General features: G+C 35.6%; 7 protein-coding genes and 1 pseudogene across 16 annotated transcripts in view; 2 read left to right on the forward strand and 6 right to left on the reverse strand.

Moving 5' to 3' along the window:
- Positions 1 to 51,507: 51,507 nt before the first annotated feature.
- LOC306879412 (putative ATP-dependent RNA helicase DDX27) lies at positions 51,508 to 67,924 on the reverse strand. 2 transcript variants are annotated; one of them, XM_079432347.1, is made up of 22 exons: positions 67,808 to 67,924; positions 67,545 to 67,624; positions 66,563 to 66,712; positions 66,421 to 66,480; positions 65,788 to 65,956; positions 65,648 to 65,694; positions 65,443 to 65,526; positions 64,443 to 64,548; positions 64,158 to 64,331; positions 62,815 to 62,965; positions 62,637 to 62,736; positions 61,555 to 61,696; positions 60,174 to 60,327; positions 60,015 to 60,096; positions 59,756 to 59,933; positions 56,042 to 56,148; positions 55,842 to 55,938; positions 55,568 to 55,659; positions 55,250 to 55,370; positions 54,281 to 54,371; positions 54,127 to 54,198; positions 52,749 to 53,152 (listed from the first exon to the last, which is right to left on the reverse strand). In XM_079432347.1, exons 1-22 carry the CDS (start codon positions 67,836 to 67,838, stop codon positions 53,137 to 53,139), a joined length of 2,304 nt encoding a protein of 767 aa, XP_079288473.1. In that variant the 5' UTR covers positions 67,839 to 67,924; the 3' UTR covers positions 52,749 to 53,136. The 2 variants fall into 2 exon arrangements, with proteins under 2 accessions (XP_079288472.1, XP_079288473.1); XM_079432346.1 differs by lacking the exons at positions 52,749 to 53,152; positions 67,808 to 67,924 and adding an exon at positions 51,508 to 51,732 and having other exon boundaries at positions 67,545 to 67,773.
- A 1,134-nt stretch (positions 67,925 to 69,058) lies between these two features.
- LOC306879040 (small nuclear ribonucleoprotein-associated protein B'-like) lies at positions 69,059 to 74,126 on the reverse strand. The gene is made up of 7 exons (XM_079431725.1): positions 74,001 to 74,126; positions 73,154 to 73,305; positions 72,242 to 72,353; positions 72,013 to 72,165; positions 70,975 to 71,107; positions 70,650 to 70,775; positions 69,059 to 69,228 (listed from the first exon to the last, which is right to left on the reverse strand). The coding sequence occupies exons 1-7, from the start codon at positions 74,001 to 74,003 to the stop codon at positions 69,191 to 69,193; spliced, it is 717 nt and encodes a 238-aa protein (XP_079287851.1). The 5' UTR covers positions 74,004 to 74,126; the 3' UTR covers positions 69,059 to 69,190.
- Positions 74,127 to 74,697: 571 nt separating this feature from the next.
- On the reverse strand, positions 74,698 to 95,293 carry LOC306878855 (E3 ubiquitin-protein ligase Itchy-like). The gene is made up of 24 exons (XM_079431421.1): positions 95,146 to 95,293; positions 89,284 to 89,354; positions 89,013 to 89,154; positions 88,345 to 88,469; positions 87,555 to 87,686; positions 87,373 to 87,421; positions 86,186 to 86,349; positions 83,937 to 84,126; positions 83,577 to 83,672; positions 82,621 to 82,795; positions 82,438 to 82,507; positions 82,233 to 82,317; positions 81,560 to 81,688; positions 81,266 to 81,338; positions 80,713 to 80,784; positions 80,545 to 80,633; positions 80,311 to 80,470; positions 80,084 to 80,217; positions 79,808 to 79,948; positions 78,595 to 78,715; positions 78,322 to 78,426; positions 78,099 to 78,195; positions 77,153 to 77,225; positions 74,698 to 76,446 (listed from the first exon to the last, which is right to left on the reverse strand). Exons 2-24 carry the CDS (start codon positions 89,306 to 89,308, stop codon positions 76,347 to 76,349), a joined length of 2,547 nt encoding a protein of 848 aa, XP_079287547.1. The 5' UTR covers positions 89,309 to 89,354; positions 95,146 to 95,293; the 3' UTR covers positions 74,698 to 76,346.
- A 1,490-nt stretch (positions 95,294 to 96,783) lies between these two features.
- Positions 96,784 to 136,528, forward strand: LOC306879301 (N-terminal EF-hand calcium-binding protein 1-like; the record flags this gene model as incomplete). The annotated part of the gene is made up of 13 exons (XM_079432129.1): positions 96,784 to 96,909; positions 102,530 to 102,554; positions 117,579 to 117,687; positions 121,035 to 121,060; positions 121,941 to 122,038; positions 122,929 to 123,065; positions 128,171 to 128,292; positions 129,436 to 129,515; positions 129,598 to 129,651; positions 132,533 to 132,645; positions 133,564 to 133,641; positions 136,160 to 136,251; positions 136,412 to 136,528. 13 exons carry the CDS (start codon positions 96,784 to 96,786, stop codon positions 136,438 to 136,440), a joined length of 1,089 nt encoding a protein of 362 aa, XP_079288255.1. The 3' UTR covers positions 136,441 to 136,528.
- A 5,205-nt stretch (positions 136,529 to 141,733) lies between these two features.
- Positions 141,734 to 179,867, reverse strand: LOC306878886 (protein CBFA2T2-like). 2 transcript variants are annotated; one of them, XM_079431470.1, is made up of 11 exons: positions 164,661 to 164,818; positions 154,231 to 154,374; positions 152,540 to 152,781; positions 152,344 to 152,433; positions 148,867 to 149,048; positions 147,735 to 147,982; positions 147,572 to 147,657; positions 145,815 to 146,022; positions 144,621 to 144,689; positions 144,254 to 144,444; positions 141,734 to 143,051 (listed from the first exon to the last, which is right to left on the reverse strand). In XM_079431470.1, the coding sequence occupies exons 2-11, from the start codon at positions 154,346 to 154,348 to the stop codon at positions 142,773 to 142,775; spliced, it is 1,713 nt and encodes a 570-aa protein (XP_079287596.1). In that variant the 5' UTR covers positions 154,349 to 154,374; positions 164,661 to 164,818; the 3' UTR covers positions 141,734 to 142,772. The 2 variants fall into 2 exon arrangements, with proteins under 2 accessions (XP_079287596.1, XP_079287595.1); XM_079431469.1 differs by lacking the exon at positions 164,661 to 164,818 and adding an exon at positions 179,736 to 179,867 and having other exon boundaries at positions 141,958 to 143,051.
- Positions 179,868 to 192,568: 12,701 nt separating this feature from the next.
- LOC306879603 (alpha-1-syntrophin-like) lies at positions 192,569 to 217,769 on the forward strand. The gene is made up of 8 exons (XM_079432677.1): positions 192,569 to 193,040; positions 199,686 to 199,871; positions 211,353 to 211,536; positions 212,431 to 212,620; positions 213,133 to 213,254; positions 214,403 to 214,599; positions 216,015 to 216,202; positions 217,292 to 217,769. The coding sequence occupies exons 1-8, from the start codon at positions 192,773 to 192,775 to the stop codon at positions 217,427 to 217,429; spliced, it is 1,473 nt and encodes a 490-aa protein (XP_079288803.1). The 5' UTR covers positions 192,569 to 192,772; the 3' UTR covers positions 217,430 to 217,769.
- Positions 197,623 to 199,009, reverse strand: LOC306879192 (annotated as a pseudogene). Its single transcript has one exon. The product of its transcript is annotated as an uncharacterized misc_RNA (transcript).
- A 14,551-nt stretch (positions 217,770 to 232,320) lies between the features above and the next one.
- LOC306878748 (TOX high mobility group box family member 2-like) overlaps positions 232,321 to 288,358 on the reverse strand; it is a 129,161-nt gene continuing 73,123 nt past the window's right edge. For 2 of the 7 annotated variants that reach the window (XM_079431257.1, XM_079431255.1), the window contains 7 exons: positions 276,747 to 277,007; positions 252,591 to 252,824; positions 249,544 to 249,774; positions 242,445 to 242,525; positions 237,773 to 238,159; positions 235,998 to 236,134; positions 232,323 to 234,840 (listed from right to left, as the gene is read on the reverse strand). In XM_079431257.1, the coding sequence (XP_079287383.1) occupies positions 234,798 to 234,840; positions 235,998 to 236,134; positions 237,773 to 238,159; positions 242,445 to 242,525; positions 249,544 to 249,774; positions 252,591 to 252,824; positions 276,747 to 277,007 (1,374 nt within the window). In that variant the 3' untranslated portion in view covers positions 232,323 to 234,797. Of the gene's footprint in view, positions 234,841 to 235,997; positions 236,135 to 237,772; positions 238,160 to 242,444; positions 242,526 to 249,543; positions 249,775 to 252,590; positions 252,825 to 276,746; positions 277,008 to 288,358 lie in introns of all 7 variants that reach the window. The other 5 variants (XM_079431258.1, XM_079431256.1, XM_079431261.1 and 2 more) reach the window with 3 other exon arrangements.

Raw genomic sequence — 288,358 nt, forward strand, 5'->3', positions numbered from 1 at the left:
CGTTAAAGCTTCACCTCTCAGCCAGTTTTGATCATGTCAGATCGCTCAGTCTCTGGCTCTTGACTCTCAACCGCAGCCGCCTTCTCCGCTGAGCTCTGGTTGAGTTTGCTAGATGAAAAATAAGAAAAGAATAAAAAAGAATAAAGAATAATATAATGCACTGTATAGTTTAGTTTATATAGTTCAGGTGCAAGTACATTCAGATATCAGTTCAGAGAGAGAGAGAGAGAGCTTATTTATTTATTTATTTTAAAGCCTGACCAAGGCCGCATTTATTTGATTAAAAATGCAGAAAACAGTAATATTGTGAAATATTATTGCAATTTAAAATAACTGTTTTCTATGTGAATATATATTAAAATGCAATTTATTTCTGTGATCAAAGCTGTATTTTCAGCATCATTACTCCAGTCTTCAGTGTCACATGATCCTTCAGAAATCATTCTAACATGCTGATTATTATATATAATTGTCATCAGATCAGTTTTGGTGCTCATTTATTAATAATGGCTCATTAACTGGGGTTTTTTTTGGGGTGGGGTGGGCTGTAATCATTTTTTCCCACGATTCTTAGATGAATAAAAAGATCAACAGAACAGCATTTACTTGAAATAGAAATATTTTGCAACATTACAAATGTCATACTGTCAAGCAATCTAATGCATCTTTGTTGAATTTAAAATTTATTTATTTTGTTTAATCTTGCTTACTTAAAATTTTAAACAACCGTTTTCAACATATATAGATATAGATATAACATCATACTATATTATAATTTATGGTCATAATCAATAATATTTATGTAATATAATATTGATCACAATGAATTAAAAATTGGGATTTTGATCATTAATGTTGATAGAACTCATATACACTCACCGGCCACTTACACCTGTTCAATTGCTTGGTAACACAAACTGCTAATCAGCCAATCACATGGCAGCAACTCAATGCATTTAGGCATCTAGATGTGGTGAAGACGACTTGCTGAAGTTCAAACCGAGCATCAGAATGGGGAAGAAAGGGGATTTAAGTGACTTTGAACGTGGAATGGTTGTGGTGCCAGATGGACTGGTCTGAGTATTTAAAAAACTGCTGATCTACTGGGATTTTCACGCACAACCATCTCTAGGGTTTACAGAGAATGGTCCGAAAAATGGTCCGGCAGTTGTGTGACGAAAATGCCTTGTTGATGTCAGAGGTCAGAGGAGAATGGGCAGACTGGTTAGAGATGATAGAAAGGCAACAGTAACTCAAATAACCACTCGTTACAACCAAGGTATGCAGAATATATGCAGAAAATAGTTATTCTGTTTGAGTTGCAGAGTAAACAGCGTGTCTTTCTACAGGGACTAACAATGTCAGCTACAAAATAAAATAAAATCACGAGATGTCGTGAAGTGACATGAGTTGATCCTGACACCCACTTTAAACAGAGACGAACGCAAGATGAAATTTTTCTCCCTCGACTTCGTTTGAATTTATAATCAGAGCTACACGCAGCGCATTCCTCTTGAGCAAATGCTCCTTGCAAACATAACCAAATTAAACAGAGTACATTTTCAATCAGATCTTCTCGAGCAGGCCGGATTTGTGAACTTTAAGTAATTCAAACACATCCGTTTGCTCAAATATTTACAGACTGCCTGGATATTTAGAAAGGATCTTGATTCTAGGAAACAAATGATAGAGAGACGCTGTAAATTAGCATTTCATAAAGGCTTACGTCTCTAATGAAGCCGCTTCACACAAGAGGAGCTGAAGAAGGCGATTGTTTTCTGTCTCTCTCTGAATGTAAACCCATTTTCACCTGTCTGGAAATGAACTGTAATCGCCAGTTCACGTGGCCTAGACCTGGGAATAGTGCTGTAATCTGTGCTGAACGAAGGAAGTTCTGCGTGTGAAATCTGTGGACGCCTGGAGCCCAACGGAGCCTTTATCAGCCACTACAGGGACCCAACGGGGCCCTCAGGCCATCAGACATACCTTATCAACACTGAGAGAAAGCGAGAGAGATACAGAGAGAGAGAGAGAGAGAGAGACAGAGAGAGAGAGACAGAGAGAGAGAGAGAGAGAGAGAGAGAGACAGAGAGAGAGAGAGAGAGAGAGAGAGAGACAGAGAGAGAGAGAGAGAGACAGAGAGAGAGAGACAGAGAGAGAGAGAGAGAGAGAGGAGAGAGACAGAGAGAGAGAGAGAGAGAGAGAGAGAGAGACAGAGAGCTGAAAGAAAGAAAGAAAGAAAGAAAGAAAGAAAGAAAGAAAGAAAGAAAGAAAGAAAGAAAGAAAGAAAGAAAGAAAGAAAGAAAGAAAGAAAGAAAGAAAGATGATCAGAATGGCATTGTACTTTATTCATGCTCGCATCTGTGCAGTAGAATATACAGTCTGCAAATATTATGCACTTTTTCTGTTCACACTGACTAACTAGTGGACATTCTGTCATACTGACCAGAATATACTTATTATAATTACTGTGTGCCATAATGCAAAGCGACAAAGAGAGACAGAGAGAGAGATGAGAGAGAGACAGAGAGAGAGAGACAGAGAGAGAGAGAGAGAGAGAGAGAGAGACAGAGAGAGAGAGAGAGAGAGAGAGAGAGAGACAGAGAGCTGAAAGAAAGAAAGAAAGAAAGAAAGAAAGAAAGAAAGAAAGAAAGAAAGAAAGAAAGAAAGAAAGAAAGAAAGAAAGAAAGAAAGAAAGATGATCAGAATGGCATTGTACTTTATTCATGCTCGCATCTGTGCAGTAGAATATACAGTCTGCAAATATTATGCACTTTTTCTGTTCACACTGACTAACTAGTGGACATTCTGTCATACTGACCAGAATATACTTATTATAATTACTGTGTGCCATAATGCAAAGCGACATTTCACACTGTGACGCATGAAGCGGAAGTGATTCTGCCTTCAGCTCATGAGGGAATGTTGTAATTACCAGCAGGAAACTTTCTTTGAGCCTCAACTTCTGTCAATCATGTATAATATATATGTAAATATATTGACAGTACAGTTTAGTCTGTACATATTTTGTGCAATACTGATGAAAAAATAGCTACAACACCCATCAGAAAATGCTTATTTAGTATATAATAAGTATATGATAATGCATCAATTACACATTATTTAAAAATAATTGCTTAAAAAGCTTTTTGTGTTTGTCAATGAATGAAAAATAATGATATTTAGGCTACAACTTCAGTGCTTGTATGTTGTTTTTCACAGAAGGAACCGATAACCTGCATAATATCAACCACTGTTTCAACATTATTATTCACTCAGATACGTTACATGAAACTACATTATTAAAAAATGGGATGCTAATTTCCTAAAAATTAAGGACAAGCATGCAACATAACAAGGGGACATGATAATAGCACACTACTGTTTGAATGTTTAGCATTCTGCATACTGTTTCTTTTAAGTAGGTTGCAGTATACACAGTATGCATTAGGTAAGCTAATACTCTATTTTAAACACAGCCACAGAAAGAATAAAAGAATATGGTTTACTTACAGGTTAATGGCACAGATATTTGAAGGAAACACCACTGTATCACACGTTAAGAATGTAAAACGAGGCTGCATGCTTGCAATTCCTTGACCAAGCATTGATGTCTACACTGTGCACTTGTGTAGAAACCATTTCTGGTCTTAGTTCTCCACTATTCAGGTCTGCATTTCAGAAAAGAAAAGCCACCTGGGTAAGAAGGAATGAGAGGAACTGCTTTAATAAAGTATTCCATCTTTCCTTCCACTTCTCACAGCCTCCCTGACCCTCCGCTGTCAATCCCAGCCGTGTGCATTTCACAAGGTGAAACAGTTCAATTAAGCTTCACTCTTCCCTCTGAAAACGCTTCCTTTCTTCAATTTAAGGCTGCTGATCAACCACAGACTCCTGAGGAGCACGTCTGAAACTGTATTGATGTTTTACAGATGTTCTGAGAAATGTTTTTCTAGATTCTCTCACTCCTCTCAAGCACAGCTGCATTGCAGACACTGTGAACATGCTGTAGTTTTGTGTGACAAATGTCAGCAAGAAATGTTCCAGAGCAATTAGAGTTTTATTTTTGAGCCATTTGAGGCACTATTTGGTGTACAGCAGTCATGGTGGTTACAGGCCTTTTTTACCGCAAATCTGTTATTGCACACATCTAAACTCACCTCTGCTTGCTGTAGATGCCTCATGATGTTATACACAAAGTTCCCAGTGTAATGTAACACATCTCTAAATAAAAGCAATGCTATTTTTCCAACATGATGTTGCTGTTGTTTTTTAAAATATATAATAGAAGTTTCTTACATAAATGTGTCTTATATTAAGGATTTTTATGTATACTGGAAAAAAATATTTAATAGAAAAATAATTTTTACAAGGCATTATTGGTAGTTATGTTCGCCTAGCTCTCCAGGGGTCCCCTTCACACCCATTTCTACTAACACTGATTTAAAAGTTGCCAATGCAATTAGATTTTTGTTTATTGCAACAATGCATTCAATTATTGTCATTATGATGGTCTTAATTATGATACCTATAACTTTATATTTACATTTTACAATTGTAAATAATAAGCTAAAAATGTAAATGCAAAACTCAATGCCACAATTCTAGGGTTGCCAGGGTGTTGCTAAGCTGTTCTTAATGTTTTTAAATGTGTTGCTTGAAACCCAAGCATTATTGGGGTTTTTTTGTTTGTTTTTTAGGATGATATTAGTTACATCTGGGTATAATTTGGAAAAAAAACTATGTAGCAAAATTTCCATTAAAGTACAATTTTGAAAAAAAATAAATAAATTAGGATTGCAAAATTGTGCCATTATTTTTTATATACTAAGTGTAAGTTCTGAATTCACAACACAAACATAATTTCGTTATTAAATAATGTAATGAATACTCACATCCAAACATATTTTAAATGTGCATTTTAACAAGATACTAATGAAAAACAGCTAAAAAAGAAATATCACATTTTTGTGACGCTCAGAAAAGTGGTCTCAAATTATGCAAGTTCAAAATTTCATTGCATGTGAACCTTTTCCCATTATTAGGCATAGAAATGCAATAATATAAAGTATTATACAACATATACAAACATCTCTGAGTCTCTGAGGGTCAAACACCTGGTACTTCTATAGAACGGATGCTTACGAATGAAGTAAGAAGTAATTATTCACCTTGTTTAATACTTCAGCCTTGGGCAGCCTGTAATAGATTCCCTCCAAAGCTATTGATGGTCAACAGTGGTCCTTTACTGGAGACAAAAAAAGACACACACACAAAAATTTTAGAAAATAACTGAAAGGTGAAAATCTATGGATCTTGTGCACTATCCACCAATTATTATTTTGTTTTATATTTCAGTAGACTGAATTTAATAAACTAAAATACTTTACCAGAGACATAAAAATACATGAGTTGGAATTATGTTTTCTTGCAACATCTCTTAAACCTGCTTTTTGTACCATCCATGTTTATTTGACGCATAAGCAACTTACTGCATCGCTTACTTTCCATTAGCATTTGCTCTCGAATGCAGAGACTCAAGGGAAGCAGCAGCAAGTACTACAAAGTGATTTTACGCTGGAAAACACGTTTAGCATAAACTCCTGTCTGGTGGCCGTGTGTAGTGCTGCCAGCCATCACACAGCAGAGCTTCAAAGCGCAGAGCCGGGACACGCTGAGAGCCGCATGTTTACCGCAAGACCCTCCTGATTCCAACAACAATCCGCCGAGACCACGGCTAGACACAGTTTAGCCCAGCCTGGCCCAGGTTAGAGAAGCGTGCCAAATCAAGTCTGTGACAAGAAAAATGTAGAGAGCAATGCATTTGTTACTATAAACATGAGCAGAAAATACACAGGGTTTGTGTAGGCAATCAATTACATCAGTGTTTGCATGATTTTGTGTTTGCAGAAGGAAGGAAATTGGGCCTAACAACTCTAATTAATTTGAGATTTGTGTTTTTCTTTCATTGTATTACACTGATTATACTGTTAAATCAATTCAAACTTAAGCATCACTAGATGTTGGTCTATTTAGGTTTAAAATAAACTTAATTTAAGATACAATTTAAGAATGTTAAAAAAATACTTAAAAAAATAGTTTTGCAAGGCATTATTGGTAATTACTGCATATTTGCTTGGCCCTCCAGCAATCCCCTTCACACCAATTTCTACCCACATTATATCCATCTAAACAAACGTCACTAGACTTTGGTAAATGTATGTATGAAATATACTCAATTTAACATATAGTTCAAGTTTCTTACATAAATATATCTATCTTAAGGATGTAAAAAATACAATTTGTTTTTTTTTGTTTTTTTGCCTGGCCTCCCAGCGATCCCCTTCACATCCGTTTTAATTCAAATGCTACAATTCTAGTTGTTAAGCTATTCGGACTTCGGAGTATTTTTTGAATGCATTGATTTGTGGTAGCATGGCATTTTCTCTCTAAATAAGTAATAATAATAGCATTATTAATAATAATAGCAAAACAATTCTTCTAACATATTACTATGTTTTTCTTTAGTTAAATGTTTTTTTATTACATTCATTACTGTTATATATCTTTAAACATCAATTTATGTATAAAATATACTTCATTTGAGATAACTCTTTTTTTTTTTTTTTTTTTTTTACATAAATATATGCATCTTTAGGATGTTAAAAATGTATGCTGGAAAAATACTGTAATGCTGCCAGGGTGTTGCAAAGCTGTTTTCAGAACAGAAAATGTGGTTGCTGGTGTTTTCTCTCTAATTTTATTGCATTTATTACCATTATAACAATTTAAACATAGATTTTGTACGTAAACATATCTATAATAAGGATGTTAAAAATGTATTCCTGGCTCTCCAGAGATTCCCTTCACACCCGATTCTGTCCCATTGATCTAAAGCTGTCGAATAATCAATATTCAGCGGCGTGCCCTCTCTGAACAGCGGGAGTTTTGTTCGGATCCAACTACAAATACAGAGGCTGCACTGCCTGTCCTTGGGTTGAGCAGGCAGAGCTAGCGGAGGCGGCGTTTAGCATGGAAAGTGCTCATCCTGTCTTTATAAAGCTGTGGCTTTAGAGCTGGACCTTGCTGAATGTGCTGGTCCTCAGCAGCACTACAAACTCCACAGACACTTGGCCTTTCCTTTACATTTTTAAGGTCGGCAAAAAGAATTTGGCTGCTCTTTATCCCACAAGCGATTCAGGCCCATTATGGGTCCCATCTCACAATCAGCATCAGAATGACACCGATGGAATTTCTCACATTGTGAGTGTCAAAGAAATCAACTGATGTTGTATTCATGTCTGACTTAAAAAGTCTTCTTCATAGTGAATTTCATAACCGCTATCATCAAAGAAATAAAGAAAGACAATTTCTGGTCTAATATGTACTGTATGTACTGTAAAAGTATAGTAATATGTATATTATATTAAATGTATAAAATTCATTTGTGTAAAAAAACATTTTTAGTCCATATCTTTAGAAGTCATCCATATGTTACGGTACTCTTAAAAATAAAAACATACGATAAACATTTAGCAGATATAATAATTAAAAATGTTAAGACTTTCTCCATTCGAGGATAGCAAACCAAATATATTGACAACTCCTTTTGCACAAAAATGAGTATTTCCTAAAAAATAAGAATAAATAATAGATTAAAAAAATCTATAAAAATAATAAATAACTTGCTATACCTACACAAGCACACAATTCTGAGAGCAAAAAAGCATATTTCTTCATTAAGACCATTCAAAAATAGCTGTGCATTGTGACGAAATTAATATTGCAAAACATTCATTATATTATAGCATGTTTTACCAGTGACTGATTGACATTTCTACTTAAATGTAAAATAGATTTTTTTTCCTGAATAAAATAAAATAAAATAAAATAACATTGCATTTATTACCATTATAACAATTTAAACATGGATTTTGTACGTAAACATATCTATAATAAGGATGTTATTAATAACTCTCTCAGGTGTATGACTTAGTGGTAAGCAACTGTCCTTGACTGTACTTTCTAATTAAGAGACAACCCAAAAAAATAAGTTTTGTTAACAGCTATTATCTAATTCCAAGTAAAGTGACTGTTTGAAGGAAAGTACAAAAAAACTTTCTATTTATGTTGAAAACACCCTTCACAACAGTTTGTTTGAGTTGCACATCACACACAGAAGTCTTGAGCGTCTCTCCTCACTGAATGGAGGAAGGAGTCTTACCTGAAGAGACTAATGGGGATTGAAAACAAACAGCAAACACCTGCCGTGCCGAGTAATTTTTCAGCGGTGTTTAAAAGCCTTCGTCTGTCGAAGCGGATTCTGTCACCTGGGATGAAACCGGTTCTGCAGAAGAACACGAGAGAGAAGACGACGAGTGCTCAGGAGACAAATGTTTCAGTTTGCCATGATCTGAGGTAAAACAAGCTTCATCTTTGTGTCGGCTGCAGCTTCTCTCGTACCATCTCCCCACGGATTAATTGGATCTGCCATCAATAAAAGCAGAAAGAAAACCCAAGAAAATAAATTACAATGATTCCCAGCCTCCTGTCCTCATTTGTCTCAGTTTGAGAGTCAGACTTAAAACAAGGCCTGTCCTTCCTCTCACTCGTTTTCTTACCTCCACATTACCTCGAGTGCTGCATACAAGAAAACACACATGCATTCACTGTCACTGTACAATTAGTTATTAAAAATAGCTTATAGATTATTTGAAAACAACAATTCTGTTTACCTTAAAGCCCAGTTCTCATAAATGGATTGCAGGTCTGTTTTGACAGGTCACATTAAGGTTAAGACACAAGATTTTAACATTAAATAAAATACGTATTAAGTTTAATATATTAAGTTTTTTTTAAATTCATATACTTTTTCTATTAGGAAATATATAATTCATAAATTATGAATAATGAAAACTTTAACAGAAGTTTAACAACAGTGATGTTAATATCTCTTCTACTTACAATTATTCAAATATTTTGATTGGACTTTTTTTAACATAAAATGTAAATGTAATTAAAAAAAATCCAACATGATCACTATATGCTACATGTAAAGTGATAGGGTTCATTATAATTAACTAAAATAAATATTGATTTATTTTACTTGAAATAAAATCAAAATGCTAACTGAAATAAAATAAACGTTTTACTTATAAATATATAAATATAACATTTCTAAACTGTAAAATATATAATAATAAAAAAATGCTGAATATAAAAAATAAATACATAAAAATGTTGGACCACCGCCTGTCTGATATGGGTCACATTTAAAGGCCACGTGAATCACTTGAGCATCAACAATAAGTAAAGAAAATAAGAAAGAAATCAGATTTGAGCAGAAAAGCAGAGTTGGCCACTTTCAATCGACCATCAATAAACAATAAGTCATCTTTCAACACAAACACTCCACAATCTCCATATCAATGCATACTCGTTCTCCAAAGCCTGCAAGTTAATTCCCTTAAACTGAAATACAAATAAAATACTATGTTTAATGCAGTCGATTCTGAACAGAACAGTGTGCTGATCTGTTTTTACTAGTTCACCTAGTTAGATTTAGGATTAACCCATACCGTCAATTACCAAAGAAACCAATTGCATCGTATGCTTTATTTTGTTAAAATGCATGCATAGGAAAGTTCTGATTGTACCGCATGCTTTAAAAGCTGAAATGTGGAGCTTGCATTTTTGTTAAAGCACTTTTCTGAGCTGTGATCATGTCTACATTGTTCTTTAGGTATATGAAGGTTTGGTCATGCCTTAAGGATTTTCACATGTCTTAAGTCAACAATCATTAATGCATTCAACTCTATGGAGAGAATATTTTTATATGCAATAATGAATATTTGATGAGACTGAAAGTCTGAAGAGGGAAAAAGTAAAAAATAAAATCTATACATAAAAAAAAAAAGATGAAGTGGTAGTAAAAACATTTCCAAGACGGTTTAATGTGGCCTTCATAAATCAAAAAAAAAGAAAAACATGTTGAAATCTGTCAGTTTGAATAAAAAAATAAATCCCTGGGATGTAAAAGTGTCTGTAGTTGAAGAAACACCCAATTTGTGAACAAGTGAAAATATGTCTCCATTAAGATATGGCAGGCACAAAGCCTTTTAAAGCTGCACTTCTTCAAAAGATCAGTTGTCTGCTTTTGCAAATTCTTACCAGCGAATCCATCTTTGCTCCTGGATAACGGAGTGACATCAAACGGACGCTGAATGAGACATCAAAGTTGCCTTCATCTTCTTCTGGTCCTCTATCCTGCATCCAGAGCCAAAAGTCAGTGGATTGGGTTTTCACCTCACCATCTGCTACCTGCGCATGGATCGAGGAACACGGAGGACGTTTAGCTTTTGAAATTATATTCAATTATGGCTTCTTTGAGTGTTTTGCTCGGGTCTAGTTACAAACTCTGGAAGTGTGTCAGACAATGTGATTGCAAATGAGAAGAACAGAGACGAGTGTTTTTGAAATCAAATGCAAATAGAGAGATATTTCAGATAGACTGACTGTCAAGGTGTCAAATGAGGAGGGTAAACACTTCAGTGAGGTACGAGCCACTCTCGGCACGACTGAAAGAGAAATTTACACATATATTAATCTGCCTGGAAAAAAGAGCATGAAAGAAACTAAAGCTGGATGAGCTTGAAACACAATAATCATGTATATCATCCACAAATGTAAGCAATATAAAAAAAAAAAAATTATCTACATACACTTGCAAAAAAGTACTGTCTCTCATTTGAATTCACATTCAACTCAATAAAAATGGCTAATTTATTATGTTTTTTTGGTGTTGTTGCTGTTGTTTTCCAGCCTGTTTATGTTTTCTAGCCACTGTGCTCTATACAACTACAAAAAAGAGAGAATTAAATGTGCTAAAAATATATATGCAAAGCAGTCTAATAAGACAAAAAATAAACTACTATAAAATAATAAATACTGCAGCAATTTACTAGATACCACAATCATGATATAAACCCAATAAATAATAATAATAAAAAAAAACACAATACTGCAAAACATTTAGTATTTGATTTCTGTCATTATTGATATAAACAGTGTTTTTTTTAAATCCCCATTATCTCTTGATATAACACATCAAGAAATATTGAGAATTCATTGCAGTGTTATTTTATACACTGCAAAAAAAATGGCTTACCTTTGTATTTTTGTCTTGTTTCAAAATATCTTTAAAAAAATCTTAATTTAAGATGCATTTACTAGATAAGCAAAATGACTGGCAGATAATTTTACTTGTAGACGGCTGCATTTATTTGATAACAATACATCAAAAACAGTAATATTGTGAGATATTATTACAATTTTATATAATTGTTTTCTATGTGAACATATAGTTAAATGTAATTTATTTCTGTGATCAAAGCTGAATTTTCAGCATCATTACTCCAGTCTTCAGTGTCACATGATCCTTCAGAAATCATTGTAATATGCATAATTGCTACTCAATTATTATTATTAAAAAATCTTTCAAACATTTGACCATACTATGGTACTTTTCTGATTACCACATATTTGTACAAACAGCAATTAAAATGAAATAATGTACTGGATATTTAAACTGAAATACATTTTTAAAAAGTTATTATATAGCTTTTTTGTTTATGTGGACAGCTGAATATCTCTCAAATACCTTCTTTTGAAAATATGTTTTGACTATTAAAAACACCTTGAAAACTAATCATTTCCATTTACTTTACAAGGCTATTTTATGTTGCAGAATGACAAAAGAAAGCATGTCTGTCAGATATGGCAGAAGCTAATGCTAGCCTGCGCCGTGCTGGTCGTATTACTCGAGGTCTTGAACTACTGTAGAGCTTCGTCTCGGTGTGTGAAGGTCACATTTTCTGCTTTAATCTTGGAGGAAGGACCCGCTTTGTGCTCCCTTCAACAAACCAATCCCGTTATAGGCCTCCACATCCTCCCAGCAATTTACCTCTGATTAAGCAATTCATCTGCAAGAGTGTTTGTGAGACATGCTTCCCCCAGCGTAGCCGCTCTGTGTGCCCGGCTAAGTCCTGTTGCTTTGAATGCGTCTCCAGAGGGGAATTATCTAGGAGCAGAGAGCCTATGCAGGGAGAAAGGCCAGATTTCACCGGCTTATCTCTCCTCCCCTCCCCGATCCGGATGGGGCAGAAAAGGAGGAAGCCTTCGAAAGCCCTCCAGAAAACGGCGGACGATTAAACCTGAGTCCCAATCAATTTAGCACCTTTGCTGGACAGAGAGCGTGGAGAGCAGAACGGCTTTCGTGAGGAGAAACTACACCTTTCCCAATCGGTTCGGGCAGGTGTTCTGGATTTCAGGGGGTTTGAGGTGCTGCTCCGTTCCAAAACCTAGAGAGCTGACATGCGCAGCTTTAAAAATGCACACAAATTAAATTATTCATGTCATTCCAAACCTCTACTTTCTTTCATGGACTTTCTTTGTGTTTTGCCCATTCAATAAAAACTGTCAAGTCAAAGTCACATAGTATAGACAAAAATAGCTCAAATAAAACAGAATTTACATTTTTGGCATTTTCCTTTAAGGCATTGTCAATGCACAGGCTATTAAAAAAGCGGCATGAACTATACTGGTCAAGTTTGGAGTAATTTCAATGTTTTATTGTTTTTGAAATCTTCTACTCAACAAGGCTGCATTTATCTGATTTAAAAAATGCAGTGAAAATGATAACATTTTACAATTTAAAATATAATATATTGTAAAATGTAATTTATCACTGTGCTCAAATCTGAATTTTCAGCATCGTTACTCCACTCGTGTCACATGATCCTTCAAAAATCATTATTTGAGGCTTTTTTCAAAAGCATTATAAAATCTTAATTATCCCAAACTTTTGACCAACATTGTATGCTGTGACATTTTTGTTATTGCTTTATAAGTTAAGTCAGTGCCTTAAGTAGGCAGTAGACAGCAAGGCATCTCACTAGGTTTTGTTCAATGTTGTAATCAAAGTGCTTGGGAAAGTTGCAGAATTCTTCAAGTAAAGAACTTTGTTCTGCATACCTTTGTACATTACATTTAAGAAATAATAGTTTTATTAGCTTTATTGAATCAGCAGTCAAAAGGATCGAAAGACATACAGCCTTCAGGAGACATGAATTCTACAAGTAATATTTCCCACTTTATGGGCTCATAAGAAGATTCCTTTGATCTTTGGAAATAAAACAGCATGAAAACACATAGTCCTGGAACTTTTAGAACTCAGAACGTCCTCAAAAGTGACAATTCACTGAAATTGTGTGGATTGTTTCATGTCTCTGTCTCAAGGATACTGTTTTATTATGTAAAAATGGCTTTTGTCAAAATGTTCAGACTGAGTAAAATGGCTTTTTATGACATTTTTGGACAAAATTGCCAGTGCATATGCATGCATATATATATATATCAGTATGCATGCCCATCAGTATCAACCATATCGGCTGAACAACAATCGGTAGTTCAAAATAATAAACTATCTATTAAATAATAAAATAATTAGCCCAAGTGGCATTTTTACAGAAAGCTTGCACAGCACACTTTTTAAGCAAAGAGTTTCAAAAACTAATTCCAGCAAGCTTTTCAAACGAGTGGAAGAGAAAAGTACTAGTTGTTTACAGGCGTGGAAGTATCACCCTGCGAGACTGTAGCATGAAGCAGCTGCTCCGCTGCCAACATCAATCATTATGAGACGCCACTGGGACACTGGCACCGAACACACCAGATACTTGTTCGCGATGAAAGACATTCAAAGCTTCTTTGCGATAAACACACACACAAACTGAGCTCTTACTCGGCCCATACAGCAAAATATATATTTTTTTCTCTTCAAATATGTTTGAAATGTATAGTAAATGTGCTTTTATTAAATAAGAAAATATTACAATTCAGTTTGAATTCTGTTTTGAATCAGGCTTTAATGTGTTGAAAAAGTTAAATGTATATTTCCAATACTCAGTAAATGTGCATGCACTAATGATCACTTGAATGCATCCTTGAATGTTCTGTAAGTCGCTGTAGTCACTGCAGTCCGCTGAATTAATACATTTAGTTTACACAAGCAGATACGGTGTACAAACATGGTCAAAATTGTGGGAAAAACAGTAATTTGCTGTTACCACAAAAAAAGACATTGAACAATATTTTTAAAACTGTCCAATTACATCTTAAATGTATTTTAAAAAACATATAAAATACATGCATTTAAATATATCTCAAAATAAATTAGCAATGTTTCTCTGATACATATTTCACCAATTTTGGTGAGGAAAAAAACATTTATTTTTGCCATATTGGACTGTGTAAATTTCTTTGCTGCGAACATTTTCTGAATCTCCCAAAGCACAAATCTGCAAGAGCCTGTCTTTATGCTTGCGTGTGAGAAAGCGAGAGCATGCACATGTATTTGTGTTTATATAAATGGCTGACATGTTGTGATCAATGGTTAGTTGTGAGGGAACAGACAGCAGTCTAAACTACACCGTTTGTAATGCATTTCACAGCATATAAACAGCAGAATACATGTAGCGTTTTTTGTTTTCAGAGATATTGGATGCAAGTTATTGTTCAAGGAGTTGTACAGCTTTGGCTTTGATTCAATATTTAGAAATGTTTCCCATAAAAAGCAACTGTATTGTAATGAAGACCAGTTCAAACAAAAGCACCAATCCTTTCAGCGTACAACTCACTGAAGCATGGAAAAGAGATAAACAAAAAAATATATAGGCCCGGTTTCACAGACAGGGTTTAGGCTAAACCAGGATTAGGCCATAGTTCAATTAGGACATTTGAGTAATTTTTATAAACGTGCTTTGGAAAAAAACATTACTGGTGTGCATCTTGAGACAAAACAAATGCACTGATGTATTTTAAGATCAATCAGTGCAAGTTTGTTTCAGATGAACCAGCTCAGACTTACATTTTAGTCTGGGACTAGGCTTAAGCCTTGTCTGTGAAACTGGGGGATAGTGTTTACACTAGATTTTTTTTAATCTACTTTAAAGTAATCGAGTGGTGCTTATTCATGGAAAACTCGACGCATAATGCAGGTTAGTTTCTTATGAACTTGCATGAAAAGAGCCCTGCACCACCTGCGAGTCCTGTTTTATTAAGAAAAATTATTTATTGTTAACAAAAGCAGTGGCACGAAACATGATGTGAGGTATCATTCAGTCAAAATGAAAAGTCGAAATTGTGACAAATTTTGTAATTATCAAAATTCTTTATTTAATTGTTAAATAAAAAATAAAGGTCAAAATTCTGAGATAAATTGAAATTATAAAAAAACTCAATTATGAGAAATTCAATATTGTAAAGTCATAATTGTGAGAAAAAGTAAAAATTATGACAAACTAAGTCATAATTATGAGATACAATTCAAAATTATGTGACAAAAAGTTGAAACTATGAAATACTCTTATAATTATGAGATTGTTGAAATGATGAGATAGAAAGTTTATAAAATGCTGTCGTAATTATGAGTAATCATAAATAAATATATATATATATGTATTTATATTTTTTATTATGTGGTGGAAATGGGCTTCCATATTGGTAACTCTTATTTTACCTTCTTTTATTTTCCGTGATTGAAAAAAAAAAAAAAAAATGCAGAAGTGAAATTTGTATAAAAGCTGCTGTGCTGTTTGCCTGTTATAATTTACCAGAATCCCAAAACCTCTTTTCTATGAGGCTGCCATTGGCACAGAAAACATGATAAAAGCCCTGGAGGAGGAATTATTCATGTCTAGAGCACAAATGCTGCTGGACGATGCAAATACTCAATTTTAATGCTTATTGGCAAATAGTACTGTGATGTTTGACTTAGCAAGCACTACAGACTGGAATCTCTCTAAAGGAGATGCAAGCCTTCTTGTCACGACTGCATAAGTGTGTGTAGTTATCGGAGTTATGCAACATTAGATGGTCTGTCCACTGTTACCCAGCATCCTCTGCTGCAATCACATGTGTGTGGTCCAAGATAAAAGACATCAAAGCATGCAGCACTAATTCTACAATAATAAAAGCAATATCTTAAAAGCTACGATGCACTGCATAAAAAAGCAATACATTTAATTTTCGTGTCACACAGCATTGCTCATTGTCACACGCTGGGAGAAATACACGGCGAGTTTGATCCAAGAGAGAAACAGTGGCAAGAATTCAAAGATTCAAAGAGGGAAGAGATCAAGGTCTGAAAAGATTGAACGTGTACAGCGGCCCCCCAAAAACTAGTTTAACACTCTAGTCTCACTTAAACATGTCTGGATGTCATTATATAACATAATAAAATATCAAAGCAAATGCTGCAGGAGCTTTTTAGGGCTAATACACATTTCTAGTCTTATTGTGACAGCTGCATAACTCGCAATCTTTCATCAAAAATGTAATAACTCTGAAATAATATTACTTTTCAGCTGTCACCAAGGCTGTTCAGGCTTAACGTTAATGTAAACCAACAGACAAACAGCTATTTTGGCTGCTGTTAATGTAGCCTTTCTGAAATCTTGACAGTTAATCAGTAATTTACTGCTCCTTAATGTTAATATAGTAAAGGCTATACGGCATTAATAGAAAATTAGAAAAAGAAGGGAAAAATGCTCTGGAGGGTGAACTTGACCCATCAGCTTTGCATCAAGGGAAAAAAAAATATTTAATATGCATTAAAATAGAAAAGAGTCATTTAAATTGTAATGATATTTCACAATGTTGCTGTTTTACTGTATTTTTGATCAAATAAATACAACCTTGCTGAGCATGAGATAAAAAAAAACAATCCCAAACCTTTGAACTGTAGCTTAAATGCTTTGATTTTAATATCTGTCCTGAACTGGTGTCATTAAATACAGATTCTACCAAACAAAACATCAGTTCTCGCTCTCTTTAGACCATTTTAAAGAACACTGGAACCACAAATGACCAGACTCCCCTCACTGACCCGAGAACAGCTCAGAAACAGTACAAATGATAATGTCAATACAAACCCCTCCATGCTGAATTACTCTTCCAGGCCCTCATCTATTGTGGTTGAGCCGGATATCAATCACTGTTAAACAAGCTTAAACACGCAAACCAGCACAGGTCCATTTATCAGGTTAACTTGGCTGGTTGTGGAACTGCTTAAAGGCTGATCGGAATGAAAACACAGCAGTATATGATTAGATGGGTCTTGATATGAATTTATGTGTCCAGTCTATGAAGGCATGCGTTGGTAAATTATAAGAATTATAAAATTAAAAAGCTGAAATTATAACATATAGATACAAAATTATAACAAATTGACATTTTTAGAAAAATCCAAATTCTGACATAATTATGAGAAAAAGGCCAAAATAAGACAATCACAACTATGAGATAAAGTCGAAAGTTTGAGATGAAAATACACAATTATGAGATAATCAACTATGAAATAAAAAGTCATGACACAAATCATGATGAGAAAATTCCAAATTCTGACAAAGTCATAACAAAATTATCATATGCTGTGATAAACTTGAAATTCTGAGAAAAAAATTAATTATGAGATGAAGTCAAAATTATTACAATTCTAAATTGTGACGAATCATGATGATGAGAAAAGTCAAAATTCTGACATATCGAATCACAATTATGAGATAAACTCAAAAGTATGAAATAAAAAGACAAATTTATGAAATGAACAGTTGGAAGTATGACAAAGTAATATATATATATATATATGAGATTAAAATGTTGATATGAGATAAAAAGTTGAAAAACTTAATTAATAATTCTGAAATTAGCATGTCATCATTTCAGCTTTTTATCTCACAATTATTATATTATGAGATTATATATTAAATAAAAATCTTAATTTTATTATGACATACTTTTTTTAATCAAAGCATGATTTTTTTTCTCTCCCATACTGATGCCACCTTTTTCACCTTCCTTTTATTTTCCATGACAAACAATCAAATAAATAAATAGTACATGTGATGAAATACATTTGTATAAAAAGCTTTTAACGCACTGGTATTTGCACCGGCCTTTTACATCTTGCAAGAAACACACTTTTCGACACTTTTCTGTGTGGCTGCCATTGGCATTGAAAACATGATAAAAGCCCTGGAGGAGTAAAAAGGCCAAAAAAAACAAACAAAAAAACACTTACATGGTCCTTCAGCCACTAACACTCTGTTAACACTCACTAACCTGCAACCACACTCACCGTCGTTTCCACCGGCGCTTGAGTAACACCTACAGAACTCTGTGCTGACCGGCGCTGTCTGTATCATGCTGCGGCCGCTTCACGCTCCCCGCTGGCTCACAGATGCTTCTGCTTTCAGAAACACACACACACACACAAACACTCATAAGCGCAGACATACAGACACATCCTCACTGCAGGCCCTTGACGGCTACCTCAAGTTCTTCACCCCTGCCAGGCTGACAGACGCCAGCCTTTAGCACCATATGGTAAATCTCGTTCACACTGGGCAGAGGCAGAATGACAGATTTAGCGCGGCAGAAACAGAAACATTCTACAGTAATGGGATATTAGATGTGGAACCGTCAAATAACCTATAGCGGGTCAGTGAACTGGCCTTCTGGTGAAGTATAGATAGCGCACGGCTGCTGTTCCAGAAAAACTGCTGGGCAAAACAGCATCTATCTACAAAGTCCCTCGCAGGAGGCGTTTGTTAACCGTCTGCAGCGGGAGCCTTACAAAGACTAGAGGGGAGGAATGGTTACACAAAACCACAAAGACAGAAATAGCATCTGCAGGAACATATATAATTCTGGAGCGGTGTGTAATGTAATATTTTTTGCATTATTACTGTATCTTTTTAAAATAAGCTACAGGGAAGGTCGTTAAATGAACAGATAAAACGTATAGCATTTTCATGAATCTGTTCACGAAGGACAGTAAGAAAGCCCCTAGCAACTGCATAGCAACATGTTAAAACAACTCAGAAAACCTTAGTAAAGAAAAAATGCTTTAGTAAAGGTTTTCTGAGTTGTTTTGTATCAATCAATCTATCTATCTATACAGTATTCAGATAGATGGATCAGAATCATAATCAGAATGAGCTTTATTGGCCAGGTATGTTTACACATACAAGGAATTTGTTGTACTGACTGACAGACAGACAGACAGACAGACAGACAGACAGACAGACAGACAGACAGACAGACAGACAGACAGACAGACAGACAGACAGACAGACAGACAGACAGACAGACAGACAGACAGACAGATAGATAGATAGATAGATAGATAGATAGATAGATAGATAGATAGATAGATAGATAGATAGATAGATAGATAGATAGATAGATAGATGATAGACAGACAGACAGACAGACATATTGCATGCAAATATATCTGCAAATATAAACATATATATTGCATGCACAAGCAACATTTTTGCATTCATAAACAGGAAACACTTAGCATTTTTTTTTAAAAACACTTAAAACTGCACATGCAACAGCCTGGCATCCACCCAAAACACATACATTTTTCATGCACAATAAGAAACACTTTTTATTTTCCTCATAAAACATACAATTCTAGTTTTTAACATCAATTACTCTCTCTAGACTCAAGTGCAACATGAAACTGTCCATTTTCTGCTTCATCCATTTTTTCAATAGCAACATCCTGGCAACCACCCAAAATACAAGTTTTGCATTCACGCAACATTTTCTTCATAAAACATAAACATCTAGTTTTAGCATCAACACGAAACTGCTAAAAATCAATTTTTTTGGTTTGAAACTTCTCTGAAAACCACTTTTTAAATCTCTGACCTCTCTTTTTCTGATTTTGCTCTTTCATTTGATAGGACAAATGGGTAGATTAAGCGGCGCGCTCTGCAAATGTAAATCAGCCCTGGAAAGATCAAACACAGAGAGGCGGTTTCGCCCATCGGTCCACAGCGTTTAACTCCATATCTGAATTGAGAGCGTTACAGTGATTCCTCATAAAACCCTCCAAGAATCAAGAGTGAAATTTGCCTAAACACTCCTCTATCTCTCCATCACATTATCTTTCTCTCTCTCTGACTGTCTGAATCCATAAAGCCGATGAAATTGTCATATATTTCTACTGAATGTTGGGGAATATTAGCATTTTTTCTGTTGCAAAAAGCAATGCATTAAAATAAAGCATAATTTTAAGTAAAATGTATATATATATATATATATATATATATATATATATATATATATATATATATATATATATATATATATATATATATATATATATATATATATATATATATATATAAAGTTTTTTTTTTTTTTTGGGTGTGCAGTGCAGTGCAAACCAAAGCAATGCAATAAAATTAATAATATAATTTAGCACATTAACAACTCCTAGTGTCACAGCGACAACTTTTGCACAACTCAAGCACTGTTTACTTGAGAAAATGTAAAAATGTACTATATTTTGCATGTGCACACATATTATTCCTTTCATTTGACACTTAAATAAATCAAACATGATTTTTTTCCCCTCGGCAGACTGTAAAATAAGGTGCTTCTGTATTTAACCATTCATTATAAATGGAAACGGCACACCAGCCAAAACTCCATCAGGTATTTCTCATTCGCTTGCACACAGCACAGAGAACATAGACTAATGCTTGCTGAAATATGAGCTATGAGATCCTTTTTATTAGGCGCCTGTCTGAAATAATTTACCTCTCCCTTTCATAAACTTTTGCAGTGCTTAACCACCTCAGCGAAGAAAAATATAGTTAGTCGTTAAAAGTCTGTTACAAAAAGTGGCTGTAAAATGAAGGCTTGACCACTGAAGAATACAGGGCAGCAGAGGTGCTGATTTCATGTAAATCTGAGAATAACCCACTCGCACGCCTCGTAAAGATGAGAGCAGGTACTGAATATTCAGCTGTGTAATTGCTTAGTCAGCAGACGTGGTTAAATGGAAAATTCTGCCATTGTTTGTATGTGCAGTTTTAGTCTCAAGACATCATTTTGGGAAAAATAAATACGAATAAACATTTGTAATTATTTTTTAAATTCATTTTTATTTATTTGTTTGTTTGTTTTTTCTTGCCTTTTAATAATTTTCTTCTTATCATTCCTATAAAATAATTTAAAAACTCAATGGCACTTTTTATTATGTTTCATATTATTAAAAATATTAATAAAATCCCATGACATTGTTGTTTGGGAAACTTATTTGGGAAAATTGTAGCGCTCCGAAAAGGAAAAAATAAGTCCTTGTACACTGCAGGTGTGTAGAGCCAATGGGATACTTGAAAATGAACAGGAGGTTGGCTAACTGCACACGGATCCACTCAAGATTGCAAAAGTCTACAAAAAACTACAAATTGCTTCGTGCAAAAAGTGCAAAGTGCATGCGAGTTAAAAACAGATGGACACGAGCAAGCAGACGTTTCAGCACATTGCTATCTTCAGTGCTCCATTGTTGTTTGGGAAAATAACAGCACCAAAATATGTAAGTATTAGCTATAGATCTGATGAATATGTGATGCACATCTTGTTTGATGGAATTACAGAAATCTGAATGATATTAAGATTTCAAACAGGACACAGCTTCTCCAGGTGGAATCATTTGCCATCATTGCTGAAATCCTGCACAATTTTTTGTAGTAAGTACAGAACTATTAATGTACCAGTAGCATACTTGTAAGTGTACTGTTTCAATACTAATTGGTATTAAATTGGCCCACTTTTTAGTTTGTGAAAGCATACTTTTAAATATACTTCAAGTGTAAGAGTAGTAAACTATTTGAGTGCATAACTAGTACTGCAACGATACAAGTGAACTTAGATATAATGAATACTAGTTAAATACTTGAAGCACATTTTAGTTCATGAAAGTTTACTTTGAAGTATACTTTGTTAACTACTAGTTAGCATACTTGAAAGTGAACTTAACATGATGTAAATAGTTCACTATTTATATATTTTCATACTACTAATATAATTTGTATCTGTTTCTTTGTGGGTTATCACTGTGTACCAATAAGATCAGGTTCAGTTCAACATATGTTTGATTTACTATAAACTAACTAACTATGTGAACCAGTATTTAATAGGCTACTCACTCAAAATAGAAAACACAACTAAAAGACAAGTAAAATACTTAATTATACTTATAAAGCAAAATATTGAGTACAAGTGTAAGACAGATATAGTGTAATTTGAAGTATATTTCTGAGAAGTATTTAAGAAGTAGACTGAATATATATACATTAGTTTAGTTTAAAAGAAGTCTACTAACAAACAGCACACTTGACAAAACTTTTTGTAAGGGTCTTTAACTGAAAATCTGATCACAAAATTTATGCTGGAATACAGAATATTCTTAAGGGTTCACAAACCTTTTAGTGACTGTAGAAATGGCAAGGAAACCAAAACTGGAGATGGGCACTATGGTGAATTTGAAACAAACAAGTTAGTTTGTCAGAATCTGACTAAATATACAATCTTATATCCTTACAAAAACGTTCTGTGGCATTGCCATGGTAAAGTGATGTATCATCAAATAATACTGTGGTAATATGTCCAAAAAATATATTAATACCATGGTACTTTTTGTAACAGAGAGCTGCTGGAGTGGATATGCTGATTTGTAATTCTTCATGGCCCAAATCACTAAACACCCTCCAAATGTCCATTCAGCACTTCCATGCTTCAACAGACAATTTATAACAGGTAAGAGTGTGTTTTAATTATTCTTACTCTGTGAAACTTCTGTCTGATTGCTTTTTCCTCTGATCCTTGTAAAAACATCTTTTTGCCTATTACCCAATTAAAATGGGGCTAAGAGGTTGAACAGCGAAACGTACGAGGAGCCCCGGAGGATTGCGTCCACCTATGAAAACTGCAACTGGATTTTAGGAGATTTGATTTGGATTTAGACTTCATGCTTCACAGTCTGTTCTAGGGAGACCGGGGCTGCTTTGAGTCTAATTTCAGACCACTAAGAAAATGGATTTTCCATACTGCTGAATGTACTGTAGTCTGAAACCTTTGAGGCAGATTTTGTTTGCACCTTGTCAATTTTTCCCACATGAGATAGGACATCTAACATTAATCTTAAATGAATATATTCTTCCTAAACACTAATAGCAAGTAACTTACTATAATTTTGCCGTCATCGTGTCCCTGGATCAACATACTGCAATGCACAAAATACAATGCAAAGCCATAAAAGAAAAGAAAAGAAAAGAAAAGAAACAAAAAAGCATAATTTTAAGTAAAAGATCATTTATTTTTTGCAATGCAATTAAATTAAATTGGTTAAAAATTAATTAATGTAGGCATAATTTTAAGTGAAATACATTTATTTTCTTGCAGTGCAATGCCATTTAATTAAACTGAATTCATTTTTATAAAATGAATAGAATAAACAAAAATCAAGAATAATTTTAAGTAAAATATAATTTATTTTTTTGCAATGCAATATAATAAAATAAAATAAAAATAGACAATTTGAAGTAAAATATGTCTTATTGTTTGCAATGCAATTCAATTAAATTGGTTAAAAATGCATTTTAAATTGCATTTTACATGATTTTAAGTAAAATACAGTTTATTTTCTAGCAGTGCAATGCCATTTAATTAAATTTAATTAAATTTTAAAAAATGAATAGAATAAAATATTTGAAATCAATAAACCAATATCAATAAAATAATAAATAAAAGAATAAAATAAAATTAAAAACAGGAATAATTTTAAGTAAAATATAATTTATTTCTTTTTTTTCTTTTTTTTTTTTTTGCAGTGAAGTACAATGCAATGCAATGAAATAAAATGAAATAGGCATGGCTTAAATTAAAATATAATTTCTTATTTTTTATTGGCGAAATATAACCTGTGCATGTTTCTGTGAGATTCACCTGTTTCTAGATCACAGTCAGCTCAGTCACGTGATATGTAAATTTCCAAGCACCTTTCTGCAGCTTTACATGTTCCCCTATGATATCCTTGGCGAATTTGTCTTAAATGTGTTTGACAGGAACATTAACCTCAATGTCAAGGCTCAGATTCACTACATGCAGTGAAAATATGCCTGAGACGAAAAAAAATCACCCCATTTCAATAATAAATGAGAGTCCTCACTCGACCTTTCTCCTCGGGTTGCAGGAGGTGATGTATGGTGCCCCGGCGGGGACACGAGGTACGGCTGGCTAAGCCTTGAACTGAGGCAGTCAAAGGAAGCTGATGAAAAGCAGAGCTGAAAGATGCAGGTCCTCTGACAAAAAGCCTCAAGTCTGAGTGAGATCGACTTTATCTCCTACGAGTAGGAACACAGTCGTTCCGAAAGGAACTGCGGCGGTCAGACACAAGATTAGGAAGAGAGAGTGAGGGAACTTAAAAAGACCAGGTTAAAACAGTTTGGATGATCTTTAGTATTTTCATCTGCTACATCACTGTATCTAGCCACAATCGCAGTACTTGTAGAGAAAGTAAGTGTAATCAAATAACTTTAGTTGGAGAAATCAATCTCCCATCATGTATCTGGAAATCAAAGCCTTTACAGTCAATGATAAAAAGCCATTTACAACCCAATTTACTTCTACAATCTGACATATTTTCAAATTCAACAAGAAAAAATAGGTGAGAATAATAAAAATACAAATATTATAAAATAACTAAAAGTTTAAATGTTTTTTTTTTCTTTAGACTAAAATCAATGTCGCTTTGAATTTTATTTTTTATTTTATTTTTTTTGTTCTTGTCATTTAATAATTGTGCAATTAATATTATAATAATAGTAATAATCACATTAAAATAAAAAAAATGCATGCATAATAAAATAATTTAATTAATAAGGTTGAAGCGTTGTTTTCCTAAGATTTAACTCCAACACAGCACCATTTAAAAAAATATTTAATGGGAATAAAATAAAAGATTTACTTTCGGGGAAGTAAAATTTCTTATTTTTGTATTGGTGAAATACAGCTTGTGCAAGTTTCTTTTTCTAAATCTGATAATATGTAAACATCCAAACACACTTCCACAGCTTTACCTATTCCCCTAAGAAATGTGTCTTAAATGTATCTCATTTACAAATGAAAAATGGTGTTTTTATACCATGAACAGAACGAGATCTGAATGTCAATTTTCTAAAACAACACCTAAATTGTTCTTTGACTACTGCTAACATTATCCAAAAGCTGCACGACCTTTGCACAAAGTTATTTCAGAAGCACAGCAAGTTACTGCATTTTAATGAAAGATGGATCATTCTCAATAAAACTGGAAACATGCATTAAGAAAGTAAGCCCATTTTGATTTCACATTGACTTAAGTCGGCTACTGTATCATTTAATAACAGTGTTATTGCCATTCATTCGCCGGCACTGAAACCTCACATGTCTTTTTATGGTCTACCACCTGTTCTGCGAGTGTCTGGAGTGTTTTAATTAAACTCTGTTGATGTTTGTCTGACACTGAGTTATAAAGGACAGTACGATTCCATATTGATAGATAAATAAATAATGAAAGCGTCCGGCTGCACCTTCTCCCAGCTAACCTTTGAGCGACAGTGAAATGTTTCTCTAATCACTCATTACACTGCTCAGTATTGAATTTCTGCTGCAATGTTCTCGCTTTGCATGGAGGTGGCCAATTAATCCAAACCCCCAACCGCGGCCCACAAAGGCAATAGCAGACAGAGACACTTGCTAATGCGATTAATGCAGCGCGGGCCATCCGAGAGGGGTTTGGTGACAACGTCCGGCTCTCTAAACATCACATGGCCTAATGCCGCCCCTCAAAACCTCATCCAACCAGGTGCATGAGATGCTAAGCTGCTTTTTGTTAAAGCCTTCACACAGTTAGAAAGTGCTTCATTAGGATAAAATTAGCTCTTTGTTAGGTGGAAGTGAAAACACTCCTGTGCAGTTGTCAAAGAACGACTTTAATTGCAAGTTTTAACAGTGCTGGTTTAACATTGCAAAGGCCGTGGATAGCATACACTAATTTAAACTGTCTGAGGTTAATGACTCCATTAGTTTAAATGCAATGAGCTTGAATCATTTCCAGCTTGTCGGACCTCACCATTGCTCTGCTTTGCTCAATGCATTTGCATTTACACTAACAAGACTTTTCCAAATATTATTATTATTATAAAATTAACTTAATGCAATTAAAAAAATTATAATAATAATAATTAAAAAATAAAATGTCCAATTAAATAGTAATAATAATAATAATAATAACAGTAGTAGTAGTAATAATAATAATAATAATAATAATATAAAAATCATGCAATTATTAAGTTTAAAGTGGATTTTGTTCTTTACACTAACCAACATATGTAACTTTTTATAATATATCATTGTTAATAATAAAAATACAAATATAATAACATAATTGAATAATGTTAAAGTGTTTTTGTTATAATAATAATAAAAAAAAAATTAAAAAAATTAAATGTCAGAGTTTGACCACAGCAAATTTCTCAATGCCTGCTGTCTGCTTCTAAAAAAAATAAAAAAATAAAATAAAAATAAAATACATCTTCAAGAAATGGCTAAAAACACATCTTCCATCTTAATTTGACCCTCTGAAGTCTAGCACTCTCTATTCTAATTCAATTTGTATCTATTTGTCTTTTTTTATTCATAAGAAAGCACTTGACCCTCTAACACTCCTCTATTCTATTACTATTCTAACTACTTGTTCTCTTTTTATGTATTATAAAAATGACCCTCCAACACTAGCAGTCTCTATTCTTTTGACTTGTTTAATTTTTTATTTAAAAAGACCCTCTAGCACTAGCGTTCCTTTATTATAAATATATATATATATACATATATATATACACATATACATATATATATATATATATATATATATATATATATATATCCTTGCATACTGCATTAGGCTAACTGAGACTTGTCACAGCATTATATATTGTTGCTCTTTTGTTGGTTTTGATTGCTTCTGTTCTCCTCATTTGTAAGTCGCTTTGGATAAAAGCGTCTGCTAAATGACTAAATGTAAAATACTTCGCTAAAATAACACAAACAGTCATATTCAAAACATTTTTAAAGAAAACATAATATACCTTTACAGAGTCCAAAAAAACTACTGCACAACAGGAATCACGTTAAATGTTAAACGCATAATTTAGACCACTTCTCTAATGTTAAAATAGCTTTTGAGGCTACTGGGAGACAAAAACAACAATCATTAACATTCGAGCAAACATGCTAGCTAACTCTTGCTGACATTCATTACCAACCAAGGGCATGAATGGCCATAAATCTTATCCAGCCTTGACAACCAGCCCGTAGCACAATCTCTAACATACCTACCGACATCTTATAATTAAAAGGTGGAGAAAAACATTCCATTAAAAGGATGCGCATGTAGCGCGTTGGCACTCCGACACCGTAGATTTAAAAGGGTCAATTACAAGATGCACAGCACAGAGCGAGAAGCAGCAAACCATTAGCAGTCTGGCACCATCTGTTCTTATAGCAGGACGTCTACATGCTTTGATGCTATAAAACCCTAGTGTGTTTTTTAAGGGTTGCGGTGCTGAGTTAGCGCTCTACTATGCCATAAAACCACACGGTGGAGGAAGTACACTGAAGTAAGAGATACTTTAATAGACTACAGGACGGAGGCCAAGACAAAGTAAGATTGAGGAACTGGAGAAGTGACAGTCGGCCTGTTGCTGTGGACTCATTCCTGAAATACTGGGTAAAATATTAAATTCATATTAGATGGTTTATTTTATCCCAATACAATTTTTTAATTTAAATGATTTAATTTCTCAAAAGCTGATTATTTATTAAGAAATATTACTGATGTCTCCTCATTTGATCATTTAATCCAACACAAGCCAGTTCCTTAAAGGAGTAGTTCACCCAGAAATGAAAAATTACTGAAAATGTCCTCACCTCAGGCCATCCAAGATGTAGATGAGTTTGTTTCTTCATCAGAACAGATTTAAGGAAATGTAGCATTGCATCACTTGCTCACCAATGGATGCTCTGCAGTGAATGGGTGCCGTCAGATTTAGAGTCCAAACAGCTGATAAAAACATCACAATAATCCACACCACTCCAGTCCATCAGATAATGTCTTGACAAGAGAAAAGCTACGAGACGGTAAAAAACAAATCCATCATTAAGACATTTTTAACTTTTAATCATATAGCTTTTGGTCAAAATATGAGTCCATAATCCATAATAACACTTGAAAAAGTCCATCTCCTGTTGTCCCCTCAAAATGCACCAACATATTTATTTAAAGTTTGTGTTTGATCTGTGCAGATTTCTCTCCTGATTCAGACCAGACCACTTTTTTTTCACTGGAGGAAACGTTATTATGGATTATGGACTTGTATTTTTGGACTCTCATTCTGACGGCACCCATTCACTGCAGAGGATAGAGTGATAGAATGGCACATTTCTCCAAATCTGATGAAGAAACAAACTAAGCTACATCTTGGGCGGCCTGAGACCATCAGTACATTTTCAGCAAATATTCATTTTGTGGGTGAATTGTTCCTGTAATGACATCATCCCATGGGAAGTGACATCATTTTGGAGGAAAAACAACATCACAGAGGTATAGGAACGGATTCATTTTGTGATGTTTGTTGATTTGTGTCTCTCTAAAACACTAATCAGTTTGATATATAAAAAAAAGATGAAAACGAACTCCAAGTTGAAGTCTTCATGTGTCTTAATGAACATCCTGCTCATTTTCTTGCCCTTGACTATAAAAAATGTGAACATTATAATGATTAAAGTGTCGAAGTTCAACCAGAGCACATATCTGACAGTCTGCACAACGCTTTTATAGTAATACTTCAAAAGGTGCTGCATAACAGGAATGACCCTGCTTGACTTCACTGTAACCAATGCAATAGTAGCCTGCACTCATGTGATGGACTGAGATCCACTCCTGGGACTTCTACTAGCTGATGAACCCGAAAAACCCTGGTACCGGTCATCCAGGTCAATGCAAATAGTTACTGCTTCCAGCAGAGCAGCTGGCCTTTAAAGGTCAAATAATGTGAGGCGGTTCAAAGTAATTATTACTAACAGCTTTTCTAGCTTAGGTTTTCCTAGAATGCTACTATTACTGATGTCAATTATGAAAACTATTATAGAATCAATTCCATTTTAAATGAAACTCTTTAAAATGCCTGAAGAAGTATCTGAATGACACTTTGCTGTGTGCAGAACAATTTGTTCACTTTAAAATGGGAAATGTTGCATTTAATGTGTCGGTAACACAAAAAGCTGCATTTACACTTATTAACCTGCCATTAATGAAAACAGTGTCACACCCTTTAAAAGATGCACTCATTATTAAAACAACACCAACATTTAAGGCAGCTCTGACTGACATTTCATTTTATACAGAACCAAACTTGAAGCTCTATTCACCTAAAGTCGCTGTACTGGTGTTGCAATAGTTGTGTTTGCAACAGTTATGATTATAAATGTTTGCATAGAAGCAGTTTTTATGTCATGTTGTTGTATATAAATTGCACCAGTGCATGATGCATCATATCAAAAACAAAATCAATCAACACATGGCCTTTGCCACCGCGGCCATCTATCAATTAATAGTCAACATCTTTCACTGAAGACCAATGAGTCTGATGCTGCAAATCACTGGCGGTGGATTCTTTCACCACTAAGATGATAAAAAGAACAAAGATTAAAATCTCCCATTGGCTTTTGGAGAGGGATACACATTTCCCCGGCAAGATATGTTTAAATGTGTAATGCCCCTGTTGGAGGCTGCTTAAAATTATAGAGTGCTAATCACATATTTTGCCATTTAATTAAAATGTTTCATCCCAAGTAGTAAAATTTTTCAGTTTGTGCTCTTGCAATTTTTTTTATTTATTTATTTTGCATACACCAGCATGAAAACCCACTTTTTCCATTCTTGAAATGCAAAAACCTTTATTTCTTAACTTTAGTCTAAATGCTTGTATTTAAATTCACACACGTTTAAATTGCAATTTTCCATATAAACCAATAATGTCTGTAGCCACTATAAATAATATATCCGTGCCCTGTTTTCTGTCCACGGCACAGAGTTCGTCTGTATTTGTCCAGATCTGAGCAAAACGCTGGTTCATCATTGATGGATTCTCTATGCGACTCTAGGTCTGAAAACTGGTGTTAGTGTTCAGAAGCAGGTCTTAATCATAGTCCCAGGAGACTTCCACAACTAGACTTCATTCATACAATGCTACCCACAAAGCTAAAGAGTTTCTAATGGGAAGTTTTATAGGATCAATAGTGTGATTAGCAACAGCCTTGTAGCTATTGTGTGTCGTTAGCAATCTATTGTATCAAAGCTGATGCCTGTAGGGAAAGCACACATGCTGCGAGAAGAAAAGGAGGCTCATGGGTTTCATCGCGGCCTATTAGAAGCTGCTTGGCAGCACCGAGGCAGTCAATAATGGATTTAGCAAGCACGGGTTTTCAACAGCACACTCATTTCACCTTGAGAATATGCAGCAAGACTAAATATTTACATGCATATTTTGCAAGTTTCCCGGTCGAGCGTGTAGCCCGTGGTAGAGCTTCATTTCTGCAGGTTTGTTAGTTGACATAATTGCACAGAAGACCTAAAGAGGGTAATGCTCATGTTGGCAGAAAAACTCAATAACTTACTGAGGAAAAACATGACAGAACCTTGATTTGATTCCAGATGAAATCCTCCCCACAAAGAGTCATTTACCGTCAAAGACTGTATTGATTGTGGTTGACCTACGAGTATAAGCAAAAGGCTGAATTGACAGCAGTAATTCCTGGCACACGCTTGGAGCATTTCCACTGTTTTGATCTCAAATGTGGCTCTAACTAGTCAAGCAATAGCCCTGTAAAAAGTTAGGAAATGCAATTTTGAATTTAAAACAAATGCATCTGATTATTTTCCTTTAGAATGCTCGATGTGCCAGAACAAACATGCATATTTTTACTCTCATATTATTATGCAGTCCACCAATCCAAATGGGAAACATGCACTGTGTTTGCTTGGCTGAAAATAAACAGCTCAAGGCAAATTCAAGTGCAAGTGTAGACAACCGTATGTAAACAAAAGCATTTCAGGGAATAAATCACACACTGATACGTGATATACATAAACTTACATATTCATTGGACAAAAGCCTCAGCTGTGAATATGAATGTAATGTGAATATCAGTTTGTTTGTTGCTTAATGTTTTCTTTTCTGTTTTTTTTTTTTCATTCTTTCTTTTTCTGTAAGTGCAAAATGTATTTTATTACACTACAAAAAGTAATTTATATATATTGTTTTAGTCTTTGTTTTCTTTCTATATATATATATATATATATATATATATATATACACAAGAAAACAAGACTAATTTTCTTCAATGATTTTGCATTTATTTGCCCAAAACAGGACAAAATCACGTTTTGCAGTGTAATCAATATTTGTTTTCCAGCAAAAATATCTCAACATCTTGCATGAATTTACTTAAGATATTAGGGCTTGTCTACTGAATTAAAGTTGTTGTTATATTTAATATTGAGTTATGCTTTTATAATTCAAATAGTTGTCTTGTTTGAAACCTCAATGGATTTGTGGATTCCTGCTTTTGCCAAAGGGGAGTGAAAAATTAAGGTTACTAGTCTGAGTAAAGGATGTTTACATATTTTTTCCTAACAAAAAAGACAATTATTCCTCACAACAGAGTCTTCAAATGCGCACAGGGTTATAATGTGCATTTGATCTAATTTAAAAAAACAGTGAAAACACACAGATACGGCAACTGATATATCATTGCATCCTCCTCATCAGAGTTTCTGCGGTTTGTTAGAGCTGAAGAGCTCACGGGCTTATAGAAGAACTTCCTCAAGTAGAAGATGATGTAACTTTCCAGCAACAATAATCCTCAGCTGTTTCAGACATCAGCTGGACGCTTTTGAAGAGCACTGCGTCAAGAATGAAAGACAAAAACACATGCCAACCAGTTTTTAAGAAGGGTTAATCCCTTCCTAAATCATATGTCCATACGCACACAACTCTTCGCATGCTTCCGACTCAATTAGAGGTTTCGGACTGTGACAGGCTGCTGGAATTCATTACTGCGTTCCATTACACGCCCATGTGGCCGAGGCATGAGAAGGGCCAATCAATACAGTCAGTATCTGCTGCTTCTAATCTCTGTAGCCTGTGTCAGCGGCGCTATCTGTAATAGATCTGCAGGATTATAGAAATTCCTAAAACACTACGCCAGTCGCCCAGGTTACGCGCTTGTCTGTGCCTCGGCCCGTGTAGCTTGAGGCGAATGCCGGCGGGAGTTTAACGACCCGGGGATGGATGGAGGACGAGGGTGGATAAGCGCGGAGGGCAGGCGGGCAAAGAGTCCATGTAATTTCTCTAATCCTTGTGGCATTTATACCTTCAGGGACAGATAATGAAAATGAAAAATATAAATGGTGCTGTGGAAACTTCCCAAAGCTGAGCGTTTTAATCTGTTGCATGCTTAACACACAGTTACTTTCCCGGGTCAGCAAGCATCTGAGTGCTGACTCACACCAGACACAATATTTACTGCTGTCACAGGCAGTCTAGACTTGCTGCACAAAGTCGGGGTTTGAAAAAGTCCATTTGACCGACATATAAAGTGACCAGCTTGAGCCATTAATAAATCCATCAAACCCTCATTGAAACAAAACCACTTAAAAAAAAAAAAAAAAAAAAAGACACCGACCTGAAATGTGTATCAGACTCAAACTGATTATTTGACACAAACGTAACTTAAAGGAATAGATACAATTAACTAAATGAAAATTTGCTCAATTGTCCTCACCCTCAGGTCATCCAAAATACAAATGAGTTTGTTTCTTCATCAGATTTGAAGATGGGTGCCGTCAGAATGAGAGTCCAAACAGCTGATAAAAACATCACAATAATCCACACCACTCCAGTCCATCAGTTAATGTCTTGTGAAGCCAAAAGCTGCATGTTTGTAAATCAACCATTAAGATGTTTGTAACTTCAAACCATTGCTTCCGGCTAAAATATGAGTCCATAATCCATAATAATGCTTCCTCCAGTGGAAATGTAGTCTCTTCTGAATCAGGAGAGAAATCTGCACAGATCAAGCACAGTTTACAAACCGGAACAGTCTAAAAGAGGATTTTGATCTTAAATAAAACTATGAATATCTTTGCAACTAACCTTGCAAAATCACACATGCTTTCCATTGTAAGCCTGAAAACATGTTGCAGAAGGGCAGCCGTGCAACCACAGAAACCTAAAGAAGAAAAATAGCTATAGAAACCATTTGAGTAACATTGATATGCTTCAAATATAAAAGCAAATCAAATATGAAAATGTAAAGCACACTTCTTGTTTTATTCTGTTGGTTTCAGGACAATGCATCAGTTCACAGCGATGAATGCATGTGAGAGGTTGAGTGCATCTTATCGAAATGAAAAGGTAATTTGATATAATTAATTGAAAAATAAGTATGTGCTGCGAATGTGATAATTAGATCCTTCAAGAGCTTCATAGTTTAATGATTATTAAATCATATAGAAATATCAGTCACAGAAACAGTGAGTCTGGATAATCATAATTAATGAAGTGGAAATCATTCAGTTAACTGCTATATAACTGAGCTGCGAGAATATTTGTTACTGCAATATCAAATACTAGCTGCAATTTTTACACCACCATTATAATGCATATATCTCTATTTTTATATGTATCTTATTCAGTTGACCTAGATAATTTTTTTTAATGGATTTTAAATGCTATAGAGGGAATCACACAGAATAGTTTGATTCATATTTCACACTTAAAACAATATATATATATATATATATATATATATATATATATATATATACACACACACATATACAATTATTAAAACACTAGTATTTTCACCAGCTAAAAAACGTTTTAAGTCAGTTATTTCTATGTTTTGCTGGAGTGTGTCAGCAGGAAATATCAGTTTACATTTCCAAACATTAATTTTGCCATTGATTGTAATAATCCAGTGAGATTTCTGTCTGAACACAGCCAGTGCTCCACACAGAGATCAGGGCCCGTATTCCTGAAGAATCTTAGCGCTAAGAGTTGCTCCTAGTAACAAAATTCTAAGAAGATTCTTAGAAATGTGGGTGTTTCCTCTTAAAATTAAAGAAAAGATCCTAGTAAAGAAAAAAGTAATTCAGAAAGCATCTTAACCCTTAAAAGAGGTCTTAAGGTCCAAAATTGTTAGGAGTACGGACGAGGACTTTTAAGGGGCTGAAGAGTTTCTTTAACAGAGGAGAACATGGACGAAACATGAAGAGGGAGAAGAAATGTGTTGCACACAATGCATGACAGTGAGTTAATAAGACTCTACACATTAGATCGTGCAGCAGGGATTATGTTTGTGACCGATCTTATTAAAGACACGCTAACATCTCTGACACCGCGCTGAAATGCCATAACACCAGAAATCACTACATTAACGTATTTGGCAACTGGAAAAATGCAACTATGCAGTAGTGATGATTTGGGTCTGTTACAGCACTTATTAGGCTTATATGTCTCTGTTCATTTCCTATAAAACACGGTAAGTATGACAGCATGGTAAAAAATAATATATATACATATATAATGTGTGTGTGTGTGTGTGTGTGTGTGAGAGAGAGAGAGCGAGAGAGCGAGAGCGGTAAAACAGGAAAAACTACGCCTGTAATTTCAAAGTGAAGGCTTATAATATACCCTAAAAGCTCTCATTTATTTCCTTCTTGACAACCAACCAATCACAGTCTTCAAAAGAATGTGTCATAGCTAGCAACGGGACCAACCCCGCCTCCTCACGTCTTTTCCTCGCTCAGAGTTGCTCTCAGATTGGTCCTGAATCACTTTTAAGATAAGACTCCTAGTTAAAAAATTTTAAGCTAATTTAGGAGCTCTCTAAAAGGATTCTTAGCATCTTTAGGAATACGGGCCCTGATCTGATCATCATCCAGTCTGTCTGGAATGACATGAAGAAACAGAACAAACCGAGACAGACTCAATCCAGAAGAACTGTGGCAACGTCTCCAAGACGCTTCAAGAAAGCTACCAGCAAAGCTCCCTGAAGAACAGAGCGCAAGTGCCCCGAGAGCAAAAGCTGCTTTAAACACAAAGGATGCTCACACCAAATGTTGATTTAATTTAGTTAATAGAAGTGAACTGATAAAGAAAATCTATTTATGACAGCATCCTCATTTTACAGCATTTTTTCACAACTGCCTAAAACTTTTAACAGCACTGTAGCTTTGCAGACAGGTTTCTTGAAGCATCTTGGAGACGTTGCCACAGATCTTCTGGATCGAGTCATGGAAATTGTTATATGATTATTTTGACAGTTAAGCGCAAATTTAATTTATACATACAGATAAGATACAGATTTTAAAAAAATAAATAAATGACTGTATTACCATTAGTATCGCCATATTTTTTGACAGATTTCATGAGATTCAACCTTACTGTAGAAATGTTGTCTCCATGTATGCATTTCATTATTTATAAAAGTTTCATAATAACACACGTGGTTACACTAGTAAATAACTACCATATAAAGAAATTAATGCATTTAGAAGCTATTAAAATGCAGAGTACTTAGTAGAGACTTATCTTTAGAGAGTTAGCCTTTGAAGTGGAAGATTACTTTAAAACTGAATTGAACATTGTGTTGTACACAAAGCACTTGACATCCAGTCCACAATCCTGACTTGGGCCGAAACTGTCCCTTTGCATAAGCACATTGCAATTAACCTCTCGCTGTGGAAGGTCAGCAAACCGCTAAAACATTCAACCATCCAAAACCACTGTTTTAATCATGCTAACTTTACACAAGCGTCCTTGCACATCTGAATTACTGCTAACGTTAAAAGGACTGGCTTTATGTGTCTTCTGACCAAACATTGGGTTTTACAGATTAACCCGGGGCTAATATAGCCATTAAAAGATAAAAGAATGAAACATAAACTTTACTGAGATATGAGGGGTGTTTTTCTGGTATTATGATGTATGTGGAGTAATTTAAGTACAAAATGTTCAGATTCAGGTTATATTTTTATTTATGAAGCAACATGGCATAAGGCTTCATGGTGTTACACACTGTATTATGTAATATCAGATATTGCAACAATGCCTATTTCCATAGAGAGCTCCTACAAATGTGAAACAGACCCTGCTGTAAGGAGTCTTCCCACTTTTCCAGCGGCCTTGATTCTGGAAGTATTTTTCCCAGAAAGATTTTGAAAAGTCTTTGTTAAAGAGTTAAAAGCCATGAACTGAACCAAGCAAGTAATCACAATAATACAAACTGATTATATGTAAAAAAAAAACTATTTAAAAAAACTGACAAAAAGACTAAATTAAAAGACCTTGTACTTAACGTAAATAAACTACAGTTACACAAAGCATTGAAATGACATAAAATGATGATAAATAAAACTATTGATTTTATATTCTAAAAATACATTTTCTTCTCTGCATTTCTCCTTTTCTGCAGCTTGCTTCCTAATATAGTTGTCCAACAAACTATTGTCCCAGAACCATTGGCACTAAATACAAATATTGTTGGCTCCTTGACAAATTGGTTTTGCTCCTATTTTGTTGCTTTGGATAAAAGCAACTGATAAATTAATTTTTAATAATTGTTAAAGTTAAAGATGTTGATTGCGTCAATAGAAACATTCTGTTGTTTATTCTTGTTTTAGGCTTCATTGCTTGTTTTGATTTTGTCACAGAATCATGGGTAATGTAATTTTTCCATCAGGAATTCTGCTGTTAAACATGAATATGAAAAAATAAACACATTGAAATAGTGTGACCTGATGACTTCAGCAAAAGTAAATACCATCGATTAACAACCTTATAGTTTGTCTCTCTTTAAAAGTTTAAAAAGTTATTGTTAAAGATGAATACCCCAATTGAGGAAAGTAATAAGGTTTTTACTTCCAGAAACCAACTGTTGCACTTAATTATTTGATTATTATGGTACAGGTGATTGGTTCAAATAATGTTGCAGGATCTGACTGCATATGGAGCAAAGCTGGCAGCATTTATAAATATACTGTATATGTGTGTGTGTGTGTGTGTGTGTGTTGTATTTTAGCTAAAAAGCCATATTTATAATATCAATATTATCAGATTTTTCCCAATAATTTTTTAATATTAAAAAAAATATAAAAAAATAGGTAAAATAAAATAAAAAATAATCCTAAAATTTGGAGATTGCAGTCATTTCCCATTCAAGTAGATAAAAGCTGTACTCACAAGACTGGAAATAGCTGCCTGAAGGTCTTACCAAGATGCTCGCCGATTGGACTGACCTGCCCTGAAGGGACTAATCATGTCAGCTGGTCATTACATTTTGATGAGAGATTACGAGCAATTTTATGTGCACAGATGAATCATACACCCTAAAACCAGCATCATATATTAAAAAAGCAAATATCACTTGTGATGTCAGGTTGACTTTCACTTCAACAGATGAGAAACTGCACTATTTTTGTATTTTAGCAGAAATCTGTGTGTTTAATTCGGCCCTCTGCCAGAACGTGTCCTCCTGCAATGGCAGAATGAACAGGTGTCGCTTGACGAAAACTTCCTGGGCATCTGACTAATTGTAGGCAGATTGTTAGCAGATGTTGTTGATGTGATGCCACAGCAGGCTGAAGGGGCTTTGACAGGTCTCAGGTCAGCAGCGAGAGGCTATACCTCTCCTGCATTCCTCCCTCTCTTTGGCCCCTGCGCTGTCATGACACAATGTGACTATCTGTGGCCGTGCAGCTGTCGAAATTCATTCACCACGGCTGGCAGGAACCCGCGGGCGCAGGGCACCTCGCTCAACTGATTTCAGAGAGAAGAACACGCTCCTGTACAGGAAGGCATATGTAACATGCCACGACAAAACCAGAGGTCTGCGTGTGCCGGCCTTTTGTTTCACGGTGTGACATTCCCTGCTGAGGATCGAGGAGCTTCATAATCTGCTCTGCTTTGTAGCTGCATTCAACATAACAGACCCAAAGGATGATTTGAAGAAACAAGAGCTTTTAGAAACTCTTGTTTCAGAAAATGCATTATTTTCAAAGCCTAAAAGAATAGTTTATCACAAAAAAAAAGAATGTTTGCTGAAAATGTACTCACCCTCAGGTTATGCCAGATGTAGATGAGTTTGTATCTTCATCAGATTTGGGAAAAAATGCATCACTTGATCAGCAATGGATGCTCTGCAGTGAATGGGTGCTGGCAGAATGAGAGTCCAAACAGCTGATAAAAACATAAGTAATCCACACCACTGCAGTCCATCAGTTAACATCTTGAGAAGACGAAATGTTTTTAACTAAAAGCGAGTCCATAATCCATAATAACACTTCCTCCAGTGAAAAAGTGGTCTGGTCTGAATCAGGAGAGAAATCTGAACAGATCAAGCACCGTTACAAGCCAAAACAGCTCTAAACAAATATATGGGTACATTTTGATTTGAGAGACAACAGGAGATTAACTTTTTCACTGCAGGAAGCGTTATGGATCATGCACTCATATTTTTGGCCAGAGGTATTTATTTGAAGTTAAAAACATCTTGATGCATTCTTACAAACATGCCGCTTTTGTCTTCTCCAGATGTTAACTGATGGACTGGAGTGGTGTGGATTATTGTGATGTCTTTATCAGCTGTTTGGACTCTCATTCTGACGGCACCCATTCACTGCAGAGCATCCATTGCATGTAATGCTATTTTTTTTTCAAATCTGATCCCATGAAGAAACAAACTATTCTACATCTTGGATGGCCTGAGGTTGAGAACATTGTCTGCAAATTTTGGGGTGAACACTGTTAAATTGAAAGTCCTTGTTGGTTTCCTAGCCTCACAGGCAAATACTGCAAGCAGAACTGTCAACCTCTGCATGCTGTTTTTCCTCACAAGCACCTACAAACTGTGAAAGTGTTTGTGAGAATGGACTCATACACTCTGACATTGCACTTCAAGGTCTGACCAGATACACACCAGGGAAACAAATACAATTCTAAACACTTTCAGTTTCATCCTCTCTTACTCATTTTATATCCAAAAGACCCTGTAGATTTCCCACACTGAAATCTAGGAGTTTTCTTATTCAGTGGTTTTGCAAAGATGTGCTAGTATATTTCTGTGATCCCTGAAGAATGCCATGAATGATAAAACAACATAGTTACATTGAAGAAGGTACTTGATCCATGTCTACTGTTATAAAGCTTCTTTACTGCGATTAATGTTCAGTGAAGAACCTTTAACATCCATGGAAGTTTTCAATTGCAAAAAAGGTTATTTTGTAGAGGTATAAAGTTATTAGATAATTAAAATGTTTCAGAAAAATGGTTCTTTTAAGAACTGTTAACTGAAAGGTTACAAAAATGTTGTTGTTGTTTTCTCTTAAACTAACCCATTTCACAGAAAATGTCGAGCACAAGAAAGGGTCTTCAATTCATATTCGAGATCTGCCACCTGCTGGTGTTGAATACTGATGGAATTGGATCTAATAGGAATCGCAAGGCTTCTTCCAACCTTTCCTGCCAGCTGATCCTGATTGACTGAAATTATCCCACATAAAATCAGCAGGGAACAACTAAGCATATAATAAAATGCAACTAACCATATAATTACATTGGCAAAATAAATAGACTTTTAAAGGAAAGGAGAAACACTTCACATGCCATTTGCTGTCAATGTCAAAAATCATTTGTCCTAACAGACTCAAATCAAAAAGTTTTCTGGCACAAAATTCATGTGTCACTTGGCAGACACTCACTGAATCAGACAGATGTCAACATGGCTGCGTTGTGTGACACCCTCATACTCAAAAACCACAAATAAAACACAAGATAAAGGAAAAGAAAACATGGGTTCAAGCTGCAGTACAATGAGGGTTATTAAACATCTGCATTGCATTACATAATTAAACAACTCCATTGTATGAAATATGCTATGCGTATGCAATTCCCAATAAGGACTTTGCAAACCGCTGCTATAGGAAATCACCTGTTTTGGCTGAAGACATGCAGGCCGATGTTTGTTCGTTCGAGGAAGTTCCCAAGGTGCCAGGTGAAACAAATTATTTTTAACAATAATTTTTTCAGTTTCATCCTGTCTTATTCTTTTCCTTCTGCCAGCCCAAGATGAAATAATCACATAATGACATCCTGTCAGGTCAGCATCACATTAATCCTGACATAAACAGTGCTATCGACAGAGCCATTTTTAATGAAAGGCAGGGAAAAAGGGAGGCGAGGCGCAGTAATTGTTCTAATTTGGAGTGGATCGATGGTTTTGGCAGAGCACAAATCACACAGCTACACAGGCATATAAAAGCAGGCTGTCAGACAACCCAACGTCGGCCAAGGTGGCATGCCAAGATTTTCGAGTCTCTTTTCAAACAGAATGGCTGTCGTAGTGTTATATAGTGTACGGATGTCTTTTAACACACTACTCAAATGGTGGCAGGTTAAATTAAGGCACGGCTGCCTCTGTGTCAAGCCTGAGACAACAATCATATCCGGTACAAAGGCAAGCAGAAGCATTTCTATTGCTCAAGCTAGAGGATGATACCTCTACAATACATCAAATGCTCTTCTCTCTGTACACCAATGACTGCACATCTAAAGTCCCCTCTGTCGAGCTCCTGAAGTTTGCAGACGGCACCGCACTGATTGGCCTCATCCAGGACGGTGCCGAGTCTGCTTACAGACAGGAGGTTAAGGAGCTGGCTGTCTGGTGCAGTCTTAATAACCTGGAGCTCAACACGCTCAAAACTGTGGAGATGATCATGGAGAAACCCCCCTGCTCTCCCCCCACTCACCATCATGAACAGCACTGTAACAACAGTGGAGTCAATCAGATTCCTGGGCAGCACCATCTCTCAGGACCTAAAGTGGGACATTCACATTGACTCTATTGTGAAAAAGGCCCAGCAGAGGTTGCATTTTCTTCGCCAGCTGAGGAAGTTCAACCTGCAATTCAGTATGTACAGGTGTTTGTGCTATTTTGCATATTGTCCATTTAGTATATATGTACATTGTTATAATTGTATTTATTATTATTATTATCTGTGTCCTGTTGCTGTCATTCTGTCGCACTGTGGAGCTACTGTCACTAAAACAAATTCCTCGTATGTGCAAACATACCTGGCAATAAAGCTAATTCTGATTATCGACTTAAGGAGAGCTGTGATACTGCTTCTATAAACTAACATATGAATAAAAATCCCTCATATTTACACTAAAGGATGAAACCTGAGCCTCTTTGGACAACCACCTAGTAACAAACTAGAATACCTTAGCAACCAAAAAAACTTATAAATTAACCTATATCTTCATGAAATATATAAATATTAAGAACGTCATTAATGCATATGTAATGCAAAATAATTTATGTGTGTGTATCATATTAAATATAAATACCTATAAATATTTGCATCATATATTATACAGATTATATCATACACACACACACACACATTTATACACATACATATACAAGAAAAATACTTAGTATATTGAAATTAATATCAGTTTGGATATTTGGATAAATACTTATTTACTAAAATTATCATACTGTTGCATGAGCCGTTACGTACTCCAGTAAATTGACGCAGTATGAAATTATAAAGAAGAGAATTGCTTCTCATTAGCTCCAGTTTCTTGGCTATGTTTAATTAAATGTGAAGTTCCCGCACACATAATTGCCTATTTCAAAAAAGCACATATGGTGTCATATAGAAAATGCTGAATTGAATCCAGAGTTATGAAGCATTTCTCAGCCCAGCGCAGCAAAACGACTTAATGTCACTCACTAACTCAACCGCAGGTGCTCGAACAGTGAGCCGCCATTAGGTGAAATTGAGTTTCTTACATTTATTCAAATCAGTTTAGAATCACACCTGAGTAAATATGCTTACCTGGGCAAAAAGATGCTGGATTTTATTTACATGTCAAGAGAGAGGCATGCATCGTATGATGAACAAAACTGAATTTACATTCAAAATGGCCTGTTAAATCACATTTGGGCCCTTGTTTCTGAATGACCACAGAGGAACAATGCAAACCCCATGCACTGAGTAAAGCGTGCATCTCTAGAGACTTAAAAAAGACAATTATCTGTACAATTTCACCACTTTTCATCATTATTATGTGAAAAGACTCGTGCACCTGTGTGAGTCTCAGTCTCAAATGATCTGTGTGTAATTCACAATGTTCAGGTCTGATGGATTCCATGTACCTGAGGGTTTCCCTTGTTGCAAATGAAGCTCAACTGGTCGTGTCAAACCTGTCAAGCTTCTAACATCTTAGAAAGAACGTCATTCTGGTTAAAGAAATGCAAAGTAATGCATTAAACAAAGCATAATTTACAGTTGAACAGAAAACAAAGACTTCCGCAAATACAGCCAGTTTGTCAAACATACCATCAATCACAATCATCTCTGTCAAGCTTTTGAAAGACAAAAAGCAGAGATTTTACACTTAATTAGTTGCATTTTCTAAGACAAGCATCCATATTAGTATTCTAAGTGACTAGACTAATGATTTCTCACCTGCTGGATAATTAAACCGTAAAAAAAAAAAAAAAATCCCACAGGTGCAACTGAAGGACAGATCTGAGCCATATATACAAACAATATGATCACAGAGACTTGGGGGTCCAGGACTAGTAACAAATAATAATGCACTAAAAACCATACAGAACACCTTACAATTGAATAGCAATGGCCACTATACCTATAAGACTCATGTTTTGCATCTTAATAAGGTACTTTATTTCCCCCCCCCAAAAAAAGAAAGGGGGGGAACCAAAAAATATTAAACTTGATTCTCACACTTTCTCAGCTTACAGCTTTGCCAGATTTTAATTGCAACTTTCAAATTCGCTCCTCTCACAAAAAACATGTCGATGCATGTTTTCCTTTCACATAGCAAACAAGGCTTATTAAAAGCATGCTTTGCTGAGTCTGTAATTGGCAGTGGTTTTACGAAATACACTGGCAGAACCGGTGCCAAGAAGGAGGGGAGGCACCAGAGAACTGGTCTAGATAAAAGACACAAATGTGAGCCAAAGTGAAATTGGTTCAACAGGGAGTGAGGAATTAAGAGGTATATTATCTCAGTGGAAGAAAAATTGTGTTTAACTTTTGACAGGAGTATTTTTACACCCAGAATGCATTGCACCAAGCTCATGGGAAAAACAAACCCAAGATAGTGGAGAAAATTCATTAAATGCTGAATATAGTATTGAAAATTATTGCATGCTACATATCTTACATAACAGAAGTATCTGTTCTGGTTAACTAGCAGTAAATAAAGAATTATAAATGTTCATCTGTCATCAAAAGTAAACCGCAGTGAAATTGTGCAAATGCCAAACCACATATTTCATCAACAATCTCAGACATTATCGGGAAATGAACTTGTTGCAACAAGCGGGTTTCGTAACGGATGCATAACTGGAGTAGATTAGGTAAGTTATTGGTGTCGTTTCTCATTAGGTTTGGAATGACAGAACCTATTAATCAGGTTAATCTTTTAGCCACAGTTGTTTCTCCCTATACTGTTCCCATTGGTAATTACATGATTAAAAGTTTAGACATTTTTCCATGTTTCATAAGACACTCCAAGACTCGATTTAAGATTACAGCTCGTTACACGACAAACCTCCTTTTGAACATGAATCTGTGACTGTTCAAAGGACATATAATCCAACATTAATTAAAGCAGCCGTACTGCAGGACACATAAGTGGCTGGCGCTGAAATGAGCCGGTCGAGCACACATACAGAACGAGCCAAGAGTGAATAAGGCTTTCATATGCTTTTATGGCGAAGCTGTAACCTTACCGGATCTGCATTTACACATCCACATGCACATTATTTCATGAAAGCATATAGCTGGTCACCACAGGGCCCAATGAAATTTTAATCAGTTCGTTCCAACCAGGCGGGTTTGATAAATGTAACGCGGAAAACAGCCACAGATATCATAATGGCGTGCACATCTACTGATGCTAACAGTGAGAACAATTTGCAGTCATTGAACAGATAAACCACTACTTCACAGAGAATCACGGATTGCAAATGAGAGCTATTTTTATCCAATAGTTTCTCCTACAAACGAGGTTAACTGGAGAACAAATACGCCTTGAAATTTCAAGCATCTCTGATGTTTCTCCTGAGAAAATACGCCAGGAACATCAGGTGTCTCTTCTAGAATTTCAGAAGAAATCTCAAAAATGTCTCAAAGTGGTCAGATTTTCTAAGACTCAAGCATCTCTCTTCAAATTCTGCAAGTGATCTAATCAAAATAGAACTGGTATATATCATGGTATACGTATGAAGTCATAAATATACCTTGATACTGAATGATTACCATATATATCAGGGTTTCCCAGCTTTTTTGTTTTACTCAAATAATATAATAAACAATTAAAAATTATATATTTTCTTTGTTTAAAATGGTTAACTCCATTTCTTTTTGGTTTAATTTTAATTTTTTTTTTTGTATTCCCCATTATTACGAGAATCTAACAAACCTTGTTATACCATGGCATTACGCTCCAAAACAAACAAAAGTACCATGACATTGTTTGTTCTCAGCACCTGGAATCCTATTCAAAACGTCCCAAATTCAACCAGAACCCTACTTTTCTTTCATCTACGGTGCTTTAACTTGTTTTTCTCCATTTGCATACTGAGGTACTTGAACCCTAATTACATTAGCACTCAGGGTGGACGGCAGGAGTTAGCGTGTGCTCATCTGTATCTCTGTGAACTCCACCGTCCAATCTGTGTGACACTTAAACGATTCTCTCCATTAAACACAATGACTCATTGTGACGAACAATCATGCATAGATGCTCGATCCCTCCCCCAATCATGCGTCAGACTCGGGTCCTGTCCTAATCTGTCCTTGAATTCAAACAGAAAATAAAAGTCACATCCATAATGAGCAGATGAGTGTGAAGCCATTGAAAAATCGACTCCTGGAAACCGTAACCGCTCGCCAATTATGCATAAAGCTGACAAAATGCTGTGTTGATCTGTGGCAACAGTAAATGCTGTACAGCTAAATGAATAAATATTAATTAGCAAAACCACTTTTGTCATCATCGCTCAGTGATTTATAGAACATTGCAGTCTTTTAGCGTATTGCTTACACAAAAGCTATAAAGCACTAAAAGATTGATTCTTTTACCACAGTTAAGGGATGTTCTTAGGCACTCATGAAGCATTAAACTAACGCAAAAAATATGACAAGAAAGTGTTGCATTTTGCTTCACTTGCTTTTTTCGGGCCTATAAAATCACCGGCTGTAAATACTGTCCCTCAGAAATATGCATAAACTTCTGCTAGATTTTCCTTCGTATCCTGACACAACAGTTTTTGTCATTTTTGTCGCTTCTCCCCTAGTTCCTGTGCAGAAAGTGCTGACTTTGCATTCGGGTTTATGTTATGACAGGACGACATTCATCACATAATGAACTGATGTAAGCTGCTGGGAAGCCTAAATGGAAGCCGTCCCAGCCGCTCACAGACTAGCCTCTGGACTCTGTAATTTACGCTGAGCGCTCAGGTGATGCTTTATTATTAGGCAGATATCAGCAGAGAATAAACCTGCTGAAGTTGACAGAGACCAGTGTGTTTCTTGATGCAGGTCAGAGTCTGACCGTACATGAGAGAAAGCACAGCTTGGGTTATGGAAAGCACACATATATACTGACTTCGTTGCTGAGAGTTGTTGACGTTACACTGCTGCCACCTAGTGAAATCAAGCCAAAGACGAACGTTAGTATATACTTGAAACCAAAAGCATTGGCTATATAGGCCTCAAGTTGCTTTTATGAAATAGTTACCATCTAATAAAACATTAACGACACACATTTTCATTAAAACATGATTTTATTAAGTGCTATTTTTCTATGAGCATATACACTTTATAACATGTAGGCTACTGTTAATCATTGGTGTTTTCACATGTGTATGTTAGCACATCTGGATCAAGGCCATTTAAGTACATCAGCCATATTTACAAATCAGGATCCAGCATTCAGGACCACAACTATGTATCTATTTTATAAGACTGATTTCAATAATATATCCTATACGTTATAAAAACAACCACAAAGTGCTTATTTGATCACCGTTATAATAATTCCAGAATGTTTTTAAAAGCTAATGAACTGAAATGTGTGGAGCATAATATTTCTATAACTAGGCTGCACTCACAAAGCATGAAATGGGAGTAAAAATAGGCTTTGAGGAGTAAACAAGATGCAGTTACTGGTCATTTAGCAGGCAGTAGCAACGATGTTGACTCATGTCACATTTTTAATCTGACATGAGCGAATCAAGTGATCTGCATCTTCTTCTATATTTTATGTTAATGGAAAATTTGCAAGGAAGCTAAATTCCAGAATTTATTAGGATCAGAATCCAAGTGAGAGGAGCATTTCATCAAGAAATTGACTAGTTGTGCAATCTCCTCATCATGGGTACAAAAAAAGCTTTAATGTAAAGTACAGTTTAATTCTCCCATCAGTGGCAAGTGTGGAGAAAAAGTTAATTTTGAAAGCTCTTGCTAACTGTTAAATTACAACTTGCTCTGCTAAAGTTGCAACTACCGCCTTACCTGATTAAAAACAGCATTTCATGATTTGTGTTTACCAGATTAAAACCCTTCCAGCATACAGAACACAACAGTACCTAAGAATTTCATTCTTCCATGTTTTGCAGGTCAAAGTTTGCCAAGTTGGCAGCATCTGACCAGACGGCATGCTCTGCGCCATCCATCTCAGTCGCCACAGCATTTCCCAGAACGAGATTGTGATGAGTGCCTCCAATAGCAGCGTCGCATTCAGGACATTTGCTTTGTTGCATCGCACCCCCACATTCACCGATTGCATATACGTGCCCATTGGGACATTTGTACCAATGGCCTTTATTCAAACCGATGGCTTTGAGTATCATCACCCTCTCCTCGTTAGTGATGCCCAGGCCACTGCGGGGCAGTTTGGGGTCCTCTTGACTGTACGTTCTAGACCCTCGGACCCACAACGCACGTTGAGCTCAGCCAAATAGGAGAGTCTCTTCAATTCACGTTCGAGATCTGCAATCTGCTACTCTGAAAACCTCTGAGCCGGATCTACGATCAACTTTGCTAGAGAACAGCCAAACTTTGTCCAGAACTAGAGACATATGTTCTTCTTGCATTGCTTTCAGTTTCCCAACTCTCTCGAGGTAGGTCATCAAGTTCTCGAGATGCCAAAGTTGTAGAAGTGAAAGGTCCTTTGTTTTGAGCTTCTCTTTGAGGAAGGCAAACTTGTCGGGAAGATGCTTCAAGTTCTCCTCCCTACTTCCCTAGTTAAGGACTTCTTGCTTTTGCTTGTTCATATCAGGCACACCATTAATATTCTCCTTGACCATCTCAATGGCTGCCAGGCTGCGGTTGATGTGAGTGGCATAACGAAGGTTTCTACGGATGGGAGTGCGACACCTTGGACAATCTTTGAGTCTGATTGCCCTTTGAGCCAATTCAGCGTCATGGTCTTCGTCAAGATTCATATATTGATCCATTCCAGTAGTCTCGAACAGGTGCTTGCAGTCTTCAAGCTGAATGAAACAACCATCCGGGTCGTCTCCATTGCCAAAGAAGATCTCCGTGACCTCATCCTTATGGCAAATGCGACACTTATTGGGACAAGGTTCTCCACATAGACCTATGCGCGGTGTCCGCAGGGCAAGGAGTTGTTACAGGGAACAGAACAAGGCGGACGGTCGCATGGTTCATGACACAGCTTGGTACAGCTGTGGTGAGGGCACTGCCATTCGCAGGGTTCGTTGCAAGGGGCGCAAGGCTGACCGCAAGTCTTCATGCAGGAGCTGTGGATGCAACGGTTCTCGCAGCAAACCGAACATGGTGGGCAACACTCCCGACACTGATGAGAACACAGTGTGTGTGTGTGTGTGTGTGTATGTTTGTGTCTTACCAATACAGTCTCCATCTGTCTTTCAGACTGAGGCTCCACACATCCCTGATTTGTCTTTCTTCTAGCTCACTCATGGCTGAAGTCTTCCTTTTCCTTTTTTTAGCCATTTGCTTCATTTTCTTCTTCTGGTGGCCTCGCATCTAAGCACACATCAAGCAGAACAGTAGCACTGAGCTCATCACAACAACACACGGTGCACAGCAATGCCTTACAATCAACATGAAAGGACATACACTGCGAAAGAAAAATGGCTTGCGAAACATATTTCCAAGTAAAACAGGTTGTTTAAATTATTGCATAACCCTGGCTTTTACGATTATGTTGAATTACGATTTTGAAAACCTTAGGAAACCATTCATTTTCATTGCATGCAAAAAAGCAGGATGAAGTTTATGCTGAACAAACATTTTTTATGTTCCACATTAGAAAGAAAAGTGTTCAGAACAATATGAGGCTGAGTGATATTTCTTTAAGAACTTAAAAAGTTCATACTTTACATTTTAAATATAAATACAATGCTATATATATTTTTTTTCAAAGAGTTCCATGTAATCTTGAGTAATAAGCTCACCGTTTCTAATATTATTTATTCTAAATAATATAATTTAAATTTAATAATTAATTCAATTTAAAAAAAAAAAAGTAAAGAGTATGTCAACGAACCTACATTCATACGATTAGTCTGCTTAGTCAAACAGAGCTGATATCTGAACCGGACACATTATTGAATTTGTGAAATTTCAGTTTCATTTCTCGTTAAATTGGAGTGTAGTAATCACCACAGACTACAGAACGTGATGGGCATACTCAAACAAAATACATATACACACAATATATTATATATATACACATACATACACACACACACACACACACACACGATTAAACATGTTTTTATAAATATATATATATATATATATATATATTTCCAAATCAAATGCTTTATACTGTCACAATATATTGTAAAATAACATTATTCGCGTTCTCTTTTAAAAAATATGTAAAAATTAAATGACTGCGTGCGAATACCGAAAATGAGCAGGCAAAAACACAAACACAGCTGTTTCGTCTTTGAGACGAGTAAAACCAGCAGCGGCAAATGACACCAGATATAAAATAGAAATAGTGTAAACAAAGTGATTCTTATTTAATATAATCTTCAGCACTCACCTGGCTATGATGTCTTCAGGCAAGAGCCGGTATTATTAATTATTATAGTAGCATTTTCTCAGTAATATAGAAGTGATTCTATAATTTATCAAAATAAAATCAAGTCTGCAACTTGAAAATCATAAAAGTAAACAACCTAAATTTAATAAAGTACGGTATTTTTACAGTTTATCAGTTAATACTACAGTATGCTGCAGCATTCATTAAAGTGCTGTAAATACTATAATATATATACAGTATAATACACTTTACTATAGTGTGGTTCAAAAACACTAGTATTTACGACACATTACTGTAGTATTTTTGCATGATCTTTAAGAGACCATTTCACAAAAAATGGAACCTGCTTGAAGAAATCTTGTGTTTGAATGCAAAGCATTGAGGTAAGATGCAAAACAAAATGCAAGCCCAGGCAACAATGTGGTAGAGGTGGTAAAACCTGCAAAGTACTGATCAAAAAATAGTCTTGAAGTGTGCGAAACATGAGAGGAGAGGCTAGCTGTAAATAAAAGAGACCATCTTGAATAAAAGGAAGCATAGCAAGACTCATGTCTGTTTGATGAACAAACAATCACTGGAACTTTGACCTGACTGGAGCTTCATGTTTACTTCCTATGAAGAAATAAAGCTTCAAATCAGATGTCCACTTCAGCAAAAAACTCTAATAACTTCACATTACACCCAGTGTAATTTCATCACAATTCTACACAGACCATTGCCCCTAAAAAAGAGTGAAGTACCAGCAGTTTCCGATTGGTTTGACAAAGTGGTCAGGTGTGTGACTTTGAGGAAATGATTTTTACAGAAAGTTGTACATGAACCTACAAGGTCATTCTCAGAGAGAACCTCAGAAAACAGGCGTATTACCTCGTTTTGGCATCTTCTGAGCAAAAGAGTATTTATTATTAGTAGTAGTATTATATATCAGTATTTAATATTTATTTACATTCTAGTACTTGAATAATGTTCACCCATATTCTGTTACTATATACTCTAATCATTTGAGTAATTACTATAAAAAAGATACTATATGATATTTAGACAAGCATGTAATTTCTGTAGTTCAGCAGAATTCACTCTGCACGTACTTATTTATTTATTTTTATTTATTTATTTAGTCATTTAGCAGACGCTTTTATCCAAAGCGACTTACAAATGAGGACATAAGAAGCAATCAAAACCAACAAAAGAGCAACAACGTGCAAGTGCTATTACAAGTCTTGGTTAGCCTAACGCAGTACAGATAATTATTATTATTATTGTTGTTATTTTTTAATAAAAAGACATAGATAAAATACAATTAGAATAGATAGTGCTAGAGTTAGAGGGTCAAGTAAAGATGGAACAGATGAGTTTTTAGCCGTTTCTTGAAGATGGGTAAGGATTCGGCTGCTCGGATCGAGTTGGGCAGGTCATTCCACCAGATGGGAACAGTTAATGAAAAAGTCCTTGAAAGTGTTTTTCTGTGTTTTTGGGATGGTACAATAATTCGTTGTTCACTTGAAGAACGCAAGCTTCTAGAGGGCACATAAGTCTGAAGTAAAGAATTTAGGTAAAGGGGTGCAGAGCCAGTGGTGGTTCTGTAGGCAAACATTAATGCCTTGAATTTAATGCGAGCAGCTATTGGTAGCCAGTGCAAATTGATGAACAGAGGCGTGACGTGCGTTCTTTTCGGCTCATTAAAGATTAATCTTGCAGCGGCATTTTGGATTAATTGTAGAGGTTTAATAGAATTGGCTGGAAGACCTGCCAAGAGAGCATTGCAATAGTCAAGTCTGGACAGAACAAGAGCCTGAACAAGGAGTTGCGTTGCATGTTCCGAGAGAAAGGGCCTGATCTTCTTAATATTATATAATGCAAATCTGCAGGACCGGGCAGTTTTAACAATGTGGTCTGAGAAATTCAGCTTATCATCAATCACAACTCCAAGGTTTCTGGCTGTTTTTGAAGGAGTTATGGTAGATGAGCCTAACTGGAAGCTGAGATTGTGATGAAGCGATGGGTTAGCTGAAATTACAAGCAGTTCTGTCTTAGCTAGGTTGAGTTGAAGGTGATGGTCCATCATCCAGCAAGAAATGTCTGATAGACACGCTGAGATGCGAGCAGCTATCGTCGGATCATCAGGATGGAATGAGAGGTAGAGTTGAGTGTCATCAGCATAGCAGTGATATGAAAAGCCATGTTTCTGAATGACAGAACCTAGTGATGCCATGTAGACAGAAAAGAGAAGTGGTCCAAGAACTGAGCCCTGAGGCACCCCAGTAGCTAGATGTTGCGACTTGGATACCTCACCTCTCCAAGATACTTTGAAGGACCTATCAGAGAGGTAAGACTCAAACCACTGGAGTGCGGTTCCTGAGAAGCCCTTTCTCAATAGGGTTGACAAGAGGATCTGATGGTTGACTGTATCAAAAGCAGCAGACAAATCTAGCAAGATGAGTAATGAAGATTTGTCAGCCACTCTTGCAAGTCTTAGGGCTTCAACAACAGAAAGCAAGGCAGTTTCGGTCGAATGTCCACTTCTGAAGCCAGATTGGTTACTGTCCAGGAGGTTGTTCTGTGTGAGAAAGACAGAGACTTGGTTGAACACAACTCGTTCAAGTGTTTTTGCAATGAAAGGAAGAAGGGAAACCGGTCTATAGTTCCCAAAAAGAGTTGGGTTAAGAGTGGGTTTTTTAAGAAGTGGAGTTATACGAGCCTGTTTAAATGCAGAGGGAAAAATTCCAGTGTGAAGGGATGTGTTAACGATGTGAGTGAGTGCAGGTACGACTGCAGGTGAAATGGCTTGAAGGAGATGAGATGGAATAGGATCAAGCGGACAGGTAGTAGGATGACTGGAAAGGATGAGTTTAGAGACTTCTGCCTCAGAGAGTGGAGAGAAGGATGTGAACGAGTGTATGTTTGCTGGTAAGATATGTTTGATAGATTGTGGTGTGGAAAATTGTGCAGTGAGGTTTGTAATTTTATTAATGAAGAATGTGGCAAAGTCATCAGCTGTTAGAGATGATGAAGGAGGGGGAGGAGGAGGACAAAGGAGGGAGGAAAATGTTTTAAATAGCATGCGAGAGTTAGGTGAGTTGTTAATTTTGTCATGATAGTATGTCCTTTTAGCAGTGGAAACATTAGCAGAGAAGTCAGAGAGGAGTGATCGATATAAATTAAGGTCAGTAGGATTTTGTGATTTGCGCCATACCCTTTCTGCAGCCCTGAGTTTAGAACGATGTTTACTTATAAGAGTTACCTTGATTTTTACCAGAGTAAATACTGAATAAATAAATAAGCAAATAGCAATAAATACAAATATTTGGTAACACTATTTTACCACGTCCTTGTTACACATTACATGTACTTCCTATTATAACAATAAATTACATGCAAGTAACCCCAAGACAAACCTTAATCCTAACCATACAAGTAGATGTAGTTAATATTAGTCTTTAATATATAATTACAGTGTAATTACACTTAATAAATTATATGTATAATAAATTAATTTCTTATAAAATCTAATTTTATTATACTATGCATCTTAACTGTGCAGAACACTGTTGGAGCTTCATTAATTTTTTGTTTCTCTCTCTGCATGATCTTTAATGTCGTGTGATAAAGGAGTTTCCTGATTCATTGTTTCATGTGGGCTGTAAAGCAGGTGTCTGATATCATGGGCTCTCTAACACCTCAGACGGCTGGCTGATCTCTAACAGAAGCTTCACATCAGCTCGCTCTGCAGGAATCATTTGGCTTAAATCGAGGGAAATCACCTTTACTTCTGATGCTCATTAGTCATTAGTGCTCTGCCATGACTAACGCAGAGACTAACAGAAGTCTAACAAGACTAACAAGTTGAAGAGGTTTATTTGAAGGGTTTATGTTGGGGAAAGTTTGGAGGGAGGATGATGATAAAATGATAAAGAGGTTGATGTTATGCAGAAGTTTTGCTTCGTATACATCAGGCACGGCTTCACTTTCTTTTGTACCTGAGAAGACACATAAAAGACTTGCGATGAGAGACAGCAGAGACAACATTTAGTCATTTAGCAGACGCTTTTATCCAAAGTGACTTACAAATCAGGACAACGGAAGCAATCAAAATCAACAAAAGAGCAATGATATGCAAGTGCTATGACAAGTCTTTCAGCCTTTTTTTTTTAAAAACAAGCAGTTAGTAAATGAATAGAGTGCTAAAAAGGGGCATTTTAAAAAAGAATAGAATTAGAATAGAGTGTGCTAGAGTTAGAGGGTCAAATAAAGGAGGAAGAGATGTGTTATAAGATTTTCTTATATAAAAACCATCAAGACATTAAGTTAAAATGTACCCAAAATATACTTTTTTTTATTCTTACTTGAAATAATTGCAAACAAGTTTAAAATATCTTCAGAGATTATACATTTCACAATACAGACAAATATACAAACTGGTTTTATAAAATATCTGTATATTTTCATAAAGTATTTAAAATACCCTTTTCCTTATCACTCGGTGTAAAATGGTTACTCAATGCAGTCATTTACTGACTCTAGATTAAATATATTATTGCATGATTAATTACATAATGAAATGCAGCAATAGATAAACAGAAGTACAACAAAATTCAAACATAAAATACACCCTTGTTAATCTTTTTTAATTGCAATAACTTGCATGATGCATTCAATTGTATGATTCATTAATTTGTTGCTTTATGTTGTGCATTACATTTAATTTCCAGGTGTGTATTTTATTTCATATTTCATGATTTACTTTTATATATCCAAGTAATTTAAATCCCTCCATAATTCCCAAACGACGCTTTATATAAAAAAAATGAATTAAAGTTGACAAAATCAGTCTGTTATCACTGACAATGCTTAAAGTCTGACAATACTACAAATGCATGTTTTGTTGCATGCATCTTTAATGACTGAGTCTAATGGGAATGTGTTTTAGGGAGTTGATTGTAATAAATCTTACCTGGCGTTTGACTTGAAGCGTCCTCCTTTCTTGTTTGAAATGCCGAGTCTCTTCCTGTCCTCGAAGGACGGCCTAGACAGAGAAATCACTGTTAGACTCGGAGACAAACACACAAAGCCTTGAACTCTTCAGTATCACATGCAGCGGCACACACCTGGCTCTGTACTGCTTCAGAGATTTCTTGCTGGTGTTCGTGAGCTCCTTATCAAACATAGACTTCTTTTTGCCGCCCTTGTCTTTGGCAACTGGGAGAAGAAAGTTTAAACAGTCAGAATTTGAAAATTCAATCCATTCAAACTAAGGGATGCATTGAATGTTCAGCAACCGAACCATGCATTTAAAAGTGTCAGAGAAAAAAATCATTACAAGCAAGAAGCACCGACAGCGAGAGACTGCTTAATGCTGCATCTCATGTCTCTGATAAGAGGAAGAGGAAGGAGTGGTTGACGCTGGATACTGTATGATGATTGAAATCGCAAAATGTCCTCAAACGACTAGTAAATAAACTGCAGAATGTTATGTTTTCAAATACATGCATGAACAGTGCTGCACGGCGCCAGGGTTCAAAGTCCAAAGTGCAAGGAAAATCTGCGCTGAAACATTTATGCATTTGTAAAATAAAATAAGAAAAGACGATAATAATGATAGTAATTAAAACAGTTCTATTAATACATTATAACATTCACACAGTGTTCAAATTGGGATCTGTAATATATTGTTTTAAAAGAATTCCGCAATGCTGTATTTATTTGTACAAAAAAAATAAAAAATAAAATACATGCCTGATTCAAGAAGGGAGATCTCAAAAATGGCCAAAAAATATTATACTGGCTTATTATTTTTAAGAAAAATTGTGCTTTGTTGGTACAGTGTGCTAGAATGTTCAAAATGTTCAGTAAATATTTTTAAATTGTTTTCTAATTGATTTTTTCTTTGAAAAGCTAGACAAAAAATAAAAAAAAAAAGCACATTTTGGCTATTTAAATTATGCAATGGTGAAAAAATTGCCAGTGTTTAATTTTGTTTGGCTTCGGCCGAGAATTTTCATTTCGGTGCATCCCTAGTTCAAACACGTTTACAAATGCTCAGCCCATGCCGGAGGTTCAAGTGTTTATTTGCTGACCTTTCTTCACGGGTTCTTCTTCAGGAATGGCTCTGGCTTTCTTCTGCTTTCGATCACGTTTGGCGACTCGTTCGGCGTACATCTGAGACTTCAGCACCTCGAACTGAGCTCTCTCCTCCGCCTGGGACACACACACACACACCACGTTAAACATTCAAATACAAACAAGGACAGCTGATGCAGCATACGGTGCTGAACCTCTATGATGATTCATGGATTCACTACGAGAGCTAATTTAATTTCAGACGGCACAGTGATGTACAAAGGCAGGTCATAAAAGCATAAAGCAAAAAAGACCGTTTGATGAAATAATCTCACCGATAACTCTTTCTTCTTGCCCTGTTTCAGGAACTGTGCACGTTTTTTCTTTCCTCTCAGAGCCAAATCAAAATCCTGCAGCGCCTTTGACACTTTGACGAACAAACGGAAAATAAAAGTGCGTGATGAGATGATAAATGCAGACACACAAGCAATTATTGAAATATTAAGAAAATTGAATGCATGTCTGAGGTAGAATGTGGTTATGACAAGTGGATTACATTTTTTCATTGCTGTGTTGACTCTTTCATGAAAGACCACAAATTCAACTCACTGCGCTCTTTCTTTCTCTCGTCATGCGTTTGGAACCATGTCCTGGGCGCCTGTTTCTCGTCTGCGCCCTGTGTTAACCTCTTCTGAGCTGAACTGATCTGGACAACAGAAAGAGGAAAGACACACACATACGGTTTACCACAGGAGCCAATGTGGGTTTAATCATACAATGATGCAAGTGAATATTTGAAACCAACAGACCTGCGCCTCTGAATGAACCATTTCCTTTTCCTCCTTCTCCAAGCGCAACACCGCATACACGTCCTTCTCCAGCTTCTCAATCAGATCCCGAAACTTCAGGATGACCTCTGAGAGACGCCCAGAAACACACGTTAATAACACAATCATCCTTGATACAAAAACGGCATTAAAACAATCAATTAACATGAGCGCTCCAGTAGTTTAGTCATAATGGATAAGGATTTTTAGCTATTGTTTTTTAATCATTTTGATTTACAGGAATTCTGCATGTTTTATGGAGATAAATGTAACATTTTAAGACCTTTGTAAGACCAAGTAAAGACAACTTAAGGAACACAATAAGTGTTATTAGCAATTCGCCATTACTTTTTAAATCATTTAAAAAAATGAATAGCTTTGCTCCCAATACCTTGTGATAAACAGCAAACAATTAATGCTCTACTTCAGCATTTATTTCTTGTTTTACAAGTATACAAATGTTTAAAGTAGGGGTGCGCCGATCCGATGTTCAGTATCGGTATCGCTTCGATACTGGCATTTTCTGCTGGATCGAGTATCGGTCAGACGAGACGATATTGTGACTATACTATTGTGTTATTGTTAAGCCCCACAAAAGCCACAAACACATAAAACACCACAAAGTTTTCGTGCACTATATTTCAAGTGTTCTGAAGCCGTTACATAGTTTAATGTGAGGTACAGATGAATATTAAATTCAAGTTGACGTAATCTCTTCTCTCCCTGCGGCTGTCTGTCATCCTCCATTCAGCGTTCAGTCAAGATGAAACCCTTTTAAATGTTCCTAATATTATACTTGATCTGTAAATAAAGATACATGGTTTTGCTTAAAATGACTATCTTGGTGCTGTTTTCAAAATCGTGTTGGGTCTGTTAGATCACAACACTGGACTAGAGTGCTCTTATGTTCTTAACGAGCACAGTAACAAATTTAAAACGGTTAAAAGAAAAGGCTCAAACTATCGCACAGATTTAATACACTACGCATCAATATCTCTTCATTTTGTGCTTTGAATCTTTAAATGCAGACTTGCGGAGCGCTGCATGCTGCTTCAAGCCGCTCTGTATTTGGAGCCTTTCGTATCAAAACTTTTGCACAATGAAAGATTATTGATAGCTTTTCTTGTTCGTCTTATCGATCATATGTTTCTGCCTCACTGTGCTACACAATCAAAATAAATGTCTTTTAATTTTACAGTATATTTACAGAATTTATTACTTGTTTTTCATGAATGCATTTTAAAATAATATAAAGAAATATAAAAATAATATATAAAAATTAAAAATAAAAATTACAATATGGTGAAAGTTCATTTTTTCTTGTAACATTTCAAAAAGTGAAACTTTCATATATTTTAGATTCATTACAATTAAAACACTTCAAAGGTTTTTTTGTTTTAATTTTGATGATTAGAGCTTACATTTCATGAAAGTTAGAAATCAGTATCTCGAAATATTAGAATATTTCCTAAGATCAATCAAAAAAAAAGGATTTGCAAAACAGAAAAGTTCAAGTTCTGTAAAATATATTGATTTCTGCACTCAATACTTGGTCGGGGCTCCTTTAGCACAAACTCCAGCATCAGTGAGGAATGGCATGGAAGCGATCAGCCTGTGGCTCTGCTGAGGCACCATTGAGTCTTCAGCTCGTCTGTATTGTTGGATCCACTGTTTCTCATCTTTCTCTTGAAAATATCCCATAGATTTCATATGGGGTTCAGGTCAGGCATGTTGGCTGGTCAATCAATCACAGTAATATCATGGTCAGCAGAGCAGCTGTAAGTGGTTTTGGCAGTGTGGGCAGGTGCTAAAGTCCTGCTGGAAAAGGAAATCAGCATCTCCATAAAGCTTATCAGCAGATGGAAGCAGTAAGTGCTCCAAAATCTCCTGTTAGATGGCTGCATTGACTTTGGACTTGATAAAACACAATGGAGCAGCACCAGCAGACGTCACGGCACCCCAAATCATCACTGACTGTAGAAACTTCAAACTGGACTTCAAGCAACATGGACTCTGTGCCTCTCCACTCTTCCTCCAGACTCTGGGACCTTGATTTCTAAATGAAATGCAACATTTACTTTCATCTGAAAAGAGGACTTTGGACCACTGAGCAACAGTCCAGTTCTTTTTCTCCACAGCCCAGGTAAGACGCTTCTGACGTTGTCTCTGGTTCAGAAGTGGTTTGGTAGCCCTTTTCCTGAAGACGTCTGAGCGTGGAGACTCTTGATGCACTGACTCCAGCTTCAATCCACTCCTTGTGAAGCTCTCACAAGTGTTTGAATCAGCTTTGCTTGACAGTATTCTCAAGCTTGCAGTCATCCCTGTTGCTTGTGCACCTTTTCCTACCCAAATTCTTCCTTCCTGTCAACTTTGCATTTAATATGCTTTGATACAGCACTCTGTAAACAGCCACAGCTTTCAGTAATGACCCTCTGTGACTTACCCTCTTTGTGGAGGGCGTCAATGTTCATCTTCTGGATCATTGCCAAGTCAGCAGTCTTCTCCATTATTGTGGTTTCAAAGAACAAGAGATACCCAGAATGTATACTGTAGGGATGGTCATTAATGAAACTCAAATGGAAATATTCTAATATTTTGAGATACTGATTTTTGACTTTCATGAGCTGGAAGCTCTAATCATCAAAATTAAAACAAACAAAAAATATGTATTTTTTTTTACGTTAGATGTAATGAATCTAAAATATAAAAGTTTGACTTTTTGAAATAAGTTACAAGAAAATAAAAACTTTTTCACCATATTCTAATTTTCTGAGATGCACCTGTATATCCTTTTACATTATCATGTTAGATTCAGTCCTACACTTATTCACTTTTATTTGGTTTATTTTAATTTTATTTGTAAAATGTATTTTTCCCCACTAATTTTATAAAATTGTGCACTCATGATTTTTCTAGAGTAACTTTTGCTATACTGAATTATCCACTAACCTAGTTTATAATAGTATTTGTCATATATTATAATTATATATGCATTCATTTGTTGTTTTTCTTTACAATAAAGTTGTTTATATTTAGTAGATTGTGTGTAACACCCAAAAAAGTCATGATCAGGTCAACACACGTTGAGGTATAAAAATTCAACACTGATTTAAAAAAAATACTGCCCAGGTATCGGATCGTTATCGGCAGATACTCAGAATATTTGGTATCGGATCGGTTCTGAAAAAGCGGTATCGAGCCACCCCTAGTTTATAGATTCTTAAATCAAGTTATATTTACTTAAGCAAAATTACATAAATTAAAGTCTTGTTTTATGAGAAATGAGAGCTTTATTCAAAGGGAAAACAAGTTTCCAGATATTTGTTCTTGTTTTAAACTTAATTCTCAAATTTCTCAAAAAGACAGACTTCATTTTGCTTCTCAAGTAAATGTATCTTGATTTAAGAATGTTTAGATATTTGTATGAGAAAACAAGAAAAACATGCAACATGTAATGCCATGATTTTATGAATTTAATATTTCTGCTCTGATTAATTGGTGGAAGATCTAATTAAAACCCTTTTGAAACTTGCAGAAACCGTGGATTTAAACCGATGTGCAAAGAAAGAATCATTCAGACAGATTTATGAATCTTTTTGACAGATTCATCATAAGTAACCAACTCAAAAGAGCGATTTATTATACATAACATAATTGTGAGCACGTTTTACTCAAAACAAGATGAAGCATCTTTACCTTGAGGAACGACTCGAGCTTTGACGGGTGTTTTGGCTTTTTTAACGATCTCTTTCAGCATCTTCCTCTCAGTCTCACCCACGAGAGACACGGACCGGCCCACTTTCCCCGCACGAGCCGTTCGGCCCACTCTGTGCACGTAATGCTTTGCGGTGTTGGGCATGGTGAAGTTTATCACCTGCAGACACACACGCATTCAGACACTGTTCTCTGTGGTTTCTCAAACACCGATATTAGCTGCAAATTCATGAGAACTCACAGTTTTGACTCCCTCTATATCCAGACCTCTGGCAGCCACATCTGTAGCCACTAAAATATCAATCTGCTCGTCCTTGAAACGCCTGAAACACAAGGATGCCTTTCATGCAGCCATTTATTAAAGTCGAATATTTGTGTTTTATTACTGCATGAAACTCACTTCAGACTCTCTAATCTCTGTGTCTGCGACAGGTTTCCGTGAAGCTCGCCGACCTTTAACCCCATCAAGCCCAGCAGGATGTGCATGCGGTGAGCCTGCTTCTTCGTCTGAGTGAAGAGCATCACGTGATCCTGAAACGTTCTGGTCAGGAGAGCTGCAGACAATAACTGGATTTAATACACGTTTCAGAATTAAACTAAATCCAAGACTCTATGACTCCGTCCCAAACTCTAGTGAGCCGCCTAACTAGACGGCATTTCTAGACAACATAAGTTAACTTTGATGAATCTTCAAAACAGTAGGCAGCAAAATAGTTTGTTTTTGGCCATTGATATTGCATGCATTGCACACGATCCCCAAATGCACTGCGATCAGTATTGTTATCGTTCATCAAGGCTAAATGTATTAATCTTTTTTCAGTAACTGTAAAAGCTAAATTAAATTATTTAAATTTTATACAAGTACTAAAATGACAAACTAAAAATAAAATTAAAGCTGAAGACAAAAAACAAATGTGACCCTGGAGCACAAAAGCAGTCTTAAGTCGCTGGGGTATATTTGTAGCAATAGCCAAAAATACATTAAATGGGTCAAAATTATACATTTTTCTTTTATGCCAAAAATCATTAGGATATTAAAGATTGTAAATGTCTTACTGTAAATATATCAGAACTTAATTTTTGATTAGTAATATGCATTGCTAAGAACTTCATTTGAACAACTTTAAAGGTGATTTTCTCAATATTTAGATTTTTTTGCTCCCTCAGATTCCAGATTTTCTAATAGTTGTATCTCAGCCAAATATTGTCCGATCATAACAAACCATACATCAATGGAAAGATCATTTATTCAGATGATGTGCAAATCTCAATTTTGAGAAAAATGGATGCTTATGACTGTGGTCCAGGGTCACAAATAAAGGTCAAAACCTGTTAGAAATTAAGAAATAAATTTCAAAATGAAGTTAAAATTAAAACCAAAAATATAAAAAAATAAAAACATTACAATAAACTAAAATAACACTGACTGCAAATAGCTAAAATAATTTCCTTCAAAGATGGTGGACAGTTTCAAAGGAAAGATACATTATAAATAGATTTTAATATTTTTTATTTCTATTTTTTATTGTAAATAGCAATATGAAAAATTGCACATTCATGTGTGATCATGCATATTTTGTGCTAAGAGGAACACACTAACGCCAAACTCTACTGGAATCATTGTGAGTGTTAGTCCAGTCTTGTGTAGTTCACAAGTGACTTATCAAGGATCTATCGATCAATGAAAAGCACTTGAAATCAGTCACTTATAAAGATGCAGTTCAGTCACAACACCGTTAGTAGACAGCAGACCAACAAGGGCACTCATTAGGGCACCTTACCTGCAACAATAGCCTCTCTGTCTCCTTCTTTATTGGGTCTGATCCTCACAAACTCTTGCCTGAGATACGGCGCCACGTCTGTATTACTGTTCACAAAGATCCTCACCGGCTGCTTCAGCGACACAGACGCCAGATCCTTCACCTGAAGGGAAATATAAAAAAAAAAAAACGCACCAATATAGAAGTGTTGCACTAACAAAATAACATTATATATGGCACCCAACCCATATGATGGCTAATATGTTTTGTCTATAAGCTACATTGTGCAAATTGTACAAATAAACCCTGATTTCATTCATCTGTAATACTGACCTAATCAAAGTGATGGAAATAACTAAAAAAAACAAACAAGAACTGCCTGATATTGAGATGATCACTGGACAGAATGATTTTTATGGGAAAACAAGATGATCTCAATTGTTTTTGTCAGTAGAGAAACAAAAAATTAAAATTATATAATTTTATGTATTTATGTATTATATTTATTTTATATATGCATTTTATTTATTTTGATATAAGATAGATAGAAATCAAATCAATGAATAATTATATCCATCTTATATTTTCACTGATAGCTATTTGAGGGGAAATTAATTTATGGGACATTTAGGGGAAAACAAGATCTCAATTATTTTTGTCAGTAAATAAATTAAATTATAAACTGTGGTATTATGCTATTTATTTAGTGCATTTATTTATTCTTTTGTGTATTTATTTTATGCATTTGTCTTATATATTTAAATTTCTATATTAACTTATTTTGATGGATTTTTATCTATCTATTTTTACTTGCACAATGATGCGGGTTACACTTTATATTTTGTTACACTGTAATCTTAATTAACTACATGTACTTACTATATGGTTAAGGTTAGGATTAGGGTTTGTCTTGCATGTAATTATGCATAATTTCTTGTACTTACTATTATAGTTACATGTAACGTGTAACAAGGACACTTTAAAATAAAGCGTTACAATAATCTGATTTCTCAACACTGGACACATAAAGCATCCATAAACAGACTGAACTGAAGTGGATTTAAGTCGAGTAACGCTGTAGAGCTGAAGGTCAGCAGCATCACCTCCTCGCTCATGGTGGCTGAGAACAGCATGGTCTGTCTCTGATAGGAGCACATCCTGATGATCTCCTTCATCTGCTCCTCGAAGTACTCATCCAGCATCCTAAACCAAAGACACATGTAAATAACCAGCCAAACACTGAAGAAGTCTGAGCTGTAGCTCTAGAAGTCTGGCTCTCACCGGTCGGCCTCGTCCAGGATGAGGATCTCGATCTGACTGAGCTCAAACGACGGTGTGTTGTGCAGATGGTCAATCAAACGTCCCGGTGTGGCGATCAAGACGTCTGGCCCCACTCTCAGAGCCGCCTCCTGAGACTTCAGGTCCAGCCCACCTGACAGACACGCAACAAACGTCTCAATACTTCCCGCCTTCATTTATAACAGTACATCCGCTGCTTCATTATATTTCAAAACCTAAAGTGTCTTATTTTAACATTTGAAAGAGAGAATTAAAGCAACAGAGCCACTCTTAATCTGTGCTGTTATTTTTAACTATAAAAAAATAAAGCTGAAATAAAACAACTTAATTATTAGATTAAAAGATAGAAATAAATGACAAATAAATGAAATTAAATAAATGTAAGTTGAAGTACTAAAACAAAAACTGAAATAAAGATTAAATAAAACAGAAATCTGACCCTGGACCACAAAACCAGTCATAAGGGTCAGTTTTCATAAATTGAGATTTATACATCATCTGAAGCTGAATAAATAATCTTTCCATTGATGTATGGTTTGTTAGGATCAGAAAATATTTGGCCGAGATACAACTATTTGAAAATCTGGAATCTGAGGGTGCAAAAAAATATAAATATTGAGAAAATCTCCTTTAAAGTTGTTCAAATGAAGTTCTTAGCAATGCATATTACTAATCAAAATTAGAAATTTACAAAATATCTTCATGGAACATGATCTTTACTTAATATCCTAATGATTTTTGGCATAAAAGAGAAAATGTATAATTTTGAGCCATACAATGTATTGTTGGCTATTGCTACAAATATACCCCAGCGACTTAACACTGCTTTTGTGCTCCAGGCTCACAAATATGTATTAAAAAAAATAATAAAACACAAAATTAGCACATAGAATTGCTAAAACCTAAAAAAAGAAATTAACACTATTAGATGAAAAACTATAGGTTGAAGTACCAAAATTATAAAAACAAAAAACAAACATTAAATGTTAAATCGTAATTAGAAAGTTCACTTGACAACTAAAAAGGGATGGAAATTAAAAAATCTAAATAGAAATATTTAAAAAAACAAAATAAAAAATAAAAAGTAATAAAAATGCCAAGAGCACATAACAGAATTACTAAAACTAAAAAAATAATAAGTTTAGGATAAAGTACTAAAATTACTAAAACAAATACAAATTTTGAAAATATAAATAAAAATGGCAAAAGCTATTTTATATTAAATTGTTGTATATTATTTTTATATTAAATATAAAATAAAAATGAATTCAAAATATGAATACGTACGATAGTGAATAATACTACTGTAATAACAGGGCTCTTACCCACGGCCAGGCAGGTGCTGATGCTGGTGAACTGGGCCAGCTGGCGGGCGACGCTGTGCACCTGGATGCCCAGCTCTCTGGTCGGCACCAGAACCAGCACACGCGTCACCTGCGTCTCTCTCGGCTTGTAGATCAGACGCTCCAGGACCGGCAACATAAAGGCCGCAGTCTTTCCTGAGACACACACAGAGAGGCATCGAAACGTGTCACATTCATCCTCACTCATCAACAGAAAAAGCCATATTCATTCTTTCTGGTCAAATCAAACACAGATAGAAGTCTCACCCGTGCCAGTGGCAGCACATGCACAGATGTCTTTTCCCAGCAGCCCCACAGGCACGCAGGCTTTCTGAATGGGAGTGGGCTGCTTAAAGCCCATAGTAGTGATGGCCTGAACAAACCCAAGGAAAACAGTTCAGAAACGCTGTGCATCCTCGTCTGAAGACCCACGTTACATCATATGGTACAATGTTTAATGCACACAGTTTTATTTGGATGCAAATTATGTTTCTCAGCTGATAACAGACTGTTAAAACATTGAAAAAGGAATGCAAAAGGGCTCACTTATTCACATGTTTATCATCTCAAGAAATTCTCCAGGTCATTATCATTAAAGCACTTGTACAAGTAATTCTTCACACTGCAGCTTAAATCAACATTACTACATCAAAAATATCAGTAATGACTGAGAACCACAAGAAAATCATAACTAACACTGGTGCATATACATTAAAACTACATTATATGAAATTATTAGAATTTGTTCATCAGTATTTTATAATGTTTGCTCATCAAGGCTGCATTCATTTGTTACGATAAAAACAGTAAAACTGAGACATTAGTACAATTTAAAATAGCCGTTTTCTATGTGAATATATTGTAAAATGTAATTGATTGCTGTGTATTTTCTTCATCATTACTGCAGTCTTCAGCGTCACATGATCTTCAGAAATCATTCTAATATACTGATTTACTGCTCAACAAACATTTCTGATTACTATCAATGTTGAAAACAGTTGTGCTTTAATGAAGAAATGTCCAAAAGAACAGCAAAAGTATTAATAAAAAAAAAAAAAAAAAAAAAAAAAGGACAGAAGTGATGGTTATTTTCAGAAAATAAAAAAGTAATTTAAGAGCAAAAAAATAAACTACTAGTAGTAGTATATTTTTATTTAATGCCATGTCAGCATCTCAGGCTATTTTCATGGCAAAAACAATAAAAAACAAACAATACAAAGAACATAAAAGGCTGAAAAACATTGAATGCCGGTGACGTCAGACTCACCTTCAGTAAAGGTCTGGACAGATTCATATCCTGGAAGGTGAGGTTCTCATCATACTGAGAGGCGTCTTCAAAAAACGCTTCCGGCTGGAAGAGAGAAAGTCAGGAGACAGGAGTCAAACACAGAGCAAACCTCCACAACTTCACAAACACACACAAATAACCCATCAGTTCACACCATAAACAACAGCAGCAGCTCAATACTCACAGTTTCTGTTTTCCTCTTGCCTTTCTTCTGTTTTTCTCTCACAGTGTCTGGAAGAAAAGGAAGAGGAAGAAATATATCAGATCTGTTCATAGAGAACAATAATAAAGAATGCTTTGATTGACTGTCGACTCGACACACACCTGCTTTTTTGAGCACCTCTTCATCACCTGATGAGAACTCATCTTCATCCACCTCTTCATCATAATCATCCTCATCTCCACCTGATTCTTCATCATCCTCTTCATCATCATCATTTTCCCCTTTAGAGGCTGAAGCTTCTGTTTTCTTGCTTCCTTTTTGAGTTTTTTCCTGCAAACACATAAAAACATGTCAGAAACATTTTAAATAAATTTTTATTTGCCACATACACAAAATAAACTGCACATAAAATAAAAATTAACATATGAATAACATTAAATAAATATCTGTATTTTTGGTGTATTTTTAATGTTTTGAATGAAGTCTGTTCTTCTCGCCAAGCCTGCAATTATTTGACCAAAAATGCAGTAAAAATTGTTAAACATTTTTACAATTCAAAAATCACAGTTTTCTATGTGAATATATCATAAAATGCTATTTATTTCTGTGAACAAAGTTGAATTTTCAGATCGCATGATCCTTCAGAAATCATTCAAGAAACATTTTCAAACTACGAAAGAAACTTCTTTCAAAAACATTTAAAATTAGTTTGCAGAGGCTGCATTTATTTGATCAAAAATACAGTAAACAGTAATATTGTGAAATATTATTACAGTGTTTTCACATGCTCTTACCTCAATTTTGCGCTTTTTCCGCACTTTCTCGATCTTTTCGTCCAAAGTAGTGGGTGCTTTCTGGAAAAGCGTAAAGGAAGATGATTATTCTACAGGAGTACCGTGATCAACAGCCCTGAGCTGGCGTGAGAATCCCACTCACCCTCTTCTTGAGCTGCGCCATCACGTCTGCCATGACCCACTCCTCACTGTACAGGCCGTCCCGCTCGCCGAACTCAAAATCTGCGCTGAAGTCTCCAGCGCTGCGGCCCTTCAGAGCACGCTTCTGCTTACTCAACACGATGGGCTGCTCCTGACCACACACACCACCATCAGCTCACTTTACCATCCTTACCACAGTATCAGACAGGAATACTATGCTACTTTCTTTTGTAATACACCATTCACATGCTGTGGCATTTCAATGGTGCACCAAGGTACCTCCAAGAAAACCATGGTAAATGATCAGCATACTATGGTAATACCACTCAACATGTCCAAAACACCATGGTAGTAGCACATATATGGTACATGAATGATAACTATACTCCTATACCATGGTACTCCAAGGCACTTATACTATAGTATGACCAATGCACAGTCCAAATTCTACAATGGTATTACCATGGTATTGTGGTTTGTACTTAAAAAAAAACAAAACCCAACATGGTCCAAAAACACAGTATTGCCATCAAGCATGTACATATGTGGTGATAGCATGGTATTTGTCCAAAAAAACACTCAAAACAGGACTGAGATGTTATATAAAACATGAAATTAGTATTACTATGGTACATCAGAAAGTAACATCATATTATTATGATGCACATAAAAAACATGGTATTACCATAGTATGACTCTCAAAACAGTATTACTATGATATACCACTAGATAAAATAGTACACGATGGCGATGCATATAAAAACGTGTCATTACCACAGCACGAGGCTCAAAACATAGTATTACTAAGGTATTATCAACAGATATGATGATGCACATCAAGGAGCGTGGTTTTACCATAGTATAAAGCTCAAACAACATCATTTATCATGGTAATTTACACCTCGACACACAGTATTACCATGGTACACTCTCAAACAGGCCAGAAGATAAACATGGTGTTTCTGAAGTGTATCTGAACTCACGGCTTCATCTTCAGACGCGGAGTCCGGATCCTCAGGAACTTCATCATCATCATCATCGATGGTTCTGATCAGATCCAGATCTGAAAACATCTTTAAATAAACTCCACACACTCCTTATTAAAATATATATAGTCTATATCTCTACCAATAAATCTAACTACATAAGGGAGACTTGATCTTGTAGCTCAATATATCAAAAAGCATATAATTGTGTCTGTCTGACACACGAACAGCGTTTAAACGAAGCTTTTTTTTTTACACACGTGCGTGGCTGAAGCAGCGGATCTGCGTCATTCTCTCACGGCTCTTGGTCAGAGGCTGCGGCGGCCTCAGGAGAGCGCACTGACACCTAGCGGCGAGGAGGACGACACTGCTGCTGCCGGCGCCTCTTTAAAGTAAATCATTTCAACACAACACTATATGAACACAATTACGTGTCAGATAACTGCATATATACACAATACACGGTCTTTGTACACTTTTTTTTTTTTAAGTTGGTCATAGCTGTCTTTTCAGAAAAACACTACATTTTGATAGGGCTTTATTTACAACCTGGCAGAAAGATATAAAAATTAATAATTTAAAAATATTATAAAATCATAAACTAATAACTTAAATAGAAATTATAACAATTATTATTAAAAAAATGCATTTGAAATACTACCACTATTATTTTTAATAGTAAATTCATAAACTCATAACTTAAGATAAATTAAGACAATTACAATAGTGTAAAAAAAAAAAAAAGTAAAATATGAATAAAAAAAAAACATTTGAAATACGACCACTATTAGTAACAACTGTTCAGAAAAGGTTCAAATTAAAATAAAACCAAATAAATCTGAGCATTTGCATTAAATGATCACAAAAGCCTGTGTGCAATTAGTCCGTGTAAACGCACATACAAACAATAAATGAACGTTTTCATACATTAAGCGGCTGAATTTAAAAGTGAATGCAATAAAATGTACTAATGAATTTCTACTAAAAGCTTCTACGTGTGATAAACTAGCATGTTAATACTAAACACCTCTGAAAATGTGCAAATCATCAGCTTGATGGGGTTTTATTTCTCTACTTTATGAATATCAGGACCTTCGAGGACAAGCTGGGTCTCTAAAATGAACTATGCATCATTCAAACGCGCCATTGCATCACTAAACATTTACCTTCATAAAAACTGATCAATTGTGAATATAAAAACTAAAAGGAATTCAAATTAAATCATTTTAACCAAATTTAAAAAACTACATTAAAATACAAATCAAGCAAGTTATAAAATACTACATTTAAAACTATAGCTGCAATTAGTTGAATGCATAAATTATACTTCTCACAGATTAGACCATTTAAAAGAACGTTTAAATTAAAATGAAGTGCATTTGTAGAAACACTGAAATATTCATAAACTTGATCAATTTAGTTGCATCAGCATCATTTTTTATTTTTATATCTAATTGGTAAATTGTTTAATTGGCATCAACTGAAAGCAAAACACAGGAGTCATTAAAACATAACTGTCAATTTGACACTTTATTTAAAAAAAAAAGGAAAAAATACAAAATACAAAAAAAACAACTATACAAGAACTTGCAGCCAAACTTCCCCATACAAGGAAAAGATGCGTCTCAGTCCAGCGCGGAGGTTTAAGGTCTGGGAGGACGCATGCCTGGAGGAGGAGGACCTGGTGAAACAAAAGGACAAATTAAAATAAAAACAGCTTATTTGCATGTGCACTTAAACCAGATCCATTTAAAGCAGTGGAAACCCATCGATCGCGGTTGACTGGCAGATCTGCATCACTGTTCCAGTAGATCCCAAATATAACAGTAAGATAACAAAATTACATTTCTCCATTTTTGTACTTGATTGTCTGTTATTTTCGGGATCTACTGGGGCAGTGATAAATAAAAATACATCACACTGGGATGTTAAAGGCCAGAGACGCTGAAGACAGATGCAAAGAGGAGAAAATACTGTAACGTTTAACTGGTTTGCACTCTATCTGCCATGTGCCTTATGCCACTATCTATCTCTTTCTTTATTTTTCTACAAATGTCCTCATTTGTATATCTGTATAGTTGTATGTACATATGTTTAAACTGTATTTATCTGTATTTGAACGTCTACTGTCAGTGTCTTAAATGTTAACTGTATGCACCAAGGGTCTGAGAGTAACGCCATTTCAATTCTCCGTATGTATCTGCTGTCATTGACCATAAAGCAGACTTGACTTGAGGAAGAGCAGCTCACTCACGAAGGTCGAAATATAGGAAGAAAATATAAATATTGAATCGGGGGTGTGGGGTTATATTTTTATTTAGTCATTTAGCAGATGCTTTTATCCAAAGCGACTTACAAATGAGGACAATAGCAATCAAAACCAACAAAAGAGCAACAACATGCAAGTGCTATTACAAGTCTTGGATAGCCTAACAGTACAGATTATTTTTTTTTAAATAAAAAGACATTTAAAATAAAATGTGTGCTAGAGTTAGAGGGTCAAGTAAAGATGGAACAGATGCATTTTTAGCCGTTTCTTGAAGATGGGTAAGGATTCGGCTGCTCAGATTGAGTATATTAATACAGGCCATCACTAAAGGGTTTTCTCTCTTTTATGTCATGAGACAGGATACGGATTGTAAAGTTGGACTTTCTTTTAACTTCCCTTTGGATGTTTAATCATGTTTATTTTGTGCTGAAACTGGTATTAAAGTGGAGGAGATGATCAGTTCACGTGCATCTGTTAAGCTGACGGTACAGCGATCCGTCACTCTATATTAAACCGCACCAAAACGGCATTTAGCCTATTGTTTGATTACTGCAATATAATAGACAGGATTTGAAATCTGAGACCGTTTCATATTAAAAGTACCAAAGCACAATGCTTATTGTGATTCATAGGATGAGAGGTGCCCTTCAATGTTCAGTCCATCAACTGAAAACAGGCTGAACTAATCGATTCTCGAGATTTAAGAATCTATATCGTTTTCATAAAAAATAAGAATCGATTAAAATCAAGACAGATTTTTTTTTACCCAGCCCTACTTTATAAACAAAAGAACTACAAAAAAATAACAAAAAGGCCACAAGAAAGTAACGTACCTCTCAGTCCAGGAGGTGGCGGCCTCATGCCAGGAGGCGGCATTCCCATCGGAGCGCCGCGGCCGGGTGGCATCCCCATCGGCGGTCCCATGGGCGGCCGCATGCCAGGAGGAGGACCCATCATACCTGCAGCAGAGGGAGACGTGAGCACGAGGGTGAACCTTAACAATCACGCCGCACGAGGGCAGCCATGTGATTCTGAGCTCAGTGTAATCCTGCTACCACTCAAGCGGACTCGTCATCAGCTTCAGAAACATTGATGTCATCACAGCTACTGAATCAGCACAGCGATCAGAAACACACAGCATTAGATCGAGAGACTCACCCGGAGGAGGCGCTCCTCTGCCCATCGGAAGAGGAGGTCCGCCCCGGCCCGGAGGATACTGCGTGGGAGCTCCGGCTATACTGGCCCCCACAGCGACAGCCGCGGCCGTGCCTCGACCCTGAGGGGTCATGACCTGAGACCGAGAGAGAGACATTATACAAGAGAATGACGGTTCGGTTTACATGCAAATGGAACAAAACACAAAAATAAAATGTAAATAAACTCGATAGTAATTAGAGTAGTAGTGATCGTTATTTATTTGTATTGCCATGTCAGCATTATATATACAAGGCTATGCTCCTGGCAAAAACAGAGTTACAATAATACAAGAATCACATGAACAAAATAAAAACCAAGTTCACACAAGTTTTTTTTTATATGATAATGTTTTAATATTTTCTGGTAAAAGTCCCTGAGTGAATGCACATCATAAAAATATTAAAACAATATTAAATATTAAAATTAAGTGATAAATTATGAGCAATATAAATTAAAAAGTTAAGAAAAAAAAAGTTAAATCAAACCATTAACTATAAGTCTAAAATTGTAACAAATTATTAAAATATAATTAACTTAAAAAAAAACCACTTAAACTAAAACAAATTGCATCACAATTAGGTGTTTGTTAATGTATAAAGTGTAAAATACTTTGAAAAAAAAAGTTGTTTATTCATGTACTCGTATAGATATAAATGAATAAATATTCATACTTGTTCATTTCATGTAAATAAATAAATAAATTACCCCAAATTTAAAATAAATAAATTACCCCAAAATCTGGCTATGACTCCCAATAAGGCAAATTTAGCAAAAGTTTGCAAAGGTCAAGTATTGATTGCTCACATTCAAACAGTTGTGGCATCGTTTTATTGCACTGCCAAATTTCACTGTTTTTTTTAATTAACATTAGTGCATTTAACAAGAATTACATTACATTATCAAGTTCAAAAACTCTGAAACAATGGCCTTCAACTGAAGACTAAAGTCTCATAAAATAAAGCAGCAAAAACACTTAAATTCTACATGTAAATCGTGTACCTGCTGTGATGGACCCCCGACTCCCCTCACGGGCCCGGCGAGTCCAGCGGGGGCCTGTGCCATCGGAGATCTGGCGGGAACGCCTCGACCCGCAGCCCTGCCGACCCCCGGACCCCCAGCAACTCCTGCCAGCGGCACTCGGGCGATGCCAGTCTGAACGCACAAACACAGCACATCACTCTCTGCATCCACAACAACACACCACTCATCAGACTCACAGCAGACTCACGTCTTTAGGAGGAGGTCCTTCCACCGTCATAGAAACCAGGTTCTCTCCTCGCAGCAGAACCAGGCCCAGAACCCTCTTCTCCTCTCGCTCCGGCTGCTTGGAGTTCTTGGGTCTGTGAAGGACACAGACAGGCAGACATTGATCCATGAGTAAGGAATAATTGAAGAATTCTTAATGCGGAGTTACACCTCAAGTGTGCATTATTTTCTAAGAATTAAACGGGCTGAAGTCAACTATTCCTCATACTACGGTCACCACACCTCAAGACATCGATCAGATGATATATTTCAAGGCATCTGTCCGGATTTTGTACTTCATGCAGAAGAAATTAATCCTACTCACAATAGCATCTCATCCAATGCTTCCGTTGCTGATTCCAAAACTCATTTTAGACCTATAACAGAGGTTTGAGCCGCTGATAGCTCTGTGCGTCTTTCACAAGTGTTCGGCAGCAATGGCTCTGCTAATAGTGAAGCTTTAAGTTCATTTTCTTCATGAACAGAGCCTTTGTTGTTACCCTGCTTGTGAGAAGTCGTGTAGTTTCTAAGTTGCAAGAATCAGAGAAGTCCTTAACAACATTAGCGCGTGTTAACGTGTGTGCAAAGTAACTGAGGGAGATAAACTAAAAAAGTAATTTTGGCAAAAACATGGAAGTGATCTGTGCTTTTTATCCTATTGTTTACTATATGTGTTTGGCCAGTGTTGTTGAGGGTTTTGGTTCTTTTGCTGTTTTAGGCTGTAAAGACCTTTGAAATAACTCAAATTATTTGGTGAAGAATTATGGATGAAATGCGGTGCCTTTCCCTGAAAATAACTGCACACCTCAGAACGTCCCTCAGCCAATCAGATTCAAGCATTCACCGGCCCCGTGGTATAAATGTTAATAATGCACCGTGTTTAAGGTTCACATACTTGATCTTTCTGAACTCGTCACAGTCACACAGGATCAGGTTCATGTGTTTGTCGAATGCTTTGAACGTGCCGATGAAGATTCGTCCATCCTGCAGGATACAGCGCATCCGGAAGTCGATGTGCTGCAACATCTTACTGCTCTTACCGACCGTCTGGAACACAAGCAAGAGCAAAGAGTTAAAACAACACTAAAGATCATCATATGAACACCGGCCAGCAGATGCTGCTACTGAACAGGACTTTTATTTTACAATTTACTCCATTCAAGATACACAAGCTACTCTTACTGTTCAATGTGTTTTAGATGTTTGTTTCAAAAAGAGAAAAAATAGTTAACGTGGAAAACCAAAGCATGGAAATGTATTAGAAAATACTATTAACCAAGACGGAAGTAATCAGCGAGCAAAATAAAAGTCTTCTTCCGGATTGCGCTGCAGTTAAACAGCTTGTTTTTCCTCACTGGAGCAGAGGGCAAATAACCTAAACAATACACTTATACTGATAAAAAACATAATTTATACGTTTGCATAATTATGTACAATAAAATGGGTTAAAGCGAACGCTGTGCTACAACATTAGCATTCATGCTAACATTACTGACTGGATTTTAGAGAAAGATTTCTGCATTTAGTTTCAGTAACAAACTATCATTTATAATGCGTTTTAAATCTCTCATTTGATTTGTTTTCGGCTGATTTCGGCTTAAAACATCGCTAGCTGTTCTGCTCTACGGATCAACAACGTAATGATAACGTAGACGGATTTAACTCTAAACCTTCCCTAAACAGCAGAAATATGAAGATAGTTGTTTAATCGTACACTAATAAGCCAGATGATGAAGTCTTACCATGGTTGCTGTTCGGATGGCTCCGATTAATACCGGATTCTGCCAAACAAGTTTTAAAAATTGACCCGCGACCCGCCGCTGAGTCCTTTATGGAGGCGAAGCGGAAAAGAGTGCGACTCGACAGGAGTCCGACCGGAAACACGGAACACGACTTAAACGCTCCGCTTCCGGCTACTGCTCCTATAAAGAAATAAGAAAACTAAAAACGGAGAAAAAGAATATTAAAGAGTTTCTATTAAGAATATTATAACTGAAAAATGAATCACATGATTTGTAAAACGATTTATTTATTTTAATCGAAGAGTTCTCTTGTTTGTTTTTTACGTGAATATAGTAAAGTTTATAATATTAATCACTATTAATACAATAATATTACTATTCATTTATTTATACTAATATTATTTTTGTCCCCAAAAATAGAAAAACCCACAACACAACACTGAATATTCTAAATAACATTAATTTAACAAAAATGTATTACTATACTACTTTATTATTTCTGTTACAAGACATTTTAGATATTTATTAATTGTATTTTTTTCTGAATAACCTGCGGAATAAATCTAATTTAACTGCTTTTTATTTAATCTTTTCATCAAAGCGTGTTCATCCGCATGCATCGTTTTTATATTTAGAAAAATACTTGGTCATTTTAAATATACAGAATAAATATGAAGAAAAGAAGCAACGCATTTTTAATGAATTTTGTTTATTCCTTCAGCTGAGAATAAAATGGTATTTTTATATTAATCATCCAACTGTACACATTCACTTAAGAAAAATAAATATAATTCAAATCATTAAACCCAGCCTAACTGATGTTGATGTTATCTCAGGATAATTGTTACATGATTTACAGCGTTAAGAAAATAAAGAGGTAAGCCACTCATCTGGCCTTGACAAAACCCTGTAAGACATGACAACACGTAACATCACATGTGAGGCGTTTAGCTGGACACTTCCCGTCGCTGACCTCTATTGGTCAGTTCACTTTAAAATCCTAACAATGAAAATATGACCTAAAATAAAGTGCCCTGTAGCAAGCCATCCTAAAGAAACCAGCAGACACCCATTCCAACCCGATGGATTCAATTCATCACGATATGAACTCAAATCTGAATACTAAAAACCCTTTGTTAAAGAATCAAACTCGTGCTGGAAAGAAACGCGTATGACTCATATCACATTCATGATGGAATATCCTCTCAGAATCAGAATCTGTGCAGAACTGAACACAAGGAACTTTTTGATAACCGCAAGTTATAGTTTATATCTTGGTATTTACAGTCCTGGTTTTGTGTTTTGCATCTTAAGAAATAAACAGAATATCCATTATTTCAGTGCTAAATCTTCAGCATAACAACAAATGATGTCAACCAAATGCTGCAACATCTCAAAAAACACACAGAAATGAATATTTTCCTAAAATAAAGCACATTTTCTTTAGTTTTGCACTCATTCCTTCCACAAATATTGTGACTTTTTCATATTAAAGGTATAAAAGGATCGAGATTTCTAGATTTGATCATACTAAAACAGCTAACTTATAGCATCAGTCAAGTGGTTTGTGATGAGAAAGTGAATATTTTAATTATGTGGAGATGACATTAGATGGCATTTTTGGGATATTGCTTTGTTTATCCAATGATGTGTGCATATTTATACTAGGTCACAGCTCACTCGAAATCAGCAGAAATTATATTTTGCATGAAGAACATAACGCCCATTCTTTTTTCAGTAATGAGAATGAGATTTTCTTGCATTGCAAATCAATTTTAAGGGAAAATGTGCTTGATTTCCATGAAAATTATGTAAAAACTCTTGTTTTTCTTCATGCAAAACAATATTTCTAATCCTCTTGATTTTGAGGTGAAATATGACCTGTTGCATGTTATCATTCTGCCAGTGTTTTCACTAATAAAGTGCAACCCTTTTCAACTGGTAAACCCATGTTTGTATGAAGGTACAGATCTGCAGTGGCAATAAAACCCATATGAAATTGTGTCTTGCACTCGTCTTTACATGTGCACACAACAGAAGAGACACATTCAGACACATATCATGCAAACTCAATTTAACTTCAAGTTCTAGAGGAAATGTCTGTTGCATGTGCATTACTACAGTGGAGATGGGCGGCAGACATGAAGAGGTTAATATGAGGGTCACACAGTGTGCATAGAGTGAGCCGCTGCATTGCTGTGCATCCATCATCGACTAAGGCAGGATGGTAAGAAAACCTAAGCTAATGGAGCTAGAGCATCTATCCCTCGTTCCCAGTTTGAAGTATGTTTGATATGACGGTGAAAGCTGATGGAAGGCGTTGAAAGACGCTGTGGTGAGCATGCATCACTCCTGACCGAAGCCTTCTGTTTCCTCGATGGCAAACAGCAGCTTCTCCTTTAACTGCTCGTAGCTTTTATAGGGCGGCAGATCCAGACGGTTAAAGCTGGTGGGGTGAAAAATCAAACAGACAACGTAAAAGCTATGTTTCTATGTATTACACAGCCCTGCATCTTGATTTGCAAAAAAGGCCTAATATTGCCTAATGTGACAATGCTGAGTTCAAAAGTATCAATAGAAACTTCCCATCATGTATAGCCGTTTAGCAATATAATGAAGATATTTCAAAGTATATACAAGTATCAGCTTTAAAAAAAGGAGAAATCAGTATTAGGCTGCATACAATAATTCATACAGTACATGTGAAAATGAGCTGAGAATTGATCAAATGGTTGTAATCTGGTTTAGAGGAAGACAGGAATCGTGTTTGTGGTGTTGATTAAGGGAGAATACCAGACTTCTTCATTGCACAGCATGCTACAGCATGCATCATATCTTGCGAGAAAGCTGTGACCTGCTGAAGCTAAACAGGCACTTTTTTGGAATTATCACCCAAAAAGGATTTCATTCAGATGCTGCAGGGCAGATAAGAATGTGATATTTTTAGCTTAAAGATAGTAAATGATTTCATCTTGATTTTCATTTTAAGGAGGTCTGGTCATTTCTGTTCATTTATGCAAAACCATCTGAGAACCCAGATCATATCTGCTTTAATGCACAATAAAATGTCCATTTACATGATTTAAAAGCGTATTTCTTATTACTGTCAGTGTGAACAGGCCTGTAAAGAATAATATCAAATAAGATCTTACCATGTGTGGCTCCTCGGCAGCCAGTTTTCTTTTCCTACTTTCTCAATACAGAACTTTTGCGGCCCGTTGCTCCCTACAGAAATCACAACATACCATCTAATAAAAAACATTCTTTAAACTGCAAGAGAAAGGACTCTGTGATTGTTTACTTGCTTCCATACATGCAGTAGTAAGAGGAAGATACTATTTCATTTTGATGAATTTTGAATACCTAATTTAATTTACATATCTACTTGAAGTTCCCCTAATATTTCAAAAAATTTACAAACATGTTCAAGGTTTGATGATTGGTCACATGACATGCAGGTAAACAAAATATTTTTTCATTTTATTTTAATGTTGATTTAACATTTTTATGATTGAATTAACTCTTCACTTTCCATCAAACATGTTAAATATTAGAGACGGAATTATAGTTTTTAATAATATTTTAAATTATGTTTTAAATCATTTTTATTTGTCCAGTTTTTTTTTGACTGCTTAAACATTTTCAAAACTTTGCTCTTTATTTTCAAAACTTTACACACAAATCCAAGAATTGCACACAAAATGCCTCACAACTCTTGCAAAAATGAAGCACTGCATGCAAAATATCACAAACACATCTCAAAAGCAAACATTTGCAAACAACTTTGCCATAATATTAATTCCTGTGTGTTACAAAGAGAATTGAATTTAAATATATCAAAACTTCATTTTTTATTAGTAATATGCATTGCTAAGAACTTCATTTGAACAACTTTAAAGGAGATTTTCTCAATATTTAGATTTTTTTGCTCCCTCAGATTCCAGATTTTCAAATATTGTCCGATCATAACAAACCATACATCAATGGAAAGATTATTTATTCAATTTCGAAAAATTTACCCTTATGACTGGTTTTGTGGTCCAAGGTCACATATATTACCAATGAATGAGCATGACACTGTCAAATTTTGACTCTTACCCATAAGGTCAGCGAATCCCCCGACAGGAAGTCGGCACGTGCCGGTCACAAACTGCAGCAGACGCATTCGCTTCTCATTGTCGATCTCCTTCACAAACTAAACACACACAGACAAAAGATGCTGCATCATCAGTACCAATATGACAGCATCTCCACATCTATGAACTTCTGGGTTTAATTTAACCAGTGGTCTGATGCTGAAGTGTGAGATTCACAGTCTAACCTGCCAAAACCAGACGATCTGTTTGCTGCTGCGAGCGTAGTGTCTGTAGATGGTGTTCCTCTGCCAGTCGCCCAGATCGATCTCCTGCATCCCACACAGCATCACCTACACCACAATTACACGTTCAGAGCAGACCAAACACACTGTGTCTATGGCCTCACTTACACCTCATATTAACAGCAGACACAAAATATAGTTGAAAATGTGACATTTGGAGGTCAGAGATGCATTTGTACAAAAAAGCCTTTGAATGTTATGAAGTGTAGTTTGTACCTCCAGCTCTTTGGCATCAAAGTATTGCAGGTACTGCTGCGGCAAAACCTCGTTAAAGCCCTCGAGAAACGCCTGAGTCTGTTCCTCAACCCCTCTGGACATCCTCCACTCAGCAACCAACCTGCAACACATCACTCGCTGATATTACGGCTAATAGTGCTGTAACTATACGCTGTTAGTCAAGATTCAAAATGCATGCAATCTGAAAATAGGTTTATTATAATAATTTTATTATACAATTCATAATTATTTAAAAACAAAAATTAACCATTTTTATCAATTGCCACAATTAATCAATCTTTAGAATTCTCATTAGATATGTTTACAGTCCTAGTGGCTTATTTGTCAATCAAAAACTATTTGATGTAATATTTAATGAGAATGAGAATGAGCTTTATTGGCCAGGTATGTTTACACATATGAGGAATTTGTTCTAGTGACAGAAGCTCCACAGTGCAACAGAATGACAGCAACAGGACACAGATAATAAAAAAGAATAATATACAAAATAGACAATCTACAAAACAGCAAAAACACAATATACTGTATAATTTAGACAATTATGTACAGGTATTATGTAATAATAATAATATTAACATTATTATTTATTTATTTTAACTAATTATAATTATACATTATATTTATTATAAATAAGATAATATTTTGACTTATTTATACAATTATATAATGCCATTATTGTATGTAATAACTGTAATTTTATATCTATATATAATGTATTTGCAATAACATATTTTCAATTTCAATTTTTATTATGTTATCATGTTTTATTGTTAGTTAGCTAGTATTTTTTAGTAATTCTTTACCTAATTTTACCTAACAAGTTTTTTAAACATGATAAAAACTGTTTTTACAAATTAACTCTTCATATATCTATTTATCTCTCTCTCTCTATGCATATATATGTGTGTGTGTGTGTGTATATTATATATATATATATATATATATATATATATATATATATATATATATAAAAAGCAGCTTACTTAAAAAATATATACAATATAAAACAAATATATACTATATATATAAATTATTTTTAAAAAACTAATTTATAATTTAAAATATTCATAATACATATTCATATTTTTTTATATTTAATATAGAATGATAGAAATAATCATTCTAAATGTGATTTTAAGTAAGAAATATTGTCTGTAATTGATCTGTGCTGTATAAATGAGGTTTTTTTTACCTGATATACTCCTCTTTATTTTCCTCTGTCACCTGAATGTTTCCTCCATCAGGTTTGAGTTCATGTGTAGTGACTTCTCCCAAAATCTCCTTATCCACCGAGAAAAACATCTCCAAGCCACATTCCTCGATATTATTATCCCTACAGAAAAACATTTCAGTTAGGACCAATAATGATTCTTAAGTTCCTAGTAATTGATTTCCCTAATTATCACAGTTGTATTCCCCAAGCCCCCACTATTGTGTCTTATTATCTCTGCAACTCATTCTCACTCACTTGATCCAGATGAGCGAGTTGTAAAACTCCGGGTCGATGGACTCCAGGTCTTTCAGAGCCAGAGGTTTGTTCAGGATGCGTTTATAAAAAGGCAAAGAGAAGCCCGTGTCTATGAACTTCCCATGAAACAGAGCCTGTGTGAGAGAGAACACAAATAATACTCCGAACAGTTCAATGCATTTCAAACTAAGAGTCTTTAGTGGCTCCATTGTCCAGGTCAGTTGTACCATAGCGATGAACCGGCCAATGAACTTGAAGTATTTGAGGTGGTCAGGGTTGATGGAGGAGGCGGGGTTAATCTGCAGGCAGTAGTTGTCTTTGCCGGCGTACTCGAACAGACAGTACATGGGGTTCAAGACCTCGTGAGACAGCAGGAAGAACCATTCCCTATGACAGAAACACAATATTATTGTATACTGTATCAACTCAAGTCATCACTTCCTGTAAATAACGCAATATACCTGGCCACGCCTCCATAGTCAAGTCCCTCCTCTCCTGGGAAAATAATCCACAGTCTTCGTCTCAGATCTTGCGGATGGCAACCCATAATCTGAACAAATCAATTCACAAGCATTTAACTTCTGTCTGCATGCAACATGATTACACAAGTAAACCAGAATTAAGAGTACCTGCTGAAACGAGTCCTCGAACAGTGTTTTGCGGCTGACGTGGATCTTAATGTGCTGAGGCATTGCTAGTTGCTTTGGTATTAAAAACATTTTATTATAAAATACATCACACATGCAAATGCTTTTTTGTTTGCTTTGTTACTATATTCATAAGCCTTTTATTGTACTCATCTTTAAACAGATCAAATAAATGCATTTTTTTCTTCAAATGCTTATGCATACTGTCAAAACAAAATAGCTTATCACACCTACAAAACATTTTGCATAATTCATTTTGTATATTATAAATTATTAATTATACTAAAATCATTATACTAAAATAAATAAAAAAATATTCTGCAATAATTAAGAATTACAGTTTGGTATTTAATATACAATATATTTTTTTTATTTTAGTATAATGATTTTAGTATAATTAATAATTTATAATATACAAAATGAATTATGCAAAATGTTGATCAGTTTTGTGGAGTTCTGAAGATGAATGAAAACAGTGTCAAAGCAACTAAGAAAAAACATTTTTAATTAATGCCACTTGTATGTGAGGTCCTACCTGACACCAGAAGCGGAAATAGTGCACTTTGGCTTTAAAGTCTCGTACGTATGTGATCTGAGGGCCGTTCTCACTGCAGGGCCAAAAAGACAGAAACAGAGAATGAAACTACACCAAAACCTGACTGTAAAACATTAATACACAATATTATTTAAAACAACCTGCAGCTGCAGTTAACTTATGTGAAATATTTTTATTTCTGTTTACGTATGGCATTTTGAATGTATGCATCTGAGAATGTCACAAAAGACTTTCTCTTTATATATATATCAACAAGCTATTAAAAGGGCTGACAGCGAGGATTTTCCTGTACGGGGATCGATGTACGTCGTTGTTCGCCTGTTGTGATCGACAAAATAGGGAATCCCATCCACTGTAAACCTCATCTCCCAACCCTCCGGCAAAGGCTTCTCATTCAACAACCTGACACACACACGAAAGAAATTCATTTAAACAATTAAAAACAAAAAACATTCTGTTTAACATGATTGAAAAATAACATAACATGGTAAGGAGACAGTTAGGGTTACTATAGTGAACTAAAAGTATTAAAATATTTTGTTAAGCTGAAATAAAATAAAATATAAATATGTTGATGAAAAACTGAACAAAAAAGAGAAACGTTGCTTTGGCAATTAACAAAAAAATACTAAAATGAAAAAAAAAAAAAAAAAAAAAAATCCCAAACAAAAATGACAAATGTGCATAAAATTTAAAAAATTTAACTTAAAAAAAAAAAAAATAATAAATAAAATAAAATTATATATATATATATATATATATATATATATATATATATATATATATATATATATATATATATACACTAAAATAGAAATGTAAAAAAAATCCCTAACAAAAATAAAAAAATAAAATATAAAAGTATAAAAAAGCTGCGAATAAAAAAAAGTGTATAAATCATTAATAAAATAAGACTGGCAGTGGTTAGTTTGTGATTGCGTCGCACCCTTGTGTTCGAGGGTCTTCCCATTGTGTGGATCTCGTAGGATGGTGAACAAAATACATCCTCCTATTACTGTCCGTCCGTTTCTCTGTGGGCCAAACCAGCAGACACACACAGCTTCAAGAAAAGATAGCGTGAGCTGCTCTATTATGAGGGTAAAATGTGATTTCCTCTTTCTGCCGCATTAAATGAAAGAGTGGTGACTCACCCCATCCAGGCGGCAGAGGACCCAGAGGGTCAAACTCTTTATTAGCTGTGGGCGCGAGCTGTTCCTGCAGCTGAAGAGATGAGCAGATAGAAAGAGCAAGGACAGCTCAGGTGCTTTCATTTAACATCCCTTGAAAAGAGTGTGACCAGCTGACTGTACTTTTTCTTTTATGAATGTACTCACTCCGTAGATGAATCTCTGGTTGAAGCGCTGCATGGCTCCCTGCAGCTGACTGCGCTGGTTCTGCCACTCCTCGTAGTTCCGGACCGACTCTAGTGTGGGTCTCTGCCATGAGGTGGTTCTCTTTATATGATCCACATAATACACACGGCCCATCGGGTCCAAGCGACGCTCCCAGCTACCACAGAAAACACACAAGACTCTCTAAACAACTGCTCATCCAGGACACTTTTACATTTATAATACATTTTTAAATAATAATCATGATATTAACACTTACTATTACTTTATTAACTACTATAATATTATTATTACTATTTAAAAATGAATATTGATAATTTTGATCATGATTGATGACGACAAAATTTATTTATTAAATTATTATTTCAGTATAATTATAACGGTTTCATTATAAGCATTTGTTTTTCATACAAATTTCAGTGAAAAGGTCAGAGGTTACAGTTCTGACAGTTAAAAAACACAATATTATATACTTACAATAATAATAAGATTGTGTCATTGTTATTTTTATTCTAATTCTTAATATAATTATATTAATAATAAGAATAATGATATTTTAAACAAAAAAATATATAATAGTTATTGCAACTATTAATATTATTATATAAATATAATATCTTTTATACATAAAATTCAGCTAAAAGGTCATAGTCAGAAAATAAAAATCTTTAGAAAGCATAAAAACAATAAAAAGCACCAATAAAAATACAATGACTAAACAGGCTTAAGATATACTAATCGAAAGTCATCTTAAATAATTTGGGATCTGGGGTCTTATTTCAGTAGGTAAAGTGCGAGCTTGTCCTGACATCTTTTGTTTTACATAAGAGCATTTGATCAGTACATACTTTACACTGAATATGCAATTAAAACACATGCAGTGAATTGATGAATCTGTAAAACTAAAACGTGATCTCTAAAGAAGACAGCATGGTTACCCTGGTGGTAGTGGTTCTGGTCTTTCCCATGTGGTTCTTTTCTCGATGTGATCCACATAGTAAGCACGGCCGTTCTGATCCACTCTCTGCTCCCAGCTACACATATTAACCAAGAAACGAAAAGAAAACATATCAGACTAAATCCATACAGGCTTGTTATTAAACAGTGTCTTCATTTTCACTCAGTCATCTTGACATTTAGCAGCATTAAGAGCAGCATCTGCTCTTATTAAAGGCTTCACATGGAATCATATGGGAGCTTAAATTATAGCTAGTAAATTAGAAAATAACAGATCTACATGTTTTTGATTTTATGGGGACTTGCTTGTAACTTTCCTTCACTGTAATTGTATCACGTACCCAGGAGGAAGAGGGCTGTTAGTGATCAGTGAAGCTCTGGGTGGCGTTGGACTGGCCCTCGGGGCCTGGTTTGACCCTGAACCCGAGCTTGACCCCTGACTCTCTGTTTCTCCGTTCACACACACCCGTGGAGATGTTTCCGGGCTGGGAGCACTGCTGCCGTGAGTGGGAGTCGAGCCAGCAGAGGAGGCTAAAAAACAATGAAGGCAACTTTGCCTTAAAGGCTGCATTTACACTGGCACAAAAACAAATCGGATCTTTTTTGCTCAGATCTGACACAGATCCGAATTTGTTGCACATGTGTATTTATTCAGATTTTTTTGCATTCGATCTGGGCCACTTCCAAATGAGGATTTTAATCGGATACATATCCAATATCTGAACATCTGATCTACGTCTAAACATATCCGATTCCCTGCAGAACTCCCAATGCGAGGGCGGCACGTTTGCCCATAAAGACAGCATTTTAATGCCGGCTAGTGTGGAGATGGAAACTTTGTAAAAAAATTGCACATTCAGTAGCTGGTTTTCAACCCCTGCCCGTCAATTTTAGAAATACAACAGCTAAAAGCTGGGTGATGACATAGCTGATTTGGCAATTAAACCAAAAAGCTTGTTCGCAGGCTTCACACTCTCTCTCTCATCAATATATTTGAATTAATTTCAATAAATATCAAAAATATTTAACAAATGAAAATTGCTGTTATTTTATGCACAAAATTCAATAATGAATTCAAAAGTAGTGTATTGCGCACTTTTTTCACTTAAAAGTACTGAAATATGAACAAAAGTGCAATAACATTTTGTTTGCAAACACTTTCAACAAATAAGTTGAAAGTATTTACGTAGCCTAGTATCAGTTAAAATATTTATTGTAAATCTCAATTTAAACATTAATGTAATCAAATTAAATATAAAACAAAAGCTATTTGTCACTGCCAGGACATAATTTTTTTTTTAGAAAATATTTTAGTTTGTTATAGAAAAACAAGTTATGCTCAGAGTCCAGAGCCTCGATCATAACATTATAACAGACACCTTCCGAGTAGAGACCTGCACTATCGCAGGACTATCGTGGGAGACAACAGAATGTGGCACGGGACAACACTTGATGGATGGGTGCGGGATGCGGGAGAATAAGGGAGACAATCTTAACCGTGCCCGAGTGCATTTGACCCCCAAAGCTCGGGCGCGGTACACATGTAGTGTGAGCGCTAACTGCACCGGAGCGCATTACTTCTGATACCTGCATCATGATTGCATTTACATTTCTTAGCGGCAAACGTGATAGATTTGTAAAGCATTATATTGTGAGAGGGCCGTGTGTTACTGCGTCCCAAACGACTCAAAATAATAAACCTCAAAGTTAACAAAATGATGCACTCCACTGTGCTGAGTGAGAACGCTACTCTGCTGTCTTCACATGCAATTGGAAACTTCCTATTTCCCACTTATGAAGTCATGAGCGCTTCATGTGGGCGCTGCTGCAGTCTTAAGGTCATTGCACACAGAATCCGAAATTTCCGCAAGCGTTTTCAGTTTTTTCCATATTCTTCATCCTTTCCTATCAAAATACAAGCTACGGATGCGAAAACGCAGAAAATCAATTTTTTTTTAGAACGGACGAAAGTTTCGGAGGCAGTGTATAAAGACCTTTAGGCCCTCCCCAAATGCTCTGTTTGAGACGCGTGATGACACCCATCCCAAGCCAGTACCGATCAACATCCCACCCCTTCCCATGGTTTGTCAAAATAACAATAATAATAATAATAATAACAAAAAAAAACATTATCGTTAATGCACGATAAAATAATTGCTGGCGTTAATTAATTCATGTGTTAGCGCGATAATGCGATAATTTGCCCAGCCCTACTTTTTTCACAATATTTTGAATGAATAGCGCAGCATCGCCGCATCTAGTGGGTTCAACTGGATAGGTTAACAACAACATTAAAAAGCAACAACAGTTACATCGTCATCGCATTTCGTGCGCCACTGATAAGGCTGCACACCTAACATTCAAATGCAACGTTTTAGTGGATTTTAATTTTTTTTAATTCAATGAATATTCGAAATTCTAATTTTTATTCGACAGCACTAACGTAAACAGGCGGGCCAAAAAATTGGATCTGGTCAAAAGATTGGATCAGTGCGTTAAGACTTAGTGTAAATGCAGCCAAAGAAGCCTTAAATCCAAACACAAATGCTATGAAAATGCAGAATGTTAGTCCTCTGGTAATGTTCCCTACCTGTGGAGGAAGTAGGTTTATGCTGTGAGGTGGGCGGCGCCTGCTGGGGTCGAGGTGGTCTCAGAGCCCCTGCGGATGGAGAGGCAGACCCCGTACTTCCCACTGCGTGACCGTTGGGCAGCGGCGCTTCATCAGCGACATCACTGGATGGGGAAGAATCTCGACTAGACCAACGACAAACAGATACAAACGTCAAAATTCAATTAGTGCAAAGACTGAGGTTTACTCTGCATGAGTCAGGAAATTTCAACTTAAATAAAAATAAACATATTTTTTAACATCTAGAAAATTTCTGTTTTCTGTGCATGACATATAAACTATAACTGCTATCATTCAAAAATCTGGTAATAATGGTTAAGCATCTGATTAAAATGAAGTAAATTATAATAAGAATGAAATATAGCTAAATAAATAATTTTACAAAAACATTCCTGCTATTTGTGCATTCCTGCTATTTTGTAATTTTTATATTCCATAATTCAGCTATTAATATTCAGTAATCTGGCCATCATTGTTTATGCCTTTTTTGAAAATGCATTAAACTGAAATAAGAAATTAATTAAAGCTAAAAACAAATATTTAAAAAATACATAATTTTTAACATCTACAACACTGCTGTTTTATGTGCATGACATAGAAATTTTATATTCCACAATTAATCTGCTAACATTCAATAATCTGGCCATAATTTGTTATGCATCTCATTAAAACAGAATTTAATTTAAATAAAATAAATTACAGCTAAACAGAAATTTATCGGCTAACAACTAAAATTCAATAACAGCAGCTAACTGAAATAATTAAGTTGAAGTACTAAAATTACTGAAATTAAAAATAAAAATAAATTAAATCTAAATAGAAAAAAATCAATCTACAACATTCCTGTTTTATCTTTCCACAATTCAACTGATAACATTCAATAATGTGGCCATAACTTATTTTAAGCATCTTTTTTTAAATCAAAACAATAAGAATATACAAGAGCAGATAAAAAAAAGACTTTTTTAGCTTTTATGCATTAATAAACTATACCTTATGATCTATAAAACATCAAGTGCACTGAGTAGGCAGTCAAGATATTTCCCTGGAGAACTAATTTCACCAAGAACACAAACAATAGCAAAGAAGAAAGATTCAAGCTCTTTCAACACACATTATGATAATATTTTATGCAAGTTTTATTTTACCTTCCTGCTATGTCCCCGTTCACTTTGGATTCTCCATTTACAACAGCATCTGTGATTGAAGAGAAACAATGAACAATGTCACATGTGGGAAATACATATTTTAAACAGCAAAGAATCTAAATCCATTAACTGCTGTTGAAAACAAGCCGAGTGTGTTTTGAAGGGATAAAGAAGGTCTCAACTGTGCTTTTGTTCCTCAGAAGCAAAAGTCTCTGGATCCACCTGCAGTCCATCCAGACACACTGAGAGATCTCCAACCACCTGCGCATGCTCTCTGTCTGAACTCAACTGCAGCGTCTGCACCACCTCACAGACTGAGACACACAAACACAATCTTTACAATAACACCACTTACAGAACTGAAAAATTAATGTTAACAGCTTCCTGATCGATCAATGGATTTCCGTTCGCAGGGTTTATTGAATAACAATTTTTATACACTCTCGTTTCAAAACATTTCATGAATGACTCATTCTGACTGAGATTCAAAAGATTTACTGAAAAGAACTGACTCATAAGAATGATTTGCTTACATATCAGGCATCACTGCAGTTTGCAAGCATGTTTTACCACAAGAATAGCAATATAAAGCTGATTGAATAAATGTGAGCTTTTAAAGCATACTCATAGAAGCTGACCTGGAAAGCTAAATTGGCTTCACAAGGTAAACAAGCTCACAGTGACACTTCAGGTCACAGGAAAAGGAAACGTTACCCTGGTTGTGGGCTACTCAACGCCCTCAGATTGCAATCACTCAGTCTGCAGTTCTGTAATTCACATTAGCTGTGAGTAATCACATGATTTCCATGTGACCAAAGCATCTGAAAAGAGTCTTTGTTTGGTGCTATGAGTCCGTTCACCTGCCTTTCTCCATTACAAAGAGGCAATAAAACACAAAACACTGTAACACACACTACAGAGACCTGACTCTGAATAATGAGATTCACACAAGTGGAAAATATGGAAACTCACTCTTCATATCGTTGGCTTTTAAGGTCTCGCTGACCTCCAGAGCGGCCATGCCCAGCAAAATGTCCGATTTAAGTGTCTGGTGACTCCAAACCCGGAAAATTAACTTGCTGAAAGGGGTGACGATCCTATAAGGAATATGATCAACAGAGCAGCATTGTTACTGCTACATGAAAATAAAACTATTAAAATGACAATTTTACATAATTAAAATGAAGCTGAAATAAAATTTAAAAAATATATATAATATAAATATAAATTAAAACTAAAAATAAATATTACAAAAACAATAAAAATTATTTTTTTAAATAAAACAAATATTAATTAAAAATTACAAATATTGCTTTAAATTCAAGTTGAATACTAAAATGACTAAAACTAAAATAAAAGCTTAAAAGAAATATAAAAAATAATATAAATGACAAAACAAAACTATCAAAACTTAATAAAACTAAAAATATAAATGAAAAGTGAAAATATAAAAATAAAAGCTAATTCAAAATATTAATAAATGCTATAAAAGTCTATAAATAACGGCAAAAAATCATTACACTTTAATATTGCATTTATCCGAATAACATAAATTTTTAGTCTAGAGAGAGAATATAAATATAACAACTATTGATCCTGGATCCGTTCTGTAACTCAGCAGTGATGCATTTCATTCTTACACAGTGAGAGACTGTTTCCATTTGGGACTGTGTGTGTTGGTGCATTTCTCCGTCTTCTTGGACTGGCCGTCCACACACACCTCAACATAAGGACTGGGCCCAAACCAATTCTTCTTATTGTCCCGAAGCTTAGCGGACAGAACTGACAAAAGATGACAAATATAATCACAGATCTATTAAAAGTATTTATAATAAGCGAGCGCAAAGAAAAACAGTCAACAGTCAAATGTCTTGCAATAGCATAAAGTAGAGATCACTTTGTAAAGCTCACCTGTTATTTGAAGTTGAGCCTTCATTGTGTGGCCATTAAAAACGCTTGTTGTGGCTCAACTCTGAAATACACTAAAAATATTTAGATCAATATTAATTTGGTTCAATTTCATCATCACAAAAACTCATGAACTGAGATGGAAATAAATAGCGGAAAAAGTCAACTCACTTCATCAACATGTAACAGCATTTCAGAATCAGAATTAGCTTTATTGCCAGATATGTTTGCACATACGAGGAATTTGTTTTAGTGACAGTAGCTCCACAGTGCGACAGAATGACAGTGACAGGACACAGATAATAAAAAAAATGATGTACAAATATATAAAATGGACAATATGCAAAATAGCACAAACACAATATACAAAATAGACAATTCAGTATGTACAGGTATGTTAGGTGCAAATTTGAAATGTAATAAGTGTGTGTGTTAAATAAAAAATAAAAAGTATGATAATGCTGTGTGTTTCATGTAACAATAAACATGAAACACACATTATCATACTTTTATTTTTTTATTTAACACACATACTTAAATGTTAAGAGTTCAAGTGTTCATGAGATGGATTGCCTGAGGGAAGAAACTGTTCCTGTGTCTGGTCGTTCTGGTGCTCAGAGCTCTGTAGCATCGCCCAGACGGTAACAGTTCAAAGAGGGAGTGTGCTGGATGTGAGGGGTCCAGAGAGATTTTACCAGCCCTTTTGCTCACGCTGAATGAGTACAGTTCTTGGAGAGTGGGGAGGGTTGTACCAATGATTCGCTCAGCAGTCCGGACTACCTTCTGTAGTCTTCTGAGGTCAGATTTGGTAGCTGAGCTGAACCTGACAGTTATTGAAGTGCAGAGGACGGATTCAATGATGGCAGAGTAGAACTGTTTCAGCTGCTCCTGTGGGAGGTTTAGTGGGGAGAGAACGCAGCCCTGAGGAGCTCCAGTGCTGATCGTACGGGTGCTGGATGTGTATTTTCACAGCCTCACTAGCTGCTGCCTGTCTGTCAGGAAGCTGGTGATCCACTGATAGATGGAGGTGGGGACAGAGAGCTGAGTTAGTTTGGGCAGGAGGAGGTTTGGAATGAAAGTGTTAAAGGCCGAGCTGAAGTCCACAAACAGGATCAAGGTGTTGCAGTGTGTAATGCAGTGCCATGTTGACTGCATCATCCACAGAGCTGTTTGCTCTGTAGGCAAACTGCAGGGGGTCCAGTAAGGGACCAGTGATGTCCTTCAGATACGTCACAACCAGTCTTTCAAATGATTTCATGACCACAGATGTTAGAACCACAGGTCTGTAGTCGTTAGTCCTGTTATCTTGGGTTTCTTTGGGACGGGGATGATGGTGGAGCGTTTGAAGCATGAGGGGACTTTACACAGCTCCAGTGATCTGTTGAAGATCTGTGTGAAGATGGGGGCCAGCTGGTCAGCACAGGATTTCAGACAGGCTGGTGTCACACCGTCTGGACCTGGTGCCTTCCTTCTCTTGTTCTTTTTGAGGACCTGGAGCACGTCATCTTCTCTTATCTGCAGTTCAGGTGTGGGAGAGAGAGGGGTTGCAGGAGGTGTGAATGGTGTTTTTTCAAACCTGCAGTAGAACTCATTCAGATCGTCTGCCAGCTGTTGATTCTCCACAGTGCTGGGGGATGGTGTCTTGTAATTGGTGATGTCTTTCAGTCCTTTCCACACTGAAGCCGTGTCACTGGAAGAGAATTGGACCCTTAACTTATCGGAAAAATTCCTCTTTGCCACTCTGATCTCCTTTTCCAGTGTGTATTTGGCCTGTTTATACAAGACTCTGTCCCCATTCCTGTACACGTCTTCTTTGGCCTGACGGAGTTGTCTGAGTTTTGCAGTGAACCACGGTTTGTCGTTGTTATAAGTTAGATGAGTCTTGGTAGGAAGGCACATATCCTCACAGAAACTGATATAAGATGTTACAGTCTCTGTGAGCTCGTCCAGATCATCGGCAGCTTCAAAAACACTCCAATCAGTCAGGTCGAAACAGGCTTGTAAAACCCGCTCTGTCTCATTAGTCCATCTCTTTACGGTCCTTAATACAGGTTTAACAGATTTCAATGTCTGCCTGTAGGTCGGAATAATATGAACCAAACAGTAATCAGAGAGTCCTAAAGCTGCTCGTGGAACAGAGTGATATGCGTCCTTTATTGTTGTGTAACAGTGATCCAATATATTACTGTCTCTGGTGGGACATGTAACATGCTGTCTGTATTTTGGCAGTTCACGGGAGAGATTTGCTTTATTAAAGTCCCCGAGAATGATTAAAACAGAGTCCGGGTGTTGTTGCTCACTCTCTGTGATCAGATCAGCGACTTTCTGTAAAGCTGAGCTCACGTGCGCTTGCGGTGGAATGTAGACACTCAAGAGAATGAACGAGCAGCAAGTAGAAAGATTTGCAGTTGATGAAAAGCGTTTCTAGATCTGAACGGCACATATTCTTTAACACTGTTACATCTGTACACCACCTCTCATTGATGTAGAAGCATGTCCCGCTGCCACACGATTTCCCCGTTGATTCCGCGTCGCGATCTGCTCTGATCAGCCGGAAGTTAGGCAGATGTATCACGCTGTCTGGGATGGCGTCATTCAGCCAGGTTTCCGTGAAACACATAGCAGCAGAGTCCTTGTTTAACCGGGAAATCAGAAGGAGTTCGTCCGTTTTGTTGGGTAGAGAGCGGAGATTCGCCAGATGGATGCTAGGCAACAGCATTCAAAATCCACGCTGTCTGAGCTTCTTGAGCGCGCCGGCTCGCTTCCCCCGTCTGCGCGTCCTGAAGCGTCTAAAGAGTGCTGCGGCTCGGCCGACTACTATGTTCAGCAAAACATCCGAATATTGAATCGGATTAGACCATTAGCATTTGGTCATCAAAAATGACCAAAGAGTTTCGATAATTTTCCTATTTAAAGATTGACTCTTCTGTAGTTACATCGTGTACGAAGACCGACGTAAAATGAAAAGTTGCGATTTTCTAGGCACATATGGCTAGGAACTATAATCTCATTCCGGCGTAATAATCAAGAAACTTTGCTGCCGTACCATGAGTGCAGCAAGCGCAATGATATGACGTAGCGCCTAAAAGTAGTCCCCAGCTCAGTAGCCTATGATATAGCTGGGCACTACTTTTTTGTATTGATAACACAATACCAGCCCAATAGAGCAACTGACCGCTCTGATAACTGGCCTGATATTCTCCCACATTAGCCTGTCCATCCTTTATGTTTCATGTTGACTAAAAGCCACTTTAAAGATATATGCTACTTTCTATCACAATAACATTTAATCCTAATAATCTTAAACCGGATCAAATGTTTTAAGAAGAGTCAACTTTATAGTTTCACCCAAAACAAAAACGCTGTCATTATTTCCTCATCCACACATCACTACACCTGTATGACTTTCTCTCTGCTGTGCAAGACAAAAGACATATGTTCTTTCTGTTCTTTCCCATACAATGATAGTTAAAGGTTACTGGAGCTGTCAAACTCCAAGAAGAACATAAAAGTATTACAAAAGTCATCCACACTGTGCAACTTGTGAACTTGTCAATTTTTGTGAGAAATATTCTGATAAAAGTCTAAACTCTGTCAAGATGCCTGATTAACATTCATCCATCAGTTCCCCAGCGACACCAGCAGCGGAGCTGAAGGTTTATCAATAAACCAATAGACTATTACTCATTAAAACAAGTTTGATATTCCTCTAATCCATCTTTAGTATTTTCTGGCTTAATTCTGCCTGCTAGTGTATCACGGTAAAAGCTTGCATCAGCACACTGTCAGAGGTTAGTTAACCACATAAAAAATGATGATGATTTTTAAGCATTTTATAAATTGACCAGTATTGAACAAATTAGCACAGGACCTGTTGAACGACTGTGGTTTCGAGAGCTTTCCTGTAGCTCAAATAGTAGAGCATGGTGCTAGCAACGCCAAGGTCATGGGTTCGATTCCCAGGGAAAGCAAGAGCTGATAAAAATTTAAAAACTGTAACTTGAATGCAATGTAAGTCGATTTGGATAAAAGCGTCTGCTAAATGCATAAATGTAAATGTTTCACTTTTAATAAGGTAAGACACTACAGGCAAAATCATAGTTTTTTCATGCACTGGAACATTTTGAGAAGTTGGCCTATTTTGTTTGCACAACATGTCTCATGTTTCAGAATAGTAGAAAGAAAACATCCAAACTGGACATGTCAGTGCATCTGTAGATTCCCAAAACATATCTCACTTACATACACCAAACTTCACAGTTTTATTCCTCTCTGTGGAATAAAACTGTGTTTTGCAGAGGGGTTTGTTCATATATAATTCACCTGATTTATAGAATTAGCTTTTTCCTAAAAACATGGTAAAAATGTGTTTTTATGGCTGTTGACAGTATTTATGAGTGTTAAAATATCCAAAATCCCCTCTGTAAGTACTTATAACTCTAATGTGTCAACATAAGTGAACCTGGCTTTGTCCAATGTTCAGGTTTCTGTTCTGGAAATGTATGCAAATGAGTGCACATTTCTGCATTTGTAAACATGAGATTTCAGAAAACTTGCAAATAAAGACCGTCTTAATGCAGTTATTTTTTTACCCTGTTCAGCTGTGGTGTCTTGGCTTAATATTTTGTACAAATACATTACAATAAAGCACTGTGATTGTACCACGGTATATTAGATGGTAATAGCACGATACTACAGAAATCGCAATCCCATGCTATTCCAAGCATCTTGGAGTAATATGTATCATTTTTCATACCATGGTGTCAGATACTTAATATACACACCATCACTGTGTTATCACTGTTGGGTTACTAGTAACTTAGTTACTGTAATATTGTGTTTTGCAGTAACTAGTAGTCTAACTAATTACAGATAAGATGTCAGTAATAATATTACAGTTACCATCCATACAACAGCTTAGTTAGTTACTTTTGATGCCTCAACCCCGCTGATTTAAAATCCAGCAATCAAATAATCCCTAGATTTATTTTCAGGACTCGCACATGCATGTGATGTGCCCAGTGCAGCAGGCAAGCTTGGAATATAGAAAAGCTTACATTCAGCAGATAGAAATATTGCATTATATTGATTTTGTCAGGAAAAAAAGATGATCTGAACACTGATGTGTAAGTTGCGGCTTTACTCTGGCATTACATCCCACCCACATCCCTCTGATCAGCATGTGCTGCATTATATTACTATAATTCAAAATCTTTTTAGAAAATTAAACAGTTTCTTACAAACGTATGTGATAAAATGCATAATGAAATATAATCATATATGGGTAACGGAGAAATTCCAATTAGCTTCAAGCTACACAAGACAACACTTCTCCTTGAATGTCACTGTCAATCACTGTTGAGTGTTTATATTAACTTCTGACTGAGATCCAATGTGGATTTTGGTCAAATGATGAGGAATAAATATGTTATTAGTACTAGAAGAATTATATGTGGAAGATACATAGTTACAACTTCTGTGGTGCATGAAGAAACAGTAATGTAACTAATTACTGTTGCCAGAAAGTAATAAGTAACAATATTACTTTTGAAAGGAGTAACTAGTAATGAGTAATATATTACATTATTTGAGTAAACACTGGTTATTATGATACAGAAGTGGCGTCACGTAGCGTTTCTGACGGTGTCGCAGCTACAAAAGTCAGAAGTTTATGACTCAATTAAACACATATATGTCTTGGAAACTAATACTGATAGTTTCAGACTATAATTTACGTACATTAATTAACGAGCTGTCAAAACATCACCCGCTAGTCAGTCACCGGTCAAACGAGCTAGCGCGTAATCAAAACACGGCTGTTTTCCTTCCATGTTGTCCTCTATACGCGTGTCACTTATATCTTACCGTCTTATGATCGCGGGAAATGTTTCTAGATCTCGGTTTTAACGGGATCCGAGGTCAACTTCCCGTCGTTTGAATAAACTTTGCTCATCTCAACCGGGAGACCGAGGGTCCGCCATCAGCACCGGCGCCATGTCAGAGTGACGTCACTGCGTGAGTCAAGGGAGTGATGTCCATTGAGTTACTGCTGGACCAATCAGCATCCGAGGAGGTGGCGAAACAGAGCAAGAGGCTCTTAGAAGTCTGAATCATTTCCGCGAATCGGTTCGTTCGGAGATTCATTTCAGTGAATACTGAATTTGTTGCAATAAAAAAGATGCATCGATTCGTTTTGTCCATCAGTCAAAATTATTACCATAACGCAAGACATCATATGTTAATAGAGTGAAAATTTGATATAAATAATAGCCTATGTATGTATATATATATATATATATATATATATATATATATATATATATATATATATATATATATAGCATGCAACACAAGGCTTGCTACGTGTAGGGGAGAGCAGGCACAAAGTAACACTTTTTGACTTTCTCAAATTGTGTAAATCCACTTCGTGTTCAGAGTATAATTTTTTATCCACAGTAATTTCACACTTGTCTAGTACAAATATGTTGCTTTGTTTCATAAATACAGTGTATACGTTTTTCTTTATTTACCCTCAAAAATTGGAAGTGAAATGTGACAACATGCCCCATGACCATATGACACCCTAAAATGTTATCTGATCTTATGAAAAAAATATACAAGACAAACTAAAATATTTTGTCAATAAAATAAAATAATAATTTAATTTAAATAAAATAGTGGCGTTTTTTAATAATTAAAAGTAATCAGAGTTTTGAGTTTGACAATGAACACATTGCAACCATGCCTGGGACGGCCCACATAAACGAGCCAAAATGCTTTCCATGTCTTCAAATAACAATTTCTGAACATTAAACAATGATTGTCAGTCTTTATTCACTTGTTTCTCCTGGTTTCTCATTAAAATAGTGTGAATTTTACTATCGTAAAAATAAATGTTCAGCGATATCTTCAAAAGATTTTTGAATTTTGTCTGACTTTTTTTTCTCTATATAATGTTGATATGGCAACTAGTAAATACTGTGAATTTGGTTATGCGAACATGTGTGTAAATATTTTAAAAATGTGTGTTACAACTAACCGCGTTACATTGTACCCGCGCTCCCTGCTGCGTTACACTCGCTGTGTGTATATATATATATATATATATATATATATATATATATTCCCGAACAGAAATCGTAACTTTGGATAAAGCCAGGTTAAAAGTTAAAGTTCTTTACAAAGGACATTTTAGATATGTCTTTTTATCACTACATAAATCTTGTCAAAAGAAAGAAAAGGAAAAAAGAGGTTTTAGGCCAGTGATTCACAAGCGCTTTTCGAATCAGTTCGGCCGAATCAGTTCAAAAGAACCGGCTCAGTCGAAAGAACGATTCTTTGGCGTTCACTAGTATTCCTCAGCATCAGCAGCATTCGCCCAGAGGACTAGCGTCGTACTGCTGTTCACACCGCAGTTCACTCATTAACTCCGAGATCTGCTTATATAGCGGTGTCTAAAAGTGAATATACTTCTTCCTAAATTCTTAAACAGCTCGTTAAAAGATGTTGGCGTGCACCGAAATGATCACGATGTGTCTCCAGTCGGCGAAGCGCGAGCATCTCCGCTCCAAGCAGCAGCAGCAGCATCAGATGCAGGATGCGGTTCACGGACTGTCCATCTTTCACGATGTAAGTAGCCAAACGTTCGGTCAACGAACCCACCAAAAGGTGACCATGCAAACATTAACCTTGAACCCAAGAACACAAGTCATTGTGACACTTCTATTAATATAGGACAGAGAGAGAGGTGGTTATGCACAAATATAATCTTAAAATAGGTTATGCTATAAAGCACTGATTGTTATAGGTACAGTTCGGGGAATAAATAATGCATTAAGCTTATGCGATTATTATGAAGCACAAGAAGAAAATCCAAATCTCTTGTCTTATTTTTAGTCTTCCATTGCAACATCAGATAGCCGGTAGCCTATATAGTAGCTTTACAGTTTATATATACATTTACATGTTTAAATATAGGCCTAATGCATATGTAATGTAGAGGCTTCAATGAATTGTCATCTCTTTTTATTCTAGTGAGAATGCCTTTCTTTGTCACTCTGCCAGTTTGTCATCCATGCTTAATGACTTTGCTGCTTTTATGTATTCGTGTTGTACAATTAAAAAATTGCAGCAGCCACCGACGAAGCATATTTGAGGGAACTGACTGTCACGGTTTCCTTCTTTTCTACAATGCAATGCAATATATTCTCTAAAAATGGATAGATTTTTTTTTTGTATGTGTTTGCATGTTTGTTTTTTGTTTAGAATGGCCAATCATTATCATATAGAGCTTTTAGAAGTCAAATTATATACAAAAAATAATCAAGGATATCATCAATATTGCAGTGCATTGATACTTATATAATCTTCCTGTATTTCATCTGTCTTGCATGTTTATTGCATGTGTTGTGGATGTGTTTAATGTAAAATAATTGTACAAGCAGTACCTGCTTCAGCACCTTGAAGGCTGTGTGCAGTCGTGTTAGTGACAGATAAAAAGTTGCAGATGCTCTCTCAGCAGGGTTAAGTAAGCTGTCATAGAGGGGGTCTGACAACAGAGAGGATGTGTGTGTGTGTGTGTGCGCGCGTGCTTGTCCTTAAAGTCAACCTGAAATCAAAATTGACCTTATTTAGCACATGTTCCTGGTCTTATGTTGCATGATTCATTAGTGCAATCTTTAATTAAAAAGCATTAACTTGCTCTGTCTCTGTCTCTCCTTTTTGGCTGCAGGCATTTGGTTAATGTTAAAAAGTAGTCAAATACTCTTAAGTCATTGTTGTTGTACATGTTTTCTAAAATGTTAACTGAAATAATATAGGTTATGGCAATAATATCAAATAATGATTGATTTGGAAAAGAAGCAGCACCACTGGGATAAGTGGAGAAGCTCTGGAGAGTGAAATTGATCTTCCATTGCAATCCATTCAGATCTGGCATTGTGATATGAACCGCTTGCTTTTCTTGATCTAATCAATTCCAGATGGATAAAATCAAGTTCCATTTTTATTCTTGAATATCGTCATATCCTCCTTTCACATCGCATTATGGGTTGCAGAGATTTTATGTTAACAGTTCACGCAGCTCCAGCTTTTGTTGTCTGTAAATTAAGAGCTCGACGTGTGCATTTGGGAGATACAAAAAGTCAAAGCATTGTGTTTTATCTTAAGCTTTCATCCTTTAGCGTGCGCTTGGGGAAGAAAAGTTGCGTGTCTTTGATCAAAGCAAATACAGAAAAGTTTTCTGACAGTTCTGATGTGCGTCATGATTAATGTCGCTGTGCTGCTTGGATGAATTCAATCTGTTCAAGCGCAGGCTGATCTCAGTGTGTGATTCTGTCATATATTCTCGTAGCTTCATTAAAGAGACCATTGCTAATGTTGTTGTCTTTTGCCTTGCATTTCAGATCATGTTGAAGCATATCTTATTTATGAATTTTTCTTCAGGATGTAGAATTATGCATGAAATTAAATATTGCAGGAACTACTCCTGAGCCTTCTCATTTCATCACCAAACTAAAGTTTTGCATTTTATGAAGAGGTAATTGTAAGTGCAAAAACTCACAGCTGGATTCTAGAGTGTTTTATTGTGTTGCTAGGATGTTCTAGGTGGTTGCTAGGATGTTGCATACTGTCTGGCGTGAAAATAGCAGCATGTGAAATGTAATGTATTACATATATTGTCCAATATCAAGAGTGATATTACCATATGTTATTTATTAGGCTTTATATAATTTTCACATACACGAGTTCCCTGGGTGGATGAAAATATAAGTTTATTCATTTATTTATAAACTTCCCATGATAAAATTAGTAAATGTACATATGTTAATATTACATATACTGTATATATAGTGTTTTTTTATGGTCATATGGTTATATGTTTTATATATGTATGTCAACAATATATATATGCAACTATTAAAATGCAAAACATCTTTAGGTTATATATATATATTTTATATATTTGCGTAAATTTTATATTATATAATATGAACATGTATGGACAGGATGGATATAGATTACATATATGTCCAAAACTATGTTACAAACACATAAACATATGTATGGACTAGACCTGTTAATATATGAAATTGCACTAATTTATTTATTTTTACTTCATATATGACAATATATTTAATGTATGTATGTCTATCAGATTGAGATTATTAGCAGAAAAATATTTCCCCTAGAGATGCATGACCCATATTGAAAGAAACGAGGTGCATGACCTGCTAATTAAAATATTAAATTACATTAAAAGTTGCTTTTGTCAATAAAATAGGCCGTGTGTCTCAAGTGTTAAAATATCGCTTCTCGCAACACGCGGACAGAGGCTGTGTTTGTGGGAGGTATTTATTCGCTCCCCGAGGCGATAATTGCTAATCATCTTTCCCGGGTCCGTATCCTGGAAATTTCTAAAGCCGACTGACATGAGAAGAGCGAACAGCTACTTATAATTCCCTCGGCCCGTGTTTGAAGCTCTTGTGCGCTGATACTGAACCGTGGGCTCTGAAGGAGAAAGATTTGGATTAACTAAGATGCTGTCAGGCCTATTTATAAACTGTGACTCAACTGATATTGTGCGAATCGTTTGTTCCCTTTCTAGTGAACGGAGTCAGTAGGACCCGTGTCTCCCCACTGGCTCAACACCTGCCAGAGAGCCATTGGAAACGATCTCTCGGCAGGAAGCTCAGATGACCTTTAAAGGACATTGTTAATGATGCATTATCCTACACTTATCTTTTGGCAATGCTCTATTCCACATCTGGCTTTTACAAACCTTATTGTGTCATATAAAGCTGAAGAATCAACACAAATGCGACCTGCTCTTGATAAGCGAAGTAGGCCTATATTTCACCTTTTAATCTCCATCCCGGTGTCGATTTGCTTAGATTAATCTGCTCTAAAGGGATTAGTCAGCGCTGGTTTGATTGTGTGTGGCTCTCAGCCAAATGCACACAGTGTGTGAATCCAACTATTGGTTTTAGTTAATATTATTTGTCTGAATGACATTTTAATTCTGCAAGCCAGTTGCTGTGTTTTAAAGTTGTTTGTATTTTATTGAATTTTGTGAAACTGCATTTTTATGTAAATGTTAAAGGAATAGTTCATCCAGAAAAGAACATTCAGTCATATTTGGTCTCTCCAATGCCATTTTTAAAGAAATCAATACTCACAAAAAAAATTACAGTTTGCTGAAAATGTACTCTCAGGCCACCCAATTTAGCATTGCATCACTTCCTAACCAATGGATGCTCTGCAGTGAATGGGTGCCGTCAGAATGAGAGTCCAAACAGCTGATAAAAACATCACAATAATCTGAGTAAATTTGTGGATTATTGTGATGCTTGCAATAACAGTTAATTGTGACCAATTTAAGAGCAAAAAAATAATAATAATTTTGTCTGTACATGAATTTGAATGATATTTCAGAGCTTCAGCAGAGGGAAAGATTGTCATAACAGCCTGAGGATGAATAAATAATCACAGAATTTAAATGTTTGCATGATGATTGTTTTTGCTTTGTTTTGCTGTAAAATTGAAACACTTGCAGCTGCGTTTTATAAGATATAATAAACCGGCCACCTGACAATGTATGTAGATCCCAGAGGATAAATTCAGCTCTATATTTAGCTGAAATTCACATAACCTATATTTATATTGGAAATATATTAGACCCTCTTACGCAGCCTCGTATGTTCACTAATTCAGTCACAGAATAAGCAGAGACCTGCAGGTAATGTGATATAATTGAAGACTAAGGCTTGTAAATAGATACTAGAACAAACCCTTGTGGCCATTAACTTGCACTGACAGTAAGTTGCCCGTCAAAAGTGAAGGCCAGGTGGTGGTAAGTACTTGAGGAGTCAAAAAAACTACTCGGTAACAGTGTGGTGACCCGTCCAGGTGTGAAAGAGCCATGTTTAGCCACTAGATGATTGTACTGTCAACACCTACATAATCCTGACAGGCAAACTGTCCAGAAACGTCCTCACCCTGAATCTCAAATGAGTCTCAGACCTTCCCAATCTGATATGTTTGTGCTATCGGCCTGAGGAACCGGTGGAAGAAGCAGGAGTGGTAAAAAAAATGCTCAAAAGACTGACAGCTAACAGGATTAGTTGTCCTTGAGGAAACAGCAACCATTTTCTCTGTTATGATGATTGTGAGGGTGTGTGTACCAGAAGAAGTTATGGTTTTCATGATCATACACACATTTTGTTCTAAAGGCTTCTGCTGAAATGCTTGAAATGAGTTTTTAGGCAAACATAATTTGTGCCTACATATGCATTTATTTATCAAACTAAACTAGCTTTCAAAAGTTTGGGGATAAAGTTTTTTCAACAATATTTTTATTCAGCAAGGATGCATTAAATTGATCCAAAGTGACAGTAAAGACATTTGTAATGTTACAAAAGATTTCTATTTCAAATAAATGCTGTTCTTTTGAACTTTCTGTTCATCTGTGAATCCTGAAAAATGAAATGTATCACAGTTTCCACAAAAATATTGGGCAGCACAAGTGTTTTCAACATTGATGATAATCAGAAATGTTTCTTGAGCAGTAAATCAGTATATTATTATGATTTCTGAAGCTCATGTGACACTGAAGACTGGAGTAATGATGCTGAAAATACAGCTGCAGATCACAGCAATCAATTAATTTTAACATATATTCACAGAAAAAAACAAACAAAAAAAAACAGTTAATATAAATTGTAATAATAATTAACAATATTGCTGTTTTTACTGAGACTTCTTTAAAAGCATTCAAAAATCATGCCGGCCCCAAACTTTTGAACAATACTGTACATTTTTCTGAATTAATTTGCGCAGATAGTGAAGGAAAAGCATCATGAAGTGAGCAGTATGCATTTTCCTCCAATATATTGTTAAAAAGCAGCTCAGCTTTCTCCATTCTCTGTTATAGTGCCACTGTAGTAATTGCACATTTGCCTCAGTAAGAAGTGTGTGGTTTGTGCATGTGGATGGATTTCGAGAGCATGGATTGTTTGTTTCTGTGGCTAACAGGCTTTATAAAGGCATACTGTCATGTTCCATCAGTGCTGAAGAGGGAGCACAGTAAAGCTCTAAAGGGGAAGTTCATTAAAGACATTCAGGACAAATTATATTCAGTATTGATCGGCACTGAGCATTTCCACCAGTCCTCTATGCTTCTGAATGCTGCTCACGTTGATAAACTGGCCATTGACTGTTTTTTTTTTTTGTCATCTCTATCTCTTCACAGATTTTCCGTCGAGCTGACAAAAACGGTGAGTGTGACCTTTTGCTATGTCACATTTAAAGTGTTTCTCTTGTTACTTTTGCACAGCAGTATAATTGCAAATCTTGTTTCAAATTCAAATCAATGAAACGAAAAGCATTTTTCTAGCTTTCTGCTTAGTCACTGTAAATAAAGCGTTTGCATACTTATTTTGCCAACAATTTCCTGATGCATTGGTTGACAGTCTCTCTGGGTGTGCATAAATTTGAATAAATGAGTTCAACATTGTCTCAGATGTTTCTCCTAAAAAGGAGACATTACACTAATGAGCCAATAAAATTAATGCAAATAGCAGCTCAGAGCATTTAAACATGGAAGAATGGGATGAGAAATGTTCATATGTGACCCTGGAGCACAAAACCAAGTAGCACAGGTATATTAAAAAACACATTGTATGGGTCAAAATGACAGATTTTTCTTTTATGCCAAAAATCATTAGGATATTAAATAAAGATCATGTTCCATTAAGATATTTTGTAAATTTCCTACCGTAAATATATCAAAACTTAATTTTTTATTAGTAATATGCTTTGCTAAATACTTCATTTGGACAACTTTAAATGCAATTTTTTCAATATTTTGATTTTGTTGCTCCCTCAGATTCCAGACTTTCAAAATTTTTCGGCCAAATATTGTCCCATCCTAACAAACCATACATCAATGGAAAGCTTATTTATTCAGCTTTCACATGATGTATACATCTCAATTTAAAAAAATTTACCCTTATGACTGGTTTTGTGGTCCATGGTCACATATTGAGATCTCAACATTTACATTCATGCATTTGGTTGAGTTTTAGAGCTTTCAAATGAAAACAGTATATCAGAAGTTTAAACCGATATAGCTTTAAAACCATGCAAATAATACACTTTCATGATGTCAAACAAACTGCAATGTCATGTGTGCATGACTGCGATAGACATAATAATGGTCAAAACCAAACAGATATTTTGTTTTGGTGGAGTATCCAAGGCATGAGCTGTAAAGGCTCCACCCTCATCTGGAGAGGGGGCGGGAGAATCAGCTCATTTGCATTTAAAGAGACATGCACAAAAACAGCATGCTTCTGTTAAAACATTTTCAGTATGATATGATAAATTATATGTGGGGTATTTTGAGCTGAAACTTCACAGACACATTCTGGGGACACCTGAGACTTATATAACAGCTTGTAAAAAGGGGCATAATAAGTCCTCTTTAAAGGGGTAGTTATGAACATACTCACCCTCATGTCATTCCAAACCTGGATGGGTTTCTTACTTATGTTGCACATAAAAGAAGACATTTTGAAAAATGCTGTTAATCAAACAATTTGATGGTCCCCATTGACTTCCACTGTATTATTTTCCCTACTGCGGACTTGTTCGGTTCTTCAAAATTCTTCAAAATATCTTCTTTTATGTTCAACATAAGGAAAAAAAAACTTATACAGGTTTGAAACGAAATAAGGGTGAATAAATTATGAAAAAAAATTGGGGAACTCTTGCTGTTGCTAGTGGAACACAAACAGAACTTCTTCAGACTTTTGATTGATTTTCAGACTTAAGCACAGTTTGAGACACTGTTGAGATCTTTATTTGTCTCTCAGTTAATCTCATTGCTGTCTAGAATACAATTGCGATGTTAATCAGGTCACATCTTTCTTTCCTGTGGGTGCTGAAGAGAATTTGCTTTGTAATTTCTGGGAATGCTAATACAGGCGGTTGCAAAAACAAAATGTTTTATTCAGAATGCATAATGTCTGTTTGATGAGTTTGAAGCCCGAGAGTAATCGGAGTCCCTCAGGCACATGTGCGGGTGGCCCGTTGCTTAATCTGAGCCGGAGCCAATGACCACGAATGTCACGAAACGCCTGTTTATTCTTCAAAGGTCTGTAATGCACGAGGAGGGCGAGGGCGACGCGCTGTCCAAACAAATCAGAACTGAGTGGCTGTCACTGGGGCAGCACAGTCCTTTCAGAGGTCATTACCATTGTTCCAGAATGCCAATTACCTTCTTGCCACTTCAATCATGCTCTCATCATGGCCAAGGACGGAGAGAAACCGAAAGAGAAGTGGAGTGGGAGAGACAGAAAGCACTGTGTTTGTGCTGTGAAAAAGTCATAATTAGTGGGCTTTGCTAAGGCTGCATCAATATCACTACTGCTCATAGTGAGTTAGTGTTAGTGATTTGAACAGACCTCTAGCATTAAATGTTGCCATTTCACTTGTACAAAATGTGCAGAAGAGATGGAAAAATGCCACGGATGTACACTGAAGGAGGGAGCTGACACCAGAATATCAGAGAGATGAGAATGAACCACCTAGCAACCAATCAGAACACCTTAGCGACCACCTAGATGACCCTAGCAACCACTTAGGACAACATAGCAACTAGAACATCATTGGAACCACCTATAATACTAGAGCAACCACCCACAACACCCTAGAAACCGCCTAGGGCATCCTAGCAACACCCTGGCAACACCCTACAACACCCTAGAAACCACCCAGTTCATTCGAGCAACACCCTAGAAGCCACCTATATGACATCCTAGCAACCACCTACAATACCCTAAAAAGCACCCAGGTCATCCTAGCAACACCCCAGAAACCACCTATGACATACTAGCAACACCCTAGAAACCACCTATGACACCATAACAAACATTAAGGACACCATAGCAACCACGCACTACACCCTAGAAACCACCTATGACATCAACCATCTAGGACATCACAGCAGGACACCATAGCAACCACTCACAGTACCCTAGAAACCTCCTATGACACCATAGCAACTATTCACAACACCCTAGCAACCACCTACACATCCGAACAACAATCTAAATATTCGAGTTTCATTCGATCAGCCAATGACGGATCAGAAAGCATCGATGCAGTGAGCTGCTTGTCAAACTAGAGCGCGGTTGCTAAGTAGAGCACTGAGTTAAAATAAAAATGAGTTGGGAAATAAAAACAGAGTTTGGCTGCTAGTCTCCTCTTGAGAATAAACTGAGCTTTTAGTTGAGCTTCAGCTCTCCTGTGAGGATTTCCAGCTCAGCGACTTGAAGGGAGATTATTTAAAGATTAGATGCTGATTAGGTCCTGCTCACACTAACCTAGTTAATAAACTCTCTCCCACAGGCCTGTGATACCGAGATGATGATGAGTGGATTCGTGCCGGTCCGTTCTAAAGCCAATTTTTCTGGGTTGTTGTTGTTAAAACTTTGAAATTTCACTTTGATAACGCTGATTAGGGCTGCGTAATTAACTTTATAGAGTATTAATTAAATATGTTCTTAAATTTGTATGTAAATGTGAAATACCACCTATAAGCATTTGTTTTGTTTTCTGTCCTAACAAGATAAGCTGTTCACAACCCGTTTTATTTCCATAATCACATTAAATGCAAAAAAAAAAAAAAAAGAAAGTTGTTATTTTAGAACTATGTAGGTATTTATTAATATTTAATGTTTTTAGTTTTCTATCACATTAATTGCAAAAAAAAAAAACAAGTGTATTTTAAAATTATAAAATATTATGGTGTTTATTATAATTTTTTTATTTTTAGTTTTTAGATCACATTAAATGCAAATGACTTATTTTAGTATTATAAAAACGTTATTTAAGAATTGTTTATATAGTATTGTGGTATTTATTTATATTTTTATATTTTCAATTTTATATCAAATTAAATGCAAAAAAAGTGTTATTTTACTATTATAAAATGTGTAATTTTAGAATTATTTATATATGTTATTAATATTTTTACCTTTTTAATTTTTAGTTTAATAAAGATGTCTTAAGTTTTTTAATTGTTTGAATATATGCTAAAAATATGTACTGTGTAAGAAAGAAAACTAATGTATGGGCCTGTTAAGGGTTAGTTGGGTTATTTAAAAATTAAAGCATCCATTAGTGGCAGATTTAGACCATTGCTTGTTGATTTCAATGCTGTAATGACACAATACTTGGCTAGTTAACAGCCAGTCAAATAGTTTCCGGTGTTTTTAGAGTCACTATAAGTCAGTTAGTGGTAGTTTAACTTCATGAGTTAACATTAATTTGCAGCCCAAAAACTGCTCAACTGATGGTGTGAGTTTGGGGGCGGAGCTATTTATTTGATTGACCAATAGGAGACATGGAGGAGGGTCGAAGGGGCAGTTCGGTTTGTGAAACCTGTTTGAAAACAGACATTATTTAGCAGTTTTGTTTGCTCAAGATTTGCATTTACACGCTGCAGCTTTTAGTGCTTCAAAATTCTGGTTGGTACTCCTATTATCTGTGCCACCCCACAGTCGTCCGTGTTATGCAACAAAAGCGTATTGCCTGAAAGAAGGTCAGTTTCAGCATCTGCCGGAGCCCATCACTGCCGGCCAATCAAGGGACAAACGGCATGTCAAGCGTGTCTGACGGCCCCTTTGGCGGGGCCCGAAATACTGGAGCTGTCAGCACAGACACACACAGAGGGAATGAGAACGTAACGAAAAAGGCCTAAGAGAGACAAAACAGGCTGTGAACGCCCACTGCGACTGTCTCTTCACATACAGCCACCGCAGTTCCCTTCTGCTCTTCTGCATCGTCCTTCCCCAAATCAGGCGCTTTGCAAATGTTCTAGCTTTCTGTCTGTATATTCATCATTTCTCCATCCGTTCTCATCGTCTTCCTGCTGTCTCCCCCTCAATCCCTTCTTTATTCCTCCCTCTCCCAGTGTGTGTTTCTCTTAGCGCTCAGACAAACAGACAGATTGGGTCGTGCTTCAGAGTGTTTGTCTGCTCGCATTGCATCTGTTGACTCAATCTGACGGCGCTGCTGGTCGAGTTAGCGCTGGAGCAAACCTCTCAGAACTGGAGAGGAAAGATGAGTGTGTTCATGAGTGTTTCAGACGAGGCTGAAAGTTGGGGTGTGTGAAACTGACAAAAAAATTATATTTGAGTTTTTTTTTTTTGATAATGATAATTAAACAGTATTTTGCTGAGTGTGTTTTTGTAGTTGGCGGCAAGTCTTGTTGCTGTCTATGGAGGGTCAGAGAGCTTACAGATTTCATCAAAATTATCTTAATTTGTGTTCTGAAGATGAAACGAGGTCGTATGGGTTTGGAATGACATGACGGTGAGCAATTAATTACAGAATTTTCATTTTTGGGTGAACTAACCCTTTAATGGGTGATACATTGAATCATTCATTCAAATGATTCATTCAAAATGACAGATTCAAATAGAAACGAAGCAAGTGACTGTCATAATGAATAGATCTTTGAATCACTGACTCAAATGATTCATTCAAAACACCTGATTTATTTAGAAATGATGCTTGTGACTGTCTTTATGAAATGAATCGTACAGCTGATTAATTTAGAAGCAAAGCAAGTGACATTATGAATGGATCATTGAATCACTGACTCAAATGATTCATTTAAAATGGCTGATTCATTTAGAAATATTTATTTACAAATTACAAATATAACATATTTGTTAATGTCAGCTCGTACGTTGTTAAAACAACAATTATGATATTATCAAAAACGATAAATATAACAGATGAATGTCAGGAAAGAAGAGAAATGAGATGATTATATTAAAAATAAGTGAATAATTATTAATTAAATAATAAGTAAATAATTGTGGTGTTTTTAGGTCAAGTGTCATGAATGATTCCTAAAACATTCAGACTGATGAGACTAAGGACTGGTAAGACACCATACAGAAAACCCTAGCAATTCCTTACATATTGAGTAATATTAGTTTTTATTTTATTTTTGTATTATCGATTATTTTTCAAGGTATTGTCTTTGTTCTCTTAGCATGAGTTGAATTATCTGTAAAAATGGCCTTATTTCAGATCTGTTCTGAGTAGTAAAGTTTATCTGACAGCCATGAGATGAAAAATTACATGTAAAAAAATGCAATTTTCTCCAGCGAGAGCCACCGAATGAGAAAGAGCTTAAAGAAGCAGATGACTGGAGGTTTTGTGCTGAAATAAAGCATCGCCTTGGCAGCTCGCACAAAAGCCAGAAACTGTCCTGAGAAATCAAAATCTAACTTTGTCTCTCTCGCATTTCATATGAAAGAATTTCCCTTGAACCAGGTCTTGAAAAAAAAGCAGTTTCTGTGTACAAAGGAAGATAGTGGTTCTTTTAAAATGTGCTTTTAACTATTGAAATTCAGTCCTTTTTGCCTCGTGTGGAAATAAAACCACTACTTTAGGCATAAAATATTAATTTGCAGTATCATCACTGGTTGTTGTTTGCAGTCTCGTTACTGCAGGGTAATTGTGTAACAATACATGAATAATTATGCATCCAAACTGCTCATAAGCTATTGAAATTTCATCATCTTATGGACTATGTTTAATACATTTAATGCGTGCATAATACATGCATTTAGCTTTAAGTCTGACCACCTGCTGCATATTTATTTGAAGACACTCTTGATGATTTACTGACGCTTTCAGCTTGTATTCATGCAGAGATGAAGAATAAATTATAATTTTCTCAGTTTTATTCTGTCAGACCTTCAATGCACAGTATGAATTTCTCAGACAGTCTCCTTCACACTGACATTCAGCCGTTTCTCCCATTGTGACAGCTGTGAGATGTAATATATGTTTTAGCCTCAAAGAAACTCTTGGCAATTATTTTGGATCCTTACAGCGAGGGACAGACGTAGGCAAGAGAAAAGTCTGCTATTGACCTGCAGGGCAGGTCCTGGATGGACTGCTGGGTCGGTCCCCGGTGAACACCTGGTGACTTGACAGAATCGCTCATGGAGATTTTTACACTTTTTAAGGTAAATTCAGCTCCAAGCCATTGGAGAGCAAATTTACCAGTGTGAAAAATATTCAACTCTGGTGCAGAACTAAAATACCTGGTAATTTTGTCGCACCACGAAATGAAAACTAAACTGTACGTTAAAGCAATAAGCCAAGAGACAATTTAGTGGTGGTTTTGAGGTTTGCAGATGCATAGCATCTTTGTGTGTTGATGTAGAATTAGATTGATGTGATTTGTTTTTTAGATTTTGTCAATTAACATCTGGAGAAGACAAAAGCTATGTGTTTGTAAGAAACAAATCCATCATTAAGACGTTTTTAACTTCAAACCGTTGCTTTCATAATTATCCATAATAATAATCAATAATAACACTTCCTCCAGTGAAAAAGATAGACTGGAGTAGTGTGGATTATTGTGATGTTTTTATCAGATGTTTGGACTCTCATTCTGACGGCACCCATTCACTGCAGAGCATCCATTGCTGAGACACTGATGCAGTGACACATTTCTCTTAATCTGTTTGCATGAAGGAACCTGAGCAAATTTCAGCATTTTCAGCAAATTTAAATTTTTTGGGATGGACTATTAAGGCGCTAAGGGAATGAGGGACGAGTTTTGTGTGGGTACGGCGTGACAGCGCGAGTTTTGTGCATGTATTCATTTCTTTAGTGAATTTAGTTTTAAAACAACCCAAAGGTGCATGCAAATAAACGGTGCTGTCAATGTTTTTAAATACCTAAAACCCATAAATGTTTGAAAATGTGTGTGTGAGGGAAAACAAATTAGGCTTTAACAGAATAAATCCCTGAAGTAACTGTAGCAGATGACGTTCTATCACGCTGCTCCACCATCGCTAAAGGAAATGTGTTTGAAGCACAGCATGGGATGGGTGGGAAAGGCTTAGGAAGATGCATTAGATTCTGCTGATCCCCAGACAACAACACAGAATAGCACATTAGTTTGAGACTAAATAAGGCAGAGCAGCTAAAGATAAAAAATCTCCTGAGAGCCGAACTCTCCCCTCCAGTGTCTCCATTAACCACAAGAGCTGCTATCCAGCGGTCTGCGGCAGATTGGAGCTCTTACTGGACTTCAGATATCTCTCTGAATTAAACTTTGACCTAGAAATGTCACGCGATGTTAGGTAAGAAAACAAAGCAAATGTTCACAATCCAAAGATGACCGAACTCCAGCTTGATGCTCAGTTCTGATTTTCATGCTTAAGTCCGATTGGGCATGTTTTAAATATGGTCCAAATCAGTCTAAAAAAACACACTTAATCCTGACATGTTCATCATAACATCATACAAATATTTTATTTTATAAAATTTCATATTTATCATATACAGTATATATTTTTTGTGCATATTGCATATTTTTTAAATTATTTTTTATAAAAAAAATTTTACATGGATGTATTAGTATTAACAATTTAACTTATATTGTCCAATGCATTTGTTACAACATTTGAGATGTAATTTATACATAAATGTATATTTTAAAATATAATTTGTTTATTTTTGTGTATTTTTGAATATACACAGCTCTCCAAAAGTTTGAGGTCAGTAAGATTTTTTTTTAATGTTCCTAAAAGAACGTATGTTAGCCAAGGCTGCATATTTCTCACCAAAAATACATTAGAATAGTAATATTGTGAAATATTATTGCCATTTAAAATAACAGTTTTCTATGTGAATATATATTAAAATCTAATGTATTTCACATGATCCATCAGCAATAATTCTAGCATGCTGATTTGTTGATCAATAGATATTTTTGCGATTTATTTTTATTTAATTATTGCTTTTAGTATTCTTTGGTGTGTAGAAAGTTAGAAAGCATTTATTTTGAATAGAAATATTTTGTAACATTATAAATGTGATTGTAACTTTGTAGTGCATCCTTGCTGAAAAAAACTTTTAATTTCTTTAAAAAAAAATCATACAAACACCAAACTTTTGAATGCTATCATGTAGTATCATATATTAAATATCACTTTTTAGAATCAGAATCAGAATGAGCTTTATTGGTCAAGTATGTTTACACATACAAGGAATTTGTTGTAGTGACAGAAGCTCCACAGTGCAGCAGAAAGACAGCAACAGGACAGGACACAGATAATAAAAGAATAATATACAAATATCCAAATGGGCAATGTACAAAGCAGCAAAAACACAATATATAATATAGACAACTATGTATGTACAGGTCAAGTATGTGCAAATTAGAAATTAGAAAATAAAGATAAAATAAGTGAGTGTGGTGAATGGATAATGTATTATAGTTGTGTGTTCCACATTTATTGTTGAGTGTTCATGAAATGGATTGCCTGAGGGAAGAAACTGTTCCTGTGTCTGGTCGTTCTGGTGCTCAGAGCTCTGTAGCGTCGACCAGACGGTAACAGTTCAAAGAGGGAATGTGCTGGATGTGAGGGGTCCAGAGTGATTTTACCAGCCCTTTGGCTCACTCTGGATAAGTACAGTTCTTGAAGACTGGGGAGGGTTGTACCAATGATTCGCTCAGCAGTCCGGACTACTCTCCGTAGTCTTCTGAGGTCAGATTTGGTAGCTGAGCTGAACCAGACAGTTATAGAAGTGCAAAGGATGGATTCAATGATGGCGGAATAGAACTGTTTCAGCAGCTCCTGTGGCAGGTTGAACTTCCTCAGCTGGCGAAGAAAGTACAACCTCTGCTGGGCCTTCCTGACAATGGAGTCTATGTGAATGTCCCACTTCAGATCCTGAGAGATGGTGGTGCTCAGGAATCTGAATGACTCCACTGCAGTCACAGTGCTGTTCATGATGGTGAGTGGGGGGAGAGCAGGGGGGTTTCTCCTGAAGTCCATGATCATCTCCACTGTTTTGAGCGTGTTAAGCTCCAGGTTGTTAAGACTGCACCATACAGCCAGCTCCTTAACCTCCTGTCTGTAAGCAGACTCATCACCGTCCTGGATGAGGCCAATCAGTGTGGTGTCGTCTGCAAACTTCAGGAGCTAGACAGAGGGGTCTTTAGAAGTGCAGTCGTTGGTGTAGAGGGAGAAGAGCAGTGGGGAGAGTACGCAGCCCTGAGGAGCTCCAGTGCTGATGGTTCGAGTGCTGGATGTGAATTTACCAAGCTTTACTAACTGCTGTCTGTCTGTCAGGAAGCTGGTGATCCACTGACAGACAGAGGTGGGGACGTTAGAGCCACAGGTCTGTAGTCATTAAGTCCAGTAATTTTGGGTTTCTTTGGGACGGGGATAATGATGGAGCGTTTGAAGCATGAGGGGACTTCACACAGCTCCAGTGATCTGTTGAAGATCTGTGTGAAGATGGGGGTCAGCTGGTCAGCACAGGATTTCAGACAGGCTGGTGACACACCGTCTGGGCCTGGTGCTTTCCTTCTTTTGTTCTCTTTGAATACCTGGTGCACATCATCGTCTCTTATCTGCAGTTCAGGTGTGGGGGAGAGGGGGGTTGCAGGAGGTGTTAATGGTTGTGTGGAGAGGTGTTCAGGGCGGGTGTGGGGTGATTTTTCAAAATGACAATAAAACTTGTTCAAGTCGTCTGCCAGGTGTTGATTCTCCAGAGTGCTGGGGCATGGTGTCTTGTAACTGGTGATATCCTACATGCCTTGCCACACTGAAGCAGGATCACTGGAAGATAATTTTTTCTTTAGCTTGTCAGAATAATTCATCTTTGTCACTCTGATCTCCTTTTGCACTGTGTATTTGGCCTGTTTATACAAGAATTTATTCCCCTTTCTGTAAGCATCTTCTTTGGCCTGACGGAGCTGTCTGAGTTTTGCTGTGAACCATGGTTTGTCATTGTTGTAGGTTAAATGAGTCCTGTTAGGAATGCACATATCTTCACAGAAACTGATATAAGATGTTACAGTCTCTGTAAGCTCGTCCAGATCGATGGCAGCGGCTTCAGTCCAATCAGTGAGAGAGAAACAGGCTTGTAGATCCCGCTCTGTTTCATTAGTCCATCTTTTAACAGTTCTTAATACAGGCTTTGCAGATTTAAGCTTCTGCCTGTAGGTCGGAATAAGATGAACCAAACAGTGATCAGAGAGTCCTAAAGCTGCTCATGGAACAGAGTGATATGCGTCCTTTATTGTTGTGTAACAGTGATCCAGTATATTACTGTCTCTGGTGGGACATGTGATGTGCTGTCTGTATTTTGGCAGTTCGGGGAGAGATTTGCTTTATTAAAGTCCCCGAGAATGATTAAAACAGAGTCCGGGTGTTGTTACTCACTCTCTGTGATTAGATCAGCACGTTTCTGTAAAGCTGTGCTCACGTGCGCTTGCGGTGGAATGTAGACACTCACGAGAATGAACGAGCAGAACTCCCGCGGCGAACTACGCTGTCTGGTATGTCGCCATTTAGCCAGGTTTCCGTGAAACACAGAGCAGAGTTAGAAAAATTCTTATTTGTCCGGGAGAGCAGAAGGAGTTCATCTGTTTTGTTGTGTAGAGAGCGGAGATTCGCCAGATGGATGCTAGGCAACGCCGTTAGAAATCTGTGCTGTCTGAGCTTCACGAGCGCACCGGCTCTCTTCCCCCACCGTCTGCGCCTCCTGTAGCGTTTGACCAGAGCTACTGCTCCTCCAACTACAATGTCCAGCAAAACGTTAGAAAAATCTAAATCCAGTAAAAGATTTTGTGGTGTGTTCTGCCGAATGTTCAGCAGGTCATCCCTGTTAAAACTGATCGTATTTGAAAAACAAAAAACAGGAAAAACAAATAAAAACAGTACAAACACTGGAGATCAACGCACAATAGCTGCCATCAGCGGCGCCATCCACACAGAACATCTGTATAATATTTCATACGGTGCAAATAGATACAGTATATATTTCATTTATTTAAATGAAAGTAAGCCAGATTGGTATATTGTAAATGGTATTTGTATTGATTTTGCTATTCACAGTTATGTAAAACAGATTTGGCCCACATTTACCTGTGTTGTGAAGGAAGCCGTTATGTCTGATATTTGTGCATAATCCAATTCAACGACCCATTAAATATCTAGTACCCAAATGTGCTTCAGAGACTTACAGAAGTTTCTTTGTGTTCTGAAAGTGCTGATGTTTCTTCCAGCATAATTAGATTTCTGCTCAAAACATTTTTGAAGTGCTTCTTTGGCTGGTTGGTGTGTATTTTATTTGCCCACAGACAGAATGAAGAAGGTGGCACTATTTGGCTCTGAAGCGGAGAGTCTGATCAGTGATACCGTCTGTTATGAAGAGACTGAACCCAGATGGCTGTCAAATTTGCTCTTGAATTAATTGGAGACGTTGAACAGTGTTCTAATGCGCTGAATATGTCCACTGTCTCTGTGAGCCTCATGTGTAACATGAGTATCCATTTGGCCACAAAGATGTAGTTTTTAACTTAAAAAACATTCTTTGTGCGGATTTGTGAATCAGATGGTTATTTGATGTCTCGCTGAGAGTTATATCAAGTGACCTGTTTCAGTGTGGTTCTTAGGGTGGTTTCTTATCATCCACCAGGTGAGAATCGCGAGTCTGATCTCTTACAATTTACCTTTTCGACAGAATCAGTCTGATTATTGTTCTTTTGCTTCATACATAGTTGATGTCTAGATCAAAATGTGTGCTTTATAAGTGATGCTTTGAGTATTTGACTTTAATTTCCATTGTATTCTTTCTCAAAGAGGAGTGAACTGATGCTCTCTTCTGATCTCTGGCCCTGGAGACAAACTGCTTCTCATTGCAATTTCTCTTTGATTTATGCCTGAAACTTTTCTCTGTTCCAATCTAAAAGTTCTCAGAGGCGCAAACTTTATATATCACTGTAGTAAATAATAATAACTTCCTCTGAATCTCACTTTAATCTTCTTTAACCCTTGAAACCCTACTGGGTCAGATTTGACATGCAATTGTAGGCCTGTAAATGATCAAAACTTTGCTGATAAACCTGTTTCTCACTCAATCTCTTCCATGCCTTCTGTCGCCTGATTGATAGAGTTTTTATAAGTCAATGGTCTTTTAGTATAATTGTACAAACATCCTTTGCTGTCAAATCTTGACTGATTTTTATCAAGTAAATGTCAGAATAACTGTAGTAATATCTCCAGATGAACACTTACTGGACTGAAGCAGCTCAGCTTTACTTGATTCTCCACCAATCATTTTTTAGAAAAAATCAGTGCGTCTCAAATCTGATCATCAGGATCTTTTGAGGAGCGTTTGTTTCCAGAAGCTTTACTTTCCCTGTTCCTCAGCGGAGGAATGATCTTCACAAGCCTCCAAAACATCTCAATCATCATTGGATTGCAATGCATTATATGTTTGGATCATTTCAATTTCATCTTACTAAGACATATTATTGAAGATACAGAGTGACCACTGATTCTTATATGCATTTTTTAATGTTTTAAAGATCTCATTGATTTACATTACACTAGATTTCATCATATAAATATCAGCATGTGCACCAAATTGCACATTCTTGCTAAATTTTTCTCCTCCATATTCTCACTATATCAGACTATATGAGCCATAAATACCTGATGCATCAAATTTGATAACAAAAACATATATACAAACTTCTCTTTTTTTCAGATTTTATCTAAAGGTTCAATAAACTCCATACAAAATGTTTTTCAGACTGTTATTTCATATGTCAGGCTTTTAAGGGTTAAGAATATTATTCAGAATATTTGTGGCCCCTTAGCAACTGCAAAGCAACATCACTGTACCATAGCATGAATTTGCACAGGTATTTCTCCAGCATTTCCTTCAGAAAACATAAAACTCTTGTGATATTATTTTCTGCACACCGTTTTCTCTTAGGCTAGTTGATATTGGCTTTTTTAGATCTTAGACAGCAGAGTTTTGCTCTCACAGTCTCTGCCCCTTATTTCAAGCCGAAGTGTCGTCAAACCTCAAATGCACAACTGGAGGGCTAAAAGAACCTCTTGAGTCTTTCAGGAGGCTGATGAATGTCAGAGAGCCGAATGCTCAGAGACATGCCCACTCAGGGAAGAAGTGATTTAGACGATCTGTCAGCCGTGAATGAGTGCTGTCACATATTACCGTGTATATTTCTCTTTGGGCGCTTGATGGATGACACCTTTTCCACTTTACCTAATAATAAGAGCAGATGCACTAACGGCAGATGGTAGTTCATGTATCAAGGTTGATCTACGACATCTGCCGTCAGTAAAAAGCATTGCCAGGTGTTCATCTGACCTAATAAAGATGCTCGCCGTGGGCTGAGGAGACAGTATTTCAGACGGGGTAAACGCTGTCTCAACCTCCAGTCATTTTACTGATTGCTTGATGTATGTTGCACACAAAGCTGGAAAGATCTAGCAAACATTGCAAGGTCCTACCAGACTACAGAAGGTGCACAAGTTTGTATCAGGCCATCAGATAATAAAATGTATTTAATATTGATCTTATTTCAACTGTTCATTGAAATCTGCATTACTTTCTTTCCACAATTAAATCATGTTTTATGTACACAGAGTTTTTTACTTAAACTGACTCCTAAACATCAAGTAAGAACAAAACAAATTGTGATTGGTTGCTTTGCATGTGTATTTCTGTGTAAATTTGTATTTTTATGTCAGAATAAACTGCGGCGCTGATAACCAAAACAACACTTTTCAGCACGCAGCATGAAATGTATTATATATTGCAACTCATTTGCAAAACTCAATGCTATTTCTCTGGTGCAATAAGGCATTACTGCTTATAGAAGATTGGCTGTAAACTGCTTATTATTTTAAGACCTCTGTCTACAGTTTTTATTGATCATCATGGCAGCAGTAATTCATCAAATAAATCATGTAGAAGAGCGTTAGAATTGCATCTATAGGGATGCAAGGACACTTTCTGCATTTTAAGATCAATTCAAATGTTTTTGTGATGCTGTAGATTCACATTAAACTCACATGATTGTTGCATACTAAAAAAGATATGAACAAGTGAAAAAGAGCTCATTTCCCAAGTTTGCAAGGTTTGTGGCATCAAATCTTTAAAAGATTCAGTTTTGTTTGAGGAAATAAACTAGATATGCACAAGCATCTGTTTATTGAAATCTGTACTTTGTTTTAAACCCACCCAAAACAAACTGATTGGCCATTTTGCATCAGCCTGTTTCTTCCTGTCTAAATGTGTGTTTTTTTGTCTGCATAAACTGATTTGATGCTCTAAACCCTTTTATGCAAAACCAAAACTTGGATGGAAACTTGGCAGCAGATGCGGCTGCTGATACTCTGCTTTCCTCTTGTGTCTTCTTGCAGATGACGGGAAGCTGTCTTTTGAGGAGTTCAAAGCGTATTTTGCAGATGGGATACTGACAACCGACGAGCTGCGTGAGCTGTTCTACTCCATCGATGGACGGCAGACAAAGTATATACAGTACTTTAAGCATCACAGACACACAGGCCCATTCACTAAAACCTTTGTTTTATTCAGTAAACACCCACACTCCAGTTTAAAAGTCATGCCATTATTTTCAGTGCAAACATGCCTGATAATTTCTCACAAAAAACATGAATATGTATTTTTCAACTTCAAAATGTAATGTTTAATATTATATATTATAAAATTATTTTAGAATATTTTATTATACTAATTATTATATTATATTTTATTATAATAATTATTATATACAATTTATTATATTACATTTACATGTATATACATATATCTTTTTTAGTTTATTTTATAATTTTTTTCATAGCAACAAATCAACAGTTTGCAATACACATTATGAGATAGCCACTATGCTATATAATATAGATTTATGCAGATTATCTACATCTTTCATTTTGGGTTAGGATATTTTTGTATCTCATTTTATAATTCGAATGCAGGACTGTGATATTTCCTTCTAAAAACGTCTTCTGTATTATATTTATTCGTGCAATTTAGGCATATTTTATATTGCAACTTATTTACAAAACTGGTGCAATAACTATCTTTATCTACATTTGTATTGGTCATGGCAGCAGTAATTCATTAAATGTGGACGAAATGATGTATACAAGAGTTATAATCGCATCTATCGATATGCACAGTGTATTTCTGGATTTTCAGATCAGATTTTGTGATGCTGTACAGTCACATTAATGTTGCATCCTCCATAAGTGCCCTGCCTGCACTAATTATGTATGCCTTTTTGCATCGTTATCTGATTTGCATAATTCCTATCAGGTGCTAAAACAGAGCTTGCAATCAGTGGGCGCAGTTCGTACTTCGTCAACTCTCCCCGTAGTTTAGACTTTGAGTTTGGGTGACCTGTATCCTTGGCAACCTTACATTTTCGTTCCCTAATTAGTCGCCTTTCAGAGAAGCGTGATTATATTTCGCCGCACGCCGTTGCTTTTTGAAGCATCTGCAGTGAAAACAAACAAGCAGCCGAACGTCGACGCGCAGGAGGATCAAAGTCTAACCCGAGGTGGCATGTATGAATCAAAGCATTGAGAATTGTGTTCCAGGAAGCCAAGGCATCGACAGAACAAAGCTGCAAATTTGACTCCACAAAGAACTGCATTGCAGAGCTGCGACACACACATACACACTAAGTTCCAAGCTCAGATTTTCCTCTGAAAGTGGAGCATATTCCTGCAATCAGTCAGAATGGTCAATGCACAATTACTGCATTCAGATGCCCGGAGTAAATTAGTCTAGTCAAGTTAGAGTCTAAAATAGGTCTGCTCCATGCAAAGCATGCATCTCAACTCTTTTTAAACAGCTCCCGTCCTCATTACCATGTTGTTGATTCGCAGACCGCTGGGAATTATCTGATGCGATAATGAGATCATTTTTTCTTTATGCCACGGATAAATGCACCTGCTGGAGTTTGTGTTAGTGGGCATGAATTAGACAAATCCATCTCAAGCGTACTTTTAGAAACTTTAAATCTAAAGATTGTGAGATTTTACCCGTCTAACCCATATGCAAAGGTAATATATGTACATATATAAAATTAGCATTTATGAAATATATTCAAATGAAGGAAAAACAAACCTAATAGAAATAGGAAAAAGTAATATATAGTATATCTAGCCTGGACTAGAACCCATCAATACATGTTGATATTACATAAGTAAATATAAAATATAGGCATGCACTTTTTTCTTTTTTTTTTTATGTAGTACAAAAATATACATAAACATACAGATTTTTGTATATATTTCATTTTAATAAAGTTGAATATATAAATAAAATATGTATAGTTGCCATGAATAGCTGTTTCAACATCATATAAAAAATCATTATATAGATATTATTAACATGTAGCTGTACAAATTTTACTATGGAGATTCTATATATGTTATAAACTTATATCTTCATCTACCCAGAGAATGTATCATATGTGAACCTTCTAATCTATGTCACCATATGTCATATATATCCTTTTTGCATGGGGAGAGTCAATATAAAGCAAAACTCACTCTTTTTACTTTATATATGCATGGACCATGTATATATATATATACTGTATATATATATATATATATATATATATGGAGTGTTGAATATAACATTACATACAATTATGATTTTTGACTAATTATATGTTTCAAATATTTTTCGATTTATGAAAATTCCTTATGTATTATTCAGTAATATAGGGGTGAATTCAGGTTAATTGGGATATTTTCTCTCCCAGTCATCTCAATGGCAATTGTCCAACACAGGAAATATATTTTCTTTGTATAAGGGTGAAGTGGCCCATTTATAGGCATGTTTAAAATAAAGATTAGTTTTTGTAGTCTGTGTATTAATAGACATCAGTTTGGACACCCTTGTCCATGCAATTCAATTACCCAATTCATTCAACTAGTCCCTTTTCTCCTTTCGCTCTTTCCATCCCTCAGTCTCAGTGAAATATTAAAAGTCCATTACTGCTATCAGGGAGCACTCAAAGCAAATCCAGCCAATTACGGAGCCTGAGTCTCTGTTTTCATAATTGTGTTTTGGCTGTGATGGCGATTTAATGTGACAACACGCACTGGGGTATTTAGATTTGTTTTCATCTGCATGAAAATATGAATGTGGAGTTCTGCATGAAAATGAACAATCCCGAAGGTGTGGGATGGTGCGATTGTTCAATGCTTTATTCTTTGGCATGTTTACTTCATAATAATAACTCACAGTGATTATCTACAGTATATCTCTGATTTTGGGGGTCATATATTTTTGTGTCTAATTTTAACAATGTTAATGAAGGACTTTACAATCCTTTTTTAATACGGAGATTTAGTATAAACTATATTAATATTTGATTTTTAATTATTTTTGATTGCAACAAATCGCAGATTTGCGATACACATGATGCTATGCAATAGCGTTTACACAACAATATAAATATTATATAGACACTTTACTGCTGTAGAAACCAGCTGTTCGCACATGATTTGTTAAATTGGTTTAAACTGCTTTAGTGTAAATCTGAGTTTTTAAAAGTCATAAGGTGTTAAGTATAGAATATTTTTATTATAGTGGTTTTACCCCATTAGCGAGATCATTATCTCGGCGAGTTACCATCTGCTGAGAAATATCACCGTGTTAACAGAACGAAGCATAATTGGACTGTTTACACTTTATAAACTCAGTTGAAGCTGTGGACGGCCCACACATCCTCCTCACCAATGACACCGCTTTCCAATCCTTGACTCTTCTCCAATTCAATTAAGGCTTTTTTTTTCTTATGACTCATTTTGTTCTCTCTCCTCTTCTCTTTCCAGTAACCTCGATACAGACAAACTATCAGGTAGGTGTGGATAATTCCTTTAAATTACCATTCTGGGAAGAAAATTTAAGAAGTGTTTCAAACTGTATTATTAAGATGGTATTTCAAAGGTGCACTACATTTTCTGGTGGATTTTTATGCATCCTTGCATGTTTTTGAGCTAATATTAGCCACAGTTTTAAAATGCATGAACTTAAAAGGGAATAATTAATTAAAATTTTTACTATGGGGGGATTTATATCTTAAAAGTTAATTTTCCCCATGGAAAAACTGAACAGGAAAACCAAGTTCACTATAAAACTAAAATGCTGACTGTTGTGCTGTACAGTTATTACAAAATATAAACATATGAATTGGAACGCAGCCTGAATCTTCTGTGCTCAGAGGGTATAAAAAGGCAATATTAGATGACAAGTAATAATCTGAAAACCTTCCTGTCCCCAAAACATAATTCACCGGCTCTCAAACTCAAGCAGATATTGACAGCCAAGGAGCCACAGTCACCTGTTTACGAGCAGTGCAGATTTTACTTTACGTGTGTGTGTGTGTGTGTGTGTGTGTGTGTGTGTGTGTGTGTGTGTGTGTGATGGAGGACGTCCGGTGATAAAAACGGACTATAAAGCTTGATCGTTTCAGACATCATTTCCTTGAACCTCTCTGTATCACACTTGGTAAATGACTCGGAGGCCATATAACAAATTGTGTATTTTGGCCTATAATTCTCACTCTTCCTTCGCTGTTTTCAGATTAAACTGACCATTTTAAGAAGCAACACAAATTCTACTTTTGTAGGTAATATTAGCTCAAAACATGCACAAATGTGTGCCTACAAATCCACAGAAGAAAGTACAGGACTCATATTTTGTCTCTGATCTATAATTCATCCTCTTTCTTGTTTCAGATTACTTTTCCCAACATCTTGGAGAATACCTGGATGTTCTGTCAGCGTTAGAGAAACTCAATGTCGCCGTCCTAAAGGCAATGGACAAGACGAAGGAGGTAAACTAAGATCAGAATGAGATCAAATTAAAGCCAGGGTTATTATGGTTAACTAAAGCTAGTAAAATATTTTTGTTAACTGAAATAAAGCTATAAAATATTATTTTTATAGAGATTTTTTTTTATAGATATAGATTTTTATAGAGAGAAAATCTAAAAGAAAATGTATTTTCAAATAACTGAAATCTGTTAAATTAAAAATAAATAAAAACAAACTAAATAAAATCAATTAATACAATTTAAAAGTAATAAATAATGGCGAAAGCACATGAAAATACTAAAAAATACAAATAAAATATCAAATTCAAAACATAATGGTATGATAAATAACAATAACAGTATATCTGTTCTGTTGCTTTGCACCACATTTACTATTTTATAAACAAAGCTTTAATATTTTGTTATTTAATGCACTGTCAAACATTTTTAAGCGTGACTTAAGTGCAGATTTAAATTATAAGTGACCAAGAAAGTGCAAACAGTAAGACTCAGCATCCACTGTACTGTCTGTGTGCTGGCACTGATCTACAGGTCTGACTGATGATCTCTGTAATGGAGATCCTGCTTCTCTCAGTTCTCTCTACACCGTGTCAAGGCCAGTAATTGAATCTGACACATAGCAATCTCTGTTCGTTCAGGATAAAGTGGTCCTTAATTTTGTTTTCAGACTGGTCGTTACTTGTCAAGATGTTTCCTGAGTGCACACTAAAGTCAGTGGCTGGTGTTCTTCGTTAGCAGCAGGTTAATTGTGTTTGTTGTGCTCTGATGACTGAAATACTGCAGGATTATGAAGAATGAAGGCTGTAAATGACATGTGTTGACTGATGCAGCGGGTAAGGAAAGGGTAAGTGTGGATTAATTCAGCGTGATGATGAGTGTTTCCCGTGCAGGAGTACCAGGGTTCCTCGGTTCTGGGGCAGTTTGTGACCCGTTTCATGTTGAGGGAGACGTCCAGTCAGCTGCTGTCACTCCAGATGTCTCTTCAGTGTGCAATGGAGGCTGTGGAGGCGCAGAGCAGCACCAGTCCGTGAGTTACACACACTCTCTTACACATGCTTGTTTTTGTGAATTGTGGGGACATTCCATAGGCGTAAAGGTTTTTATACTGTATAAAGCGTATTTTCTATCGCCCTACACCAACCCTACACATAAACCTACCCCTTACAGGAAACTTTGTGCATTTTTACTTTCTCTAAAAACCTCACTCTGTAGGATTTACAAGCCTTTTGAAATATGGGGACATGGGGAAATGTCCTCATAAACCACCTTTTCCTTGTAATGCCTATGTCATACCCATGTCATTATACAAATTTGTGACTCATATGTCAAAAAACGCACACACACACACGCGCGCAACACACACACTCACTCACTCACACACACACACACACAATGCACGCACACACACACAAACACACACACACACTCACACACCCACACAACGTACGCAACACACACTCACACACACACAAACACACACAAAACACAACACAACACACGTTTCCAAACCCCCCCCACACACACACACACACTCACACACACAAAATGCATGCACGTACACACACACACACACACACTGTAAGCACAACACTTCTTCTGTCTTGCACTCCTAAATATAAAGGTTTCAGAAAGGAGTTCCAGTGACACCTTAGGAGAATTCCTCTTACAGTTCAGATGAGAGGAAAATCTATCTATCTATCTATCTATCTATCTATCTATCTATCTATCTATCTATCTATCTATCTATCTATCTATCTATCTGTCTGTCTGTCTGTCTATCTTTCTGTCCAGCTATCCGATTTTTTAAAATCCTTTAGATCCTTTATTTTATTAGGGTGCAGTGTTTGCTCGCTGAGGGATGTTCACCTGTCTCAGCATTTAATATCTATGAGAGCGAGGGAAAGAAAAAGAACTGATGAACAGAGAGCAGCAGAAGTAATGTAATGTTTTCTTCATGATGAAGCACATTTGTCTTGTTTATATGTAGGGTATTCTCCTCCTCACGAAGCAGCTGTCACAGAAACACGCCGGTATTCTCCGAAGAGCTCTTAATGCGACAGAACAACAGGAAAATGTTGCGTATGTTTTTGTTTGCAACTAATTGCTCAATAAGTGAAAGAACATCTCTGCTGTTATTTCTCCCCGACTGTAATTCCCATTTGTCAAACAGAAAAGCCCCATTAGGAAGATTTCATAACACAACTGCCTGTACAGTTCAGCGGGTTCCCATAAACAGCAACGAGAGCCCAGTTTATCTAGTCCTGGTGAACATAAGAATCATTTCTTGATGTTATGGCTTCAGGATTGCAGACTTTTGATTGACAGGTTTTCCTTTGCTTTTTGTCCTTGCTGAGCTGGACTTCAGATCCTTTGGTTACTTCTTCATTGTGCCATTTTTACATAGGTCTGTACTACATGGAGAACACATGAATTAGCATTTACAATTGTCTGAATGACAGTTATGGCATTTTGGGGCTAACTTGACCGTGCAAGACAATTGGGGATGACATTTTATGTAATACGGCTGTTTACAAGTGTAAAAAAGAGGAGAATGGTATTTACACTTCAGCAAGATTGTGAATATATTGCTTTTATTGTACAGTTAGGTGAACAAGAATTTAGTGTTTAGTAATTTACATTCTAGACGTAATATTACAAGTTATTATCTGTTTTTGTTCCGCTAACAAAAATAGTTCCAAACGAAACTGGAGCAGAACGACTTAATGACTCACTCATAAAGACACTTGTTTCATTACTGAATGTTTCAGAGTGAATTGGTTGAATTAATAATTCTGTTATAGGTATGTGGTTGTAGCAAGGAGGCGCACGATGAAGAATGGAAGAAACTGAGGTCTTTAATAATCATCAACACACTTTACAAACTTACAAGATCTGACAAAACATAGGGGAGAACTCAGGACTTTTAAAGAACAGGGAACAAAGGAGCAAACGAGATAATTAATACAACACAGGTGACCAGGATAAACGATGATTAACTAATGACAGGAAACTAGAACAGGAAAAACCAAATAAGGGCAAAAGGGAAACTAAACAGAAACCAAACCGTGACAAATTCAATGACACAGAAAATAAAAGAATAATATACAAATATCCAAATAGGCAATGTACAAAGCAGCAAAAACACAATATATAATATAGACAACTATGTATGTACAGGGCAAGTATGTCCAAATTAGAAATGAGAAATAAAAATAAGTGAGTGTGGTGAATGGATAATGTATTAGATGTTTGTTCCACGTTTATTGTTGAGTGTTCATGAGATGGATTGCCTGAGGGAAGAAACTGTTCCTGTGTCTGGTCGTTCTGGTGCTCAGAGCTCTGTAGCGTCGACCAGACGGTAACAGTTCAAAGAGGGAGTGTGCTGGATATGAGGGGTCCAGAGTGATTTTACCAGCCCTTTTGCTCACTCTGGATAAGTACAGTTCTTGGAGAGTGGGGAGGGTTGTACCAATGATTCGCTCAGCAGTCCGGACTACTCTCTGTAGTCTTCTGAGGTCAGATTTGGTAGCTGAGCTGAACCAGACAGTTATTGAAGTGCAGAGGATGGATTCAATGATGGCAGAGTAGAACTGTTTCAGTAGGTCCTGTGGCAGGTTGAACTTCCTCAGCTGGTGAAGAAAGTACAACCTCTGCTGGGCCTTTCTGACAATGGAGTCTATGTGAATGTCCCACTTCAGGTCCTGAGAGATGGTGGTGCCCAGGAATCTGAATGACTCCACTGCAGTCACAGTGCTGTTCATGATGGTGAGTGGGGGGAGAGCAGGAGGGTTTCTCCTGAAGTCCATGATCATCTCCACAGTTTTGAGCGTGTTAAGCTCCAGGTTGTTAAGACTGCACCAGACAGCCAGCTCCTTAACCTCCTGTCTGTAAGCAGACTCATCACCGTCCTGGATGAGGCCAATCAGTGTGGTGTTGTCTGCAAACTTCAGGAGCTTGACAGAGGGGTCTTTAGAGCTGCAGTCGTTGGTGTAGAGGGAGAAGAGCAGTGGGGAGAGTTCGCAGCCCTGAGGAGCTCCAGTGCTGATGGTATGAGTGCTGGATGTGAATTTACCAAGCTTTACTAACTGCTGTCTGTCTGTCAGGAAGCTGTTGATCCACTGACCGATAGAGGTGGGGACGGAGAGCTGGGTTAGTTTATTCTGAAGGGTTTCCGTGATGATGGTGTTAAAAGCGGAGCTGAAGCCCACAAACAGGATCCTCACATAAGTACCTGGTCTGTCCAGATGCTGCAGGGTGAAGTGCAGTCCCATGTTGACTGCATCATCCACAGACCCGTTTGCTTTGTAGGCAAACTGCAGGGGGTCCAGTAAGGGTCCGGTGTTGTCCTTCAGATAAGCCAAAACCAGTCTTTCAAATGATTTCATGGCTACAGACGTTAGGGCCACAGGTCTGTAGTCATTAAGTCCAATAATTTGGGGTTTCTTTGGGATGGGGATGATGGTGGAGCGTTTGAAGCATGAGGGGACTTTGCACAGCTCCAGTGATCTGTTGAAGATCTGTGTGAAGATGGGGTCCAGCTGGTCAGCACAGATTTTTAGGCAGGCTGGTGACACACCGTCTGGGCCTGGTGCTTTCCTTCTTTTGTTCTTCCTGAAGACCTGGCACACATCTTTTTCGCTGATCTGAATTGTAGGTGTGGGGGAGAGGAGGGTTGCTGGAGGTGTTAATGGTTGTGTGGAGAGGTGTTCAGGGCGGGTGTGGGGTGATTTTTCAAAACGACAATAAAACTTGTTCAAGTCGTCTGCCAGGTGTTGATTCTCCAGAGTGCTGGGGGATGGTGTCTTGTAACCGGTGATATCCTTCATTCCTTTCCACACTGAAGCAGGATCACTGGAAGAGAATTTTTTCCTTAGCTTGTCAGAATAATTCCTCTTTGCCACTCTGATCTCCTTTTCCAGTGTGTATTTGGCCTTTTTATACAAGGCTTTATCCCCCTTTCTGTAAGCATCTTCTTTGGCCTGACGGAACTGTCTGGGTTTTGCTGTGGACCATGGTTTGTCGTTGTTGTAGATTAGATGAGTCCTGTTAGGAATGCACATATCCTCACAGAAACTGATATAAGATGTTACAGTCTCTGTGAGCTCGTCCAGATCGATGGCAGTGGCTTCAGTCCAATCAGTGAGAGAGAAACAGGCTTGTAAGTCCCGCTCTGTTTCATTAGTCCATCTTTTAACAGTTCTTAATACAGGCTTTGCAGATTTAAGTTTCTGCCTGTAGGTCAGAATAAGATGAACCAAACAGTGATCAGAGAGTCCTAAAGCTGCTCGTGGAACAGAGTGATATGCGTCCTTTATTGCTGTGTAACAGTGATCCAATATATTACTGTCTCTGGTGGGACATGTAACATGCTGTCTGTATTTTGGCAGTTCGGGGAGAGATTTGCTTTATTAAAGTCCCCGAGAATGATTAAAACAGAGTCCGGGTGTTGTTGCTCACTCTCTGTGATCAGATCAGCGAGTTTCTGTAAAGCTGTGCTTACGTGCGCTTGCGGTGGAATGTAGACACTCACGAGAATGAACGAGCAGAACTCCCGCGGCGAATAGAACGGCTTGCAGTTGATGAAGAAGTTTCATACTGGAAATCAATACATATGCAGATGATATCTGGTGAACGGCAGAAATCTCTAGCCTTTCCACACGTTTTTGAGTCTGTTGTCTGTTACATCAGAAATGTGCGCTCGAAGGGAACATTGATGGTGATTATAATAGTAGAAGTGGGTCAACAACAGCCTTGAGAGAGACTTCTGACTCATGTGAACATATGTGTGTGACGTCAGCAGGGTTACAGCCTTGACAAGGTTATTTTCATTCAATGTTATTGGCTTGTGCTCATCAATTCTTGAACGCAGAAGTGCAGACGCCGTGTTCTTTCACTTAGCAGCTGCGCTTTGTCAAATCTGCCTTCCCCTCGGCTGCTCGCACTGGACATGATTAAAGACATTCAAGATATATAGTTGCTGAAAACAACACACAGTGAATGCATCTAGTTTTAAGCACTATGTTACTGAAAACAGAGCATATACAAACACATCAGTTTCATATTTTAAGCACAAAACATTCTTTCCAATGATGCAGAAGGTTAACAGAAATGATGTGCTGTTTTTCTCTGTAGGGTTGAAGTTAAGGTCCCGGAGCATCTGATCATACAGAAGAACAACAGAAGATGTGGCCGTCGAGTGCAGAAGAACATGTGTCTGTCCCCAACTGATCCATACTCGGGCATTCTCACTACCGGTAACACACACACACACACACACACACACACACACACACACACACACACACACAGTATGCACCGGGCATCATTGTTATTTTAGTGTTATTTATTATATTATTATTATATTTTATTAATATTTTCTATTAGCTTTTTTAAATGTGTTTATTTATTGGTTTGAAGGTTCTATTTTAATTTTAGGAAATATGGAGCTCATACTCAAGGAGGAAAAAACACCTTAGTTTTATTCAGAGACTCAAACTGAGCAAAAATATGTTATTTGGTACAGATGATGATATTTATATGGTCAAAAAAGTTACAAGAAATTCTGATAGCTTGTCTTGTAAATCAGTGAGATCTTTATAACAGTATGCATATAGATAGATATTAGTATGCAGATAGATATTTAAATGCATATAAATATCAGTTCTTGCTCTATATCTCCCAATAATATTAGTTAGTAAGATTTTTTTTTTAGGTTAATATTTTCTAATTTTTCATATTTCTTTTAAATATCACTAATTATGTTTAATTAATTTTTATTTCTGATTTAGTTCAGTTTTAGTTAAAATCTTATTCCATTTAGTAATTTTAGTGTAATATTATGTAATATAAATACTAGGTATTTTAGTATTAAAATTTAAATATATAGTATTTTAGTATTAAAATTTAAATATATATTACAAATATGATGTAATATTTATAAATTTACTTTATTGCAGCATAATTTTAAATAAAAAAGTTTTTAATAGTTTATTTTTATTTTTAGTAGGATAACAATACTTCCTCTTTTTCCCAGAGTTGTCCTGCATGGCTGAGATTTCTAAATTGCCCAAAATGTCTGGGTTTTGTCTTTGTTTCCCTTTTGACCTTCTCCATAGAGTCCTCATTACATTATTTGTACACGTACCTGTATTGCTTTGACCATTCCCTGTAGATCCCCCCTTCTCTCCTGCCACAAATAAAACAATGAAACAATAAAAGTATGAAAACAATAAGAAAACAAAGCAAAAATCCAGATATTTTAGGCAATTTAGAAATCCCTGCCAGGACATGTCTATTAAAAAAAAAGGGCATACGGTCACACTATTTTTAGTTAACAGTAATAACTGTTAGTGATGAGTGGAGTTGTGTACTGAGTGCTGGTGTGTGTTGCGTCTCAGGCGTTACCGTAGATACAGATGAGCACTGGTGCTCTCAGATCAACAGACTGCAGCAGCTCATCGACAAACTGGAGTGTCAGGTGAATACACTGAAATATCCATTCACGCAGAATAATCTTTCTGTCTTGAGCATGTAAGCCAACTTTCATTTTGCATTTTTAGGGTCCAAAGTTGGAGCCGCTGAAAGAAGATACACTGGCCAGCACATACAAGTCGGTGAGTGATCCGATCTGCCGCTTGATAAATCCAGTCCATGCAACAAGATCCTCCATCATGATGCAAGAATTCAAAGAAAAAGACTATTTTTAGAAATGCAATTATTTTTAATGAAAATCAATAGTGGATGAATGCAAAAAGCAAACAGAAGTGTAGGATCAGATGAAGTTCAGCAAAATTGTGAAAAACATGATTAAGTCATTCAATTCAAAATGTAATCTTTTGAGTCAGATCTTTTCAGTTCACAGAATCTGTCTGAAGGATTCATTCACATTTCAGACTGACTCATTGATCCAGTCTCAGCGGTTAATACGTGAAATTTATCAGTGAATAGCAATTTCATTCTCAGTCTGTTCCTGTCAAATAAAGCACAAAAGAGTCATATAATGGACAGCTGTGCCTTTCTGGATCTTTTGTGTGCTTTTTGAAGCTTGTGGAAAATAAGTACACTTTAGCATACTTTTAAAAAGAGTACTTGTTATGAAAATAAAATACGTAAGTTAATACTGAATAAAATGTTTTAGACACTTAACTGCATGCTAAGTACAATTAAATGAGTATATCATAGCTTAAGTCTATCATAAATCCAACTTTAGAGTGATTTTTAACAAGCAGGACTTAAGTACAATAAATTAAATTTTAAAGGCATTTATGGTAATATACTTAAATTTTTTTAACTTGTATATCAAGTATTTAAATATATTTGTAATTACACATTTGTAATGATGAAGTTGCAATTCAGTACGTTTAAAATAGATTTTCTTTGAATGTATTATCCAAGAACACACTAGTATAATTTACAGTTGTGGTCAGAATTATTGGAACCCTTGGTAAATATGATCAAAGAAGACTGTGAAAATTAACCTGCTTTGTTAATCCTTTTGATCTTTTATTTAAAAAATTCACAAAAAGCTAACCTTTCATTGGATAATAAGAATTTAAAATGGGGGGAAATATCATTATGAAATAAATGTTTTTCTCTGATACAGATTGGTCACAATTAACGACACCTTTTTATTCAATACTTTTTGAAACCTCCATTTGTCAGTTTAACAGCTCTAAATCTTCTCCTATAATGCCTGATGAGGTTAGAGAACACCTGACAAGAGATCAGAGACCATTCCTTCATCCAGAATCACTCCAGAGCCTTCAGATTCACAGCTCCATGTTGGTGCTTCTTCTCTTCAGTTCACCTCACTCATTTTCTACAGGGTTCAGGTCAGAGGACTGGAATGGCCAGCAGAAGCTTGGTTGTGTGCTCAGTGACCCATTTTTGTGTTGTTTTTGAGGTTTGTGTTTGGATTATTGGACGGTTGGAAGATTCAAACATGACCCATTATAAGATTTCTAATAGAATCAGTCACTTATTGATTTTTTATCTGTTGGTATTTGATAGAATCCATGATGCCATGTGTCTGAACAAGATGTCCAGGACCTCCAGCAGAAATATAGGTCCACAACATCACAAATACAGCAATATATTTCATTGTACACATGGGGTACTTTTTATCCCTGTGTTCACCAAACCCATCTTGAGTGTTTGCTGCTAAAAAGCTAATTTTTTAGTTTCATCTGACCATAGAAGCCAGTCCCATTTGAAGTGCCAGTCCTGTCTGATAACTGAATATGCTGGAGATTGTTTTTGGATGAGTGAGGAGAATTTTTCTTGAAATCCTCCCAAACAACATGTGGTGATGTAGGGGCTGTTTGACAATTTTTTTTTAAGGTTTTCTGACCCCGAGACTCAACTATTTTCTGCAATTCTCCAGCTGTGATCCTTGAAGAGTCTTTAGCCACTCAAACGCTCCTTCTCACCGTGCATTAGGACGATATAGACACACGTCCTCTTCCAGGCAGTTTCATTACATTTTCTGTTGATTGGAAATTCTTAATTATTGCCCTGATGGTGGAAATAGGGATTTTCACTGCTCTAGCTCTTTTCTTAAAGCCACTTCACTAATTTGTGAAGCTCAATTATCTTTTGCTGCACATCAGAAATATATTCTTAGTTTTTTCTCATTGTGATGGATGATTAAGGGAATTTGGGCTTTGTTTTCCCTCCTATTTATATTTCTGTGAAACAGGAAGCCATGGCTGGATAATTTCATGTTCATAATCACCCTAGAGTGCTCAAAATTGTGAATATGAATGGGAGTATACTTCAGAGATATTTTACTCTTAAGAATTTCTAGGGGTGCAATAATTGTGTCCAACGTGTGTTTGAGAAAAACATTTATTTCATAATAATATTTCCCCCCATTTTAAATTCTTATTATCCAATGAAAGGTTAGCTTTTTGTGAATTTTTTAAATAAAAGATCAAAAGGATTAACAAAGCAGGTTAATTTTCACTGTCTTCTTTGATCATATTTACCAAGGGTTCCAATAATTCTGACCACAACTGTACATGCGCTTTAGGGTTTTCACAAACACATCAAAATAAGTGTACTTCTTTAAAGCATGACAAATATAATTAAAGCATAATGACTTAAAATGTACCTCAAAGTAAAACTTTTGACATTATTACATTTTAAAAGTGTATTTAAGAAACATTCATGAAAGTTAAACTCTTTTTAAGTACACTTAAGTGGCCTTTTATTTCATTAATATTATATTATCTACAAGAAGGTTTTTTAAAAATGTAGGTTTAAGATTTGAAGTACACTACAGGCACACGTTCAATACACTTCTTTTATCACAAGGCCAGCCTCATGCACTTTCATTGTATTCTAAAATCATCACATGAATCATACACGACAGATTTTACATCATGCTCAGATGTCCAGCAACACTCACATGTTCTGCATGAATCTCCAAGCTATAGCTTTAGTCCTCTGTCCGGTAGTCATCTGATGGCTGTGTTTCTTTCTGCTCTCGTCTAGAACATTCTGCTGGTGCAGAGACAGATGAGCGTGACAGAGAATGATCTCGAGGAGTTCCAGAAGGCTCTGAAGACCTACGCCGACACCACCACCAATCAGAACGACAACCTCCAGTGAGAAAAACACACGGCCAAATTATTATGAAGATATGAAGCATGAGATAACGACTTTAATCCTGTAAAGCCTGACTTATGAAATAATAGTGAAACAAATTACATTTATGAAATAGAACAGTTTATTTTAGACAAAATCTGTCGTTTTTGTTGAGATTCATATTTGATAAATCAGGCTTTTATGGCTCATAGTGAGAATATGGAGGACAAAAACAGAGTTTTATTCAGAGACTCAAACTGAGCAATTAGACATTTGGAATATAAATATGCAATTTGGTGCAGATGCTGATATTTATATGGACAAAAAGTAATAAATTCTGATGCTTGTAATGTAAATCAATGATATCTTAATAACAGTACAGCAGATACTGACATCAATTATTAATATAATAAAAATATGAATAAATATCAGTGGCCACTCTATATCGCCAATATGTTTAGTTTGACATGACAGGATATTGCAGCACAAAACCCTGAAATGTGTCAAACATACACATACTTCAAGGCAATCATTAGTCCAGTAAGTGTTCATCTGGAAATATGACTGCAGTTATTCTGATGTTTACTTGACAAAAACCAGTCAAGATTTGAGACGTAAAGCACAAGCTGAAGGTGGATGTTTGTACAATTACACTACAAGATCTTTTACTTGATCATCTAAACTATCAATTAGACGACAGAAGGCATGGAGGAGATTGTGTGACATGTTTAACAGCATCATGTTGATCATTTAGAGGCTTTAGAAATGTGCGTATGAACTATTAGGCTTTATAGGGTTAATATTCCCATAGCTGACTGTGTGATGAAACCCAAAATGCAAATTTGGAGACTATAAAGACTAATGACTAGTTTTAGTACCAGAATGTTCTCTCAAACGCTGATGCACTGATTCTTGGTCTCTTTGTTTCTCTCGTTCAGTGTCTCCATCCAGAAGCTTCCTGAGAAGAGCTGCTACATCATCTATGAGTTCTGGCAGGACCGTATTTCCTGGATGAGGTGTGTGTGTGTGTGTGTGTGTGGCAGCGTAATGATTTGGGGAGTCAGTTCAATGGTCTTTGGAAATCAAATCCTAATCGAGTCTATTTTTACGAGCACAAGACAAGCACGGTCTCGTCTTCAGCCTCCTGCTGCAGTCCTTCATGGGCAGAAGCTCCTGCTGGGTCCTACATCTGTCTGGGTACATGGATGGACACGGTTCTCTTCTGTCCACTACACTTACTCGCTGAAACCTGAATATCTTGAGTAAAGGAGAAATCTCCAAATAAATAAGGAGTGTTTGGGTTTGATGATGTGTGAATGTGGATGGTCTAGTGTTGAGGTTCATCTTTGTGATGCCAGAAAGCTGTGGAGTCGTTTGTGCCGTTTAGATGCAATAAATACACTTTTTGGACTGGAGAAGAAGTTTTGAGCTCTTAAAGTCTCGGGATGTTTTCATCAAGCTCTTATATTTCAAAATATCTTGTAAAATCTGATTCCTCAGGATGTGAGTGTCTATGTTCAAAAGGTTGGGTCAGAAGTCAAATTTAATTAATGTTTTCATTTATCAAGGATGCATTAAATTGATCCAAAGTGACAGTAAAGACATTTATAAAGTTACAAAAGATTTCTATTTCAAATAAATGCTGTTCTTTTGAACTTTCTATTTATCTGTGAATCCTGAAAAATAAAATGTATCACGTTTCCACAAAAATATTGAGCAGCACAACTGTGTCCAACATTGATAATAATCAGAAATGTTTCTTGAGCAGCAGATCAGTATATTATAATGATTTCTGAAGATCATGTGACGCTGAAGACTGGAGAAATGATGCTGAAAATACAGCTTTGATCATAGGAATAAATTATGTTTTATAATATATTCAAAAAGAAAACAGTTATTTTAAACGTTTTTCTGTATTATTGATCAAATAAATTCAACCTTGGTGAACATAAGATAATTATTTAAAAAACATTATTATTTAAAATTCCAAACATTTGAATGATAATGTATGTCTCCATTATGGTGTGTGTGTGTGTGTGTGTGTGTGTGTGTGTGCACCTCTGTTCTCAGCCAGATTGTTGAGGGTCATTTCAAATTAGCAGATGGCTCGTCTAATAGCACACATGTCATGAACACACACGCTTATCTAGAAGATTTACACGTGACATCTTGTGTTACTTAATCTCATTTGTGACGCTTCACATGACACCGTTGTGAAGTACATATACCTCATGTGTGGGTCTCATCTGCTCATTGTCTTCAAAGATCTAATTTAAGAAGTAATTTCAGAAATAAAAATGTAAATTATAACTTGCAGTGAATAATACTGCAGTGTAATTATCTCCTGTGGAGGGAGTGTGTGCCCTTGATTGCTTTAATAGATGGTGTGTTTCCCTTATAAAGAAGTAAAAACATCTTTAAAAGTCTGGGATTGGTACAATTTTTTAATGTTTTTGAAATAAGTCTTTTATTGCTCACCGAGGCTTCATTTATTTGATCAAAGTACAGTGAGAACAGTAATATTGTGAAATATTATTCATATTTCAAATAAGTTTTCTATATTGTAAAATGTAATTGTCTGTTGTGATCAAAGCTGAATTTTCAGCATCATTACTCCAGTCTTCAGTGTCATATTAGATGATGCTTAACAGTAAGGAGTAGTTCATCCAAAAATGAAGATTTGCTGAAAATGTGCTCACCCTCAGGTCAATCCAAGATGTAGATGAGTTTGTTTCTTCATCAGATTTGGAGAAATGTAGCATTGCATCACTGTCTCAGCAATGGATGCTCTGCAGTGAATGGGTGCCGTCAGAATGAGAGTCCAAACAGCTGATAAAAACATCACAATAATCCACACCACTCCAGTCCATCAGTTAACATCTGGAAACGACAAATGTTATGCATTTGGGAAAAAAAATCCATCAAGATGTTTTTTTTTTTACTTTTTTTAATATGAGTCCATAATAATGCTTAAAAAGTCATCTGGTCTGAATCAGGAGAGAAATCTGCACAGATCAAGCACCGTTTACAAACAAAACAGCTCTAAACAAATATGCTGGTGGATTTTGATGTGAGAGACAACAGGAGATGGACCTTTTCACTGGAGGAAGTGTTATTATGGATTATGGACTCGTATTTTAGCCAAAAGCGATGGCTCAAAGTTAAAAATGTCGTAATGATAGATTTGTTTCTTACAAACACGCAGCTTTTGTCTTCTCCAGATGTTAACTGATGGACTGGAGTGGTGTGGATTATTGTGATGTTTTTATCAGCTCTCATTCTGACGGCACCCATTCACTGCAGAGCATCCATTGCTGAGACAGTGATGAAGAGATACATTTCTACAAACCTGATGAAGAAACAAACAAATCTTTCACATTTTCATTTCTGAGTGAACTAGATGTAACTCAGAACTCAACTAAGTCTCTTGATTGCTGAAAGAGCTGGCTATTTTCATCTGGAGGATGTTGTTGATTATATCATCTCATAATGTGAGCTGGGTTGTTTCTTCTGACGTCTGTCATCTCTCTGCAGTTATTTGCAGTCTGACGCCAGTAAGATGTTCCAGCGCTGCATTATAGACATGCTGGAGGATCCAGAGATCGTCTCCACGATGCTCATGCCAGGTAAGAGCATGCGTCATTTATTAGTTGTGTTGTTTAAAGCTAAATGCGTCTGTCTCAGCCTGTAGGCAGAAGGAATTAAACACGAACCCCTGGCTGGTGATCTTTAATGAGGAGTTATGATGCTTCATCTCTCTAATATCTACCTGTTTGTTTCTCACAGCGTCCTGGTGGATCATGACAAACAACTAACAGCAGCAACAAAACACCCTTCACCGCCCACCGCTGAACCCCGATCTGAAACATCACCCCGTTGTGTCTTTGAATTAATAACTAGACCTAAAAAATATCAGATGAATCATCTGTATGTGTGACACACACACCGGTTTTGTGTTGCATTTTATAGATAGCATCTGATGTCTGATAGTTCACTGAAAACAAAACACGGTACACAGGGTTGTGCATCATTCAGAACTGAATTCAGATGCTTTTACATTCCAGTTCAATTTGTGAATTTGAATTGAATTTGCAAACAGGCAGCAGAAATGTTTAAATTCAGAGAAATTTAAAGAAATTCATATAGATGCGGTAGAAGTATTTTAAATAATTTATTTCATTATTTTTTTATATTTAATTCTTCAGTTATTTAAATTTTTAATTAAGAGAAAATGTAGAGATCCATATAAATGTTGTAAGAGTATTTTATATAAGTTATGTAATTATTTTATTATATTTAATTATAGAGTCATTTAAATTTTATTAAAATAATTGTATTTCAATTCTTCTTAAGCTACTTTTCTTTTTATGAGCTATAGTGGATGAACACGTCATTTCACAGAATTTATGATATATCAGTTGATTCAGTTTTTGATGCTAATGTTTATATTTTATTATTTTTAAAATATTTAAGAATTATTTTGAATTTGTCTGAAGCACAGTTTTGTGATAATTCTTTTAATTTTAACTCAGTTTAGCAAAATAAGTCTGATCGGTTGAGGAAAATATGTAAATAGACATAATTAGCCAAAAGTAATGCTGTAAATATTTATGTTTTAGAGCTTATGTTATTTTGAGCTTCAATTAAATTCCTCTGTATTCAATTTCTTGGAAGTTGCAATTCAGTAGATTCTCAATTCAGCATGTGATTCAATTCAGATTCACACTCATGAAGGGAAAGGGTCTGAATCTCCAGCTCTAAATCGTGCTCAACTCGATGCGGACATGCATGGGTGTAATATTCCTCGCATGATAATCAGAGCGCATTTTGCTCCATTCTGTGATGATGCTTTTGAAGCCAGTAGCTTTGATGCAGAAACAGCCAATCTCAGAGAAAAACAACATGAAGAAAAACAAGAATTCATGTGTTCTTGTAAATAATTAAGATAACATTAGCAAAATGATCTGCTACTCGAGTCTAACACCTTTAAAGTCACTTTTACTTCTCTGGATACTGGAACATGAAGCTGCATGCCGATTAGGAGCTGTCTTAGAGTGTCGGTTGATTTGCAACGAACATGTCGATCACAGATTATTTCTCAAGAGAAGTTTGAAATATTCAAGTCAAGTGTGAATAGAATAGACATTTAATGAAGATGTACAGCTGTCTCTGTAAACCTTCCTGAAGGTGTTCAGAGGACTAGTTCACCCAAACTAATCATTCTGCCATCATTTACTCACACTCATGTCGTTTCAAACCTGTACACAAAACAGCTACTCTGTTTTTTTATATATATATTTTTAAAATACTAATACAAAAAATATATTTGCTAAAATATGTTTCAAAATATATTTAAGTAAATATGTATTCTGACAATATATTCTTTGGTAATTAATTCCATATTTTTGAAAATATATTTAAATATATATATATTTTTAAAAGCCCTCCATTCATTATAATCCAAGAAAATACCTTCACATGAGACACATTTGAAGACTATATTTGTTGTCTATAACGTGTGAACATAACACATTTGAATAAAAATAAATTATGAATAAAGCCTAAATGTTGATTGGAAGTGCCTGAAATACATTTAGAAATATTGACGGTTTACAACATATTTAGCGTATAAATATATAAATAATGTTTCTGTATGGAACAACATGTGTGTGAGTAAATGCTGATTTTGGGGTGATCTATTCCTTTAGTTCACTGCATAGATACCGTAAGATCCTGGGTTGACATGGAAACCTGCTAGTTGTTACACTATTCATGCATCTTAACCGAAAAACTTGACCTTTTTGCTTTAGTCCCCCCCCCCCCCCCCCCAATTTTTGTGGTTTAGTCCATTGAATGAAAATAAAAGTGGAACAATTATTCTGTGTTTAGCTTTGTTCTTCAGCTATTTTTGATGTTACACCTAATACCTGCACAACTTCCTTTGTATGATTGCGTTTGTGAACCTATGAATATAAAGCAGCATGCTAGAAGTGAGAAGTACTACATCTTTCCAAGTAATTAGTAAAGACTCTTTCGCTCTCTCATAATAACACGGTTCAGTGTTTTTTCTTCCTTACGCCTGTTCATGTTTCTGAAATGATGCAGAAACATTGAGAGTTCAGACGACAGAGAGTAATTGGGACTTTTAAGTTAGAGTAATTGGACAGTGATTAGAAAATATGAGAAAATCTCACAAACAAACATGCACTCGAATACATTCTAACATCTGCTTCCTTATTTATGACAGATATATATTGATAACACTTACTAATAACTAAACATGAATGGCATTAACAAACAGTGTTATAATAGAACAGCAAGGAGTAGTTTACACAAAAATGAAGATTTGCTGAAAATGTGCTCACCCTCAGTTCATCCGAGATCTAGATGAGTGTTTCTTCATCAGATTTGGAGAAATGTAGCATTGCATCAGTGTCTCAGCAATGGATGCTCTGCAGTGAATGGGTGCCGTCAGAATGAGAGTCCAAACAGCTGATAAAAACATCACAATAATCACACTCCAGTCCATCAGTTAATGTATTGTGAAGACAAAAACTTGCAAGTAACAAATCCATCATTATGGTGTTTTCATCTAAAATAGAAGTCCATAATCCATAATATTCCTTTCTTGGATGGCCCGAGAGTGAGTTAATTTTCCACAAATTTTAATTTTGGGATGAACTATGCCTTTAATATATATTAAAATAGTCACATGTAGTCAAATGTAATACTGTTTGTTAATGCTATTGATCAAACCAATCATATGCAAGCCTATATATGAAAATGACAAACTACCATACTACTTTTAATACTTTAAAATGTAGAGGGTGCATGATATGCAAAAATTGTAAATGCAAAGAGGATGTAGCTACTATGTTCTTCAAAAACAATGCGAAAAGTCCTCATATTATTTAGTAATTATTAGCATTAATGTGCTGTTCTCCCTCTTCTGCTGGTGTTAAATCATTCAAAAAACATTTTTGTTATAAATGTAGCTATTAAAAGTATCTGAAATCAAATAAAATGCAAAGGAAACAGTTCTCATTTGCATTTAGTTGAACTTGAAGCAGCCTACTTAAAATTATTAATTAATTTGTAGTTTTATCAAAATTATATGTGCTGTAGACATAAAATAACAAACAAATTACAATTTTAAAATGAAAACGGAAAATATAAAAAAAATAAAATATTAAGAAATTATTGATTAAAAAGCGATGTGTTTGAGCTCATTATTGGCCGCAGGTGACCTTACTCTCCGTTTGTGACCGAAAGACAATTGTATGTGTGTGTGAGTGATTGAAGGAAAGTGTGTGATTATTTAGTGAGCGTGAGAAAACAGATGTAAAAGGAGGCGATACAAAAAATGGGGTGAAATGCAGTTACACCTAAATATCTGACTTCTGCTTCATTTATCTGAGCAAAGCAACGAGTGAAAGTATTGACAGGAGAACCTGAGGCAGGGAATCTCTCTCTGATGGGAAGCACAATCTCAATTCCTCCCTGATTTCATGAAATGATTCGAGCTGAAGGAGAAGATGAAATCACATCATGCAGCAGCGGAGAGATCTGGAGCTGATCCTGCAGACTTCAGCATCAAATCAAGCGAATAAACACCTGCAGCTCTTACTGAGCAACCCGGTCTCATCCCAACTCGTCACATACTGAGACACAAAATCAAGTGCATGAGGAAAACGACGCCTATTTCTTCATTTTGCATTGAATTGCATTATTTTCTTGAATGAAATCAAGCACATTCACACTAAATATGACGTTTTTAACACGCAGTCCTGTGTGCGATCAGGTTTTGAACAGGATTTTCTAGCGTGTAAATTGGCTCTGACGGAGAAATCCGAGGCAGAAATGTCAGAAGTGTTTGCTGAAGTGAAGCAATAATATTATGATTTCCATTCAGATTTTATTTCTGGACTGGTTTTGGTGTTTAATCACGTCGCGTTGTTCCAAAACACTCTTAAATGTCAAGCAGCTTTATTATAGTATCATGATGATAGAGGAGATGTTTGTGAAGATGAGCGTGTGGGTGAAGATGATATTTCTCTCTCACACACACACACACACACACACACACACCCCTCTCTGCATGTTATGAATGACTAACTCACGCTGTCTGTCTTCATTAACGTTAATGTTTAAACCCCCAAAGCCTCAAAATATGACACAATCGGTTCACTCCATCATTCTAAAACTATAAATTGCAACCCATTTTAAGTTTGTTTTTTATCTTTCAAGAACTCAAAATGCAAAGTGATGGTATCAGATGGTAAAACCATAGCTACCATATTATTTAAACAGTATTTGAAAATGCATGTTGAAAACTCACATTTTGAGTCAAAATACTTTATTACTTATTAGTTTTTTCCAATAACTGTTGAATAAGTGGAAGAATGGTAAACAAAAAAACTATGATTAAAGACTCTTGATGGCGCAGAAGAAGAATTGTTTCCATAAATCAAAGTAAATGTGAAAAGCGACACATGCTCCTCTCACAATAGAGATTTGTTTGTGAAATAATTCATTTCTCACTGTTGTATCTGCATTATATCATTATAAACACGCAGAAGGTTTATGTTTACATGGTTTTCAATCCAAACTTTTTTCCTAACACAACTTCACCTCAAATGTGAGCATAAATCTGCAGTGGGTTGGTCATGTTGACTCAATCTAGAAGCTGGTACTCCAGTGTGTTTCTGACATCTAGTGGTGGAAGATGGAAAACTATGGGTTAAAATGTCCCTTTCTCATTCTCATTTCTTGTCCATAGAGACCACTAAATCTCAACACATTTCTTGAATGGTTCTGCTCTTATTAAAAGTCTTCTCATCTGATCTGAAAATCAACTTGTGTGATTTATTCACCTCTGTTGTGAGGTTTAATGTTGAATTTGATCATTATAGTGATGTGTGAATTCGTTTTATGTTGGATGTTACACTGTATATTTGTTACTGGAGGATTTTTGGACAGCGATTCATTTATGTGGTAATAATGTATATAAGTAGGGGAAAAGTTAAAGTGAGGCTTCTCAGAATTGGGGCCTGAAGTGTCATGTTTCTGGTGTTTTATTATATATGTGGTATATATCATACCTCATCAGGTTTCCTGATCACAGTTTATTTTTTTATGTCTATATTATAATACATTCAGTGCAGTAACAATACATCTTATAATTACAATTAAATACGGATTATCAAATTAACCGAATAGTAAACGTATGTATTTCTTTTTAAATTAACTTTTTTGAATGTTATTACTCTACAAAGCACAGTAAAACCTCCGTGACATGATCAAATCATTGGTAAAACAAAGACAACGGTCATCAAAGCCTGAGGTCACGTTAATGTCTTTATTTTTTAATATCTACTTCATACCAATATTCAAGAATTTTCGAAGAAAAGAAAAAACTCAGAGTAGCTCACAAAATAAAGATTCTCTTGCACCGTTATATTTTACACATTCTTATAATGAAAAAATAAATCAACATGTGGTGTACCGTACGAAACGAAGGTAGCTGAAGACGCCAACGTGGAAAACAAGGAAAAGAAACAGCTTAAGACTCACCTCGACTCTACAAGTGGAACAAAAATAAAAGTATATACATATAACATCCTCCTGAGATTGCAGAGTTTTGTATGTGGACACAAACAGATGATCTGACCGGTTCAAGACCTGGTTCGGTGGATCTTATAAATCACTCAATCTGTACTGGAAGCTGTTGATTGTACATCTGGACCCTGATCAGAACTGGTCCCTTCAGACCAGGGTTTGTCCTCCACGTTTAACACACACACACACACTCCATTGATAATATTGTCAGATAATAATGATAAACTGTCTGGAACGGGAACGAAACATGAACATGTCACAGCATTGACAGCTTTGGTGAATCCATCACTTTTATATTGCTCTGATATTGTATTTACAGACACATTCACACACACAAACAAACACTCACCAAACACTGACAACAGTGTGCGGGTAAAACAGATCACATTTGCACCAAATAAGCAAGCTGAGTCACGCCGAGCGATGCCAAAAACACGTCCTTCTGTCCATAAACTGGAAAAGTGTGTGTGACTGTCCTGCTTCTGTCACATCCAGCAGTTAAACTCTTCTTCCATTGAGTCCATGGCTCTCAGTGTCCGCAGGCGTCTGGCGTGGAGGAGGACGAGGCTGGGGTGGCTGGTGTGGACGCTCTGCTGGAGATCTTCTCCAGGCCTGGACTCGGGACCAGGCCGCTCTCCGGAGCTTTGGCCAGGATGCGTGGCATGGATTTGGGCTGCGTCTGGAGCCCCGGGCTGCAGATGAGATGGTGTCGTTCCCAGTCTTTGTGCTGACAGAAGGAGCCGCAGTAACGCGCCGCATTACAGCCGCTGCACGTCTCGCTCGCCTTCCGACCGCAGTTCCAGCAGCACTGACAACCAGAGAGAGAGAGAGTGAGCAAATCAGAAAAATTACAGCTTACAGCCATTACAATAATAAACATTACATTATAAATATAGAAACATTACACTTTTAAATATTATTATAAACTAACACTTATAAATAATGAGCAAGGACAAATAAACACATTAAACTGACTAAGAGTGACAATATAATTTTATATATATATATATATATATATATAATTATATTGTCACTCTTAATCTAATATATATATAATTAATATATATATATAGTATTAGTGCTATATTAGTGCTGGGCAACGATTCATTGCAATTAATTGCATCCAAAATAAACATTTTTGTTTATATAATATATGTGTGTGTATTGTGTATATTCATGCATATATAAAAGACACATGCATAAAGAATATAGTTTGAAAATATTTACATGTATCACTTATTTTGGATGCGATTAATCGCAATATAATTTAATATTTATTTTAATATTTATTTTTAAATTTTTTGCTTTTTTATCAACAAGGAGGCATTAAATTGATTAAAGGTGACAGTAAAACTTATGTCAGTAATTATATTTAGTAGTACTATGGTATATACACTATCATTCAAAGGTTTGGGGTCAGCAAGATTTTTTCAGGAAAAAATTAATACTTTTCAACATTGCTAATAATCAGAAATGTTTCTTGAGCAGTAAATCAGTATATTATTATGATTTCTGAAGATCATGTGACACTGAAGACTGGAGCAATGATGCTGAAAATACAGCTTTGATCACAGAAATAAATTACATTTTAACAGATATTCACAGAGAACAGCTATTTTAAATTCTAAAAATATTTTAAAATTTTACTGTATTTTTGATCAAATAAATGCAGTCTTTATGAGCAAAGAAGTCTTAATATAAAAACCCAAACCTTGGAATGGTGATGTGTAATATTGTAATATTTGTATGTTTATTTAATCTTGTGTCTTCCAATAGTTATATTTGTTATTTGAATGCACTTTCTGTGCATTTCTGTTCTAGCACCCAGTTTAGATTTTAAAATAACCAAATGTTGATTCAATCAGTTTGCATTATAATTAGCCTCATTTGCATAAAAAGGAAGCCAGAAAAGAATGACCCAATTTAAATATTCATGATGCATTGCTATATCAGCGTATGCAGCATCTGCGGCTGGTGACTGAATGAATGCGTGTTTAGCGTGACACTCACCTCGCTGGAGTCTTCCTGCTCGTTGATGACCTGTATGGCGTCTTCGGTGGCTTTCCTCTTGGCCTCGGCGAGAGTTTTCTCCATCTTGGCTCTCTCGGCGGTGATCATCTCGAAGGCTTTCTGCTCGGCCTCTGCGACGGCCTTCTGCACCTCGTCCATCGCCTGACGCTTCACCTCGTTCACCGCTTCCTCTGCAGAGTCCAACCACACATGCATCAATATTTTGTTTCATGCATGGTATTTTCTTGAGATAAAACCAGCAAAGAGCTTTGAGTCTGAAAGTGCGATTAATGAGAAACAAGACTGAAGAACAGGTGGCAGGGGAGAAAACAGGTTTCCCAGGGTGCATCTGGGGTGCTGCCCTTACCGGCTTTCCTCCATATCTCATCAGGCACATAGCCAGAGCCGGCGCGCTGGGGAAGATCCCTCTGAGAGTCTGCGGGACACAAAAACAAATATATTATGAGCAAATTAGCATCGAAATGCTTCAGAAGCATGCAGGAGGGACAGATATGGAGGCACGTGAGAGTTCTGGGCAGCGTTTGGTCACAGATGGTGGTGAGGAACGCGTCCAGACCTCAGCGTTTGAGACGATATTCTCTCAGCCTGGACTCAAATACACAACACCTGCTCCATCAGCAGGCCCTTTTTCAAACACAAACACACACACACACACACACACACTTGGTCTGCTAGTTGGGTTTTAAAAGACGGTTCACACAAAAATTTAAATTCTGCCATTTATTATCCTCATGCTGTTCCAAACCTGTACGAGTTTCCTTCTTCTTGAGCACAAATGAAGATATTTTGAAGAATGTCGGTGACCAAACAGTTGACGGTAGCCATTGACTTCCATAGTATGTCTTTAGAAGTCAATGGCTACCGTCAGCTGGGTGAACTATCCCTTTAATATTCAGTAATATTATCAATTTGACTGCACTGAAACTATCGGACGACAACAAAACTTGAACTGAATCGAGCTGAATGATTAAGTTATTGTCTTCTGTAGAGCTGCTTTATAGCTGAATCAAATTCATAATTGATTAATTTTGATTTATTTTTGTTGTTAAACTGAACTGAATCAACATTAAATTGACTCGAGCTGAATAGCGACACTACTGTCTTTAGTAAACCTGCTTATGGTTGAACTTCACTTGTTTCATAATGAATGGACTTAATTATTGAACTGAACTGAATCAATACCGAACTGAATAATGACACTATTGTCTTCTGTAGAGCTGCTTATAGCTGAATTGATTCATATGTGATCTGTTGTTGAACTAAAACTTGAATTAAAACAGTCTTCAGTTAACACTGAATTATTAGCTTGTTTTATAATTAATGCAATTTACAGTTCTTGAACTGAACTGAATCAATACTGAACTGAATAATGACATTATTGTGTTTTTAGAGCTGCTTTACAGCTGAATTTGTCTCATTTGATGAAGTTTGCATCACTGATTCGGTTATATTCCTGTAAAGCTGCTTTGAAACAGTCTGTATTGTATAAACATAAAGGTGAATCAAACTTGAAATGATTCTGAACTCCTAAACGACTCGCCTGTGTTGACTCCCTCTGCCGACAGAGGGCTGTGTGTCTTGCTGAAGGGGACGTTCCCTGCGGCCGATCCGTTCTTGCGTCCGTCATCATGTGGGTTGGAGCGTCGCCGCCAGTAATTGAGCTCCTCGCGGTCGGACTCCTGACAGCGCCGCAGAACGCTCACCGAACGCCGCGTCTTCTCTACCATGTCCACAATGCAGTTCAGCACCTACAACCAGAGACACGACAGAAAACCTTAGAACACGAGACTCAAATTCACAAAAGTTACACAAAATAACTTGCTAGATTTAGCTCACGCTCTATGGTGATTTCCGGAAAAGGGTTCATGAACACATTTGCTTGGTTTTAGATGTTCATATTTCACTATGTCCTAGACTGTTTTTATTAGGTGGGTGGACAGACAACGAAATAACCCACTGCGCAATGTGACGTCGTAGTGACATCTTTTCCATGTCATTTTGGACGTCCAATTTCCGTCCATTGATGGGGTTATTTTGTAACGCCAGGCGACGTCTTTTTTCGACGTCTACCGCACGTCTAATGTGTATATCACAACTGCCATAGACGTCCAAATGACGTCCAAAAAAAATAAGCCAGATTAGGTCAAATGTTGAACGTCAAAATGACGTCCAAGTTGGGTCATGGTTGGACGTCCAAATAGTGGACCTAGTTTGGACGTCGAATAGATGTCCAGAATTGGTCATGGACCGACGGACCCAATATAGACATGATCTGCACGTCTATCCGACGTCCAATGTTTAGTGGGAAGAGACAAACACAAAATCCTGGATCCAAATCAGTTTACTGATTGGCAGAGAAATAATGCTCAGGATCAGAGGATGCCCCTTCTTATCAGGAATGGGTAGTAGAACTAGCTGGAGTGGTTGCATTCAAAAAATGTCTTATAAGCAGACAGACAAGTTAAACCTATACTAAAAAAAATGGTCCAAGTACCTTTTTGGAAATGGGACAGTAACCGCTGTGTGTGAGAAATATACTGATTGTGACAGTGTAAATGTGATGTGTTATAGATTGGATTTCCTTTATTGCATTTTATTTAATTAATTTTCTCATCATTATATAATGATTGATATTGTAGCAATTGAATTTAATGATAGCCAAGTTGTGACCCTAAAGCCATAGTTGGGGATTGGTTTGGGATGGGTTTGTTAACAGGGTAAAATGTTGATTCTGTACAGAGTTACTGTATTATATTCAGAAATTTGCTTGAGAATCAATTAAACTGTTAATAACTAAAATAAAATAACTTGCATATATATACACTCACCGGCCACTTTATTAGGAACACCTGTTCAATTGCTTGGTAACACAAATTGCTAATCAGCCAATCACATGGCAGCAACTCAATGCATTTATTAATAATTAAAAATATTTTAAATTATATTTAATTGTATAAATATTAGATGGAAACACGTTTCCTTGGCAACAAAAATTAGTAAAACTGAAATCTAAATTTACAGCTAAAAAGAAATATTAAAACAAACAAAAAACAACATAAAATTGACAAAAGTACTTAACAAAATTACAAAAAGTTAAAATAAAATGAGAACTGAAAATGAATAAAACCTCAAAATAAAAGCTTAAAAATATTAATAATACCATGGTGTACTATTATGATATTGATTAATATTTCAAAACTTTTATTAAATAAAACATTTATTCTTGATAGCTGATTTGTGATATTCACAGTTTAATACTGTACCATGATATCAAATTTTTAATAAACCCAGTCTTACATGATCCAGATGTCTCCATTCTTCAGCCCACTCTCTGTCCGTCAGTCTGTGGTCCACAGGTTCCTCGCGGTAGCCTCCGTTACTGCCTGTAAACGTCAACAAAAACATGAGAAGTGCACTAGTGTGTGAACATGAATGTTAAAGGCGTGCTGCCGTGTGTTACCTGTGAGCCGCGGCCGCTCCTTCAGCTCCCTGAGCTCCAGGATCCGGTGCGGCTCTCTGTACAGGTGAGGTGTGCTGATGTCATCCAGTGCGTAGTGCTGCAGAGGGGGCGGAGTCGGGTGGATCTGGGTGGGGAGCTGCAGCGGGTGGGCGGGGCTGTGTCTGGGGGCGGGGCTAATGGTGCAGATTCGTTTGGCAGGAGGCTCCAGGGAGGCGGGAGGACGCTCATGAAATCCATTCTCTTTACTTCTGGAATCAATAAAAAAAAATGTAAAATAAGAATCAAATCCCTAATAACATGTTTGGACCTTATGACAATACCATGGTACATTTGAAAATGGCAACCATTTAGTGCCATGTTTTATATTAAAATGCAATGGTAAAAAATGGCTAATAACACTTATAAAAAATTATATAATTGCAATACTTATATTTTATTTAAGCTTTATTTCAATTTAACAAATGTTTTTTAAATTTTAATTCTTTCCAATTATTAATAATGGTATTTTAACTTAATTCAGTTAGTTGCAAAGGCAAAAGTTTTCATTTAGTTAATCTAATATTTATATTAGATTTTATTGCAGCTTTATTTTAAGTAACAAGCTATATTGTATTGTACAGTACTATTGTAATTTACAACAATACTGTAGCTTTGTCTTAATTTTTAATAGTGCTGTCAAACAATTAATTGCAATTAATCTCATCCAAAATAAGTTTTTGCTTACATTGTGTATATACTGTGTATTTATTACTTATATAAAAACACACACATACAGTATATATTTTGAAAATATTTTCATCTATATTTATATTAACATAATTGATGTTATGTTTATACATTTAAAATATTTATATATAATATTTCTTTCTTAAATGTATACATGCATGTGTTTGTATTTATATACATAATAAATATACACCGTACACACATATATTATGTAAACAAACTTTTATTTTGGATGCGATTAATCATTTGACCGCACTAATTTTTTATAAATAGTATACAGTGAAAACATGGCGTATGAATAATCATTTATATAAAGCAATGGTATCCCATACCATAACTTTACTATAGTACTTGCATGCTATTTTATTTAAGAGCTTTAATTTCTCAGGCGTGTGTGTGTTCGTACCTGTTAGGACTGTGGCGCTTGCTGCTCTCGTTGGGATCCAGCAGTAGTTCGGTGGAGTCGGCGGGCGACGGGACGGTGGTGCTGAGCAGGAGGTGCTCGTGTTGGGACAGATACTGCGCTGGAGTCTGTTTGGCGGCCCGAGCGCAGTGCAGCAGCTCTCTCTGCAGTAAGGGCAGATTGGCCTGCAGGAGAAACACTGCGTTCATCTCACTGCACAACAAACATCAGCTGAACGCCACACTGTTAGTAATAGTGGTCGACCGATATATATCGCCAAGGCCGATATATCGGCCGATATTTGGCATTTTTTGGCAAGTTTTCCTGTTTGGCCGATACATTTGAGGCGACTTTTATTTTGATGGAGCTGCTGAGCACACTCAGTTCTCACATTCTCCCTCTTGTTTGCTGTCGTCGTTAACAGTTCTGTCTAATACGGATAGAAGTCTGTCTAATTATCAGATAGAACGGTTAAACAAAGGAATTAAAATGCCTATACAAAAAGTATTATAACAACTGCTTTTATATTATTTGTAATAGAAAGGCAAACATTATAATACTTTCTCGTTTGCCTTCAGCATTCAGCAAATGCGCATTTTTATAATTTAAACAAATCTTTGAATGAATAATGAACATTTAATTTCACAAGCCTTGCAAACTTAGTCGGATCCAGCTGTGAGATCTTGTGAAGTGTGTCTCGTATTTTCGGCGTGACGGTCGGTTCGTGCGAATTGAATGCGGACAGGAGGAGATTTCAGCTTTACTGGAGACGCGCGATAGGCAAACTTTAAATTTGTGACTTTTAAATTATGCTGCGCTTTATCTGTCATATTCATGTCCATTGTGTGCTGTTTGTAAAATGAGTGTTGCCTTGGCTTTATTTGAAAAAATATGATTCCCAACGCACACAAACGTCTCAGAATACTGAGTGCCCTGTTGTTTACAGCATTTACTTTATTTTTTATTAAATATTTATTTATTTGTGAAAAATAAGGTATGTATGTTTATTTTACACTATGTTTTTAATCAATTTTCATCATTTAATCAGTTTTTCAAATTTCTTAAATATTAATTAAAATAAATAAAATTATAACAGCTTTATATTGGTCATCGGTCACCCTGCTTTCCAAGATATCGGTTTCAAAAAGCCCAATATCGGTTGATCACTAGTTAGTAATCAAACCCACTTTGGAGGGGTTTTCTTAAAGTCTGACCAGCACATTTTTGGCATTTTTCCTGATAAGAGTGGAGATAAAGGCCAGAGGGATTGGTTCCTCAACAGACTTGGAGGAGCCGTGGTGTCTGTTCAGTGTCACTACGCGTTCTGCACGCCATTACAGCTCTTTTCACCAAAATAGTCAAATCTTTCATATGAAAACACTTCAGAAGAATGGAAACGGAGAAGAGAAACAGTCGGCAAGATGAAACAAACCAGAGCCAGCGCTCCGTTTCTTACATGATGAGCGTGTGAGTTTGATTAGTAATGTGAACATATGAAGAATATCACTGTTTTCTGTCAAACCATCTGGCAAACACAAGGGGAAGATACTCCCTCCTGTAAACTAACTTGCACATCTCTCTCTGTAAAACATGCTAATGTTACTAATGGGAAGCCCAATTCATTTGAACACTGATAATTCATTGAGTTGTCACTCAAATATGGTACCATATCCAGCATTTTGTATACATTTTAAAATATTACATCGGTATCTTTATTTTATTTTTTTGAATGAATGAATGAATGAGGCATTGATGAATTTTATATATTCCTTACAAAATAACAAATCCACAATAACTTAAACACCAACCAAATGTTTTTTTCCAAAACAACCAGTCACCCTATAATCACCCATCCTAATACAATTAATAATATTTGATGGATTTAATTAAAGAAAACGTTGATAAATGCTTCTATAAATTAAATTATATAAATGGCTTTTATTTGTTGATTTTAGTTGTATTGGTCATATTTACTGATTATGATGTTAGCCACTTATAAATGTTATTTTAGTATTATTTATAGATTTTATATACCCTTTTTTCTTTATTATTACTTTATTACTGTTGAGGTTTATTTTTATTTCAGTTTAAGTTTAGTAGTTTATTTTATTTATTCATTTCCAGTGAGTCATTTTAGTGATTCTACTTAGACTTATTTCAGTTATTAATCAATTTCTGATTTTTAGTTTGGTTAGTTTTTTTTTTTTTTATATATATATTTTAACTTAATTTTAATTTTATCTTAAAAGCATTTTTAAGATAAAAGAACCACATCAAAAGAACAATTCGTTTGTGAATCAGGCTTCATTACTAAACACTTTAGTATTGATGATATTCAAAATTCAGTTTTCATATAGTTATAGTTATATAGCATATATAGTTATATGATATATTAAACATCTGAAGAAAATGATCTGGGAAGCTTTAAAATGTTTTGCAAACAAACGAGCATCTCTGTAATTTTTATTAGCAGTAGAACAAATATTTCTGTACATGATTAACTCGGTCCTCCTCTCACATATGCCGCCTGTCATTCAGATTCTCACGACTGTGTTAACCGCTGCCGAGCTCCATATGCTGTGCAGCCTGTAGAAACCTGCAACGGTTTATAGTCGTGTTTCACACTTCCGACCGCCTGGAATTCTTGGAAGTCTTAGTCCGCTTCGTAAATTACCAAAGGAAACAAGTCACCTTTCACTTTCTCCATTCAACATCCCTGTCATGCATGGTATCATAAAATATTTTCAATATACTTGATATTTTCAGTATAATATTTTAAGATCTTTTTCTTTTCTTTTTAAATATTACTATTTAGGTTCCATTTCTTTTTAGCAGTTCTAGCTTTTATTTATTTGCAGTTAGTAATTAAGTGCAACTAGTTTTTACAATCCATTTCTGATTTTTAGTTTGTTTAACATTTAGTGTTTTCATCCTCATTTATATATTTATATATCATATTTATGTATATTTAACTTTAGTTCAGCTTTATTCAACAAAATTGTTTTAATAGTTTAAGTTACAATCGTCTAATTCAAGCAGCTTCACATCAATTTCATCCTAAATATATTTTCAGGGATTCACAAAAATCCTCAAATCAACATTTCTGCTTTTTTCACTTAAAAAAAAAAAAAAAATAGTTTTACATTTATTTTTTTAATATTTTAAACTTTTTTTCTTATGTTCAATTTATGTTTAGTTCAGTTCTAGGTTTTTATTTTTTACTTTGTTTCCATCTCATATTTATATTTTATTTAAATTTTTCTAATTTTTTCTAATTCCTTTTTTCCTGTTTACTATTTTATCCCAATTTTCTATTTTATTTTATTTGCATTTTATTTTGGTTTATTCAGTTTCAATTCAACAAATGTTTGAATAGTTTATTTTAGTTAACTATAATAGCCCTGGTTAACAATAGTAACATGGACGAGTGAATACAGAATTGCCTTTTTTAGCTCAACTATTTCTTTATTGGGCATTTACCTTCAGGAAGGGAATGACGAACGGCCTCAAGGGGAAGTTTGTAGCTTCTTGCAGTCTGGAGTGAAACTCTTCAATGGTGACGGTGGAGTTCTGTGGGAGAAACACATGGCTAGCTAACTCTGGTTCACGTTTGACCAATCGGTGCTCGTGCAAGCGTGTGTGTGTGTGTGTGTGTGTGTGTTTGTGAGAGACGTACCACCAGCGCCAGCACCAGGTTCCGGACGCTCTCTCCGATCTCAGGCGAGATGTCGTTGCCGAACTGCTGCAGTGTTGTGAGGAAGCGCTTGAGTTTGCTCAGCTGCCGCGCGCCGCAGGTGGCTGGAAGCTGCTGATTGGCCAGAGAGGAGGAAGATGATGATGAAGGGCCGTTGCTGTAGCGCTGAGGCGGAGAGGGAATGGCGTTGAGCATCGGCGGTGAGTGATTGATCCCATTGGTCACTGCAGAAAGAGCAAATGTGGTTAGCAATGATCTGCAAACACACAATTAATGCCTCAGTATTATTTAGTGCTGTCAAAGGATTAATCACATCCAAAATAAAAGTTTTTGTTTACATAATATATGTGTGTGTACTGCGTATATTTATTATGTGATATATATATATATATATATATATATATATATATTAGAAAATATTTACATGTATATTTATATTATATATAAATATTTAATATACAAATATATATATATATATATATATATACACACACACAGTATATATTTTGAAAATATGTACATACATGTATTTACATGTGTGTATTTATATAATTTATATTATATATAAATATATTTAATATACAAATATACAATTTTTCTTATATGTGCATGTGTGTGATTTTTTTCCTTTGTATTTTGGTACTGCAATTAGTTGCTCCTGTAAGGTAAATGACTTTTTTCCCTCATTCTAAGTTGTTTTGAAATGAAGTGTAAATGCACTACTATACATTTAAAGTACTGTACTTCTCCGGTGAAAGATTATATGCCAGTATAAGGGCGTCTGTGATTGTGTTCAACTGGAAATGGAAGGTCAAGTCAAGCACATTGCATACTGTAATCTGCATACTACATACTGCAATTTTGACAAATACGTTATCCAGGTATTCCATGCATAAAGAAAATTGCTGTTTGTATACGTGTTAACTAAATTGCATTGATTTTTATTTTTATTTTTTTCTCTCCGATTCATCAGCATTTACAAAAAAAAAAAAAAAATCTAAGAAGCATCAAAACCTCACCATTAGAAGTGGAAATTGCTGATTATGCAACTAGTGCTACACTGTTGTCACATGACCTCATTAATCTGTAATCACTTTTGGTTTATCAATCACACTGGATACTGTAAATTGCATACTACATACTACACATGTTGACAAATGCAATAAGGTATTTACTGTTTGTGTAAGCATTAACTAAACTGAACCAATTTAATTTATTTTTTTCAGTTCAATATACACTTAAAAATCTATGGCATCCGTATCTGATTCATCCATCTGCATAAGAAAAAAAAAAAAAAAAAAAACTTTAATTAAACATGTTGGGAGTGGATATTACTGAATAAAATATATAAATAGTATGTGGAATAGATTGCATGATTCCACAATGAAAATTTCAAACAACTAATATGCTGCATTGTTGTCAAATGACTTCATTAAATATGTCTGATATCACTTTTGTGCACTGCAAACTGCACACTACATACTGCAAATGCTGATAAATGCAATAGTTTATTCAGGTGTTCTATGCATGAAGAAAATTCAAATCCTGTGCACAGTATGCATACTGCAGAAATGGTAGTATGTCATCCTACGGGACACACTAGTGCCAATGCCACATACTGCATAGTGCAGATAGCATGCGTGTTTGAATGCGGTGTTGTGTGCAGGTCTCACATGCTGTGGTGGAGAAGGCAGCCGGTCGAGGTCCGCTGGGGTTGACGGAGGGTAGAGGAGGCATGACGGAGACGGTTGGTCTGGAATGAGTCTTTCCATCCACTGGGGAACCGGGCATGGCAGGAACGTTCTTCTCTGTACTGTCTGAAAAACCAGAGAGACTGAGCTGGAGATTGACAGATCACTTATTATCTTCATAATCATGAACATTTCTGTTTGTTCATATACAGATTTCCATTAAAAACCAATAAAGCGCGGCAGATTCGTGGCAGCAGAACATCTCTGATCTCATTCGTCCTGACATAAAATCACCATGCAATCATTTCTTAACCAGATTCATCTTGTATCTGCATCCAAAACATTCCCAGAAGCACCAGGGCAAACGATGCAAACACAAATGGAGTTATTGTGTCTCATGCATTGATATGCAATCGATGCATTGATATGTAATTCATGTTTAAAGACGCCTCGACAATCCAATTGAGCCCAAACCTCTTAAAGCGGCATAAATTTCCGAGCTCGTCTAATCTTAACCCTCGCACCCTTACTAAACCCATCGTCCTTTCTGGTGCACACCAGATGTTTTCTGCCCCTGTGTAAGAGCCGTGGAGTCCCGACAGCTGAAGTGCAAATGAACCAGGTTTTGTCCTCGGGAAAGAAAGGGTGATCATTGAGCCCCCTTAAGAATGTAGAATCGGGCCATTTCACGCTCGCTAACTAGGCTTCACAAAAGCCGTCAAGGGCTGAACGCATACTTTCTGCCTGTGAATGGACCACCAGGCCCAAAAGTCGTAGATCAGAGGTGCTATTGTTCTACAAGAGCCGTGAGAGAAGCCATCGGCCTCATTTGGAGTATATCAGACCGCTGGAAATGCTTTTACAAAGGCAGCTAATAGACCCACACAGATCGAGTTGTCAAAGGTCATGAAACGCTTCTTACCAGACGACTTTTCATGGACGGACGGGGCTTCTCTGGGTGAAAAGCGTGTTTTGTTTAATGTTTATTCATGGGAAACTAATGCAGTGAATGTGTTTCTCGCGTATAGATTTTCAATGGGTCTCTCCACTTAATGAAAAGTAAGGGGGCTTTTAATGGGATTGTTATAGCGCTTTATTTCTACGTTTCATTGCAGTCGTGATAAACAGAAGAAAACTTGAGTGAACTGAAATGGCATTTTGCAAGTTATAGTTATGCTGTTTATATAACTTGATTTTTATTAGTTTGTTTTTAAGTTGGGTTATTGTAGTTAACTAAAACTAAAACCAGAAAAAAAATTGTTGTTACTTAAAATAAAATATACTTTAATTGAGAGATTTATATATATATTTCTAAGTTTCTCATTTTTGTTTTTAGTTTAACTTGAAATACAAAAATAGCTAAAATAAATGAGCCAAAACAAATTAAAATTAACAATAAAAACTATATTCATATTTTTAAAAACAGCAAAAATTTATAAAAATGATAAAAACAACAAAATTACTAAAACTTTAACCAAAATCTAAAAATAAAATCGAATTCAAAATATTAACAAAAAATATAATAATATCAATGATACTAAAATAACACTGCTGTGCACTGCATTAAATAAAAGAAATCACAAAAACATAATACAACAAATCATGTTTCTATGGAGGAAAAAAAGTGCAGTATAATAATATATAAAAAAAAACAATTATATAACATAAAAAAACAATTAAGAGGAACATTTATTTTCCTATTATTACATTTAATTATTGTATACTTCTGCAAGTTTGGTCCTCTATACGTTTCAAATCAATGTTTGAAGGACAAACTGAATGCTGAAGGACCAATATCTTGCATTTTGCAAATTAAGCATATGCCATGTATTGCAATGAATCTCATTCTTGTGTTTTATTGTGAGACTCCAACAAAACCATGGTCTTAGCCCACTAATCGAATGCGGCGCAGTCACAGGTGCGACACACTTTTGCACACACACGCTTGGACACGCAGACACAAATCTTGTGGTTTGAGAGCGCACCTGAGCCCCGCTCCGGGTCCTTCAGGCTGCCCCTCTTAATGCCTGACTGAAAAAAATCATATGCCAGCTTTTTTCCCTTCCATGTACACCTGGTTCCTTCTTAGGAGGCAGGAAGTAGAACACAGGAAGGACCTGGAGAAACAGGAAGCCCAGCCATTTGGGTTTGTGCCACACCATAGGATGTACACAAAGCCTCCCGTATCCACCGTCTGTTAGCAGAGACTAGCATCGCACCTGCGGAGAACACCAGCGACCTAAGACAAGATACAGTTCTAGTAGCCAAGCTACATTTGGGTAACGTGGATTAAAAACATTTTATAAAAAGTTCCAGTCACCTTTATGATAAAATATTACAGATCAAAATATATCAGCTAGACTGATTAGTCAGCCAATATTTGGCCATTTTGAGATTTAGATTTTTTTTTTTTTTTTGAAAATCAAACAGCCTTGTTTATATAATTAAATTAAATTTAGAATTTTTAGAATAAATTAAGGCTTATAAAAATCAAGTGTATTCAAACTGAAGATACTTCCAGCTCTTAAATGTGTCCTTTTTGGTGGTTTCAGGGACACAAGGCAGGTGTGGAGTCTTGGTTATCAGTCACTGAACCGCTCGAGATGTCTGAGGCAGGAGCATCCTTGCCTTCCACCTGAGACGGTCGCCGTACGCACACACACACACACACACACACACACACCGCATGAACGCGGATCCGTACAGGAGAGCACACAGGTCTGTTAGCACAGCTCCAGGATCAATATTGATCTGTTAACAGCTTCCTCTGACTGCCACCTGTTACACACCGCCTCCAATAAAGAGGAAAAATGCATTACTGCTGTTATTGAACGTCCCTGTCAACATCAGCTGGTCCTCTGACACATCTCATGATGCTGAGAAACGTTAAGCTGCATCCTAGATATAACATTTAATCATTGCTTCACCACAGATTATGCATAATCAAATAAACATACTAGTTATTAAAGTACACATTATGCATAAAATGCATATTACTGTTTGATTTATGTTTATGCATATTAAGGAATATTTGAAATGAATACATAGAAGTCACACAGATCATTATGCAAAACAACTGAAATCACTTCGTTTTTTAAATTAATTCAAATTATAGCATAAACTCTAAACATTTAATATTTAGCTCTCTGATTAGTCAATATAATGCATTCCGGATCAAATATTGTTATATAACGATGCTAAACTGAATGATTAATTGATTTCAACTCAGATTTATCTCCATCTTATCCCTCTATTGATTGAAAAAAAGTTGTATGAATTTACATTTATTTTAATTCTACTTTTACATTCAAATTGCAATTCTGCGTCCTGTTTGCCACCTCAATTCAAATTTAACTATTCAGGCATTTTTCAAATCATTTTGTCTTTTTTTTTGTCTCAGAATTTTGAATATCTCACAATTCATAGTTTTTCTCAATTCTGACTTTTTTTTCCCTCAAAACAGGTTCATTTCTGAACCTATCAAGAAATGCAACTCAACCTTTAGTCAGAAATGATGAGAGATGTTCTTTATAACTTTTCTGATTTCTCCTAAAACATATGAAAACATAAACTGTGTTGATTTGGTTGTGAATACATGTGCTGACTCTATATAACCAAACCCATCTGAAAGAGCTTTACTCCCTCAAAACGTTAAACTGAGGCACAAAGAGCTGATTTAAAAGCCTGGCCTGTCTTTGTTTAAAATGATATATGAATTTCCATTAAAAGCGAGTGTTTAGAAATCATTTAAAGAGTGCGGGACAAAGCGCAGAGAGCCGCTCCGCCTCCAGCCACACATCAGCAAAACAAACCCACACAGAGCTGCTTCCAGCCACGGACACAAAAGGGTTAAGCTATCAGATCATTATTATGTGTGTGAAAGAAAGAGAGAGCTGGGACGGATGTTTCTGCTTCCCTCCCCCTCCGTCTCCTTCTGTTCTTCCACCATATGGAGCTGATGGGGGTGCGAAGGACAGCTGGAGTCTCCAACGGTCACCTGTGTCCAGATCCCAAATCACAGAGCACACTTCTTCTAGGCATCACAATTCTGACCTTTTTTCTCTCAAAATTGTGAGTTTATATTATAAATCAGATGTTTTATTTCTCAAATTTGCAAGTTTACATCTCACAATACAGATTTTTGTCATAGAATTACAAATTTATATCTCACAATTTGGACCTTTTTCTAAGAATTGTGAGTTTACATAATTCTGGTGTTTTATTGATCAAATTTGCAAGTTTATCACAATTCAGACTTTTTTTCTCAAAGTTTATATTTCACAATTGAGATCTTTATGCTCAGAATTGCAAGTTTTTGTCTCACAATCCAGACTTTTTCTCAGTATTGCAACTTTATACGTCACAATTTGGACCTTTTGTATCAAAATTACGAGTTTATATCACAATTCAGACCTTTTTTCTCAAAATTGTGAGTTTATAGTACAATTCAGACTTGTTTCATAGAATTACACATTTATATCTCACTATTTGGAAATTTTTCCTAAGAATTGTGAGTTTATATTACAATTCAGCTGTTTTATTACAGTTTATATCTCACAATTGAGACCTTTATGCTCACAGTTCAGACTTTTCATAGAATTCAAAAAATATATATATTTGACAATTCTGACTTTTTTCTCAGAATTGCTAGTTTATATCTCACAATTTCCTCAAGTTTACATGTTTTTCATCACGATTAATAACTTGAAATTCTGAGAAAAAAGTCCAAATTGTGAGATACAAAGTCTAAATTCTAACGAGTCGCAAACAACAAAATGCATGAATAAAAGATCTCAATGACGTCTCAAACTGTGCACGGATTTGCCGAGATACCTGCACTCAAAACTCAAATGACCCGAGCTGCTCTCTGCATTCATTTCATAGCACTATATGAAACTGTTGTCTCATTTACAGAATTTAAGTTGAAGAAACATAATCGATATAACTCCATGAAGTCTCCTGGGCTCTGAAAAGCAATAAAAAGTTCCAGTGGGGAGGGAAAGAGGAGTTTGACAGGAGGAGAGGGAGGCGGGAGGGAGAGTTAAAGCAAAGAAGGCAAAACAAAAGCTGCACCTGGTGCCTATCAGTCCACACACACACACACACACACACACACACACATCTGCTGCTCTCTCGCAGCGCATGCGTCCGTCTCAGCAACAGGTCGAAGCCTCACGCATGCTGACGTCATCAACTACATCCAGTCTGACCCTCAAACCCATCCAGATCATTCAGCTCTCAAGTGCATTCACTGGAAATGGATTTACTGGAGCTTTTAGATATTTAGGTTATATTGTGTAAAAAAAAAAAAAAAATCCAAAGTCAATAATGGAGAACATTTTATACTAAAATACTATAAGTCTTTCTATTTCAAAATTAGTTCAATGTGTTACTCGCCATTTCTTTGCAACTTTGAAATATGGTTTTTAAGAAGTAAATCTTACTCCAATGTTTATTTCAGTGAATATTAATGATTAAGTGATTAATTAGCAATTGAAGACGATTGGATTGTAAAAGCACATTTGAGATGTACTTAATTGTTTTTTTTAACTTAGAGTAGCATAAAAATACTATGGTATTTGAATATGGTGAACACAAAATGCTATCAAGTACCCTGATATTATTATTATCTGGAAAAAATATTTGACTAATTAACTACTGACAGTGAGCACGATTAGAGAAAGGGATTCATTGATTTAAACTTTTCTCGAATAGTTTCCATATTAGAATGACAAAACCTTAAAAAAAAAAGTACCATGGTATATAGAACACTTTGAAAAAAATACCATGGTATTATTCAAAAACACTGAAATATTTAAACTTCTTAAACTATCTTTGCACCATGGCGTTCTGAAAAGATCTTGATTCAGGGTTATTGTGCACAAAATCATTTTATGAATCGCTATGTTTGTCTTATTTTATAATAAAAACTATCTAAACATTCCTAAAACTAAATGCATTGACTTGACAAGGAAAATGGTTTCAAATATGAAGATGTTTTCAGAGAATTTGTCAACAATAAATGTATTTGAATGCTATTGGCAGATATTTCCACTTGTTTTAAGCATGAATCTCACTTCATTTATTTATTTCTGATGTGAATGTAGTTTCATGAATGCCAGACAGCTGGTTTTTGTTTGAGAAGGACTTCACACATTCACACAGATGCACATTTGCATGATTAAGTGAAGGAATCGGTTATTGACATCCTGATAACAGGAATATTGGAAAGCGCTTGTGTGTGTCATGACTAATGTCTCTGTGCTTCGGCTCATCTCCTCACTGAATTGCTGTCCTTCTAACCTCTGTGGGGTTAACTGGTTGGCCGGCTAATCAATCAGTCGCTCAGCGGCTGCTCTGATTGACTCCTTCCGCTTGATTTTAGAAACACAGAGATCAAGCTGTGGGACTCGATAAGAGCCTGTTGAAATGTTAATGTCAGTGTGTTTCTCTGGCACACACACATCTGGTCTGATATAAGCAGGGTCTCCAGGCCTGTTTCTAGCCAAAACTGTCCTGGACCAGCTGCATCACGTCTCATGCCTGATGAGAGAAAAACTCTCCAGTCCAGATCTACAATACGCCGTCAGCTACCTGGACTACATCTTCACAATATATTTCTCACTTATGGACACGAATATGGGAGTTATGTAGCATTTGAATATCAAAGTGCTACCAGCTGATACTTGTCAGGGTAACTAAAATTAAGAAAGAAAAATAACAAAAGGACCTTGTTTAAAAATTATATAAAAAAAAAATTAAATAAAAATAAAGTTGACAAAAAAAATGACAAAAGCACAACAACATTTCTAAAACTTAAACTAAAAATTGAAATAAACAAAGTTTAATAGAAATATTCAAGAACTAAAAATGACAAAAGCACAACAAAAATACTAAAACAAAAACTGAAATAAAAATAAAGTTCAATAGAAATATTAAAGAAAAATTAATAAAAATGACAAAAGCACAACAAAAATACTAAAACAAAAAAACGAAATAATAATAAATGTAATACTTCTAATAAAATGGTAATAAAAATGACAAAAAAACAAACTAAGAATAAATAAATATATATATATATATATTTATTTATTTATTTATTCTAACAAATTTACTAAAAACTATAAATGCTAGTTCAAAATATGAATATTAAAATAATAGTAAAATAACTTCTTTAAGAAAGGTTTGACACCAAAATCTAACAAAAATGTTCCATAATAGTACTATGCTTTTTAAAATGAATTTACAGTGGCTTTCATTTAGGAGGTTAATTCCTTGATGCACTAATCATTCAGTACTATAGTGAATGTGGATCATGCTTTTGCTACAATCATCTCTCTCACATGCACAACAAGCGTTGTGTCAAGTATACAGCTTTCCTGTAGCTCAAATAGTAGAGCATGGCGCTAGCAACGCCAAGGTCATGGGTTCGATTCCCAGGGAAAGCAAGAGCTGATAAAATGTAAAAACTGTAACTTGAATGCAATGTAAGTCGCTTTGGATAAAAGCATCTGCTAAATGCATAAATGTAATGTTAGATCTTCTCTAATTATGGGGCCCTTACTAAACATCTCTAGTCAGACCCCTCCAGGGCCCCTGAGGGCGTCCACAAAGAGCTGTCCGGGGTCATCGAGCACAAGCGCCCAACGCTACATCTTCACTAGGGATGTCCAGCAGACCTTCAGACCACACAGCAGGTCAAAGTGGGAGTGAGGAGGGACAAAGACCGCACACACACACCTCCATCCGGCGCAACAGTCAAACGGTTGTTTTAAGGCTAATCGGCCAGATCAGCCGCCGTCTTGATGACAAGACGACAGTTAGCGTTGCTTTAACAGAGCTAATGTGGAACTTCCTGCTTTCAGCGTGACTCAACAGCTGCTCTACGGATGTGTGTGTGTGTGTGTGTGTGTGTGTGTGCGAGACATATTCATATGCAACAGTACTTGTTGGTATGTTTTTGTAAACACTATATAGTACTTTTAATCAACAAGGATGCATTAAATTGATCAAAAGTGACAGCAAAGACATAAAAAATGTTACAAAAGATTTCTATTTCAAATCAATGCGGTTCTTTTGAACTTTCTATTCATTAAAAAATTTGAAAATAAAAATGTATCATGGTTTCCACAAAAGAAGGGGAAAAAAAAATCCCTGAACAATGGAGCAACGATGCTGAAAATTCAGCTTTGCATCACAGGAATAAATTACTTTTTAAATTATATTACTATAGAAAAGAGTTATTCTGAATTTAAATAATATTTAAATTTTTTTATGTATTTTCGATCAAATAAATGCAGCCTTAGTAAGCAGAAGAGACTTTCAAAGCTTTCAAAAACATTACCTAATCTCACCACATAATCTTATCACACACACACACACACCTCCTTCAAGCTTTTGAACAATCATTCTAAAGTTGTGGGTCAGTAAGGCTGCATTAAATTGATCAAAAAGGAAAGTAAAGACATTTATAATGTTTCAAAAGATTGCTATTTCAAATAAATGTTGTTATTCAAATAATCCTGAAATCCTGACACTGAAGACTGGAGTAATGATGCTGAAAAATGCAGCATTGCCTCACAGGAATAAATTACATTAACATAGAAAACTGTTATTTTGAATTGTAATACTATATCACAATTTTTTTATATATTTTTGATCAAATAAATGCAGCCTTGGTGAGCAGAGGAGACATCTTTCTAAAACATTACATAATCCTGCCAAGTTTTGAACAGTAGTGTATAATAATATAAAAATTCTCAAAAATAATCATGTTATCATCTGATACCATTACTTTAAAACGTCTAAAGCAAAAAAAGAAAGAAAACACTAGAAACAGTGCTTAAATGTGTTTTATCCTTAAATACGGAGGACTACTAGACACTAGTTAGAGTTTGAAAAGCAGAAAAGCAGACAGCATGTCTACAGGGGAAAAAGAAACACACACAGGCTGTGCTGTCAGTGTGACGGTGTGCAGTGCTTCTCTGCTGTGTGTCTGTCAGCACGCGGCTGTAGATTGTGTTAAGGTGACATACAGCAGACCTGCAGAAACACATCAGTAATGAGATGCAGCGAGACCGTCTGTTCATATCTTCAATCTTTCTCCTGGACTGCAGTGTGATTGAACTAAAACTGGGCTCAGATTTGCCAAAAGTCTCCAATGAAAAGCCAGAAACTCAGACATGATCACACATTCCTCTATTATCTACTGTATCTTACTGTATGACAACAAGCTGCATTAAATCTCCCGAGCAACAGCATATCTAATCGTTAACCTTCTCATTCCTAATTGTTTCATCCATTGATCTGTCATCCATCCATGCAGAAAACTAATGCAGTTAAAGAAGAGTTAAAGCATGAAGCAAAGCTTGACGCTGTAGTCATACTCCATCTCTCTCCTCCAGCTGGCATCTCATCACAGTTCATCACACCTTCAGCTCCAGTGAGGTCACATTATTCATCATCAAGGATTTTTTTTAAATATATTTTTATAGAGATTACACTTTCAAAGAGCAGTTTCCAGCTGATGAAATATTTTAGAGCGGAGCTATAAATATTTTTCCATGATGTTATTCTTTTCCATGACTGACCTTCTTCAGATTCGCAAATCACTATTATTTAAGATTTTCCATGACCTTAAAGGCATGAATCACCTCGATTATATGAACCAAAAACAACATAACAAATACTACTTAATGAATTTGCATTAAAAATAACCACAATCATGTTATTAAGATAGTTTTTTTTTGTTAGATTTAAAGATTTATTTCAACAAAAAGGAAAAAATTATAAATAAATTTGTATTAATTATATTATATTTAATGCACTATATAATTAATGTATATCATTACTGAGTATATATTATATATGAACATACATTATATATTAATATATTCATTAATATATCATTTAAATGCACAAAGCAGATGGCTCATGACAGCAGCACATTTGTAGATTTTAAAACCATTAACCAATTTTATATGAGCATGATGTACTCAATTTGATAACATAAAAAGATGAGTAAATCAAAAACGTACTGTGGAAGTACCGCTGTAAAGTGTATATTTGATTAATAATACAACAGCAATAAAATTAATTTACCATGGTATTTACAAAGCACCTTACGATACTTCCAAGAATACCATAATACTTATTTTTTTAAAAATGGCTTTATATGGTATGTATTAAGAGGTTTGTAACACCAAGTTCTCCATAGACCCTTTAATCCACACATTAATGTACCATGGTAATACTGTTGAACATTTACCATGGTGCAAACACAAAAGCCTCCTATCTACAGCCCTGGAATAGAGTACAAACGCAGCTTTGGATGCAAACATAAAATAGCAAAATCCAGCAGAACCAAAACAAACAACTGAAGCCATGAAAACACACAGAGAGATGAAGCTCACCTCCTCTCTATGATGGTCCGCTCTGCTCGTGTCTTATTCCGAATAATGTAAATCACTCTGCTTGAGCTGCTTGCTCTCTCTTCATATGTGAGGCATGTGTCTCAAACTCTCTCACAGTCCGAGTCCTTCCCACCGCCAGCGAGGCACAGATGGACTCCAGATGGGTGATGGGGTTTAGAACGTCTTCTACGCCTCCCTCTCTCTCTGCTGATGTCATCATCCAGGCCATGCCCACTGCGTGGCTACTGGCCAATCAGGCGCTGCTCTATTCCATACATTAAACTAGAGGAGACTCTTTAACATAACTAACTGCTCTGGCCCTCAAAGGCTAAACAAAGTGCATGCCAACTGAAGGGAGGGGAAGTTACCCATAACACCTCATGCTGTGTGTGTGTGCTGTTACTTTAGGCTGAACTATTCAAATTCTTGCACTGTTTGCATCCAAAAACGTACAATTTTATTGCTCTTATGAGCCCCTAAATGCAAAAAGTCAATTGCTGATGTACACTAAGACATTAGAATTACTAATAAATCTGTTTGTATTAGACATTATATTGTATATTTTTATTTGTACTCATAACGATGTCATTTTTATATTATTGAAATACTATTATAGTTTTATTAATACATTTTTATGTTTATGTTTTTATGTTTTAATGTTAGTTAAAATGATAGAAGTTGTGTATTTTATTTCAAGTAACTAATAATTTTTTTTTCCATTTTTTGTTTACTATAATAGTAACCCTGACTCACAATTGTTCAATTTTAATAATAATAATAAATATATATATAACATTTATCTGTTGCAATTTTATTTTGTTTGTTTGTTTGCTGGGACAGACATTGTGGTTTCCCCATTCAAAGGAGAACATTTGTTTTGGAAAACATCTTCCAATTTATTCCAAACATTATTAATAAACACTTCATCTGCATGTCAGATCATTTTCTTTTCACCTGGGGCGAGGGAGGCGAAGTTTAACAAAAATCCGACATGTAATAAGAAACATTATCTACAATATGGTGTCATGTGGCACATGTTCTCTATCTCCCTCTCCATCTACATCTAGACAAATAAACAGAGCCCTGACTAGCAGCCAATCGCTCGTCCCGTCAAAAAAGAAAGTAAAAAATGCATGACCTCACGCTCAAAGATTTCTCAAGCTTTTGGCATCAGAGAGAGAGAACGAAACCCGATACGAGCAGAAATAACAAGAATTCATCATGTTTAGTGAAAGAGCAATTTATAATCCAGACTGATTAATTGGTCAATACAGAGATTATCATTCTGTTATCAGAGCTCATCATTCACACACACACACACACACACACACACACACACAAACATATATATAAATATATATATATACACATAAAGTGCCCTCTAAAAGTATTGGAACAGTAAAGACAAAATTGCTCTGTTGGCTGTGGAGTCAAGATATTTACAAATATGATTAAAAGATGAATATGAGACAAAACTACAGAATGTCACATTTTATTATTATATTACAGCACTTTTAGAGTTCATCCCACTCATTGATGTGAGCATAAGTATTGGAGCAGTTGCCTCACAGGTCTTTCTAAGTGATCAGCTGTGTCCTGTTGCATTAATTCTTCAGATATTAAAAGCAGGGAATGTGTCGTATCAGTTATATCCATTACTTCTGTATTCTGAATCTTGCATTCAATGACGACACACAAACCAGGATGAAGATGAGGGAGCTGACTTTGAGAGAAAAGCAAGCAATTTGGATGCTAAAAGAAAAGAGGAAGTCAATTAGAGCTCTAGCATAAACAAAGGGCATGGAGACATCAAGAGTTTGGAAACCACCAGCAACCAACAACGACCTGATCGGCTGAGAAAACAACAGTAGTTGATGACAGACAAATCATAAAAGCTGTGAAAATGAACCCTAAAAGACGTGTCTGTAAAATCACCAACAACTTCCAGAAAGCTGGGGTGATGCTCTGACAATCTACTGTCCTCAGGAGGCTTTGACACAGAATTACAGATGCTACACAGCAAGATGCAAACTTCTGACCAGCACCAAACATAGAAAGACAAGAGTAGAGTTTGCAAAAAAGCACAAAGGTGAGCCAGAAGAGTTTTGGACCTGTGTTTATGGACCGATGAGACAAAGATGAACCTTTATCTAAGTGATGGGAAAGCAAAAATGTGGAGAAAAAAAGGGAACTGCAATGATCCCAAGCATACAGCCTCATCTGTAAAGCATGGTGGAGGTGGTGTCATGGCATGGGCATGCATGGCTGTCTCTGGAACAGGCCCTCTCAACTTTACTGATGACTTAATGTATGATGACAGTAGCAGAATGAATTTGGAAGGATACAAAACCATCTTGCCTACCAATATTCAAGAAAATGCCACCAGATTCATTGGGAAGTGCTTCATATTGCATCAGAACAATGACCCAAAACACCCTGCCAGTTCAGTCAAGGAAGTTATAAGGGCAAAGAAATGGAAAGTCTTAGATTGCTCAAGTCAATCTCCAGATTTAAATCTGATTGAACATGAATTTCAGCAGCTGGAGAGGAGAGTAAAGGTAGAAACTCCCCAAAACAAGCAACAATTGGAATTGGCTGCATTAAAGGCTGGGAAAGTATTTCAAAGGATGAGAGCAAGAGTCTGGTGATGTCTATGGGTCACAGACTCACTGCTGTGATTGTGTGCAAGGGATCTGCAACTAAATAATAACTTTTAATATTTTATATCTGCCTTATGTTCAACTGTCCCAATACTTATGCTCACATCAATGAGTGGGATGAACTCTAAAAGTGCTGTTCTTTTTATTTGGTAAAACGTGTTGAAACGGCTAATAATAAAATGTGACATTCTGTAGTTTTGTCTCATATTCATATTTTAATCATATTTACAAATGTCTTGACTCCACAGCCAACAGAGCAATTTTGTCTTTACTGTTCCAATACTTATGGAGGGCACTGTAGTATATATATATATATATATATATAGTTAAGTTATAATATAGTTTTATATTATAAAATTAAGAGCTGCGTCACAAACAGAAAACACTAAAACTAGCCCATCTTATATACTATCAAAAATGGGGGGAGTAAAAATAAAAAATGATGTAAAACCTGTTGATTGAGTGCAAACAGTTTAGGGAGTGTGTTTGGGCTGCTATTCAGGTTAATGAGCATTAGCACCAGCTCCCTTCATTTGCATGTAAATGCACATCTATAAAGCTCGGCTTAAACAAAAAAACGACTTTCTGCTCTGAATTGCATCTGAAAGGAGTGTGTGGCCTTCACACCACATACGGAGACGCCACAAAAAGTCTGTTTCGAATGAAAAACCCTGGGAATGACAGAAGACTAGCTCTAAAGTGTTCTGCCTACCTAGAGAGTATTTTATGGCTAAAAAAACAACACAAACGTGTATTCTGCCTTCTAAAATGCCTTATTTTAGCCAAATTCTAAAGCAGTATTACATTATACTTCAAGGAAAAGCCAATCCCAGAATGCATTGTGACGAACTGAGGAAAAAAAAACATCCAAGGTGCCAGACAACGCAAGGGAATCTTATCATATAAGTCTATTCCCAGCTAACAGGGAATGTTATCAGAATTTTAGCTTACGTTCTGGCAATGTTCTCTCAACGTTATGATCAAACATTCTTCCAGTAACATTAATACAGCAGTCAACATTTGAAGTGGATCAGAGGTTCATCAGGGTTGTCATTTTGGTTTTGGTTTTAGGTTTTAGGACATTTTTGATGGTTTTGATCCACTTCGAATGTTGACTATTATAGAATGCTCATTCAAACTTATAATGTTCTCAGTATATTAGCACAGAAACATATTTTATGGAATGTTTTTCTGAAACATTCTACTTGTTCATCTAACATTTCTTAAATGTTACTATTTGTTTCAGAGAACATTCAAAAGTAACGTTTGCATACTGTATCCAAAATGATCAAATGGAATGTTCATTTAACATTTTTGAAACATTTAAACACTGGACATTCTGTAACTTCCGAGAACATTCCGAAATAATGTTTAACATTCCGTTAGCTAGGTTAACACAAAACAGTTCTAATTAAAAATGGGCTATTTTACTCAATATTTCCGTGAAGTGTTGTGCTTATTAAGAGTACCGTGTTAACATTCTAAACTAATAACAAAATGTCAAAATCTTTGGCACAAAGACAGCATGGATTGATGAGTTTCATCATTTTATTTTGGTGAAAATCTTTCTTTAAACACATGACAAAGAGCACAGGAGCCTGTTTCTATCTAAATCGTTACAATCCTTTACTTCCATCTGCAAGATGTTTCCTCCATCTGTGGACGTAACGCAGCAGGGCGACAGATGTGAACACACTCGCCCTGAACTCACACACACACACACACACTGCACAGACTGCTGTTCCAAATCCACATCCAATCTCCTCCACAGCAAAATCTCTTTCCAAGCACTTCTCTGGTCCGTCAGTCTCTCTCTCTGTGTTTGTAGTGGCATTCCTGCTCGGCTCTCGGCTCCAGTGTGTCTGGCCGCGCTGCACGCCTGGGAGCCATTAGTTTAAGTAAAGCCTGACACACACACACACACACACACACACACACTCGACTCCTCTTACAACACATACAGACTGAGTGAGGAGATGTGTGTGAAAAAGGTGTGTGTGTGTGTGTGTGTATGTTTACTTAGCTATAGATTGTGGACAAAATTGTCCCCAGAAGTAAGCTAAATCTCACTAAACCTCCCTTTGGGGTCATCCAAAAAAGTATTTTAATGAAAAAATAAATAAAAATAACGAAATGTTTTATAATATATAAGTTTTACATATATATTAGTCTTAAATGACTTGGCATTATTAGAACAATAATATTGTGTGTGTGTTTTTGTGACATATGAGGACACAAATTTGTATAATGGGTATGACATGGGTATACAAGGAGAAGGTGATTTATGAGGACATTTCCCCATATTTCAAAAGGCTTATATAAAAGGCTGAGAAAGCAAAAATGCAGAATGTTTCCTGTAAGGGGTAGGTTTAGGTGTAGGGCGATAGAAAATATGGTTTGTACAGTATAAAAAACATTACGCCTATGGAATATCCCCACAATTTACATAAACAAATGTGTGTTTGTGTGTGAATTATATCATTTCTGCACCATCAGTGTGCCAAATGAAATAGTAAAACAATAATAATGATTAGCTTAAAATGCCACATTTAATTAAAAAGGTCACAACAATAAAGCATGCAAATGGTTGAAATATATTGTAGCAAACTATGTAATGTTTAAATTACTATTATTTAAAAAATGGTAGGTAGTATGCATGCATGTGAGTGGTATGAGTTGGTGTTAGTCTGCTAGTTTTTCATTCTGAACCAAAGTGAAACACAGACAAACAGATCCTGCAGTCTGAAAACCATCACACTACTGGCAAGTGCAGCTAAGTTAGTAGTTAGTTCCTCCCAACACGTCAGCGTCTGTCCGAGCACGTGCATCAGTGCAATTTATGAGAGGGGGGGTCACACGCTCTCTTGGCCACATCACCCTAAAGTTTCCACTTTGAGAGCCAAGAAGAGAGTCCACACACGCAGTTTGATGTTAGGCAGACCATCAAATGACCAGCAAACACAGCAATCCTGATCCATTCTCATTACCTGAATCACCAGCACATTTGCAAGTATTTGACTTTAATAAGTTTGTCCTTCAGAACCATTTAACAAACGTGGTTTGATGCTAAATCAGATGCCAAAATAGAATTAAATAATGTGCAAAAAATATTATGTGAAACAGTACGCAACAATAAATGTTTAAATAACATATAATGTAACATTGTCACCTGACCTCCATGTTTAATTTGGAAATCTTAAAGATGCATATCTTATTTCACTACAAATATCAGAGAACAGCAGGTCGGATATCAGCTCTCATCTGACCCGACTGCATTCCGTGCGAAAGTTTCTCTGAGAATCGCTTTTCAAAGTGACAAGAAAATGACGATGAGGAATTTACTGCCTCGTTTTACAAGAGAAGAACTGATGTGAAGTACATGTGTGTGAGGACAGACAGGGAAACACACACCGCTCCATACCGAAGAGGTCAAATCCCAAACCAGGTCTGGTGTAAACAACCTCCAGACTATATTAAGACTTCTGATTTAATCACTGATCGTCAACACAAATAAATGGCATACACTAGCCAATGTGAATGTCACTGCATTAAATACAAAAAAACAAAGCACATTCTAGCAAAACATTTCACAAAAGGATGTTCATTAGACTTTGAAATCATAAAATAATGACTATTGAGGCAGAATTAGGTTAAATTCATTTAAAAGCATTAGAAACAGTTGTGTCTTCATTAGATAATTTTAATAATTGAGATTTTGTTTTCTAGTGCAGTGACATTCACACATTTGTAAGTGTGATTTACACCTCTAAACAGTTTCTGAGGCGTTGCATAATGAACGAAGGACGTAGGCAGTGACCTTGAGCCTGATTTGGAGGTGTGTGTATATATATATATATATACACACACACATACACACACACACACACACACACACACACATCACATCCAAGTTGTGCTATTGGAATAAAATGCATACAGAATCTCATCCGAGTGGGATGAAAGCATGGATGAGATAACGCGGCTGTAACAGGGATATTTTCTTGACCAAGACACAAAGAGCTCTGTGTCAAGTGGGATTCATGCCGATGAAATCTTAGACACTAGATGAGAGAAAGAGATGCAAAGAAAGAGACAGTGTTTGCATACTGCTTACTGCATAGCGCTCCTGATGAAAAAATATGAATAAAAATAATTTGTGAAACTGTATAGTGCACCATTTAATGCAATACTATTAAACTGCTCATGTTTATGCTGCATGCTTTGTGCGTGCATATATAATTTCAAATGTAAATGCAAGCTTTTGTGCATGTGTATATATATGTATATACACAAGTATACATGAGCGGTAGAAAAACAGCTTAAAACAGGAAAAAAGCTTGTTTTAGTGGTCATTTAGAGCTGGTATATATCCCTTGCTCTCCTACACCACACCTGTGTTTACTCTGAATTTTCGGTCCATATTTGGCCTCAAGGCAAGAGAGCAGCTGTGTTATTGGCACAAACACACACACACACACTTAGAGTCACACACACCTGTGTTTGCAGGTGGTTCAGCTGGAGTATGTATAGAGAACACCTGGAGAGAGACATAGAGAGACAGAGAGCGAGCACCCATGGGGCTTTTTACGCTGTAAACCAAGGACTTAATTATAGTAGTGCCGATAAGAAGAGAAAGGGGATCTCACGTATGTGTGTGTGTGTGTGTGTGTGTAAGCATGCCTTTCCTGAGGTTGGATTGCAGGATCTGTTCTGGCTTGTCAAGACCACCGTTTCCCACAATCCCCTTGGCATGTCTACCAGTGCTGGAATGCTTGACTCATTTTGGTGAATCGGTTCTTTCAAACTGTTCGTTACAATGAACAAGTTCAAAATATGATTCACCAGTTACTTTACATTATCACACAAAACCTGGGCCCGTATTCACAACACATTTAGTTCTCCTAAATAGCAGTAAAAGTTTTTAGCAAACAGTTTTCTCTTGAAACCTGTTCACAAAGCTGCTGAGACGAACTTTTACTGAGGAATAGAGAGAAGTCTTAAGATCAGAGTAAGGGGTTGACCGCGTTGCTAAGAATGATGTCAGCATGCTTAGTAACTATGCACACAGTGATTGGCTGATAGTCTCTGTCAGAGATTTATTCATAGACATATTGTAGAGTGCAATATTATGTTGACACATTCAAATAAAGATTTTATAATGCAGGCTAAGTGTCAGTAATTAAACAAGTATATGTTCTGCTAATTGCCAGCCTCTTACACGTATATGCTTCTCATAATTAGTGAATATGCATATAAACAGCATTTTAATTAACGGAGTAGAATAATCATGGCTGATAGTAAGACATGCAAACGTAAAAGAAAACCAAACTGGAAACAAACACATCTGTTACTTCTTGCCCAGCTGGTGAATGAAAACAAGGAAAATCTGGAGTTGGGATAACCTTTATAAAAGCTCATTATCATCAAATATTTCTCAAATGTTTATATTCCGAGGCAGATTGCAGCCAGATTTTAGGATAGTTTGTGACTAAGGACTTCTCTTCACTACTCATAACCTTTCACAGATTGAGGAGCTAGTTTTAGCGCTAAAACGCTTTATGAAATACTTTTAGAGCAAACATTTAGGAGTCCTAAATTTAGGACTGACAGGCCCGTTATTTTTAAGATTTTCTCCTAAATCAGTGAGTTACGAGCTACTTTTAGCCTGAAGATGATTTGTGAATGCAGGCCCTGATGATTTAACATAATTATGCTGCCTATCTGATAAGTTGTTAACAGATGTAAATAATAGCATAATATTTTATCAGATCACTTATTAGGTTTCATTTAAGTCAGGATGCTGCCTTTGTATGTGATGTTTTATTGTATTTCATATATTTTTAATTAGTTTATTATATTTTTAGTTTTTATTTTAATTTTAGTTAAGGTTATAACAATGTTGTTATGTGTTTTTGTGATTTTTATTAGTTTCATCTTTTTCAAAATAAAATATTCTTCTAAATTTTTTTGAGGTTTATTTTTAGTTATTTTATTATATCAAATTAAACTAAAAGGAAAAGAGAAATGACATCTCAGCAACTAGCTGAAATAAAATGTCAATTTTTTTGTTTTTATTATTATAATTAAAAATAATTAAACATTTGATTATTTTTAATATTACAAGTATTTAATTCATTTTATTTTCATTTTTAGTTTTATAGTTAGTTTATGATATTTACCCACAAAATCAGACCGAATGAATCCGAATTCAATTTTTTTGTGAACCAGTTCAATGAAAAGAACCGACTTACAAGACAGATTCATTGCCAAATTAGACATCCCTCACATGGGACATAAACGCTGTGTTCACATGCTGGTAATCGCACTCATATTTAGAGTATTTCATGGGAAAGATATCATTACAGCCCTCTGGACTCCCAAAAGCAGACAAAAATAAAGCGTCTCATTCACTGTCCCATTCATTCAGAAGCACCATTGCCAATTCAAATGTGACACAGACATCCTGTTTAATGCAGCAGTATGACCTGAAGCATGAGAAACAGTTGGGAATACACACACACACACACACACACACACACACACACATCAGGTCTCAATGTCAACGCTCTGGTGAGTTCTCACAGACTGGACTGAAGGCGATTTTTATCCCCTCTTTTTTTTTTTAATAGTCCATCGGCCACTGATGACCACAAAACAGCTGGATTTCCCATCATCCTGAGAGAGAAATAAAGGATCGGACAGAGAGCCAGGAAAAGAAAACAAGTAGTGTAATGTAACCGCTGGATTTATTTTAGTTTTAAATTGGACATATGTGGGAATCTCACATTTTATATATCATATTTTCAAAATATACAAGATCTGCCAAAAATAGAATTAAATTAGTTTATCGTTTTTTATTAATATTTTAAATCTATTTTTATATTTATATTTTCCATTTTAAATTTAAAGTTTTAGTAGTTTTGTTGTGTTACTTTTTTATTATATATTATTTTATGTTTATTTTATTTTTAAGTAATATGGTTTTAATTTTAGTTTCAGTTTTAGTAAATTATGTTAACCATGACTGTGATGCAAAAAAAATAAATAATAATAATAGTAATAAAATGCATTTGTAAGTATGCATCATGGTACTATTTGTTTTATTACATTTATGTTTATTTTAATTTCTAAAAATCATTGTGTCCAACCAAGATGATTTCTATTATCATTTGACAAATGAGATTTTTTATTGTCAAGAATGATCCTAAAAATAGGCTCTATTTTCTTTATACAAATCTCTTGTTTGTTCCTGTTTATTTTGGGGGTAATATAACACTTGGATATTGATCGAGAGATTGAACCATACAACAATGTCTCTAACATAGCTTCTTGAATCTGATTCTGAGACTATACAGAAAGTTGAAGAAATTCTTCCTGAACTCCACAGAAACGTGGGTGGAGGAGGTGGAGGGCTCGTTCTCAAGCGGTGTGGATGGTGGGGGTCCTAAAAAGCTTTAATGGCATGATAAGCCCCTTTCACAAGCTCTTAAACGCTCCTCCCTCTGATAGACTCCTCAATGACTGCCGTCTTTGTCCCTCTTTAAACTCCCACCGCTGCAGAAAGTTCAGAGCAGGATCAGCCGTCCCAAAATAATCCCGACACTCCAAACTCCTATTGCTTTGTTTTCACAACAGCCGGATCAGCTGATAACCATCAGCCCTGCGAACAATCGCAGATCAATTTAAAAGACAACAAAACCCATTCCTGCTCCAGGAATCTGCTGTTGAAACTGAGGAAAAAGACCTTTAAAGAGATGGTTCAGCCAAAAATGATCTTTCTGTCATCATTTGCTCACCATTGTTTTTTTCATGCAACAAGCTTGCTTTTTCTATGTAATTATTTGTGAAATGTACTAGCCATTTCTGAGTGAAAATAGTTTCAAAGTAAATCCAATTTTTTTCAGTCTAGTTGGTGATGGAGAGACGTCAAGCTCCAAAAACAACCAAAAAAAAGTCCATATGCAATATTTCAAGTCTTCAGAAGTCATGCGATAGAACAAATCTTGCATGCACTCAAAACTCTCACATTCAAACACAGTGCTTTGAAATGCACCATGGTTTAAATTCAGAGACGTCCAGTGCTGACGTATTTTTGTAGGCCAAAAACTGGAAACCAGTTAAAAATTTTAGGATCAATTGTGAATGGGTGTTTTGTGCTTGAAATAAAGTCTATGGTGAACACAAGCTCAAAATATCTTCCTGTTTTATTCTACCACATATACATAAGTACAACTTAAAAAACCCACGTTACTGGTCTAACACGTTAGGTGGTTGCTAACAAGTGGCTAAATGGGACCACAGAGGTTATCGCAGACATTAAACGTAATACTGTCCAGCAGGTAAACTTATCTACTCACTAGATGCTTTTACGGCCTCATCATGTCTATAATTGAGCTCTTGCAAAATGTTTTTAAATAAAGACCAAAAAAGTTTGAAACTGTATGTTTATAGTCTGTGTTTCAAGTTTCAAGTCTATTTGTATAGCGCCTTTTACGATACAAATCGTTGCAAAGCAGCTCTACAGGAAATAAAGTTTCCACAATATATTTATATATTGCAGAACCTTAATATATTTAACTTATGGCAAAATTTGGAAATTCTGTATGTTGTCTGAGCGTTGGCATCCTCTGAGGGGTTGGCATTATCTTTTCTCAGGTGTTCGGTCATCTCAGATCATTTAAGGGTTGGATCCAGACTGAAGCTTCTGTAATTCCTAATGTTAATCCCATGACAGAAACAGAGAAACGTTTTACTTCTGCCGATTGTACTTAGTCTTCTTTGAAGTTGTGTTCATTTGTGAAGATTCTTGATGTTGATGAACAAAATGTGTGAGAATCAACAAAAGTCAACTTTTGTTTGCCACAGAGCTTTTTTCTGCAATAATCCAATGGAAAAATCCTGTTGGGTTTGAAAACATATGTCATACTAACGTGCTCTGTTAGGTTTCACGTGTCTTGTAACCAATCGTAATGCAACAAGATTTGAATATGCACAAGTGTCAATGAGATTCAGTAGCAAGAGGGCAATTTACATTTTGTGCAAAAGCACTTTGGAGAAACGTGGTTGAGTAAATAACGAGGTACATCAAATGAAAGACAGCTGTCAACACATCAGGTTAATATTTGTGATGGAAGCATATAAAGAAATCTGGATTCTCCTAAACGGGGTCAGAGGCTCGACTCCAGGCGGTCCGGTCCCACAATAATCCGTATCTCCAGCAAAAACTTTCTGGGCAACAGTCGTTCATTGGTGGTGAGAGAACTATTCGCTGTGGAGCCTCGACATCTGGATTCAATCTTGCACAGCCTGTCTGCGCAGCGGTGGGCGACGAGAAACATCTGGTGGAGCTGATGTCAATTACTGCATTGTGTTTCCCTTCCGAGATAATCCATCCAACACACACAAGAGCATACACGCTAAACACAAGAACGGGGTCAATGACATCCACATACATGCACTAAGAGTCATATTTAACTTTATCAGAGCATGTTTGTCATCTTCGGTGCTCGTTTTAACACTCTAAAGAACCAAACAGATGAGTAAAATGCAGGCTCGTGCATGTTAGGTCTGAAAAACTAGCGTTTGCAAACCACAGACCCCATCTAGGGTGCATCAAGCGTCCGTTTTATTACGACTGGGACTCAAAGGGTTTGGTTAATTGCTAATTGAACGCAGCTCTCAGCAGTTTGAGAGGAGAACCGTGGAGCCGAAACAGGCCAAGATTGCCTCGTTTAAACACTAACAGCTGCTAAAACCGAAGTGGAGACCTGTACTTCATGCCCCACTCTTCTTACTCTCTCTTTCTGACGTGCACAAACTCTCACACGTGACCCGAGCGCCGTGATGCCAGCGCTGGAGACCCCGGCAGCAAGAGCCAAGAGCAATTAAAGCGCTAATTCAAACCTGAAGGGCCCTTTTGTCCTGTGTTTCCTTTCTTCAAGTCAGGGGATCGGAATCCAACCACCCCCTACACACACACACACACACACACACACACAAACTTCCCGTCTTCCAAGAGCTCCGGCCAAAGCTGAAGGGGAAAATTACATTAAAGTCCCAAAGCTTCACGTTTCCAACTGGACCTGCATCAAAAACTGGCTCACTAAAGAAGGATGTGCATGACAAAACACTAAATGTGTTGTTTTGGAAATGGTTAATTGTATTATCATGGTAATACTGTTTTTTTTTTAAATAATACTTACAAAAAATGCCATGGTAGTCCATGAGTAGATTTTTTGTACCATTTAGCATCAGCATTTTTTTCCCCTAGATATTTACCATAATACTACCATGACACTTTGGAAAATACATTGGAAAACCATTTAAATATCATGCAACATTAGTTTCAGAACCATAGTATTACCATTTAATACCGTAACTGTACCATGGCACCACCTACCAATGTTGTTAGTGCTAACTAAAATAAAAAACTATTAAAAAATCTTTTTTGTTGACTGAAATAAAGTATAAATAATTTCAAATGTAAATATTAGTTAAAAAAAATTGAAATATTGCTTTGGCAATTAACTGAAATAAACAAAAAGTTAAAGTTGAAGTACTAAAATTACTAAAACTACATACAAATAAATTAAAGCTAAATAGAAATATTAAATAAATGACAAAAGCGTATAATAAAGTTGCTAATACAACTAAAATTAAAATAAAATATACAATGCCACAGTATTTACATGGTACACAAAGGTACTTTAAAAATACCATTGTATATGTCCCAAAAAAAAAAAAAAAAAAAAAATATAACAGCAGTACCATGCAAGTGTTTTGTAATGTACACAGGCAATGTGACATTCACTGTCATGACTAGTCAAAACTCCTAACCTCATCTACAGCCCATCACACCCTCATGTGGTCAAAACGATCATCACATGATCTTCAGCATCATCAGCTACTAGATCAATGCATTAATTATTCAGGCCAAGGAAACAAACCCGAGGGACAAAACAATGCCCTGCGTTATTCTCGAGCACGAGGGACCCCGACAGCGCTGCTGTGGCACCGGGACCTTTCATTGTAAACACACACACACACACACACACACACACACGGGCCTCCTGTAGATCAGTCCACCGAGCAGCACTGAAGTCCAGATGGTGTGAAACTTTGCTGAAGGGATTAACGCCAAATCCTCCAGTGAGACACAAGAGAGGGTCCGTCTCCGACCCTCAAAACAGATTAGAGCCGGTTTACCACGCTATACAGATAGCTTGCCTGTACTACCATGGTATTAGCATGAAAATACACTTTGATACTGTATGGGAACCACTGGCACTTTTTTACACGATGCCTCAGGGCACTTCAAAGAATGACACGATCATCATTAAAATGTTCAAACAAACAACAAAACATAGGAGTACCACGGTCCAAAAAAAAAACATGGTAAATCCAGACTTGCAAAAAAGCACTGTGGTTATGATATCAAAAATCCATGGGTTTATGTGGTAGCCTAGTTGGATGATACTATGGTAGAACCATGGTACTTTGTTTGGTCTGCACTCTTACAATGGTACCAAGTAGTGTTGGGAAACTTACTTTGGAAATGTAATTGGTTACAAATGACCCTATTTAAATGTAATAAGTGTAACTATTTAAAGTAATTTATTTTATTTTTTTTCTAAATTTCTAATGAATGATTTAAACTGTTAATCATTTTCAAACATTTAAAGCAGGCAGGGTTAACTTTACTCTGTCAGACTTCTCAAAATCCTTCATCACTTGAATTAAGATTATAAAAATATCATTTTAAAGCACAGCCACCACAAAATCAGACTTTAGTTTAGCACCTCTTTTACTGTGAGATCGTTCTGAGGTTAAATACAGATTTATAATCTCACAAGAAATAGTTTAATAGTTATGATACCGCTTTTGAAATCAAATCTTTGCTGTAGCTATCATATTTTAGAGCAGGTGGCATATGGATAGAAGTAGGCTATAAGTTATCACACAGATACAGCAAACATCAATTTACCATGCATAGTAATGGTAGCTAAAATACCATAGTTAATGCATCACAAATTGCTTGATAAATTGAGGGAGGTTCTATATTAATGTGTTATGTTAAACACGTTGTCATTTTAAATGTATATTATTGTTGAATTCACACAAAGGACGCGTTCTGGCTCTCAGAGCAACAGAAGAACGCTGCTCCGCATGCGCAGACCGACTAGTAACAACTCACTCGATACAATACACCTGCAAAGCAAGCACGCGTATCCTACCTTACAATAAAACAATAACAGTTACGATATTTGCAGTGGGAAATTCGCCCTACAAAACATGTTATTCTCGCTGCTCTGTTGATCTTTTTAGTGTGGCATGCTGCGATATGCGTTACTGGAAGATGAGAAATGCTAACAAAATGCTGTAAACACGCACAATCCTGCCACATTAGTGCACTTACATTGAAACGCGCCCTGAATCCCGACCATTGTGATGCTCCTCGCTGTGTGTGTGTGCTTCTTCACTAATAGATCCACTGACAGTGTGTGTGTGTGTCTGATGGGGGTCTGAACACACTGACAGCATCTCTGTCTGAGATGTTCTTTCTACTGGAGGTGGAGCTACAGAAACCCTGCTGAACAATAAACCAAAAGCACTGTGCTGAGACCACGGTACAGTCATGAATCATGATAAGATGCTACTCTGTTTATCATGGAACTGAATGACAGTGTCATACACCATACAGTGTGTCCGGAAAGTATTTAAGGCGCTTCACTTTGTTGTGTTACAGCCTTATTCCAAAATGGATTCAATTCATTATTTTCCTCAAAATTGTACAAACAATACCCCATAATGACAACGTGAAAAAGGTTTGTTTGAAATATTTGCAAATTTATAAAAAAAAATAAATAAATCACATGTAGCCTACATAAGTATTCACAGCCTTCCAGGTGCATCCTGCTTCCACTGATCATACTTGAGATTTTTCTACGACTTCATTGGAGTCCACCTGTGGTAAATTCAGTGGATTGGACATGATTTGGAGAGGCACACACCTAAGGTCACACAGTTAACAGTGCATTTCACCAAGCCATGAAATCCAAGGAATTGTCTGTAGACCTCTGAGACACAGGCACAGATCTGGGGAAGGGTACAGAAACATTTCTGCAGCATTGAAGGTCCCAATGAGCACAGTGGCCTCCATTATCTGTAAATGGAAGAAGTTTGGAACCAACAGGACTCTTTCTAGAGTGGGCTGCCCAGCCAAACTGAGCGATCGGGGGAGAAGCCCTGACATGAACCCGATAGAACATCTCTGGAGCGATCTGAAAATGGCTGTGCATCGACGCTCCCCATCCAACCTGATGAAGCTTGAGAGGTCCTGCAAAGAAAAATGGGAGAAACTGCCCAAAAATAGGTGTGCCAAGCTTGCAGCATCATACTCAAAAAGACCTGATGCTGTAAAGGTTACTTTAACAAAGCATTGAGCAATACTCATGTACTGTACGTGTGTGTGTGTGTGTGTGTGCGTGTGTGTCTATATATAGCAAAAATGTCAAATGAGCTTTGTTATTATGGGGTATTGTTTGTAGAATTTTGAGGAAAATAATGAATTGAATCCATTTTGGAATAAGTAACATAACTAAATGTGGAAAAAGTGCTGTGAATGGTTTCAGGTCCAGAAAACTTGGGGCGTGTCAATATTTGCATGTTTCCACATCAAATTTACCACGATAATACTTTGTAGCTACTTCTGGTTTATTCATCATGTACCATAGTAGGAATTTCAGGACCATGGCATATTTAAAGTACCTTCAATTGAAGTTCACTTGATAAATTAATGTATATAAATATTCCATACAGACTTTCAATTAATATCAATAAACCTTTATGCTAAATGTATTTTAGTATTATGTGTATACAGTGCATTCAGAAAGTACTCAGCCCCTCTTCACTTTTTTATTTTATGTTGCAGCCTGATATTACAATTGTTTAAGTTCTTTTTTATTATTATTAATCTACACCCGTACTTCATAATGACAAAGTGAAAACAAAATTTTAGAAATGTCTGTAAATTTATTAAAAAGAAAAAACTGAAATATTCCATTTGCATAACACTTGAAATTTAGCTCAGGTGCCACCCATTTCTCTTGATCATTGCTGAGATTCCAGCTTTATTTAAATTAATGACATTTTTAATAGTTTTGATTTTAGTTTTACTTGTAGTACAAAACAAGAACAACACTGATTTATACAAATTATAGTTTAGAAAATACAATAGTAGTTTAAAAGTTTTAGATGAAATAAAGCATGTCTCAAAATAAATGAGTGGTCCGGGTGCAGGTGTGTAGTAATTTCTTATATATATGTGTGTGTGTGTATGCGCATATACAGGTGCATCTCAGAAAATTAGAATATGGTGAAAAAGTAATTTTTTTCTTGTAACTTATTTCAAAAAGTGAAACTTTCATATATTTTAGATTCATTACATGTAAAGTAAAACACTTCAAACGTTTTTTTGTTTTAATTTTGATGATTAGAGCTTACAGCTCATGAAAGTCAAAAATCGTCTCGGGTTACGTATGTAACCCTGGTTCCCTGAAGAGTGTAATCTGTCCAATGGATGGGCGAGACGTCATAGGCGGGTGACGTCACCGACCGGGAAGCATAAAAGCATGTGCGGCGGAGCCGGCGTTTGCTTCTAGGAATAAAGCAACCGCTCGCAGGGATGCAGGAAGTATGGCCTCGAGACGCAGCGTCTCGTTCTCTTCAGGGAACCAGGGTTACATACGTAACCCGAGACATTCCCTTCCAGGAACTCGAGCTGCGTCGAAAGCGCTAGGGGAACGAGATGCCCACACCTCCAGACTTCCAAGTACCTGCCCTGTGTGTATCCCTCAGGAGCACAGCGAGGGCGAAAGAACAGAAGAGCCAGGAGTGGCCCTCAGATCAAGGTCATAGAAACGAACGAAGGTGAGGGGCGTGGACCAACCCGCAGCATTGCAGATGTCCAGCATAGGAACACCTGCCAGAAAGGCCTTGGAGGCCGCCATACCTCGGGTAGAGTGCTTGACCCCCATAGGCGAGGGGAGACCAGAGGATTCATAAGCAAGAGAAATAGCATCCACAATCCACCGACTAAGGGTCTGCTTAGAAGCAGGCAGACCCCGATTGCACATTAAGCTTCCGCTGGTCGGGCTCCCCAAAGGGAGGAGGACTGAAGGCCTGCAGCACAACAGGCCGTGGCATAGATGAGGGGACCTTAGGAACATAACCCGCTCGAGGGTAGAGGAATGCTTTGTCCAAACCAGGCGCAAAGAAGAGATAAGAAGGGGCCACTGACAGGGCCTGCAAACCCCAAACTCTCTTAAGAGAAGATATCGCCAAAGGTAAGGAAGTCTCAATAAGTGAGAAGGCGATCAGAAATCTCTTCAATAGGCTCGAATGGAGGTTACAGAGAGCTTCTAAACCACAGCCAGGTCCCACGCAGGGACACGGGATAGTACTGGAGGCCTCAGCCTCAGTGCACCGCGGAGGAAACATATAACCAGGGGGTGTCTACCCACTGATTGACCACCGAGAAGGGCGTGGTAGGCTGATAAAGCCGCCACGTAAACCTTCAGGGTGGAGTGGGTCACCCCTGCTGAGAAACGGGCCTGCAAGACCTCCAGCACTGTACCAAGCGGGCAGTTAACTGGGTCAAGGTGGCGGTCTCCGCACCAAGAAGTGAAAAATTTCCACTTCAGGGCATACAGTTTCCTCGTAGAGGGAGCTCTGGATTGGAGGATGGTCTCAGCAACCTCAGTTGCGAGACCGGAAGCTATGAGCTGTGCCTCCTCAGAGGCCACACCCACAGCTTCCACAACTCCGGGCGAGGGTGACGATAGTGCCCCCCAGCCTGTGAGAGGAGATCTCTCCTGACAGATATCTCCCATGGAGAGCCGTTGAGGAGAGAAATCAGATCCGAGAACCATACTCGGCCCGGCCAGAACGGTGCTACCAAAAGTAGGCTGACCTTGTCAGTTACGGCTCTCAGCGAGCGAAGTTTGCCCTGGGACCACACGAGGATCTGGTGCGCCAGCTGTATAAGGGGCGCGAACACAGACCTCCCAGGTGGTTGATGTTGCGCACCAACACATGGTGATCTCTTAGGCCTGGGAGAAAGTGCTTGAGTGCACGAAACATGGCCAGATAATTGATATGCCAAGTGAGATGGCGACCACTCCACAGACCGCGGGCAGGGTGGCCACTCATGACCGCTCCCCAACCGGTGAGGGAGGCATCCGTCGCTAGCATTACGAACCAGGCATGTTTACAGACATAAAAGCACTTCGTCGCTAACATTACGAACCAGGAGCTCTAGAGACCCCCGCAGGGGCGGTGAGCTTCTCAGCTCCGCTACACTTCGGGCCGGAAGAAACTGAGAATATCGTTCACTGGAGCCAGCTGCGCCCTGGAACTCTGGCAGGGTTGGCAGACTGGTCTCCCGAGGGCACTGGGGGGGAGACGGACACCGTATAATGAGGTGTAACCCGCTCTGCCCCAGAGGGGTCTGCCCTCGTAAGCCCTGGACCACGCCCGTCAGGGCTTCTTGGCCGAGGACCCCTTAGACTTAAGAACGGTCCACAGATCCGGCTTAGCCTTAGAGGTCCCCGACCCAGAGCACTTGTCGCCACGACCGCCACTTCTGAACCAGAGACAACATCAGAAGCATCTTACCTGGGCTGTGGAGAAAAAGAACTGGACTGTTGCTCAGTGGTCCAAAGTCCTCTTTTCAGATGAAAGTAATTTTGCATTTTATTTGGAAATCAAGGTCCCAGAGTCTGGAGGAAGAGTGGAGAGGCACAGAATCCATGTTGCTTGAAGTCCAGAGTGAAGTTTCTGAAGTCAGTGATGATTTGGGATGCTGTGACATCTGCTGGTGCTGCTCCATTGTGTTTTATCAAGTCCAAAGTCAGTGCAGCCATCTACCAGGATATTTTAGAGCACTTACTGCTTCCATCTGCTGACAAGCTTTATGGAGATGCTGATTTCCTTTTCCAGCAGGACTTTAGCACCTGCCCACACTGCCAAAACCACTTCCAACTGCTTTGCTGACCATGATATTACTGTGATTGATTGACCAGCCAACATGCCTGACCTGAACCCCATATGGAATCTATGGGATATTTTCAAGAGAAAGATGAGAAACAGTGGATCCAACAATACAGACGAGCTGAAGACTCAATAGTGCCTCCGCAGAGCCACAGGCTGATCGCTTCTATGCCATTCCTCACTGATGCTGGAGTTTGTGCTAAAGGAGCCCTGACCAAGTATTGAGTGCATAAATCAACATACTTTAAAGAACTTGAACTTTTCTGTTTTGCAAATCCTTTTTTTGATTGATCTTAGGAAATATTCTAATATTTTGAGATACTGATTTTTAACTTTCATGTGCTGTAAGCTCTAATCATCAAAATTAAAACAAAAACCTTTGAAGTGTTTTACTTTACACTTTACACATTTCACTTTTTGAAATAAGTTACAAGAAAAAAATTTCACCATATTCTAATTTTCTATAGATGCACCTGTATATATATATACAGTGTATGTGTATATATATATATATATATATATATATATGTGAATTAATATAATTTTTCTTTTTAAAGGAACAACCTCTTATATCAACGTTTTTGTCATTTGTTTTGGTTGCTGTAGAGTGTAAAAATTACGGGGTTCCTGAAGTGGCTGAGAATCTAGTAGAAGGAATCGTTGGATTTCGAAAACATTGACAAAGAATTAATCTGAATAAAGTCTTTAGGGTCTAAATAGTTTTTCATCCCTGTCTGTGTTGATGTTGTGTCCATCCAGGTCCTCATATGTTGGTGGTGTCTCTAAAGAGGATGAGAGTCTCTCCCTCCTCCTGCTGCCTCCTACATGAACACATGCCGCTCATTCTTTCCCAGTCCCCTCACGAGTCGCCACCTGCTCCGGAGCGTCTGACCAACAACAACAAATTAACACCTGCTATCCATCCTACGCCTCCTCCTTACTGATGCATGTGGAAAAGATGCTGCTCCTCGTACCTGCTAAAGTCACACTTAAAGTGTCCTCGCAATAGATGCAGAATATAAAAGCAAGAGTCATTTATAGTACATAAATATGCACAAATACACTTAAAAATAACATTTGCCAAAAAGAAGTTTGTTAGTAGTTTTGATGAATATATATATATTTTTTTTATCATTTTAATTTTAAAGTTGTAGTAATTTTAGTTTTTTTTTGTCATTTTCATTTTATTTATTTATTTTTATATGCCTATATAGTTTTTTTTTGTTTGTTTGTTTTATTTATTACTTCAAGTTAAACCAAAAAGAAATTAGAAATGATGCCTTGGTGTGTGTGTGTGTGTGTGTGTGTATATATATTCTTTTATTTTAGCTAATATTTCTTTTATTTCAAGTAAGTTTTTTTTGTTTTAATTTATTTTTATAAACACACATAGTTTTACTATTTGTAAGCAACTAAAACAAATTCAATGGTATATTATATAGTTATAATACATATATATAATATATAGTTATAATACATATATATAATATATTTTACATTTTTATTTATATTTAATTGTATTCATTTATATTATACTTTTCTTATTATTATTTTAAGGTTTGAAATGCTAGAATAATAGATGCTGAACTCAAAGACAGGCAGTATTGTTTGTTTGTGGATCATGTTAATGTGATTCTTTAAACCTGTGTGAATTTAAGAAGAACTGACCACCAAAATTCACCAAAACAGTAGCTGGTAAGTGTTGTTAGTTAAGAGAAAAGACTCAAACGGAGACGTTGCTGCAGACAGACAAAGTAATAAGTGTGCGGCCTATGAATACATCATATGTGTCACTCAGCAGGCCTTTGTGATGATAATTTGTAACGTGCAAATGAAACAGCGTGTGTTACGTCAACAAAGACAGAAATGCGTTAGTCCGAATGGCAGAAGTCACCCTGCCGATGTGACTCGTGCCAGTGTGTGTGTGTGTGCACTTGTGTGTGTGTGTTTGACAGCTGGGCTTGTGTCTCTGAGTGTGTGTGTCTTTGTCACTGGTCTATTTAGTGCATTAGCAGGTCTTTCACAATGCAACAGCTTGAGAATGACCGAGCGACACACACACACACACACACGTCTGCCCCTCAGCTCTTGTTCTCCTGCTGTTCTGCTCCTGTGCTTGTGATTGTGTACCTGCTGTTCTCCTGAGGTCCACTCAAAAGGCCGGGGTCAGAAAGGTTGGCAGGCAGACGCCTGGTTAACCCTCCAGGGTAAAGACATCTCCCCACACACACACACACACACACACACACACACACATCACTTCAGGACAGTAAGATTATATGTGAGCAGATGGACACCAGCGACGGCTTATCATCTGCAGACATACAGCACAAATACATACATTTACATTTAATTTTTTTTGTCAGGCAAACACACAGACTGTTTGTGGTGGACTGCTTGTACATGGCGAAAATAGAAAATAAAGTTGTGGTTAAAGTTTTAAGTTTCACTGTGCAAACACGAGCGTTATTTATATACTAATATAGTTTTAATCGCTTTTATCTTTGTGTTTTCAGTTTTCATTTTAGTAACATTTTTAGAAAGTTAGCTTTTTTTTACATTTGCTTTTTACGTTTGCTTTTTAGTTTACATTTTTATTAGTTATATATTAGTATATAAATTTTATAAATTTTTATTTCAGTGTTAGTTTTGGTTTTCATTTATTAAATTTTTCAATTTATTTTCAGTAATTAATGCTTCAACTTATTTCAGTTACCAAGGGAACATTGCACAATTTTGTTTACATTACGTTTTCATCTAATATTTACATATATTGATATTTAATACATTTTTTTTAATTATATTTACTTCTACAGAATTATTAATATTAGTCAATTATATTTGTAACATTTTTACTAATACATTTTTTAGCACAAAATTAAAAGTTGTAGTGAACTAACATGAACAAACAACTGATTTAAGCATCATACTGCAGAATAATGCTGAAATACTGTGTGTGTATCATAACAGCATCATAAAAACACATCTACAATTTAGTTACACACACACACACACACACACAAAGACAAATCAAAGGTACAGAGACAGACAAACAGGTCTGAGACCCCAGACAGACATAAGGATTATGAGAGCAGATGGTATAATGGTACAAAACACCCGATCCGAAATATGCAGATATTCATATAACACGCCCAAATGCACTCACACACAAACACACAAATTAACATAAATTGAATGATCTGAAAAATATTGGAAAATCAAGTAAATATGGCAAATAATAATTATGGCATACTATAGTACAGTACACTTTCATAAGGTTTATTTAAATATTATAATATAATTGTCAGTCATGTGTCTTACATGTGTTTCCATCTTGTGTCCATATATGGTTTGTTTCCTGTCCTTGTTAAGTGTGATTATAAGTTCATTCTTGTCCAGCTATGTTTGTCTATATGTCATTATCCTGTGTATATTAGTTCTTGTTCTTAATTTTTTTCTAGCTTCATGCATTCTTTTTTTAAACACTTGAACGTGGGTAAAAATAAAAAATAAAGAAATAAACAACATTTTGAACAAAAAGCTGAAAAAAGACTATGACTTGGATTCAGAATGATAATCAAAACTTAGCTGGACAGTCGTTATTACCTCTTCATTGGTGACATATTATTCCATAACGTTGCAGTTTTGATGCTGTTTTATGTCTGATGGTCGTGTTAGATTACATGTGGAAGCATCAGTTGTTTCGGTTTCTTCTTCACTTGTGTTTTTCTTTTTTTGGGAAATTCTGTACAGTAGGAGTCAAGTATACTTAAATGTCATTTTAAGTATATTTCTGAGAAGTACATAAAAATAGATTAAAAGTATACTTTCCTATTTTTTAGTTTAAAAGAAGTATACTAATAGCACACTTGAATAAACTTCTTTTTCGTAAGGGTTTGTCTACAGTAACATGTCAAATATCTGCATAGGAGGGTCAGGATTCAGCACAAACCATTCACTCGTTTAAGTTAATCACTAGTATCAGGTATGAGGTTAAGAGGAAATTATGTTTATTATGGTCAATAAACATGACTGATTATGTCATCATGATTATGATGTTCTCTTGAATCAGAGCGTTTGAAGAATGATTCCACCACTAGAGGAAGACAAAGTCAAAGCTATTGTGAGTAGAAACACTGCGAGTCTTCATTACAGCTCATCCACTCTTACAAAAAGATGGTATCAGATGGAAATAATGTGAGAATTTTGATTCATAGAATATTAGGAATTGTATTCAGTTTATAGGTTTCAGCAGCACAAATGTGACCCTGGACCACAAAACCAGTCATAAGGGTCAAGTTTTCATTGTTATGATCGGACAATATTTGGCTGAGATACAACTATTTGAAAATCTGAAATCTGAGGGTGCATGAAAATCAAAATACTGAGAAAATTGTCTAAATGAAGTTCTTAGCAATGCATATAACTAATACAAAATTAAGTTTTAATATATTTACAGTAAGACATTTACAAAATATCTTCATGGAACATGATCTTTACTTAATATCCTAATGATTTTTTGGTATACACAGAAAAATTGATAATTTTGACCCATACAATAATGTATTTTTGGCTATTGCTATAAATACACCCCAGAGACTTAAGACTGGTTTTGTGCTCCAGGGTCACATATATCAGTAAGTGTTATCAATGCATGTGATGAATTCTGGGATGTTTTGTGAGGTTAGTTGGTATGTCTCTCTCTAAAACATTCATCCTTGAAAATGAATCTTAAGTAGACATCACCACATTAGAGTTCAAAATACTGTAGCGCAGGAGTGAATGAAAAATACACTCAAAATGGTAAAGTGGTGTTGAATAGCAGAAGAAAGTTCAGCGCTCAGTGTCTGTATAGTTCATTGTGAGCTGGTCTGTATGTCTGGATCAGCGTTTGTTGAGGAACATCCAAACCTTTCCACATCTAAAGAGACTAATTAGAGTCTCTCTTTGGTAATTAGTTTGAATAGCTTCACACTGTGCCGTCAGTGCAAACATGAGATTCTTTCACTACATCAGCAGCCGTCTGAAAATGACTTTCAGATGAAGAGCTTGTTTGAGTTCTGGAGATAAAAATAATACCCTTACAAAATGATAGAAATGTACTATAAATAAATGTTATGTCAAAATAACACAGTTATGGCATCGAAGAGAAAGACCCCGGTACTTTTATATATGAAAGTCATCTATGGTACACCAAAAATGTGCTATAAATGCTTTGTTTTATGTGGTTTTAAATAGTTATATGAATACTATTGATTAAATAATAATAATAATTTATATTTTTTGTGTTTATTTATTATTTTATTCATGTTTATTATTTTAATAAAGTCAGAAGTCATTTATATGACAGTCATTTTTGACTTAATAATAACAGATTTAAAAAAAAAAAATCCTCTGTGACGATCATTTGTCAATTTTAAGAATTAAAAGTAATTTTGATATATTTGTGGAGTTTAAAATAAAAATGTAAGGTTTGGAAAATGTAAAAAATTCTTCTTTTTTTTTAGTTAAAAAAAGGAAATAAATGTTGGCAAATGATCAAAATTATGTCATTCAAATTGACAGAAAACAGCGCCACAAATGACATCAATGCTGTTGAATCTCCAGAAATACAGTCCCTCTTACACTCAAACACAGGCATACCCTGAAAATCAATTCAGCATCAATCAGGAAGTACAAGATCTAAACAACATATTATACAAAACAGCACAAATCATTGTTAAACCAAAGAAATTTTTTTAGATACTGACAAATGGTTTGATTTGGACTGTAAGACTCTGAGAAAAAACCTCCGAAAACTATCAAATCAAAAACACCGACAACCAGATAATCCAGACCTCCACCTTCATTACTGTGAGGCACTAAAACAATATAAAGCCACACTTCGGCGGAAAAAAAGCACAGTTTTTGCAAAACCAGTTTGAAGAAATTGAAAAATCTATAAATTTTGGGATAAATGGAAATTATTATACAAACCAAATCAAGACATTCTGGCCATCCAAGATGGGGAGACGTGGAAAACTCTATATAGCCCATCCGAAATTCAAAATTTGAATCAAAATGAAATAATTAATAAACTAGACAATTTAGAAAGCTCGATTAAAGCGAATCAAAACCCCTTAGATTTCCCCATAACAATGAAAGAATTGGAAGATAAATTACGGGTCCTTGAGCCCAAGAAAGCCTGTGGTGTCGACAGCATCCTGAACGAGATGCTGAAACACACAGAGCAAAGCTTCAAACTGGCCATGCTAAAACTCTTCAATGATGTTCTGTGTGTCGGGTTCTTCCCTGAGATCTGGAACAAGGGCCTCATCAGCCCCATTCACAAGAACGGAGATAAAATAGACCCCAACAACTACCGAGGCATCTGTGTGAACAGTAACCTGGGGAAGGTGTTCTGTAGCATCTTAAACACCAGACTGTTACACTTCCTTACGAAGCACAATGCAGTGTACACAGCCAGCCATTGTGCGGTAATTGGAAACCAAAGAACTGAATTCTTCCCCCAGGGGCGTGGAGTGAGACAGGGATGCAGTTTAAGCCCCACCCTCTTCAACATCTACATCAACCAATTGGCCAACATATTAGAACACGCCCCCTTTCAAGGTCTCACTCTACATGACACAGAGATAAAGTGTCTTCTCTACGCAGATGACCTGGTCCTCCTGTCGCCCACTGAAGAGGGGCTTCAGGACAGCCTGAATCTGCTGGAGGATTACTGTCAGACCTGGGCCCTGACGGTCAACCTCCAAAAAACTAGAGTAATGATGTTCTAGAAACGCTCCAGATCTCAGGGACCAACACACACATTCACACGATCACACAGAACCATTGAAACCACAAAAACATACTCTTACCTCGGCCTGAAAATAACTCCAACCGGTAACTTTGCTTTGGCTGTGAATGAACTCAAAGAGAAAGCTCAAAGGGCTTTCTATGCCAGAAAAAGATCCATTAAAATCGACATCCCAATCCAAATCTGGCTCAAACTTTTCAAATCTATAATTGAACCAATTGTTTTATATGGCAGTGAAGTGTGGGGTCCTTCTATAAAATTTGACTTCTTAAATTGGGAAAAACACCCGATCGAAACTCTACATTTAGATTTCTGTAAAAGAATACTTAAAGTTCAAAGAAAAACTCCAAACAACGGATGCAGAGCAGAATTAGGCCAATACCCTCTGCTTCTAAACATCCAAAAAAGAGCCCTGAAATTCTAGAAACACCTAAAAACAAGCGACCCCAACACATACCATTACAAAGCCCTAAAACAGCAAGAGCTGAGCGTAAGTAAGAGTCCCCTCCTTCAGCTGGTGCTGAGACTGACTGAGCTCACACACACAGAGATCAGCCAGCCTCAGGACACACACACATTATAAACACAGAAAAACACAAGTACATCACCCATTGGACAAACACCATTAAAAACCAGCACAAACTGGAATGTTATTCGGCCCTAAATGGAGAATACACTGTTGCGATCTACCTGAGCGCCGTGAGTGATGTGAGACTCAGGAAAACACTGACGATGTACAGACTCAGTAAACACAGTCTGGCCGTAGAGACGGGCCGGCGCAGACAGACCTGGCTCTCTCGTGAGGACAGACTCTGCTCGCACTGCATCCTGGGAGTGATGGAGACGGAGCTGCACTTCCTCACAGAATGCACAAAATATAAAGCTATCAGAGACCACTACTACCCCAAAATTAATCAAATATTCCCCCAATTTAACACCTGTAATCCAACCCAAAAACTTGGTTTCATTCTTGCCGAAGAAGCCAAATGTTGTAATATAGTAGCATCTTGTCATCACCAGAGAGAAACAAACAGCCAATAAACACACAGCCCAAACACACACACATTAGATCTACACACATCTATATAATGCATATAAAGTTCAATTTTCTAAGTTCAGTTGTTACATGATATCTATAGTATAATCTTTTATTTATTATTATAATTATTTATTTTATTAACACTATTAGCATTTTTTTTTTTTTGCTATATCTAGCCATGTATTTATATAATAATGCCTTTATTTAGTTTCATTATTACTATTATGTTCTCTAAGCTTTACTAAATGTTCAGATATTCTAAATCATTTTCTATGTTGTTTTAATGCTTTGGCAATACAAAATGTATGTTTTTGTCATGCCAATAAAGCTTTCTGAATTGAATTTAATTTAATTGTGTGGTAGAGAGAGAGGCAGAAAGATAGAGAGAGAGAATGTGGTAGAGAGAGAGGTAGAGATAGAGAGAGAGAGAGTGTGGTAGAGAGAGAGGTAGAGATAGAGAGAGAGAGAGTGTGGTAGAGAGAGGTAGAGGGGTTTGGTTGGTGAGGAGGAGGGGATAAGTTGAGTTGGGACTCTGCTCCGCTGGTATCCCAGGAATGTGTTGATCATGGCGGCCGCAGTGAAGCCCGTGAAGAGCGGACTGCTGGAGCTCCGCGTTACCGTTCACCACTGGATCCGTGTGCTCGCCACTCTCAGCGAGGACTCGTTCACCGTGAGCCCCGGAGACACCACCGAGGAGCCCGCGGCCGGTGGGGCTGTTAACGGCGATCCGGCGAACCTCTGCGCCTCTCCGGTACCGGACACCATCACGAACGTCAAACGAACCGTCAGAGTCACCAAACAAGAAGTTGGAGGACTCGGAATAAGTATTAAAGGTACGAGAGCTCGTGTATATTCGGTTATTAAAGTGTTCTTTGTTGTCTTAAACTTATTCCTCGTGAAACAGTTACTTTGAAACAGTATCTATCTATCTATCTATCTATCTATCTATCTATCTATCTATCTATCTATCTATCTATCTATCTATCTATCTATCTATCTATCTATCTATCTATCTATCATCTGTCTATCTATCTATCTATCTATCTATCTATCTATCTATCTATCTATCTGTCTGTCTGTCTGTCTGTCTGTCTGTCTGTCTGTCTATCTATCTAACTGTCTGTCTGTCTGTCTGTCTGTCTGTCTGTCTATCTATCTATCTATCTATCTATCTATCTATCTATCTGTCTGTCTGTCTGTCTGTCTGTCTGTCTGTCTGTCTGTCTGTCTGTCTGTCTGTCTGTCTGTCTGTCTGTCTGTCTGTCTGTCTATCTATCTATCTATCTATCTATCTATCTGTTAGCATGGTATTCTTTTAAATTCTCATGGTAAAGTTGTGGTTTCAGATGGTAATACTGTGGTATTGAAAATAATGCAATGATTTTGTATTGGTTTTCCAAGAATACTATGGTACAATGTCCAAAATGTAAAAAAACAAAAAAAAAACACTATGGTACTTTTGGTATTTTTTGCAATCTCATACCATCAGTGTACCATGAAAATACTATAGCACATTCATCTCAGTACCATGGTATTATCATCTGGCACTTTACTGTACTACCCTTATGAAAATGAAACATTTTACTACAAATAAATCCAAGAAACCAAGGTTACTGTAGTTAAACCATGGTGACCACAAATTAAGCATGGTTTGGCTACACTAACTATAGTTTAACCATGGTATTTATAGTAAAACTGTGGCTATACAAAGGGTAATTAATAAGCCAAAAAACATGGTTACTACACTTTTACTACAATGAAACCATGGTTAATAAACTTGATTTGAACTCATTTATGTAAGGGTATGGTAACACTATAGTGAGTCTTTTGAGCTTCTAATTCTCCAAAATCTCAAAACTTTGACAGTTGTCAAATTAAGTCACATATCAATGAAGGCCTTGGAGAAACATCATTACCTTTGACCATATCATTTGTGATGTTTTATTAATAATCATTTGCATGGATGTGGCGAGTGGTTGGTTTGGTTCTGAGATTTACGGTTGGTGAAGCGCGTAGTATGTGTGTGTTCTCGGGGAGGAGTGTGTTTGCACCCTAATGTCGACAGCTGACCGAAGAATTACCCATCATGCTCAGCCTGTCACTGGCTTCAGATGAAAGCTGTGGAACGAGAGCAGAGAAGAGTATGGTGCTGTTTATTTTAGGGAGCCAGAGAGGGACGACCTTGCCTTGAGTCCGAAGTGCAGTTGTACATCTATATTTACTGTGGTACGAGTCTTTGGGCCTGAACACTTTTGGAAACCCCTTGAAAACACCCATGAAAACTTAGCAGTGCCTCTTTTCTACTAAGAACTCTTTGCCTGGGTTTGTGTTGTTTTACAGTTTTTCTCAGTTGCTTTGGCACATTTTTCGAAACAGTCTTAACCTTCTCTAAACTATGAGTGCAAATGTCACAACTGTTTGCTGGAACTTCAGAACTTTATTGCATGTCTGCAAAATGTAGTTATTCACCCAAAACATTTCATTCATGCTTCAAAACCTAGTTATCGTGTCAGTAATCTGGCCAAGGCCACCAAAATATAAAGCATTTTTGTCATTGTGTGAGCCACACTGGTCAAAATGTTTAGTTGTTTTTTTCACCATGGCACTCAACCATGGAAATTAAAATATTTGAGTCAATAGTACAATAGTACATTGATTGACAGCATTATTTCATCTGATATACACCTCTGCAAGGCCTCTTCTTCCTCTTCCTCTGTTTCGCCTCTGTACACTTCCATGCATCTTTACTCCTCTTCTTCCTCTCGGCTGTTGTCCCTGATCATTTTCTGGATGTTCATCCATTGTCAGAATTTGTAACTTTTGTGTTGTCCTCTGTCTATATATGCTTTCTAATTGAAGATTCATGAGATGTATCTTTGAGATATTTCAGAGAACTGGTTTATAATTGGTTGATCTATATTCTCTTCATTAGTGAAAGTCAAGATTCACTTGCACAATTCATGGCAAATTTACAAAAATCTAATAGAGATGTGTAGAAAATATGCATGACAGTTTATGACAACTAGAACCATTTTGCATTTAATGACTTACATGATGAACTAATGACTAGATGTTTTGAGAGGTAAGACAATAGCACAGAGAACTATATAATACATTTTGAGCAACATGACAATAGCAGCTGATAATGTAGGAAACAGCAGACAAATGTACATAATCAGTTGCATGAATGTACCAAAGCAATCGCAACTTGTTCAAAATAATGAGACACTTTTTATGTTGTGCACAAGTGACTATAGATGATGTGGAGGTTGAACAAGTCGTTTTGAGAATTTAATTTCTGTTCTGAGAAATGCACCAAAGCAACTGTAATTTGTTGCTAGCTAGATATTAAGGGGCTAGAATTTGTTGAATTTTATTATGGATATTTTGTTAACGAAGCATTGTAATCTCTGCATTGCCACAAGGGGCACTTTGGCCTAAATTACCAGATTTTCAATTTCTAGAGATTTGAGGAGTAAAAAAAAGAAAACACACACATAACAAATGGAAATATCTAAATAAGACATAAATCAGCACCCTATAGCATAATCAAATTCTAGTTATTACATTTCTGCCTAGTGACTTTAAGGGCTCCCTGCCGCTCTCCACCAAAAGAAAAGCTTGACGGTTTAACACAGGGTTATTATAGTTAACTTAACTAAAACAAAAATCAAGAAACAAATATTAATTTAAATAAAATTAACGTTAATTAAAATAACATATATAAAAACTTAAACTTTTTTCAGCTAGCAATGCAACACTTAATTTTTTTTAACTCGATATACTAAAAAAAACAAAACAAAATAAAATAAATTTAACTAAAAAAGACTATATAGACATAAAAACTATTTAAAAAAATATAATAACTTTAAAATGAAAAATAAATCTAATTTATAATATTAATAAAAACTATAAAACTATAATAGTATCTCATTCATGCTAAAATAACACTGGTTTAACACTTGAAAATGAAGAATTTAAACATAAATATGAGTATTGTAATTTTACTGTTATACTGTAAAAAATACTGTTATTTTCTTAAATATTCCATTTTATATTTTACACTGAAAGTGTATTATTACAATGTAATATTTCACTTGGTTTAATAGTTGTATATATAATATATAACGAGTGCCTCGATTGTGCAGTCCTACAATAAAGCACAGCAAACCTGGAGCTCTTTAAGTGAAATGATTTTAAATCACAATTTTTATCAGAAAAATTGCAATAATGCAATAAAGTTTTTTCCCAAATGAGAGATGTACACTGAGATCCAAAAGCCTAAGACACACATTTTGGTTCAACAGTACATTAAAATTCTTATGCTGATAATGTAATTTGAAATTAAAATATTTGTGCTAAAATAAAAGCATTTCCTCTAGTCATCTCAGACCTTTGAACACTGTATTTGCAGAAGAATGATGCAATCAGTGGAAGGTCGTTGCATTTTAGCATTAGTGTGTTTGCGCAGGACGTCCTGGCAGGGACTGCAGAGGGAAATGATTGATAACTTGCTGGATCTCAAGCGGAGAGCCCAGAGGTTGCCAACAGTATCTGGCAGGAGCCGAGCTCCCAGCCGTATGCGTGTCCCATGTGTCTTCAAAGGTTAAAAGGTCACTAGAATAGAGGGTAATTAAACAAGACCACTTCTGATACACGCTGATGATGATGATGGTGAGGAAGAAGCTGCTGGTGATATTCCACTCGTGAACATGACCACACAGTCTGTGAGTGCCTTTAGAGCGATTTAAAACCTGAAACCACGTATAAATGTTTTATGGTTTATACTCAAGGTGGTCATTTCACATGCCCTTGATTTTCTAGCTGTATGTTTAAAGTGTAAGAGCCCTTGAGACCAGCGGTACCAGCTGTCTGATTCTCATTGGAAATTTCATTCAGATGCTCGTCTCCTCCAAGAGAACGCCACAGACCGAACCATCATTCACTAAAGATATATGTGCGTTGGTCTGTAATATTTGGAGCACACCCCAGCTCAAGGATGAAGGCGATGAAAGTTTGATTGGTATTACAGCGTTGCCCATAAATCACATCAAATAGCACATCAGTAGTCAAGATTTAAAGCTGGGTTTTGATGCAGTTGCTGTGTAATTTAGCAATGCACACTCATTACTTTTCAACTAGTTTCATTTTAAGAGAGATTTTGTATCTGATGAATTGTGTGAATAGTTAATGAAATTGTGTTTGAACAGCACAGTATTAAAAAAAACACTCAAAGTGGTCATTTCAATTTCATGGTCACTTCATATGCATTAGTTTTCTAATTCAGTAGGTTTGCTCGTTAGCTCACGGCGTTGCACTAGATTGATGAAGAACTTGAATAATCGAACACAGCAAGGTTTCCTAGAGTTCTGTCTGTGATTTTGTTAGATGCAAGATGCAACTCTGCTAAAGGTATCAGTCCTGCAAAAGCATATGGAGAGATATTTGGCTATCTGAGTGATGCAAGGTCCGAAGGGAATCCAAAGCTTTAAAAGAGTGTTTTTGGATGGCACTCAACTTATTGTTATTCAAATCCAGGTATTGTATGTTTTGGGGGCCGTATCTAAAGGTGTCCCTGACCGTTAACATACGATTGCTGCTCAAAATGAGCTCTTCGAGATTTCCTAAATCCTTAAATACACATGCATTGATTGTCACAATTTGGTTCTTGTGCAAATAGAGTTGCCTTAACTGCGTCAGATTCGCAAAATCAGAGCAGTCAAGGTTTTCAATGCTGTTGAGATGAAGATCGAGGACCTGTAAGTTGGGGAGAACCCGAAGAGTGCCGTTCAGTTGCGTCAGAAGGTTCTTTTGTATTCGTAACTCCATCAAGTTGGCTAGATGTTCGAATGACGACTTATAGATTCTCGAAGTCTGTTGTTTCTCAGGTGCAACTCATTCAAAAGTGCACACGGTCTGAACATGCGATCGGTAAGTACAGAAAGTTGGTTGTTCTCCAAGAGGAGAGCCCTCAGACTGGGAGAACATGCCTTCTGTAAACCCCTTCAGACCATCCAGTGCCATCCAGGTCACAGAAGGGAAATTCTGCATTATATAACCTAGCTGGTTCTCTTCAATGTGATTCCTACTGAGGTTGAGAGTCTTAACTGTGTTCAGGAACGCCTTGTCTAGAATAAACCAATCGGAAGTATCAGTCTGGAAACTGGTTGACAAGTCCAAGTACTCAAGACCAGGAAAGATGTTTTCTGCCATCTTGAACACTGTCAAGGGATTCATCGACAGATCCAGCTTTTTCAAACCAAAGAATGCCGATGGGATGTCGCTTGAGTTGAAAACTCTGAAGCCGTTCTTTCCCAAAAAAAGTTCCTCCAGATGTGGTACTTGAAGAAGAGGATGGAGTTTGCAAATGTGCTTCAACTTGTTATTGGTGAAGTTTACGAGCCTCTAATTCAGATTAGCAAGACCTTTGAGCAGTTTTGTGGTCACCGTTTTGATTTTATTGTGGGACAGGTTGAGCTCTTCCAGGTTTGTTAGGTCACTCAATGCATTGGCGTGTATTTCATAAATCCTGTTGTGAGATATGTTTAAAATTATTTGAAAGTCTGATGAAATCCCCTTCGACGATCCGATGGATGGCATTGTAGGAAATATCCAGATTGACAGTGTTGTGGGGTAACGGTGAAGGTGTTGTCCTGTAGCCCATCCTGTTGCACAGCACCTTCAGATGCCCAGAGTATTCATAAGGGAAATAAATGGTGCAGTTACCAAAAGAAAAGCCATCGGTCAGGTTTGTGAGGAAACAACAGTTCAAAACAAAGAGAAATGCAGAACTTTGCCTCATTTTGATGTTTTCACCCTTTACTTGCAGTGTGAACTCTGTAAATAACAGAAGTCTGCAATGGTTTCAATGAGGCGTGTACAAGACCTTAAAATAGACTTCCTTATTTCTCAGTCTTGATTGGTTGTCTCAAACAGTGCCCTGATCTTCGCCTGTAAGACACATTTTTTGTTTAAAAACACACTATTCTTTAATATTTTCATATGTCCACTTGTCTAATGTCTTGTGATTTGCAAAAAGCTATTATAGATTCAGGAAAGTGAGAAAATTATGCATGAAAGTCAACAAAAAGACCAATTTGTTACCATAACTGATAATTATACAGGGTTTCTGCGGGTCTTAAAAAGTCTTTATTCGCCTTTCCATAAACTAAAGCTCTAAAAAGGTCTTAATCAGAGTATAAAATTCATAAAATCATGGAATTACATGTTGCATGTTATTTTATATCTTGTTTTCTAATACAAATACAAAATATTTGTTATTTTCTAATACAAATTTCTAAACATCCTTAAATCAAAAACATTTACTTGAGATCCAAAATGAAGATATTATGAAGTCTTGTTTTCTGATAAATAATACAATACAATACGCTCTTTTGGAATTGCGCTCTCGCACTAATTTGCCCTGTTTAGTAAAAGCCCTCATTTACCACACGTGTTAATATATGATGTTTTAACAGGTGGTAAGGAGAATAAGATGCCCATCCTGATCTCAAAGATCTTCAAAGGGCTGGCGGCGGACCAGACGGAGGCTCTTTACGTGGGCGATGCGATTCTGTCCGTGAACGGGTGCGACCTCAGAGAGGCCACTCATGATGAGGCTGTTCAGGCCCTCAAGAAAACTGGCAAGGAGGTCATTCTGGAAGGTAAGACTGAGCGGACTGTTTGACTTTAAGGAAGAGATCAGCCAAAAATGCTATTTTTGTACTGGTTTTGGTCCTTGGAACACAAAAGGGGAATTTTTATGTTAAGATCTTGATCATTCTTTTACATGTAATAGTGGTCTGGAATGACAAACACCATGCATATTTCTCTTCTGAAGTCATACAGTACATTAGTCAGGACTAGGCCCAAATTTAACTCATTATGTGCTGGAAATCATTAAACCTACTGTAACTCTCCTGAACATCTGAATCATGAACAAATGGTTCTTTTGAGTCTGATCGTTAACTAAAACCATTTAAAAACATTTAATTACTTGATATAAAATAACATTCTCTGAAATAAAAAAGTGTTTTATTTCAGCTACAGTAGTTGCCAAAGCAACATTTCGTCGTTTTTGTTTAGTTTAATGTGAAGTACTAATATAACAAAAAAATTGCTATTTAAATTAAATATTTAAAATTTGTGTTACTTTTTTTTGTTGATTGTTTATTTATTGTTCAACAAAGCCAGCATACATAGCTTACAATGCCTATATACAAGCCAGGGTTTGCATTAAAGGAAAACAAATTGTGTTACTTGATGCGAAAAAAACAAAAAGCATTAAGTTCAATGAAATATATATAAAAAATAAACTGATTTGATTACAACTACAGTAGTTCTCATTTTTGTTTAGTTTAACTTGAAGTACTAAAATAACAAAAAATAAACTAAATTAATAAATAAAAACTGTATATACCTATTTAATAAAAAAATGTATGGACATAAAATCTCATTCTAAATATTAACAAAAACGTGTATATCAGTGATACTAAAATAACACTGGTCTGATCTTTTAAGTAAACCATTTAATTCATGTCCTCCAGTTTGGTCACCACTCAGAATTATTCCTTGGCTCAATGATCCATGTACAGTTCACTGAAGTGAACGGTCATCTCTGAATTTGCACAAAAATCTATCAGACATGAAATATATAATCATAATTACCACTTATAGAGTATGATACTTTCATGGTATTTTTGTCATTTTGGAGCTTGACCCACTCATTGACCTTTTACAGCAGCTGGCATTGACCAACTTTCCTTTTTTAGTTTGCACACTGTTTCCATTCTCTCTTTCTCTTAGTGCAGGGGTCAGCAACCCTTTTGACAGGAAGTGTTCAGATGCACACAAGTGTTTGGAACTAAAACTGAGCATGAGTATATCAGTGAAAGATAATTACATTAATGCACATCTTTAAAAGGCTTGATGAAGTCCATAATGGAAGATGGGCTGTATAGTTTTTATGAGCCTGCACGTGTGCGTGAGATCCCTGCAATGCCATATCAGCATTTTAGCCCCTTTAAGAAGGCTCTTAAGCGCCAATGATGCAGGAGTGAATGGGGTTTGCATGTAATGCTGCTCTCAGGTCCTACTTATGAGTTCAGAATTCATAATTACGATGATTTTTGGACTGGATGTTTTTGACAATTTCATATTGCTTTCTGTCTTTTTTAATACTACAATAGTGTTTTTTAGCACTATAGCACAATACAATGAAGAGCAAATGATGCACATTAGGCTGTGTGCTTCAAAAATCATTTTCCTAATATTTCTGTTTCGTTTTTCAAATATAGTTTTATGTGTAAGGCTTACATAATTTGGTTAGATTTATGAAACAAGAAAATAAAGAAAACAACTTTGCAATAAGGTTAGAAGCATTATTAATAATTACATTTACATTTATGCATTTAGCAGACACTTCCAAAGCAACTCACAAAAGAGGAACAAAATAAATCATTTAATAATTTCGTAACACGTTACAATAAGGTTTCATTTGTATTAGTTAACAACATTAGTTAACTATATTAGTTAACATGAGCAACACTTTATTGAACAAGCATTTATTCATCTTAGTTAATGTTAAGTTTAATGTTTACTAATATATTATTACAATCAAAAGTTGTATTTGTTAACATTAGTTTCGTTTAGATTAACTTAAAGTCTTTAAATAACTAAAACTAAGAAATAAAATTGATCAAAACTACAGACATATTTTTTAAAAAACTAATAATTTTTTTTTTACTTAAACATTAACTTAAATTTAAGTGCAAAAATAAATAAAGAAATCAAAACAAATGTAAAATAGTAATGTTAGCTAATAGATGAGCTAAATAAATGAAATGTTTTTCATTAAGGAAAGGGAAAGGGAAGTGGTGTGTGGGCAAGTATGGTGACCCATACTCAGAATTAGTGCTCTGCATTTAACCCATCCAAGTGTACACTCAGTAGTGAACATACACCCGGAGCAGTGGGCAGCCAATGCTGCATCTGTGAGTTAGAGACAGATGGGCAGCATGAGAGAGTCACAACAGAAACGATTGGAAGCATACAAATTGATGTCATCCGTTGCAGCTTTTCCCACCATGCTTGGGCACAAAAGGCTTGATTTTTCAGAGGCTCATCACACACACACACACACACACACACACACACACACACGAGCAGCTCAGACTCTTACAGTGGTTTCTATCTCAGGGATTTACTCTCTTCTGCTTAGTGAGTTTTCTATGTGTTTGGTTCTGCCTCCTTCTGCTTTCCTCACTCACATGCTGTTTCGTTCATACTGGATCATACTGTGGATGTGGAGAATAATCTCTCAGACACACACAATAAACGTCTGATCAGGTTTACAGTTGTGTTTATTTCTCTGGCACCTTTTGTCTCACACATTTCTGTCTGTCGTTCTTGTTGAGAGTGGGAGGGTTTTCTCCTGTGACATTTCAATCTAACAAATCAAGCATGAAGGTTTGTGACCTTCAGCTGCTCCAGATTTATTGACTATAAAATTCATCATTCATGGGAGAATATGTGGGTTCCTGTCTAGCTGAGAAGGATTCAGTGAAGGATCCTTTCTGTGCAGAATCATTGGGAATCTTCTGCAATCTCTCGCATAAATGCATCATTCCGCCTGATTTAAAGACTAAAGTAAACAGAATCCTTCTGATTCCACGTTAACACCATGTCCAAACCAGACGTGACACGACATGCTTCCAGTGTTAAGTCATGTTTCTGTTCTGTTCTGCATGCTTGACAAAATCATAGCCAATAAGAATGTTTCATATCTGCAAGTATAAATTTCACTCTATCAATTTATGTTATCACGTCAAACGTCTATTTGTTAAAAGTTAAACACAAGAAAATGACTAATGTTCAAATGTTTGGGGTCAGAAATTAATACTTTTATTCAGCAAGGCTGCATTAAACTGATCAAAAGTGAGAGTAAAGACTTTTATAATGTTACAAAAGATTCTATTTCAAATAAATTCTGTTCTTTTGAACTTCCTATTTCTCAAAGAATCCTGGAAGAAAACGTATCAAAATATGAAGCAACGGTTTTCAACATTGATAATAATCAGAAATGTTTCTTGAGCAGCAAATCAGCATATTAATATGAATCCTGAAGGATCATGTGACACTGAAGACTGGAGAAATGATGCTGAAAATACAGCTTTGATCACAGGAATAAATTACATTTTAACAGATATTCACATAGAAAACCGTTATTTTAAATTGTAATAATATTTCACAATTTTTGATGTAATGTTGATCAAATAAATGCAGCCTTGGTGAACGGAAGAAACTTCTTTCTAAAAAATTACTGAAAAATCTTACTGACCGCAAACTTTTGAACAGTATAGTGTAAGTGTGCATTTTATTCAAAGTGGATTGCATACTGTTTACTCTAAAAGTATGTGATATATAGAACAATATTAAACTCTTATACAGTAATATGCCATGTGTTTAACCCTTGTGCGACTTTATGGACATTTTTGTCCATTTCAGTTTTTTTTTTTTTTTTTTTTACAAGTGTGCCTGTGTTAATGCCAACTGCATAAATTTAGGCTCAGGTGTTTATTTTTATTGGAATTTTAATATTTCACCCTCATTTCCTTCAAAAAATCAATTTTACCCTCTGTACAAAACATACTCACACTCAGGACCTTAAGGACAAAAATGTCCCCATTGAAACCCATTAAAACTGCTGTTTTTAATCGCAGTGCCGTTTAACTGTAAAATGATGCAATTTTTGTTAATAAGCTTCCATTCTGTTGGCAAGGCTTCAAAATTTAATGTTTTACAATTTTTTACCAGATGGTGCCATTTTTTCAGGTTTGGTCTATAAAGGGTCTATAAAGCAAATCCTCGATTTATTCCTGCTTTCTGCTTCTGCGTATTATAGAGCCAATTGGATAAATAATGCAGCTATAATTGCGTAGGTGTGTTGGTATAGATGTCAGAGTGTGGTTTGTATGTGTGTCATAAAAAACAAAAATGAGTGTGTGTGCTTGTAATATTTGAGAAAGAAAAACTCTACTGTAAATCACAAATCCAAGCACTGTGTCACCAGCAGAGTTTTGCTGGCATCTAATGGGGAAAATTTGGTACTGCGTCCAAACAAAATCTTACTGAAAGCTCATTTTTTGAGATATCAACCTCACATTTGGATCACAGCTTGTTTAGATTTATGGCTTTGATTTTCTAGCAGGTTTAGAGTTCAACATGTTTCATATATAAAATATTCATAAAATAACATATAAAATATTGTTCATAAATCATTTTCATAAACTTAAACCTGTATAACTTTTTTGTTGTTTCACTATTTAAACTTTTTTTTACTTCAACAATGATCTGCCATGGGTCGTCTTTAAAATGAGACCACACTTAAGTCTCTGCTCCCAAGCTTCCAATTTGTATGACCGCTTTTTTGACATGGACATTTTTGTCCACTATGGACCTAAGTGTAACTTTTTTTATTGATGCACAAGGGCTAATACAATTGACGTCAGTTGTTTTTCATTTTTAAAGCAATTAAAAGTGAGAAAATCAAATCAAGTACATTGCATTGTGGGTTACAGCATGCTGTGATCATGTACTAAACATTTCGGCGAATGCATATCATCCAAGCATTTCATGCATGTGTAATATTCATAAACTGTATACAGTATACAACAAAAATAGTCTGAGTAGCATGCTATTGTGAACATATCTCTCGTCAAATGCTGAGATCCTCCACCCTGCTGCTCTGCAGAGACACAAATTGAACGCATGACTTCATTCCAGGTCAGATCTTCATACTTGTGGCCAAATTGAATATTTGCACTTAACTAAATTAAAATCATGAGCACTTCCAGCTGTTTTTTACAGCTTCCAGTCAGGAGGAGAAGTTGATGATGAAAGTGTCTCTTCAGATTGTTCAGACGTTAATGAAAAGGAGAGCATGCCTTAGCTGCTGGATCCAAGCACACACTGCTTATATTAAACAGTTTAAATATGGAAACACACGCACTCTTTACAGTTTTTTTCAACTGCTTACACACATTTTCACACAACTTTGCCTCTTTTTTACACACAAATCCAAGAATTGCACACACAAAATGCAAAATGCCTTCCAAAATGAAGCATTGCATTCAAAATATCACAAACACATCTGCCATAATATTAATTCCTGTTAGATTTTTGTGTGTTACAAAGAGAATTGTGTGTTGTGGTTTGCAAAAAGTGTTTTATGAAATTGAAAGTCAAAGGCCGGGAATGAGTGTCTGGTTTTGCAGATTTGGTGTGTGCTTCTGCTGTTTGAGTGTCAGCTTTCAGAAATTGTGTGACAAGTAAAGATTTTGTGTGTAAGCAGTTGAAAGTTCATAATGCAATGACATTGAGGTATTTTTAAGTGTGCAAATACTTTTTTTGGGATCGCTGTGCATGCACCAGTTTGGTCCGGTGGTTTTGTGTGTGTGTGCATGTGTGTTTTCAGGAACATTTTTGTGTAGGCGATGAGCGACATTCCGGGCACAGCGTGCTTCGGGAGTCACGGTGTAGCCAATCAGATTCCGGACGCTCCCACGGAAACCGGAGGGCAGGGGCTCGACTGTAGGGGTCTGTTGTGTTTGACGTGGCTCTGGACTCTTGTGTTTGTCCAGTCAGGCAGCAAGAACAACTGCATGCCTCCGTGTCGCCTGACCCGGGCCTCAGCACCTGGAAACCAGCGACCGAAGTCAGCAGCTAGAAAAATCTAGTCTCTTAAAGGATGCTCGCTTTGTGTCCCAAAGGGCAGGAATGTTCACGTTTAGATAGATCAATGGCAGCGCAGACAGATTTAGATCTTGTTTTTCTTTTCCCAGAAACATTTTAAGTGATTGTGACTGAATGCAGATGTGAATGTTTGGCTAATGCATCGTAAGAATTCGAGGGAGCTATAGAGTTTCCCTCAAAAGTCTGTGTCATTATGCTAAATGTTTTTATTCAGGTAACTGGATTTACTAACTCAGAAAGAAAAACTCGTGGAATATTTCATTGCTTTCTCTTTCATATCTCAGGTATCACAGAATTAAAAATATAGTTGAGACTTTATTTCACAATTCTTTTTTTTTTTCAGAATCGCAAATTTATACCTCACAGTTCTGACTTTTTTCTTGTAATTGTGATTTTATATATCACAATTCTGAGTTTATGTCTGTCAGTTCTGAGTTTGTCAAGTCTCTTCAGTCTAGTTGCTGAGAGACAATTGAGATACGAAAGGAAACATCAAAAGTGTCTTTTTTTTTTTTTAAGATGCATGAATTTATTTACATTAAAATATTGCAGTCTTACACATTTCATAATGCAGCGATGCACAAATAGATTTATGTGTAGCGAGGAGTATTTGCATTCACATACTATAGTGTCTGTGGGGTGGTGATGGCGCAGTGGATAAGACACATGCCTTTGGTGTGAGAGACCCAGGTTCGAATCCACTGTGAGACACCAATGTGTCCCTGAGCAAGACACTTAACCCCCTAGTTGCTCCAGAGGCGTGCGACCTCTGACATATATAGCAATTGTAAGTCGCTTTGGATAAAAGCGTCAGCTAAATGAATGAATGTAAATGTCTTTATTTCACAGTTGAATCTGATATTGGACTGGATCCTAACATTTGGTTTGGGTTGAACCAAATCATTCAAAGATGAGCTGTGTTTTTCCGCCTGTTACTCATCAGAACAATCATGACCTCCTCCCTGTTTCCTTCCCTTGCTTTTCTTTTTCCTACCGTTTCCACATTTAAAACCAATAGACTGCTCCTATTTTAATCGATGGAGCTAAACACGGCCATCGTTGCTCTTTAATCTGTAACATTTTCTCCTAGACAGCAATGAGACTAAATGGAGAACAAATGAAGACTTTTGTTTAAAGCCAGTTGCATTTCTTTGAGTGAAATGTGAAAAATGTAGGATTGGACTTGATTTTGGGCCATATTAATCAAGTTAATGTTCATTTCTGTCTCAAAATGTGCTTCCAATTTGCCAAGAGTCTGCTAGTCTCATCAAATGATCTGAGCTGCTTTCTGCGTTCATTTAATAGCTTTTTAATAACTCTTACTGGATGACAAATCTGTGTTTCATTAAGATAATAGGAGAAACATCTCAGACAATGTTGAAATCCACAGAGATCATCATAAGTCTCCTGTGCTGTGAACGAGCAACCTCTGCTCTTTACCGTTTCCTCACAAAAATGCACATCTCATGGCAATTTTAATTCCACAAAGGCCATTTAGTATCAGCCCCGAAGGGCTTTTGTGCGACAAAATCCTTCCGTCTATAAATAGCCCCAGAATCCTCTAATAATCTAAACCTCTGACGGGAGTCTTTTGTTGATGTGATTAATGTTTGCTAGGAGATGCGAGACCACTGAAGACTTGAATTCTGACAAATCAGCAACAGAAGGACACAGTTGTGATTGGAAATAACGAGGAGCAGAAGATGAGACCGTTTCAGTGTGTGTTTGTAACATTGCATTGTTTGCATATGATTAAATAGATGCAAGAACGAAGGCCAATCACAATTCAGTATGCAAGTACTATGATGTCATCAATGCTGTTGGTTGTATTGTAAAGCTGAACATTCTTTTTTTTTTTTGGATGTTTCTGCAAGTTTTGCAATAATAAAAAAAAGCTGAACATTCTATTCAAGTCAGTGTCAGATTTTCAAACTTTCTTAAATTTCTTAAAACAAAGTTTATAAAAACTTTGATCTATTAGGAACAAATTGGACCATGTAAAGTGAGCATTGCATACTTCAATAAGAGTTTATACTACTGTTCAAATGTTTGTGATCAGTATGATTTTTGTTTTTTAAAGAAATAAATATTTTAATCCAGCAAACATGCATTAGATTGATCAAAAGTGACAGTAAAGGCATTTATAATGTTGCAAAATATTCCTCTCAAATAAATGCTGTTTTTTATTCAACAATTCTGAAAAATAAAATGTATCACAATTTCCACAAAAATATTCAGCAGCACAACTGTTTTCAACATTGATAATAATCAGAAATGTTTGTTGATCATAAATCAGTATATTAGAATGATTTCTGAAGATCATGTGACACTGAAGACTGGAGCAATGATGCTGAAAATACAGATTTGATCACAGAAATAAATTACATTGTAACAGATATTCACATAGAAAACTGCTATTTTAAGTTACAAGAATATTTCATAATTTTATTGTAATTTGTGATCAAATAATGCAGCCTTGGTGAGCAGAAGAGACTTTTTTCAAATATAATAAAAATCATACCAACCCCAAACTTTTGAACAGTAGTTTAGTCTATAATAGAACTGTTACATTTCGATAAAAGATTGATTTTGTGTTTTTCTATGTGACTTTTTTCCACAGATGAATCATTCATGTATTAATAAAGTCAATAGAGTCAGCTTTATTTCATGTCAAGTTTACATCACCTTTAAAGAGCATGTGAGGCTGATTCTGCTGAGTGTGTGTGTGTGTGTGTGGTCAGCATGTTCAGACGCAACATGTGTGAAAACAGACTGTGTGTGTGTGCGAGATGCTGCATTCACTACTGTAAATGTATTTATAGAGCGGGAGAAAGACGGCTGTGTTTGTCCGCAGCTGTATGTGCTGACTAGCTGAAGTGTGTTAGTGAATGGCTGACCGCTGAGACGAGCTCTATTCTGAGCCGAGGAAGCCCCTATCACTCGCTCGGACAGAGACAGACAGAGAGAGAGAGAGAGAGAGAGAGAGACAGACAGAGAGAGAGAGAGAGCGAGAGACAGGGGTGTGTTTCACACTTCAGCCTCTACAGTGAAACTCCATCTGCCCTCCATAGTGGCGTCTTCTATTTATACCATCATGAATGTGTGTGTGTGTGATTTATTAGCACCGTTGAGGAACTAAATGTAGTGCTGATACAAACTTCATTTCATTTTTTAATTGCCTGATAATATGTGCAGCTTCACAGGTGAGATTTGATGCAATAATCAAACACACTTTGTATCAAAGTCTTGTGAATTATTTCTTTCAGAATGTAGCACTGAATCTATATTTAAGTGTTTTTTTTATTATTTTTAAATGCTGCAATTTTTACTGTATGTTGGAGTTTAATAATTGGGTTCATTCATTCAATATAAATGTATCTAGTCAAGTTTCATACTCTCAACCTAATATATATATATATATATATATATATATTGAAATTTTCTATATTAAATTAATGTATATATGGACACTTATATATTGATAATAAAAGATATTGCTGATGCCATAATCAAACACAATCTGTTGAAATGTCCTTCAGAAATATATTTTTATAAACATGATCTCTTTCAAATTTATTTTCGTGAATAATTTATTTTGCAATGTACCAATAAACCAATAAAAAATGTAATTAAATGCTGCTGTGTGTTGATACATTGTGGACTTGGTTTAATGAATGACTGAATTAATAAACGATTAAATGATTAATATATTTTTATTTAATATCAGTTTATCTAGCCAAGTTTCATAAATTCAGTGTAATTGAGATGTATAATTCTTAACATTTTTATCTAGATAATTGGATTTCAATTAAATTTATTTTACACATATATATATATATATATATATGTTTGTATGTATTTTGTCATATTTAATATGAATGAGTTAATTGGACATTGAAGAAGATATCCCTTCCTTCGATATCTTCAGTGTAGTTCAGTAGTGTAGTAATGCAGGACATTGCTCTAATTTTATTCAGCAGCTGTTGTTTTGACCTCTACATTTGATAAATTAAAGTGTTTTGATCTTTGAATTGTATTAAACCGCTGTGACATTTTATCTCCAAATTGTATTAAACGACTAACCTCAGCCTCTTATTTTCAACCTTTGAAGGCCAGAAGGCTGTAGTTTTCGAATAAAATGGGGAAAAAATGTGGCAGTATTTGGATATTTAACTGTTACATTGTATCTTTGACAACAGTGTGAATATGTGACCATTTTAAAATCAACTAAAATATTCAGCATTCATCTTAAGTTTTTTATTAACCTCAAACACAGACGTGTATGTGAATGTTGATTTCTGATGGTTTCCTGTACTTATTTCCGGCAGCATGACTTCATAGTTCATGTGAAGTCAGTAGAAATAAAGCATCAGAATCTGCCATCGGTTTGTCTAAGCAGTGCAAACGCACTGGACTTCAGCACTGAACACACTGAGTAATACTTTCCTAATGGAAATGTTTTATTTTTGGTTGTAAACCTCTTTGGAACGTCTTCCTCTTTCATCTGAAGCTGCTTTATTGGTAGTTTGTTCTCTCCTTTTATAGCCGTTCAACTTAAATCAGCAAAATTTCAAAGTTTAGTGTGTTGTGCCCTCAAACTGAGTCTACGGCTGTGTTCAAAATAGCATACAGCACTACTCGTACTATTTTTGCAGCAGGCATGCTGTGCACAGTATGCATAGAATATCTGTCAACTAATGCGTTTTACATTTTTATTTTTGCATTCATAATACTTTAATTTATTCATATATTTGTTTTAAATTATTTAAAAATACAACAGAATATTATTTGTACTTTTATAAATTGTATATTATATTGTTTGTATTTTTATTTAAAAAAAAGTTTTTATTATTTGTATTGCTATATATTGTTTTATAAAAAGATATTTAAAAACACAAACAAAAATCCATTTTTATTATTTGTATTTTTATAAATTATATTTTATATTGTTTGTATTATTTTTTTATTAACAATATATTTAAAAACAAATAAAAATCCATTTTTATTTTTGTAAATTGTTTTTTATATTGTTTGTATTTTTTGATTGAAATTAAAATGTTTAAAAATATTTAAAAAAAAATGTTTTTATCGTTTGTATGTTTTATAAATTGTTTTTTATATTGTTTGCATTTTTTATTATTTGAAATGTTTGTTGTTGAATGATGCATGGAACTGTTTCATATACTATTCTTGCAAAACATCAGCCAGTATTCAGTGTTTTCAGTGTGTTCTGTAGTAAACAGTATGCTAGTGTTTCAATCTAATCATAACTAGAGTTTGTTGATCGGGACGGTAGTAAAGAGACCTGTGCTGAGCCGTATTTCACCATGACAGGAACACTTTAAACTAGCAGTTTGAATAATGCCCATCTCTGTCTCTTTTTGTCTCTGTAGTGAAGTATATTAAGGAGATGTCAGCGTTTTTTAAGGGTGGATCGACGACGGGACCCCCGGTGCTCGATTCTCCTCCAGCCACCCCGCAGAAACAGACGGACCCTGCTCTGAACGAGACCCGGACCATCTCGCTCCGAATGTGCCACGTGACACGCAAACAGTGTCCGCCGGACACAGAAGACAGGTACAAACACAGCTGTGGTGTTTAGATCTGGATCTGATTAGGCTCATATTGGAAGATCAGGATTTCCTCCAGCTTTTCTAATTCAAGCATTAAACACTTTCTATGTCAGGTTACAAAACCACTAAATAATTATTTATCAGTACATTTTTTCATTAAAATTATTATTTTTTTTACAGCTTTAGTTTGCATTGACGCACTGAAAAAAATAGACACATTTATATAGACTTATAATAATAAAAATAGATATTATATTATTGAAATCAAAAATTTGGGCTCTGTAGGATTTTTTTAAATGATTTTGAAAGTCTCTTTATTTGATAAAAAATACAGTAAAAACTTTATACAGCAAAAATACAGATTTTGAAATATTTTTCCAATATAAAAATATTTTTTTCAATGTAAGTCTTCAGTGTCACATGATCTTCAGAAATCATTATAATATACTGATTTACTGCTCAAGAAACATTTCTGATTATTATCAATGTTGAACACAGTTGTGCTGTTTTATGCCATATCATCATATCATATCATATTTAATATTGGTCAATATTTAAAGCCATAAAAAAATTATTTTCAACTCAATATTCTTAGTGACCTCAAACCTTATATAATGTAATATAATATAATACAATAGTTTTTATATTGGTCATTTTTTTAAGTTTAGCTATAACAAAATGAATGGAGTCTCTGACTCAATATTCAGATCGGATGAAACACCTGTCAGCACATTCAACATTAGTGCATTATAAAACAGCCTACAGTTTGACTAATGAACTTTATTAGTTGGCAGAAGTGTTGTTTTGAACTGTTATTATAGTATTATGGTTATTATGTAAATATAAGGCATTATGTCACGAGAGGTCATCGTGAGAGTCTGCCCTTCTGTCTCTGGAGGTATTTTGAGGTGGTGTCGTCAGACAGGAAGAAGTGTGTGTTTCTGCGGGCTAAAGATCACGCCATGGCTCAGGCCTGGTATAACGCCGTCCAGACCGGCAGCACAGCGTTACTGAGCAGCGCTAAAGCTGAGCTCAAAGCCCTGCAGCCCAGTCTGGACGTCACACACATCGGCTGGATCATCGAGCAGGTGAGAAACACACACACACACACACACACACCTGTGACGAGATGATGCAGCATGTGTGTGTGTGTGTGTATGTGTGTGTGTGTTGTGTGTGTTTGTGACAAATGAGGACTCAAATCTGTATAATGACATGGGTATGACAGGTATTACAAGGAGAAGGAGCTTTAGGAGGGCATTTCCCCATGTCCCCATATTTCAAAAGGCTTGTAAATCATAGAGTTTTTTTTGAGAAAGTAAAGATGCAGTTTCCTGTAAGGGGTAGGTTTAGGTGTAGGGCGATAGAAAACATGGCTTGTACAGTATAAAAACCATTACGCCTATGGAATGTCCCCACAATTCACAAAAACAAACATGTGTTTTGTGTGTTTGTTTGTATGTGTTTTGTGTGTGTGTGTGTGTGTGTGTGTGTGTGTGTGTGTGTGTGTTTGTTTGTGTATGTATGTGTGTGTGTGTGTGTGTGTGTGTGTGTGTGTGTGTGTGTGTGTGTGTGTGTGTTTGTGTGTGTGTGATGGCAGGGCTCTGAGCGGCCGATCCTGGCGGTGTTGACAGACAGAGATCTGCTGCTGTACACATCTCTACCCGACAGCAAAGAGACGCTCAACAGCCCAGACAAGAGCTATCCGTTAATTACCACCAGGTACAAACACACACACACACACACACACAACACACACACAACACACACACAACACACTCGAACAGTTCACAATAGAGCAATAAGACAAAGAGGACGAGCATTACATGCATTTACCACGGTAAAACACTGATGCTGGCACAATACATGCCAGATGACTATAGTAATAAAAAATGGATTGATAAAGTATAAAATATTATTTCATATATTTATTTTGTATAATATATTTTTCTGTATTTTTTTTACAAATATATGTTAAAATATATGCTAAAAATGCTGTATTATATTATATTATATATCCATGGTCATGAAAAATCTAAAAAAATCTGAGAATTAAAAAAAAAAGTGATTGTAGGCTATAAAAAGTCATGAACCATATCTATAATTATATAAATTAGTCTTGGTATGCTTGATTGTCATATCAGTTTGCTCTTTGTGAGTATAATAACTATAATGTCATAGGAATTTTTTAAGCAGAAGGGTTAGGAATCTTTTAAAAATGTTTAATGAACAATTAAATTGATAGCAAAAAGTTTATTAATTTATTTATGAAAAAAAAATATTATATGCTAAATAGTCCAAGAACGGGTAAATATACATTTATTTGTTCGTTCATTCATTTGTTCATTTTTGGAAGAAAAAATAATATATGCTAAATAGTCCAAGAATGGGTATATATACATTTTTATTTATACTTGTAATAATTGTAATTATAGATTTATTTTTTTATTTATACACACACATAACACACATTTATCATACTACAATGTGTATTTAGTAAGATTGATAGATTGATTGATTCATTATTTTTTGGAAGAAAAAATTGTATGCTACTGTAAATATACCAAGAGAGAGTGTGTGTGTGTGCGTGTGTGTGTGTGCGTGTGTGTGTTTATATATATATATTTATATATGCACTGTCAGAGTATTTACCATACTACAATGCAATGATTTGGTACATATTTTTTATGTTGGGTTTTTTGTTGTTGTTTTGTTGTGTCATTGTAATAAAAAACTGTTCATGACAGTAATAATCATAATAAACAGTTCTGACTGGTACTGTAATTGTAATCAGTTTTCACAGCCACATCTGTTGGTCTCTAGAGCAGATGTGTAAGTCGCTGAGTTGTGTGTGCTGCTGTCTCCGTCAGGCTGGTTCACTCTGGCCCGGGTAAGACTTCATCAGTCCACGACTCTGAGCTGACCTTCGGTCTGCGTTTGGGCACTAAGCAGGGAGTGGAGACGCATCTGTTCAGAGTGGACACGGCTAAAGATCTGTCCACCTGGACGCACCTGCTGGTGGAGGGCTGCCACAGCGCCGCCGAGCTCGTGCAGGAGGTCACAACAGGTCAACAATCACTACTGAATCTTCATCATCTCTCCAGAGCAGAAAGAGAATAAATGAGTAACTGTCAGGCAGATTTGAGACTGTATGTGCTCGTCTCGCCCTCTGCTGGGTCAATAATGTGCTGCACTGCAGTGTGTGGATAGGCTAAATGTTGAATAGCCCACTAACCTAATATGTGACCCTGGACCACAAAACCAGTCATAAGGGGCATTTTTTAAAATTGAGATTTGTACATCACCTGAAATCTGAATAAATAAGCTTCGGGATACAACTATTTGAAAATCTGGAATCTGAGGGTGCAAAAAAATCAAAATATGAAAAAAATCTGCTTTAAAGTTGTCCAAATTAAGTTCTTAGCAATGCATATTACTAATCAGAAATGAAGTTTTGATATATTTATGGTAGGAAATTTACTAAATATCTTTACTTAATATCCTAATGATTTTTGGCATAAAAGTGAAATGTATCATTTTGATCCATACAATGTATTGTTGGCTATTTCTACAAATATACCTGTGTTACTCATGACTGCTTTTGTGCTCCAGGGTCACATATTACCTGGAAAGTGCTTTATTTATTTGTTTATGCATACCTGATTTTTTTAGCCTGCCAAAATGAAAGATAATAGGATACAAACAGCTGTTGAAGCAAAAACACCAGAGTTTATCACGGAGAGTCATATTCTGATATGAATTAGTATTATTTTAGCGTTATTTATATACTATATACTATCATAATTTGCATTAGTATTTTGACATTTATTTTCATATTTTTTATTTCCATTTTAAATTTAGTTAATTTTTTTGTAGTTTTGTTATGTGCTTTTGTGATTTTTATTATTTATTTTAACATTTTAATATATATTTATTATAATATATATTTAATCTATATTATATTATTATAATAGATTTTTAGGAATTTAATTGTGAGATATATATATATATACATACATACGTGTGTGTGTGTGTTATATATATATATATATATATATATGAACTCATTTTAAATCATTTTAGTTGTTTTAGTTTATACTAAATAAAAACTAAAAGTAATAAATTATAATTTAATTTACAATTAATTTTATTTTAAATTAAAGGATTCCATACTTTACAAGGTCATTCAAATAAATTTAAATATCTATAGTGATATAAATTTTGAATTAGCTTTTTCATATTTTTAGTTTCTATTTTAATTTTAGTAGTCTTTTTTTTTTTTTTTTTTTTTAATTTTTAGTAATTTTATTGTGTGCTTTTTTTTTCCAAATGTTACAATTTAGGATAAATTTTTATTTCAGTTTTAGTTTTTATTTATTTCCAGTTAGTAATTTTAATGCTTCAACTTAAACTTACGTCTAATCTAATCCTTCTATTTGATCTGAGTGAAGAAGTGCTCTCTGTGTTGTGTGTTTTGTGCAGCGTGCAGCTGGAACGGGAAGTCGTGTATGTTGAGCGTTCACATAGACAAAGGCTTCTTGCTGTTCACGGAGGAGGCCGGCGTCAGGAGAACCGTCCTTCTCCAGCAGCCCTTCGAGCATCTGCGCATGTCCTCAGACGACGGCGTCCGCATGATGTTCCTCGACTTCGGAGGCCCAGACGCAGAGATTGTGAGATACAAGCCGTGCACTCGCTTTACTTGCTCTCAGGTTTACCCTGATTTGTTGTGAATTCAAGAAGCTCTTTAATAGAAGAAACTGTTGTTGCTCCGCTTTCTGATGCTCACATTTCTGGGAATTTGATAAACGTTTGAGTGTCTGTTGAGATCGCTGATCTCTTGGCCAGTTTGAGACAAGGATGAGATCTCTTCTGAAACACAGGAGACACATGTCGTGAGATTACTGAGGTCGTTCTCTCACGAGAAACACCTGAGAAGTTGGAGACTTTGGCAAATAGTCAAATATTTCTCTCTTTCTGAACATAATGAGGTCAAGAGAACATTTCAAATTTTTGTTACATAATTTATAATGTTACAAATTTAATTTGTATATTTTCTGTTTTTGTTTTAATTTTTATTAAATTTATGAGCTTTTGTCATTTTATTCAAATTGTTAAGTAATTATTTATTTTAGTTTTTATTTATTTCAGTTTGAGTGCTTCAAATAAACTAATATAAGTTTATTTCTTTTTATTACAATTTAGATTAATATATTTTATAATTTATGTTTCATTTAGGTTTGAGTGTTTAGTTTTAGTTTTTATTTAATTTAAACATTTGAAATGTTTGTTGCGTAATTTAATAACGTTACAAACTTTATTTTTATATTTTCAGTTTTTGTTTAAGTTTTTACTAAATGTATGTACTTTTGTCATTTTTATTAGAATTTTTAAGTAATTATAAAATAAAAATATATATATTTTTGTTTTTTATTTATTTCCAGTTAGTAATTTGAGTGCTTCAAATAAACTAACATCAGTTTATTCCCTTTTTATATATATATATATATATATATATATATATATATATATATAATTTGCATTAATATATTTTCTAATTTATGTTTAGTTTAGGTTTTTCATGTAATATTTTTTTTTTTTTATTTTAGCAAAAATGTTTTTAATAGATTTAGGGTTAGTCTGAGAAGTTGGAGACTTCAACAAATAAGCCAAATTTGCTCTCAGTGGCATCTAAGATAAACGTTTGTGATATTATGATCTAATGTGATTTTTATTAATTTTTTTTATTTTCTGTATTTCAGCAATTGGACCTTCACACCTGCCCTAAAACCATCGTCTTCATCATTCACTCTTTCCTGTCGGCCAAGGTCAAGCGACTAGGGCTGTTTGGCATGACGACGGTGCTCGGAGACGCCGCCTCCACAGGACAAACGCCATGACAACGGGAGTGACCGGTGGACCACTGGACATCAAGCCAAATCTTCCATCACAGACTGTCAGCCATTCACTGATGATTTCACTATGTGTTCCTCATAATGCTGACCTTTTATTTGTTATCATTTTATTGGTCTTTATCTCTGATAAACTTTATGAATGTTTAAAACATAATCACATAATCATATGCTATGAGAGCAGCAACAGAAACAAAACAAGAGATTAAACTCTGTTCCAGAACCTACATAGGCAGCTGTCTACTGAGGGAGCATCTAGTCGGAACTGATTTGAGACACTCGTGTTTGCTAAGATAATGCTGCAATAGTAAGTGTAAAAATAGTCCATAAAAAAAAGAAATACATTTCAAAATAATAAATTGAAATAAAATAAATATATAAAAAATAATATATTTAATTTATTTTAATTATTATAGTCATACTCTAAAGTTTTTAATTAATTATTTATAATAATTGATCTTGACTCATCACTATCTTATATAGATTTTTCCCCCAAGCTTGTTGCAGTGCATTCTGGGATTGCCTTTAACACAAGCCATACTTGTGATGCTGTATTTAAATCTTCCCGGCAGCCTTCCTACGAGGCCTTATAAGTGCTGTCTAACAAGGAAGCTCACTAGGTTTTGGAACAGAGACTGAAAAACACAGCTGCTCTGATTGAGAAAAGGGCTTTATCGTTTGGCAGCTGAGAGCGTTTGAGAATCTCAAAATTCACCTTTCTATGATGAGAAATAATGGATATTTCTAATTTGACTTCCTTCTGACTTTAACGATAACCTTTTAAGACACGTCATCTTCCAGAATATCTGTTATGAATCTATGCATCTGTGATGAGAGAGAATCAACCGGCCAAACTCTTACGGAAGGTACCGTAATACTTTACGATTGCCATATTCATATACTATATGGCATATGTTTTTTGTAAGGGAAATATGGTTAGATCTCTTTCTCTTTTACAAGCCAAAACTACAAATAAAACTGTCAAATAAGAATCATAATTCAGATTTAGAATTGGACAAACCTTCACTAAAAGTAGTCTGATCTGGAAACCCCTTGTAATTCAGTCTGTGGATAACAGTAAATAACTGTGTTATACTGACCTCTATTGGACATAATGAGCATTACTAGCTGATCTCTCTGGCTGTGTTTACAATGACATACTAACATACTGCATACTAGATTTGCCAGTGTTGATGTTAACTTGTTGTTAAATGATACGATAATAAGCCTAAAAATAAACATAAAGTAGTCCATTAAAACTTGATAATTTTCAGTGTCGAATTAATTTTCAATACTTTTTAATCATTATTTTAAACCAGAGCACACTGCGCTGAATACTCTATCCCACAATGCAATGCATTTGATCTTCCGTATCCAGATAAATGCACTGGAAATGATATCAGTTGTGATATTGATCATCATTTGTTTAGATGCCTCAAAGTGACATTTTCACACATGCTTGCATTAAATATTCATAATATCTTCTGGGATAAGCTGATGCTGCGTGCTGAAATAAACATGTTTAGTGTTGCACACTGTTTAAAACAGCAGGCAGTATGCAGCAATGCATTGTAAACACAGCCTCTTTTATGCAATATCATCTTGTTTTGTTATTTTTCTTATTTTTTTACCTCCTCCTGACTGGTTTGTGTGAGTAATGATGGCGCTCAGCTGTATTCCTCACATATTTACCGTGCAGTTTGACTTCTTCTGCTCCAGCTACATGGTGACGGCGATATGCACGTGTTTTCTGCTCAGAGAGGGACTTGGAAAATATCCTTCATGTGGCCTTTTTTAAACTCTATACTAAATTTTAATATATTATAATTCAAACTAAACTGTAGTCAAACTATGTTAGCTATCGGATGGAAAATCATATTATATCCTTATTTAAACAAAAGAGTGCCTTTTAGGGTTGTTTGTATATAAAATTGCAATAAATATAACTGTTGACTTGAGTTTTATGGGTCATTTCCTGGGGCCCGGGGCCGAGAGGCCAGGGAACGGCTTTCACTCATATATGTGACCCTGGAGCACAAAAGCAGTCTTAAGTCTCTGGGGTATTTTTGCAGCAATAGCCAACAATACATTGTATGGCTCAAAATTATACATTTTTCTTTTATGACAAAAATCATTAGGATATTAAGTAAAGATCATGTTCCATGAAGATATTTAGTAAATTTCCTACCGTAAATATATCAAAACTTCATTTTTGATTAGTAATATGCATTGCTAAGAACTTCATTTGAACAACTTTAAAGGAGATTTTCTCAATTTTTAGATTTTTTTGCACCCTCAGATTCCAGATTTTCAAACAGTTGTATCTCAGCCAAATATTGTCCGATCATAACAAACCATACAATGGAAAGCTTTCAGATTATGTATAAATCTCAATTTTGAAAAATTGACCTTTATGACTGATTTTGTGGTCCAGGGTCTCATATGGTCAAAAACATGACCGAAAAGCCCAATAAAACACACAAACACTGTCCATCAGCCGCTTCACTGCACATGCATCGCAGTTAACTGTGTCTTAGATGATTTGCTAAATAAAACAAATAAGATGTCATTTGTGTGCGAAACTCATGACTGTTGTTGTTGTTTTCTCGCTGCGAAACAAAGAGCGCATGAACACAATGAGGACGAACCTCCACCCACATCAGCTAAAAATAAGAGGTTTTCTCAGAAAACACGTAAAACGTTTTGGAAAAAAAAAATCTACAAATAGAAAATGAGATGTTCAGAGAGTGTTAATAAGGAAACAGAGCAATTTGTTAATTGAATTTAATTCGAAAAGGATATTTTTAAAGGTAATTCAAAAACTATTTTTCCCAGTAAATACATAAAACATTTTAGAAAAAAAAAATAATGATAAAAAAAAAAAAAGATTCTGGGATTTTTTAGAGCACATAAATTATTGAGAAAATTTGAAGAATAAATTGCTATTTTTAAAGGGAGAATTGAAAAACAGATTTTGTAGAAAAAACAACACTCTAGCAGAAAAACCCTGGATTTTGACATTTTAATAAATTAATTGAGTGTAAATTAGAAAACAGAACCTTTATTTATTTAATTTGACAAGGTTCTATCATATGACAACCTTTATTTTTAAAAGGGAAAATGGCACACCATGAAAGGGTTAAAAAAGTACAGGACAAGGACAAACTCAACATTTTCTCTGAAAATAAAGCATTTTAGAAAAAAAAGCATAGTACAAAGGAAGAATGATATTTTAATTTCAATAAAGTAATCCTATTAAGAAAAAAATAGCTGTTTTTAGGCAGAATTGGATTTTTCTTTTGAATTTGGATTAGCTTTTTAAAAATTATTTATCAAAAATAAGTTACTATTAATAAAAAGTCATCTTAAAATGAATGATTCCTTTTGCATAACACACAAGAGAGTCATTTCTATCATATAATGTAAGTTCAGTACTGATTTGTGCTTCTGTGTGCAGTGTTCAGTATTGCGTTTAGGGACATAAATATGAAACGTATTTATTTTCCATATTGACTTTATGCAGGTTAAATCAGATCTGACTCTGTGCCTGTGGGTAGATTTTGAAAATATTTTTTTCTCCCCCAGAGAATACAGAACAGAATTGTATTTCAGAGCGGGATAAGTGAGCGAAATGAAGAGTGCTGGTTATATGTGGATGTTCTGGACAATATTGATGGAAAATAACTCTGTGTTATCAGAGCAATTAATCAAGCTTCACTCAAAACCAACCAACATTCTCTTCCCGTAAACACACCTTTACCCGGCAACCGTCGCCATGGCAACAGAGATTGGCAGCGGGCCACTGTGTTCATCAGTTAGATGGAAAAATTGCCATTGAGCTCTTTACATGCGAGAGAGAGAGACGCAGCGAATATGTTTTGATTAGATAAAAAACTGGAAGGCACTCAGGAGGAGAAGAGGAAAGAGAAAACTGGTGCTGCATGAAGAACATCTGATGAATCAAACGAATCACTGATTCACTCTGAATGATGCTTCTCTTCTGTTCGTGTGAAGGGTTTCTGAATTTGAGCTTGAGATTAATCAGTTTGCAATGAAATGATGAATTCTATACAGAGATTTGTTTATGAGATGATGGGTTATTACTAAATTAATTTTATATTTTAAAGGTGAACTTCAGTCAGTTTTAACCGGGTCATATTTATACTGTTTTTTAAACAAAGCCTGCTTGTAAAGTTAGTGAAGATAGTATTCAGAAATATAGTATATATATAATTAGGAACCAATTTCGATTTCAATTTCATTTAAAAAGATTATTGGCTGAAAAAAGTATTATTAAAAAATAAATCTCAGAAAATGCATAAAGCACTAAAAATAGAAAGAAAGAAAGATTTATTTGTTTATTTAATTATTTGACAAGGCTGTTGCTTTTGCGGTCAAATATGATGTGATTTTTTTATACAGCCTTTAAAGTAGAAAATGACAGCATAAGGATGTTAAACAGAAAGTTTAGTACAATGACAAATTCTCAAATTTCTCTGAAAATAAATAATGGTATGATATGATCAAATTTACAAATGCCGAAATGTCTTTAGGTGTCAAAGCATAAAGGCAAACTTCTGAAGTTTGAAATGATAAATCATTGTAAAAAAGCATTCAGCTAAAGGACATGACGGCGAGTAGATGATGTCAGATCTGTTGTTCTTCACAGATGGGTTTGTTGTTCAATCTGTAACAGGTGCTTCACTAGTTCTGTCATTTATCTGCAGCTCATTATCAGTTACTCTAGGCTCATTTCAGGCTCATTCAGGATAATTATCCTTTTTACATTTATTCATTTGGCATACGCTTTTATCTAAATTGATTCATATTGCGTTATGTATGCAATGTTTCATTGACATAAACCCCATGACCTTCATGTTGAATCAGTTCTTTATATTGAAAGACTATTCTGCAGTAGTTTTGCTCAAGTCTTATATTTGTTCATTTGTATATTTTGAGGTGTTTCTTTCAGAATCAGTTCTTTCTGATGGAGCTGGTTAAACTGGTTAAGAAGCTGAATGGGGTTCAGCTGCTGGTGACCACGATGCTGCTCGTTTCAACAGGCATTATCATTAATTATTGTTAATTAAGTGTCCAGTATTACAATGATTAATGCTCACACAACTACATATAGGCTACTATATATTTTAAATGTATATGTTCATGTATTTGACTTTTAAAAAATAATTTATATAACAGTAGAAAATATTATTAGTAATATTAATACATCATTTCTTAAAATACTAAAATATGCATTTATTAAATATTATATTTTACATTTGATATATATAAATACATTTGATATATATAAATAGATAGAGATAATTATATATAAATATATATATATATATATATATATATATATATAGGTTATATGTTTTTTCACTTTGAATTAATTTAATAATTTATATATAATAGTAATAAGTTATTAGTAATTATGTTAATTACTATAACTATACTATACTATTATACTATAATTACTATAATAAAGTAATAATTTTAATTACTAAAATATTGCATTTATTAAATATTATTATATTTCACTTTTTATATATAAAGTATAATTTAGATTATATTTTCGATTTTATGTTGTTAATATTTTTCATTTAGAATTATTTTAATAATGTAAATAATAGTTGCTAATAAATTATTTTATTTTATTTATTTTCTAATTTGCATTTATATATTATTAATAAATTGTTAATAATAATAATAAATTTCTTTATTTTTTAATTCATTGTTTATAAGCAAAATATTACATAAATTCAATGTATTAATAAATGCATTACATTTATTACATCTTATTTGACTTATAATTAGTAAATAGAAATGGTAATGCATTAATTGAATGGTGTTGGTCCGCCAGCAGGAGGCGCTGTGTCTCTGTGTTTTCTGTGCTGCTGGTTTGGTTTGTGGGGGGTGGAGAGCAGCAGAGCTCAGATTGAAGAGGTGACCTAATTCAACTCAGGACATCCCACAATGCTCGCTCACACACACACACACACACACACACACAATGAGAATCAGGAGGGAAGGAAAGAGCGAGAGCGGCCCATAGCATTGTCCAAACCTCCCAGAGCTTCATTATGATCCACAATCACTCACAATCAGAGCCAATAAACCTCACTCATCTATTAAAGGAATATTTCAGACATAAAAAGAAAGAAATGACTCATTGATTAATCACATTATTTAATCCTTCTGAAAAAGCACAAAGTGTTAAATAATACAACAACACTAAAGTCCATAGGACTCATGGTGTGTCATAATATTTAGCTTTGTGTCATTTCTTTTAATGAAAATATGCCTCGGCTGTAGTTTTCAATGTTTGTGTTCATTCAGACATTTAGAAATGGCTCTCCAAGACATTTTGTGCTGGTTTTAGATCAATAATGCCATCAGTTATCACATCATGTGAGCCTTCGTGATTTACTGTGCAGAAAGGCAAGGTTTTTTAGAGCTACAGCAAATATTTTAAGCAAAAAACAACCTGATTTTCATGTGTCGCTCACACAAATATGGTTTCTCAACACTTGATTTATAGTGCAGGAGTCATATGGACTATTGATATGATGATTTATGACGCTGTTCACGGTTTACTTGCAGTGTTGTTATTCTTAAAAGAAAAAGAAAAAATTTGTTAATTAAAATAAACTTAAAATAAATAATAAATATTGTATATATATATTTATATGGGTATTTATAATGTATTTATTTATATTTATTTAAGAATATAATAAAAAAAACATAAAATTAAAATCTATAAATAAAGCTAAATAGAAATATTAACACAAACTAATAAATATGCTTTTGAACATTAAATCTTCAACGAAAATTAGAAATGTTGACCTGGAAACTTACTATAACGTACTAAAATGACTAAAACTAAAAAAAAAAGAATTAATTAAAATATAAATAACTAAATACAAATTAAATTAATTAAATAATTAAATAACAAATTCAATATTGAAATTCATATTCAAAAATATGTTAAATATTATGAAAAATATATTTTTTTAATAAAAGCTATAAAAAATACTATGATAGTATATAAATAATGTTAAAACAAATAATGATTTTTTTATATATGAAAACGTGCAGCTTGGACATTCTGCAAAACATCTCCCTCCAGAGAATAAAGAAAGCCAAGCAGGACATGAGAGTAAATAAATGATGCCAGAAGCCTCATTATTAGTTGAATTATTCCTCTAAAGCTGGTTAGTCGGTAACATTCGCTCTTTCTTGTAAAAAGATGGCAAACGGTTTTAACAGGAGCTGTTTCTCGTTCTCTCCTCCACCCCTCAGTGTTTGCCGCAGGCTGGAATTATGGGTAGTCATTTCATGCTAAGACATGGTTTGACTTTTTTTTTTTTCCTCCTCTCTTTTTTATGATTGTTATTATGACTCTCTGTACTAAAGAGGCAGGTTAGGGTTATTAAATATGCCTGGGCCAATTGTATTTTTGCTCAACTAAGCTTCCTGGAAATATTCCATCTTAGCTGCTTTTATTCGGGCAAATGTAGTTATGAATTTTAAAGTAGGCTGTTATAAGTGGAGGGAGAGAGAGGCTGTGAACGGAATTCTGAGTAACAGAAACAGATAGATTGGAATTTCTTGTTTCAGAGGCCGAGCGAGAGAGAGAGAGAGAGAGAGAGGGAGAGAGAGAGGGAGAGAGAGACAGAGAGAGAGAGAGAGAGAGAGAGAGAGAGAGAGAGTGAGAGTGAGAGAGCGAGAGAGAGAGAGAGAGAGAGAGACTGGAAGAGCAGTGAGGTTGTATTAGAGCGGCTGGTTTACATCAAGCTTCCAAAAATACTGCCTTCATCTCCTTCTCTCTGTTTCACCTTCTCTCGTCTCATTTTCTCTCTCTCCCTCTAGTCTTGATGCGAGGAGGTTCATATATAGATTTTCACTTTAAACTCAGAGTTAAAAACTCAGTTGAACTCTTGAGATGTTTGTTGAGATGTTTCTGTGTGTGTGACCAAGTGATTTTATTATACAAGAGTTTTCCTCTGTGTGTGTGTGTGTGTGTGTGTGTGTGTGTTCAGAAACATGCAAAAAAACAACAAAAAAAACCAACACAAAACACTTCAGCCTCTTTAACTGCTGATGCTAAAAAGGCCATTAAAAACAATATATATATATATATATATATATATATATATGCTTGTATTTACTGTACAATTATATTTTATATTAATACTTAATTTTTTTTAAATAAGGTTTTGGTTATATTTTATTTTACATGTTCAAGTTCATTTTAAAGTTTACTAATTATGTTGTCATTTTTTAATTGTTTTTGTCTATATAGTTTTGGTAATTTTTTATTTTTCTTCTAGTTATTTCAGTACATCAATTTAAACTAAATGAGAAAAGTTGTTTGGGCAACTAGCTGAAATTTTAAGTTTTAATTCGTTTCAGTTAATTTTATTTTTTAAGGAAAACATTATTTTTATGGTTTTTGTTTTAGTCGGATGTACAAGATGACCATATAGCAATTTTTTTAATATATTTTAAAATACATATTTGCTACAATATGTTCTGAAATATATGTAAATATTTATTCTACCAATATATTTTTAAAGATATATATTTTTAAAAGCGTTTAAAAATATATTTTGTCTTTCAAATATTTCATTTCATTACACTCACATATCTCGGTTACAGAAGCAGGACTCAAACAGAGATATTAGTGAAATAACAGATGAATCAGGATACGGTGAGCGAGCGATTCGATAGGCCAGTTTAAGAGCGATGAGACAGTAACTTGGAATCTTTGTCTGGACAGGAATTCTAGGAGCAAGTAGCTGAACACACACCTCACACAGGCCGTTTCCTGTATCTTTTATACAAGAAGAAGGGAAGTAGCAGGTATCATAAGCAGTCCTCTTCATAAAAACAAGACCGGACACAATGAGGTGTTGTGAGGTGTGTGTTTTTATGGCAGAGGTAGTTAGTGGCCAAACGATGTGCAGGTGTGTGTGATTAGAATTCAGGTGAGGGAGTGCGCTGTGATTGGCTGGTGATAGAGCCTGGCTGATCTGTAACAATCTCACTATCTATCTGAAGAAAATCTTCGTTTGTTATAACAAGTGTGAACATATAGCACATTTGATTAAAAATAAATAATGAATAAAGCCTAAATGTAGGCTACTGTAAAACTGGAAATTTTCTTAAATATATTTTAGTATGTGAAGGTTGAAATTAAATATATTTTAAGTTTCAAAAATATATTTCATTAAGCTTTACTGTTTGCAACATATATTTTGCATATATTTTGGCTAGAAAAGTTTGCTGTATGGACGATGTCTGAAATATATAAAAAACATTTTAAATGTGTAAACTGGCATGTAGAGGCTCAAAGATATGGACTAAAAGCTACAAAACTCCAAATATCTCTCCTGTTTCACATGCATTTTGTAGTGCACACTATAGTGGAAGTGCACTGAGACATGCAATGAGACGTTTTCTGCTAAATGTACAATCTCAGATGAATCAGTAGCAGCTTTGATGGCAGAAAATAGTGAATAATTCCATGTAGAAAAACACACGAGTGCTCCCTTCGATCGATACTGAAAATCCACACACACTATGGGTGAGTGCATAGTGCATGTGAAATCCTATTGTATCTCTGATGCAAATAGGATTGTCTCTTGAAGAGAGTGTGTGTGTGTTGTGATTTATTTAATCAGGTTTGTTGTTCCTCTGAGTGCTGTTTCTGTGACTCTCACACGTGAATTAAAGATAACGCAAATGAGCTGTGTGTGACAGCAAGAAACATTCCCTCATTTATCGAATTATCACATTGTTTGAAACAGCTCAATAAAACGGAGCACGCAGGATTTTTTCCTTTAAGGACCTTAATTAAATTAGATTAGGATTTCATTTATTTCTGTGTGTGTGTGTGTGTGTGTTAATAAGACATTTAGACTCCGATGAGCTCTCAGGTTTAAAGCTACAGTATAAAATTAAATACAACCTCAGTACTAAATTAAAGCTATAGATCAACCAAAAATGAAAATAATGCCATTATTTAAACAGGATTGTCTGTTCATCAAAAGCCCTTTCCTGTTGACCTGGAAATAATCGTCTTTATTGCTGCTGATGAATCTTTCAAGCTGTTCAATTTAGTCTGAGAATTTAGTTCTTATTCTCAAGTGTAAAAAATAAATATATATACATATACATACATACAGATATATTTTAAAATATACAAAAAGTGGCCAAAATATACATTTGCTAAATTGTTTCCAAATAAATTTACAATTTCTAAAATTTTTGTTTTGCAATTTTTTTGGAAAATATATTCTAAAAATATAAATGCATGTTTTTATTCATATTTTTATTTATATTATAAATATTGTGCCTTCCACATATTCAGTCTGAAGTTTCTTATTCTAAAAACTGTGTAAATAGTTCTGATTGGCTGCAAACCAAAACTTAAGTTTGTGTAGTGAGTATCTTTACTTCTCATGTTTTCTCAGTGTGTGTGATTCTTCAGGTTGTGTGATGTGAGATGATTTCTGGGAAAGCATTATACCAGCATCAGCAAATCTGACGAGGTCGGTGTGAAATTCACACGGCTTTGTTCAGGTAACTGACCTCTTTAACCTCTGAAGGTGTTTGGGCACGTTATGACAGACTGGTGACTCAGTCTCTGGGTATGAGTGACCGGTGAAGGGCTGAATTCTGGAGGGTGTCTGTTATTTGGATTGGAGCGCAGCCACGGTGGTGGTTTCTCTGGGTGGATGTGGACAGCTGAAGCCAGCAGAGGCACGAGAAAAGAACAAGTCAATCAGCTTTGAGAGGGTTTTTCTCTGTAACACTGGGGAAGCACGCTCACACACCGCAATCAGCCGCACGATCTGGACACACAATGTGGTGTTACAGTAAATTCTGGTGGAGCACCTGACTGATGATAAGAAACAAGGGCTTTTGACGCCTCTGTTCATTCGGTCCACACCCACAGCATCCACCGCCTCACACTCATCAGCAACAAACTCTCCTGTCCTCTGTATTTCCCCCTGATAGCACAAATTATATTTCACACTAAAAACGTGAACTTTGCTAGCATTTTTATGACAGCTAAGCACATTTTGACCACATATTTGCATACTCACATCACCCCAAAATCAAATGAAATTAGTTATATTACATGAAATTAAGCCTTTTTTAGGACTTATACTTTATTTCATTATTTATTTACTATTTTTTATGTCAATTAAGAACATTTTGACATCAAATTTTTAATACTGTAATAATAAAAAAAATAAAATAATTGAATTTGAGGTGAAATATGAGCTACATGTGTTCTTGACGTGTTATTATCAAATTAATCACGATAATGAAGAATATAAAACAAATAAAATAATTAGAAAAATGAAAAATAATAAATAAACAAACAAATACATTTTCCCACATAAACAAACAAAACTATGCCTCTTTAAGGGCCATTCGGACCAGAAATGTTCTTTTAGGAGCAGAAATTTTGTGTAAATGTAATGTGATTTTTTTTTTCAACTGAGATAATTTATGCATCATGGTCTGGACATGATTTTTTTGTTGTTTTTGTTTGATTAATCCAATAATAAAACTGGCCTAGTTGCATGCACACAGTTGTCTTTTCTAGGTTTACCAAGTCCTCTTTTCTGAAATGTTTCATTTTGATAAACATTTTTTTATTATAATTAAATCATTTTATTCCCCAATAAAAGAGAAACTCATTTGTGGAGATAAACATCAAGAAATGTCAAGAACACATGCAGATCATATTTTATTCGAAAATCAAAAGAAATACATTATATTTTGCATTAAGAAAGTGAAGCCTATTAATTTTTTTTTCATTTTTATTCATATTTAGCAAATTTTGACCCCCCCCAAAAAAGTTTTTATATTATTTTATTTTTTTCAGTTGAAAGCATATATATTTTTGTGATTAATCCGATGATGAATATGGCCTAGTTGCACACAGTTGTCTTTCCTTGGCTTACCAAGTCCTCTTTTCTGAAACTTTTAATTTTGCTGAACCTATTAAAAAAAAAAATAATAATGAAAAAAGGCATGAGAAGAAAAACGCAAAGCTCTTATAAAAGGCAGAAACTGAAACTCTTTTCTTGTCAAATCCGCCCACGTTTCCTGAGCTCGTTCTCGCTCTTTCTCTCTCTCTCCTCTAACAAAAGACCAGTCAGAGAGAAAGGTAGAGGAAAAAGACTTAAACTAACCTCCCCTGTTAAAGAAGACCAGACCAGTTACACATGTGGTCTCGTTAGCTAAAAATCTTGACATGGAAACCATAGCACATACGTTACATGTGCGACATCAAAGAAGGAGAAAATGACAAGAAACAGAGAGAACAAAGCTCTTGTCAGAGTCAGTTCAGCGCACGTTGCACCGCAAAAGCTTGAACCGCAGAAGTGGAAAGTTTCCATGTTGCAGGTCATAAACTGTTTGACTGTTCAGTCCTGATGTCCACCAAAACGTCAAACCTACTGTAAATGCATTTGTTTTCAATGCTTGATTTTTAGATAATGTACTTTGCCAGCATGCAGCTCGAATGGACTCAGTTTTCAACATAAAAAATAGTTTGGCTTCATAAATTTTGACACTTATTGGTAACACAAAGTCTTTATGTATAATGCATTATAAAGGTGTTCATAATGTCTGTTGTAATGCATTAAATCTTTTCATAAATAAGATGTAAGAGTTAAAATGCATAATAATATTTGCAGGTTTGTTTGCCGTGTGTTTTAATGCATTATACTTTATAAAGGTGTAACAATGCATTATAATGCATTGATTGCAATTATTCATGAGCTCACATGATGCATTTAAAGGCATAATTAATGCATTAATACTTCCTTTAAAATGCATGGTATATAAAGGCTTTAAGTAAAGTGCTACCAGTTTATCGTCCAAAATGCCTCACCAAGACACCTTGTTGTTCAATAGAGACTCTTTTCACCATGCAATCAATTCAAGATGGATAAGTAAGATGTCTTTTGAATGCATGATTTGTGTGTCTTGGCAAATCTAGAGGAGACACATTTGAGATTTCTGGAGTATAAAGTCTCCATATAATCTCATTGCTTTAAATTGTAATACTAAAGCAAACTCCCTTATGATTTTCATTCCTATAGGACGTTGTTAGGACTGAACTTTTGGCCTCCTTCCTGGTGCTTTTTGCAATGAAATATCAAGGTTTTGCTTGCTTTATTGTAATACACAAACAATATTGCGCACACGATTGCACAATGAAATGGCATCTTTCTATCTCCATCACCTTATGTTTCATTAAGATTATATGACTGAGATATTCCTCGTAATGTGTGTCACAGCACGGAATGGAGGTTCTGGTTTCCAATTGTTCAATAATGATCTATCTGCCAATTCAACACTGGCAGAAACACCCGCCGCAATATGAATAAAACATAAACATGGGGTGGCCAGGCAGTTTTACTGTATAGCTTTGCTTGTCAACTACTTCTGAGAAAAAAACGCATATTATGAGAAATGTTATAAATGGGTCTATACTTTCAGAAGCAACCACAAAACCAAGAGATTTCAGGTCAGAGTCCACCATATGGATGTTGTACCGTGGTAAAAGCACACGAAGAGACGTTTAGCATTCATGTATCCTGCTGTGTGAGACTGACTCATACATGTTATACCATAATGTCGTTTTTTTCATGTTTTCAAATGAAGCAAAAACGCACATGAGGCTGTGCTTTAGCAAATATTGTCAAATAGCAGTGAGAATAATAACTTAATAATATTACTTTTTTCAAGTAACGCATTACTTTTTAATTGACAAGAAAATATCTGAGGTACTTTTTCAAAAAAGTAACACTAGTTACTTTTTTCCCATTTATTGACTGACAGTGCACTGTGTGAACATGTTACTGTAGATCTAAATGTGAATGTGCATTAATTCATCCCACTCGCAAAAAGTAGATTTAGTATTCATCAAAATGAATTAAAACAGTGAAATGCAAACTCAGAATATGACGCAAACCTGCAATAATTAAATATGTTAAACAACGTGTCTAATCCCATTTTATCTTTGCTGCTGACCTTTGATGATCCAGTTCAACCATACTAATAAGCCAAAAACGACTTACATAACAATACCTAACAATTGTGCTTCATTGTTTTTTATTGCTGAAGAGTGTTGAACCTTCTTCTCCTGCGTTCTACTGTACAGACGTGAATTTACTCTTCCTTCAGCCTGAGGTTTATTCATTACACTTTTTGGTGTGAAAGGGCTTTTACATTTGCTATGATTAGAACTTATTGTATTAAAAACAATCAAGCCCTGCTCATATTTAAAAAGTAATGCAAAAGTAACGTAACACATTACTTTCCACAAAAAGTAGCTAAGTAACGTAATTCGTTACTTTTTTAGGGAGTAACGCAATATTGTAATGCATTACTTTTAAAAGTAACTTTCCCCAAAACTGATTTTAACACACACCCACACACACACTGTCAGTCCTCTGTCGTGTGTGTCATGTGTTCCTGCCTCTTGTTTCCATATTTGGTTTGTTTCCTGTTTCCTGTCCTTGTTAAATGTAATCATTAGTTTAATTCTTGTCCAGCTGTGTTTGTCTCGTTATCTATGATTTACCTGTGTATTATTAGTCCTGTCTGTTCAGTTAGATTTCGTCTGTTCTACTCGTTACTCCCCGGTGTTTGATGTCTGTGTTTGCCTTGCCCTGCCCTGTCCTGATGTCTAAAGTAAAGACTGTGTTTTGAGTTACGTCCTCGTCTGCGTGTTCCTTGTTCCTCCCTGCTGTGTGCACCGTGACACACTTAAAGGACAAACTCATTGCGGAAGTGATTGATATTAACACCTAGTATACATTTAAAAAATCCCAAACACAAACATCTCATTTAACGTTTTTATTACGGACAAAATGAAACAAAAGGCATAGTGACACAAAATGACCTGGCTGGCAAGGAAAGAAAAATACCAGCATTCAAAAAGTAAAAATAAAAGCAATTGTCATCATCATCATCATAATAAAAAACAAAAAACAAAAAAAACAATAGAATTCAAATATTGTAGTTATAAGCAAAATTGATCTAATTTTGTTCATAAATAGAAACCTGTTAAACATTATTAAATATTAACTGATGGGCAACTTGTTGATAACAATTTTAAAATAATTGCTGACTTTACAAATAGAATAACTACAATTGGCAGGTTTGTACACAAATTAAATGTCTTAGAAGTTATTATTTTTATTCAACTAAAATAGTATGCTACAGTAGAAAAAAAGATTCAAATAAAACGTTTGACTAAATTATAAAATGTATTTAATTTTTTCCCACAAAACTTAAAGATGAGATCAACACAATAGAACATCTAGCAAAAGCTACTAGAAAACTATAGACCCACTGTTGTTTTACTGTGTGCTGTATTATCTCACATTGAGAACATTATAGTTCACCTTTACATGTTATATTGGTGGATTTAACGTCAGTCAAGACCAGGCAAAAGAAATGACCCGGGTTTCAACAGAACTACTGCTTCAGGCTTGAAACAAACTCTATGCAAGCGCACAAATGTGAAATACGGTGCATTGTCTGTGTTGCCACAAGTGGCGATATTAACATAAACCGAAGAGAATCTTGCTGAATAATAAGGATTAATGGCACAAACATTTGGAAACTGCGCTTGCAACGTGTCAGCCAAGTGTTCACATCTGCGTACTTGCGTGAAGTATGTTTCTGGCCTTTGACCTGAATCTGGAACATTTACGCTTCTATACGTCGCATGTAGAACCTGAGAGTAAATCGACAAAGCTGAACAAATCACCTCACAATTTTGGCTGTGAACACTCTTCGTAAAACCATACATTTGCGATCTCAGAGTTATGGAAACCCATTTCTGCCACTGAATAAAAAAAATAATAATTTAGACTTTTTATCTCACAATTCTGACTTTTTTCTTAGAATTGTGTGATAGTATAAACTCGCAAGTTTGTATCTTGCAATTCTGACTTTTTTTTTACCCGCAATTGTGAGTTAATATTGCACAATTCTGACTATTTTCAAGCAATTCTGACTTTTTTTCACAATTGTGAGTTTATATCTCACAATTCTGACTTTCTTCTAGCAACTGTGACTTTGTCTCAGAATTGTATCCATCTCGCAATTCTGAGACAAAAGTTGCAATTATAAGTTTTTATCATGCAATTCTGAGAAAAAAAGTCTGAATTGAGAAATGAAATAAAAAAAAGAATTGTGAAATAAAAAGTCACAATTACCTTTTTTAGTTTTTTATTCAGTGGTGGAAACAGACTTCCATACAGTCATGCAGGAGTCCTGCTTCAAAATAAAAAATGAGGCTCTGATGAATCGGGGAGCCTAAATGGAGAGCCAGGTCATGCAGTCTGTCATGGTTTTTGCCATAGATCTTTTTTTGGGAAATCACACCAGTGAGCACAGATTTTAATGCAAGATTGTGTACGTGTGGAAACACTCTTCTGATATCACCTGCACAGGCTGTTCAGTTACACAACGCACAAATACACTCACACACACTCATTCATACCGGCACGCATTCACAAAATACCATTTAAAATACAAATCAATGAATTATAAGTCATATTAAAGAAGAAAAAATATCTGGACTTCATCTTCCCAATTTGACCCCCAAAAAAGTGATATTTACAATCACACTGTGACAGATCAACAAAGACCTACACGGGTCTTTAAAATTACAAAAAGAAGTTGAATTGATCAATTTTCCCATTTGCGTATTTCTTTTTTCTTGTCTATTTTTTTTGCCTAAAATTCACAGAGCATTAGCTGAACAGCAATGTATCGCCCTCAGAAGAGTATTTTCTCTAAAGTAAAGGACCTGTTGGCCAAAAGAAGCACTATGTTGCAAGCAAGAAATAAATAAAAGTACAACAGCAAAACAAAAAACAAAAAATAAAAAAATAAAAATGAAACCAGAGGGAAAGTAACTGAGAAACTATGAGGAGAGTTTTCCTCTGTTTTAGTTAAAGCTCATTTGCCCTGAGGGCCAGTTTAATGGTAGTTTGCTTTATTTATTTTTTTCCTTTTCGTTTTTGTTATATACATCTTTTTTTGTCGTTTTCTTTTAAGTTTATTCAGAGACAGGGTGAGTGATCTCTGAGGTCTCTGGCACAGAGGCCTGTACATTTTTAAGTGCTTGGCAAAAATGAAAGGATCACTAGTAGTCTTCAGAACGGGTACACACACACATCCTTCTAAAAACGAATGAAAAATGACACTGAGGGAAACTGATGAAAGGTGGGAAGGGTAGAAAGGTGCGGGGGACTCCCTGGTGTTGTTTCTTCTTTTCTCTTTCCGTTCTCCTTGTTTTGCTTCAAGTGAGGTAGAGTGGCTTATCCCTGCCTATCATACTGCCACTGCGAAACAATGAGAAACAAATGAGAGTCAGTAAAACGTTAACGTCTTGCTTTTTTAAAAAAACTCCAAAAGTTCTCTTGAGAAAATTTTCAACTGAAAATGACAATTGTGTCATTATTGACTCACCCTCATGTCACTCCACACCAAAATTCAAACCAATCCATTGAACAAATATAAAGATATTGGGCAAAATGTCTGAGCAACCAAAAAAAAGCCTAAACATCGTAACATCAATCCTAGGGCTGTGATGAAGAAAACGCATATGGAATTGCAGAATCCAGTCATAAAAATGGAATGTACAACACGGAATGTCATGGAATTTGTTTAATTTTGGATGAATAAATCAAAGGAGGGTCAGTACACTTAAATCACGACATGGACTATTGTCTGAGAATATTATTGTGAATTGTTTTTTTTTTGAAAACTGAATAAATCAAGTTATTTTTACTAGAAATTAGTAAAATTAGAAATGCTTTTTTGATTATTAATTAACCATTAAAATGGAACACAGATTTTGCAAAAAAAAAAAAAAAAAACGATGGAATTTGAGAGAAAAATAAAAAATAATTCACAGGGCCCTAAAAATTTACTTTTTGGTAAACTTTTAATAAATTGATGTTAAGCATGTTTAACTATTTAACGGAGTCCAGAAAAATGAAAACTGAAAAAAGAAAGGATATAAAATGGAATTTGAGAAAAAAATAAAAAGGATTACAGTTATCCATAACATTTGTGCACTGTATTCACTCAGTTTTCTTCAGATCTATCATATGAACACTGAAAAACTGCTCATGAGTCATATGGACTGCAGTCATGAAACTTAAGATGATTTATGTCAGAACTTTAGAGCAGTGTGAACATTCAGCTAAATATCTACTTTTGTATTCCACATAAGAAAGAATGTCATACAGGTTTGGAATGACACGAGGTTGAATTAATAATGACAGCATTTTCATTTTTGGGTGTACTAGCCTTTTAACTTTGTTATTGTATGTGTTTTTTTGCATTGCATTGTTATATTACACAATAAATAATTCATGCCACACTGCTCTGAAACCACACATGCTGCCTGCACACGCTCACCAAGTCCCCTGATACTATGACACACGTCTCATGGGACAAGCACAGTTAACATCGTAACAAACACACTGTTTACCTGCAGTGGTTTCCGCCGCATTCCCGGTTGCAGTACTCGCTGTCCCAGTCGGGGTTCTGGCCCGCTGGGTTCGGAGCCCCTGGAGACTGAGACCCCCCCACGCTCTTCTGATACTCGGACTGTAAGTGAGAGAATCCCTGGGAGAAAGAGAACACACACACGGTATATTATTAGCATTTTTAAGAAGTATGCAAACATGTATGCTTGACCAAAGCAATGCAAGTGTGAGGCCCTGATTTACATACAGTACTTAACATATGAAACATACTAAAAATGTAAAGCATGCTATTTAAAAAATTTTAAATGCATTCTAAGAATTAAACCTATAATTTGTTTCTCACTTCTCATTTTCTCACAGCTGATAAAATGTTCGCTTTTATTGCTTCACTGCAGGGAGGTGCTAAACACTGATGGCGCTTTGGAAAATCAGACCTTTTCACTTCACACGGCGTCTTCTGACAAAGACAACACCTCCGAAACAACACATCCTCCACCCCAGTTCTCACTTCATCTCATTTCAACTCACACTGCAACCGCTAGCCGCACGCTTAAGATGACCAGTCCTTTTCCAACTAAATTTGGTAACACGTTCCCAACAAAATTACTTCCTGCTAAAACTCTGATCACCGCTATTACGGTCTTAAACAAAAATCAGGGGATAAATACTGTGTTTCACTGGTTTTCCACATAAATATAAGTTTTTAATAAAAAAAAAAAGAAAAATACACTTTAGATCATGGCAAGTTTGGAACGGAATACTACCATACAGTTTACTGCACACTGCATATATACACTGCATGCTATTTTTTCCAAAATAGTCATTTCACTTGTAGCATCGATAAATGTTACTATGGACATGTTTGGAATATGTGTTATATATTGCACATAAAAAAAACAATGATATGCAATGATAAACATTTCTAAAGTTATATTCACTGCATACTGTGCATTACATACTACAATCTTTTTTTTTCCTATGCAACAATAAACTTTTCTAGGGCTTTTTACAATTAAACACTGTAGTACTGTTTATTTTATTTTTTTTAAAGTAGTATGTGACACACTATGCAACAATAACAGTAAAGAGCCAGACAGTAGTATGCAACCTCATGTTTAAATGAGGAAATGACGTCCAGTTATCATTTCTGGAAAAAACAATGTCATTTGCATTTAGAAAATCAAATGAACACTGGAAATGGAAGGTCAAGTTGAGCGCATTGCATTATAGGATACAGTTGTACAGTTGCAGATTTGTGACCCTGGAGCACAAAAGCAGTCATAAGTAGCACATTTGTAGCAATAGCCAACAATACATTGTAGGGGTCAAAATTATAATTTTTTTATTTTATACCAAAAATAATTAGGATATTAAGTAAAGATCATGCTCCACAAAAATATTTTGTAAATTTCCTACCGTAAATATATCAAAACGTAATTTTTGATTAGTAATATGCATTGCTAAGGACTTCATTTGGACAACTTTAAAGGTTTCAATATTTTGATTTTTTGCACCCTCAGATTCCAGATATTCAAATAGTTGTATCTCGGTCAAATATTGTCCTATCCTAACAAACCATACATCAATGGAAAGCTTATTTACTCAGCTTATGCATGTATACATCTCAATTTAAAAAAAAAAATTGACCCTTATGACTGGTTTTTTTTTTGGTCCAAGGTCACATTTAAGCAAATTTCTATGCACAGTATTCAATGGCAGTGTGCCGTTCCAGTCGCACCCCATAAACACAAGCACGTTTCCCAGCATGCATGCTAACCTGCTGTCCTGGGGGTGGGGAGTGCAGCGGAGCCTGGAGGCCCATCTGGTGAGAGATGATTGGCTGCGACTGGACCTGCTGCATGCGGATTGGCTGGTTGAGGAGGGAGCCCTGGTGCAGAGAGAGCTGCTGGTGGAGGGGAGGGCTGATCTGGAAGGACGCTGGGGGGGAGGCACTGAGCGCGGGCAGCATGGCCGAACGGGGCAGGCCATGTCTGGGAGCCCCTGCTGCGTAGCTCTGGAGGTCCGAGAGAGGGAAGGGGCTGGGGCCCAGATACGGGGAGGAGGGCTGGGGCGGGACGCTGTAAAGGGGGGTGTTGGGGGGCATCATGTGTGATGACGGCTGACTAGACTGGGCGCTTTTGCTCTCCACTGGGTCACTGTAGGTCTGACAGAGAGGAAGACAGAGAACATGCACATCATATTTATGCTAGTGCTGGGCAATGATTAATTGCATCCAAAATAAAAGTTTTTGTTTATGTAACATATGTGCGTGTACTGAGTATATTCATTATGTATATATAAATACACACATATAGTATATATTTTGAAAATATTTACATGTATTTACATGTATACATTTATATTCATTAAATTTGTATTATATATTTAATATATAAACATAACATATTTGCATGTGTGTGTATTTATATATACATAATACATATACACTACTGATACATACACATTACTGAGTAACATTAATTAACTACATGTACTTACTATATGGTTAGTGTTAGGAGTAGGGTTTGGCTTAGGGTTTCTTGCTTGTAATTATTCATAATTTATTGTTATTTTAATAGTAAGTACATGTAACGGGTAACAAGGAGACCTTAAAATAAAGTTTTACCAAACTTTTATTTTGATGTGATTAATCGCGATTAATCATTGCCCAGAACTAATTTATGCATGTTTATATAAATACTAGTATAAAATAGCAGCAGGTGTATGAGTTTAAACACTCTCAGACTTCATATTTCCCACTAATTCTTCTTCTGCTTTAGTCTCAAATACGCTCTTCATCCTCCCAACAAAAAAAGTGCATGAAAAACTCATTCATGACTGAAAAGATGCAACCTCTTTTCAAGCTTAGAGCCGTGAAAACAACATGGATTTGATAGATATAAGTTGATATAATATTGTCATTAAGAATTTAGTAGAATTTGAGGGTGAAATTTACATGGGGTACACTGTAAAAAAAATAATAATAAAGTTTTTTAAGTTTTTTAAGTTCCTGTAAAATAAAATAAATAAAGAAAATATTATATTTCAATCATTGTACTTCAAAATTGCATGTTTAATTCTGTTTCTTTGTAATTAATTGTGAAATTTACTAGCAATTTCTGAGCAAAAATCGTTCCTGTTTTTTTACATTTTCTGTACAAAATTGGCACAGACTCCAAAACTTTAACAATCATGTTTTCCTGCATGATTTGAGAAAAACTTGAACGGAAATGAGATCTCCTAAATCTCTTTTGCTAAATAAAGTATCCTACTGTACTTCTCAGATGTTTCTCCTGAGAAAAAGCATACGTTTAACTAAAACATTTCTGATCAAATGACTCAACTGCATCTATTTTAATTTTTTCTGAGGACATTTAGGAGAAAATGTTGTGAAAATTATGTGGATTTGATAGTTTAGACCAATTCCTTCTATCATATTTTCCTCCTTTTCAATGCATTAGCATATATGAACACATCAGTAAAAGCATATGCCAAAAACAGATTTCGATTAAATATTTAATTATATGCAATGAAGGACGACATTTAAAAAAGGCATCTCAAGCTGTGCTCAGATTTGCCAAGATCCAAAGTCTGCAATCAAAAGCCAGAGATCTCAATCCAATGACTCATTCCCATCTATTTTTATTTCTCCTGGTGAATTTTAAGAGAATCATTTTATTAAATGAAGCATAAATGAGGATTGTCCTTGAGGAGGTAGTGCAACAAACTCATGAAACACATGCAGAAGCATCAGTATTTAGAAGAGTGAGAGGGAAAACTGTCAGCAATCGCACAAAAGCATCTCTCTGTGATTTGTCAAGCTGAGAGCGTGCGCTTACGGCAGAGCATTGTTTCATTACTGTTTTACACGGGAGCATGCATCGCAAATGGCAATATGTATTTCAAATGCCAGTGCGTGATGGCCAGTCGCTCGTGTTCATCAGCTGTCACCTTCATAACGCCTCGTATATATTGAGCAGAATATCTAAACTGATCAACATGAAAAGATCGAGGGACGAATCCGCATTCGCAAAGAAAACGAGCAACACCAAATGGGAAAGCCAGCGCTGTTTGAGCGAGCACATCTGCTTCGGACGTTTTCAAGCATCTCTCTTTAAATGAAACAAGTGGAGATTATCCAGGTCCTGAAAGTACATCATCACGCACAATATGATCGCTTTCAAAAGAGACTGTTATTAATGGTGCCATTAACCGCCTCGTATTTCACACAAACTCTAAACAACATCACAAACGAGAGCTTTACTTTTTATTTTCACCAACTTTACCCATCATGTACTCACTACTAAACCTGTATGAGTTTCTTTCTTCTGCTGAACACAAAAAAAGCTATTTTGAAGACTGTTAGTAACATTTGCTGGTACCCATTGACTTCCATAGCATGAAAAAAAAAAAAACTATGGAAGTCAATGGGTACCAGAAACCATTTGGTTACTAACATTATTCAAAATATAGACTGAAACTCATCCAGGTTTGAAACAAGTTGAGGCTTAGTAAATATGACAGAAGTTCAATTTTTGGGTGGACTGTGCCTTTAAGACTCTTATTATGACTTTAAAAATATAATGTCAGAAAATGTAGTTTTACACAAACACAAACCCATATTTATCTAAAAACTACTAGACAGTAGTGCATCGCATTATAAAATAGCAGCAGGTGCATGAGTTTAAACACTCTCAAACTTCACATTTCCCACCGATTCTTCTCATGCTTTAGTCTCAAATACGCTCTTCATCCCAACAAAAAAGTGCCTAAAAACCTCATTTATAACTAAAAGAGTCACTCTCTTTTCATGAGTGCATGTTTCAAGTTTTGAGCTGTGAAAACGGCGTGGATTTGATATTTTTTCTATCATATTTTCCTCCTTTTCAATGCATGAGAGTATACGAACACATCAATCAAAGCATCTGGCAAAAACAGATTTTGACGAAATATTTAATTATACGCAATGGAGGACGAGAAAGGCGTTTAATAAAAGCCTCCGAGGTTGATGAATACTGTATTCACGGCTTAATCAGCGCTCTTGTTTTGGGCCAAGGTGCTCCGAGAGCGAGGTATGGAAAAGGAGAGAGAGTGTTTAGCATGAAAATGGAATTAGCTTTTTTCAAAAGAGAAACAATGAATGTAAAATTAGTGGTTTGAAATCACTGCGTTTTATTATGCAGATGAACGTATGCGATGAAACGACAGATCGTGCTGATTTCTGCTCATTTGAATCTGTCAAACGGCTTTCGTGAATTTGCCATCGATTTATGGATCGCGCAGGCGATGCAATCTAATAGATTACAACAACAGTTAGTGACCGCAGAAACATGACAGAGATGAATATCACTGACACAATTATGTATAAGGTTTGCACTAATGATGCTATTTTTGGGACTGTATACACAAGCGTGCCAACAGAATGAAGAATGAGCGTCTGAAGGATCAGTTCACACACAAATGAAGAATCTGTCATCATTTATTCACTCTCATGTCACTCAAAACCTGCTTAACTGAGGAGAAAGTTTAAAGAAGGTTCTTTTCTGTGCAAAATCAGTGCATATTGATCATATCTGTCACAGTGTTATTTTTGGATTATGTACATGCTGTTATAGTATTTGAATTTAAATAGCTTTTATTTTAATATTTTCAGATTATATATATATTTTATTATGTGCTATTATCATTTTTATTACTTTTTATATTTCTGTTTATGTTTAATTTATATTCGTTTCAGTTTTTAATCTCAACTCAGTTGCTAAAGCACTTAGTTTAAAAAAAAAAAAAAAATTCAATAAAAAAAAAGTTTTAATAGTTTTAATTATTTAAAAATGTAAAAATAACAACATTGGTCCCAAAAAACAAAACAAAACAAAAGAAAAGAAAGAAAGAAACAAACAAACAAACAAAAAACACCATAATAGTATCATAAAAACGTATAATGAATTATATTATAACTAATAAATACCTGTATATGTCATATGATGGACTGACAATAAGTTATAATAAACAATAGTATAATAAACAATAGTAAATAATGACAAAATCTTCATATTTTGCCTGAACTATCCCTATCATTTTAATACTTCAACATATTTTCTGTTATTTGCTAATGCAACATACTAATGCAACAGTTTTTATCTAATATTTAATTACATTTTTATTAACAACAACAATGTTTAATAGTTTTATTTTTAGTTGACAATAACAACACTGGCCTCAGACAACAACATTAAAGTAGTTTATATGCTCTATATTTCTTATATTAAGTCATATGAAGGCCTGACATGAAAGTGAGTAAATAATGAGAGAGTCTTCATTTTTTGTCTGATATATACACACACAGCAGTACACACGCTTCCCATGAGACTGAGCTGAAATCTTTAGTCTAATGTCCCCCAACATCAGCGCTGACCCACAGACATCACAGACGTGAACCCGGTCGTTACCTTGGAAACCAGGCTGGCTCGGTACGTTGCCAGGGCCTTTAGGTACTCCTTCTTTGCTGCTTCTGTTTTCCGTTTGTATGCCTGCAAGGAGACCAAACACAACTGTGAATAAACACACACACACACACACACACACACGCAATGCTGGAATATGAACAGTTAACCTTTGCTTTGCACCTGGTCAGTGCCATGTCAACAACTTTCAACCCCATGCATCTGAAACACACACGCTAGTTTAGCCTAAATTTACCACCTAAAATCTAGTCCTCAGGTCTTTAGTGTCTCAGTGGAAAAAATACACACACACACACACACAAAATCTTTCTTTTTTTGTGTTTTTATCTTATTTTCCAGTAGGAAAATCAGTGTTATTTCAATATTATTTAATTTATTTATTATTTTAAATATACATCTATATAGTTTTTACACATTTTTATTTAAATTTTGGTTTTAGTTATTTAAGTACATAACATTTTTATTTTATTAAATGTTGCATTTTGCATTGAAAATGATTAATTTTACATATTTTATTTTATAAAACTATATAAATATTTTATTTCAGTTAAAGTGTGTTTTATTTCAAGTGACCAATTATTATTATTATCATTATTATTATTTTCATTTCCAGTTAAAGATTAAATTAACTATAAGAAACCTGGTATAAATTAAACATTTTTAAATCAAGATACATTTACTTGAGAAACAAAATAACATCAGATATTGTCTTGTTGTCTGAAAAAGTGAGTTTAAACCTAACATAAGAAAATATCTGCCAACGCGCTCAAAAAACAAAACAAAAAGTAGTTTTCCATTGGAATTAAGTTTATTTTTCTGAACCCATTGACAGATATTTTTTCTTGTTTTAAGCATAAATACTGAGCAAGAAAAGCAGACAGATTTCTAAGCGTACATCAAAGAAACAGCACAAAAGAAGAGGAAAGAAAAGGCTGGGGGTTGTGGAAGAGAAAGACTGAATTTACTGCAGTCTATGCAAACAAAGTGAATGAAATGCAATGCAGGCTAATGTAATTGCTTGTCAATCATTTCATCATCCCAGAATCACGGTTTCCATTTCTTTTTGGCAACAAGTGCAGCTGATTCCCTGTGAAACTGGGACGGACATCAGAATGATTTCAGCTGATGAGGGGAAACACGCTTTAAAGCGATGACAGCATACGTCACGCTGCTTCCAGACATATCCAGACGACAACGCCAAATCACGAGCCCAGAAACTGAAGGAGAAAAGCAGTGTAACTAAAGATGAATATAGCTGCGGTCCCACAGGAAGAAAAAATACAAATGATATCTCCTGAATATCTCAATTCTGTCTCATAAACAGCACAAACGCTTCCTCGAAATCTCACATCTGTCTCCTCTAGAGTTTAGGATGCTTCTACTTTCAATATAATTTAAATAATATATCCATTTTAGAAGGGACAAGTGCCACATTTTCATGATAATAATATCACAATGCAAAAAATAATACATTTTATGATGTAATTATTTTTACATACATCAATAATACAAGAATATTATAATAAATGCAATGGTTAATCTCTTTAAAACATATATATATATAAAAAAAAGAAAACAAAATTGAATAGAAGTGCAGAGCTGGTCCTTAATGAAGCAGTTATGAAGCTGCTGTAATCAGTAAATAATCATGAACTGGAACGACACATCAATGAAGTGTGCACATATTCATACAACACTCTCAGCAAGCAAACACACGGATAGACTGAGAATACAAACACAATCTGGCCTCAAAACCAATGACCAGCAACAACTGTTAACGCAACAGTACATCTAGCTGTAAACTGGTTTGGTTGACTGTCTTAAAGTAACCCTGCTTTGTTCATTTGCTAAATGTAAAATGCCTCATTCTGCATCATTTATTCATGCTGCAATGCATGCTGGGAAGTCATGAACCTTTAACACTTCAGCAATATTGCTCATTATGAAATTATTAAGACGACTACTAGTATGTTGGGATAAAAATTTGCTGATTCTTTTGGTCTAACATGGGTTTTTATGCAAGTAATCCACATTTCTTAGTATCGGTGACACAAAAGTTACATGAACTAAAGTACAATAAAATAAAATAAAATATATATTTTTTAAAAAGTAGTAAAAAGTGCTTTTTGTAGGATTTACTTTTAAAAAAATCACTCAAATTTTGCAATTTACAAAACAGCAAATGACAAAAAATAATAAAAACTAAATAAAGTAAAAAATTAAATGAAAATAATAAAATCAAATAAAATTAAACGAAATGTTTTGGTGTAGGACTTACTTCAAAATGTTCACATAGAAATGACAAATTATTACAATAAAACAGCAAATAGCACAAAATAATAATAATAAAAATAATAATAACAATGTAAAAAAGTAGTAAAGCAGTAAAAATCACTCAGAAATTGCTAGTAAATGTTTACAGCAAATGACACACAAAAATAATTAAATAAAAAACTAAATAAAGTTAAATGTTGCCCTAGCTTCTTCTCGTAGTTTCTTCTTTTATAGTTGATTTGTGGGGTTTTTTATTATGACATAACTGTTGATCCGTCAGCATGCTTGAACCTTACTCAGAAGTTGATTTAAAGCAACATTTAATCAACACAACAACAAAAAAACAGCCTCAAAACATGAATGCCTTCATGGAGCGTAAGTTTGTGACCCTGTGTGGCGATGGTTAAATATTGAACGAGGTGGCGTCGCTTTTTGTAGTAATGAACTCCAGAGGAGCTCCCAGCAGCTTTGGTTTCAAATTAATTTAACCTCCACTAATGAGTGGCCCTAACAACAGCAGCTCTTAAATAAATTACCATGCCTAAGGATTTCTAATTATTCCAAAGTGAGCGGATTCATTAGCAATTGAAGCCGTCAGAGAGGGAGCAGGTCGCTATGAATTAGGAGCAACGGAGCGTCGTGCCGCTCGCCCCCCGCAGAATTAGCTGTAATTGTACCTTAATGAAATGTTCTTGTTTGATAACCGCTTAATTATGGAAGACAATAACTGGCGAGACCCTCTGACACGAGGAACAGGAGTAGAGCCCGAGGGGAGAGAGAGACATTTCACAGAGAATCAGGACCCAACGCTTCATTTGTGTCTCTGAGTGAATCTGAAGAACGGCTCGACGCGTTCAGGAGGAGAAACAACACACAACGCAGACCGCTCAGAAGAGACAAGCTTCAGAATTAATGAGGCCGACTTGTGACGTTCCCAATGGAGAACAAGAGAACAAGAGAACATTATACGCAAAGACATATGAAGCACAAAAACATGCATGAATCTCATGAAAACCTGCCCAGGTCACGTGACATCTCAAATTTTAATTAATGTAATGCACTTGGTTACCTTTGAGTTTGAGTTTGTTTGTTAATCCTTTGTAAAAAAAAAAAAAAAAAAACACTGGAGTTTAACTATTTTTATTTAAATCAGCATAAATTAAATAAATGCTTCCACACTGAAAAATGATGATTCATTTTGAAATTTGAAATAAATATGAAATTTCGAAAAAACGAAAGACTGACTTTTGATGTTAAACACTCCAATATCTTTATTTAATTTAATTTACAACTTACAATCATTTTTCCAGTGGATGATATATAAATACTACTTTTGATACTTTTAATAACATTTAAATAATATACATTTACAGTAATGAGAATTTGGTGGAGAAATGTGCAAAATTTTCATGATTTATTTATTTTTATTTTCTTACTTTTTAATGAAATATGAAGTGTGGGATATGTGTGAAATATATCTGGACAATATCTAAAAATGACAATAATTAGAAATGATATTAAAATAAGATACAATAATAAATCAAATAAAATACTAAATTTAAAAGTTAAAAATATCTAAAAATAATTATAAATAATATTAAAATAATAAGATAAAATAATGAATAAAATACTTAAGATTAAAAATCTAAATAACATTAAAATGTTTAATAAAATAAAATGAAATAAAAGCTATACAAAGACATAAGAAGATGTTTGTTTGTATGTCTATCTAGTAGTTCAGACCCTGTCCTTAATGAAGGTGTGACTGGAGTTCTGGAGCTTCTCTAACCAGTAAATAAATGTTAGGGAACGAGGGCTTATTGCCTGCGGTTGAGAGGGCGGCTGGAATTATGCCTGTTCAGCCACCGCGGTTCTCCATCATTTAACATATTCATCATTCACATGACTGACAGGTCAGGGCCATCACTAAAAGAAATGACAGTCATCTATTGGAGCAGAGGCCTATCAATCATCCACTAATGGCCCTATCAGAGCAGCTCTTCTGCAGCACGACTCTTCACACAATACTGCGCTCGGAGGACGGGAAACACAACGTTGCACTTGTTTTCCTAGATTATGAGCCCTAAAGCTCATCGAATATGGCCTTAGAATAAAAAAAATGTAATGTCACATTTACTTTGAAAAAATGTTAATTCACATAATTCACATTCAATTCAAAATTAAATAAAAATAATACAATTAAAATGCACCGATAAAAATGATTTTGTAGTGAAGTAAATACTACAGAAAAATAATAGTAATTTCTACATTAATTTAGTTCGAAAAAGAGTAAATTCAATACTAGTACCCAATTTAAGCTTGTAGAAATTAAAGTTTGAAATTATAAGTATATTTACTAGGAATTGTTTGTTATTTTTGCAAAGATTGTTTAAGTAAATATCAAAGCCATGATCCCATTGTTCCCACTTGGGCATGAATAATGAATTTTGTTGTTTTCGATATGTATTTACACTGTTTTGTGATTGTTTTTGTTGTTAGGTTAAGTAACTTGCTGTTTTGTGACATCTGGATTTCATTTTTGACTCAAAATGACCCATTCCTACTCAAACACTATTCACTGATTGTCACCGCTATTTTGTATCATGTGCCAAGTATTCAGGTCTCAGGCATTCGGTTAATAACTATATTGGGTCAACATATTACCTTAAAGAGGATAATGAGCTGTCTTCTTGCTTTCATATGTGATTGTAAGTGTAACACATGCTTTATTGGAATTTTTTTCAGTGCTATGTTGTTTGAGTAAAGTTTACAAACTGTGACTGAGTGAAATGCACTCGAGTATTGCAGGGTAAAATTAAAATAATTAAGTAGAAATTACTCATCAAACTCTAACTGGCCACATTAACTGAGATGAGTAGATTTTACTTAATTCCATACTTAAATTTTACTTAAAAAATAAGCGTGCAAATTAAAGTAAAAATAAAATTAAAGTTTCAGTGTGTTTCTAGCATACGATTTTGAAACTGTTTCACTCAAAAATTTAAAGTAAATTTGACAAATTACTATAAAGCAGAAAATGACAAATAAAAAAGTAATAAATAAATAAAAAATTAAATAAAACAGAATAAAATATATTAAATAAAATAATTTTGCCCAGCTTTCATTGATTATAAACATTAAAACTGACTGAATATTCCTATATAAAAAAGTATAAAGTATAAAAATTTGAATCCATTTTCACTCCCAAATGAAAAAAATGATATATATATATATATATATATATAAAGTATTTTTAGTGTAGGATTTACTTAATTTTTTTATTGTCAGAAATTGCCAGTAAATTTAAAAAAAAATTACAATGAAACAGCAAAAGACACAAAATAAAAAAAATTATATAAACTAATGTTGCCCTAGCTTGATTACAAGTAAAATGTAAAGAAACATTAAAGAAAAAAAATGTTGTGGGATTTACTTTGAATCCATTTTCACTAAGAAATAGCGAGGAAATTTCACAAATAATTACAATAAAATGACAAGTAACACTTAATGAAATTTAACGTTTTGAAGTAGACTAAAATCGTATTTTCTTGTAAAACGTACTCCAATATTCTTTATGTATTAACAGTATAGGAATCGTGCCCTCTTGACTGATCTGAAAACACATCTCACACATACATATTGGACAAACAGAGTTTTGAGCAGCCTCACGCAAACACATGCTGTCTAAGTAGGCAGCTCACTAGGGATTGAAACAGAGCCAAACGTGCACCGAAAGCAGAACTTTCTACACGTCAGTAGCAGGTGATGATCTCAGCGAAAGATGACATAACCAGTGCTAATCAGCGAATTAAACACACCTCAGGGACACGGTCCTCATGACCTCATACAGAACAGATGTGTGCGGAGTCGAGTCACAGAGGAACCATCCCAAAAGTCACCTTGTTCTCCCAGATAAATAAAAATGACAAACAGACAGCAAGGACGAGCTTTATTATGCTAGGAAACAAACCAAACGGAGCCTAGATGTTTCTTCCAGCTGCCGAAGGGTTAAAATGCACAAACAATAAGATTTGGGAGAGCAGATGTCCTTGAGCGGAATTGAAGGGCGCCGGGTGATGTCTAATCTCGTATTCTCAGCATGATCGAATCACCAGGCAACAGATATAAATAAAAAGAGCCCGGGAAATGAGGAATTCACATTCAAGGGTGTCAGCGGCAAAATGAAGATTCATGGTGAAGAGGGGAGAGTGAAGGAGGCAAAAATTAACTGCAAATAAAAGGACACAGCAGCTCTCAGAAGAAGAAGAAAGGCGAGCGAGAGAAATATCAGTCGGTGAGGGTGAACGCGCCGCACTCTGTCACCGAGGCAGGTGCTCTTATTTGACATGCAATCGCAGCCGTGTGTTATGGAGGATATGCTAAAAATACAGCGGCCCTCACACACACACACACACACACACACACGCTTCAGTCGAGCTTACTGTATACAAAGCTCATTACTGACACAAATACAAACACATGTTCCCATGCACATCAATACATACTAAAGAATTACTCATCTATCTATCTATCTATCTATCTATCTATCTATCTATCTATCTATCTATCTATCTATCTATCTATCTATCTATCTATCTATCTATCTATCTATCTATCTATCTATCTATCTATCTATCTATCTATCTATCTATCTATCTATCTATCCACCCAACCATCCAACAATCTGTCCATCCAATCCTTCCATAATTTTGTTTCGATCTACAAACATCTCAGACCAAGCTGGTACTTTAATGAAATGCTGAATAACTGAGACTCCTGAGCAATAAAAGCAACTTCTGAATCCACTCACTTGTTTCTGTTCCTCTCCCAGACTGTCCCACATGGAGGCCACGATCTTGGAGACGTCTCCGAAGGTGGCGTTGGGGTTTTGGCCCTTGATGGCGGCTTGAGTGTCCCTGAAGAAGAGTGCGTAGGCTGAGACGGGCTTCTGCGGCTCGTTGGGGTCCTTCTTCTTCTTCTTCTTCTGAGGTTTGGGCTTGGGCTTCATCATGTCAGAGGAGGGTCGCTTCTCTCCTGTGATCTGAAGGCGAAGAAAGAGAAATTAAATGAGTGAAGGTGCATTTATTTGCCTCAACAAGACATGCAATTCAACAAATACGTTTCACATTGTGACTACAAATCAGCGCTGGAAGTCATTCTAGTTCACAGCAGAGTATGAAAATGAAATATTAAATGCATGTGTAGTTTGTTGATATCTAAGAGTTCTTCGAGTGCGTCTACACCCACAGCCTGCGTCTCCCAACATGCACTGCTGTTCCAGTCATATGCATGTTTGGCTATGCAAATGTGGGTTGTCTTTTATCTGCAAACATCATGAAATAAAAATGGGATGTACTGAATTCCAGAATGCTTTCAGTCAAGCGACAGCGCCGTAATCTGCTCTGACAGCTCACGGACTCTCTTCAGAGCTCTGAAACATTGCGGCTGAAATTGATTTCTTAATGCAGAGAGTCCAGCAGACATGTTAATATCCCATTTGAATCAGTGCTGCATCATCTCATGTCTGATGTGCACTAATACGCATTTCTTCATCTAAAACCGCTGTGCATTTAAAACCAAGAAATACAATTGCATTATTTAAACCGGTGGAAATGAGGATAGAAAGAGTGGTGGTAAGAAACAAAGGAACACTACATCTTTGTCTTTAACAGGGCTGAAAACACAGAAGAGTTAAAGCAAACGAGTGAAAGAGGTTTCTAGGGCAGAACTTGATGGTTAGATAACATCATTCTCTCTCATCAGCATTTTCAATGTAGCAAAAAAAAAAAAAAAACTAATTTGAAGAGAGGAAATGTAGCATGAAAGGCTGGCTGATGCTCCATTAATACAGACCGCTGTATAATCTCCATACACGTCTGACTTTACATGTGATTTACATGATCATCATCATATAAAACTATATTAGAGTCGTTAACCAGAGTCAAAATGTGTCCTAAAGTCAACATTAAATTAAAAACGCTATTTACTCTCTTAAAAGATGCGGCTTAGACCAGGATTATAGTTAACTAAAACTGAAACTCAAAAAAATAAAATAAATTAATTAAATTAAAATTAAAATAAAATGTTAACTGATATGAAATATACATGCCAAGACAACATTTTTATTTTTATTTAGTTTAATATTATATACTAAAATAACTAAAACTGAAATAAACATTTGTAAACACTATATAAACATGTAAAATAAATACTAAAAATGACAAAACACACAACAAAATGACTAAAACTTTAACTAAAATTTAAATGAAAATGGAAAATACAAACTAATTCAAAATATTAATACACACATATGCCATCTATGAGCGCACGGCACATTCCAGAGGAAAATGAAAAGCAGGATGGATGTGTTTGTGTTGGTGTTTAAATACATTAGCGTGCATTGGTATGTGTCAATGAGCAGAATTGTATTCACAAGCATTTCCAGTAAAAGACATACCAATGGGAATGAAATGTGCTAATTGTTTCTGTTGTCCAGACGGCGTTATTATTAAAATCCACCAGGATTTCAGGCTGACTGAAACACTTCTTTAGCTAGTTTGACTGGCTTTTTGAATCTACCAGGACCAGGTATAATTGCACCGGACTTTGTGCTGTATTAGGCCAGACTCTTCCATAAGCCCGCTGAAGAACAATGTAATTTAAACATCATGTAAGTTAATTCACTCTTTGTGTTCTCCAATCCAATTAAGCATGCAGCGTCGCGATAATGAGGGATTTCGAGCTGCCTGCGCATTACATGCAACATTCAAATTAAATTCAAACTGACACTTCCAATAAAAGGAGAGGATGACGGACAAGCAGGAGTAATTGGTTTTCTGGGACAATGAAAATGAAAAGAGGAATAGAGAGGGAGAGAGAGAGAGAGAGAAACAGAGTAATGTTTTTGCCAACAAATCACAGGGAACAAAAGACGTCAAGATGTGAAGTTAAAATGCAGAGATTTGTAAACACTATTGAGACACACGGAAAATCGTTTGCTTTTAAATAAAGAGGGGAAATTATTCTCAAAGCTCTCGTCTGCTGTTTATGCTCCTCTATAGAGCGCAATAGACTCCGGATTCTGGAAGTAAAAATCACATTCATTATTTTTCATAGAGGAACAGATTTTTAACGATAACGTATAAACCTTTCAAGAGAGACCTGCTATGAGATCACTGATGATATATGGTCCTGTAGCCAATGTGATTTCAACTTTGCTTGTGTTCAATAGCCAAATTCCTAGTGACTAACCATCCTGCCTGTAACTCTGATGAGAAAAATCCACCAATCAGGGAAGCTTTAGTTACCATAGAAACGGAAATAATGGTGAAAGAGCTACTGTATAGAGATTAAAGACTGCTCACCAAGGCTGCATTTATTTGATTAAAAATACAGTAAAAACAGCAAAATTGAAAAATATTTTTAACATTTAAAATAGCTGTGAATATCTATTAAAATACAATTTATTCCTGTGATCGAAGATGAATTTTCTGCATCATTACAGCAGTCGTCAGTGTCACATGATCCTTCAGAAATCATTCTAATATGCTGATTTGCTGCTCAGGAAACATTTCTGATTATTATCAGATTATTATTATGAACAAATATGAATTAACAATGAAGAACAATATTATATTTATAAATCAACATCAACTTTAATGAATAAATGCTGTAAAAGTGTTGTTTTCTTAGTTCATGATACCAAATGCATCAACAAATGCTTCTGTAAAGTGTAATCAAGATCTCATCTAAGGAGAAAACGCTCTCTGTTGTGCTGCATTCTACTGTTAAATATCATGCAGTTTCATACTGATCGGCCTGTAAAACGCCAGCGCTTCGTTGTTCTCGTTCTTGTACCTTTGAGTGGTACTTTGCTTCCTCTTCCTGGGCGGAGCTTGAGGGGGAGGGCGTGGCTGACTGACTTCCTGACGATGATGGGGAACCGTGTGTAAAGGAGCCTTGGCCAATCTGAGAGCTGAGCTGGGACAGGGCGCTCATGGGGTGGGGCAGTATCCGAGCAGATGGGTTTAGCATGGGGCTGTGGTGGGCACGGGGGTAATGACTGCCCACTTGCCCCGCAAACATCGGCATCTAGGGTGAGAGAAGAAGACCAGACTTTACTAGGAGGAATTTTGAAGAGAAATAACCAATTGAGGTCAATCTACAAAGACACTAGTTTCTTCCCTCACCCTTTGAAGCGGCTGTATGATTACCTAGTTTAGTCAATTCTATAATGACTTTTACACTACAAAGTGGATCTTTTATCAAACGATATACGTTCACTCAAACACGTACTGTACAAAGCTGTGCCAAATCACAATGCATGTGAACCCTGGGGTTTTGAAAGTGTCCTTTATAGTTTCAAACTGACTTATATCATAAACAGAATTAGAGAGAGATCTAGATAGATAAGCGTCATTTACAGTAAGTCATCAACCACACTTCTCTCAGCATGAATTTCAAAGCTACTACAGAAAGCCACAACGCCATTGGTGCTCGACCCGGAAGAATCCCAGAGCAACCACAATAGTGACTTGACAACTAAAAACAACAGTAAGAATTCACCACATGATACATTCACATGAGCTAAATAAACCATATATGAAGAAACAGTTATGAAAATTACCATATATAAAGCAAATACCACTTATATGCACAGAAGTGCAATTTGCACGGGGTGATTAGTGCATTTCAGTGCATTTAGCACCTGGTTAACTTTTCTGCACTAAAATACAATGCAACTCCTTATTTTACATACATTAGTATTACCATATATACAGTAAAGCAAACAACCCATTTATATACAGTATATAGGAGAAAATTTGCTAAGAAGTGCATTTGCACGACGCAGTTTTCCATCTTGCAATTGTGCATAACTATTTAGCACCAGTCAAACTTGATAGGTGTTTAGTTAATAAAATGCACATCGATGCAACTCTTATTTTCCACTCATAAAAATTATCTACAGTATTTACAGTAAAGCAAATTCCATTTGTATATGCAGAATGTAGCTGAAATGCAATTTGCACAGGTCGATTCTAGTGTATTTTAGTGCATTTAGCACCAAAATGCAATGCAACTCTTTATTTTACATACATTATGTAGTATTATCATATATACAGTAAAGCAAATTCCACTTGTGTATACCAAAGGGAATTTACTAAGAATGAATTGTGGACAAAATGTAATTTGCATGGCACAATTCTATATGAATTTCAGCACATTTAGCACCTTCTTAAATATTTTGCAATGAAATGCAATGTAACTCCTTATTTTACATGCATTAATATTATACACAGTAAAGCAAATAAGAGAATTTATTTGCATGGCACAATTCTCAATCTTGCAAATGTCCATCACTATTTTAGCACCTGTTGTGGGTGTTTAGTTAATTAGACACAGGTTTTTGCAATGCTGAAATTCCATGCACCCCGTTATACATACATGTGTACCTTTCTACCACAAGCATAAAGAAAAAAAGACACAGACACTCTTTGGTGAAGCCAGGCATTGCTAAATCAGTTAATTGGCTAAAAATGCAACAATTCTCGTTTCTCTCAAATCCTCTCGAACTAAGCATCTGTAACTCGTGTATTTTAATATTTCACCATGTTTCATTTCCATCGCCGCTCTTCAAAAAGCATCTCATCAGGAGACGTGAGCGGATGTCGACGGCAGGACTGCGAACGGATGTATTAATTTACACATAAATAGGAATACTTAGCCAACCATGAATCAAAAAGAAATAGAAATAGAGAGAGAAAGTTGATGAACTAGCATTTATTAGAGGCATGCAACATTCACGAGTTGAGCTGAATTAAACATTACGAATCAACTGTGTGCTTTTAAGATGATTAATGAAGTCGGAGAGGTCTGGGCCGAGCGGCTCTTGGTAAACATTACCGTAACGGCTGTGATCTTAGCGAGAGCTTGTAATAGCGCTAATTAACCTCTCAAGACTTGCTAATAGATGAAATTTAAAATGAAAGAGCAAGAAAAATGCATGAAGTTCACAAAATGCACAGCTTTTTGTTAATGCAGATGAATTAGCCTATTATCTACAGGACATCCTACTATGCGTCGGTACAAAAGCAGACCTGAAACAAAGGCTTTCCTCATTTAGACGTTTCAGATCTCCAATACTTAACAGCCCCTCCAAAAGCAGCCCAAACACAACCTCCAACCTCAAATCAAATTTTAGCAACACCATTAGTTCAATTTTCAAATGTAGCGAAGTAGCTTTAATGTTGGCGAGAGAGGGAGAGAGAATCCATTAATTTTCCATTTTCCGTGGAGTTGCTCTTTAAGGGCTTTCACAAACCAAGAAGCATTGAAAAACCAATTAATCAAATATGAATGGCCTATCATAGCGACGGCAACCCCATTTCCATAGCAACCGCTGCCGGCCAAGAGCATCACCCTGTTCTTTAATCTGGGTGCCGCACACAAAAGACAAGAGAGAGAGAGAGAGCGAGAGAGAGACGGCCGGCAAAGCCAACAGGCTCATTGAGTGAATTTTTATATTATGGATGAATTCTGTGATTGGAACCTTTGTTGGGACAAAAGGTAGCGGGACGACTATGTGAAAACCAGCAATCTATCACAGTCTATTCTCTCTCTCTCACTCACTGAATAATTTATGCTATTTGTTTCCAAACCATCATTGCAGCGGAATTACTGGCCCGTTTCTTGCTGAGAAAAGTCAGCGCAAAAAATAAACCAGAATACAGTGAATAAATGCACACAGTAATGGTATTTTCTTCAATAGGGATGTGCCAAATACTCTACTCCAGATACATAAGATGAAGTCAGCCACTGCTGCATTAGTTCATTTGCTATAGTTTCTCTCAAATCATGAACTATTCTTAAAGTAAGCATCTGTGACTTTTGTATTTTAATATATCTCCATGTTTCATTTCCATCGCCGCTCTTTAAAAAAAAAAAAACCCTCAAGAAAATAACCACGTCTTTTGAGTTTTGTTTATATATTACACTGTAGAAGTTGTAAATAAAATTTATGAGAAAATGATATTCCAGTCTTTCTACTTCATGTGCAACGATGCTTTGTAATTATTAGTGAAATATCCTGCCAATTTTTTTTTAAGGTGTACTAATATTCATCAATATAAAGCGATTTTAGCTCAGTTATTGATAACACTTTACAATACGGCTTAATTTGCCAAAACTAAGTCATTAATAAGCATGAAATAATCATGAAAAATACTTATTTTTTTATTTTTTATTATGCAAACAAACATGCTATTTACAGGTGACAAATCAGAATGATATGAATTAATGAAAAATACTTCTAAATCTGAAAAAAAAATATTAATTACTCAAAACTTGCCAAATTTCACAATTAATTACTAAAGAAACGGCAAGTTACACATTTAATTAAACATGAAAATTTGAAGACTGAAATAATATATTCTGGTAAAGCGTACTCCAATAATCTCTGTTTTATTTGCAACTTTTGGAACCTATTTTTTTTACAATGAAATGCCAATTTTTAACATTTACTAACAGATCAAAATCAAAAGCAGCATCTGTTAATATTATTGAATGCCAGGCGAATGCCAACAAATGCATTTTTATGATCTAAGGTCAACAAAGATGAAAAAATACTGTAACAAATATTTTGCTCATACATTGTTAGTTGAACTAATGCATTATCTAATGTTAACTAATAGGACCTTACTGTAAAGTGTAACCAGTTTATTTATTTATATAACATAAACCGACCATATTAACTAGCAAGATTAATTAAACAACAGCACAACAAAACAATCAAATGCATATGAATTAAAACAGCACCTCCTCAGATATGTAGGCTACCAAAAAAGATGTTTTAAGAGTTTTAAAAACTTATATTGAAGGATATAATCATCATTATCTCCTGTCCTTCAGACATAGAGGCTAGGGAACCGTTTTGTCTTTTATTTTAACATTAGGCTTTTATCATTTCTTTCACAATATAAAGCCATTCCTCTCATATTTCACATTAAATAAGCAATTTCTAAGCAAAGAAAATCGTCAAACGAGCAAGCGTTTTGTGAGAGCGTGCCCGGCCCTGTTATTCCAAACCACATTTGCTTTCAATTTATTTGGAATCACGGTTATAATCAAAAGAATAAAGACGTGTACCTTCAACAAATGACTTCTCTCTTTACCATCAATTTAGACAAAGCAGTCGGCGTGAATCGTTAAACAAACAATATATTGTCTGCTGCCTGCTTACTGCACATTTAGATGACATATTGAATATTTGTTTTTAATGCCGTCTGTTTGCAGAGAGACAGAACGAGAGAAACTGATCAATAAGTGAGAGTGAGAAAGAAAACATGCGAGCGAGCAAGAGTGAGAGGGAGAAGAGGAGAGAGAGAGAGAGAGAGAGAAGAGAGAGAGAGGGAGAAGAGGAGAGAGAGAGACAGACAGACAGACAGAGAGAGAGAGAGAGAGAGAGAGAGAGTGTGAGAGTGAGAGGGAGAAGAGGAGAGAGAGAGACAGACAGACAGACAGAGAGAGAGAAGAGAGAGAGAGAGAGAGAGAGAGAGAGAGTGTGAGAGTGAGAGGGAGAAGAGGAGAGAGAGAGACAGACAGACAGACAGAGAGAGAGAAGAGAGAGAGAGAGAGAGAGAGAGAGTGTGAGAGTGAGAGGGAGAAGAGGAGAGAGAGAGACAGACAGACAGACAGAGAGAGAGAGAGAGAGAGAGAGATGGGTTCAGGCTATATAAAGCAGGTTGGATGGCTGTACAAACATCATGAAACAGTCTCACAAAGGTTAGCGGTTGCCATAGGTACTGTATGCTAATTACTAAATGGTATACTCCTTGATAGGGGGATGGTGATGCTGTTCGGACTGGGCCATGTGACTATATTTATCTTGCTTATTGGCAGGAATGATTTATGTTACCTACATGTGGAGAAACATGCAGCAGTTATGGAGTAAAATACAGAGATTCCAAATTATCATTCTTAAAACAAGACATATTTACTAAAAAGTGACACATTTATGCTTAAATCTAGTAAAACCCATTTCTGTAAAGCCTAAAAACCCATAAAGCCTCATTTCTAAGATTCTAGATGATCAACATGATGCTGATGAACCTGCGGGACACAATCAAGTAAAAGCTCTTTTAGTGTAATTGTACCAACGTTCAGCTTCATGTGTCTTTTTGAAGTAAACGTCAGAATAACTGTAGTGATATTTCCAGATGAACTCTTACTGGACTGAAGCAGCTCAGCTTTACTTGATTCTCCATCAATAATTTTTTTCTAGAAAAATCAGTGCGTCTCAAATCTGATCATCAGGATCTTTTGAGGAGCGTTTGTTTCCACTTTCACTGTTCCTCAGCGGAGGAATGATCTTCACAAGCCTGCGTTTATTTCTTCATCTCTCAATCAGCATTGGCTTGCACTGCCTTATTATGTTTGGATAATTTCAATCTCCTCTTACTGAGACATATTATTGGAGTAATAGAGCGACAACTGATATTTAGACCATTTAATGTCAGTATCTGCTGTCCTGTTATAAAGATCTCATTAATTTACATTACAAGCAGCAGAATCTCATCATATAAATATCAGCATCTGCACCAAAATGCATATTTTTGCTCAGTTTGAGTCTCTGAATGAGCCATAAAAGTCTGATGCATAAAACATGACACAAAACAAAAAACAATCATGCAAACTTGTCTAAAGGTTCAATAAACTGTTAAAACATTTTTTCAATATTAGACTGTTATTTCATATGTCAGGCTTGACAGGGTTAAGCTTGTTTTTCTAACCTCTTAAGCAATTAGTTTAGTCTTGTTTTAACCATAAAATGTTAATTTTCTTTGGCAGAAAGGCTTAATTTTACTTCTCAAGTAAATGCATTGTGTTTTAATGATGCTGAAATGTTTATACTGGAAAGCAAGACAAAATACTGATTTAGAAAATGATTTTTGCTGTGGAAAGCGTTTAAGACATGCTCCACACCCTCCCCGTAACAAAGCGCTCTGTTCATTTAGCAGAGACTCTGTGTTAGGAAACTTCATTTCCTGTTCCTCTGTTGTGTCTCGAGCTCTTTATACTCGCAGCTAAATAGAGTCCAAATAACCACCGCCATCCAATTATGAGCTTCACACTGAGCGCGTGCGATATCTCAACACTATTGTGTGTGCTTCTCAGCGTCCTCCTCCTCCAGTGTATGATTGGACGAACGCTTTACCTCAAAACCAGAGGAAAGAGACGTTTGCAATGAATCTGAGGTCACATTCATTAAATATGCCATACAGTAGATCATCTAAAATACAGTCTGTTTCTGGATAGGTCACATGTCTTTCAGTGATTGACATTGTGGTTTGTGGAAAATACACCGGTCTAGAAAGTTGTAGGGTGTTTTGCATGAATTATAATGCATTATCAGTATAACCTGTGTGACATGAATTACTGCTACAAGGAAGAGATTGTACCCAAATTATCATATATGTAGCTTCATGTGACAATTGTTCGGGCTACAGAATAATTCAGTTGCATTAGTTTCTGTAAAAGAACGGCTGCGTTCAGAATAGCCACTTCTGCAGTATGTAGCATGTATACTGGGAACAGAATATACAACCAGAGCACACTGCATACTATTTCCCACAATGCAATGTGCTCAACTTGAGCTTTCCTTTCTAGTGTGACAAATGCATTGTTAGTAATCTGCTGTGATTTTTGACAGCTGTTTATATTGAACTAAATTGGATTAGAAATGCAAATGCAAAAATGAAAAATGCATAATTTATTTCCCAAAAATTCACAGAATTTAACAAAATAATGTTTGTCAAAATCTACTGTTTAAAATGTTTCACTTATTATTTACAAAAAAACCTGTGCACTATAGTTATTTAAAACTAAAAATATTATTTAAAACTAAAATGACAAAAATTTGTTTTTATTATCCAAAGAAATCTGCAATAAAAAATACATAATTAGATTAAAAAAACTTCAACTTAAAAAAGCTTGAAAACACAAAAACTCACTAAAAATAAAAATTCTAAACTTACTAAAACTTAAGTTAAATATAACCATTAAAAATAAAATAAAATGATAACAGCGCATATCAAAAGTACTAAAACTAAAATAAAAATAAGTTAAACAGAAACATTAAAATAATAAAAAACATAATTACTAAAACTGAAATAAAAATAAATTAAACAGAAATATAAAAAATAATAAAAATTACAAAATTAGTTAAAATTACTATAACGTATAAGCAAATATGAACATGAAAATTAGAATATAAAAGCTAATTTAACATGAATAAATTATAAAATATATTAATATTATTATTAATAACAAAATAACAGCATATAAATAATACTGGCACACTGCAGAGTAAATAGTGCACTAGCATTGCATTCTGTACACAGCCAATGATAAAGCAAAGAGAATCTAGGCCATCAGTGCTCAACCGGAGGATCACAAACCCTAAAATGGGCCACAGGTCTGATCTGACAGATAGAGAGAAAAAAACATTTAGCAAAAATAATAAAACGCAACTAACCATATAATCATGCATAGTTGGAAAAAATTCAAAGGGCAAAGCTGTTGATGTCAAAGGTCATGTGTGCAGGTGCCGCTTGCACAAATTTACCTGTCGAATTAGACAGATGTCAACGTGGACAGGTTGCCTGACATGACCTCATCCTCAAAAACCATGAGCAAAAGGTCAAACTAAATAATATAATGCAAGCCGTGCAATTCATAATGACATGAATGCATTTGACCGTGTGACGCTGGGATCATTTTGTAAATGATTGTGAGTCCTGAAGCACAAGCGCTGCTCTAGGCATGATGGGAAGGCGCTCTCTCTCGCCTGTGGCTCTGATTGGAGACATCTTGTTGGGAGTGATGGCTCACTCCACGCAGGTTCACAGTTGCTATTGTAAAATCACAGAGCGGTTAATTGAAACAAATGACTATAATAATAGAACATTATCCCGGCAGGCTCACGGCCGTGGCAGCTTTAATTAGCCGAGCGCCGGAGACTGATCTCTCGCGCTCCAGCCGTAAACACGGGGGAATCTCATCGTGCTCTGCCCTTGCCGCGACTCCTGTTCTCCTCGAGGGCAGAACACCAAACCTCCCTCTTCCTCCATCGCCCCGGCTCTGCCCGCGGGGGTCATTTATAACAACGCTCCCAGTGCTAATAAGAGCGGCCATTTATAAATCAAGCGCTGCTTAAATCTGTAAGCAAACGCAACCTGTCGTCCCCGAAGACGTGCGAGTTTCTTCTCCTCGATGTTTGTAGACACTCTCTGAACTCCGGGCTGAACTAAACCTCAGCGCACCACATCACAGATCTGCCGTGTTTTCCATGCTGCGTCATTCATCACGCACACGAGCCTCAGACTTAACAAGATCTGCAGACCAAAGCCTCAAATGTTCCTCATCAGATACTCCGAGCTGCTATTCACAATCCTTTCATTTTATTGCTCACCAAGGCTGCATTTATTTGATTAAAAATACAGTAAAATCCTTTAAAATTGTGAAATATTATTATAATTTAAAATAGCTGTTTTCAAACTGAATATGTGTTAAACTGTAATTTATTTCTGTGATCAAATCTGTATTTTCAGCATCATTCCTCCAGTCTTCAGTGTCACATGATCTTCAGAAATCATTCTAATATACTGATTTGCTGCTAAAGAAACATTTCTGATTATTATCAGTGTTTAAAACAGTTGTGCTGCACAATATGTTTTGTTTAGCAAGACACATTGTGTGTAAAACACAATAATCGTTCCTAATAATAATCATACTCCCAGCGAACGAATGCTTAATGCATATGATTGAGCAAATGCTATTTTCGCTCAGCCGTTTGTTTGTTTGACTGTTGACAGTGGGACAGATGAGCTGATAGCATCGCCATGTTGTTTTCTTCTGTAATCTTCCAGACGTCAAGATCTGCAGTAGAACATCTCTAAAAAAAACCCCCCACAAAAAACCAATTTAGATTTCATGGGGTCTTAATGTTAGTAACATTCATGGGAGGAGGAGACTGCAGGCAACAATTGAAATAATTTGATTGGACCTTTATTTCATGGCTGGGACAGTTTTATTGCATTATATTCCAATTCAATTAACCGGGATGTAAATCTGAGGCGAGCGGCGAGAGACGGAGAGAGAAGGCAGAGTCTTTCTATATGTTCATTACGACACGCATGCACACGTGTTCATGTGAAGCCGACAGATCAGTGTGGGCCAAAACAACTCGTTCACTTTCATGCCTTTAATAAGCTTCCGCTGCAATACGGTTTCGCTCAAACGTCTTTAAAATGTGAGCGAGACGAGAGGAAAACAAACAAGACCAACAAGCTGACAAACAAAGGCTTTAGCAGAGACGCTTTGTTGTGTGTCATGTTCACATGGGGTGTGTGTGTGTGTGTGTGTAATGAGGCTAACACTATAAACACTATAAAGCTACAGGACGGTCAGCGTTTACTGCCTCAGCCGGACGCAGCACAGCAATTACACAGATGATATTCTGCGATACAGCATTCGGCTTATTTTACAATGAACATGATCTGAAGAAGAAAGTCAGGCGTTCTGATCTTAGACAGTATTTTGAGGCATCATATATCATATCTAGAGGATAAACAGCACAACCGTGATCTCCTATTGGTCCAAATCTAAGACAGCATCACATGTTATAACTTAAACGACAACTATTACAAATCCAAATAAATGAACTTAACTAAAATTTCTATATTAGATCAGTTTAAGTTGAACTTATTTTTTAAATAAAACATTTATAAAAAAAAATATTAAATTAAAATAAAATATTAAAGCATATACTAAAAATTGATAATGAATAGTAATAAATATAATTAATATTAATTAAATGTATAATTAATATTATTAAAATAATAACAATTATGCTTAGATATTTATATTTTATTATTATATTCATATATTTATATTTATTAATACATTTATATATATATATATATATATATATATTAATAATATATTTTTGTTAAAATTCTCTCTCTCTCTACAATTTGATAAAATAATAATAATAATAATAATAATAACAATGTTTTTTTTACAAAAGCACATAAAATCACTAGAATGTAACTCAATTTAAAAATACAAATTAAACAGTTAATAAATACCATAAAAGCAAATTTCATAAAAGTATAGGCTATAAATAATAACAGATTGATAAATGAACATCAGCAGCAATTATTAATCTCTTTTTGATTATTTGATCAGACTGTTAAAACTTTTTTTGTAATTAAATAAAAAAAATTAAAATAGAAAATAACAACATTTTAACATCAAATTTATACCTGTAAAACATATTTGAATTAAAATGTACAATTTGAACACAATGAAAATAACAATATTTTGTTAACATTTTTTAAATAAATATAAAAAGGACATGAAGGTCATGTGCCAACTTTGTTGCATACTGCTTGAAATGTTTATCAAGAAATAATTCTTACTGTTATTATTATTATTATTTTTAAATAGTATGTAGTATGCAGTATTTACAGCACAGTATGCAGTAAACTAGCATTCCATTCTGAACACGACCAGCAAGACTTGATGCAGCAGCCTAAAACAACCATTAAAAACACTGCAAAGGCCCCTTAGCAGACAGCTGCCTATTTAGACGGCAGACAGCAAGAAGCTCAGTAGGTTTGTGGAGAGAGTGTATATATTTCCCAGGCTCATCTCCTTCCTTCCTTGTTTCGGCGAGCGGAGTTTGACATGACAGCTCTGAAATGGCTTTGGAAGAAGAGAGGGCCGTATCAACACATGGAACAGACAGAAAGACAGAACATTTCTACTACATCTAATGAGAAACGAAGCCTGCAGTCAGGCACACACACACACACACACCCTCAGCGGGGTGTCGCGGCAACAATTAGGTTCATTTAAGGATGATTAGTAAGTGTGTTAACTCTTCACACATGCTCGGCACGTGTTGGTGACAGCGGAGCGGCTTTTCTTCATAATCCAAACCCCTGCTAGCTCAAACCCATCTGCACCGCGCTTTATGCTTTATATATCTGTGCTGGAGACACCGGTGAGACTTTCACATGCAAAAGAGTCAAGAACAACTGACTGATGACAAACTAAAGCAATAAGCCACATTACAGCTCTTTCATATCTCAAATGTTTCTGACAGCAATGAGATTAAACTGAAAGCAAACTTTTCTTTAGAGTTTCAAATTTGCCTGTAATCATAAGTGATCTGACCTCCATATCCAGATTAATTTTATTATATATCACAAATATTGACTTGTTTGGGTCTCTTTTTACTCATTATTTTAGGAGAATCAAACAAACATAACTGAGAATCAGGATTATTATAGTTAATTAAAGCTACAATTAAACAAACAATATATATATACAAACTAAAAAATTGTTAAAAATAAAACTTAAAATAAAAAAACAAAACAAATTATTAATAAAAACTATAATAGTATCTTAATTAAACTAAACTACGAACTCAAAGTCTCAACTGAGAGCAACAGATGTCAGATTTTACGTCAAAAGAACAACCTCTTTTTATCTCTCCTTATTTTAAAGTGACAACAGTGAAAGTGACGTGACATACGGCCAAGAATGGTGACCCATACTCAGAATTTGTGCTCTGCATTTAACCCATCCAACGTGCACACACACAGCAGTGAACACACACACACACACCGTGAACACACACAGCAGTGAACACACACACACACACACACCGTGAACACACACCCGGAACAGCGGGCAGCCATTTATGCTTTATTCTAGGAGAACTATTTGAGACAAAGTTACAGAACAAAGTCTCTGGATCTGTGAAAGAGCATCATCTGAGCAATATTCCTGCAGTTTCTCACCGTCAGCTGATGTGTGTCCAGATACATGCGGCGCGCAGGAATATGGACGTGATTTCATGCTTTGATAAGATATAGAAGCCCGTGACATAATGAGATACATAAAGCAGGCCTTTATCTGCCGTGGTGGTTTGTGCTGTATCAGACAGACACCTCCGTGCATCTCCTCCTCTTTCCCTCTCGCTCCTCTCGATAAGGACATTATGGATATACTATAAATATGCTGACTTCAAATCAAATTACTTTGTTTCCAAGCAACAACTGATGTCCTTCCCAATAGTGCTGCTCTTTTTCCAGCAAACAATGAGACGACAATGACTAAACAAGAAAAAACAATAACACTGACAACGCATAAAACTCGCCCAGAATTACTCATATGTCACATCTTTTGCAGTTGGTGAAATTTTGCCTATTTAAATGTGACTTTATATACACTCTCAGAAAAAAAGGTACAAAAGCTGTCACTGGGGCGGGACATTTTCCAAAGGTACTGAAATGTACCATTTAGGTATGAATATGTGCACTTTAGGTACAAATATGCACCTTCAAGATACTAAAATGCAGGCTTTAGGGGTAAAAAAGGTACAAATGTGTTCTTTTTTAAAAGGATGCTGCCCCAGTAACAGCTTTTGTACCTTTTTTTCTGAGAGAATATTATTAAATGCTCTGCAAAATGTGGTGTAAAAGTTTTATAGTATGATTTAAATGTGACCTTATACTGTATATGATTGAATGTTCTGCAAAATATGATCACACACACACACACACACACACACACATATATATATATATACATATACATACACATACGTACATATATACATACAGTATAGAGAGAGGGAGAAACACATAACATTATACATAATTACAAATATAACTATAAGATATCACTCTCTCTTCCTCTGTGTGTGTGTGTGTGTGTGTGTGTAAATGAGAAAGTATATACATATAAATGTGATATAAATGTGTGCGCTATAACCTAAAGCCTCATATTTCCAGAGGAACATGATTGGAAAACACAAAGGAACTAAATTAAATCTGTAAATGACGCCTTGATTTGCACAATTCAAAGCCTAATGGACTTTATTAGAGAGAAGAGATCAATTCTCATCTGGAAACACACACACACACACACACATTCTCTTTTTTCCTTACTTTTCTTCCTCTATTTTTGCTATAATGAAATTGGAAAATAACTTCTATTTCTTAAAAACATTTCTTAATATACAAGCCTGCTCTCATATGATATTGCGCAGAAGGAAATAAGGCACCTTCTCCCAAGAGATAATAAAAGAATTGAATTTTTCCTTATCGGCCCGGTCATCTATTTTTCCACGGAATGCTATTACTTGCTGCCTGCGGTTGCTAAGCAACAGGAAATATTAATAGGGGCTTTTATTAGGCAGGCTTTCACAGTGCAGCACTAAAAAGAAGAAGTGGAAAACATGAATGTGTTACATAAATCTTTAGCGCTCTCGCAGCTTTTGCGCAAGTCTATGTTTCCCTCTTGATTTATCGTGCCTTCCCCTCATTTATGGGAAATAGCGGTGTGAAATAAGAAAATGGTACATTACCCTGAAGGACTATTTGAAAATAAATAATCGCAAAGGTGAAAAGAAAGCTGTTTAAAAACCAGGGGGGTTTTGTTCTCCTTCTCTCTCTCTCAGATTTCGCAGGGCCTATTGAACAGCCCAATGTTTTCCCCGTTTTCTCTGGATCCATCAATCATCGGTGTAATATTCCTTGCAGGAAATGCATTCTATTACGCTCTTTGAACTGCGATGGAGGGAAAGAAAATAAAAGATATTAATAGTTCCATAAAGCATTTCCGCTACAAATGTAATCCCCGAGTTGTGCCGTGATGCAAATATCTTTTGCGTTATATTGATTAATCGCACATCCGTCTGCTTTTTTGGGAGGAAAAATTCATTCCTCCGTCTCTGTCTCAAAGCCGACAGATGCCGTAAACCCTTTCGGTGGGCATTTTATTTTCAAATCTTGGGTGGAATTCAACAAAAATACATTTGATTAAAGCTGCTCGAAGGCTGGACGGCCACAAATAGCCAGAGAGTTTGGGCAGGCCGTCATCTTCGGGCTATTTCTGGTCGAGTCCCGACCGCAGGCCGGTTCATTCAGGCGGTGATGAATCTAGCAGTCTAAGCACAGGCTGGAAAACCATTACTACATTCACAGGCCTCCAGAAAAACTTTGAGAGCTTGAGTGAAATTCCTGCTGGTTTGCATTTATTTACATTCATGCATTTGGCAGATTCGTCTTATCCAATCTCATGCATGCGTTTTGATGAATTCATGCATTCCCATGCTTTCCCAGAGTTCAAAATAAACACAAACTTCTAAATGCCTTAGAAATTGGTGGCAGCAGCAATGAACATGAGCTAAACCTGATGATTTGAGAGGATTTGAGCTTCAGTGGAAGAAGACCATCTGACTGTCTGTGCATCAATGACACTCATTTACTTACAGTACATTTGTTTATTGCGGTCTCTGACTTCTGGAAGCTTGTTTCCATCACAGGATTAAAAAAATCAAAAAGGTAATTTCAACAATTCAGACTTTTTTTCTCACAATTCTGATGTTTTTTCTCAGAATTGCAAGATACAGAATCACAATTCTGAAAAGAAAAGTCAGAATTGTGAGATACTGTATAAACTTGCAATTTCGATATAGTCATAATTACCTTTTTTATTGAATGGCAGAAAAACTAAAAACTAAAAGTTTGTTCACATCTTGCAATACTGTTTTGTTTTTTGTTTTTCAAAATAAAAATATAATTGTGATCTCACAATTCTCACAAAACTCACAAAACACAGAGTTTATCTCTTAAAATTCTGACTTTTGTTTTTCTGAATCACAAGATATAAAGACATAATTGCCAGACAGAATCATAAATCTGAAAAGGAATGAATTGTGAGACATAAATTCGCAATTGAGAGATTTTTTTTTTTTAGATGTAAACTAAGAATTGTAAGAACAATTCTGAATTCCAAGCTAATAATTTTTTTCCCCACCATGGAATAAAAAAATTAACTGTGGCTTTCATCACACAATTCAGACTTTTTTCTCACCATTGTGAGTTTCACAATTCTGACTTTAGAACGGCAAGATATAAACTCGTAATTCTCAGAATTCTGACACCAAAAGCACATTAATATAATTAAAACTTAAAGTGAATATAAGACCAAAACCTATGCTAATGCTTTAGTTTTCTTCAAAGTGGCCTCAAAGCACACTTAACATTAACGAATAAACACATTCCAGTTTACATTCATGGAGCAAACAAAAAGCACTAAAACTTTAAATTACAGACTACATTATTCTGTATTATACAACATAAATAAAATGCTCAACAAAACACTTGTACCCAAGGACAAATGCCTCAAACTGTTGCTGCAAATTATCCTTCTGCTAATGACATGATATTTTTTTACTCACTTGATTGCCCTTGAAATTTCATTGGAATGTGACATTTCATTAATGAAGCATGTTGCATTCAAAAATCCACATCTGCTAAACGGCTCAAATCATCAGGTGAGCATACATTTTTAACTTTGATATCCACGTCAGCACGCTGTGAAGCCGTTTCTTCCTCATGAGATATTTGTACAGTACAGTAAAGTGGGCAGGTTAAATTAATATCATAAACACCATCACATCACAGATATTAAATATCAAATGCTGCAAGATGCCATGACAGACGGCGAGCATCAAGACAGATCATGCTCATACAGAAATATGTGATAATTTCTTGAGTACAAACTGTCCGCCTGTTGCCTGATGTGCACAAAATGATTTTCTACATTGTAAAAATATATTTTTTTCAGTTGTAAACAAAGATTTTTAGAGTATGTTTTACAAGAAAATACTATTTCAGTTTTTATGCTTCAAAATTGAATGTTTATATCAATGTGTTACTTGCCAATTCTTTATAGGCTAGCAATTTCTGAGCAAAAAATGCTTTAAAATCAATATTTACAGCATAGCTTTGCAAACAGGCCATTTATTTGTCAAGAATACCATTTATTTGATTTATCAACATGTATTTAGGAATCCTAGCATTAAAAAACATCAATTCAGACATTTCCCCGCAGAACAACAATCTGAAATTTAACCAATACTAAACCTAATCAGCAAGGATAACTTGATGCAATTAGTGATCCTTTTTTACTTTTATTGAACTGAAAGTAATATGATATAACACTTTACTTAAAGCCTTAATGTATAATGCATTATAAAAGTATTCAAAATGTATGTTGTGATGCATTATACAGTACCTGTTCATAAAAATGCATTATACTATTTGAAGGGTTGATTGTCATGTGTTTTAATGCATTATACCGTCTAAAGGTGTTACAGTGCATAATAATGTATTATAACTGTGGTTACAATGATTCATGAGATCATACGATGCATTATAAGGTGCATTACAAGGCACAAATAATGCATTAAAACTACTTTTATAAAGCATAATGTAGAAAGGCTTTAAACAAAGTGTTACCTAAAAATCTAAGCGAAACTGCATTAACAACCAAATTTCAGACAAATGTCTAAAAGAAAATTGACGCTGTCCAATGGCATAGCCTGCTTTAGAAAAACATAATGAATCATTCACAATAACACCAGAAACTGTATTAATAAAGTAAATAGAGTAAGTTTTCATGACTTTAATGCTCAGAAACTAGCAGTACTCAATTCACATATATTCAACTTTGTTTGCTTATCAAGTCTAAAATGAACCTGCATTACCAGTAAAGACTGCTGGTCTAGATATTTATACTTCATCAGAAGCACAAACGCAGTTATGGAGATTATGGAAGTTGTGTCCATGCAGCAGTGCTCCCTCTAAATTGTTTGATATACTTTAAAAAGCTCTTAGTACTGATGACATTCCATTCAAAGCAGTTTTCCTTTTATCCGGGTCCGTGTTCATTCACTCAACCTCTTTTTACCCCTCCCGTCCTCCTCGTCGTTGCTCTATCACTCTTTCTGCACCTCCAGCCCATCTCTCTCCATCTCTATACTCTGACAATCTCTCTCACTCTGCACCGCTCTAATGAAAAAAGATCTCTCCAGCTCGATCTACTCAAGACGAAAGATGAAACCTAATGGCTTTTCTTCTTTTCTCTTCTGGAGAAGGAATATATATGCACTGACCCCCTGATGGCAGAGATTGATTTCATCAGCAAAAGCTTCTGTTTGGAAAAGCTTGGACAAAACCGCAAATACACATCTACTAAACAACACCACAACAGGACTAACCAAAACAGACCAGTGTTGTTTTCTTTGAATTTTGCAGATATAAACGCACTACATGGATGGGTTTTCGCAAACATAAGTGATTTCAAATGTACATAAATGTTATTTCACTGCATTCGAATTGGTCACACAATCAAATAGTCCTGCCCCAAACTTACAACATTGCTTGATCAATGTTGCAGATGTCAAACAGAACAGAAGAGAAGACACCAAACAAAAATCAGAATAAGAAAATAAAGCAAAATAAAGAACAAAACAGAACAAATAACTGAACACAAAAAACCCCCGGACAGGACAGATCACAAAACAAAACTGAACGCAAATCAACTCAGAACACAAAACAAAACAAAATAGACCACAAAACAACAAACATAAGCAAAACAAAACAAAGCAAAAAACAAAATCAAACACAAAACCTAACCAATCCAAAAACAAAACAGAACAAAAAAATAAATAAACCAAAAAAAACATAACAAAACAGAACAAAGAATAGAAAAGAAAACAAAAAAACAGAACAAAACAGAACAGAGAACAGAACGCAGAGCAGAACAGAACAGAATAGAGAATACAGAACACAAAACAGAACAGAGAGCACAGAACCCAGAACAGAACACAGAACAGAAAAGAAAAGAACACAAAAACAGCAGAACAGAACACAGAACACAGAACAGAACACAGAACAGAGAACAGAATAGAGAATATAGAACAGAACAGAGAGCAGAACAGAACAGAACAAAGAGCAGAACAGAACAGAACGCAGAACAGAACACAGAGAAGAGAAGAACAGAACAGAACAGAACAGAACACAGAGCAGAACAGAACATAACAGAACAGAACAGAACAGAACGCAGAACAGAACACAGAGAAGAACAGAACAGAGCACAGAGCAGAACAGAACACAGAACAGAACAGAACGCAGAACAGAACACAGAGAAGAACAGAACAGAGCACAGAGCAGAACAGAACACAGAACAGAACAGAACACAGAGCAGAACAGAACAGAACAGAACACAGAACACAGAACAGAACGCAGAACAGAACACAGAGAAGAACAGAACAGAACAGAGAGAAGAACAGAACACAGAGCAGAACAGAACAGAACAGAACACAGAACAGAACACAGAGCAGAACAGAACAGAACATAGAGTAGAACAGAACAGAACAGAACAGAACAGAACAGAACACAGAACAGAACACAGAGCAGAACAGAACAGAACACAGAGCAGAACAGAACACAGAACAGAACAGAACACAGAACACAGCACAGAACAGAACAGAACAGAGCAGAGCAGAGCAGAGAACAGAATAGAACACAGAACAGAACACAGAACACAGAGCAGAACAGAGAACAGAATAGAACACAGAACAGAACACAGAACACAGAGCAGCACAGAGCAGAACAGAACAGCAGAGAGCAGAACAGCAGAGAACAGCAGAGAGCAGAACAGAACAGAACAGAACACAGAACAGAACACAGAGCAGAACAGAACATAGAGTAGAACAGAACAGAACAGAACAGAGAACAGAACAGAACACAGAGCAGAACAGAACAGAACACAGAGCAGAACAGAACACAGAACACAGAACAGAACAGAACAGAACACAGAGCAGAACAGAACAGAACAGAACAGAACACAGAGCAGAAGAGAACAGAACACAGAACAGAACAAAGAGCAGAAGAGAACAGAACACAGAACAGAACAGAACACAGAGCAGAAGAGAGCAGAACACAGAACAGAACAGAACAGAACAAAGAGCAGAAGAGAACAGAACACAGAACACAGAACAGAACACAGAACAGAACAGAACAGAACACAGAACACAGAACAGAACAGAACAGAACACAGAGCAGAACAGAACAGAGAACAGAATATAACACAGAACAGAACAGAACAGAGAACAGAGAACAGAGAACAGAACAGAGCAGAGCAGAGCAGAGCAGAGCAGAACACAGAACAGAGCAGAACAGAACAGAACAGAACACAGAACACAGAACACAGAACAGAACACAGAAAATAACAGAACAGAACAGAGAACAGAGAACAGAACAGAACACAGGACACAGAACAGAACACAGAACAGAACAGAACACAGAGCAGAACAGAATAGAACACAGAACAGAACACAGAACACAGAGCAGAACAGAACACAGAACAGAACAGAACACAGAACAGAACAGAACAGAACAGAACACAGCACAGAACAGAACAGAACAGAACAGAGCAGAGCAGAACAGAACAGAGAACAGAATAGAACACAGAACAGAACACAGAACACAGAACACAGAGCAGAACAGAGAACAGAATAGAACACAGAACAGAACACAGAACACAGAGCAGAACAGAACAGAACAGAGAACAGAATAGAACACAGAACAGAACACAGAACACAGCAGAACAGAACTGAGAACAGAATAGAACACTGAACAGAACACAGAACACAGAGCAGAACAGAACACAGAACAGAACAGAACAGAGCAACACAGGACACAGAACACAGAACAGAACAGAGAACAGAACACAACAGAGCAGAACAGAACAGAACACAGAACACAGAACACAGAACAGAACAGAACAGAACAGAACAAAAAAAAAACAAAAAAACAAAAACAAAACAAAACAGAAATCGATTCAAAGCAAAGCAAAGTGTAACATTAAGAGTTACTTGACACAGGGACAGGTCACTCTAGGCACCCGATATTGGACCAGTGACTAGGTTCGTTACAGGAGGGTAAGTGATCAAGGCACACAAGGACACAGATGATAGCTGAAAATGACTCAAATGTATTTTGTTGGTGCAAAATTAATAATAATGAGAAAAACAAATGTAATACAACCACAACAACAATTGAAGAAAAATTAATAAAAACAAATGAAATAATTGTTCTCTTCAATCCCTTGTTGTTCTTTTTGGTATTTTTCCTTTTGAGCTCTGCTCGCTATTTAAATAGGTTTATAAAAAGCTTTCTTTTCTATTTGTTTCTAGGTATTCAACTTATATTTCAGTTGTTTAGTTTCTACTTTGGTTTATAGATATTTAGTTTTACTAACTGTTTGTTTAATAAAAGCTTTTCTTATCTTTAGGTTTTTATATCTTTATATAAAAACTCATAGAAAATATGAACCCAAATTAAAACAATGGAAATAAGAAAAGAAAAGTACAAAATCACAATAGTTCAATTTGAAACAATTTGAAAACAATTCCAACAATATAACAGTCAATAACTTCTCAGTCTGTGTATAAATGAATGTCTCTTTGTCATCCAAAGTGGAAAAATATGTTAGTGTGTGCAAAAGTCTCTTGGTGTGGATGAAAACTTTGTTTCAACAGTCAATGGTGCAAAATGATCGCTTAAGGAAAAGTCCGATCCTACCGATCAGAATATATGCAATGAACTGGATTCCACCTGATCAGTAGAAGCACTAATCCATTGGAACGCACAGGATTACTCCGTCCGCACTTCTCAAATTCACAGAGGTTCAGTTGGGAGGCTCGCCATCTCATGGTATGAAGGGTTTATCACACCAAACAAAAACCTGACCAAATCCGGGGTTCATATGCTTTTAACCCACATTGGATTTCACAGGGGTTCTCAATCAACAATCATCAGCGGCAATGTCAACAATCACGTTCTCAGATTCATCTTAGTTTTTTTTCTCTCTCTCGCGATCAGCAATATGTGTGTCTCTCGTTGCTTTCGCGTCTCGTCTCGATGACGTCACGCGCAATCTCCGTCAATATGTTAATTAGGCATTTAGTCATTTTATCAATTTATCATTTTAAACTGCAATGACGTTATTCAGCTTTTTGTTTAATACTTTCAGTATTTTATTAGAAATATAATTATTTGAAAATTATATTATTTTCTTTCTGTTTCTTAAATAGCTGAATTCTTACTTGTGTTACAAAAGCAAATAACAAACCAACAAAAAACACAATAAAAACAAAAGAGAACAGAACAATCCAGAAAAGAACATGCAACAAAACAAAACGACATATATATGGCACTCTTTGTGGCACCGCTGATAAAACAACCCGTACTTGTGGAGAGCGTTTGAATGTCATCGATCTACCGACAAAATCAGCAATCTACAATTTCATTTCATCAAACTCAGATTGAGACAAAGGTCATAAAAGGTCAAAGTAAAGCGTGGAACATTATCAGCATCGCAATGAACAGGGCACATACATATTTCCCATTTATACAGCTCACAGAGCATATAGCTTCCCAAAAATGATTGGTTTTATCATTGTTATTGTGGACATATAAACCCTGACGAATGCCTCAACCAGAAACAACCTGAAATGTACAGCACAAATACAGCAGAACATAATCGCTACATGGTTAAAGAAGTTTGCTCCGGGAAGAAATGGGAATAAAATGGCAGTCCATCACGCTGAACGTGCGGCGTCATTTAGTGGAGTATTATTGACTAGCACACTCTATTCACCCGCTCGATGGGTGTCAATATAGAAATGGGATCTCGAAATGAAAGAATGGTTGATTTAATGCGTTCTGGTAGCTCAAGAAATTGCATGCATAGATTCATACGGCTGCAGAACCACTGTCATCCATTTTGTGCTGCTGCCTGATGTCCATTTTAAGAGAGCCATTAGAAGAATGACCAGAGTTGAGTTGAATTGAAATTCTGTCCTGCTATTGCATCGAATTCCATTCCAATGTTTTGTTTCAAAGAGGTGAGGTCTAGTGTTATTTCAGTATTATAGTAACATAATATTTATTAATATTTTGAATTAACATCATTTTTTATTTTTTATTAGTTTTAATTTTGTTAGATGTGTCAATTTTATTTTTTATATTTTTATTTAGCTTGAATTTATTTTTCATTGAGGTTTATTATTTTTTAATATTTCGGTTTAGCTTTATTTTTTCAATTGTAGCAATTTTAGTACTTAGTATAGATAAATATAATTCTATTTTGCATTCTTAAACAGTACAATTAACCATTAAATAAGAACTCCTTAAAGTTATTTTAGAATTAAAGTAATATAATATTTATTCATATTTTGAATTAGCTTTTATTTTTATTTCAGTTCAGATTTTTTACAAGTTTATGTCATTTTTTAGCTTCAATTTTATTTTATATTTCAGTTTTAGCACTTTTGTACTTACAACATTTTTAAAGAGTGAAATCCACATTAAAGTAGAATTCCTCAATATTATTTTAGTATTATAGTAGTATTATATGTTTATTAGTATTTTGAATTAGCTTTGATTTTTAATTTTAGCTAGTTTTAGTAATTTTATTACATGCTTTTGTCTTTTTTTTCTACTTAGCTTTAATTTATTTTTATTTCAGTTTTAGTAATTATATTATTTCAACTAAAACTTGTTTTATTTCATTTTTTACTCAACTTTGAATGTTTTTTTTTTTATTCAGTTTGATTTCAATTAACATTTTGATACAAAGCCACTGGTAAGAAATAAGATCTATTTTGCACACTTAAAGAGTGAGATCCACCCCTAAAGATGAATTCCTCAGTGTTTTCCCAGCGTTTCTGAGCCGTTCTGTGGATTTCTCCACTATATGAGGGAGTTTGCACAGATGGCAGATTTGACGGCTCTCCTGATATTTCTTTACAGCTCTCAGAGTCTGTGTTAAGCAACAAAACACAAAGTAATGAGCTCTGGATGTGAGGAGGAGGAGCAGAGAGGAATGGACTGACAGAAAGAAACAGCGCTGATGAATTTACCCACAAACCCTGAGCGTCACTGCTGACACAGACGGACATCATCTCTCTGTCTTACAACGCAATTAGGGAATGGTTAGTAGAGACGAAGGCCTGATGTGGTCAGTTAGTTGTGATGATGTTTAGATGATCAATCGTCTGTGGGTCAGAAAGCAGCTATCGCTTCATTCATCTATTCATTCTGTGCCACTCATAGAAACACATACAATACAGTCCTGCCAATCAACTAAAACAACTAATCACATCATCACATGCACACAAACACTTTGAGACGTATACATCCCTACATATACCCAAAGATCACTTCGAAAGTCACAGTAAACTGAAGATGCACATGCAAGAGCTTTAGGCTCCACCCAACATCCTCCCTGAAATACCATATATGGAGCATTCAATCCATATTTAATCATGCAACACCTCATCTGCATATCAGTTGAATATGCATATAGCCGGGTTATTTATTTAGTTATTTTTTGGTTCAAGAAACTATGAGAAAATACAGACTAAAAACTATATTTTTAATCAGATAATAATAATTAATACTTTAATAATTTAATAATTAGATGAAATATTGGAAATTATATACATACACGCATATATATATATATATATATATATATATATATATATATATATATATATATATATAAAATTAACATTTTATTTACATTTTAATAATATAATAATACATTTAATATTTATTTCTAATACAAATAAATAATAAGAAATAAAAATACATATTTATTTAAAATATAAATAACTATGTACATTTAATCTAAATTTGAGGTTGACAATCCTATATTTTGCTTTTTCCCAATTCCAGAGAGTACTTTACACACGAATAGACAAGAAAATAGAAAATAGACACGCAAATGCTACTGTTTTATAAAAATGCATTGTGCATACACAAATACTGTATGCAAGATTTCAATTAAACTGGCCTATTTTTATTAAAAAATTTTAATTAATAATTAGACACTCCACTCGACTTCATCTGCTATCTTAGATCTTGAGCTCATTGCAGTGCATTCTGGGATTGGCTCAGCCACAACCTGCTGCTGTGTTATAAGACCACGTAATTATTTTTGAGCAGTCTTGGTGTTGGGAGCGCAGCTATGACGCCTGACAGTGCTGTCTATGTAGGGCAGAAGCGCGGGACTCACCGAGGGCATCTGGCTGGACAGAAGGTGTCCATCCTGGGCGAGCATGTTGGACATCATGAGGGCGGGCAGCTCGGGGTACGAGTACGGGTTGATCAGGCCATTGTGAGGGATGGAGTGACACAGGTAGCTGGACTCGGGGTCCATCAGGTGCAGCAGCTGCGGCTCGGGGTGATTGGGTGGGGTTATAGGGGGGATCTCGTAGTCCTCGTCTCCCCCTCCTCCGCCGTTCCCACTGCCCCCTCCCTGTCCTGAGTAATTCTGCTGTGGAGAACAGAGACAATCACTTAGTCTTTACAGTCTAGAAAAAAGTAATTTGAGTGGTGTTTTTCTTGTCAAAATAAAATAAAATAAAATAAAATATTTAATTACAATAAATAAATTAAATCAAATATAACTTATGCTGAAATAAAATAAAATATTATTAAATACAATAAAAATAGTTACATTTAAATACAATAAATAAATTAAAATAAAATAAAAATACAATGTGTTGAAAATAAATAATAATCATATTTAAATACAATAAAATATATAAGCTTGTTCAAATAAAATTAAATACATTTTGTTCAAATACAATTAATAAAATAAATTTAAAATGTAAAACAAAATAATAATAATAATAATAATACCTATATTTAAATACAATAAATTAAAATACAACTTATGTTCAAACAAAACAAATAAATGTAAATAATACTTATGTTTAAGTAAAATAAATAAAGCATATTTTATAAAAAAAAACATATGCTCAAATACAATAAATAAAATATAACTTATGTTAAAAATAAAATAATGTATTATTATTTAAATTAAATAAAATATTAAATTAAATAATAACATTTATAATCAAAAAATATTGATTATCAATCCCAAACCCTTCTGTATGTATGAGCAATAGTAGATTTGATGATTGCCTAATTACTTTGTGAAGAGAGGCATAAACACAACTATATAAATATTATGCAGTTAAACAAGTAAAAATCATTTTTTTGGATGTGTATCAACTGGCAGCTTTGGATCTGGCTCTGGAATCACGGAAAGTTGCTGGAAATGCGACATTATCACAATCAACTTTTGGAAACGCAGACCATGTTTTCATAGCACTAAAGTTTGCGATTGGCTCTGGTGTTTTCTCGGCGCTCGTGCCTCTCATCAGCCATGTCGATCTAACTTTGGACCTAACGGAGGAAGAGTGCGACGTTAAATTCAGGAAAAAGGAAAGAGAGAGAGAGGGGGAGAGAGAGAGAGAGAGATTGCTGGGGTATTCAAGAGGGAATGAAAAGCAATTTTGTAGGAGGCGATCTGACTGGAGCCCCGTCCATAATGACTGAGTCAAATTAATCATCAGAAATAATATTCCGCTGTCAACCATTCAAGAGCTTTTTTAATAGAATTTTTATGATTCATGTCTGCCCGTATACATCAAACAGTCAGTTCTGCAACATTTCAGAAATCAATTCAATATCATCTTTGTGTTGCCTGTCATCTTCGCCTGGAGAATGGCCATTTATCTTGCAAACAAATACTTTTAGCAAATACACGGCCGTGGAAAAGGAGAGAGAGACAAGGATTGTGAGACCTCAGATTTCACCTTGCCGCCGTACATTACTCAAATCACAAAGTTCTCCCAAATATATCACCCGTCCGAGCGTCTCCACAAGGATAAAACGCTAAACGATGTTTTAAGAAAGAGACTGAACTCGCTTAGAAGAACATTAACAAGACTACATGATGCTCTAAAAGATCAACATGATGCTGATGAACCTGTCGCACTCAATCCACTCCATGCCTTCTGTCTCTGACTGATAGCTTAGAGTTTTTATCAGTAAAAGCTCTTTTAGTGTAATTGTACAAACGTCCAGCTTCAACTCGTGCTTTATGTCTCAAATCTTGACTGATTTTTATCAAGTAAGCACCAGTGACCACTGATACTTATATGCATCTTTACTCTTCTAAAGTTTGATTTACATTACACGAATTTCATATTTGTTGTCTTTATTTTATTATCAGCATCTGCACCAATTGCAGTTTTTTCCTTGATATTCTCGCTATATCATACTATAAGAGCCATACAAGTCTGACGCATCAAATATGGTTTTAAACACAAACACGTGTACAATCTTTTAAAAAATATTTTCTTTTATATTTTGTCTAAAGTTTGTCTAAAAAAAATATTTCTAGATAAAATACCACAGAAATGCCATGGTACACATCAAAATACCATGGTAAATGTCCAAACTACCATGATAATACAATGGTATTCATGGCATAAGTACAACATACCATGGCAATGTCCAAAATACTATGGTGGTACCATGGTAAATGTCCAAAATACCTCATGTAAAAAAAAACATGGTAATACCATGCTATACATGGTATATGTTCAAACCCTTACCAAATTAACCATGGTTTTTCTACAAATAAAACCAAAAAAACATGGTTATTATAGTTAAACCATAGTAACCACAAATTAACCATGGTTTTGCTACACTAACCATAGTTTAACCATGGCATTTGTAGTAAAACCATGGTTATGCAAATGGTAATCAATATACCAAAAACCATGGTAACTACACTTTTACTACAGTAAAACCATGGTTAATTTTCGTAAGGGAAATACCACCATTATACCATGGTATATGTCCAAAATACCATGGCATACATCCAAAATTCCTCCAATAATACAATGGTATACACATAAATTCCATAGTAATAGCATTGTACATGCTCAAACAACCATGATGACATTATGGTACATGTCCAAAATAGTAGTGCCATGGTAAATTCCCAAAATAATACAGTAATACCACAGTGCAGGTCAGAAATACATAGTAATGTTTTACATAGTATATGTCCAAAATACCACCATTATACCATGGTATACGTCCAAAATACCACAGTAATACCATGTTATATGCCCAAAATACCATGGCATACATGGTATACATCCAAAATACCCCAATAATACCATGGTACACTTAAAAAATCCATGGTAATACTATTGCATATGTTGCCAACCCATGGTAACACCACTGTATGCGTCCAAAATAGTAGTATCATGGTATAGTAAATACCCAAAATATGACTAATACCATGGGGTACAGGTCAAAAATACTATAGTAATAACATGCTATACATGTATACAGCCAAAACACCACCTTTATACCATGGTATATGTCCAAAATATCATGGAATACATGGTATAGGTCCAAATCACGCCTAATACTATGGTACACACAAACGTTCCATAGTAATACCAATGTACACAGCTGAGATATTCGTATTTCGGTGTCCAGATCTCACAGTAAACGTTCTGCGATGTGATTTGCTCGGACACATGGTCGCGCTGCGGTGGCTGGATATTAATCTTCCATATAGTTCTGCAGCCCTTTGAGGACAGATGTCTTTGTAGGCCTCGGGGCCTCCCCTGTTATTGTCCGCTCTAATGGATGTGAAAATGAACATTTCCTGAGATTCAATTTCCCTCATAATTGTTGGAAGGAAACTAAATTGTGTGTTGTAAACAGTGGGGCGAGCGGCTATTGTGTGAAGAGAGACTGTCGTCGGGTCCTCAGGAGGATTCTCCTCCGGCACGAATTACACATACACCTCTTTAAATGTGAGACGAGATGAAGCTCCGCAGATACGCTCCAGTGTCAGCAGATACAGCGCTGGAGAAATCACACAAACACTCAGTCAAAGCTGGAGGAAGAAATAACACCTCATGACAAAACCCATCACGCCCGATGGTAATACTGTGATATTTACTGCACTAAACCCTACAAAAACATACTGAAATGTGTCCATGTGTCAGGGTTTTTACATGATACTTCAATGTCCATGTGCAAAAATACCATGGTGCTACCAAAATACATATCCAATACCACAGTAATACCATGTTACACATCCAAAATACTAGGGTAATACCACTGTACACATCCAAAATACTATGTAAATATCATCTTACACATCCAAAATACCACGTTAATGCCATGTTATGTCCAAAATGTCATTGTAGTACCATTTAAATGTCCAAATACTACAGTAATACTATGGTACACATCTAAAATACTATGGTAATGCCACTGTATATGTCTAAAATACCACAGCAATACCACACTACACATCAAACATACCATGGTAATACCAAGGCATACATGTCTAAAAGGTAATACATCTAAAATACCATGGTAAATGTATAAACTATCATAGAAATACCATGGTGCACATTAAAAATACCATGGTAAATATCCAAACTACCACATGGTGTAAGCCAAAAATAACACTGTAATACCATGGTACACAAAAATACCATGTTAATACCATTATGGTAAATGCCCAAACTACCACGTTAATACCATACTATACTTGGAATATGTCCAAAATAAAAACAATGGTACAATGGTAAGACAAAGGTACACATAAAAAAAATTATAATAAAAAAAAAAAAAAATTCTAGAAAATAAACAAACAAACACGGGAATACCATTGTACATGTTCAAAATACTACGGTATACCATGGTACAGGTCAAAAATACCATGGTAATACCATGCTATACATGGTATATGTCCGAAATGCCACCATTACACCATGGTATACCTTCAAAATACCCCAGTAATACCATGGTATATGTCCAAATTACTCCCATAATACCGTGGTACACACAAATTCCATGGTAATACCAATATACATGTTCAAAACTACATGGTACATGTCTGAAAGAGTAGTACCATGGTAAATGCCCAAAACACCACAGTAATACCATGGTACATGCCAGAAATAGGGAATCCCATGATATACCTATCTAAAATACCACCATAATACCACGGTATATGTCCAAAATCTCACATTAATAACATGGTACAGGTCAAAACTACCATGGTAGTACCATGCTATACATGGTATATGTCCAAAATAATACAGTAATACTATAGTATAGTACTTGCGAAAAACACCATAGTAATACCATGGCACACTCTTCCAAAATACCAGGATAGTTCAACTGTACTTTCTGGAACTTTTTTTGTAAGTCAATCACATTCATACACTTCAAAAAGTAGGCTACCACATGGCACTACCATGGTGCTTCAGACTTGGTAGATTTCTGTAAGGAACATCGGCGCGAGCAGATGTAGGATTGTGAATGTGGAATATGCTGTAATGTGTTGAGATCTGAAGCTGAGCTCCAATGAAACTCCATTAGCTGCAGCTCCATTCACCGCCGTCTGACTCATCACACATCTCCTGCGCATGAAAGGCCACGTTCATCAAATCCATCCACGTCATGCTGATTTTAAGGATAAATGCTAACAATGGATTCAGTGAGTGTTTTGTGGGGAAACCAGGAAGGGACAGGACGTTTGTCAAAAGTAGCAGAACGTCCTTGATGATAAAATGTAAATCTCAAGGTTGTGTCATGTCGAATGGTTCAGAAAAATACATAATTCATCCACCTCACTTCAGGACGTGATTATATGTATTACACATTTAGAAGCTGCTCTTCAAAGCTTCATCGCAAAGCAGTTGGTAATAAGACAAATGTTTTTTTTTCTCCTCTTTGTTTGCCTCTTTTTCCATTTTGCTGCTCCTCCTCAATCTCTCCGTCCAATTTTCAAGGATATTAGAACTCAATTTGGATGCAAGATGGCGTTTGCATTGAGTTTGAGGGTTTCAATTTGTAGCTTTCATTAACTGAAGAGGGGACGCCACTTCGAAACGAACGCTATCAAATTCCAGGGAATATTTACGACGTGCCGCTCGAAACATTTGGTAGTGGTTTGTCTCAGAGGCCGCTGGAAAGTCGACTCACATTTGTGCATGTGATCGTATGCAAACGTGCACAAACCCAACGCCTTCTGTTTTCATAAACAGATGAACGGCTAGTTTGTGTAAATGATGGAATAATGAAAAGAGAAGAGAGTTTTTCTCCTGTTGGGAAGGCGTCCAACTCTCTCTGGCATCAATTTAAAGCCATTGTACGCTGTTGGGCTGATTAGAAATCCAACCATATGAGCGCGCAAGCTTCAGTCTTAACACAACAGATGCCATTCAGACATAAATCTATTTCGATCTGGCTTATTAAGACCATTATTTCCACAACTACAGATTAACATGTTCTCAAGCATATCTGCATGTGCAAAACTCAACGGCACAATGCTGTAGTTTATCTAGTTCCTCCTGTGTTTTTTTTTCACTGGTTTTCTTGTCCAGCAGGTGAAAATCATGCATCTGATGGCTTGAAATGCATGCATAAAAGTGATGCATTTAAGCCGGAGTATACATAGTCGAAAGAAGCCAACTTCTCTCCTGATGACAGTGATAGAGTGCATTGAATGTTATATTCATTTTCGCATTTATTAAAACTAAAATAAGCTGCACAGCCTCACCTGTTACGTAAAATAATATTTCTGAATTAGTAAAATGTCTGGGAGGAATACTTACTCAAGTGCAAATAATAAAACTCTGAAAGTTTCTTGTTTGGCGAAGCAAATGTAATGTGCTCGTGTGTTTAAAAGCATAATGACAGATTTTTCTAATAAGCATTTTTCTATAGACCTCCAGCGACATGCGGTGATGGATGCCTGAACGATCTAACCTAAAACACATCCCCCACAAACCCGCAGAACGATAGACAAAGAAAGACATTTATCTGATTCCCATTCACTCTGTCTGTGTGTGTGTGTGTGTGTGTGTGTGTGTGTGTGTGGATGGGTGGGTTTATCAAAGACAATGTTTTTGGAGCATCATCTGTTTTTATTTGGCTGACGGACAGCAGCACCATCATAAATTACCCGAAGACCAGACACAGAGAGAAAGAGCGTGTGTGTGTGTGTGTGTGTATCTCTGTGTGTGTGTGTGTGTGTGTGTGTGTGGACACAATCGTTCCCAGAAGTGAGATAAAATTACAAAATCTCTTTTTGGGGACGTAGGTAAAGGTGAAAACCATTCATAACTGAAACAAATATTGAGTCAATATATACAAATGTATGCATTACCAATTCTAAAAATGCAAAATGATCTTTAAGGATTTAAGCTTAAACTTGCAATAGTTCATAGTGTTTGCCAAGTCAAGTATGCTAAAACAAATAAGTGAATAAATAAATAAATTCTATCTGGACATTTTTCACTTGAAACAGGAAGAAACTGCCCTAGTGAATTAATAATGAATTAATACATATAAATGCATGCAATTTTTATTCTAAAAATGCTAAATGTTCTTTAAGGCTTAAGCTTGTTACAGTTAGCAGTGTTTGTTTAGTCAAGTATCCCAAACAATCATCTATCTAGACAGTTTTCTCTAGAGACAGGAATAAATCACCCTAGTAACTAATGAATTATTCATGAATTAATAAATAAAAATGCAAAATGTACTTTAAGGGTTTTGGGATTAACTTGTGGTTAAGGGTTTAGTTTTAGTTCAGCTTGTATTAGTAGTGTTTGCCAAGTCAAGTATTGCAAAAAACATCACACTTGAGACAGGAAGAAAGCACCCTAATGAATTAATAAATATAAATGCATGCATTTCTAATTCTAATAATAGAATAAGCTTGTAATAGTTAGCCGTGTTTGCCAAGTCTTTTCACTTGAGACAGAAACCAATTGTGAATTAATAATGAAGCAATTAATATAAATGCATGCTTTACAATTTCTACAAATGATGATGAAATACAAATTTTCTTTAAGATACTGTATCTTAAGTATCCCCCAAAATATACTCTTCTTTCAGTAAGAAACTAGCACCATAGCAACGTCCTGTCAATCATCCAGAGCATCCTAGCAACCAAACAGCAATAGGAAAAACATGTTTTGCATGGTTTGCCTTCAGAAAACTTAAAGATCCAGTCATTACGAGCTTTATTTATATGTCTATATGTGCTCATTTAGACAGGCAAGTATAAAGAAGCACCTTTTCCAACAGTGGTTTGGATTATGGGCGTCTGCAGCGAGAGATAATTAATAAATATCCGGCTAAATGAAACCTAATTGCAACAGTCACACACACACAGTCTTATTCACCCATAAATAAAGTGAATGTGCAGCCTACATACCATCTGCTCCAGTCTACATTATTCTGAGAGCATGTGGACGAGACGAAACATTTAACCTTCAATGTGTTCACTCAAACACCATATGCTCAAGCGCCAATTTACAGTCTGAAATATCCAGAAATCTTTACATTATCATCAGCCCAGTTCGACCCAGTCGATTTTCTACAGTTCAATAGCACTTGAAGGAAACGTCTGGTAAAAAAAAGAAGAAAAAAAAACACTTTTTCTTTTGTACCTCACTGTCGGCATCTTCCATACGCGTATGCATGAACACACACACCGTTCTCAACAATATCATATCAGTCTACAGCCGATGGAGGAGTCATGTTACAGAATTGGGAATCATAGTGGGGAAAATAAAAATACTGCATAGACTTTTGGTTCTCTTAAAAGTTCTGTAACATCTTACGTGGTGCTGTCATGACGATTTGCATGTCTTATTTTCTTTCAGATGTGCATGTGGAAATGTGCAATTTGCATGCTATGTGTGACAAATGCAGACATTTTTGCATATACAATTTATTTCAGATTTTCAGATTGTTGTTATTCTTATAGTTAATATTGTTATGCTGAAATTATTTGAAAGCAAGTTGTGACTTCAACTATTTAATTTACTGTAATATTAAAAAAATAATAATTTTTCATTTGAATTGTGCACATTAAGACTAATAAGACTAAGAAAATACACTTCAAAAATGTGGGTCTTTTTTTAGAGAAATTAATATTTTTATTCTGCAAGTTGATCAAAAGTGAGAATAAAAACGTTACAAAATATTTATATTTCAATAAACGTGGGCATGTATGGCTGCCAGTGGAACTGGTTCTCTTGTATTTATTGATGATGTGACTGCTGACAAAAGCAGCAGTATGAATTCTGAAGTGTTTCGGGCAATATTATCTGCTCATATTCAGCCAAATGCTTCAGAACTCACTGGACGGCGCTTCACAGTGCAGATGGACAATGACCCAAAGCATACTGCAAAAGCAACCAAAGAGTTTTTGAAGGGAAAGAAGTGGACTGTTATGTAATGGCCAAGTCAATCACCTGACCTGAATCCGATTGAGCATGCATTTCACTTGCTGAAGACAAAACTGAAGGGAAAATGCCCCAAGAACAAGCAGGAACTGAAGACGGTTGCAGTAGAGGCCTGGCAGAGCATCACCAGGGATGAAACCCAGCGTTTGGTGATGTCAATGCGTTCCAGACTTCAGGCTGTAATTGACTGCAAAGGATTTGCAACCAAGTATTAAAAAGTGAAAGTTTGATTTATGATTATTATTCTGTCCCATTACTTTTGGTCCCTTAACAAGTGGGAGGCACATATGCAAACTGTTGTAATTCCTACACCGTTCACCTGATTTGGATGTAAATACCCTCAAATTAAAGCTGACAGTCTGCAGTTAAAGCACATCTTGTTTAATTTGAAATCCATTGTGGTGGTGTATAGATCCAAAAATGTTAGAATTGTGTCGATGTCCCAATATTTATTGACCTGACTGTATATACACATATATATATATATATATATATGTTCATTCTGTGTCTTTCATAAAACAGCTATAAATAGTAAGATGATTCAATCAACAAGAAAAGGGGAATGACACAGTCTCGCTCTGTCATTGCACTCCATTTGAGCATTATGAGAATTCTGGGAAATATGAGGTCATTATTACTGCACACTGGACTGGAAGAGAAACGCAACGTGAATGTTAGAGACAGAACGAGAGCGGAGGGGAATCAAACTAACGATGAACACTCAGGTCACAGAGACAGACATGAGACGAAGCTGCTGCGTGGCGTGACATCAGCCAGATATTCACAGCAAATGCCACTGAAATACAGACCTGACGTGTTTTTATGAGTCTTACAGCACATAAGTTCATATGACGTGTGATCGCTGCAGAAATTGGGTTCATGAAGAGTTTACAAGGGATCGTTAATTACTAATCAAATCGAAAAAGACATTCCAGCTATTTTGCTAAATCTACTAAACTGACCTCCTAGTATGAGTTATTGTTAATATATTTAGAATTTTATTTTTATATTTTATGTTTTCATTTGAAATCTTCTTAAGGATCATTTGACACTAAAGACTGGAGTAATGATGCTGAAAATTAAGCTTTGCTTCACAATAATAAATTAAATTTTAACGTGTTACAATAGAATACTGTTATTTTAATTTGCAATTATATTTCACAATTTTACTGCTTTTACTGTATTTTTGTAAAAGGGTTCATAAGGGATTGTTAAATGCTAATCAAATCAAATACTACTACAGCTATTGTTAATATTTAGAATTTCAGATTTTCTGTTTTCATTTTAATTTTAGTTTTAGTTTAAGTTTCAGTAATTTTGTTGTATTTTTGTTTTTAGTTTTGTCTTATTATTTTTTATTTTATTTTATTAGTTTATTATTACATTTGAGATTTTATTATTATTTATTTATTTATTTAACAATCTAAAAAAATATATATATATTGGCTTGGCAACTAGCTGAAATAAAATAAGTTATTTTAGTTAATTTTTTATTTATTTAAAAAAATAAAAATGGTTTTAATTAACGATAATAACCAGTCTTAAGAAAACATATATACGTTTCAATCTGATGCCTGTTCGAAAAGATAAGTAGCAACAATATGCTCCCTTCTAAGACACCTTATATTAGTCAGCAACACATGTATACAACAACAACAAAACATGCATGCACAATTTTGATGATATGAATATGATATATAAAAATATTCCATTGAACACTGAAAGTCTCAATAAAAATGGATACGTTTAAAAATCTAATAATGAATAGATTTTTACCCAAGCAGCTAGTATGCTGCTTAGAGAGTATGTAGCCAGCAGGTTTGCACACTATTGTTATTTTTATAGCGCTTTTAACAATACAAATTGTATTGTTATACTGTAGATATCTTACAAACACATTATCTTATAAATATCACACACTGGTGTGAATCATCACAATCTGCATTCAGCATCAATATGAAACTTTGTTTTTACTAAATTCAGGCCTGATCAAACAGTGAAAGCTCATTGTACTGAGACTTGCATGTTATGCACAGAAAAAAAAAAACCCCACTGATAAATGAGTTTAGCATTCTACAATATACAGTATGCAGTGACACAGACCTACACAATATCAACACAATATACATGAAAACTCATCACAGCCTCCTTCTCCTGTCAGTTTTGCTCATGCATGCAGACAGACAGCATCACGACACTCAAAACAACATTACTTTCATTTTTTTTATTTATTTAATGTGCTGATATGCTCATCAAAGCTCAACTGTTGAGTGTTTACGGTTTTATCTGCCATCTCAACCACATTTCAGGTCAAGTCAGCAGTCTCACATACAAACGTCACTTCAACAATGTCTTTTTACACAAACAAAATGTTTCTCAGTTCTCAGTAACGTCATCACATGATTGAAGCCTGCCAAACTTTTGTACTGTATTTATTTATGCTGATCTAAAATCTTCAGATAACAACATAATGCTTTTCTCACAAGTCATTTCATTTTGTTTAATAGCATTCTGTGCTATGACATTA

This window comes from Barbus barbus, assembly GCF_936440315.1.
Source record: "Barbus barbus genome assembly, chromosome: 13".
In the NCBI taxonomy this organism is placed as follows: Eukaryota; Metazoa; Chordata; class Actinopteri; order Cypriniformes; family Cyprinidae; genus Barbus; species Barbus barbus.

Excerpts from the sequence above, each read along its gene's own strand:
- LOC306879412 (XM_079432346.1), bottom strand. The coding sequence starts at position 67,634 with ATGTTTTCAGATCTGGATCTGATCAGAACCATCGATGATGATGATGAT. Across the intron at positions 64,332-64,442 it reads ATGTGCTGCCACTGGCACGG|GAAAGACTGCGGCCTTTATG; the intron begins GTGAGACTTCTA and ends TGTGTGTCTCAG. Across the intron at positions 55,939-56,041 it reads TGGTTCATTCAGAGGCGCAG|ATCAGTTCAGCTCAGAAGAG; the intron begins GTCTGTTGGTTT and ends TCTGTTGTCCAG.
- LOC306879040 (XM_079431725.1), bottom strand. Across the intron at positions 71,108-72,012 it reads TCGGGGGTCCATCACAGCAG|GTCATGACCCCTCAGGGTCG; the intron begins GTACACGATTTA and ends TCTCGGTCTCAG. Across the intron at positions 70,776-70,974 it reads CAGAGGAGCGCCTCCTCCGG|GTATGATGGGTCCTCCTCCT; the intron begins GTGAGTCTCTCG and ends CCTCTGCTGCAG.
- LOC306878855 (XM_079431421.1), bottom strand. The coding sequence starts at position 89,308 with ATGAAGGCTCAACTTCAAATAACAG. Across the intron at positions 78,716-79,807 it reads AATAAAGAGGAGTATATCAG|GTTGGTTGCTGAGTGGAGGA; the intron begins GTAAAAAAAACC and ends GATGTGTTGCAG. Across the intron at positions 76,447-77,152 it reads CTGCCGAGGAGCCACACATG|CTTTAACCGTCTGGATCTGC; the intron begins GTAAGATCTTAT and ends TCACCCCACCAG.
- LOC306878886 (XM_079431469.1), bottom strand. The coding sequence starts at position 179,763 with ATGGTCGGGATTCAGGGCGCGTTTCAAT. Across the intron at positions 146,023-147,571 it reads AATGGAGACATCTGGATCAT|GTGCTGAACTGCATTGTGGA; the intron begins GTAAGACTGGGT and ends CTCTGGTTGTAG. Across the intron at positions 143,052-144,253 it reads AGCAGGAAGACTCCAGCGAG|TGCTGCTGGAACTGCGGTCG; the intron begins GTGAGTGTCACG and ends TCTGGTTGTCAG.
- LOC306879603 (XM_079432677.1), top strand. The coding sequence starts at position 192,773 with ATGGCGGCCGCAGTGAAGCCCGTGAAGAGCGGACTGCTGGAGCTCCGC. Across the intron at positions 211,537-212,430 it reads CCGCCGGACACAGAAGACAG|GTATTTTGAGGTGGTGTCGT; the intron begins GTACAAACACAG and ends CTGTCTCTGGAG. Across the intron at positions 212,621-213,132 it reads TCGGCTGGATCATCGAGCAG|GGCTCTGAGCGGCCGATCCT; the intron begins GTGAGAAACACA and ends GTGTGATGGCAG.